This window comes from Heteronotia binoei, chromosome 6 (genome assembly GCF_032191835.1).
Source record: "Heteronotia binoei isolate CCM8104 ecotype False Entrance Well chromosome 6, APGP_CSIRO_Hbin_v1, whole genome shotgun sequence".
Lineage (NCBI taxonomy): Eukaryota > Metazoa > Chordata > Lepidosauria > Squamata > Gekkonidae > Heteronotia > Heteronotia binoei.
Genome location: NC_083228.1, coordinates 55034692 through 55291852, shown reverse-complemented (window position 1 = coordinate 55291852; position 257161 = coordinate 55034692). Strand labels below are relative to the sequence as shown.

The 257161-nt window shown below is 41.1% G+C and overlaps 1 protein-coding gene across 10 annotated transcripts; it reads left to right on the top strand.

Moving 5' to 3' along the window:
• The first annotated feature begins 32062 nt into the window (after positions 1 to 32062).
• Positions 32063 to 243090, top strand: TACC2 (transforming acidic coiled-coil containing protein 2). Of its 10 annotated transcripts, none has more exons than XM_060241482.1 (24): positions 32063 to 32141; positions 51822 to 52024; positions 55774 to 55902; positions 65310 to 70994; positions 71877 to 71984; positions 99518 to 99643; positions 126906 to 127046; positions 167092 to 167240; positions 180787 to 182107; positions 191290 to 191325; positions 194066 to 194126; positions 195940 to 196147; positions 204023 to 204084; positions 204394 to 204506; positions 205566 to 205737; positions 206049 to 206189; positions 207526 to 207615; positions 220426 to 220569; positions 223406 to 223482; positions 227249 to 227292; positions 238950 to 239110; positions 240216 to 240322; positions 241207 to 241327; positions 242585 to 243090. In XM_060241482.1, exons 1-24 carry the CDS (start codon positions 32109 to 32111, stop codon positions 242648 to 242650), a joined length of 9498 nt encoding a protein of 3165 aa, XP_060097465.1. In that variant the 5' UTR covers positions 32063 to 32108; the 3' UTR covers positions 242651 to 243090. The 10 variants fall into 10 exon arrangements, with proteins under 10 accessions (XP_060097465.1, XP_060097464.1, XP_060097470.1 ...); XM_060241481.1 differs by having other exon boundaries at positions 204391 to 204506; XM_060241487.1 differs by lacking the exon at positions 55774 to 55902 and having other exon boundaries at positions 204391 to 204506.
• Positions 243091 to 257161: the final 14071 nt, after the last annotated feature.

Sequence of the window (257161 nt, the reverse complement as noted above, 5' to 3'; positions counted from 1 at the left end):
GTTTAAGGTTTATTTTGATAGTTCATAGTTTCTGAGTGCAGCAAGATTGGAACTGATACTCTTTCCTAGGTGCATAGATATTTTAAACATTTGACATCAAAGACTTCTAAGCAAATCTACATTCCCATCATGAAGCGATACATTTCACACGGTTGCTTTCTCTTATCTCTTTGTGGTTCCCATTCTCACAGGAATGGCCAAGCCGGCCTTCCCCGAGGCACCTTATCTTCAAAGGGAGGTTGCCTTTGTTAGTATGGGGACAGGAATTCACACCAGTGTTAGTAACAACTATGCTGCTACTTTGATATGCAAGGATTCTTCCTGAGGTTAATATCATGGGTTACAAAATGGAGTCAGTTAAGCTAAGCATTTCATTACAGTTTGAACTAAGCATCATCTCATATCACAATAGCTTTCCAGTGTCTGACACACAGGACCTTGAGTTCACATACTGTCTCCAATGTGGCAGGGAGGTCACGACAGAGTGACGAGATTTTAACTGCAAAAAATTCCACAAAAGCCTCAAAGCCAATCTCCAATTCTCTAGCATTTGGCATGCCTTGTGGCAGTGTTGTAAGAGTCCGAATTGTCCTAAACAATTGTGCTGGGCACAAGTTTGCAGACGCAACCTTGGCCGCAAAGTAGGCTTTCTTTGTGGCTTTGACAGCCATCTCATAGGATCTCATAAACTCTCTATAGGATGCTCTTGTCACTTCATCTTGAGTACGCCACCGTTGCCACTCTAGCCGTCTGAGCCATTTCAGCTGCCGCAATTCCGGGGTATACCACAGTGCCAGCTTAGCACGAGGGCACAGAGGGTGCCAAGGTGATCTCATCAATGGCTCTGGTGAGCTGACTATGCCACGATGGCTCTGGTGAGCTGACTATGCCACGATTCAACCAGGTCATTGCGAGAATCACCAGGGGGGCAGGGATCCTCAAGAGCCATTTGGAACCACTCTGGGGCCATCAGGCTCCATGGGTGAGCCAAAATATGCTCGCTGCCTAAATGGGTTTGAGGTGGGACATCCACACAAGCCTTAAGGGCAAGGTGGTTCAACCATGGCACTGCTTCTGCAGTAATATCATCCACCAAGACCCCTGCTGCAAAGATCAAATCTAATATGTGCCCCGCCTGGTGAGTGGGTGCTGTAACAAGTTGGGAGAGTCCCAGTGTCACCATGGATGACACTAGGTCCATCGCCTGACTGGAGGTCACGTCCTCAGCATGGACATTGAAGTCACCCAGGACCACAAGCCTTGGGTACTCCAATGCCCAGCCTGCTATGGCCTCCATCAGGGATGGTAAGGTACTGGCTGGTGCGTTAGGTGGATGGTACACCAGCCATATCACCAACCCCTCCCCAATGTCCCACGTCAGACTGGCACATTCAATACCATTGATCTCTGGGGCCGGAACAGCTCAAAAGGAGTAAGCCTCTCATATGAATAGGACCACCCCTCCCCCCCCCACCCGCTAGTCTGTGATTGGTGAAAGACTGAGTACCCCAGGGGAGCTGTTTGGGAGAGAGCTACTGTCTCTCTGTCTTGCACCCAGGTCTCAGTCACACAAGCCAGGTCCACATACAGCTCAAGTAGAAACTCTCGGAGGACTGAGGTCTTATTATTTATGGACCTGGCATTGCATAACACCAATGATGGAGGCGAGTAGTTCAACCTGACCCCACTACCTACCACAGTCGGGATGCGACACAGACTGGAAGGTGGCTGAGCACCTCCATGTCTCTGTCTCCTTCCCTTATAACAATGTCTGCTCCCACTGTCGCACCTCCCCCTCCCCAGAAGTACTGGAATCCCCATGCCGGTCATCCCCCCACTGGTCTCCGCCTCAGCCTCAGACCAGTTATCACACAGCTCACCACCCTACAGTTAATTAATTTCCCAACCCCAATGGCAAACCACCCCGTAAAAAGTCTGCCGCAAAAACGTTGTGAAAGCAACGTCACCCCAAAGTCGACAACGACTGGTGCTTGCACAGAGGACTACATTTATCTTTACCTTTAAGCCGTCACATCTGCTCCAGCCCCTCAGACAGATATACTCACTTGAAGGGTCTGCAGCAGGCATTTTTGCAACTGCAATATCCTCCTGAGATGGTGAGAAAGATGACTGAAAAAGCCAGAATGTTACCTAGGGACAGCTTGTTACAAGACAAGCCCAAAGAAAATTACACCACTGGTGGTCACCTACAGCTCACAATTCAAGCAGGTTCATCGCATTATTAATTATTTACAATCTATGCTGAATAGTGACACTTCTCTCACACAGGCACTGTGGGGCTGACCTTTTCTTGCTTTTAGACAGACTACTAACCTAATACAACTTCTCACCCACCACAATTATAAACTACTTGGACTCCGGTGCAAAGGCCTGCAGCAAACCAAGATGCCAACTTTGCTCTCATTCATATCCTAGCAACACCATCACTGGACCCAGCAACATCAGCCATACCATCTCAGGTTCCTACTCCTGCTCATCCTCTAACATAATTTAAGTCATCAGCAGCAATGCTCTTCCACTCTCTACATTGGACAAACAGTCCAGTCCCTTCAATAAAGAATTAACGGACATAAGATTTCTGGTTTCGGCAACACGCTATTAGGAGCGGCTCGGACTGGCATGTCCAGAGCCGCTTCTAAATCGGACTGATCGAGGGGTCCCCCACAAAGGGTGACTCAACTCTGGGACCCAGGAAGGTCTATACCAATATGTCTAACAAATCTATACCAATACGTCTAACAAATGTTGGAAGTGTACTAAACAGGTTGGTTCCTTTTATCATATGTGGTGGACATGTGAAACGGTGAAGAACTACTGGATAATGGTTCATGAACTATTACAGAAAATTATGCAGATTTGATTCAAACCAGAATTGTTTTTATTGAATATATTTCCTGAGGACTATTCCAAAGAAATGAGACATTTGTTGGCACATTCCAATACAGCAGCCAGGATTCTCCAGGCACAGAAATGGAAATCTCAGGAAATTCCCACGAAAATGGATTTAGTGGGGAAAATCCTGGAAACAGCAGAGCTGGATTTTTTGTCCCAGCTGTTGGCTGGGAAATCTAAAGAAGAAGCAAGAAAATATTGGATGGAATTTGATGCCTGGCTAGACGCTCAAGACTCTTAAGATTCTCTGGTGTGAACTTATATCTCTTTTTTTCCTGTACTTTGTATCACAAGATTGCCTTTATTGGAATTGTCAAATTTAATCAACATCTTAACAAAAAGATTTATAACATAAAATATTAAAATGTTGATGATGCATAGTTTAGAGACAATAAGATGTGACAATTTATGTATTTTAAGAAAGTATTGCAGATGTAGACTTATATTTTTGAAAGTTTTTTTTTAGGTGTGAACTTATATCTCTTTTTTTCCTGTACTTTTGTAACACAAAATTCTCTTTATTGGAATTGTCAAATTCAGTAGACATTTTAACAAAAAGATTTATAACATAAAATATCAAAATGTTGATGATGTATAGTTTAGAGACAATAATATGTGACAATTTATGTATTTTAAGAAAGTATTGCAGATGTAGACTTATATTCTTTGAAAGTATTTCTTATGCAGAATAAGACTAATATGTACTCCTATCCCCTATCCCTTCTTATTCCCTATCCCTAATTCCTTGAAATCAATAAAACTTTTAAAATAAAATAAAAAGAATTAATGGACATAAGTCTGACATCAGAAATGACAACATTTTTTAAAAACGTGAAGGAACATTTTAACCTCTCAGGATACTCAGTTGCTGTCCTAAAAGTAGCAGTTAGTTTACAAAGGAATTTCAAAAGGGAGATTAGAAAGAGGGACTGCTGAATTGCAACTGATAACAAAGCTGAAGACAATACATCCATCTGGACTGAATACAGACCTAGGTTTCCTGTCTCATTATCAGTGCTGATTTCCCCAGCTCTGCATATCACACCTATTCCAATCACATCTCCTATTGTTATTTGCCTGCTAATGTCATTTGGCATCTGAACTCACTCCACTTTCCAATATATAGGACAGATGGACTCACATTCCAGCTATATCTGAAGAAGTTTTATATATTTAAAAAATCTCATTGAGCCAATTGATTTTATTACAGTTTATGTCTTTTAAATTTTGTAAATTTATTCAATGTAGCACACCACCCTGAGCACTTCAAGAGAGGATGGCCTATAAATTAAATTAAAACATTAAAATAACAGTGATTCACAAAAGCTCATACCCTACTACAAATTGTGTTAGTCTTTAAGGTGCTACTGGACTTTTTCTTACTCTTTTCTACTGCTACAGACAGACTAACAGGGCTACCCATCCTGACCCATCTGCAGCTAGGTGATGTGAAAGACTGCCACTTGACTGTAGTCTAGAAAGTCACTGCCAGGCAGAACAGACAGTAGTGACTTTGATGGAACAAAGGTCTGACTCAGCAATAGCATAAGGTGGCTTCATTGACGAAAGTCCTCTTGGACAGTTTCAGAGGACTGATGAGCACAGATGTAGGTCTAGTCAGTTTCATGAAAGCCAGAAATTGCACACATTGCTATGCTGAAATTGTACACTATGCATTGCACCCAGATGTTGTTTGCAGTACTTACAAGAACCTGAAAAGTTGGGTTAACCAGAGATTATGACAGGGCACACATCAAATGGACACAAATCATGGGAATGTCACAACTACTCAGAAGTGGCTTTCTGGGGGAAAAATGCATTCTTTATACAGTCTTAAGAAACCAAAGTTCTTTCTTTTCCTATTTTTGTTTCTCTGATTTTGGGTAAATGTCCTTTCATGGAAAAGGGGAGAGATGTCTGAAGATTGGAGATTAGTGAAATCACTTCAGGAATTGCTGTTCTTCCAAAGGGAAAAATGTATGAGAGAGGCTGGGATGAAAAAGGCAATATTTTGCAATTTTTTTTCCCAATCTAGTCCTATGCACGTTAACAAGGAAAGAAGTGATTGTGAGATTCCAGCCTTAATGTTCCTGGACTGATTTGGTCCTACCTACTGAGAAGGCAGAGGGGAGTTTCACATACTTTTCAATGTAGGATTGAAGTCAGCAGTACGGAGAATTAAAATCTCATAGTGTGGCTTTTTTTCATGCTGGATTTAGTAATAAAGAAATAAAACGTTCTTCACCAAGCTTGTAGCACCTTTGAGGGTGTGTTTTGCTTTTCCTTTATGCTGTTTTCTCATCCAGGAGCTCAAAACTCCTCTAGCTAACTGACGTGTTGCAGCTTAGAGCTCCCGGGGTCAGATTCCTTACACTTCACTGCTAGGCATAGTGTTCTCAAACCTAAGCCAATTCACATTAATAGAACACTTTCATGTGATGCAGAGGGAAGGGGGATCTGTACACAGAGGAGGAGTAAAAGGCAGCAAAGGACACTGTAAGATCAGGGGAAGATCTTGGGGTTTTTTAGTAAAGCTCTAGGTAAGTAAAGCCTAAATCCTGTTTTTATGCATGTTCTTGACAACATGAAGTTTAGAAGTGACTTTGTTAGACAGATTTTGTAGAGTGTTACAGAAAGAGTTACAGGGAGTTATAAGAAAATGTTTTTTTCTGACTGATATATTCATTGTTTATTGCTCATATTACTTAAAGAGTAGTTAGATAATTTTCTTTTTCTAATGTTGTATATGTATGTCCTAAAGTTAGAATGGAAAAGTGATGCCACCTGAAGAAGTGCAAGAGAATTTTACCAATGCTGCTAGTTATAATCAGGAGAGTGTTCTTTGTAAGATGGAAGAAGTTAGGGTCTCATTTGTTAACTTGAAAGCGGTATGGTATCATTACATAAAACAGTACATTTCCCAAGGTGGTGTTTGCAGCTTGCAGTCATTTAGGTCACAGGCAGAGCTGGAGACTCAGTCACCACAAGTTAATAAAAGTGGTGTTTTTTCCCCATCTGTCCTAACCAGATGTTAAATTAAAATCTGATTATTAATAGCATAGGCTATTTTGAGTTACTTTGTATATATTGCCAGTGCAAAAACAAAACAAAACAAAAGATTGGTCCAGGCCTTGTGTAGTGAACTTCTGAGTCCTGAAGGAACTATGACATGAGTCATTAGGACTCAGTTTTCATGAATTCTATGATTTGTATTTGGAACTTCCTTTTAGTATCAGTAAAGTTACTCAAGCTACTGATGGACTGGATGAGTTGCTAATGTAAATGAAGTACTGATAGAGAACCAGCATAATATAGTGGTGATTATGGTGTTGGACTGGGCTCTGGAAGACTCTGGTTTGAATCCCCATACTGCCACAGAAGCTGACTGGGTCATCTTGGGCTAGTGACTCTCTATTAGTGCAGCCTATCTTACATGGTCATAGTTGTGGGGGTAAAATGGAAGAAAAGAAAAAAAAATCTTGTAAGTCTACATGGTAGAGGAGAGTGAGGTATACATTTAGTGGTTTAGTGGTGTAGTGGTTAAGTGCATGGACTCTTATCTGGGAGAACTGGGTTTGATTTCCCACTCCTCCGCTTGCTCCTGCTGGAATGGCCTTGGGTTAGCCATAGCTATCACAGTTGTCCTTGAAAGGGCAGCTGCTGTGTGAGCCCTCTCACCCCACCCACCTCACAGGGTGTCTATTGTGGGGGGAGAAGACAAAGGAGATTGTAAGCCGCTCTGAGTCTCTGATTCAGAGAGAAGGGTGGGATATAAATCTGCAATTCTTCTTCTATATATATGTGCATATACACACAGAGGGCTTTTTTGAGCAGGAATGCACAGGAACACAGTTCCAGCTGGCTTGGCATCAAGGGGTATGGCCTAATATGCAAATGTGTTCCTGCTGGGCTTTTTCTACAAAAAAGCCCTGGATGAAAAATGGTGACATCAGGGGCTGTGGCCTAATATGCAAACGAGTTCCTACTAGACTTTTTCTACAAAAAAGCCCTGTGTGTGTGTTTGTGTACGTAATATCTGCCAATGCTGGGATTCAGGGATGGCCTTGAAGTGGCTTTCCTCTTTTCTCCAGGGTCGGGGACAGAGGGTGGCTCTAGGAGATGAACTGTCCCGACGACACCCACTTATCTGTGATGTGCCGCAGGGAGCGGTTCTTTCTCTGATGTTATTCAACATCTACACGCGCCCCCTCGCCCAGATTGCCCAGAGGTAAGGGCTGGGTTGTCACCAGTATGCTGATGACACCCAGCTCTATCTGTTGATGGGTGGCCAGTCCAACTCCACCCCAGAAGATCAGTCTGCAGCATTGCAAGCTGTGGCGGGGTGGCTCAGACTGAGTGGACTGAAATGAAATCCAACGAAGATGGAGGTCCTGTATCTGAGCCGTCGTGGTTCGGGACCAGAGGTCCGCTTACCAAACTTTGATGGAGTGCTGCTCACGCTAGTGCCCAAGGTTAAAAGCTTAGGGGTGCTCTTGGATTCCTCTTTAACAATGGAGGCCCAAATAGTTGCCACTGCCAAGTCAGCTTTTTACCATCTGTGGATGGCAAGGCAGTTTGTCTCCTTTCTTGAACGCGACGACATGGCAACAGTGATCCATGCTACAGTCACCTTGAGACTGGATTACTGTAATGCCCTCTACATGGGGCTGCCCTTGTCCCATATCCGGGAACTCCAGCTAGTGCAGAATGCTGCAGCCAGGCTGTTAATGGGAGTTCCCTTACGGGAGCACATTCAGCCAGTGCTGAAAGCGCTGCACTGGCTACCAATAATGTACCGGATTCGTTTCAAGGTGCTGGTTATTACCTTTAAAGCCCTATATGGCCAGGGTCCTGCATACCTTAGGGACTTCCTTTCCCTGCATATGCCCCAGCGAGCACTTGGGTCTGGTCTCAAAACCTGTTGACTGTCGACATCAGAGAAGCGAGGCTCAAATCAACAAGAGCCAGGGCCTTTTCCGTTGCTGCCCCTAGCTGGTGGAATGAGCTGCCAGAAGAGATCACAGCCCTGCGAGAGCTTTCACAGTTCCACAGGGCCTGCAAAACGGCACTCTTCCGCCATGCATTTTTATAATGATAACATCTGCAGCAGCGGGATTGGCCCAAATCACCAATGGTCTACCTCTTTATGTTATTGAGATCTTAGGAGCTCTTAGAATGGGTAGCCACCATTCAGATCGCTGTCTGAAACCTTGATACCAGTATAAGCAGATGTTTTTAGAAATTGTTTTATGTTTTTATTGTTGTTTTATTTTATTTGGTAATACAATGTAACAGTGTGACCTCAAATTTGTGAGCCACCCTGAGTCTGCCTCGGTGGGGAGGGCAGAATATAAATCAAATGAATTAATAAATAATAAATAAATAAATAAATATGGCAGATTGAAAACTTAATAAATTGGAAAACAAACATCCTCAGCCAAATCTGCTTGTAAGACTTTGCTAAGATGGAAGGAAGAAAATATGAAGAGCAAGACTCTCTAAATGAAAGTTCCATTAAAGCTGCAATGAAATGATTTATACTATTTGTTGTTGTTCAGTCGCACAGTCGAGTCCAACTCTTTGCAACCCCATGGACAAAGTCACACCAGGCCCTCCTGTCTTCCACCATCCTCCGAAGTCTGCTCAAATTCGTGTTTGTTTCATTAGTAACACAGTCCAGCCATCTCATCTTTTGCCATCCCCTTCTTCTTTCGCCATCTATCTTTCCTTAGCATCAGGATCTTCTCCAGGGCATGCTCCCTTCTCATTTGATGGCCAAAGTATTTGAGCTTCAGCTTCAGCATCCGACCTTCCAGTGAACAGTCAGGGTTGATTTCCCTTAGGACTGACTGATTTGATCTTCTTGCAGTCCAAGGGACTCTCAAGATTTTCTCCTGCTCCACATCTCAAAAGCATCTATTCTTCTGCGCTCAGCCTTCCTTATGGTCCAGCTCTCAGAGCCATACATTACTACTGGGAATACCATCACTTTGATTATATGGACTTTTGTTGGCAGGGTGATGTCTCTACTTTTTATAATACTGCCCAGGTTTGCCATAACTGTCCTCCCAAGGAGCAAACGTCTTTTAATTTCATGGCTACAGTCACCATCTGCAGTGATCTTGGATCCCAGATATGTGAAGTCTGTTGCTACGTCTATGTCTTCCCCTTCTATTTGCCAAGGTTTGATGGAGCCAGATGCCATGATCTTAGTTTTTTTGATGTTGAGTTTCAAGCCTACTTTTGTGCTCTCCTCTTTCACCCTCAACAAGAGGTTCTTTAGGTCCTCCTCACTTTCTGCCATTAGAGTAGTGTCATCTGCATATCTGAGGTTGTTTATGTTTTTCCCGGCAATCTTAATTCCGGCTTGTGCTTCATCCTGGCCAGCATTCCACATGATGTACTCTGAATATAAATTAAATAAGCAAGGTGACAATATACAGCCTTGTCGAACTCCTTTTCCTATTCTAAACCAATCAGTTGTTCCATATCCCGTTTTGACAGTTGCTTCTTAACCCTTATACAGGTTTCTCAGGAGACATGTGAGGTGGGCTGGCACTCCCATCTCTTTAAGGACTTGCCACTGTTTGTTGTGATCCACACAATCAAAGGCTTTAGTGTAGTCAATGAAGCAGAAATAGACGTTTTTCTGATACTCCTGTGCTTTCTCCATAATCCATCGAATGTTGGCAATTTGATCTCTAGTTCCTCTACCTCTCCGAAACCCAGCTTGAACTTATGGTAGTTCCCGATCTACATACTGCTGAAGCCTAGCATGTAGGATCTTTAACATGACCTTGCTGTCATGTGAAATGAGTGCAATGGTGCGATAGTTTGAACATTCCTTGGCATTACCCTTCTTTGGGATTGGAATATAAACTGATCTTTTCCAATCCTATGGCCACTGTTGTGTTTTCTAAATTTGTTGACATAATGTGTGCATTACTTTAACAGCATCATCTTTTAGGACTTTGAATAGCTCAACTGGGATACTTTCATCTCCGCTCGCTTTGTTGTTAGTAATGATATCTAAAGCCCATTTGACTTCACACTCCAGGATGTCTGGCTCAAGGTCATCAATTTAACTGTCATGGTTGTCCAGGACCTTGAGATCCTTCTTGTGTAATTCTTCTGTGTATTCTTGCCACCTCTTCCTGATCTCTTCTGCTTCTGTTAGGTGCCTACCATTTTTGTCCTTTATCATGGCCATCTTTGCAAGAAACATTCCCTTGATTTCTCCAGTTTTCTTGAATAGATCTCTTGTCCTTCCCATTCTATTATTTTCCTCTATTGCTTTGCAATATTCCTTCAGGAACAATTTATACTATACTGGGCAACTTATTCAGCATCTATATGTAATTTTATTATTCATAATACATTCTGGTGAACACATATGTAAAAACTTTCCCAACAGGATATGGTTATAGTTGATGTTCACCAAATCAATGTTGAATCAAGATATTGTGATACTGAACATACTCAATCATTTATATCTGCCAGGTATTATCAACACTGGCAATATATGGGAATTTGTGTATCACTTTAGCATAAAAATAAATTGCAATGCTTGAGGATGGGACAACTTGCCCTCTTCCAGCTTGTTTTCAGTTACAAAACAGTGTTTGGACAGAATCCTACATTAGCCATACAAACAGCAAAAAAAATTAAAAATAAATAAAAAGGCTTTCAAAGTACTTTGATTTTGTTCTAATTGATTACAATTTGTGCAGCTGTCTAAATACAGTCAGTCTGATGATAAATCTTAGCAGACAACTATTTTTTCCCCATCCATTGACTGGTACAGTTGCCACCATAAAACTCACTGTGATGAGATGTGAATACAGAACAGCTGGAGGAAGGCTGTGCAATTGTGCTAAACTCATTGAAGATTTAACTGATAAAGATGTGAGAGAGCACTTAAGACTATGACAACAGCTGGGAATCATATCTCTAGGGATAGCTTATTGGCCCCAGGATATCCTAGAGTCTCAGTCATGACTGAGTCCAATTAGGAATCAGATTCATGCTGTCATCACTGAACCAACACTATATTTTACAAAAGTAGGTTAATTTGCAGTTTAGAAAATGTTGTATATTCACATTAATCAACATAAAACAAGAATTTAATCCATGTAATACCTTTTATTAGGTCCAAATAAAAGGTATTAGATGAAGTTCTTTCTTGTTTTTAGTATAGATAATATCCATGGTATTAAAGAAAAAACATAATGTGCTTGTGAGTTCTTTTTACTTGTTTCCATGTTTCTAATTTTTAATAATGTTTTTGAACATTTTTCTCCAGCAAAGCCTACTGAGAACTTAATTAGTAGTGCCCCACCTTTCCTCTAAGGGACACAGAGCAGCATATCTAGTCCTCCCTTCTCTCTTTTTTTACATTCCTATAAGGTAGGTTAGGGGTGAGAGAGTAATCAGCCTCAGCTCACTCAGAGAACTTAGTGGCTGAAAGGGGAATTCAACCTGGGTCCCATGAATGCTGTCCCAACACTATATCCAGTACACATCACTGTATCTTGCAAAATGGAAGCGGAGATTCTCTTTTAGCAAACTCCTGCAGGCTGTTTGAAAAAGCTACATGACGTCCAAAGGCCAAATTTTCTCACCAGAAACAGCAAGGTTAAAACAGTCAAAATGTTAACTGCTGATTGTATAATCTAAGGATAAAGTCAGAGTAAGAAGCTGAATTCGTACTTTTGATGAAGCAGATGCTTGTCTGCAGAACCACATGCCATAATAAATTTGTCAGTCTTTAAGTTGTCAGAAAAGTCTGTTCTTTTGCTGCATCAGACTAACCAATAAATCTGATGGAACTGAGCATGGTGTGATTTTATGAGTTTGGGGACGTTTGTCTCACTAAATCACATCTCCTTTCAGTATGGAAAGCCTGGGGGCCTTCAATCAGGCCTTTGTCTTAGGACTTCACTGGTTCTGTACCAAAGCTAAAGCCTTGTGTGCTTGTTGACCCCCCCCCCCTCAAAAAAAAAAACCTATGTTGCTTTCAGTTCAATAGCATTCATTTGGGTTCAGGAGACAGTGCTTGATAGAATGCACGGGGATGGAGGTGGGAGGGAGATTGCTGGGGGAAAATTCCAAATGTTTTGAAAGCACCCTTCCTTGGTGGTTGGTTTCAGATTTCAAAGATTAATGTCCACAAGTCCATCAGTCTTCAGTCCACCAGAGAATTCTGTACACATAAAAGCATGTCATTTTTGATGATTCCTTCTTCCTGCAGCAGACCTCCTACTCGCCCCCTTCATGCTATGCGTGGGGGTCCCTTGTCCCCAGGAACAGCATTTCAAGGGGCATTTTGGGCAGCACTGGGAGAGAGGAAGTGAGGAAGTTGTGCTGTATCTTTGGAAACTTCCAGTGAAACCAAATCTTGGGGCCAAATTGTATGCTGGGTTGCCAGCTCTGGCTTGGGAAATACTTGGAGATTTGGGGCGGGTGGGGAGGTGAAGCCTGAGGAGAGGCAGGGTTAGGGAGTGGAGGACTTCAATGGGATATAACGTCAGAGTCCACCTTCCAAAGTAGCCATATTCCCCAGGTGAACTGATCTGTGTTGCCTGGAGATCACTTGTTTGGAAGTTCTAGCAAGGGAACACCACTATTGTCTACCCTTGACCAAAGAACAGTACACTCTTATCTGAGATGGTTGCCCTCTTCCACTGAGTATGCAGCTTCAAGAGGGACACATATGGAGTAGTGAGGGAGTCAGGGAACACCCGCCTAGCCAAATCAGCCAAATCAACCCTGGCAATCAATGAGGTGACAGGTGTTGCAGCCAGATTGCCCTCACATCCAAAATCACTTGTAATACTGGGCAATCTCCCGCCACTTCTTGGAGGTTAGCAGCCCTAGCAGGATGAGATGCTGTCCCCAGGTTCACTCCAAGGGTGCACAGGCATTTAATTTCACCTCAAGGGCTGATTCTGGTTGGGACTACTGTGGCATAAGGATAGAGGTAATCCTGCCTTCTTCCTGTGCCATTTTTCTAATCCCAAAAAGTTTGGGAGGAGGCTAGTGAATATAAATTAGAGTAATTGTTGGTCCCATGAATAATTTAATGTTATTGTGTGTGAATTTTCAAAGCTCTGTTTTATAGACTTCTTTACTCAGGGTTTATTCACTAGTGGGAAGCCACGAATGTACCAATTGATTCATAGTTTATAATTAAAAGTATGAACGAGCATAACACCTTGTTTGGTAAATGCCTTCTCAGTTCTACTGCTTGAAAACAAGCATTAAGAATTATGGCACAGTTACAAGTGCACTGCTCAGCAGGTCTGAAACATCAAAGGACTACATTCTTTGACTAATTAATTTTTTTATATAAAGCACAAGCTAGGACTCGACAGTTCATGGTTTAGCCTTTGAATCAAGAACATGATGCAACTGAGATGTGTAGCACCATGTTCTACAAAATTGCAAGAGTTTACCACCCTGATCTGGGAAACTGGAAGCCCAGTGACAAATGATGGGCATGCTGTTGTGCCCATAGTAACTTGGGAAGCCTGTCAGGTGGAGAATCAAATATGAAGATACATCTATTGCTGCATGAGCTCCACCCCACCCCCCACCCCTTGGTGAAAAAATTATTTCAGTAGCAGCCAGTTTTGCAGTTGCTGTGTGTAGTATGGTGTCACTAGCCTTGGCATCTGAAAAAAGGGGGATCAATTTGTTTTTGATGTCATGGGAGTTTGTAAGGCCTCTAGAATAATGAATTGATAGAATATTTCTCTGTGTCTCAAGAAACTTGCACTTTAAGATTAAGTATGAACTGACAGGCTTCTGTAATCCAGATCTTCTCTCTCCCCCTGCCCAACACACACATATAGTCTTATGCAAGTAGTACAGTTTTGTCTGATTTTCTGAACTTTCAATATGTTGTCCTTAATTTACATAGTGCTTGTGGAGATTGCCGGTCTTATGGTGTTGACTTCTATTTATATTTAGCAACCAGATCTTACTCAGGATTCATTTAACATATTCCTCAGGTGACTGTTCCTCAATAGGTCTACTTCTGTCTGCTTCTGACATCTGCTTTTCATCCTTCATCCACAGAATGCAGAATGGCATACACTGCCAAATTCACACATGCTGCCTCAAGAGCTTTTCAGCCCTCCTTTCACTGTTGATACACATTTGTTTTAGAAACACCTGAGGAAGTTAGTGCTTCTATTCAGTTCCTGAATCAGTCATTGGCTATATAGTAGGCACATTTACAGTTGCATTTTAAAGCAACTGTGCTTTACAATCCATGAGTGATTTCTGTCATAGTTAATGGTTGCCAGCTAGCCAATAGAAAAAATCCTGTCCCTATAATACAAAGGTGTCAAACTCATTTGTCAAACATAAAAGTTACTTTGTCAGGCCAGGCCATGTCTGCCATAAAATGAAATGCCAGGTACCAGAGATATAAACTTTATAAAGGACACAGTCCAACCCAATTAACAATATTATTTTTACTCAAAATACATACAAAAGCAATTGATTCCTAGGAATGAAAACAACTGATTTACTGGCAAATCCACAAAAGTCTGAATAAATTTATTTAATCTTATGCAAGACTAGGTTTTTTCCAAAGGATACCATGCCCACCTGCAGCCATTTCCTTTCATTTATTGACAGCTCTGACCACACACACCTCACTGTGTGTGCCCATATACCTGCTCCCCCCACCCCTGCAGCAGCCTTCAACCTTCCCTCTCTCACACAAGTTGCTTGTGTGCTGGATAAGAGCCCTAGTTGGGCCACTTCTGACCCCCGGGCCACATGTTTGACACCCCTGCTTTAAAAGACACAGAAATGGACACTTGAAGCTCTTCATGGCATGGTGATAAACTATGTATTTATTTTACAAAATGAAGAAAAACCAGACAGCCCAATTAAAACAAAGATAAAAGCTAACAACCAATGAGCAGTACTTATACTTACTCTACTGATAGGAGGATGACAGATCTCTGTCATGGTGCCCACTTTTCTGCCCTCATAAGGGCCACCAAGGTGGCTAACAAGTTAAAACACACACAATAAAATTGCATATTAAAACCAACAAAAAGACACACCCTTAACACAATTAAAACCAGAGATAAAACACAAAGAAAATAATAACAACAAGATATAGGGCAAGAAGAGATAAATGGAATAACAGAATCTGGCTGCAGATCAAAATGATATTAAAGAGACAGCTAGAGGGATCAATTAAAAAGACAGCAACTGTAATTAATAGTCACAAAGATACTGAGGGAATTGACCGCAGTCATTGTCCAGAAACAGTAATAGTATTATTCTGTTCATTGACTGTGATAGTAGCTTTTGTTTAGGGAGCTATTATGAACACAGGCCTTGTTGTAAGTTCTCTCTATAACCCCCGTTATTGAAATAAGCCTGATCCAATGGGAAGCTTCCTGCAGGTTTCATCAGCTTCTGGTTCACACAACACTATGACTGAGATCTGTCATCCTCCTATCAGTAGAGTAAGTATAAGTACTGCTCATTGGTTGTTAGCTTTTATCTTTGTTTTAATTGGGCTGTCTGGTTTTTCTCCATGTTTCATGAACTAGTTTGGTTGCTTGATCAAAGAAGGGAAAAGGATTACATTCACGTTCATTATGGGAGACTGAAGAAGAAGCACAATATGTGTCTTTGCCTGTCTACTTTTGTGCGTTTGCAGTGCAGATGGTTTGAGTTATCTTATTGCAAAAGACAAATATTAGAGGGAGAGGAAAATGTACTGCGAAAAGTTGCCAGTGAGACATATCTAAATGGTTTTATTGCTCACTATTTCCAAGTAATTCAAAATGGTAAGCTGAAGACCCTGCTTAACCACTTTCTTCATAAGAACTGTTACTGTTGCCCACAAATCTGGAGTTTTGCACAGCTCTGCTGAGCCAAAATATACCATTAAGTTGTAGTTTATAAAATCCGTGGTCAGCATTTGTTTCATATTTTTGTCAGAAGCTTGAGTTGTTGGACACAGCAAGAATGATTTGTTTGTTAGTGGGAAAAGTAATCAGGAAGATATTTCCAAAATCCTCAGTAGTTTACATATTATTCAAGCTGCCTTCACAATTTGTTAAACATAGTTTGTAATGTTCTTATTAGAAGAAGAGTTACAAGCTGCTGCTCACAGTCTGTCTTCCCACCGCAGCAATGCTCAGCACTTGTGTTTATGTAAATATGAAACCAGCAATTTTACAAAGTTGCTTTCGCCTTTCAGTAAAACATAAAGCAGTATAAATTTAACCAGTCTCTATGCCTAGGCTTTCCCAGTTTGAACCACAACATACAAGTTGTCATTCTGCACACTAGAAGCCCTCTGCATTCTGATGGCAGAAAGCCAGTATGGTATACAGCACGTAGGGCAGTGGAACTTGAACCTGGGACATGGAGGATATTTCCCCACTGCTGAAAGCCCTACAACATATTGGAGTTCACTGCTCAGACTCTGCTATATTGGTTTTACAGCCTCGTTCTTTGCAGTGTTGACAAGAAGGGCCAAACACAGCAGTGCATGTTGAAGTGACAAAACCATATGGTATGAGGAGCTAGATGGACATTGTCTGGATGGACAATGTGCCACAAAGTTTCCCCTGTGCATCTCCATACAGTAATTGTTGATCATGTTTCTTTCATGTTGTCTGCTAGGGCTGCCAGCTTGTAGTCTGGAAATACCTGGGGATTTTGGGGGTGGAGCCTGAAAAGGGCAGGGTTTGGGGAGGGGAGAGACTTCAGTGGGGTATAATGCCATAGAAACCACCCTACAAAACAACCATTTTCTCCAGGTGAACTGATCTCTGACACCTAGAGATAAGTTGTAATCATGGGAGATCTTTAGTCACTACCTGGAGGTTGGCAACCCTATAAAGTGTAGTTATAGGCAAGTGTACATAAGACTTCCTTCCCATTTATCACTTCATGGCCAAACAAGATTAAAAAAAAAAAGCTTGTTAAAATGTAGGTATACTGTAGCACTAGTGAGATTCCTTAAATGTCAGATTTTAGCTTGCTTTAGTCTTCCTCTGCTGTGGATACAGATATAGGACTAGGGTGGGCTCAGCTTTGTGTTCATGTGGTTTATAGAACTATTACCTAGGAGAACATCTGGTACCCCAGAAGTCCCATGTGCAAGAAACATTGGAATGTTTCCTTTAATATTAAAAGCAACCCAAATACTTTCTTTTAACAGCAATACTGAAGCCCCTAGCCTTTCTAAAAAATTGTATACAGTGTCACAGACTCAAATCTTATTTGCAAATTGGGGTTCCATGTGTGCAGATATTTTTAGGACTGGAGACGATGAGTCTGGCCAACCTTTGGCTCCTCTCCAGATCAAAATAGTGAGATCTGAGGATAGGGTTTCTCAGTTTCTGTATTCTCAGAGACCAATTACTCTACAGAAGAGAATATTTTATTGAGAAGAAATTTTCTAGAGCACTCTGGACACCAGCACACTGGAAGGAATCATAATCACTGCCAAAACACAAACATCACAACAAATGTTTTCATTGAGATTACATTATTGACAATGTGTTCCTGTATTAGCCACCACTTTGACAAAGTAATTCAGCTCAGAGATCAGAATCTGGTAAGATGTAGGAAAACAGAGGACAACAAGCAAGCAAACTACAACAGGAGAATTTCCTTTTCCATCACTCTTTTGTGAAAATAGCAACTTCGTCTGAAATTCTTCACACACTTACCTGTGAGTAAGCCATGTTAAACACAATGAGACTTCTCAGTAGATGTAGGTTTGCATGGTCAGTTTGCACATTGTATACTATAGTTCTCCTGGATACACCTTTATTTTCAAATGGACATCCTATTGTTACCTGTGGAAAATGAAAGCTGTGGATTGCTGTCTGTCCCCAGTTTTAAGAGTTCTTATGAAAGCAATAAGTAATGGTGGGTATCCACATACTGCATGGACAATATCCCTGTGTCCTTCATTCACAATTCTTTACAATATGCAAATATCTGACAATCATATTTCCAGTTAAAGTTACAAGATACAGGTTGTCCAAAGAACTATAGTATTATTAGAATTGTCTTTTCCAGATTGTTTAAAATGTTTGTCAATGTACAGAAGTCCCTGCAAACAAATACCCTGTCATTGCTAGCAGTTTGTTTTTATTACTGGAAAATGATCACATGGGGGTATAAATAGTGCCAGAAGCAGCCTGGCAACACAAATGTTATACAAGTTCCTTAGATTTTGGTGTTTGTCTGAAGTGTGAGGGTGTGTGCCATTGGGGCTGCAGAAGCTGGCTTCATCCATTTCCTTCCCAACAAGGCAAGAGGAGGACCTGCTGGGGGCTGCTTCCCTTCACAATCACATGATCCAATTAGAAGGTGTGATCACATGGCTGAGCAACTGTTCTTAATCACCAGATAGCAACAAATTCAGATCCCAGTTTGAAAAATGAGCCTTACATTCTCTCTAAATGCAGTATATGACTGTTTAGGTTTACAGAGTTATACCACAACAGTCAGTAACCATACCTAGCACATTCTCTGCACATATGATTGCCCTTGTTTTCTACCAGAAAGTGGCTTTCTCCTTCCTTCCTTCTTGTCTCTTCCTTCATTAACACCAGGCCTCGGATTCAGTGGGAGCTCACAGGAGCACAGCTCCTGAACCTTTCTGAGAGTTCCATCTCCTCCTTTTGAAAGTTCCACCTCCTTGTCCATTTAATAGTGTGTGCAGCTGCATAACAATCCCCAGATGAGCTCCACTACCTATTTTTCTACAAAATGACCCCTGATTAACACACTTCTGAACTTGTGTGCAAGCCATTCAGCCAGACTATTAAAATCTTGTTTAAATTCTAAACAGTTTCCCCATTAAAAAAAACAACAACAACAGAATTGCTACAGGTGTCCTTAAACATTGTCCCATCTATATCAACAATGCCATCCTACACAAAGTTTTGTCCTTCTAAGCCCACTGAAGTTAAGGGGCTCAGAATGGTGTAGCTCTGCTTAGGATGGTGCTGTAAATCCACATCCATGTGTAGATCCCACTCATCTGGGGAAATATCCCATAGAATTGGTATCACTTCACAGGTAGTTTGTATGACATGTAAAAACTCTTGCCAATTCAGTGTGGCAGAACCACATGATCAGGTTGTGTGTTTGGTTATTAGATGTTTTACCCCTTAAGTGAGCCAGGCAGTCAGGAAAACATAAAAGGATACCAAAGACTTATCTACACTAGAGTGCCCCATTACATTCCAAGCATTCTGGAGCATGGAGTACTATTAATCCACACCATCCCTTCAATTGCTTAATCCAGGATAAGACTATTACAGTATTATGTAGCAATGCATTTTATTGCTAGCCAGTTATCGGCAGATAGATTATTGCTACACCTCTCGTCATTGTTCAAATTGATACAAGTTGCTTTTAGCTTATTCCTATATTTTATAATACTATAAAATATAAGAAAATCATTACTCTTCTCATGTTGCAAATTGAGAATTGGGTCTCAGTGAGTTGATCATGGAGTTGCCACCTTTTTTGACTTTCTTTGCTCTTTAGCAGCAGCCTGAGGTGCAAAAATAAAACTAGTGGATAAAGCATGTGATTTTTTTCCTGCTTCATTTGCACTTGTCATGCTATGATCAAATGCATAGGATCAGAAGCAGTCAAAAAGTGGCAAACGACAATCCTAATTAAAAAGACTCAGAGATTTTAATTATGCATCTTGCCTTGGGAAGCCTGCCATCCAACAAGCCTGAATCCACTCATCTACATGCTATGCTAGGAACAACTCAGCCTGTCTCCCCATGGCTCTTGAGAGCAGAGCAGCTCTCCAAGGTACAGGAGCCATTCCAGACTAAAAGAGCTAGCAACCCTGTTCCCTGTACAGGCCTCGGATTCAGCAGGAGCTCACATGAGCATAGCTCCTGAACCTTTCTATCTCTATCTCTTCCTTCTATCTCTTCCTTCTCATCTTGTCCATTGAATAGTAGGTGCAGCTGCATAACAATCCCTGGATGAGCTCCACCACCTATTTTTATACAAATGACCCCCCGCCCTGGACTATATAATGATTTTGTGTTCAGTGGCATATGGGCTGTTCTACACTTCTGTCCCTGTCCGTTTTGTTAACTGATGAGACTGACTCCCTGCCCCATCTCCTCCTCTTCCTCCCTACCTATGATGTCTCTTTAGGGCTTACCCAGATGAGTGGGCTGTGGCTGAGGGCTCATGTTGGGATTGCTGTTGTTGGTCTTGGTGCCACTGGACTTGTGTTTTTTTCAGCTGCATGCTATAATAGAAGTCTGGCAGCACCTTGAAGACTGCCTATACAAATTGATCCCCATCTCCTTTCCACATAGACACCCTGCTGGTTGCTGGGTGCAGCTTACATGGGGGGTGGGCAGTTGGGTGGCCCAAGAGGATATTCTGGCATGGGGGTTGGTCTTTGATTCCCACACTTCCACAGCACTGCTGGTATCTGATAAATTATGAAGCTTGGTGGTGCAGGCACCAAAGGGGCCTAAGGTGGATGGGACTCATGGAGATGCTGCCAGGGTTGTGGCATAGAGGGGCTATGAAGGGGTGTCCCTGCCAAAATTATGGATCTGCAGAGTGGCCTTAGGGTTGCCAGCCCCCAGGTGGGAGTGGAAGTCCCGTGATTTTGTGGGCTCCTGCCTGACGCCAGTCAACTGGCCAGTGGGGGAAGCCCTGCTCCCAACAGCCATGACCCAGCATGATGCCCCTGATGTGAAAATGTCACATAGAAGTGGTATCATCACACCATGGATGTTGTGTGGCAGTGCTCTGGTATTCTGGGCAAAACTCTATAGTAACCATAGAGTTTTGCCCAAAATACCAAAGCATCACTGTGCAACATCCCCAGCATGATAATGTCACTTCTGTGTGACATCATCACATTGAGGACATCACGCACACCCCCAGCTCCTGCAAAGCTTCCTCCTATTCCCTGCTGATGAGAACCTAGGATCTGGCAACCCTAGGTGGCCTGTCAGCTGAGGGCAAAATGTCAACTCCAAAGCATTTGCCTACCACAAGCCTTTCTCTGAGTGGGGTTCAAACCAGGAGTCTTGGCCATGTTATCCCAGTGTCTTTACACTGAGCCACACTCTCTTTGCAATGTTGTCAGTTCAGGCCCATGTGGTGATGGACATCAGCAATGCAGCAGAGTGTCTAATGGCATGTCTCCTAATGATCATCTGCCTTTTTGGTCCATTGTTTAGGATGCTGGTCTTGGGTGTGGGTTGGAACCTAGCCCCCCCCCCTCTCTCTCTCTCTCTCTCTCTCTCTCTCTCTCTCTCTTTATTTCCCCCATGGAATGTCCATAGGGCATGGACTAGAGGTGCCTCTGTTGCTCTAGGCAACTTCAGGATCAGGCTGCCCAAAGGAGCAGGATGTCAGTTTTTATCCTGCCCTGTAACATAGCACTCAAACATTAAACTTCTAATATTTAAATTGGAGATGCTGTGGTTTGAATCCTATGTATAAAGCACATGCTCTCTCTGAGCAATAGTACTGCACTACAACTTGGATTGCCAAGTCCCTTCCACCAGCAACTTCTGGGTGATGCTCAGGTATTTGGGCACAGACTGTATGATGAAACTGGCTTCTACCATACAGTTTTTGTCCAAATACCAGAGCATCACCAGGAAGTAACTAGTGTGGTGACATCACTTCCTGTGTAACATGGTCTGGGCCTTCCTTTTTCTACTGGTAAGTCCCCCTACTAGCCAGTTGATTAGCAGCTGGGGGGCAAGACCTTGTGGTGGGGGACCCTCACCTCCATGGTGGGGCTGGCAATGGTAACTGCTCTCCATCCAAGTATAACTTCTGTGAAGTGCTTATTGTTTCATATCCAAATTTCGCACTATGATTACTGGGGCAGTTGCTGTTTGCAGATGCTCTTAGAAGATTGTAATGTGCTATGATGTAAAAGAGAAGAAGAATGACAAAAATACTGGTAGTACAAGTTACTGTTGTTTGTCTTATTTTGCATTATAAAGAATGTGAACTTTTTTCTATATAAAAATATGTAAAATGGAATCCCCCTACCAGTTTTTGACGGTGCGCCGCTGACAGCGGCGGACAGGGTCAGGAGCTTGGGGGTACTATTGGAGCCTTCTCTAAAGATGGAGGCTCAGATAGCAGCCGCTGCCAAGTCCGCGTTCTTTCACCTTAGGCGGGCAAGGCAGTTGGCCCCCTTCCTGGAGCGCGATGACCTAGCAACAGTGATCCATGCTACGGTCACCTCGAGGTTGGACTACTGCAATGCCCTCTACATGGGGCTGCCCCTGTCCCGAACTCGGAAATTGCAGCTGGTGCAGAATGCAGCGGCCCGGCTGTTACTGGGTCTCCCAAAGTGGGGACACATTCGGCCAGGTCTTCGGACCCTGCACTGGCTTCCAGTGATATACCGAGTTCGGTACAAGATGCTGGTTATTACCTTTAAAACCCTATATGGCCTGGGACCTGCCTACCTGAAGGACCGTCTCTCCCCACATGTTCCCCAGAGAGTACTGAGGTCGGGAACACAAAATCTCCTCACTATCCCTGGGCTGAAAGAAGCCCGCTTGAAATCCACAAGAGAAAGGGCTTTCTCCGTTATGGCCCCTACATGGTGGAATCAGCTGCCGGAGGAGGTGAGGGCCCTGCGGGACCTTGTTCAGTTCCGCAGGGCCTGTAAGACGACCCTCTTCCGGCTAGCTTACACCTAGCTGAGATGAGAACTCAATGTAGCTTGCCAGACTCCTGTTTTTATATATATTTGGAATGTTTACTGGTTTTTAAGGTTTTAACTGTTTTAAATGTTTAACTGTTTATATATTTAAATATTGTTTAATTTTATGTTTGACTAGTTGTTGGAAGCCGCCCTGAGCCACTTGTGGGAAGGGCGGGATACAAATCATAAATAAATAAAAATACCAGCAGGTTGTTCCCTGGTCTCTGGAATCTGCTTTTGAGAAAAATATATTAGCTATTTCTGCAAGCAAGCTTTGTCAGCATCTCCTTTGTATTCATTGGAGCTGCCATTGTGCTAATATTAGCAATTAAGTCATACTGTAAACAGAGGCCATGCTGCTGGCATCTCCGGTTTCTGCCTGTCTGCTGGCCTCTGCCTTTCTAGTGTGATTCACTGGAAAGTTATTTGCAACATAAATGTTGCATTTAGTAATAATTACTTTCTAAAGACAACACAGGCCAAAAAGGAACTCTGAATTTATTAAACACACACATTAAAATCCCTGCCTGGCTTTATATATCACTTGAAGTAGCAAGAAAGTTGCCCTTTATCTTTCCTGTATGTGCTCCAGAACTTTTCCCAGCAGCTTGTCTTACAGAAATGATGCAGATGAAGGCATTGGAGTCTGTTTTCTTCCTCAACAATATTTGTGGTGGGCAGGTGACTTACTGCCAAAGTTACTTGCGAACTGGAGACTATATTTAAATTTCTTCATGCAGCAGGCTGTGAAGCAACTGTGGCTTATTTTCTTGGTTTTATTGTCTGCTTGTCTACCCAACCTGCTACAAATGGGCATGGATCCAGATGTGAATTGTACAGTATACTTTCTGTTGCTGTAATGGAAGGAAGGTTGTGCTGCAGACCTCACGGTACCCATGACATGTTCCATGCTGCCCACTGCATGTCAGAATGTCAAAGCAGGTACATGGACAGCTACCATGTAGAGTTAGAAATAACTAAAGAGTGCTACATCAGTATTATCTTTTGCACTGATATTCTAGTTAAGTTAGGGCATAACTACACGATATACTCAACACATGCCATGTCACTGGTGCTTATCCAGACTTGCAGACAGACATACATGAGGGAGCTCACCTTAACAATTGTTTGTTTGCTTGGTGCTTTGAGGTAAGAAGCAGCAGCTTCCAGTTTTCTTCCCATTCTGTTTTTATCATCAGAAAAGCAAGCGTGGGGGCGGGGGGGCGGCTTTTTACTCCATTTATCTGGATCCATGTGTCTGTTCTAAGGGGTAAAAAGACCCACACCTCCTGTATAGGATACTATATATCTATACTAAGAAGATAACAATACTATACTGAGCAAATAAGCCCTTATTAAGGTGAATTCCCTCAATGCACTTCTGTCTGCGAGTCCAGTTGTGCACCTGTGACCCAGCATGATTCGACATATCATGTAGCTTGGTACTTAGAGCCATGAACCTGCAGCTTTTTATTTTTTTGCAGCAAATCTTCATGTTTGAGACTTCCTTCATTACATATTTCATGACTACAATTTCAAAATGATGTGCAGTCAACACATGTTTGATTTCAAGCAAGTGACTATCTTGTGGAGCTTTTTACAAAAGTGCAGTTTTAAAATATGGATCTGCTATGTGTGTGTTCATTACTTGATAGCCATCTGTCTTAAAACATCTACCAACACCTATCCCAATTGATACCATTATAAATTGGCCAAAGAACATTGGGGGGGGGGCACTGGATGCAGCAGATTGAGCAGTGGTTTGTGGACCATACCTGCAGCCAGGGCCTGACAAGGTACCGTCAGAGCAATAAGGAAATGGATATAAACGTACTGACAAGTTCCTACTTTGCTCTATAGCAGTAATTTAAAACATTGCCCAAGGTGGCCTTAGACATAGTTCTCACTCTCTTCTCCAGGCTTCCAGTAGCCATCTTGCTGCCTGTATAGGTGTCATTCAGGCATGTCCAGTCATCTGCTGCATTGAGCCACTTGTTTGACTGAGCTTCTCTGCACTCCAGCCATGACAAGAGTTTGCTTCCACTTTATGGAACATTGCAAGCCAACAAACCACACTTTAAGTGTGCTGTACGGGGCCATCCCATAGCTACAGGCTATCCCTTCCAGATCCTTGGCTCATCTCCCAGAGATATCTCAACCATCAGGGCCTCTACCTCTCCCCACATTGATGGCTTTTTGATAGGTGAACTGAGTGATGGGACTCCTGTTGTCACAATCATCCTGAATGATACTTTTTATTGGAGGTGCTCCATATGTTCAGCTACTAATCATGGAATGGCCATACTTCAAGGGCTACTGAACTGAAATACTACTGAACTGAAGGGCTACTGAAATGATGTGATTTAGATCTGATAGTTGGGTATATAACTTGATTAATTGCTGTATAACACCAAAAGCCACCCTAGCATTTTAAAAATTATTACAAAACACCTTAATACTTAAGTCTAAAAAAAGTCCCATTCAGTTTCATATATTCAATTTCACTTGATATTGCAATTTAATATTTTTTGCAGATTAATTTATCCATACCTACAATGACTAATAACTTCCTCAACTAAGAAGATAAGAGCAAGAGTAATATCAAATGCTGTAACTTCTTGAGGTTGGCCTTTCTGAGGAACTTTTAAGGTATTAATTGGAAACTTTGTTGTTTAGGTTCTGTTTTGTTTTATAATGGCCAATGGCTATACACAATACATTTTGACTGACTGACTGACTAATAACTTTCTCAGTCATTCCCTCTTTGACAGTATCTTGGAGATTTTTAATTGTTATTTATTTATATTCATTTATATTTGAACTTATATCCCGCCCTTCTCACCGAAGTGTCTCAGGGCGGCTTACAACATTGTAATTTACATAGATTCAGTTTAAAAACATTTACATAATACAGTTAAAACCATAATTAATAAAACAGAAATAAAATAAAACCAGCGGTCTGCAAGTGCATTTTTTGTTCCATCCAGAAGATTTTCTCATTGTTAGTTAGGTGTTATAGGCCTGCCGGAAGAGGGCTGTCTTACAGGCCCTGCGGAACTGCCCTAGTGAGCACTGGTTTTGTAGTGAGCACTGGTTTTGTAGCAGCTAGCACAGTTCTAAGAGGAAACGTTTTCTATGTCATGATTTATCCTCAGACCCTGAGCTCTCAATATCTATTGGGGGGGGAAGGGGTTTTTCCCTTCTCTTCCTTTCAAGCTATAAAGATTTCATACAGATGATCAGAGTACCCATGAACGAGCTGTTTCACCCTGGCATAGCTGGTAATCTGCAGCATCTTACCTAAATGATAAAGATGATTATACCAAACTTAATGAGTAAGAAAATGTATAGTAAAATGGTTATTTTAATGCAGCTAAAGTTATTGCTTTCAGTTTTCCTTGTATAACATTCCAAATGTTAGCTAAGAGTCCTGTGATAATAAACAGTGTTTGCAGCGAAATGGAAATTTTTTTGTTATAAAGAATGGGTAAGGTATGAACATGCAATTTATAAACTGTATGTTGTCTTTGACAGCGAAGTATAAGAAGATAACAAAACATCCATTTGTGTTGAACAGCAGGATATTTTTTCTGTTTGCCCAAACTCTTAAGATCTGTCTCTCTGAAGTAGAACTAATTAGTGTGTATAACTGGTTGTGCTTGGTACCTAGGGTGGAGTCTGAGTTGCTTGTTCAACTGGTTATGCTTAATTGAAGGTGGGTCATTTAAATGAAGGGTAAATTCATGTGATTCTGAGAAGGGAAGGCATAGGACAAAAACAAAAGGAGAGGCTTATGAGATGTAGCTGAAAAGAACAAGCTGCTAGAGACAGTTTCTAAACAGTCAGAGTTCCAGAGCAACCAGAAATATTTTTTTCTCTTGGACTGTAAGTGTAATAAGGAATTTATTTGTGTTGTTATGAGATTAAATGTTTGCCGTTTTACACCACAAGATCTTCAATGGCTTGATTAGACCGGCTTTACGTGAGCATGATTTTCTGTGCACAGTTGTGTTTAAATAAAATCAGCATGTTTTTAATACATACAATCTCGGATTAACAAAGGAATTAAACAGACAAAGATAATGTTTCTTTAAAAATTTAAAAATTTCTTTAAGATGTTTTCAACTACTATGTTACAAAATGCACATATTGGGGACATAGCCCTACTGGGTTTTGCAAAATCTTGTGGAGTTTTTTTTATGGATTCTAGTATTGTCAGATTAAATACTCTGGATTTATTTTTAAAACTGCAACAATGTCTTCATAAAATGTCTAGAGGAATTACTTATTCAGTTCTTAATTTTAAGATAAATATATTTCAGTGCTAGCCTTTTAAATATGGATTGAGAACCCAGAAGCTTCATACTGTAAGGCAGAAATAAATAGCTTGGTGTGTGGCATTATAATAAAATGTAAAACAACTGTAGCTGGTTTTGTTGCTTAGTATTTACACATATACCATAATATTTTCTTCTTTCCTTGTTTGTGTTGTTATAAGTTTTTGGCAGTCTATATCCTGCTGGGTATTTTTTTTTTTTTTGCCTTTAGAAAGGCACCAGTATGAAATAAAACACTGAAAGCCTTTGACTTGCTCAAGATATCCAGGTGTGCTGTTCCGTCATCTCAGTGCAGGCAGCCCACCCAATCCCTGCTGGTGAAGGACTGAAATGAACAGGAATGCTAGACTAGGCAGGGGATGCTTTGGGCATGGATTAGATTTCCTAGGATCAGAACAGATTTTTGGTTGGAGCACTTGTGCACCATCCAACTATGGAAACAGGCAGGACATACTATACGGTGTGATCTTACTGCAAACATAAATAATTAACTGAATAACATGTTTATATTTATTTCTCACATTTGAATTCTATTATAGTTATTCTGATTTATGCCTCAAACTGGTGACACTTGAGAGACAGTATGTTAGTAATAATTAATTATTATTAACATGTGGCATTGTGGAGATCCTGAGATAGTTTGGCAGCCGCCGAGTCCTAGCTCTTAGCATTATGCACCACAGAACAATGGGAGATATGGCAGCTCAGATATGTCATGCCAGTTCCCTCCCTGGTACTACTTTCTTACTTGTTGTGAGTCTTGAGTGTTGTTATTATAGCAGAATGGGCAGATCTGGGAGAGAGCAACAAGACAAAAACACAATAATCGCCTTGTCTACTGCTGCACCGGAGAATTTAAAGGCATGTAATGTCAGTCTCTGTGCTGTAATCAAGCATCCCAGTCATGACTGAGCAAAGGCTTGAACCCAGGCCTCTCCAACAACACTGGTTGTTATATCTCATGAGGAAATGATGCTGCGATTTAGCAAGACCTCCTAGATGGTTTCAGTGATCAGCTAATCAGCAGCTGTTCCATCAATGTGCCCGTCATTAAAATGAAATCAGTTTATTTGCTTCTGAGAAACAGTAAGATTTTCATATACTGACAGTTCTCAAACCAGAATTTCATCAATGTAATTTATTCTAAATTACCAGTTGTACAGAAAATACTATAGGTATTGAGACTATACAAAAATGAGAAAATTTATATCTAGGGATGGGCATTATGTGCTTAAGGCATCTCAGTAAACACAAATACACATCCCTGCTCCTGAAGAATGAAATCACTGATTCAGCGGAGCCTGAATGAAATCTTCCCTTTGCCTACCACATCTTAACTACATGCATAATGAGCCCAGAGTGTGGAAGCCATTGTAGCTCTAGCAGTTAAGCAGAGAATGCATTTTCTTATTTACATTCTTTCAAAGACTGTTATTCCTGAATATGGCACTCTAATTAGCCTCTGGTTGAATAAAATTGCATTTAAAGGCTTTTTAAATGCAAAGATTCTATAAAGTGTAAGTTTCCATTGTGCCAAAATAATAATGTCTGAAATGTGAATCAACATGCTCACTCACTGGCCCTAATTACTGGTAACCATACCAAGTGATGTATGTGTGTGTTAAGTACCATCAAGTCATTTATGGCTTATGGCAACCCTATAATTAATAACTTCCAAAACATCCTATCCTTAACAGCCTTGCTCAGGTCTTGCAAACTGAGGGCTGTAGCTTCCTTGACTGAGGCTGTGATCAGATGAGCACTTTGATCCATTGTCATTGCTTCTCCCCAATGGATTTAAAGTGCTTGTCCAGACATCCACATCAGTCTCCTATTCCCTACTCATTTGCCCCCCATCCTCGCCCCCAACTTTCCCATCACCGCATAAAATCTGGTGTTTTCTGACTGAGCCAGTCTCACCACATACTTCCAATGTCTGATCTCACTGTAGTATGATCGAGTGGTTTAGGAGGTTTGAGACTTCCACTCCTGGCTGCCATCCCTCCCCCCCCACACACACACACACAGAGCTTTTTTCCACACAGCTTACCGCGGAGCAAAGTCCCTCCTCACCGCGCGTCTGCTCGGATTTCCCACCAATTGCTCCGCGGAAGCAGGAAGTGCCGGGCCTTTTGTGTCGCAAATGTAAATCGCTAAAACCCAGTTTACGTTAGCGACGCAAAAGCCGCGGATCTTCCTGCTTCTGCGGAGCAGTTGGTGGGAAATCCGAGCAGACGCTGCGCAGTGTGGAGGGACTTCGCTCCGTGGTAAGCTGTGTGGGAAAAAGCTCACACTGTTAGTGATGTGTGTATAACTGCATATTCACTCAATGGTGAATACATGTGCAAAGCAGACTTTTTAAAAAAGAAGAAGCTGACTGCCTTCCCTCCTGCGGTGGCAGTCTAATTAATTGACCACAGGGAGAGGTGGGATTAGAGTGGCGTGTATGGTTGAATTTCTCTGGAACAAATAGTTCTGGAGTAATTAGAGGCATGGTCAGACACCACCAAGCCTGTTTTCCTGTTGCCTTCAGCTTTTCCTAGCATTATTGTCTTTTCCAGTGACTCTTGTCTTCTCACAATGTGTCCAAAGCACAGTAGCCTCATTTTGGTCATTTTAACTTCAAAGGAGGGTTCAGGGTTGATGATCTGGAACCCACTTATTTGTCTTTTTGGCAATCTCCGGTATCCACAAAAGTCTCCTCCAACACCACATTTCAAATGAATCAACTCTCTCCCTGTTGGCTTTTCTTCTGAAATTCTCTTATAGCCAATGTAAATTTGCAATAAGATCTCTAAAGCCTCTTCCTTTTCTGAATGCAGATTGAACATCTGGCATTTCTTGTTCCATATATGGTGACAATCATTTTGTAAGATTTTTAGCATCACTTTACCTGTATGAGAAATTAATGCAGTGGTTCGATAGTTGCTGCAGACTTTGACATCTCCTTTCTTTGGAATTGGAATGTAGTTTGTTGTGATAGTTGTCAGGAAATAGGGACAGTTAGAGCATATTTTTCAGATTTCAGATTTTATTCAAATCCTGTTCTTATAATATAAACATTTAGAACTGTAATCCTTCCAGGTTTAGAGACAGCCCCATTGCCTCTAGAAATTCAGTTTCTAACTGGATGAATAGATGCATTTTTGTTTTTATGATACGCATATGTAAAATATATAAACAAACACATATGTTGCACATTGTGCAGTATGTCTTTTTATGGGATGTTAAGGTTCATTTCTGAACTGTTTAAGTCAGGTAATTCCATTTCTCCAGTATCTTTTAAAGAATCATCCTCTTGGCTTTTAAGACTGTTGCTGAATAACTGAAAACACAGAATAGAATTTTCAACCACGTGTAGCTAGGGAGGGGGAAACTGAGCCAAAATGTGGGTTTCAGAATATATTGTAGGTGTTATGCATGTGTCTCTGTGAATGACTTTGCAAGTATATCATATTCTACTTATTGTTGAGTATATCAGTTTATTATAGTAGAGGAACTTTTGAATTAGGACCAAGCTACACATGGCAGTCTTACTCAGTTACATTTAAGTACTGTTGGTAAGTGTGATGGTTGCAAGGTGGACACACAGGTGTGGGATGCTGAAACTTTATCTTCCAGTACCCTACATTCTGGGGCCATGAACTTGGCTGGGAGAAAAATATCAGGGAAGAGAGGCACATGTTTAAACAGAGGATGCAGGAGGGGAATTGGCAGTTGAGAAGAGGATCCAACATCCCTTGTTCTTGAATTCCTGTTTAATTTGCATCTCCCATATACTTTACTAAGGATTAGAGATCCATATTTTAAAAAACAGGTTTGCCACAATGTAGTGTCTCTGCTAGAAAATAATAAAGCAAAATGATAACTGTAGCCTTTGCATTCCATCCTAAAGCAAAGGTGGGGAGTACAATTCCAGCATTTGAAAGTATTGCACTGTAGTGTTGTGAGGTGGATATTAAGACATTAGTTTTATTACCTGAAAAAGACATTTGTGCTTATATGCACACAATGTAGGTGTGGAAATGTTACCATAATAAGTTTCATTCAGGTGAGCAAGAGAGATGGCAAGAGATCTTGTGAAGCAATCTGCACAAGTATTATATGCCAGTTCTGCTACCAGCATTTCTTTGCATGGCATACGTCAGTTTGCAGTGAAACAGCTATAGCTAGGGATGGGATCAGACTGTAATTGTGTGAATGCACAAAGAGGTAACAGTTGTACAGGTAATGCTATGAAAAACTGAATATTCACAGGGTCAGGACCTGCATGGTGTGTAACTACAACACCATTTTAGTATACAGTGTTAGAATAAGGCTGGGGAGACTTGATTAAATTTCCCATACTGCAAGACCTAGGGTGACCTTCGGCCATTTCAGGCTAACGTACCTCACAGGGTAGTGAGGATAAGATGGGAGAGGGGAGACCCAGGTGTGTCTCCTAAGCTCTTTGCAGCATGTGCAGGACAAAATGTATAAATAGGAATTTGCTTTTCCATTCAGGTTTCCACAAGATTTCATATCTATTATCATCATGTGGAGGTGGTGGCAAACAAGGTCTACAGGGCTTTTTTTGAGCAGAAACGCATAGGGACACAGTTCCGGCTGGCTTGGTGTCAGGGGGTGTGGCCTAATATGCAAATGAATTCCTGCTGGGCTTTTTCTACAAAAAACCCTGTGTGAAACAATGGTGACATAATAGGGAGTGGCCTAATATGCAAATGAGTCCCTGCTGGGCTTTTTCTACCAAAAAAGCCCCGAAGGTCTATATGTGCATATCATAAGCATCTTTCCTTTTCAACAGCCATTTCCCTGTGGCTAGAGCAATGGCAGTGAGCTGTTGGGATGATGATTAGTGCAAGCATGGAAGCTGCTCTTTGCTGTTTGTTTCCAGTACTTAATTGATGCGAGCCATATATATGCAACACCATGGTTGTAGGGTATGCTACTGCTAGAGTCAGCAACAATTTTTACGGAATACAACTGAGAGAGTGGGATGATGCTGAGTTTTCTTTTTGGAAACTGTTTTCCCACAGTGTTTACACTGTTAGCTGATTGTTGTTGTTTCTTCCAGCTGCCTTTCTCAACATACTGAGTGATCCTGAAATCTTGGCTTCAAAATGGGTAATGAAAATAGCAGCCCAGAAAATCAGGTGAGTGTGATGTGACTTTGAACATAACTTCTGACCATTTTTTAAAAAATGGCAATCTTTATTGAGTCTCAGCAAGAAAGGCAGAGTATAAAAGAAGAAAATAAATGTTTGCAGGACCTACAAAATTTTCAAAACATCATGCCAGCTCAAGGTCAGTATATGTATCCATGTAAGGCGCTACAAGGAGCCCCACAGCACAGAGTGGTAAGCTGCAGTACTGCAGTCCAAGCTCTCCTCATGACCTGAGTTCAATCCTAGTGGAAGCTGGGTTCAGGTAGCTGGCTCAAGGTTGACTCAGCCTTCCATCCTTCCATGGTCAGTAAAATGAGCACCCAGTTTGCTGGGGGTAAAGTGTAGAGGACTGGGGAAGGCAATGGCAAACTACCCCGTAAAAAGTCTGCTGTGAAAACATTGTGATGCAACGTTACCTCAGAGTCGGAAATGACTGGTGCTTGCACAGGGGTTTAGCACCTTTTTAGGTGCTACAGGGATGCCTGGTCTCATAGGGAAGTTTTGGTCTCTGTTAGGAATAAGTTCCAAGAGGGGCAACCTGAGATCCAAATGCAAAAAAGACTTGATAAAGGAATACCAGCTAAACTATGGCAATTCATCATGTAGGTCACTGTCAGCATGACCGCTGTTGTGTCTTGCAGTTCAGTCCTGCAATTACAACACTGTGAGCGCTACAGAGGTGACCAGTGGGAGTCCACTGGTCACCGAACGTAGCTCACAAATACACTCCGCCAATCAAGATCTGTGGCGGGAAGTTTAACTGGCCAGGATTGGACCTGGCCAGGCAGAGGGTTGTTCAGGGTTGTGTATATAATTGGGGACCCGGCCCGCGTTCTCTCTCTTGTGATGTACTCGCTAATAAAGCATGCTGCCTTCAACACGTCTCGTCACTCAGTACATTACATTGGTGATGAGGATGGGATCCTAGCCAGGTAACTCCCCAAGCGGGAATTCGCTGACCTGGCCGGAGACGAAGGCATGCAGTCTAGAGAGACTGAAGTGCCCGCCGCCGCCATGGCTAACCTGAGTGGGATGACGGGCCACCTGGCTGAGTTCAACCCCGCCAACCTCGAGATGTGGGAGACCTACACGGAACGAACATGGTGCTACCTACGAGCAAACATGATTACAGGCGACAGCCGTAAGAGAGACGAGCTCCTGAGCATCTGCGGGGTGGCCACTTTTGAGATAGCCAAGGGTCTCTCGGCCCCTGTGAAGATCACCGAGAAAACATACAAAGAGGTGGTCAGTCGCCTGACCGGGCATTTCTTGCCCCAGTCATCCATCATCACCCGTCGATTTTTCTTCCACAAGAGCGATCAAGAGGTGGGAGAGACGGCCGCCATTTACCTGGCTGCCATCCGCCAAATTGTGGGGAACTGCAGCTTCGACAAGCTGGAGGAAGCCCTGAGAGATCTATTCGTCTGGGGCTTCCGAGACGAAAGACTGCAGCAAAAGCTCTTTGCAAAGGAGGAGCTCACCCTCCAACTTGCCTTCAACGAAGCCACCGCATTCAAGAGAGCAACCAAAGCTTACCAAAACCCACGAGCTGAAGCCATCCACCAGGAAGAGATGGCACCAGGCAACCCAGAGGAGGAGAAGGCACACCAGCTTCGCTGCCAACCAGGAATGGGGCCGAGAGTGCCCACTCGGCCATGTGCGACAGAGAGACCAGCCAACACCAAGTACGCCAGCTGTGGAGATCCACAGATCCACTGCCCTTATCACAATGTGGACTGTAGGAACTGCGGAAGTGTGGGCCACATAGTGCGGGCTTGCCGGGCCAAGGCCAACTGCAGACGCCAGTCCACCCACCACGACTTGACCGATGCCTACTCGACCACATTGACTAGCCTGCAGGTAATGAACTTGCCCCTCACCACCCCCGATAAAGTGTCGGTCCTCATCGAGGGCGCTCCATGCCTAATGGAGTTGGACTCGGGCTCCTCCATCTCCATAATTTCGGAGGAGTCTCTAAGAAAACTTTGCCCCTGTGGCCGGCCCAGGTTGCGACTGGCTGATTTCATACTGCAGGACTTCCTGAAAAACCCTGTACAGATTTTGGGTTGGGCCACTGTAAGGGTAGAGTTTAAGAACTTTAAGGGCACGCTGGACATACTCGTGGTCAAGCGCCAGCTCAACACATTGCTGGGGCTGGCCTGGTTTCGACCGCTGGGCATTCAAATAGTGGGGGTGCAGCAGATGCAAACAAACAATTTCGAGCACGTGTGCTGGGAATTCCCGGAAGTGTTTGATGGGTCCCTGGGGTGCTACAAGGGGCCTCCCATCATCTTACTTCTCGATCCCCACGTGAGACCAATCAGTTTGAAGGCCAGGCGAATTCCGTTCGCTCTTAAACCCAAAATAGAAGAGGAGCTGGACCGCCTCATGGCCCAGGGAGTGCTGGAACGGGTATCCTACGCTGCATGGGAAACACCCATAGTCACTCCGGTAAAGCCGAATGGAGATGTGCGTATATGCGCTGACTATAACTGCACAATAAATAAAGCGCTCCAGGACAATCCATACCCCGTTCCGGTGGTCAGCCACGTCCTGGCAGCCCTAGCAGGCTCTAAGGTTTTTGTGGAACTGGCCCTGGCCCAAGCATACCAGCAACTCCCGGTGGACGCTGAGACAGCAGAGGCTTAGAGCATTGTGACTCACAGGGGAGCTTTTTGGGTGCGGCGGTTGTAATTTGGGGTTAGTGTGGCTCCAGGAATCTTCCAGAGCATAATGGACTCTCTTCTCAAAGGGATCCCCAGAGTGCAACCGTTTTTTTGATGACGTTTTGATTGCCGCCCCGGACACTGAGGAGTTCAGCAGCCGTCTGCGAGAGGTACTCTGCTGCTTCCAGATGGCGGAACTTAAAGTGAAGCGGGAGAAGTGTTCCCTTGAGGTGCTGAGGCTGGAGTTCTTGGGGTTTGCTGTGGACACCACGGGAATCCACCCGATGGCCGACAAGACCAGCGCAATAGTCCACACCCCGGCCCCCACGTGCAAGGCCGTTACAAAGTTTCTTGGGGTTATTAAATTTTTACCATTCATTTTTGCCCCACAAAGCGGTCATCGTGGAACCCCTACATAGGCTCCTCGATAAACACGTCACCTGGGTCTGGGAAAAGAAGCAGGCCACTGCTTTTCAGGCAGTCAAGGACCTCCTAGTTTCCGATACTGCGCTCCACCATTTTGATTCTGGCTTGCGATGCTTCCCTACCATGATTCTGGCTTGCGATGCTTCCCCATACGGGATGGGCGCCGTTCTGGGGCACCAACTCCCGGACGGGAGGGAGGTTCCTGTGGCCTATTATTTGTGGACCCTGACCCCCGCGGAGCATAACTATGCCCAGATAGACAAGAAGGCCTTGGCAATCATGGCGGGTGTGCATAAATTCAACAACTACCTGTACGGTAGGCGTTTCACAATTGCCACGGACCACAAGCCGCTTCTGGGCCTCCACACCCCAGACCACCAGACACCACAGATTCTGTGACAGCACATCCTGCAGTGGAACCAGTTCCTCAACTCGTACACATATGCCCTGGTCCACCGCCCTGGCAAAGCTATGGGACATGCTGACGCCCTCAGCCACCTGCCGCTGCCCTCTATGGACCCGTATCCCGCTCCTGCCCACCATGTGATGCTTATGGAGACTCTACCCGAGAGGCCCCTCCACGCTGCTGAGGTTGCTCAGGCCATGGGCAGAGACTGCATCCTCGCACGCGTTTTAGACTGGGTAGGAAGGGGGTGGCCCGCGGGCAAACTGGATGCAGAATTCAGGGCATTCGCATCTCGCAGAGAAGAACTGTCCATGCACAAGGGGTGCATTCTCTGGGGTAGCAGGGTGGTGGTTCCCCACCCCACTGCGGAAGCAAGTGCTGGAAGCCTTACACAAAACACACCCGGGGATAGTGCATATGAAGGCCCTGGCACGTAGCGATGTATGGTGGCTGGGGATGGACGAGGAGATAAAGGGATGGGTTACAAGGTGCCAACTCTGCCAAGAGTCCCGGCCAGATCCGCCCAGTGCCCCTGTCCACCGCTTGGAGTCTAATAGGAGGCCGTGGTCCCAGCTACACCTAGACTTTGCGGGGCCATACCAGGGCCAAATATTCTTTATTCTAGTCGATGCATACACCAAGTGGTTGGAGGTGATTCCCGTAGCTTCAACCTCCACTGCGGCAGCGGTCAGAGCCTTGTGAAGGGTCTTTTTCACCCATGGGATCCCCGAGACCATTGTCATGGACAATGGTACTGCTTTCACCTCCCGGGAATTCCAGGAGTTCCTGAATAGGTACCTCATCCAGCACATTCGGTCTGCCCCTTTCCATCCAGCCACCAACGGCCAAGCAGAGCGCATGGCGCGCACCACAAAAGAGGCCCTGGGTCACATTGTACAGGGGGAGTGGGACTACCGCCTGGCAGCCTTCCTATTTGGGAATAGAATCACCTCCAACCCCGTCACCGGGGTTAAGCCCTGCCGAGTTGCTAATGGGGAGGAAGTTGATCACTAGGTTAGACAGGTTGCACCCTGACCAGGCTATGGACCTCCGCAGTTCCCCCAAGATTCGGGAAGCCGCTAGGGGATTCTTTCCGGGGAATCCGGTATACGCAAAGAACTTTGCAAGCGGGGCGGAGTAGGTAGCCGCACTGGTGCTGCGGGTGCTACAAGGGGGAGCGTTAGGGAAGTGGGGGAGAACTAACAGCAACACCCCCGAGAACTTCCCAACCGATGCCGGCCGTGCCAATTATGCGGGCAGAAGAGCACCACAGCGGAGGGAGTGACCCCCCCAGAGCAGAGGTTCTGGAACAGCAACAAGCAGCGGACATCCCTCTTCCGGCGTCACCCCACCATGAAGAACCAGCAGCCCCGCCAGCCACTCAGTACATTACAACCGCAACCAACTCGCCACTCAGTACATTACAACCGCAATCTAGCTAAGTCAAGAGATGATTCTGGTGCACCAGTCCAAATGGGCAATTTTATTTTGTTTGTATCAGAACTTAGAAGAAATAGCTCCCACTTCTCAATGTAAGCTAGGGTTGCCAATCTGCAGTTGGGGGCAGGGGATCCCCTGGTTTGGAGGCCCTTCCTCCGCTTCAGAGTTATCAGAAAGCAGGGGGGGAGGGAATGTCTGCTGGGCACACAAAACCACTACCAGCGCTAAAGGTTACATAGCATTATTTAAAAAGAAAATGTCCACAAACAATCTCTCAGTACAACACCAGATTGAGCAAGGGACTGAAAAGGAAATGGTAACACATTGTGAACACATTGTGATTTACTTCAGAGTAAACATGGATAGGTTTGGGCTGCATGTGGTGCAATTCTCACTGAGATGGTAGATCTGTTATTGGGTTGTACCACTACAGAGTGCATAAGGAGGCTGCCATGAATGAATATCTGCGGGTAAAGTGCTGTCAAGTGCAGCTGATGTATAGAGACACCCCCCCCCCCACTACCCATTCCAAGGCAAGAGACTAATAGGAGGCTTGCCATTGCCTTCCCTTGTCACCCTGGAATTCCTTGGTGATCTCCATTCAAACATTAACCATGGCCAGCCCTGCTTAACTTCTGAGATCTGATGAGGTTAAGTTAGCCTAGGCCATCCAGGTCAGGACCCATTAATTCATTTTAAGTCATTTTAAAAACCCTTCACATGCAAAATCAGCACGTCAGGAAACTGTTAAACATATAAACATTAAACATATGAAGCTGCCTTATACTGAATCAGACCCACGGTCCATCAAAGTCAGTATTGTCTTCTCAGACTGGCAGCGGCTCTCCAGGGTCTCAAGCGGAGGTTTTTCACACCTGTTTGCCTGGACCCTTTTTTGGAGATGCCAGGGATTGAACCTGGGACCTTCTGCTTCCCAAGCAGATGCTCTACCACTGAGCCACTGTTCTATGATCCTAGTGTTTTTCCTTGCTGTGTTTTAAATGTAGAGTTTAGTTTAGAGTTTGTTTTATTTTGTTTTCTTCTAGCAAGTCACCTTCTGCAGTTGAATTGGTATGACTCAGATAATAGGTTTACCTTCTCTATGAAAACTAAGCCAGAGTTTCAGTGACATTCTAAGCTTCTGGAAATATGCCCTGTGCTTTTAGTTTACTGTGTGCCAGGTTTGTGTCTCTTTCTTATAGAAAAGAAGACAGCAATGCAGCTTCTTACTGGCAGTCTGGGGTGGACTGGGAAGTGCAAATGGTCCTGGAGCAAGACAAGCTAAATGGCCTCTGTGGAGCTACAAGCCAGCACTGCAGGGCCACTCATCTCAGTGGGGCCAACAATGAGCAATAGTTCACCCATTACATCATCCCTCCCAATGCGAAGCAGTACAGAAGAAACAATGGGTAACCTGACACTGACTGCCATTGCCAATGAAAGTTCTGAGCCAAGTGGCCCCTGAGGCTCAGCTCTGCTTTCTTCTGGCCACCAGCAGGCCTCTAAGGGAGTGGCCCACTGGGAAATTTCCCTGTAAGCTAAATGGCCAGCCCACCCCCAAAAGTAATGAATTCTTCTGTTATTATTCTTCTGTTACCAGGCTTGAACCAGAGAATATAGAAGTTTGCACTAAAAGAAATTCCACATTTTTATACCTTAGTTTTCCAAATGATGCGAGCCAGAACAAATAGAGTGAACTGTATTAATTGCACTTACAGTACTTACTTTTCCTGACAGTTTGACAATTTTGTGGAACCAATGACGTTGTACAAAGCAACTGAAAAGAAACGTATAGCTATGTATTGTACTGACTAGGGTGGGGTGACGTGTGCGTAGGGCATGGGAAAGGATCATGATAGAATGGACTTTGAACTGTGCAAATATAATAGCTCTTACAACTGAAGGGGTTTTTTTTTCTATCTCTAGATTTGGTATCTGACACTTCAGAAAAAGTTACCGTAATTACATGTTTCCCCACTGAAGATATAGGAGTTCTGGTTTTGTTAGTATATTAGTAATGCTTTTGGGTCCAGAACTACTTGCCTGTGTGCCCTCTCATGTACTCCATAATGCCTATTTATATTTTAAGTAGAATACTATAAGAAGCAGACTATTCTAGAAGCAGGTAGAACCGCTGGTGGGTGGGATGGAGAGAAGGAAGCAGAGTAGGGGAGAGGCTATGGGGTCTTTCAGGCAAGAGAAAGAAGAAATAGTGGGGGAGGGGGAATTAGATGTCCCTGCTGAAGTCTTTGCTGGTCCCGATCCCTCAGTAAGGAAACAGGCTCTTCTGAACTTTCCATCTCTTAAGGGAGGGAGGGGGAGGGGAGAGAGAGACACAGACTGCCAAACCAAGGAGATGGCATCGAACAAGATGTTGTGAATAAAAATAATTAGCAGGGCTTTTGAAAAAAAGAAGCAGCCCAGCAGGAACTCATTTGCATATTAGGCCACACCCCCTGATGCCAAGCCAGTTGAAACTGTGTCCCTGTGCGTTCCTGCTCAAAAAAACCAAACCATGATCATTAGCCATATTGTGTTTATGTCCAAATCACTCTTGAGCACATACTGCACACTTTTGAATAGGGTTTGGTCAAGGCATACTTTATGCCTCTGAGAGTATATTTAAGTTGTCACTGCCTGCTCTGCACCTGTTTAGAGGATAAACAGAAGCCATTGCAACAGGCCAAAGGTTACAAACATAAACACTTCAGGAAAATGACTTCGCTGAGGACTTACGTAATTGGCCCACAGTTCTTGGATATGTAAAACTACGTTTTCATTGGGGAGGGACGGTGGCTCAGTGGTAGAGCATCTGCTTGGGAAGCAGAAGGTCCCAGGTTCAATCCCTGGCATCTCCAAAAAAGGGTCCAGGCAAATAGGTGTGAAAAACCTCCGCTTGAGACCCTGGGGAGCCGTTGCCAGTCTGAGAAGACAATACTGACTTTGATGGACCAAGGGTCTGATTCAGTATAAGGCAGCTTCATATGTTCATATGTTCTTCTAGTGGGATATATTTCATGGAAATGGCTCAGTCATTTTCAATGCCTTCCTAAGCAAGTGAACTTAAAATCCTACTCAGGTCTATTCAGTGGGACTTACCTCCTGGAAGTATTCTTAGGATTGCACAAAACCCCCCACAAAAGCTCATACCTTGAATAAAACTTTGCTGGTATTAAAAGTGCCACTGGACTCCAATTTTGTTCTATTGCTTCAGATAAACATGGCTACCCACCTGAATCTATTAGGATTGCACTGTTGGTTTTCTGTCATACTGAGAACCCTCTTTTTGCTCCATTAAATCATGTGTTCTCTCTTAAGGTTAGAGGACACAAGCTGGATCCTTTTGACATTATCCTGCAGATGGCATTCAATCTGCTTTAAATTGCACAACACATTTTGCAGTCTGCAGTTAATTCATCCTACAGTCATGGATACATTTTTATAGGGTTGCCAACCTTCAGGTGGCAGCTGGAGATCTCCTAGAGTAACAACTGATCTCCAGGCAACAGAGATCAGTTCAGCCAGACACAATGGCTGCTTTGGAAGGTGCACTTTATGGCACTATATCCCACTGAAGTCCCTCCCCTCCCCTCCCCAAACCCTGCCTTCCTCAGACTCCATCCCCCCAAATCCCCAAGTATTTCTGAACCCAGAGCTGGCAACCCTAATTTGGTGTATATATCCTATTAATCCTGAAGGCCTGTACTTCTGAATAAACATGCTTAGGATCACTTGGCACATATTACTGCTTTGCGTGGGTAATGATATGAAAGATTCAACAAAATCAAATTTAAAAAGCAGATTAAATTTGTTCTAATGAAAACCTGTACAAACCATTGAAAACTGGTGGCATTCATTTGCACTGACCACTTTAAACAAATACCATTAAATCCTTTTGTTTTTAATATCCAGACTCTTATGTGCATAGTTAAGACTACTAAACTGCATGTGTGGAATTGTTTGACCGAAATATTGTGTGGCCTTCTCTCTCCAGCCTTTAATAACTAGCATGTGTTTATCCTCTCTCTCTGGCCAGTTTGGCAGTTGTTTCTGAAATCTGATTCCTTCTGATGCCATGGGGATGACCTTTGGTCCATTTCCCAGCGTTCACCTGCAGTCAGATAGGTTCTTCCTAAGCTCCTTATGGAGGAAGTGGCTGTCTTGGAGTGAGTTCACTGATGATTCTAACAGACCGGGGCTTTTTTTTGGTGGGAGGGGAGATGCATTTGAGCATGTACACCAGAAAAGCTCACTGGGAGATGCGATGACAACGGAAGGTAAGAAGAACAGCTTTCTTGTCTGACTTATTAAGATTTATTCCAGCACTCTGTCTCCCTGTAAACACAGTGTTATTAGGAATGGAAACTTCGGGTAACTCCTCAAAGCTGTCTTTCAGCCAGGCGCAAAAGGATGGCATGTTGCAACAAATGCCATAAAAGGCTACATGTTTTATGAGGAAAGGAACACAGGAAGAAGGTGGGGGAGAGGAACTGGACTAACTTGGGTCAATCGAAGATGTTTGTCCATTTTCCCACACATCCCTTCAGGTTTTATAAGTGCAGCTTTTGAGATCAAAATCCTTTATATTTCTAAGAGATGCTTCATTTAACTGCTTGATATTCAGCGGAGAGAATTCAGACCACTGGAAATATTTGCAGCCCAGTACTCTTATATACTGTTGCTAGGGTTTTTACAAACTACTGCGAAATTTAGGAAGGGCTGCATGGAAAATAATCTCATGTAGCGCAAACCGATGGGTAGACCTTTGAAAGGCACGTTTCATTCTTTTTGATGCTAGGATGTAGTGGCTATTTGATAAGCACAACTCTTTTCATTCACTCATGCTCAGATAGGGATAAAACAATATTCTGGATATTTGGATCTGTTTAGGTTTACTTGATATTCTGGGCAAGAACTAGAACGTGTGCCAAAAGAACTGTAGGTTAAAGGCAAAGTACACATTGTGAAAAGTTAGTTTTTTTAAATGTCAGACAGTAATCTCGTATGACAGTATTATAAACAAGAGTTTTCCATAATAGAACATAAATATTTGTTTAATCTTTATTTGCTATATTGCTGGTTTTTATTTTAAGAAAACTACTTTGAAATTACCGGTATATATTAATTATCTTAATTGTTTCTGTAGCATCAATGCTCTCCATTCATGAGTCTAAAAGCAGAAAGATGGAAGGTGTTTTTCATCTTTCTTCTGTTACAGTTTTGCAGTGTTTTTCATGATGCCCTGCTTTCTTCTCTCCATTGCAGTAGGAGGGGAAGCGCAGGCCTGTTTGTTGCTGAACATTTATATGAATGAATGAATGAATGAATGAATGAATGAATGAATGAATGAATGTGAGTTTAACCCCTGTTGTCACAGACCAGTTTCAAATTTAGGAACAAAATGGGCAAGCAGTATTAATGGTTCTTTCTAATTTTAAAACCTTTTTACACACATATAATATAATCTTTTATTTAAAAAGGCAATATATATGGCACTTGGGTCCCATGAGGAAACAAAACTTCAATTGAATTTGTGTGGTATGGTGATAATGAAGAACTTGGAAAAGGAGTATAATCATAAATGGAGTATAATCACTCAGTTTAGAAATCTGTGATTCTGTTATGAGTACAACTCAACTTAGAGTTGCAAATTTCAAGTTGGGAAATTCCTGGAGATTTGGAGGTAGAGCCTGAAGTGTAGGGTTACGAGCTCCAGGTTGGGAAATACCTGATTTGGGGAGTGGAGCCTGAGGAGGGGCAGGATTCAGGGATGGAAGGGATTTCAATAGTGTGTAATGTCATAAAGTCCACCTTCCAAAGTAGTCATTTTCTCCCAAGTGAACATATCTTTGTCACCTGGAAACCAGTTGTAATCCTAGGAGATTTCCAGACATCACCTGGAGATTGGCAACTTTAGAGAGGGCAGGACTAAGAGAGAAGGAAGCTACTGAATTTATGGCCATTGCCTATACAAGGCACCAGAAAATGAATTCTGGTCAGGCTGCCAAATGGAAGTTTCCCTTTGACTGTTTTCGTAGAAAGCACAGAATATGTGCTCTTCCTTCTAACCTTCAGAGAAGCTCCAAAGACTTTTGTACATTGAACAAATGCTAAAAAATTATTCTTAATCACTTCAGTGAGAAAGATCTATTGCCATTTGCAGACTGGTGGAAAATTGCAGTGAGGATAATATTTTGTGACTTCACAGGCTGGTCAAGAATCCAGTTAGATTGCACTGTAATTGCTTCAGATAAAACTATTATATACGGTGAATACATGAGGTAGGATCAATGGCAGGCTATACCTCTATTTATTTATTTACTTCATTTATACTCCACTTTACTTCCTAATGTGTGGACCCAAAGTGGCTGACGTTGTTCTCCATTTTTTCCTCACAAGAATCCTGAGAGGCAGGTTAGGCTGAGAATGTGTAACTGACCGATAGTCACACAGCAAACTTTCCTGGCAGGGTGAGGATTTGAATCAGGTCTCTCAGATTCTTGTTTGATCCCATAACCACTAAACCACACTAGCTTTCTCCAGATTTAATTGTAAAGTGGATGAACAACAGTTTATCTATAAGTTCTGTCCATGTGATAGAGGGCTCTGCACTTTACCTATTTAAGCTTATGGGAATCTTTTATGGGGATTTAAGTTTATGCGGAATTCTCCTGTAGTAGTGGCAAATCTGACATCCTGATAGGTTGGGGCAGGGCTCTTTTTGTAATAGGGGCTCATTTGCATATTAGGCCACACACCCTGATGTAGCCAATCCTCCAAGAACTTAGAGGGCTCTTAGTACAGGACCTACTGTAATCTCCAGGAGGATTGGCTACATAAGAGGGGCATGGCCTAATATGCAGAGGAGTTCCTGCTACAAAAAGAACCCTGGGTTGGGGCTTTTGTTGGGACTGTGGAAAGCAGCCTTTGACCTGTCAAACTATCAATCAAAAGTACTTGTGTGCCATTAGTTGAGTCTATTCCTCTCTCCTGCCAAGTGGCTGTCACTAGCCAGCAAAGCTGATTCTGTCAGTAAAATGCAACCAACGTTAGTTCTGGCAGTTACTGTGGGAACACATTATTGGCTCATCTCACATCACCGTCTCTGGACTCCCACTGGCTGGCTCCCCTGCCCCCACCTACTGCAGGTCCAGGAATGTTGAACACACTGCCAAAAGCAGTCTTACCTCAGAGACAGCTCTTCTCTGTGCCTTCTCTGTCAACCAGCCTCAGAAAGGGTTGCAAAGCTACTGCAACCTCATGAAAGACCTCCCAGCACATGCAGCCTCCAAGGGCCACAGAAATAGCTAGGGAGGCCTGACCCTGCTGAGAGTGTTTCCTTTTACTGTAAAACACTTTTATTTCAGCAACATATGATATTCAAAGTCAATAAAACATTAATAAACTCGTTAGCTATCTCATACATTGCTATTTTCCCCCCTTCCTTCCCCCCTATTTCTTGACTTTCGCCGGTGTCATTTGATTAAAATACTTATATAAAAAATTAACCCTATCTCTTAAGAATCTTATAACATAAAAATAGAAAATAAAAATATAAAATTGTTATTCTTCAAGAAAATACATATTTCTAATATTACTAAAACATAACCCTATCTTCATTGTTATAGTACACCTTCGTTCTTCATTTTAATATTTTTAACACTTAATTGTTATCAAAAATTGCCCAACATCCTTTTATTTTCCATTCTTTTTCTATATATCTTCTGTATTTTCCCCAGTCCATTTTAAATCCATCCAAATCATAGTCTTTTAAGATTCTTGTAAGTTTATCCATTTCACTCCATGACATAACTTTAACAACCCAGTCCCATTTTTCTGGTATTTTATCTTGCTTCCATAACTGTGCATACAATGTCCTTGCAGCTGAAAGTAAGTACCAAATTAAAGTTCAATCTTCCTTTGGAAACTTTTACATTTGTAATCCCAATAAAAAAGTCTCTGGAAGTCTCTTAAAGTCATATCCTAATATTTTTATAATCTCTAGTTGAATCATCTGCCAAAATTGTTTTGCTTTTTCACAAGTCCACCACATATGGTAGAAAGAACCCTCATGCTTTTTACATTTCCAACACCTATCTGACATCTTGTTATTCATTTTTGCCATTTTTGGGGGGTCATATACCATCCGTATAACATTTTAAAGCAATTTTCTTTAATATTGTAACAAGTCAAAATCTTCATATAGTTCTTCCATAAGTATTCCCAAGATTCCATCTGTATTTCTTTATTTACATTAATTGCCCACTTTATCATTTGAGATTCTACTACTTCATCTTCCATAGGCCATTTCAATAATAACTTATATACTTTTGAAATCAGTTTATCGTTATCTCCCAGCAGAACTTTTTCCAACTCAGTTTGATCTTTTCTTATTCCTTCCTTTTTAACATCATTTTCCACTAAGCTCTTAATTTGTTGCATTTAAAACCAGTCAGACTTATTATTTAGCTCTTCTTACCACCTTGTATTTTTAACAATTGGCTATATGGTAACCACTTTTCTTTACCCGTCTCCACAGATATTTTTATTACTTCTGTTGGCACAATCCATAACGTCTTCCTCTCATCTCCATATTTTTTGAATTCCATCCATGTATTTAACAGATTTCTTCTTATATAGTGATGAGAGAAAAAGCCATCCATTTTATTTTTTCCATAGTACATATATGCATGCCAACCAAATAAATTTCCATGACCTTCCAATACTAAAAGTTTTCTATTTAATAACGCCACCCATTCTTTTATCCACACCAAACATACCGCTTCGTGGTATAGCTTTAAATCTGGTAGTTGGAATCCTCCTCTTTCTTTTGTATCTGTTAAAATTTTCATTTTGATGAATTCCGGGGTTGGAAAATGCCGAGCTGAACTGCTTCTCAGAAGGGGAGCAGGCTGGAACTTCTGTTCGGGGTAGTGGAAGGCAATCTAATGCCTACTGCCTACTTTTCTCAGTCAGAGATCAGTCAAAGATATGCACAGGAAACTTTGAGGAGATTTACCTTGGCTAAAAGGGAGTCCCAGAGAGGGGCTCCTTTGAGGCTTTGAGGGGTCTCCAGAGACGAGTTGCAATTTCATCATCTGCAGAAGTTTCCAGAGTCATTTATTTGACATAAGCTCAACAGGATCCTAATCTTTTTTGATACTACTAAACATCTATACAAGACCAGTGTGGATCTGGATAACTACAGAAAAGGTACAGATGGCTATCTTTCATTCCGGGACTAATTAAAATTAAACAAAATAAAATCAGAAGGTGGGAAATTGAAATCTAGAAAGCTTGGAAGAAGAAGGGGAGAAGGGGCGAAATTTGGACTTTGTAAATTTAATTTGGTGAGGTCAACATTTTCGGTGTTTTTACATGTCAGACCACAAGCAAACCCGTGCAAGGACTGCTTCACTGGAGAAAATGCAGGACCAATTAGATGCAATGGAAGCCAGGATAATGAAAGGGATGAAAGAGATGATAACTGCTTCCAAAAAAGAAATTAGAAAAGATATTGAAGAGCTAAAAAAAGATATAGAGGATCTCAGAAATGAGACTGTGGTGACATCAAAAAAAGTGCAAGAGGTGGAAGGGAGAGTGAAAGTACATGATTCCACCTTGTTAAAAATACAATAAAAAGTGTCAATTCATGACTGCAAATTGATGGAGACCCAGATTTGTCTGAGAGGAGTACCTGAGGATGAAGAAACTGATTTGAAAGAATATATAATAAAAATAATTGCAGAATTTTTGGAGGAAGATCCTGAAGGGATTAGAAACATGTATGACTATATGTATAGAGTGAACTCACTATATGCCAAAAAAAAAAAAAAAATCTCCCAAGAGATGTGGTTATAAGATATATGACAAAAAAAATGGTGGGAAAAATCATGAATAAAAACTTTGAAAAGACATTGATAGTGGGAGGCAGCAGAGTAAGAATTATGAAGGAGTTGCCAAGACAAGTGATAAATGACAGAAGAGGATATAAGAAATTGACAGAAAATTACGGGACAATGAAATGAAGTATAGATGGATAATACCTGAAGGTCTGAGCTTTGAGCTATGAGGAAAAAGGATTACAATTACAAGCACACAGGAACTGCGTAGGTTTTATGAAGAACATAAAGAATATGTACCATGATGGATTACAAAGTATTATCTTGGCATGTAAATGGACTAAATTCACCATAAAAAAGAAAGGCAACGTTTCATTGGATTAAAAAGCAAAATTGTAATATAGTTTGTTTACAAGTAGTACATATCAAACAAAAGGTTTACAATTTTTTATAGAATAAGCAATTGGGACTAGAATTTCATTCATTGGCTGAACAGAAGAAAAGGGGAGTGATTTTTTTATATTAAACAAGAATTGGACCCGAAATTAGTGTTTAAAGATAAAGATGGAAGATTTGTAGTGGTAGAAATAATATTAAATGCAAAAAAAAAACATTGTTACTGGGACTGTATGCACCAAATGGAGCAAAGGATGCTTTTTAAAAAGACATTATTCAACAATTTGATAAAGTGACATATGATCAAGTTTTGATAATGGGGGACTTTAATGGAACAATTAAGAACACACTGGATAGGTCTGGGGGGAAAAATAATAAGGAAGGAAAATTGCCAAAGTTCTTTTTTTGAATTGGTCAAACAAGAAAATTTGGAGGATATATGGAGGAAATTCAATCCTGAAGTGCGGGACTATACCTTTTTTCAGCAAGACATAAAACTTTTTCCAGAATTGACATGTTGTGGGGTACTGAATATTTAGGCCTTATAACAAAAAAAATAGAGATTTTTCCTAAAATAGGGGTTGATCATAACCCAATAATATGGATTACAAAATTGTCTAAAAAGTCGAGAAGATGGAGATTGAATGAAGATTTACTACAGAATAAAGAAATAGTGACATCTCTAGAAAATGAAACTAAAGCTTTCTTCCAAGTAAACGATAAAGAAGATATAGAATTTCAGATGGTGTGGGATACTTATAAAGCAGTAATGAGAGGAATACTGATTACATTGAAAAATAAAGACAAGAGGGAAAAAGAAAAACAGATGCTGGACATTCAAAATGAAATAAAGAAAAAAGAAGGGGAACTGAGAAAAAGGCCAGGGAAAAAGAAAATTATGAGGGAGATTACCGTATTATAAACACAAATTAGACATTTGTTAAATAAAGAACTGGAATGGAATCTGAAAAGATTGCAGCAGAAATCTTTTGAGGGAGCAAAGAAACCAGGAAAATATTTGGCCTGGCAACTGAAGAAAAAGAAAGTAAAATTATTAATAAAATTGTGGTGGAGGGAAGAGAGGTGGTAGATCAAGAAGGAATAAAAAGAGAATTCTTTAAGTTTTATGCCAAATTATTTAAGGGTGTTAAAATAAAGAAAGAAAAGATGGAAGAATATTAAGGATGCAGAAATAGAAATTGTTACCTTATGTTATCAATGTTTATAATTAAGACTGGGGGGAAGGCATGTATGGGGAAGGCATGTATGGGGAAGGCATTAAGTGATTATTAATATTTTATTAGTATTAGATATAACTGCCATATGTTACCAATAAAAAAATTGTTTTAACACAAAAAGAAAAGATGGAAGAATATTTACAAAAGATTAAAATAGCACCCTTAACAGAAAATATGGGAAAAGTTTTGAATGATCCAATTGAAAAAATAAAAATTGAAGCAGCAATTAATGCAATGAAAAATAAAAAAGCACCTGGGCTAGATGGATATACAGCTAAATTTTTTAAAACCTTCAAAGAGGAGTTAATTCTGAAAATTCAGAAATTGATGAACATGATAAGAATAAAAGGGAAAATACCAAATACATGGAAGGAAGCTGTTATTTCATTGATTCAAAAGGAAGATAGAGATGTCACGAATGTAAAAAATTATAGACCAATCTCACTATTAAATAATGACTATAAAATATATACAAGAATCTTGGCAGAACGGCTTAAACACCATTTGACAAATTTTATAAAGGAAGATCAAGCAGGGTTTCTCCCCAAAAGGCAAATAAGAGAGAATATTAGAACTGTTGTAAATATTGTAGAATATTATGAAAGACATCCAGAAAAGCAAGTAGCATTATTCTTTGCGGATGCAGAGAAAGCATTTGATAATTTAAATTGAGACTTTATGTTTGCAGTAATGGAAAAAATGGAGTTGGGGGAAAACTTTATAAGGATGATAAAAGCAATATATACTGAACAACGTGCAAGGCTATGTATAAATGCTGATCTTACAGAAGACAAGGCTGTCCGCTTTCCCCACTGTTGTTTATAATGACTCTTGAAATCTTACTGATGCAAATCCAAGAAGATAAAGAAATAGAAGGATTAAAAGTAAAAGGATTTATTTACAAATATAGAGCATTTGGAGATGATATAATGTTTATAAATGAAAATCCCATACAATGTTTATAAATGACAATCCCATATAATGTTTATAAATGACAATCCCATACCTTTGTTGTTAGCTAAAATACAAGAATATGAGGAATTGGCAGGACTTTGTATTAATAAAGAAAAATCAAAACTTCTATGTAAAAATATGCAAGTAAATAAGCAAAAGGAATTGCAGAGGCTAACGGGTTGTGAAGTTACCTCTAAGGTAAAATATTTGGGTGTGGAGATAACAATGAAGAATATTGATTTCTTCAAAAATAATTATGAAAAACTATGGCATAAAATGGATGAAGATATGTTAAAATGGAATAAACTTAATTTGTCATTGCTGGGCAGAATAGCTGCAATTAAATGAATATTCTACCAAGAATAATGTATTTGTTTCAAACTACCCCGATTATAAAAGACAGTAAACAATTTAATAGACGGCAAAGAAAAATTTCAGAGTTTGTGTAGGCTGGGAAGAAACCAAGGATTAAAATGAAAATTTTAACAGATGCAAAAGAGAGAGGTGGATTCCAATTACCAGATTTAAATTTATATCACGTAGCATTTGTTTAGTGTGGATAAAAGAATGGACGATGCTGTTAAACAAAAAACTCTTAGCGTTGGAAGGTCATGAAAATAAATTTGGCTGACACACTTATATGTATTATGGGGAAAAAAGATGGATGTTTTTGTCTCTCACCATTATATAAGAAATAATTTGCTAAATACATGGATGAAATATAAGAAATATGGAGATGAGAGAAAACCGTTATGGATAGTGCCAGCAGAAGTAATAAAAATAACAGCTGAGACGGGGGAAGAAAAGTGGTTGTCATATAATCAACTATTAAAAATTCAAAGTGGCAAAATAGAATTGAAAACGGAAGAGCTGAATAATAAATATGATTGGTTCCAAATGTAACAAATAAAGAGCTTGGTGGATAATATTAAAACAGATGAGATAAGACAAGAGCAAACAGAAATGGAAAGAGTTCTGCTTGGAGACAATGAAAAATTAATTTCAAAACTATATAAATTACTTTTAAAATGGTCTACGGAAGATGAAGTAGTGAAATCTCAAATGATTAAGTGGGCAATAAATGTAAATAAAGAAATACAGATGGAAACTTGGGAATATTTTTGGAAGAACTCCATGAAGCTTTCGATGTGTCCATTTCACTCCATGTCATAACTTTTACAATCCAATCCCATTTCTCTGGTATTTTTTCTTGCTTCCACAACTGTGCATACAATGTCCTAACAGCTGCAAGCAAGTACCAAACTATAGTTCTATCTTCTTTTGGAAATTTTTCCATTTGTAATCCCAACAGAAAAGTCTCTGCAACTTTCTTAAATTCATATCCCAAGATCCTAGAAATTTCTTGTTGAATCATCTGCCAATACTTTTTTGCTCTTTCACAAGTCCACCACATATGGTAGAAAGAACCTTCATGTTTTTTACATTTCCAACATCTGTCTGGCATCTTATTGTTCATCTTTGCCAACTTTTTAGGAGTCATATACCATCTATACATCATTTTTTAAAAAACTGATGTTTTCCCAATGATTTTTAAAAAATCCATTAAATTAAGTATTTTAAATTAAGTGCTTTAGTAACACTGATAAATATACATACCAGTCAAGAAAGCATTTCCTAAGCAAGGAAAGACTGATTTCTATGAGCCCACTAAAGGCATAAGAAGCTTAGAAGCAGTAATTCCACCAGCACCACCCCCGAAATGTTTTTCTTGTGATCCTCAGGGCATTTTTTTTTTACCAGGAACACACAGGAATGCACTTCTGGCTGGCTTGGTGTCAGGGGTGTGGCCTGATATGTTAATGAATTCCTGATTGGGTTTTTCTACAAAAAAGCCTTGTGTGAAACAATTGTGATGTCAGGGGTGTGGCCTAATATGCAAATGAGTTCCTGCTGGGCTTTTTCTACAAAAGATGCCCTGCTTATGATTATTTGTAGTTGAGTTCTTAATCTTCTAGTTGGTACAAAATTAGGTGTTTAAAAAAAAAAACGGTTGTGCCTCTGAGATTTCAATTAGTGCAATACTTTTCAAAATCTGTTCTATCTAAGTATGGATTGGTACCTTAGAATATTTTGTTTGCTGATTATATCCAAGGAGCTTAGGGCTGAGTACATCATTCTGTTATCTCATGTTTTGTTTTCACAACAAGTTTCACTGCAGAGTAGGGATTTGATTTTGGGGCTTTCAAATCCTATTCCAGTGTTCTAATAGGTAGCCCATACCAGTATAACTACCACCCCACTTTAACAGTACCATTATCCTCTTTTTCTCTCCTTTCTAGGATCCTCCTCCAGTTTCTGTTCCAGAATCAGACCAGCCAACTGGTAATGAGGGAGAAATAAAAAAGAAAAAACAGAGGAAAAGGGGTGCAAACAGAGCTAGTGGACAAGACAACTTGGATCCCTCACCTGCAGAGAACAGAGATTCTGTTGTTTCATCAGCTCCGCCAGATGATTTCTCTGCCATCGCTGCACAAGATACAAGGTAAGAAACAGAATGCTTTTACAAATTGCTAATGACAGAATGCGTCAAGTGATGTAGACTGTTGTCCAAAGACATTCATGTTACAATAACACACTTGCCTGTGCAAATCTCTTACTACTCCACTAACTGCTCTGTTATTGCATCTAGTTGGGGAAAAGGGCAGTTTTTCAAATAGCATTTTAATATATACGTATGGTGAAGTAAGAATTCTTCTAATCACTTTAGTGAATGAGAGCAGTAGAATATATCACATGGTAGGTGTTCATCAGTAGCAGTGCAGTTAGAGTTGCTTGAGTGATTTACCGTACATAAGAACACAAGAGAAGCCATGCTGGATCAGGCCAACAGCCCATCCAGTCCAACACTCTGTGTCACACAGTGGCAAAAAATGTTATATATACACACACACTGTGTAATAGCCACTGATGGACCTGTGCTCCATATTTTTATCTAAACCCCTCTTGAAGGTGGCTATACTTGTGGCCGCCACCACCTCCTGTGGCAGTGAATTCCACATGTTAATCACCCTTTGGGTGAATAAGTACTTCCTTTTATCCATTTTAACCTGTCTGCTCAGCAATTTCATCGAATGCCCATGAGTTCTTGTATTGTGAGAAAGGGAGAAAAGTACTTCTTTCTCTACTTTCTCCATCCCATGCATTATCTTGTAAACCTCTATCATGCCACCCCGCAGTCGACGTTTCTCCAAGCTAAAGAGTCCCAAGCGTTTCAACCTTTCTTCATAGGGAAAGTGCTCCAGCCCTTTAATCATTCTAGTTGCCCTTTTCTGGACTTTCTCCAATGCTATAATATCCTTTTTGAGGTGCGGCGACCAGAACTGCGCACAGTACTCCAAATGAGACTGCACCATCGATTTATACAGGGGCATTATGATACTGGCTGATTTGTTTTCAATTCCCTTCCTAAGAATTCCCAGCATGGCGTTGGCCTCTTTTAGTAAAATTTAGGTGACCAACCTAAGGCACGTTTGTAGGGTGAAGGGGCAAACCTCAAACCAGAAGCCTGGTACCTTGGTGCCTTTGAGGTATGCTATTATCTTCAACCTGTAGTTGTTGTAACTAGAGGAAAAAGATGTGGCACACAGACACCCAGGCTTGGCAAGAAGTATACTTAATGGTAGGTTTGCAGGGTGTAGATTGGGAATTTCCTGGAGATTTAGAGGTAGAGCCTGGGAAGGGGAGGGTTTGGAGAGGGAGAGACCTAAAGTGGGCATAATGCCATAAAAGTCACCCTCCAAAGCAACCATTTTTCTAGGGGAACTGGTCTCTGTTGCCTGGAGTTCAGTTGTAATTCCAGGAGATCTATGGGCCCAACCTGGAGGTTGGTAACCCTTATAATGGCTCTGCACTGAGACCCATGGTGATCTCATCCATGCAATATGGGATGCACAAACAGAGGAGGCCAGACTCTTCTGTATCCCACAAATGTTCACACTATGACAAGGTTTGGAATGGTTAGACTGTGGGCACTGCAGAGCCCATGACTGATGTAAAATTGAATAAATATGGCCCTTCAGTTAGCCCATCCCAAATTGTTAACATCCACCTGCAATGTGCAGTTTCAGCCTCTAACCTGTATGTTCTGTAATGTAGCACTCACCTCATCCATATAATTATTGTGGTGTTTGGCTTCTGTGCAGCACAACATTCTTTCCAGAAACAGTCTTAATATGAGGAGGGAGCAAAAGTCAGAAGACTCCTAGGGTTGCATCCTACCATCTTTTCCATTCACTCTTGCCTGATTCCCTTTGTTTGCATCCCCCATCTCTCATGGGCCCTTCAGTCCCCTTGCACAGCATCCTCAGTGGTCAAAAGAGATCTCTCTTTTTGGTCTGTCACTACAAGCAGGGCTTTTTTTGTTTAAAAAAAAAAGCCCAGCAGGAACTCATTAGTATGTGAGGCCACACCATTGACATCACCATAATTTGCATATAGGCCACACCTCTGACGTGATAATCATTTGCATAATAGGCCATACCTCTAACATCATCATTTGCATGCTAGATCACACCTCTGACATCACCATTATTTGCATGCTAGGCCATGCCTCTGACATCACCAGAAGTACGATTATCTAGCCAAATCCACCTCTAAGATGAGTTAGTTTGAGCTAGCTCACAGTTTTTTAGCTTCTGGCTCACATTTTTGTATTAGCTCGGAAAAATGGCCCCAGGGCACACTAATTTATGCAGTAGCTCAAAACGTTAATGCCAGTAGCTCACAAAATAGAATTCTAGCTCCCAGGATTACACAGCTTAGAGGGAGTATTGCTTGGGAGGTCCTCCCATCTAAATACTAACCAGGGCCAACATACAGGAGCACATGAAGCTGCCTTATACTGGTTTATCAAGGTCAATATTGTCTACTCAGACTGGCAGCAGGTCTCCAGATCTCTGGTAGAGGTCTTTCATATCACCTACCTCATCCTTTTAACTGGCTATTGAGCCTAGGACTTTCTGCATTCCAAGAGGATGCTCTACCACTGAACCACAACCCTTTGTAGTTTATGAGATCAGGATAGTCTGGGCTATTAAGGTCATGGCTTTACAGGCATAAGGGCTAGAAAACTGCTTTTTGAATGAAAGTGGGAGATGGCCAAATTTGCTTAATTTAAGAGCCACATAAAATAAACATCAGATTGTCTGAGAGCTGTAAGAAAGGAAGGAAGGAAAAAGGGACACAGAGAGAAGGAGAGAGAAAGAGAAAGAAAGAAAAGAAATTGCAAGAAAGCAAGCAAATAAGAAAATAAAAAGAGAGAGAATGATGGAAGAAATGAAAAGAAAGAAAGGGGGAAAAGAAACTGAAATAAAGGAAAATAAAGGGGATGAGTGTCATGAGCCCTGACGAGGAGGAGCTGGAAGGGTTAACAGACCTGGAAGAGTTGCCAGCCAGTTCCTCAGCTGAACAAACAGCAGCTGGCTCATCAATCACTCTCCAGGCACCAGTGTCAGCTGTTGACAATCAATCTCCTTCAAGCTCTCCTCCTCTCATCTCAAGAGTTTGAAGCAGGCTCCGGAAAGAACTTTCAGAGCGAAGATATGAGGCACGCCGATGCTTCAGATCTCTCAGCCCTGAGTTCTAGCAGAGTCACTGCCACCCAGGGAACAGGCTGATTGAGATTCTCATATAGCTCCCACCCAGGACCTGGTAACCTTGTGGAAGCAACAAGTCTATTCTCTGGCTTGCATCTATGCTCCTTCCTGATTCTGACCTGCTTGATTTCCTTGGCACCCTGACCTTTTGGCTTTTGCACATTTAACTTCTGATTCTGGTTTGTGATTCTGCATTGGTGACTTGGCTCCTGCTTGACTTCCTGGACTTTGACCTTGGACTGGCTTTGGACTCCTCCCTGCCTGCACCCTGAGAACGTGATAGCAGGAGCGAGCAAGGATTTCATGCAGGTGGGGTGGAGGAGCATCAAAAACATTCGGAATGGCGTTCCAGTGCGTTCCGGCTCAAAAAAAGCCCTGACTAGAAGAGTTGATAGGACATAACTCATAGTTTCTAGCAGTGTTTTAATGTGTTTACCATTTCTTGTGTCTTTAACTGTATTAATCTGTTCTGCAACATGATATTGAGCATTTTGTAACTCTTGCATCTAAATTACTGCAACACAAACTCAAGTGATAAATTCTGAGAGCAATCTACTGCATGCTAATTCACTTTACTTTCTGAAGATGAGTGCATGTGTATATGTTTTTTTTTCTTTTCCTGTACCTTTCCTGACAGTGGGAGCTGGCCTGTGGTGTCTAATTGGAAGGAAAGCAAAACCTTCCAAACTCCTACCCCAAATAATCTTCTTTTTGTTGGGCTTGGTGTAAAGGAAGACTCAGGGTCCCATATCCCAGTCATAAGCAGGTACAGAATGCCAGTGTGAGTAACAATGAACTAAAAGACCAATTATGGCCTTATGTAGTTGGCATGAGGAAACACATTTGTTCATTCTGGGTGTATCAGACATATTAATAATTCTTGCTTCTGGCTCCTATGGAAATACAACTATAGAAAAATATGCTTATTTTGGCTTTTAAAGACAGCATGTATCATTTTATGCTGATTATTGGGTTCGAGTTCTGGATAACAGAGAATAGCTTGGCCTGGTTCTGCACATTTCTGAAGCCGCAGTGCTAAAATTCTTGATGCTAATTGCATGTGGATTGTGTTGTCCATCTTGATTCAATAAATGCAAATTGCATCAATGAACAAATATGAAGACTTCAGTTTCAAAATAAGCCAGGTGTGTAAAAATATATAACATTCAGCGGTCTAAAATGATTTTGATAGAACAGTCCTCAATCTAGAAGCTGATCAGAAAAAAAAAGATGGAACCCCTCAGTTAAAACCCTGGGTGTGAGAAGGGGACACTGAGCTGGCCTGCTTGAGTGATGGCTGGCCAGGGAACATCTTGGAGTAGGGGGCAGATGGGGTTGTCATCACTTGGATCCTCTTCAGCCCCAGCTGGCAAGAAGGTTTTGGCCTCCACCCCTCAAAAGCTTTAGCTGGGCAGGAAAGAGGTTGCATGCCACCTGAGTCCCTCTCCTCCTGCCAGGATGATCCCTTGTTACTGCCTGTGCTGCGCTCTAAATGTATCCTTTGACACATTTGGACTCTTTAAATTGGGTTTGGGAGATTCACCTGGAATCCCAACCAATTTGGAGGGATTTACGTTCCATGTCAGGGGCAACCTCTGTCCAGTCCTGGCTGAGACGGGACTCCGCCGGGAGCCCCCCCCCCGCACCCTCCGGCTGAGATGGGACTCTACTAGGGGAACAGCAGCCACGGCGGGGTGCGACAGGGGCCAGCAGGGGCGTGACAACCTCTTTCTGCTTCTGTAGCCTGGATGGTTTGGAAGATTAACACATTCATCAGTGAGAAGTAGCAGAGCATGGGGTTTAGGATTTTTTAACTATGTAATGGGCAAGCAAATTCATACTATGTCTGTTAGGCTACCCATAACAAGCAGATTTTTTTTTTTCCAATACAAAGTTTACATTTTATTCCCAGGATAGGGATACAGAAACTTGCTTAACATAAGAGCCATATAGAATAAACATCAGATGTTTGCGAGCCACAAGACATGAATGTCAGATGGGGAAGGAAGGAAGGAAGGAAGGAAGGAAGGAAGGAAGGAAGGAAGGAAGGAAGGAAGGAAGGAAGGAAGGAAGGAAGGAAGGAAGGAAGGAAGGAAGGAAAATAGATGGCAGAGGAAGAGAGATGGAAAGAAAGTAATTTTAACTTTGAATGCATTCTTCAAGCTTCCAACTGGCTTGGCTTGGAGAAGTGATTTAAAGAGACTAATGCCTTCTCCAAACCAGCTGTGGGGCAGTGGGGGCTTTGAAAGTCTGAAAGAGCCACATGTGGCTCCCAAGCTACAGTTCAGCCACCCATGCCTTAGACATAAGAACAATTAAGGATGTGTACAGAAAGATGTGCAAATGAAAAGCAAACTGGAGAGAAGAGAAAGAGAAAGTCAGGCCACTGGCTAAGCAAGATTGCTCACCATGAAATGGCCATGAGGAGTAGGGAGGAAGGGGGGGGATGCAAAGACCATGAGAAGAGAGTTCTGAGTAAATAAAAAAAATAAAAAGTCCAAGTCCATGAAAGAGAAGTTTACTGATCCTCAGTCTGCTGATGTGGGTAGAGTATGTAGTCTGTTTAACTAGAGGGTGATGATGCAGAAATGCAAAGGGCAGTGCTTATGCTCAGGGGAAAATGGTAGAATAGCAAGGGACCTAGGCAGAGCTTCCCAAAGACCCAAGAAAATAATAAATGGTGAAGCAGTGGAAGGACTCTCCTTTGTGGCAAGGAACCAACTTGAAGTTCCAGAGGGAGGGGAAAAACAGTGAAGCTTGACCTGATTAGTCCAGTCTCCATAGGGTATAATCTGGGCTTTTTTTGTAGCAGGAACTCCTTTGCATATTAAACCACACACTCCTGATGTAGCCAATCCTCCAAGAGCTTACAGGGCTCATAGTACAGGGCCTACTGTAATCTCCAGGAGGATTGGCTCTGTCAGGGGTGTGTGGCCTAATATGCAAAGGAAGTCCTGGTACAAAAAAAAAAGCCCTGGATATAATGGAGTGCCCAACAGACATTTCCCTCTCCCCCCCCCCACTTTCTGATGACCCTGAAGCAGGGGGAGGGCCTCCAAACCGGGGATCCCCTGCTGCCCCCAACTGAGGATTGGCAACCCTACTTTCAGCAAATTGCAATATTGGTGTCCTTTCTCTAGAAACTCGTTCCCTGTGGCCACAGGTTGATCAGAGCTAATCTTATTAATCATCCTCAAAGATCTGTTAAAATCCTAGTTTAAAGTAGCATAGCTGAAAACTGCTTCAGATGTCATACATTCCTTGCACTGAAACACTTGCCATGTAGGCAATTGCATAAAATTTGAAGCAGTTTTGAGAAAAAGGTGATCAGTTCTGGACTGTATATATCCAATATGCGGAAGCAGTAAGTGTTTGATTGAGTTCCTTTAAATGTCAGGACAGGGTGAGACAGGCTGAAGGGCTTGCAGCTGCAATTGAATAAACTGTTCAGATGCTATAAAGGGGGCATGGCAAGATTAAGGACTTGGGGAAGGAAGAGTTAAAGATGTAAGGTCCAAGGAACAGAGAAGGCAGGTCTAGAGAAGCAGAGAGGAAACTAAGGAAAGAAAGTTAGAAAGAGTGAAAGGAAGAACAGCCTGAAAAGGAAAGCACAGTGAACTGCTTCACAGGTAAAGAGACACAAATTTTACACATTGACTTGAAATATTTGTCCAAATTTATTACTGCAGGCCTTTTTTCCCCCTCTGTCCCTCCAATGTTTCCAGAAATCAGGGACAAAAATTTTCTCCTACAAACAAGTTGTATTTTTCTTTGGTGATTTCATTGAAATAAATGTAAACCGTTTTAACCATGTAAGAATTAAGAATTTATTATTATTACAAATAATAGTTTCAATATCAGTCTTGGGTTCAATTCTATTTAATGCTATATAACACATAAAGCTGTTGACTGTGATCCAGTAGCCAAGAATTTCTGAGTCTCTGCTATGGAACAATTTTTGCTTGAGGTTATTTGACTTCTGTATTTTGACGATGGGATCTGTCATTTTGCAGTTTTCTGGATCATAGCCAGGGCAGACTGTGAAACCTCCCCCCCCACACACACACACCATTTCATTTGGGGAGAAGGTTTAATAGTGGACCTGCACATTTCCATTCCTTTAAATTAATCTTTAATATCCTGAAGCATAAGAAATTAAGCCAAATTAACTGAGGCAGAACCAGTAACCACCACCAGCATCAAATTGAAGTTGTGAAACTCCTCCTTTCTCATTTAATGTGTATAAGTGCAATAAGCACATGTCCAAAGGGAGTATGAAGGGTATTAAGTACACTGTAATTAATATATGAGGCTAAAACCACTTAGCACATAGAGTTCCCTCCTTCCCCAATGAAAATCTCCTGTTGTAAATTAGTCTGCTAATCTAGCTCTATCAAATTGCTATCAGCACACGACCAGATAAGTCATGAACTTGTATTCAAGAAAATGTTACCACTCCTGGACTGATGTGGAAAGGGTTGCCAAGTCCCTCCTGGCAACCAGCAGGGGATGGGAGGCCCAAACTAAATCATGATGTCCCAGTGATGCTCTGGTACTTGGGCAAAAGCTCTATTGAAAAATGGCTTCTACCATGGATTTTTTGCCCAAATACCAGAGAATTTTCATGACATCACCAATATGATGATGTCTCTTCTGATACACACTGGAAGTGACATCATCATGTCACCGGCAATGTAGCCTAGACCTCCCTCCAGTTCCTGGTTAATCCTCCCCTGCTGGCTAGGTGATCAGCGGTGGGGAGTGGGGCCTGGGAGCTGGGATCCCTCACCTCCAGCAGGGGGCTGGCCACTCTAGATGTGAATGTGGAAGCATTTGCAGTTGCAATGAACCATCCATGCAGTAGTTTCCTTGTACTTTCCTTGCCTGGCCACTCTAGATGTTAATGTGGAAGCACTTGTAGTTGCAATGAAGCATCCATGGAGTACTTTTCTTGCCCTTTCTTTGCCAAGGTCCCCTGAAATTACCATTTGCCCTCCCTCACAAAGGACTTTAAAAAAACCCAACCAGGATGCCCCGTTGATAGGAAGCTGTGCATTATTATAACAATCTATTAAGTACCAATGAAGTTTTTTAAAACTCTGCCAGTGTATGAGGAAGGAAATGATACTGATGTGGAGAGAACCTGCAAAAATGCACAACTTCCCAACAAGAGAGCATCCAAAGAAGCTTTGATTGAACTCTTACCAAAAATATTGTACCAAACTAGGGCTGATCCACATGAAGGATTTTTTTCTGCAACAGTCACATTACCAGTGCATTTGTTGGTCCATTTGCACTACAACTAAGATTCCAGAATAATCTGTTTTTCACCATCATTAGTAATGGTTTCTCTTTCACATCAGATGCATACTGCTCCCCTTCCCCACTGTATTCGTTCCACCATTGTGATTCTTCACCCAGCCTTATTTTTGTCGTATGCATAGCTCTGCTTGAGAATAGCACAATTCTGTGCCCTTAAAACACACACACCCCATATGCATTAGTTCACTTACAGCACTGAATAAGACACTGAGGAGGATTCCCTCCCAGTCTCACTGTCTATTGAGTTTGTTTCTCCCTATATTGAGTTTATCCCTGTATGGCTGAACAGCCCTGATTTGGATGGCCCAGGCTAGCCTCATCTCATCAGATCTCCAAAGATAAGTAGGTTCAGCCCTGATTAGTATTTGGAGGGGAGACACCAAGGCTTTTAGGGTCACAGTGCCAAAGAAGGTAATCACAAAGCACCTGTTAGTCTCCTGCCTTGAAAACCTATGGGGACGACATACATCAGCTGTGACTTAATGGCACATTACGCATACACATTGCTAAACAAGACACTTGTCAATCTACACCCCTAATATCCCTATTTTGGGGGTCCATTTCAGCATTGGCCTGGCCAAGATGCTGGTGCTGATCCCTGATCTTCCCAGTTGTGTGTTACCATACTGTAGTAACTGTGCTAAAGATACTGCCCTGACTCCCCTCCCTGTAAAGAACTCCTCAGGAGGTTCACTGTAAAAAATAAAGAGGATAAGAGAATGAAAGGGGTGTTTGTTTCTTTCAACCAGAAGAAAAAGATAATCCCAGCAATGTCATTGGTTCTTTCCCCTCTGTTTTTTTTTTTTAAGCTGAGGGGGGTTTTGTGGAAAAAGTGTTGAGGAATATAGGACAATACCATGTGGAAGTGGGGGGAAATGTTCCAGTTAGGTGGCTGAAATGGGGAAAATCCTCCACAGGGAATCAACTCAGGTTTGGGAAAGATAGCAGCAAAGCAAGAGAAAACATGGAAGCTCCCAAAAACAACACTGGTGCAAGGAAGTCAAGGTGGAGCAAAATAACAGTGTGGTAGTAGACCTAAGGTGCTTGGAGCTATTAAATATTGTATATTGTCCAAGGTTCATTATATCAGTAAGGTACAATACACCCACAATATATCCTATTTGTAAAGTCTTAGATCCCAACCTGATATGTTTTTAGTTGGAAGTAAATTGCAGTGATTAAGATCAGAGCCTTAGAGAAACTCAGCATCAACAATTTGAGCTAGTTAGGGCGTCAGCTTAATTTTACTCAGATTCTCTGTTCTTAGTTCTTTGCTATTCAGTTTTTGAACCACTTGCTTTTTTAGATATTTGAAAAGAAACCAGTGGACAATACAAACTTACAAATAAGACCTTAAAAACTATTTGCCCACAAAATATTACTAACCTATCTGCTAGTGTGAGATTTCCTGGTGTCCTATTGTCTTGTTGGGTTTGGTTCCTGCAGAGAAAACAGCCATGCAAAAGCACAGGCATATGACACACAGCAAATCTCTGTGTGCATGAACACAGACTATTCCAGTGTTTGTCTGCTCCCCCTTTCTGCCCATACAGTTCACACAGTAAAATCCAGTTGGAAAGTGGATTGGAAGTGGACTGAAAGTGCATTATTTAGTGTGTGTGATTGTGATCAGCATGCAACTGAAAACTTTCTAGTTTGTGAAGCCTGACTCAAACTTCAATTTTTTGTAACATCAGAATGCAGGTGTCTGGGCAAACTGTAGATGGTTTCTTTTCTGCAAAAGTGATTCTAAATTGGAATTAAACTCCAGCATAGAATCCCAGTTTGCGGGGAGGAAACAAAACTAGTTTTACCAGGTCCTTCATTTGCTGTCACACCAACTGAAGTCTTCCAGCCAGAAAACTGTCAATAACATGCCACATGGAAGGGAAGGCAGGAAGCAGGAAGGAGCAGGCATGCACATGCAAGAACACTCATCCATGCCTGTCAAGGACAAACAAAAGTTTCTTGTCATATCTGCCAAAAAGCCTCTGAAAGAGATAGCTAGCCCCAATTCCTAGTCTCATCAATCAAAATGTGAACAGATTTATTGGGAACTGTCATACTTTGGTTCTTGGCATTATGTGGTCCTCCCTAGGGAGATCAGTTGGTGAAGCTCCCACATTCTCCTAGTCCGGTTAGGGTTGCCAAGTCCAATTCAAGAAATATCTGGGGACTTTGGGGGTGGAGCCCGGAGACATTGGGGCGGAGCCAGGAACAAGGGTGTGACAAGCATAACTGAACTCCAAGGGAGTTCTGGCCATCACATTTAAAGGGACAGCACACTTTTTAAAATGTCTTTCTTCCATAGGAAATAATGAAGGATAGGGGCACCTTCTTTTGGGGCTCATAGAATTGGACCCCCTAGTCCAATCATTTTGAAACTTGGGGGGGTACTTTGGGAAGAGGCACTAGATACTATACTGAAAATTTGGTGCCTCTACCTCAAAAAATAGCTCCCCCAGAGCCCCCAAAACCTCCAGATCAATTCCCCATTATACCCTATGAGAAACGATTTCCATAGGGAATAATGAAGACGTTTCCCTCTCCACACACACACACCCCTTCTCGCAAATCTGATGTAGGGAATTGCCCTCTCTACTCACCAGCCAGCTTATTTCAGCAACAGACACAGACACAGAAAGTTGAAGCCTTTCACCACCTCCGGAGATGCAAAGGCACATGGTCCTTTGGGGCGGGGCAGGAAGCAGCCTGGGAAAGCTCCGCCTGCTGCGATAGAGCTGGGTGGGAAGGGGAGGGGCAAAGAGAAGCTGCTGCAATCGAGGTGAGAAGAGAAGGGAAGGGAGGAGGAGAAGCATTGGGGATCGGTGGGAACGGGAGAGGAGAAGCTGCTGGGATCGGGGCTGGGTGGGAAGGGCTGCCATTCCCCCCGCTTTCTGAATTTTTGGCCAGCGGGGGGAGGAGGCTCCAAATCGGGGGTCCCCCGCCCAGGCGAGGGATTTGGGAAGCCTAAGGCCAGTTCTAGTCTGCGACTCTTGGGTGGAAAAGTCAGAGACTGTGTGAGCTCTGAGCTCTTACCATGTGTGTTGAACCCACTCCCTGATTTTCTGGAAATCTCCTAGAATTACAGCTGATCTCCAGGTGACCAAAATCAGCTCCCCTGGAGAAAAGAGCTGCTTTGGACTCTACAGCATTATACCCTGCTGAGGTCTTTCTCCCCAAAAACCCACCATTCCCAGGCTGCAGCCCCAAAACCTCTAGGAACTTCCCAACCCACAGTTGGCAACCCTAGTACCAGAGCTTTTTTTTTCAGTAGCAGGAACTCCTTTGCATATTAGGCCACACACCCCTGATGTAGCCAATCCTTCTCGAGCTTATAGTAGGCCCTGTACTAAGAGCCCTGTAAGCTATTGGAGGATTGGCTACATCAGGGGGATGTGGCCTCATATGCAAAGGAGTTCCTGCTGCAAAAAAAGCCCTGCCTAGTACTATTTACTCCCCTGGATCTCTTTTTCCCCTTCTGCCTTATTTGCATAACATACACCTATTTGAATACAAAATTGATGGAGTATTTTAAAAGAATACATGAATGCAGGATGATTTAAACCAGAAGTACTGACTCCATGGCTTGTGGATATCCACATCTGCCATTCCATGGATCAAACAGTCATATTTACTTCTGGCATGAAGCACATCATAATCCAATAGTGTCCATCTTTGTATAATGCATAGTCCATCCTCCAAAGCAGTCATTTTCTCCAGGGGACCTGATCTGCATAGTCTGGAGATCAGTTGCAAATTCCAGGAGGTCCCCAGGCCCTACCTGGAGTTTGGTAACCCTAGCTGGTTCTTGTATTTCTGGTGTGATGCTATACACAGCTGGTGAGCTGCATTCAATTTGTGGGTCATAAGCTGTATGCAGCTGATCATCAAAGGGTGAATTCCAGCAGCGGAGAATTAACCAGGAACTTGAGGGTGAATGCAGCTGATCATCAAAGGGAGCAACCAGTTCAGATGCAGTAGCAATTTGGAAGTCAGTGTGTATTCCTGGAGAAATGTCTGCTGCACAGTGATAACAGATGAGAAACCAAGGATGGGGAGTCTGAGAAGATGCAGGCAGCAGCAACAGATTGGGGATGCTGTGAGAAGGCAAGCAGAAGCACTGGAGCCCTGGTATGAGATTGGCAACAGTGTTATGGAGACAGTGATTGGTGAAGTTGCCCTTCTTGGCACCAAATAAGTCACAGAGCCAAGCAAGATGAGCATGAGAAAGCTCTTAGGCCCAGAAGTTCCAGTATGTGGCATAGGGAAAAAAGGAGGTGAGGGTGGGGTGTTATTTGTACATCATGAAGCCCAATCCATGTTTACTCAAAAATAGATACATTGACTTCAGTGGCATTTAACCCCAGGAAAATGTGGGGCGGAAGCCTTGATTGCTTAATTTAGATCTGTGCTACTAAAAATTGAAGCTCATAACCTTTGTAAAGCAGGCACAATATCTCATTAAAAATTCAATCACGCTTTGCTGTATTCCCCACATTCTGCATTAATCCTGGGACCTGTTTTATGTTTTTTAAATGTTATTCTCTGTTCTGGAGTGAAAGGAACAGCATGCAGCTATTTAATTTTTTTTAATTATCCATAGAAAGCACATCCACAGTCCTAACTTGATAGACATTAGAAAATGCTGAAGGTGTCTGTTTCCATGTAATTATTATCTCTGCATCGTTACAAAGTTTTTGCCTCTGGTCTCTTGCCTAATGAAAGCAGAAAGTCAGCATTGCAGTGCATGTTTTGCATGGCCTTGAAACTTCTGTGATGTGAATTGCTGTTCTGTTGTTCCACTTTTTATTGCCCATTTGAAATGAATAATATTTCCATTGTTGGCAGCCTTAGTAATGAAGGTCTCTGTAACCATGCTAATGAAGAATCAGCCAGTGCAAACCTACTTGCAGCATCTACAGAGGTGACGGCATCAGATAACATCCTACATGAACAAGAAGAACAAGCCGGGTCTGATTTCTTTGAATTGCCTGAAGAAACAAAAGACAGAAGACAGCCTGTCTCAATGCTTTTGGCAGAATGCGCTATGGAATCAGCTGCAGGGAGTCTTGCAAGTGGCCAAGGGGAGTTGCCTTCACTAGTGTTTGACCCAAAGTTGGTGAATGACAAAGAAACTGCAACTATTTCTGCTAAGTCTATAGACAGCGACTCAAAAGCTGGCCAGTCTACTACTGCTCTTGCCAAACAGAATGAGGGAGATCCAGGTAGTTCTGGCTTGGAACATAGTCCTCCCCCAGATGCTGCTTGGATGCCAGGAGCTAGAGTTGCACAAACCAATCCAAGTGGATTAGAACCACTACAGCAGAGCGAACAGCTGAGTGACAGAAGGGAGACACATGTCATCTCATTACCCAAGACCAAAGAAGGGGGAGATGAAATGATCACTCAGGAGACCAGCCGCAAGGCAAGATTTTTGGAAATGGGTCACGAGGAGCTAGCTATAATGAAGCTAGGTGGGCAGAACACAGATGGTGCAGACAGCCTGGTAATGGAAAAGGAAACCTTAATCCCAAATTATCCCACAACAGGAGGTTCAGACATTGAAAAATATGGAACAGTTGCTGATGGACTGAGTTTTGTTGCGTTCACTGCGGCTATGGATGAATGTAATAAAGATGCAGCAACAAGCAAAGTGGATGGACCCTGCCAAGTGGTCCCTGAGAAGAGTTTTGTTGCATTCACTGCACCTAGTGAGGCATGTAATAAAAATGCCTCAACAAGCAAAGTGGATGAGCCCTGCCAGGTTTTCCCAAAGGAGAACAAGGCACAATCTGCATCCTGCCCTGTTGTACCCAGTTTGTCAATTAACACACCAGATCCATCTCTGATACCTATATCAAAAGAAGATACTAGGGATTTTCAGTCTGAAAATGAATGGCCAAATAAAGCCATTAATAAAGAACCAACAACTCATTCTGTTACTGGAAAGGAAAATCACCGTATGGGTTTTATAGTGACCTCAGAGCCTTCCAGGGTGTTTTTTTTGCCTGAGGAACATGATGAAGAAACGTCATCTCAGCACAGAGCAGAACATGTTGGCAGCAATAAAATAATGAAAGCTGAATGTGAAAATGGGGAGAATCTTACTGTGTTTGACCCAGAAAATCTTGCAAATATTATCAAGGAAGATTCTGAAACAGATCAAAGATTTCCCCTAAAGGAAAGAACAACAGACTTTACCAGTGAGAGCAAGCTTCCAGAGCTCATCAAAAAAGAAAATATAGTACTTGAGGAAAACAAAGACATTTCTTTGGGAGCAGTTAGAAGTCATGAAAGTCTGGTTTTAACAAGTCCTGTTGTACCTGAAAAGGTGAACAGCTTCCAGGAGGCAGCGCAAACTGCTGATATTAACAAAAGGCAGGACAGTCTTGGTGTTAACTGGGATGATCACTTGAACTCTCTATTAAACATTTTAAAAAGTGATGCCAGTGATGAAGCACCGGAAAAAATCTTCAGTTCAGAATACAATTTGAATGCACCTGAAGTTCTTTCACTTGAATTAAGTCAGGAATCAAAGACAGAGAAAACAGCTACACATGACAAGCAGGGTAAGGGCAGCTTTCTGCTTGTTGAAGCACTACATTTACAAGGGGCAAAACACCCACAGAGTTACGATTTTTTAAACCTCAGTCCAGAAAACAGCTCACCAGCCTATAAAATGGCTGAGAAGGTTTGTTTAGCAGATGTGCATGGTTCACTTCTGGTGCAGTCTGATAACGGTATGGTTAAGCAGAATAAGCAAGACGGTTCCTGGAAGCATCCAACAATTAAAAACATTGTATGGGAGACAGAAGGCAAAGCAGTGCAAGAAATAACTTCTGGATGCAGTCTGGCATTTGAAGAAAAATTATCCAGTCTTGAGCATCAGGGCTTAAATGAATCGGCAGGGATTGCTGAATGTGTCACATTGGAAAAAACAAAGATCCAGAAAGATGTGTACCCTTTGGAAAGGGAAAACCAGACAACCAGCGATGATGCTGGCAATGTACCTGTTCCTGTTGCTGAACTAAGCACTGCTGAGGATATAAAAGAAAGTCATGAAATGGGACAGGAGGTATACAGGACAGAGATGAAAGGCCAGGCAAATGACACTGCTTTAGCACAGGAAACTGAGCGCAAATTGGACTCCCCACAGCAACTTCAGCATGAACAAGTGACAGAAGAAAATTACCAAAGTACAAAAGAGGGCTGTTCAGGCAGCCCAATTCTTTCAGCAACCATTACGGAGACTGGTACCCAGGAACTGAGGCTGATTTCTGAAGACTTACGTGATAGAAGCAGAAGGGAGCATGATTATCCTCCAAAGAGTTATGACAGTGAAGTGTCCTTAGAAACTCTTCAGAACAAAGATGTCCAATGCACCACAGTGGTTTTAATACCATCTCCACAAGCAAAACAAGAAGAAAGTCCAGAATCCCTTGTATTAGTATGCTGTAACCAACAAGACATTTCAAGCTCAGAATGCAAAAATTACAACGGTGACACAGTTACAGGTCTTGATGAACAAGAGCTTGATGCGATATATTCCAAAAGGGAACACTCGCTTGTATTAAATGAATGTAACGCCCATCGAGAACTGTGTGAAAGTGAAATTAAGGCAGTTGTAGATATTCCTGCCCAACCTCAAACAGTACTTTGTGAGCTGGAGATGAAAGCAAAGGGATCTTTACCAAGGATTTCTAAAGTTTTGGGACCCTCTGTGCAAGACAGCAGCCTGCAAACCCTAACAAACCTAAAGGAGGGGGAAAGTTGTCTCAGTAAAGAAACCTTAAGCAACATCAAGCAGGATGATTCTAATACATTGACTTCAGACTCTCTTTACGAAGCAAGTCTGGATGATGCATGTGCTAAAGAATCCATCACAAATAAGCAGTTGAGCAGTTTATATGGAATGGCAGGCGACAGTGATAAAAGCAACACTGGTATTATGGAATGCATTCCAGCGACACAGAATACAGACACTGCTAATGCTGTGCCACAGACTCTGCCAACAGATTTTAAAATAACTCCTGCTGATGCTGATTCTGAAAGAAACAGAAATGGCCATAACCTGTTTAATAATCAGACAGAATTGGCAGGAAAATGTTCAGATTCTGAAATCAAAGAGAACCTGAGTTTGGTTGATGCAATAATCGTGAATGATGAACATGAAAAAATAAGTTTTGAAAAGGACCTTACATTCTTGGCTGATGAAATTGCAGAAGCACAGGAGTATCATCCTCTGGTATTACCTGAACTCACAGAAACACCTTCCAGCAATACATTGTCTAAAATGGACAGTATTCAAAAGACTGAGTTTCTACCTGGTGGCTCTGAAGGAGAACTAATAGTTCTTTCTACGTCAGCATTTCCGTGCGAACAGCACATGGTGAGCCAACAACCAGCAGGCAGCTTGAATGATGGCATTGTTGGTGAATTACAAAAACTGGAGCTGGAAGTTGCAGCTTGCCAAAATGTCTTAGGTGTTGGTTCTCATTTGTATATTGCTGCTACTGCTACTGAAGACAGCTGGGAAGCTGATAATTCTGCAGATAAAAGCTCAATAGATCCCGTGAATTCTAGAGTACTGAATTTAGACTATGTTCCTTCAGAGACAGTCCCAGGGAAACAGCCTGTGATTCCTGAACAAGTTTTCCAGTTAGAAGAGAGTACCTTACAAAGCTCCGCTGAGACAGGGCAGTTCGAAGGAAGTTTGTCGACATTTAATTTCGAGAAGCTGCAGACAGAGATCTCTGCAATTAGAACAAAAGGATCGAAAAGTGATGTCAGCTTCAAAGCCCAGCAATGTGACAGCTCAGTGGAATCTCTCTCCAGCTTTTCAAGTTTAGAAGAGAAGCTTCTGAGCCTTTCATCTCTTAGTAAGCAAGCAGGCAGTAATGAGGGTGTTGCAGCAAATATCACCTGTGTGGATGACAAGCAGAGGAAGGGGGTAGAAAATACACAGAATGCAGAAAAACGCCAATGCGCTACAACAGAGAATTTTTCCACCCCTAAAACAGAAACTGTTATTCCCACACAGTCTTCAGAACCTGATGTTCATACTTCCAAAGCCTTTGGCACTGGCTTTTCTGATTTCAGGGAGCACATTAGCAAAATATTTGAGAAAACAGTTCAAAGTGCTCTAAGGGCAGAATTACAGCACCTTTCAGATGAAAACATTGCCAGTGACAATGACAGCCCTGTACTTAAAGAAAGACCAGGATTTAAGCATGTATTGGAAGCCAGAGATGAAAACAGTGGAAATGGAAAACCTGAATGTGACCAGAAAATGGAAGGAGGCATGATGTTTTCAAAGGCTGAAACTTCGAATGAAGCTACTCAAGAGAAGATAGATCAAGAAGAAAATGGACTCTTGACAAAAGACTCTAGGGAGGAAAAGATCCTTGTCAAGGAATATTGCTTAAGTGATACATCGTCTGGAGTAACTTTGTCAAACTCAGAGTGTAAGTTGGATGGCTCAAAAATGAGCAATAATAAGATGAAGATTGATGAAAGTGAACATGTTAGTCCCGTGAGCAGTGATAATGGTGGTAATCTAGTAAATTTGGAAATAGGAATAGTACAATTTGCTAATGATTGTGACCCAGGGACAGTCAATCTGCTATGTTCTCCTGACAGTAACCTCCCTATAATGACTGCTGCCTCCTCAGGAGTTATTTCAAAGAGTGATTTTTCTAGTACTACCCCTGCAGAGGACTGTGATTTAATTACTGTGCATAAGACAGAACCAGATTTGTCTGAAGAAGAGCCAAGTACGGAACATTGTGGAAATTTATGTGACCACCTGATGCCAAGTAAAGGTGATGAAAATGAAGAGAGTATTTTTAATTCAGGCAACGTGTCACCATTGCCATTTCTTCTAGATGTCCTTTGTGAACACAAAGTACAAACAGAACAGTCCAGAACATTGCCAGGTATAAATGAGAAGAAATCTATTGACTGTAGTGTTTTGGATGAAAATTCGCACAAAGATAAAGGACATACTATGCTGGATGTGTTGGGAAGTGCGAAACACACAGAGCTGTCTCAAGAGCAAGGACAGGGGACAGAAACACATGGGCTCATAGATTACTTAAAAAATGAAGTACACCTTGATGATTGTTCCCCAGGTAACTGTAAAGCAGAACGCAGCAGTGTAGAAGAAGCAAATGACGCCATGTTGAGCACAGCAGAAACTGAAGAACATATTTCTGTTGACACCCCTAAAAAAGGTATTACAGGGATATTATTCACTGAGGACAGTGACTCAGCTTTGCAACCCAGCATTTGTGATCAAGGGTCTGATGCAGAAAAGCTTTCAGAAGCTATTCACAAGATGGAAAAAAATGTGTGTTTTAAGAGTACAGATGCTGTTGTTGCTTCTGCAAATAGGAATGGAGAAAAGAATTGGACACAAGAGAGTTTTCTTCAAAATACTCAGGGCAAGAAATCAGCTGCTTCACTCACTGAACTGAAGCAAAATCTTCCCAGTGAACACCCAAGTATGGCTACTGAAGGATTACCTGCTGAAAGGTACTTATTTAAAATTAATTGTAAAAGAAATATGCCAGTATGTTGAAGTTTGCTATTGTGTAATAGGGGGTGGGATGGACAACCTTAATGACTGCATGAAGTTGCAGGTTAGTCCTGTTTTGTAGCCTACCTGAATCAAAATTGCAATTCTTTTCAGTGGAATATAATATTAATTCAGGAAAATACCTATGGGTTGCCTGAGGAAGTAGGGGTATATTCTAAAACCTGTAAAGAGCTGGAGGCTCAGCAGGTTTTTCCCACTTATTTCTTGGCCAAGACGCGTACAGTACACGATCCCACAACTGTCAGTCATAAATCAGACAGTTACATCAGCACTTCTGCAAGCTTTGTGAAGCTGAAGACAGAGGTGCCTGTTTTTCCATAATATAAAAAGGTTGGACAGGCACTCTTTTATTCTGCTATGCACATAGTGCACCTGTCAAACTGGATTACTCCAATTTGTCTTCTAAGGGCTGCTGTTCTTCTGAAATCCCGCCCCCCCACTGAAAACTATTTGTCCAATAATATAGTAGCAGTAGTTTCTATGACAGTTGGCTAAATGCAATTAGTTGCATTGCATTGAGGCCAGTATTTGGTAATTTGGGATTGCATGTTCAGGATTTTTAGGTTGCCTGGTTCTCCACAGAAGGAGGACCTACATGTTCATAGTGTAGTCCTAAACAAAGTTACATTTTTCTTCAATAACCAGAGCTGTTTGAAGAATATCCCAATCTCATTCCCTTTTTATTAGTTATTTCCTGTAGGTTTATTTTATCATTGGTTTGCATATCAGGAAATTTTTTACAAGGATATATTTTAGTTCTATGAAATGAGGTCTCTTCTCCAGTGACTAATTATGTACCTGTTTTTCCATAATCTCAGCACTATTCCTGAGTTCTGTCACTCTCTCCTTGCTGTACCTGAGAAGGACGCTATAATAGCTGCCAAAGACACCTCAGATGAGGCAAGAGATGCCACCAAAGTAGAAAGGTACAGTGAAAAGCATTAACTTTTTTCAGAGGGTGGTACTGCTCCTCTTAATAATAATTTTTTCCAGGTGCATGACAATGAATTGGACACTAAAACTGGAAAATGTGTTTCTTTTCCTCCCCCTCCTACATCTAGAATTAGGATGGAGCATGTTACCTGGAGGTGGGTTATCAACTTTTTTTTTCTGGTAAGGTTCATTTTGAAAGCTCTTAAGTGCCTGCCTCACCAAAGTTTAATATGTTAAGGATTTTTTTTTATGGCTTAGAGGTGAAGTGATGGGAATCATCTCACTAGCTAAACACCTGCATGTCTAAAGGACACTTGCTGAAGACACAAGAGTCTTGCCAGACAGAAGTACCATAAACTCAACCACATTAGCGGGAGGCAGACAGCATAAACAGGAACCTTTACAGTTCCCACATTTTATTACCACATCACATTGTGAGGGCTGGAACAGTACATGGAATTAATAGCTGTAAGCGTGTATTATTATATTGATGCAGGGCATTATACTGCTGATTGGAAAATAAAGGCTTTATGTCTCTTATTCATGCATATGGAGGAAAAGCTGTAAAATTCTTAAGAGCAAAGTTATTAATTTTGATTTCTTTCAGCTGATTTGTGAGGAATTGTATATTTGGAAGATGTTTTGAAAAGTGGCATCAACAGACTTCATGCATTCTCCTTTCCACACTTGCTTTTCTTTACCATAGTAGCAGTAAGGAGGTGGGCATTTTGTTTCTTAACAACCCTGTCAGTTGTGTATCTGCTTAGAGGTTCCAGAGAATTACAGTGCAATTCTAAGCATAGTTGCATCCTTATAAGTCTATTTAGGAGTTTCTTTGTCAAAAAAGCCCAGCAGGAACTCATTTGCATATTAGGCCACACCCCCTGACATCACCATTGTTGTACACAGGGCTTTTTGTAGAAAAAGCCCAGCCGGAATTTGCATATTAGGCCACACTCCCGACAGCAAGCCAGCCGGAACTGTATTCCTGTGCATTCCTGTTCAAAAAAAAAAGCCCTGAGTCTATTCACTTGAATCATCTTAGGAAGTTACAGCTCTGCTTCCACTGGCACTGTAAAAGACAGAAAGTCCCTCTGTTTTAAAATGATGATGGATGACACATTTTGCTTCCTGTTGCAAACAGGGTGATGTCTTTGAGTAGCTGCTGCTAATTCATAGCTATGTTTCTTAGTACTTGCATATGCTTGCAGAATTTATCATCACCTGTTTTTTCTGTCTGAGCATTCATCCCAAGCAACAGCAGCTGCTGCTTTCTGCAGAACAACAGTAACTTTTTTTAGCTTCATGCCTGTGAATATGTCCATTTTGTGTACTGTACATACAGACAAAATAGAGTCATATAGTCAACAAGAACTTTGCTTTCCCAAGGCAATTAACAGGGAACACAGCCCTTGTTCAGACTTGCTTAGTACAAGAATGTGCAGCTATAGGAAGAAATAACAGGCATATGTTGCCAGCCTGCCTGTTGTTTTGAAGTGTTCCAGATAGCTCTAATTTGGGGATGCTAAAATGGAAGCACTGTAGATACCGTAGCGTTGCAAAGCTGGTTACACACATTTTCCAGTATTTCCTTCCCCACCTGCATATTTATTGCTGTTATTTTTTTTTCCTACTAGACATCCCCTACAGTTTATGTCCAGAGTCTTCTAATCTATAGTGGTGATATTCCAATAATGAATGTATTTATTTATATATTTAATACAGTATTTATGGCAGTTAACATAATTTCATTAATAAATGCAACAAAATTACATAGAACTACATCACCATAAAATCTTATTCTTAGTAATGTGAGTGAACAGCATACATTCCTGATTCACTCAAGGTCATTTTAGGTTGCAGGAAATGTGTGGGTGTTAAGAGTCTGGAGTAGCTTAAACGTAGAAATGCCACTGACAATTCACTACCTCAAATAGTCTAAACCTTCTTTGTTTGGGGATCAAGAGAGTTATTGGTTTTCTTTTTTGTTTATTTTTTTAAAATATTGGACTTCTATCCCAGAAGTCCATTCCCACCCTGCATTCAAATCAAAGTTCTGAATTTCCCTTAAGTTTTTAACCCAAAGCACTCTAGGTAAGCCCTTGGATGACCAAGGGGTAAAGGGATTACTGAAGGAGGATAGGGAAATGGCTGAGAAGCTGAATGCATTTTTTGCCTCCACTGTGGAAGATGAGAAGTGTTTGTCCACTCCAGAAACGCTAATTTTGGAAGGGGTGTTGAAAGACCTGAGTCACATTGAGGTGATAAGAGAGGAGGTCCTACCTGATAGATGAATTAAAAACTAATAAGTCACCAGGTCCGGATGGCATACATCCAAGAGTTCTGAAAGAACTCAGAGGTGAACTTCTGGATCTTCTGACAAAAATATGTAATTTTTGTAATATGTAATTGAAATCTGCCTCCGTTCCTGAGGACTGGAAGGTAGCAAATGTCACCCCCATCTTTAAAAAGGGTTCCAGAGGAGATATGGGAAATCACAGGCCAGTCAGTCTGACTTCAATACTGGGAAAGTTGGTAGAAACCATTATCAAGGACAGAATGAGTAGGCACATTGATGAACACAAGTTATTGAGGAAGACTCAGCATGGGTTCTGTAAGGGAAGATCTTGCCTCACTAACCTGTTACAGTTCTTTGAGGGGGTGAACAAACATGTGGACAAAGGGGACCCAATAGATAATGTTTATCTTGACTTCCAGAAAGCTTTTGATAAAGTTCCTCATCAAAGGCTCCTTAGTAAGCTCGAGAGTCATGGAGTAAAAGGACAAGTACTCTTGTGGATCAAAAACTGGCTAATTAATAGGAAACAGAGAGTGAGTATAAATGGGCAGTCTTTGCAGTGGAAGACGGTAAGCAGTGGGGTGCCGCAGGGCTCAGTACTGGGTCCTATGCTCTTTAACCTGTTCATTAATGATTTGGAGTTGGGAGTAAGCAGTGAAGTGGCTAAGTCTGCAGATGACACTAAATTGTTTAGGGTGGTAAGAACCAGAGAGGATTGTGAGGCACTCCAAAGGGATCTGTTGAGGCTGGGTGAGCGGGCGTCAACGTGGCGGATGAGGTTCAGTGTGGACAAGTGCAAAGTAATTTGCATTGGGGCCAAAAATCCCAGCTTCAAATACAAGCTGATGGGGTGTGAACTGGCAGCGACTGACCAAGAGAGAGATCTTGGGGTCATTGTAGATAACTCACTGAAAATGTCAAGACAGTGTGAAATTGCAATAAAAAAGGCCAACACCATGCTGGGAATTATTAGGAAGGGAATTGAAAACAAATCAGCTAGCATCATAATGCTCCTGTATAAATCGATGATGCGGTCTCATTTGGTGTAATGTGTACAATTCTGGTCACCACACCTCAAAAAGGATATTATAGCATTGGAAAAAGTCTAGAAAAGGGCAACTAGAATGATTAAAGGTTTGGAATACGTTCCCTATGAAGAAAGGTTAAAACGCTTGGGGCTCTTTAACTTGGAGAAACGTCGACTGCAGGGTGACATGATAGAGGTTTACAAGATTATGCATGGGATGGAGAAAGGAGAGAAAGAAGTACTTTTCTCCCTTTTCTCACAATACAAGAACTCGTTGGCATTCAATGAAATTGCTGAGCAGTCGGATTAGAATGGATAAAAGGAAGTACTTCTTCACCCAAAGGGTGATTAACATGTGGGTTTCACTGCCACAGGACATGGTGGCGGCTACAAGCATAGCCAGCTTCAAGAGGGGTTTGGATAAAAATATGGAGCAGAGGTCCATCAGTGGCTATTAGCCACAGCATATTACTGGAACTGTCTGGGGCAGTGATGCTCTGTATTCTTGGTGCTTGAGTGGCGGGCTTCTAGCCCCACTTGGGAACCTCCTTTTTTTTTGCCACTGTGTGACACAGAGTGTTGGACTGGATGGACCATTGGCCTGATCCAACATGGCTTCTCTTATGTTCTTACAAATCTGAGGCATGTTTCAGATATAAAGGCATATATAAAGACAAGGCATTGTTTGTTGCTATGGAAATTAACTCAGTTGATTTTTGGATCTCACTCCCTATCTTCTTCCCCTTGTATGTGGCTTGATAATTAAAAACCTCTGGTTTTACATCTGCCTTCACACAGGACACTGCAGTGTCTTGATATATCAAAAGCTATTCTCAGGCCCAGGTGATTCAGATGTAGCAAAGCTCCCTGATGGAACACTTAGCTAGTAATCCACTATATTTGTCCATATTCTCCACAACTAAAGAAGAAGTTTAGGGGACCAAGAGAGTTACTGAGTTAATACTGGTATTCCCCCATCTTTTGTACAAGTCAAGGTGTACTTTCTGCTACTGTATTCCTTGCTAGGTATTTCGTTATCTTGTCCTGCTTTGCCCTTCTCTGCCATAAACGTCTTAGTGACACCACTGCCAGCTAAAGCATTTATTATGAGGTTATGTGAGCTTGTTTTGAAACTTTTCCTGAAATTTATCTGCTGTGTTCTTCTGCATTTGCTGATTTCTTTGGCCTTATTTCTAATATCAAAATGTTTCCATTCTGGTTCAGGTGGTGCTTCTGGCCTCTCAACAATTTGGTGTGAAAGTAGAAGTCTATAATGGAGGAACTGGGTGTGTAGGGAGCATGTGAGCCCAAGGATCTGCTTTTTGTAAAACATAAAAAGAAATGTAGAAGAAATTTGGGATGATAAAATTCTTTTTGGTATATACTCAGACTATAACTATCAAACCAGTCTACTCAGAAGAGCTACTCATATCTCCCACCATCTTGTATTTCTACCATTGCAGATTTTGGAACTGGAATTTTAAATATGACATTTTTATGGAGCAACAGGAAGCAAAGGAAACCTACACATCCTGTTCCTGCATCACAAAGTAATAACTGAAGTTGCTTTTAGTTTCTCCATATGAATTTGAGATGCAAGACCATGATATATCCCATTAAATGTCACAAGTTATGCCATTGTGATTGACAGCTTGTTTGAAGAGGCTATCAAACATAGATTCCACTGACTTAAGTTGTGTGTTTGTTTCCTAGAGACTGGAATTTTTAAAAATTCTATCCTCTTGCTGCTGTTGTCTAACCAGGTGCTGTGAGTCTCAGCAGAAATATGATAAGAGATAATGGCAGGTGGAGGAAAAAGCCAGGAATGCCTCCTACAGCTCACAATCTTTACTGAAACTGCCTGGCGCATTCTTTTAGTACATTCTAAAAAGGTAAAGGTGGTCCCCTGTGCAAGCACCAGCAGTTTCCGACTCTGGGGTGACGTTGCTTTCACAACATTTTCACGGCAGACTTTTTATGGTGTGGTTTGCCATTGCCTTCCCAAGTCATCTACACTTTCCCTCCAGCAAGCTGGGTACTCATTTTACCGACCTTGGAAGGATGGAAGGCTGAGTCAACTTGGAGCTGGCTACCTGAACCAGCTTCCGCTGGGATTGAACTCAGGTCGTGAGCAGAGGGCTCCAACTGCAGTACTGCAGCTTTACCACTCCGCGCCACGGGGCTTAAGGTAGTCCCCTGTGCAAGCACCAGTCATTTTTGACTCTGGGGTGACGTTGCTTTCACGTTTTCATGGCAGACTTTTTACAGGGTGGTTTGCCATTGCCTTCCCCAGTCATCTACACTTTTCCTCCCAGCAAGCTGGGTACTCATTTTACCGACCTTGGAAGGATGGAAGGCTGAGTCAACCTGGAGCTGGCTACCTGAACCAGCTTTCGCTGGGATCGAACTCAGGTCGTGAGCAGAGGGCTCCGACTGCAGTACTGCTGCTTTACCACTCTGCACCATGGGGCTCTAGTGACAGTATTATTCATTTATTTACTTTATTTAGATTCCATCTTTCTCCCAATGGGGATCCAAAGCAGCTGAAATCATTCTCATCTTTTCTATTGTATCCTCGCAAGAACCCTGTGAGGTGGGTTAAGTTGAGAATGTGTGACCACCCCAAGGTCACCAAGCAAGCTTCCATAGCAGACTGAGGATCTGAACCTGGATTTCTCAGATCCTAGTCCAGCACTTTAAGCACCACGCCACATTGGCTCTCAGTAGTCACCAAGCTTGCTTCTTGAGAGGAGATATGCTATGATCTGTGAAAATGAGTAGTGTAGATGAATGGCTTTTGTCCAGTCACATGACTACGAACTTGCTTCTTGCATACTGCTGTTCACTCACCTGGCTAGGAACCAGCTGCACTTAATGCTTATTTAGAATGAAATCGTAAGCAGTTATCTTAGTCTTTCTAGTTTATGGTCTTAATGGGCTTAAAAGGGTGTAATAGTGTTTAGGATGGAACTGTTAGACAAGTTTCTCTGCATATGTGAGAGTGAAACCTTACCACATATTTAAAATATAATGTGAAAAACTGTTCTTATTGCCTCTGATTAGCAGGGAGCTCTGTTAAGATGCAACTGTGTCCCCGCCTAGGCTTCCCAACCCTCCCACCCTGGCGGGGGACCCCAGGATTTTCACCCTCTTCCCCCGCTCCCCAAAAAAACGGAAGCGGGGCAAGGGGGGGAACGGCGCCGGGGAGCATGGCGAGCCGCCCGATCCTGGAGCAGGTGAGGCTGCCGCGCCGCTGCCGCCCCCTCCCCGCCCACTGCAGCTGCTCCTCCGAGATGGGCCCAGGCTGAGCCCATCTCGGAGGAGCAGCCAAGAGGCAGCAGCAGCACAGGCAAAACCAGCGAGGCAAAACCAGAGAAGGAGAGGGCGAAGGCAGGCCAGGAGCATGGCGAGCCGCAAATCCCGGCCCTTCTAGGACCCGGACTTGTAGCTCGCCACGCCCCCGGCCTGCCTCCACACCCCCTCCGATTCCACCCCAGAGGCGGAGCGGAGCGGATGAGGCTGCCGCGCTGCTGCCACCCCCCCCCCACCGCAGCTGCTCCTCCAAGATGGGCTCAGCCTGAGCCCATCTCGGAGGAGCAGCCACGGCAAGCGGATAAGATGCGGCAGCCGCGCAGCGGCGTCGCCCGCTCCAAGACGGGGCGGCTCGCCATGCTCCCCAGCGCCGTTTCTCCCTCCCCCTAGCTCCACCCAGTGTCTCCTGGCTCCACCCCCCAAAGTCTCCTGGCTCCACCCCCAAAGTCCCCAGATATTTCTGGGATTGGACTTGGCAACCCTATCCCCGCCCCAGGTAGTTCCACTGTATTAGCAGCTATGCTGTAATTCCTACCAGAAGTGTGAGAACTGGTGTTCATCAAGCTTTGTCACGGAGAAATCTAAATATTTGAACTGAATGGGAAATAAATCACAGCAGTTAGTTGCAAAGCAATGGCAGTTAAAGCATTTTCGTTTATACTAGCCAGGTGGGGAACTTCCCCAAGACAGGAATCGAAATACCTTCTTCAATATGCTGTTCTTCTGTTTTGTCAGTTGTCATGGTAGATTAGGACATATGAAACGAAGGAAATCTGAATCTCAAACACTTGGGTTCATTTTTGTCTTTATTCTCCATGGCAAACAGCAGTGTTAAATATTCACCTAGAAGGGAAGGCACAGCTCCCTTTCAGCAAGATGCAGCCAAGTTTGTGGGTTTGATGTTTACAAATTTCACACAGGACCTTTTTGGTAAACATGCTGTGTGTGAAAACAGTTGTCCCTTTGATAAATTTGTCTGCTCTCCAGCCAGACGTCTGCATGACATTTTGAAAGTCAAGCTTTATTCTTAATGTTCACATGTAATGTAGTATGAAGTGTATGTTTGCCAGTGTTTATCTGTGGCAGGAACCATGACACATCCTGTATATCTCTGTGATATATGCTGGTGGTAACAAGAGACGCCACAGACATATATGGGAGGCAGGACTTGCTTTAAATTCAGTTCTTTATTATACAATGTCTCACCTTTTCTGGAATGATTGTTTTAGGTTTTTACCTGACTTTTTTACCCTCTAAGAGCAATTTACATGATCTTAGGTCTTGCTTATTTTACTTTTAGCTTGTAAAAACTCACTTCATTTTTCATCTTTGAGATGGATAATTCATTGTATGTGTTTGGCTTGTGAAGGGGATTACTTTTTAAATTTACAGCACATATGAGATTATAAAACATCCTTGGAGTTAATTGTAGTGATAACATTGCAACACTCCTTCCATCAAGAAATGCCACAGCTAAGAATAGCTTCCACAGCACACAATGAAACACTTCATTAATTTCCTTTTAAAAATTCTAAGTTTGGGGTCTCACTCACAAGACTTATTAGTAAAACAATTATAAATGTTGTTGTTACATCCAAAGTAGAATGTTGGGTTGGATCCTGTGTATCCATTCTGCTAACATCAGCCCTTTCTTCTGTAGCCTTTCCCTAATATACAAAAAACTCATTGTACCAGATGAAAGTGCCATTGCTAGATTAATGCATACTTGTATACTTCAACCTTCCCAACTATTATGATAATTTTCAGGTGCCCTCATCATCTGTGGCTTAATGGGTGGCAATGTGAGAAAGATGCAAGACACAGGATATAGGGGCAGGCGTGTGGTTGGAAATAAGGAAGGATCAGGATGGGTACAAAGGAACAGGAGGCAGGTTAATGTATAATCTAAAACAGAGCATAAGACAAAACGTCTTGCTACTGCTCTAGCTTGTTAAAATTCAAGCTCTGTTTTAGAAAAAACAAATCTACCTTTGATTAGGTAATGATCCTTGTGTAATTTATAAGGTTTGTTTATGTAGTGACAGCCATGAAAATCTGAGAAAAAGCCATTTGAGACCTGTAGCCAATTGACTTAGTAATATGGGAGTAGGGAGAAACAAGGCATGCAACAGGAACTGTATCCAGAAATGGAGAAGTGGTAAGGAGTAGATCCTGTTATGTAACCAAAGCTAAACAAAGGATTATGTATCAACAGGTTATTAATCATTTTTTTGCAACAAGCACACAGAAGATATCCTAAGGATACATTATTTTCAAATACCAACTCTTTAAGAAAAAAATTGACAATGTCTTAATAGCCTGCAGGCCATGGTAGCTATTAGATTTTTTTGCTAAACCCAAATAAGAAAGAGAATGATTTACGGAGTGGGACTCTTTCCACTAGTTCTGGCTAACTTTCGAGTTATCTTAGGCCAACTTTTGTTTTCAACTGGAAACTATGCAAAATGTGATTTCCTAGCACAGAGACTCAATCAGTCAAGCTTTGGTGACTTCACTGAGCATTTCTTCTTCAGGGATTTATCCGAACCACAATTGCGTAGTGAGATTTGGAGGTTTTGCACCCATAATACAAGTTGGAACAGAAAGAAAAAGTTCTTATCAGGCCCCAAGGACCAACACTGAGAAGATTTGAATGGCTCTAATTTACATTGACCACAAATTACTCTCAAGGGTTTTAAATTCATATGCAGGAAGTGGTTTCCAATAAAAATTTCCACTGCAGTGAAAGAGCTGTACAGGAAAATTAATATCTATTCTCAACTAAGTTATTAAGATTTGGCTGTATGCTTAAATTTCAGGAATCCAGTGGGAATTATTTCTGAATAAGGATGTATAAGATATCATAGTGTTTGTGTCTTTTTGGAGACCAACCCATGAACATTTGGTAATTAATAAAATGAAACTAGTTTGATGAAGAAAATATTTTTATCTAGCAAATAGGTCTTACAAACATATTGCATAAACAACAAAGGCTAGAAACATAGTGCCGTCCCTGAGGATCCTAAGTTAAATGCAAACTGTTACTTCTGTAGAGCTCTGAGAGCAACTTGTCTCTGGGCGCTTTCCTGAGCATAGGCCCTGATCCAGTCCCAGTAGCTTGATAATTGTATAGACACAGGCTTGAATCTAAAACCCATATGTAGAGTTTTACTCCTGGAATTAGACTGTATGCCTGCTGTAGTCTCATGTGTCCTTCCCTTAAAAGTTCCTCTTTATGGTTGGGGAACCCACTGAATTTGTATTCAGTGCAGCACAGGGAGCTGCAGGTGTGGGAAAGAATCAGCAGAATTCAGAGACAGTCTCCACCTTCATTATGAGTGGTACACTCTAGGATTTAAGTAACGATGAAGAGGCCCAAGTCATTGTCTTCATTGTCTTGTAGCCTGCTTCTATAAGACAAAACTACAAGACCTATGATCTTCCACCTCTATAGATCCAGGACCCATTGAGGTGCAAGCAGAAGATATGAATCACAGTAGATAAATGGGGGGGGGGGGGGAGAGTTATGACCTCAGAGGTGTCTAGGCCAAGAATATGTGCAGAAGATCAAGAGAGCTGGTAACAGGGAACACAAGCGGAAACCAGATGTACCATAATGAAGAATGAAGCAGGTCAGAACAATCTCAGTAAATTCTTCTTGCTGTTCTGCTGCACCAGTCAGTGTATGTACAAAGAAAAACAAGAGGTGAAACACCCTCTGCACTGACCAGCTCAATTAAGCTCCACTAGCCCTTCTTTTAATACACCATAATTCAAGTAATCTGTTCAATTTTCACTATGCACAATAGCATTCTCACAGTGAAAATTGAGCAGATTACTTGAATTATGGTGCAGTTCAGGTGAAATACTGTGAGGCAAAACAGAGGACGCCAGTAAAGACACCGGATTCTCAAAGAAACACAGTATAAATTCATATCCCTTTGAGCAAGGCTTTTCTTGTAGAAAAAGCCCAGCAGGAGCTTATTTGCATATCAGGCCACACACCCCTGACACCAAGCTACCCGGAACTGCGTTCCTGTGCGTTCCTGCTCAAAAAAAAAAGTCCCGCCTTTGATAAAGGACCAAAACGGACTATGCAGACATTAACATCATCAGGGGGCAAATTTTGAGAGAACATTTACAAGCACTGCAATTATATTGAGTTCATATGCTCATACAGAATCGTCACAGCTCTTTTGGAAATTTGTTTGTAACCATTGTTAAGTGATTGTTACACTGGTGATATCAAAGTTGTATAAAAATATTGAGGTGTTTAAATAATTGCAAGCTATTTAATAGACATAATATTTTGTCAGCACGATGAGTTTATTTGATATTCTGTACCTACAATTTAAGCAGTCATTTGACACCCATGTTAGTGGCATTTGTCAGTGGAGATATACATTCCCATATTTTATGGAGAATATGCTGTTATATTAATTGTTGTGTGAAACTTCTAATTCTCCTTGCAGCTGTGGAATTTGGAAAAATGGCTAAGCAGTGTAAATATCCTGGTATAGAAATAAGTCAAGTAATAAGTAATTTGTGGTACATATGATTTTTTTTTTAAAAAAATCACTTCAGAACTTGTGTATCCTAGAAAACACTTCCCTAGTGCCTTCATTACTTTTTTTTTAGGTACCAGGGCAAAACACATATTTTTACCCACTTTTAAAATTAGGGGCATTATTTTTCCAGCTTTTTAAATTGTCTGCTGTTGTTTTTTATGGATAGTTTTTTGTTGTCATTTATATTTAATGACTTTTTAAAATTGTAACATTGTTTTAATTGTAAGCCACTTCAAGCAGGTCTCTGAAGAGGTGACATAGGACTATCCTAAAGAAAGAAAGAAAACTCCTGAATGTGGTTGTCAGGGGAGGGGGGAGGGAAGCAAATGGCTTCCTCAACATACTGAAAAGAAGCTGGAATACAACGAAGTATATACTGTTTTCTTTTCTTTTCTGGGTGTGTCTTTGCAGTGGGAGAAATGTGAGGGAATCATGTTTTCCAGTTGCAGCTTTCCATATTCCAGAGCTCTGTTTCTTGTTTTGACATTGTGGATCCTAATTTTTCATAGCTGGAGACTACTAACATGAATTATATCAAAAAGTGTATCCATTATCTCTTAATACATTTTGTTGTAGTTATATATTGTTTTACTTTGCTGCTGAAGCTGGTAAAAAAACTTCCAAAGTTCTAAAAGTCTTTTAAGGAACGTGTTATTTTTCTGTGGTTTTGATTGCACCACCTGATGCAATCTTGCGATTCTTCTTGCTAGCCTATAAGGGCAAAACCACCTGATGAACTTGGCCATTCTTCTAGCCTATATAGGATGATAACCAGCAATCCATGTGCACAAAGATCACTGCTCCTCCTATGTTGTCCTCCATTCCAATTGTCATGAGTCCCGTGTGGATGAATAGCTACACAGGTCAGGACTCAGGAGATTGGGCTAAAGACTGGGAATGAGGCTAACTGCCTAATATTTTCCTTCTTATGTCAGTGCAATTCCAGTGGCAATTCTGCCTTCCCTCTATGTGCTGCAGCATCCAGGCCCTATGGTTGCCATCTCTGGGTTGGGAAATTCCTGGAGATTTGGGGACAATGCCTGGGGAGAGCAAAGTTTAGGGAGGAAAGGGAACTCAGCAGGGATGTGATTGGGTGACCTTGGACCAGTCATACTCTCTCAGCCTAATCTATGTCACAGGTTGTTGTGAAGATAAAATGGAGGTGAGGAAGACAATGTAAGCTGCTTTAGGGTCCTGCTGGGGAGAAAGGTGGGGTATAAATGAAGTGAACTGGAGAGGCCCAGTTTGGTATAGTTGTTAAGTACACAGTCTCTTATCTGGGAGAAACAGATTTGATTCCTCACTCCTCATGCAGCTGCTGGTGTGATCTTGAGCCAGTCACAAGTACTCTCAGAGCTGTTCTGCTTAAAGGCAGTCTTGGAGAGCTCTCTCAGCCTCACAGGGTGTCTGTTGGGGAAGGGGAAGGAACTTGTAGGTCACTCAAAGATTCCTTTGGGTAGTGAAAGGTGGAGTATAAATCCAATCTCTTCTTCTTCTCTTCTAAATAAATACTAAATCCACATAGTTGTTAGTTGATGCAGGTGCTGCAACTCAGGGAATCAAATTTCCTGGGTTGGATGGAATTCCTGGGAACAAGGGAAAAGATTCATGACTATCAACATCTTCTCCTGGATGATCTCTGGATCCAGCCTCCTCATTTGAAATCTGCCACATTTAGGTCACACCCTTCTGCAAGGGAAAAGGGTGTCATATATGGGGATTATCCCATTACAGCAGGGGCGGGGGACCTTTTTTCTGCCAATGGCCATTTGTATATTTATAGCATCATTGGTGGGCCATACAAAATTATCGTCTTAAAAACAGTGCTCCGCCGAGGGAGAATGTAAACAGTTGTTTTTCTATTTGAAGTCATATGAGGAGAGCCTAATTTGGCACACACACACCCCTGATCCACCACCTTAGGCAAATGCCTAAGTTCAGGGCTTTTTTTGTAGAAAAAGCCCAGTAGGAACTCATTAGCATATTAGACCACATCCCCTAATATTAGCATATTAGTTCACACACTCATGAGAGAGGAAGGAAGGAAGGAAGGAAGGAAGGAAGGAAGGAAGGAAGGAAGGAAGGAAGGAAGGAAAGAAATGGAGGGGAAGAAAGGGGAATAAATGGAAATAAAGAAATGGGGGGAAGAAAGGAAAATAAATGGGAGGAAGAAAGGAAAATAAAGGGGGGAAGAAATTGAAAGAATAAAGAAATGGGGGGAAAGAGAAAGAAAGGGAAATAAAGAAAGGGAAAGAAAAGGAAAGAAAGGGGGGAAGAAATGGAAAGAAAGGGAAATAAAAGGGAGAATAAAGGTACATAAAGAAATGTGGGGGAGAAAGAGAAATAAAGGGGAGAAGAAAGTAGAATTAAGGGAAACAAAGAAATGGGGGAAAGAAAGGGAAATAAAGAAATGAGGAGGAAACTTACCTGAATGGTGACAGTTACTTTTCCAAGCCCTGCAGCAATCCCTGCCCACCAGCCAGGCCCCAGGGAGGCTGCCGCACAGCATGGCTGGACTCCACAATCCTTGCTGGCCAGCTGGGCCCCAGGAAGGCCACCATGTGGCTCGGCTCAGCCCAACAATCCCTAAGGGACAGACTGATCTCGAGGGCCATAAACGGCCCTCAGGACAAACATTCCCTACCCCTGTATTACAGGCTCACACCAACTCTATAAGGTAGGTCAGATTTATTTATAATTTGTTTACTTCATTTCTACTCTGCCTTTCACTTCCCAGCTGGAAACCAACGCGGCTTACATTGTTCCTCTCCTCCATTTTATTCTCACATCAACCTTGTGAGATAAATTAGTCAGTTTACCAAATGAGTATTCATGGCAGAATGGAAATTGAAGCCTGGATCTCCCAGAGAACAGTCTAAACCAGAGATGTCAAACATGCAGTTCAGGGGCCAAATTAGGCCGCCAGAGGGCTCCTATCAGGCCCCCAAGCAACTGGCTGTCATCTACTTCCTTCTCCCTATATCTTGCTTCCTTCTGCATAACAGCTTGCTTTGCAAGGCTTGCTCAATTGCACAGGAGCAACAGAGCAAAACCTCAATTTTCTCCATTGGCTGAGGCTCCTCCCTTGGGGAGGAAGGAGGAATAGCTTGCTTTGCCAGACTCTCTCTATTGCACAGCATAGCTACTGAGCCAAGTTTCTCTTTCTTCTGTTGGCTGAGGCTCCCCCCCACAGACCCCTGGGGAAGGAAGGAAGGAAAGAGCCAGAGCTTCCTTTGCCCAGTTCCCTGGATCCCATGGGAGAAATACAGAGAAAGCATCTTTAAAACCAACGAGTGCTAACATTTTAAGCATGTTTTAAGTTTGTGTGTGTGTGTATATATATATATATATATATATATATAAACTTAAAACATGCTTAAAAAGTTATATATATATTTGTGTTTGTGTTCTTTACAAAATTCAGGGCTTTTTTTTTTTTTAGTAGGAACACAGGAATGCAGTTCCGGCTGGCTTGGTGTCAGGGGGTGTGGCCTAATATGTAAATGAGTTCCTGCTGGGTTTTTCTACAAAAAAAGCCCCGTGTGAAACAATGATGATACCAGGGGTGTGACCTAATATGCAAATGAGTTCCTGCTGAGTTTTTTCTACAAAAATAGCCCTGATAAAATTTCTATCTCTGCTACCTAATCTTAAATAGGTACACACATGGCCTGGCCCAGCATGGCCCAGCCCAACCAGGTTTCATTTATGTTTGATCCAGCCCTCATAACAAATGAGTTCCACACCCCTGGTCTAAACACTGCACCCAGTGAGCTTAAAGGTCAAGAGATTTTTTAAAATCCAGGCCTGTGGCAAGTGCCTGCCCATTACATCCACATCAGTTCTTGCAGTGAGATCACACTACTTTATTAAAAAGCAGCCATAGGGCAGGGTGTGCCCCCTTACATATAGTAGCCGCAGTGCTGGGTATGCTGCTGTTGGCTGTATTTGGGGGAAAAGACAGCTACTACAGGGGCCTCCTCTAGCACTGCATTCCTGATCCAGATTGGCCCTCTCCTGAACAGCTTCTTTTTAAAGTTAAAGAAAATAGGATGGGATTTCCAACCTGTAATCTCGCTTTTAAAGTTGGAAATTATATGTACATCCCAAATTATACACATCCTATTGGTTGAACTTCCTAATGCATGTACTTCATATTACTGTTATTTAAGTGATATTGTCAGACCCAGATTTACTTTTATTCTAGTAATTTCCCCAAATAATTAATGGAGGTATCTATTTTATAGTGCCATTTGTATTCTAGTATCAGGCATCCTCACATGAAAGGAATGAATGAGTTTATGCAAACAAAATTCACAACAGTCAAATTAGAAATTCAGAATAAGGGCATCAATCTCCCACATTCAGACCTTCATTTTGGGGGCAGGGGGGTAACTATAGTAGGGTTGCCAGCCTTCCACGGGGACCTTGAGTCCTCCAGGAATAACAGTTGATTTCCATACAACATAGATCAATTTCCATGGAGGGTGAACTCTATGGCATCACACACCCGATGAGTTCCCTCTTACCATTTCCCCAGCTCTGTCCTCAAATCTCCAGGAATTTCTGAGTTGGGAGCTCTAAAACAAATAGTGGCCACAGCACAGCCTAATTTGTCGAGGGGCTTTTATTACCAGCGGAAAGCGTCTGGAAAATTCAAAACAGCTATCAACTTGTCATGACTCAAAAACTCCTGGAAAGCAACTTCTGTTAGGCGCTGAAGAGAAAGGAATAAAACCACGTGTTCATTTTCCCTGGCATACAGACACTTGTGTTGGGAGGAGAAGAGGAAGGAAAAGAGCGAGTCAGTGAGAACTCCAAAGTATTACGAATTCAGCAAGGGTTAGCTTTTCGGGATCGATTCTGCTGCAACACGTTGCAAATGTGGGGGTTTCGGGGGGTGGGGTGTGAAGAGGAGTGCCGACATTCCACTGACGGCCAAGCGGCCTCGGATGCCTTCGCAACAACTGCCTGTTTGCTAGATGCTAGGCACTCCTCGGGGAGGGGCTTCTTAAGCTGTGAGCCTCCAGTATTTTTTTTTTAAATAGCCATTGGCCTTTTGTGTAGCTCAACTTTCAAACAGCTTTTTGATTCTGAGGAGATATGCAGTATCAAACACAAGGCTTTGGGAATTCCTTCCTGGACTGACGGTCCGATGTCTGAGAGAAGTTTTTAAACTTCCCGTGGATTTCAAAGGGAGAAGAATTTGGCATGTTAATAGTTCTGGTTTGTGACTGATAGAGGTGAAATCTTATAGACGTTTTTCCCCAAAGAAAACGTGTCTGTATGGGAGGGGGGAATTTTGTTTTGCTCTTCAAACCAAGGACGATCCAACATTGATGTTCTATTTATTCCTAATCTTTGGTAAGTCTGAAATGTTTTGGTGTAGAATAGTGCAAATTATTGTAATAGGGTGAGAGGATTCTCAAATAGCTGTATTAAAACTCAAGATACGGGGGGGGGGGGGTAATATAGAACAAATTTGATTGTTTTCTTTAAACTGTTCCCTCTCTCCTTCTGTTAATAGAATAAATCTACCAAATATCAACTTTGTTGAAGTGCTTTGGGGTGGGGGGGAAGAATCCCCCAAAGGAGGTAAACAGTCTTTATGCTCTGGTGGCTAAGGGGAGCTTTTTCACAATGCTCTAAAATGTGTTTGAATTTCTGTGACTCAGGATATGTTTACCAGTTCCATGGAGACGCAGTGGGTTGGTTAGTTGTTACCCGGGGAAAGATCTGGCTTTTGCTTTTCTGTGCAAAAGTAAATTGGAAGTTTTTTAAAAAGAGGGCATGTCGTAATGCAAGGAAAGGCAAGCATTTTGGTGCGTCTGTTACAAAACAGATCCATCTGACGTTTATCAGGACTGACGGCTATTGTGATAATAATGGGACAGATGGGTTGGATTATTGAGTGGTAACTGTGGGCTCATAACATTTCACATGCACGATGGCATCAAAATAGTTTTTATTTATGTCCTTAGGATCCGTTTACTACTTAAACCAGAATATCTGCAGTAATTGTAGTGGCACTCAACCATCCAGATCCTAAACAAATTTATTTGGACTCCTGCTACAATAATTTTACTAGTCCTTGCTTTGAAGTAAATAACTGCAAATTGGCGCACATGCACTTGGAAATAAGTACCATTTATATTCAGCAGAGTTAATTTATGGGTAAACTGGATTAGTAACTGGCAGTTACAGATTTAGCCTATTTTATTTATGCATGATGGGAAATCAACCATGTATTATCTCCAGTGTATGTTTTGCATTTATATGGTAGCTGCATAAGCCTCAGGAGTGAAAATACTCTACTAAGCCTATAACAACTTCTGAGTTGCACCTGCTGTCTTCTTGTGACATATGTGGGTTTGGATTGTATGGGTCACTGTACTTATTTTTGAATTCTCATTTTTATACAAGAACAGCTGTAATATATCCTTGTTGCATTATATGCCTAAGCAATCCTGTGCTGTCAAACTGAGAAAGGTCAGAACCAGGGCTACCTAGTACCTCATAACAGAGATTAGATTTGAACCTAGATTGTGTAAAATCAAACTCAAGAACTGTATCCAAAACACTGTAGTGAGAGATGCTGTAGTGTAGTGGTTAGATTGTGGGACTATGACCTGAGAGACCCAGGTTCAAATCCCCATTCTGCTATGGAAGCTGGCTTGGTGGACATGGGCCACCCACACGCTTTCAGTCTAGCCTAACATACAGAGTTATTGTGAGGATAAAATGGAGGAGAGGAGAGCTGCTTTGGGCCCACATTGAAGTGTGTATATAAATGGTTGGCTCTGCGTAAAGTGGGACAGAGTATGCTCTTTGGGTCTTTTTGTTATTCCTGAGTTTGCCCAGTACAAAATCAGGTGATCAGTTTACCTAGCTTAGTGTTAGAGCAAAGTTTGAGTCCAGTGGCACCTTTAAGACTAACAAAGTTTAATTCTGGGTTTAAGCTTTTTGTTCATGCGCACAAAATCTTGTACCCAGAATTAAATTTTGTTGGTCTAAGGTGCCTTTGGACTCAAACTTTATTCTATTGTTTCAGATCAATATGGCTACCTACGTGAATCTTAGTATTGACTTCAGAGAGAGGTTACTAGAGACCTTTCAGCTGGAGATAGTAGAGACTGGATTTGGGAACTCTGCCTGCATGTGCTCTTCTACTGAGCCATGGCTCTTCCCTTTGTGTATAGGATTTCTGCCTTTTTCTCCCCTGCATGGCTTTGGTGTATTTAACAGCTTTAAGCAAGAGATCTAGTAAGCTACAGTAGTGCAGTCCAGGCTCTGCTCACCTCCTGAGTTCGATCCCAGCGGTAGCCAGCTCAAGGTTGACTCAGCCTTTCATCTTTCCAAGGTCAGTGAAATGAGTACCCAGCTTTCTGGGGGTAAAGTGTAGATGACAGGGGAAAGCAATGGCAAACCACCCCTTAAAAAGTCTGCTGTGAAAACATCATAATGCGATGTCACCACAGAGTCGGAAACGACTGGTGCTCGCACAGGGGACTCTTTAAATTGAGCAACCAGACCTGTTTTCTGTGTCCAATTTTCCCCTGCTTTGATTTGAAAAGGCCAAAGGAGATCTGGCAACCCTAATTGCATAAATAGAAGTTCTTAATGGAAAGGTATCCATGAGAGCAAATCTATTTTTTTTTTCAGCTGATTGAGTTGGGATTTCTCCAGGATAATAATCCTTGCTGGTTTCTGTTGGACTTCTCTTAAATTAGTTATAACTACAGGCTGTTCTCTGCAAAAATAATTTAAGCCACTGATCTTTACTCAACTGAAGCACAAATAGACTGGTTGCAGTACATACTTGCAGCTCAACATAGCATTTCTATTTAGAGACTCACCTTGATGACATATAAGTGTTTTGTTTTTCAGTATAAATAGTTGAAATAGGGTGGACAGATTCCTAGCAATTGAAGGTGTGTGCATGGAATGGGCATAGAAGGGTGGAGTTCAGGTCCCCAAGACATGCATTTCTGACTGATTGCCTCACCTCACCTGGCAAATCTTCCTGTCTTGCCAAGATTTCACAAGGTAGCTGTAAAGTTGTATTTTCCTCTGTGGATGCAATCACAGTCTCATTGTTCTGTTGCCACTTTAGTCCCATCAGAATATGTTGTGGTTATGTGGTAGAGAGGTTTGTATGCTGCTTTGCTTCCTTGAAGATTATCTTTCATAATCAGATTCTCTGTGGTAACACTTTGTTTCTGCAGTAAAAGTTACTGGAAATGTCAATACTGTGTTGGAAATGGAATCCAATTAGTGTAGTAAAGCATATCTTAAAAGTTTCTAGGCAAGCCATTCACTTTTGTATCCTTGGAGAGGAAACTACATGGACTTTGGCTAGCAGAGAGAGGTAGGAAGAAGCTTCTCCCCCACCCTTATCATTCTATCTTTGGGGAGTAACCACTTTTGATGGCACTCCTTCCTTTTTTGTAAGTTTCAGTTCGAAATCCCTTTCAGGATTGGATTGTCACTCTCCCCCCTCCCTTTAACCATCACTGCTCCTGTGTGTATAAAAGCAAGGTGGCTTACACAAATCTATGAGATAAAAATTTCCTGGCATAGAAATATATAGTGTAGAAAGCTTCACATGCACAGTTTGTTAAGACCAACGAAGGATTTTTAAAAAAAAAAATTCTGCAGGCTGTTGTGATCTTCCTTTGCACTGAATCCAATCATTTATCCTCTTTAGGTTTATGCAAATATAACATTTTCTTTTTTGGCATGGCAGCAGGCACAATTGATAAAGTTGTATGTATAATGTCAAAGAGGCACATGAATGAGAGAGGGATCTGATTTCCTTTTTGGAAAATTACATCTCCGTTTTATTAGCTTGATCCAAGGCTTTCTTTTGAACTGAAATGTCTGTCATGTACCAAGTCATTGTCCTTTAACTGAATTCCTATACATAATGTGATAAACAAGATTGTATCAAAAGGAAACATATCCAAACATTTGGGAATCTGCTTCTAATCTTTATAAAAAAGAGAAAGAAACAATACAAATTTTCTAGTGGTTGAGTTGCAATTGTCATAAAAGGACATGGGCCATTTGCTGGGTTTTTCACTGTTGCCATTCAGGGATTTTGAGTACTGTAATGCTTCTATAAAACAGTTATTTTCAGATTTGCTGCTTTCAGAATACCCTTCCATCACTGATTTGTCTGCAGAGGATTTCTTGTACATCTGTCATAAAACCTCTCTGCATTTTAGATTATTTCTGGAGCATGTTCATGGATGCAAAGTTGGATAATGCACACCCTTGCCTATTCTTTTTGGGCCTTGATATCATCCTGTGGACCAAGAATATAGCCTAAAACAATGGTTCTGATGTTTTAGCATTTGAGATCCCTCATTTTGATTTAAATGGTTTCAAAGACCTTTGAGCCCTTAACTTTTGCTAGCACTCAGTGCATCCATGCCTAGTGGACCCTTTTCACACTGCATGCAGCAAGCATGAATGCCCCATGGAGGCTTCCATCATCAGAAACAATACCCTAAGACCATTATTGGCCGTACTTTCGTTGTTTCTCCGTTTTGCCATTTACACATACAGACAAACTCAGTAGTTGCAAAATGTTCCCAACAGACACAAGGGTAAAAACTTTTGGATTTTTTTCTAACCACTGTGGCAGTCTGATTAGCAGATATGAACCACTGCATATATCAACAAATATGCAGAGTTGCTACTGAGATGAATCAATGAAATGGTTATAATTAGGTATCAGAACAAACAACTGTCTCAGAACCAGCTTCCACCATCAGTCTGGTATCCTCTCACTCTTTGCTTTAAATCAAGCCACATTCTCTTGAGATACCATCTGACAGATGACACATAGGGGTTTTTTTTGCAGTTATTTCTGTAATTGCTTTTTGGAACTGTCCCAGTACAGAAAATTGCTATAATGTGTAACTTTTTACCACTACATGTAATGAGTTATTTATTGCAGACAACCTTTGAGACAGTTTGCATGAAGAACCAAAATGCAAAAAATAATCACATGTAGTCTAATGCAGGAGTCCCCAACCCCTGGTCCATGGACCGGTCCTGGTCCGTGGCCTGTTAGCAACCAGGCTGCGGAGTGAGGCAGAGGCACCGCATCATCCCTTTTCCCCACCCGGGTCCTAGGTGAATGAAAGAGACAGTGCAGTCTCATTCTGAAGCAGTACCTCTTTCATTAGCCCAGGTCCTGGGCAGGTGGATGGGGTAGCATGGCAGTGACCTCCGCCTACTCATTTAAAGAGCGGGGGGAGGGATGGGCAGCAAAAAACCCAGCACCCCCAACCCAACCGGTCCATGGAAAAATTGTTTTCCACAAAACCAGTCCCTGATGCCAAAAAGGTTGGGGGCCATTGGTAATGGACCATCATTGTGTGTTTATGAAGCAGATCATCAACCTGAATGGGAAATCACTGGAAATGTCTTGTAAGCGAGTGCTTAATAAAAAGTGTTCCTAGTTCAGCAATATAGTGCACAACTAGGGGTACAGAGAATGTGTTGTTGAAAACTGAGTTGTTGAAAGACTGTCCTTCATCCTATGGTGAGCACCGAAAGCCGGATGTATAAAAGCTCAGCCTTCACCTGCCTCCTTTACTGGTCCTTGATAATAGTGTAGTTTGCTTTGAATGACATGTTAATGGTGCAGTCCTAAACACAGATACACCCTTCTAAAAGTTCAGTGACTTGAATACAGTTAGAAGAGTGTAGACTTGAATGCAGTTAGAAGGGTGTAGTTCTGTTTTAAGATTGCTCTGCAAAACACTTGGATTGTGAGCTTTGAAATGGTGATATACTGATGTTGCAAAAGCAAGAGGTGTCCAGACAATATTCCTTGTGTTTACAGGTGACTTTAGCTCAATAAAATGCTTCATCATTCATTGTAGTTACTGTGGCATATTTTGAAGAGGGTAAGGAACATGGCAGTGTGATTTTGCTTTTGTATCATTCAGGATTTTAGGATATGTTTTTGGAATACTGCTTGAAAACATAAAGCTTTTTGTGTATGTATATATTCAGTAAGCATTATAAAATGCTAAAATTACACCATTTGTTTATGCTACTGCAGCCTCAGATACCTGCAAAACATAGCTTGTTAGAAACATGTAGCATTACCTTATTGTTGACGCAATTGCAGACACTGAGACCACTGGCCTTTTGATTGTATTGCTAGTGTGCTAGTTGCAGCTGTTATTGAACAGCTGGTAGTTAAACTATGAAATAATTAGGGAAAATGTTTTAGTCAAGCACACACCCTAATTTGGAAGCAATTTTTTCACTATAAATATCCCTTGAGAATTTATTTAGCAAACTATAAAGAATTCTCTTGTGCATAATCTTAAAGAGTTCAGTTAGAAATTACTTTTTTCTGATACGTCATTTTATACTGTAAATTTCACATTATATGAAAGTGTTCTGAGAGCAGCATCCTGAATATTTTGTAATTATGGTTGCTTCCATATGAAGGTTTTTCTCTAGCACTTTTAAAAGTAAATAAAATTATGTACTGCTCTGTAATTTTTTTGAAGGTTTTCCCATCCTCAGTGTTTTATTTCCCAAATCTGCTTTATTCTAATTTAAAAGAATGCAATCCTGGCATATCAGCACATTATGTGGAAGGACTTGTATGTGTTTTCCTGCTATAAAGATCCTACCTGTATTGGCACTATTTCCTCAAAATCAGCCGCTCATAGGGGCCATTTTTCAACATTTTCTGTCTCTGCCACTACAAGGTTTTTTGGGGGCTTGTTTTTCTTTTTAGTCAGTCATTCCTATGAGCCCTATAATAATCTACTGGCATCTGTCCATTTCCATTTCAAATTTTATGTCTTCTGAATTCCCAGATATTGCTGTTTAAAAATGGCATTTCTTGCCCTTTTTGTTGTGATGGTATAAGGGGAAAGACAGTCAGTTTGTATGTCAGAACTGCAATGATTGATTTTCCTTTTTTTGTTAGAATTATAATAGAACCCTCATAGAATTTGAGCATGTGCATGAAAACAAAACCAAAAAAAGGTTGTCATATTGTTGCGGCAGTTATGACAACCATGTCCTTGAGAGCCAGTGCATACTTGCTGCAGAGCATGTGTGGAAGTCAGGGGAAAAGCAAGAAAAGGTTGGCAGAAAGCTCCCACATGGAAGCTCCATTGCTAATGTGCATTCCATTACATATGCAGAGAATCCTTGCACTTTGGAAGCTGCCCAGATCTAATAGATCTGACCCAAATTTTTCATGCCCACTAAGTTTGAGTTACAACATTTTTGTGTATTTTCCAACTTGGGAGGCACTGAGATTTTTGTCCTTCCCTATGTTATTCAGCAGTTCTTAATCAGCTGTTCAGTATTTGGAATATCAAGGCTTAGATAACTTGTAAAATGAATTATTTGAAAGCAAATGTCTCTAAGGAGTTGGAATTTCATAGAAGACTGTGCCAGAGGAAATAGATTATATATCTAATTTATTCTCAATAACAACAAATGTCTGTCTGTCACTGTTTCTATTTATCTATTTAATCTCCAGATTTCATTACAAGCTTTATTGTGGTGAACCTCACAATGCAGTCCTTTTATCCCACCTTTACAGCTGACAAAGTGGGGGCAGGGATGTGTTCCATTTATTTATTTAGTACATTTTAGCCCTGCCCTTCCTGCAAGAAGCTCAGGACAGTACACATAATTCTCCCCTCCATGGTTTTATTCTTACAACGCTCACTCTGTGAGGTAGTTTGGCTGAGAAAGAATAACAGGCCCAAAGTCATCCAGCAAGTTTCCATGGTAGATTCTAGTCTTAGGCTTTATTACACCATGTTGTACCAGACAAATTTAAAATATTGTAAATCAAAATAAAATATATTCTTATTATACAAAATTTCCTACTTGCAAATTAATCACAAAACCCTCTTCAAAAGTATTGTTATACACCTTCCTAAAGGCAGAAAGGCCAACAATCATCCTGGCCTCTGGAAGTAGTCTATTTCATAGCAACAAGGCCCCTACAGTCAAATGTTTGTAACCATTCTGTAGCTCTTTTCAGAACCTTGGGCATTGGAACCATAAGACTGTGGTAGAGTAGCTTTGTGTAGATGCAGGGCTTTTTTAGTAGAAAAAGTCCAACAGGAACTCATTTGCATGTATTATGTAAGCCAAATTGCCCTCCAAGAGGTTTTGGGGAATTAGTTTGGTGGGCAACTAGACTCAATGAGATCCAGGACCTGTGTATACAGGAAATGTTTCCGAGGAAAATCACCCCATAATGAGGAGATGTTAACTTAAGCAAATAGTATTTATTGTAAAAATAAGGCAAGCATACAAGAAGGTATATTCATTCAGCACACATACAGGCCTAAGAAACAAAACATGAAATTGATAGAGGGAACACGGGGGTGTACAAACAGGGCAATAATTTCCAGTTGTAGTCTTCAAGGAAGTCTCCAATGGCGACGAAAAAGGGAATGGGGGAAAGGACCCTAAAACTGATCAGGTTTTGGGGGCGTATCTGAACAGCAAGGTAGGGGTACTGTCAGATGCACACTTGGGGATCATTGGGTCGCATCTTTTAAGGACTACCTAGAGCCCTTGGCGGGGGAGGTCCAAGGATGTATGACACGGGGTCAGGTGGGTCATGATGCTGGGACATGTGGTTAATGACCTCAGAGAGGGGGAGGCTCCAGGGTGACGTTTGGAAAGTGGTTTAGGATGAAGGGATTAACATGCTACACAAACTTATCTAAAGGGATAATAGAGGGCCAAATTGATATCTAAGGTGACACCTTATTTACACAATAGCACTGGACTCCCAAGTTGAGCTTGGCTTTCCTTGACTTCCTCTTCAGGCTGGCACAATCTTTTCTGTAATGTTCCGTTGACAATAGGCTTGGGCTCTCTGGCAGGATCCACACCTAAGATAAGCATGATTGCCTTATGCAAATGTCTGAAGTAACCGCTGGATACGTGGGGCTCCTGCTTCTCCCTTATGGCGCCTGGAAGTGGATGGAGATGATCACTGGTGATGTTAGCCTTGGCAATGGCTTCCGTCAAACAGAGCTGAAGACCGCCCGACTGGACAGCTCATGGTGGCAACGTGACCTCTTTCACTGCAGAAACCAGGGATTTGCACACACGGGGAGGTTGGTTTGCCCAGGCTAGGACCCATCAGAGAGGGGACTGCTGCAAAGATGAGTCCCACAGCATTCACATTGGCCTGTTAGGAAACGGCTGTCCACAGTCCATGTTTTAGCACAGATGTGTGTGAATTGAACCTCCAGGCATCCTGGCAACCATGCCAGTGATCACGATGTCCACATATACACAAAAATAGGGGGTCCTCACTCACAATTAGGCCACACTCTCAATGTCAAACCAGCTGGAACTCCATTCCTGTGTGTCCCTGCTCAAAAAAAGCCATGTGTAGATGTAATTGCTGATTTCCTAACTCTGATTAAAAGATATACTTAATCTTCCCCTTGCTCACTGAAATTCTTCCTCCACTCCCCCTTTCCCCATGCTATAGTTTTAGATTGGCACAGATATTCACCATTGTTGATAGTAGCCAGAACTAGCTTTCAGTCACAGCTGGAAACCATGGAAATGTGTAATGAGTATCCGCTTGACTGGAAACTTCCTAACAGTATTGTGGAAGAGCTTTCTTGGGCGTGTTGTATTCTGTATATAAAATACAAAAGACTGTAATGCAGATAGATTTAGGTGGGTAGTTTGAAGAGCCATCTGAAGAAGTGTGCATGCACAGTGGGGTTGCCAGGTCTGTATTGGAAAATACTTGGAGACTTTTGGGGTGGGTCTGGAGGGTTTGGGGAGTGGTCTCAGCATGGTACAATGTCATAGAGTCCACCCTTCAAAGTAGCTGTTTTGACCAGGGAAACTGATCTCTGCAAGCTGGACCAATTGTAAAAGAGGGAGATCTTCAGGCCCCATCTGGAGGATGGCAACCCTAAATCGCACACAACAGCTTATACCTTGAATAAAACATTGTTGGTCTTAAAGGTGCCACTGGACTCAACCATTGTAATGCAGATAGACATTCTGGTGCTAAATCAACTTTTAGGTACACATGACTCCAGAATTATCCAGGGAATCTTGTGAGAAGGACTGATAGCTTCTTTTCTTTTCCTCTTTATTTTTTATTTGGTTATTTAAATATTTAGATATGAACATAACATCAAAAAATAACAATTGTTATATAATTATATAACAATGCTATACATTATGATAGCCAATGATAACTGCCTGTGCCAATCTGTAGGAGTTTATGGTGAGTACCTTACCAAGCATCAATTAATAATAATTAAATAATAAGTTCATATTAATTAGTATTAACAAATCATAAACTGTCCCATATAATATCTAACAGGCATTTTAAGCAATATTTTAAATAAAATTATACAACAAACAATAATATAATGAAATTACTGTTATAAAATAAATATTATCCCTCTTAAAAACTATTTAAAAATACAAATAAAATACAAAAGGAAAAAGAAAAACAAGAAAACAAAATCATGTATATCAACAAACAGTAAGTAATCTATATAAAATCATATAGTTAACTAAATTACAAGTGTTAATTATCTATTTTCCCTCTCTTTTCACTCATTTTCAATACGTTATCTGAGAATGTTAATAATTTATATATGTCATTTCAATTACTTCTGTCTTTCCTCCCCAGTTTAGGTAGAGTATGAGTAATAAGCTTTCCATTTATTTTAGAAATTTGTGATTGGCCTTCTATTTACATAATTCATTAAATTTTGCCATTATTGCATACTCGGCTATTTTATCTTTCTAATCCTCTTGGCTTGAATACTCTTCTGTTTTCCATTTCATTGCAAATGTAACTTTAGTTGCTGTTATTATATAGCTAAATAATTTTGAGATTTTTTGGATGTTCTCTGGTAGAGTACCCAATACCATATTCTTGGCTTTCATGGTAAATTTAATTTTTAAGATTTTGTGAATTTTAGTATGAAAATTCTAGGGTTTGGGGTTTTTTTGTCTTTTTACACAACTGCTGCATATGCCAAAAGATGCCATCTACTTCTTTACACTTCCACCATGTCCCTTTGTAATTCTTGGGAAGGAGTGATAGGTTCTGAGCAGTACTGTAAGCTGGTGAGAGGAACAAGTTGGAGAGGCATTTGAGTAAGAACTTTCTAGTAGCTATTTAGAGTCTCTCTGCCCCCACCCCCCCCAAAAAATTGCCCAGAGATATGGTTGCAAGTTTTGATAGATACTATAAAGAATTGTCATTTCAAAAGGACATTTTAATGACTTTCCATATCTTATTTTTTCAAGTTCTTCGGTCCCTGATGATGTCATCAATTCGGTTCCTACTGTGGTTCATTCTAAGGAGCCACTAGCTACTACTGTCTTTGATGGACATGTTGCTGTTCTGGATTCTGTTGAACTGACTGCATCAAGGTAGAGTAAGAAAATAGTTGTGTTTCTTGTGTAAGCAAATGATAATCTTGCACCATTCGTCATTGAATGGTTGAAACCAACCAGGCAGTAATAACCAGGGCTTTTTTGGAGCAGGAACGCACAGGAACAGAGTTCTGACTGGCTTTGTGTTGGGGTGTGGCTTAGTATGCAAATTAGTTCCTGCTGGGCTTTTTCTACAAAAAGCCCTATGTAAAACAATGGTGATATCAGGTGGTGTGGCCTAATATGCAAATGAGTTCCTGCTGGGATTGTTTTACAAACAAAGCCCTGGTAATAACTACAAATGGTTGCATTTTGGGAGTGGTTGGTAACTTATATACTATTATGGTGTTTTTGCTTCTTGGCATCTAGTCATTAAAAAACCATGGAACCTGCAGAATGTTGATTGCACTTGTGTGGTAAACGACTCTGGAGAACAACAGAATTTTACAATAGACTAACAATTTATTTATTTATTTGATTTATATCCCACCCTCCCCCACAAGCAGGCTCAGGGCAGGCTACAGGGTGTTTGTTGTGGGGGAGGAAGGTAAAGGAGATTGTGAGCCGCTCTGAGACTCTTCAGAGTAGAGGGCAGGATATAAATCCAATATCATCATCATCATCATCTTCTTCTTCTTCTTCTTCTTCTTCTTCTTCTTCTTCTTCTTCTTCTTCTTCTTCTTCTTCTTCTTCTTCTTCTTCTTCTTCTTCTTCTTCTTCTTCTTCTTCCATGTAGTATGATTAAAAACATAAAAAACAAAAACCAACAAATTGAACAAAGCAACAAAAAAATGACACATAAGAGCCAAAGTCCTGTTTGATCATAGTAAATGGCTATTATTCAGGTAATTCAGTATGCCTCCTTGAAGATGCCAGATTAAATGTTAGATGTTGATCTTTTTAAGCAGGGCACATCATAGGTACTATAAGCACTGCCAGCAATGTGAACTGTGGGAGCAGTGCAAGCAGGGGAGGCCGAGATGGATTTGATGTCCGCTGCCTCAGTCAAAGGCCTGGTGGAACAGCCTTGCAAAATTGTAATAGGTCCTGCAGGACCCTGATTTCAAATGGGAGCATGTTCCACAAGGCTGGGGCTGGGGCAGAAAAGGCCCTTTTTGAGGCTAGTTAGACATCCTTTGAGCCAGGGACTAGCAGAAGGTTAGCTGAGTGTAAAGCTCTTTGGGGCATATATGGGGAGAGATGGTCCCATAGATATATTGGTCCCTGGTTGTGTAGGGCATTGAGGATCTTGTAGGGCTTTGAAGGCCGTTACCATAACCTTGAACCCAGTCTGGTACTCAATTGGCTGCCAGTGCAATTACCGCAACACTAGATGACTGTTGCCATCAGTAGGTGTGCTGCTGCATTTTGCACTAGTTGCAGTTTCTGGATCAGGTTCAAGGGCAGCCCCATGTAGAGTGGCACAATAAAAGTGTGGAGCAGCACTTTTATGTATTCAAGGCAGAATGGAAGTAAATTGGTTCAAGGTTGTTTAGAACTTTCATGGCTGATCTTTTAAAAAGCAACAATCCATTTTTTCCCCATTTCTTTCCAGTTTAGTAAAAATATCTGATTACACTTTGCTTTTGGCTAAATTTGTTTTACAGTTGGCTTGCCAAGTGGTTGGCCTAAAAAAATTAAGTTTCAGGTTTTTTATTAGTCAAGGATAGGTTGTTATACCCCCACGTCCAAAATTTCTGATCCTGCATTTGGCTTGATTTACAGCACTGATAAGAGATCAAGAAGAATCTGTTATCTGAAGCATGTATTGTACAGAGGGTATTATATATTTGTATATTTGGAGGGAGGATGTTTATTCCTTTGTGAAATTCGTATAGTATTTGCTATATCTCCTGAGGAGACACAACACAAATTGCATAGGGAAGAGGGCCTGGGGACATAGTTATTGCATCTGCCTCACAACACCACTGTGCCTGATCTGTTCAGGAGGACAGCTGCTTTCAACTTTTTAAAAAAGAACCTACAAAGAGATCAAGTTAGGATAGAGTCTGGCCTCACTTGGAAGGATTGCAGCATCATTTAGTCATGGCCCCCTGTGCTATAGGAAGCCTTCTTCACTAGGGAGTGTTTCAACATCTACTTAACCAGTTTGCAGGGAAGGGGGAAGCAGGGACAGCCAGAGAGGAGTCAGTTCCTTTGATCCAGAAATTTGCCTGAAAACAAATTCCCATTCTATGTCACAGATTAAAAGTCACTGTTCCCATCTCCAAAACATTCTTGGGGGGGGGGGGGGCAAAATACTGCTCCACCTACTGGCCCACCTAGGCTACAGCCCATATGGATTTATTTCCCTGTGCCTCATTTTTGTTTGGCCCTAAGGTGCTGTGCCTGCACTGGAAAGACAGTTGTCTATAGCATTCAGACATGTGTTAGACTTTGTGATATCTCTCTCTCTCGCTACTTGGACATCTGGGAAAGTGAAGACCTGGAAAAATTGGGATTAACTACATAGCCAGTTCCCATACACATTAAAACAAGAAAGTAAAGAATAAGGGAATGTGATAAAGGAGTGTGTGAGTGTATAATGAGAGTGTTATGTAAAGGGAATAGTAGTAAGGCATTGATCTTATGCTGAACTTGGGGAGCAAAGAGCTTCTCTGCTTTTTTACCATCTGCTCATGGATGAGTCTGTGGCTTTCAAACACATAGGGAGCTTATGTAGTTTCTTCATTGCCTGTTCTGTAGCTTGTCTGTACTGTAGATACTCTCTAGAATATCAAGACTTGGGTAATTTCTGCATCTGTGCATTGGAACCAAATATTAACTTGGAGAGGCAGTCTCAAGCTTCAGCCTTATGCTGAGAAAGGAAGGAGGTAGAGACAGGAAAAGGCAGCTGATTTAATCCTTTGAAAATAATTTCAGTGTCTGGTTTTTGCAGTTTCTCTAGATCTCTTTCCATCACAATAAATCAAAACTGCAAAATTTGCTACTCTTCAGATGAGTGCATTTTTACCACTATACCATTATTAACACTGGTTCACAAATGGTGTTTTGTTTGTTATATTTTAGTGTGGGCAACTTGGGTCAGATAAATTGCCTGTTCTGCAGATTAGCAGTGGATCTATGGCAATAAGCAAGTCCTAAAGAGGCCTGGATGGAGAAGGGGTAATTTGGGATGGGTCAGTTATCATCTTACCCTGATTTATAATACGCCAGAATGGGTCTCTGAGCAATACTGCATGCATTTCCAGATGGAAATTTAAAAGCACTCCCCCAGCAGATGGCGAGTGGAGGCAATTACGTAATGCTCTGCTTACCCACTAGTACACATCTGCCAGAGTGACAAGATTGAACATAAAGGTATCGGAGGGGTTGATGAGCTGAGAGCTATCTTTCTGGGTCTTGACTTGGAACAGTCATTCAAAAGTGCAAACCGACAATGGACTTGAAGACAACTTCAAAGAGGATGGTTTTCCAATTGGATGGGCCACATGTGACTTTATGCTCATTGAAGAAAAGAAGTGTGCATTCATCATATGTGGTAGTGTGCACATTGTTTCCTCTACTGAAGCAGAACCAGTATAGGAAAGTTTCGTGTGAAGTGGCCTCAGTGAAGAGATTATAACTGAAATGACAAACAGGTCCTGCTCATGTGAGAGGACAAGGTGAAGGATTGTTTTGCTGGGTTCAATTTTTACACAACCATATTGTTGCTATTTGGTCAACAGAACAGAGGAAAGCTATATTTTATGAAGCTGTTTTATTCAGCATTGTTTATCTTATGCGACCACATTACATCTCTTGTTGTCTAGGCTTTTATACAGCATTAATCAACAGCTGTTTTGTGACATTATGTTTAAAATATCCTTGTTACACATTTGTATGTGTCTTTTGTATTTCTGCCCCATGGTTGTGCCAGAATATGTTCTCCTTTGTGTATGTGTGTTTATAACTCCCCAGTTGTTACAATGGAGTCTTCAACAAGTTTCCATATTTAGCAATATTGAACTGAACTTCAGAGCCCCTTTTTGTAACTTTTTGCTGTTTCGTTATTTTTATCCTTAAGGGATGGCCTCCAGTTCTGATAGATGATGGGAGTGTGGGTGTGAGAGAAGTATTGTATGAGGATGGGGTCATTTTGTGCTAAATGTCTTCCAGATGGCAGAGTGTAATGGGAGCCCAGAGTTGTCTCTCCATCTGTCCAGTCAGGATATTATATCTATGTGTTTGTTTCTCAAGGGCCACTGTTGCTCCATCCCCCAGTGTGCTGCTGGTGCACTATTAATACATTGTTCATAACTATGAGGAAGCTCTGTGTGATCTGGGCCATGGGTGTCCTTTTAAGTGGTCAAATTGTGACAGGGACTGATATATTTAACCATCTGCTCCAACAAGGAGTAGTATTTCAACAGGATTTCTCAACTGTCTTTCCCAATATGTAACTAAAATTTAAAGCATAATTTTGTACTGTAACAACATAAGTTGTTTTTGCGTAGAATTTTTAGACTTTAGAGACAGAGAAATATTGGGCTCAAACCAGGGTGGAGGAGTGATGGTGGATAATTGTGTGACACATTCACAATTCTTGTTTTTCATATTATTTTGGAATGACCATAATTTGCATAATGAACAAGAGATTACTCCTGAAGATGAATTTCCTAAATGGTGAGAGCCAGTTTGGTGTAGTGGTAAAGTGCACAGACTCTTATCTGGGAGAACCGGGTTTGATTCCCCACTCCTCCATTTGCAGCTGCTGGAATGGCCTTGAGTCAGCCATGGCTCTCCTAGGAGTTGTCCTTGAAAGGGCAGCTTCTGTGAGAGCTCTCTCAGCCCCACCTGCCTTACAGGGTGTCTGTCGTGGGGGGAGAAGATATAGGAGATTGTAAGCTGCTTTGAGTCTCTGATTCAGAGAGAAGGGCGGGGTATAAATTTGCAGTATTCTTCTTCTCACCCAAAGTAACAGCTTCTGAAATATATGTACCAAAATAAATTGTTCCAATGTATTACATAGCTAGGGTTGCAATATTTCAGTTCCCCACGGCTGAATAGTCTAAGTTACACTTTTTGGGGGGTATTTTTATGTATGTGTGTGTGTGTACCTGGAAGCATCTAATTAGATTGCCATGCATAAATAGAGAAAGAAGCATTCAAACTCCCATACTTGTGTATGTCATTGTGGCCAACTATGATTCAGTCTGCTCCTGGCAACTACTACAATCAAGGGAAACATCTCTATAACTAGATGGAAGGAATAGAACAAAATAGGAGTAGACTGCACCTCTAAGATCAACTTAGTTTTATTCAGAACGTAAGCTTTCGTGTGCATGCACGCTTCTTCAGACGAGGAATGAGGTACAGTAAGCAGAGCCACATATAGCTGATGGGGTTTGGAATAATGGTACAAAGTTAAAAGTTACCACGATTCCAAATCCCACCAGCTATATGTGGCTCTGCTTACTGTACCTCATTCCTCGTTTGAAGAAGTGTGCATGCACATGAAAGCTTACGTTCTGAATAAAACTAAGTTGGTCTTAAAGGTGCAATTGACTTCTATTTTGTTCTGCTACTTCAGACCAACACGGCTGCCCACTTGGATATATCTAGATGGAAAGAAAAATCTAAAATTCAAGAAATTGCAGAACTATTATACTCTGTGGAGTCTAACAGTGATGATAATTATTTCATTTATCTGTTTATATTTTATTTAAATATCTGATCTCTACCTTTCCTTAGAATGCAAAAGGGATAACCAGCACCTTGAATGGTTCTCAGAAATCAATTGAAAGTCAGTAGCTGTTTTAGAGTAAATGAGATATGTTGCCATTGTGTATCCTCTGAAACTAATTGGACTGCCACATTCTGGACCAGCTACAGGTTCTGGGTTGTCTTCAAGAAAAACCCAGCATAGCGTGGATTACAGTAATACAGATGTGAGATTACAAAAGCATGAATTAGAGCAGGAGTGTCAAGCTCATAAGGACCGGATCTGACATAAATGAGACCTTGGCAGGCCGGGCCATGTGGGTCATAAAATGCAATTCCAGGTACTAGAAATATAAACTTTATAAATGACACACACAAACAAAGATTTTTTTTAAAAAAAATCTTAAAATATGCTTAAAAGATTAGCACTCTTGCAATATTTTATTTAAGAGTTTTTGATAACTGTCACCTCTTTGCTCTGAATTATTGCATCAGAATCTGGGCTGTAGTAATGTCTGTGCTATAGCAATCTTGAGTGTGCTGTTCAGGTGTTGTTCAGGTGTGTATCTGTAAGTTGCAAACTTGCTTTTGATTGATTGACATTCAGTACAGAAATCTTACGTTAAGTGCTTCGAGCCTAAGACCCAGGGAAAATATGAAATGGCTGGGCATTGCAAGCTTTTGTACATAAGTTACTTCATGTTCTGGTGAACCAATGGAGAAAATAGAGGCTTTGCTTCGTAGTTCCTGTGCAACTGAACAAGTCTGGCAAAGCAAGCTGTGATGCAGAAGGAAGCAAGAGAGAGAGAAGAAGCAGATGACAATGAGTTGCTCACAAACCTGACAGGAGCGCTCTGGGGGCCTGATCTGACCCTCAGGCTGCATGCTTGAAACCCCTGGATTAGAGTGAACAGGTGAAATATAAACCCCTATGTTCTTATACTGCAGGGGCTGTGAGAAAGGATAGTACTGTGTAACAGGGGGCTCTGCAACCTTAATATTGATTAGATTATGAAGATATGTGGTAGATTAATGCCAGTATTGCTAAGTATAAATTTTGTATCTTGATTTGGTGATACAAAGGTGAGCAGCAATCATAATTGTACAGTCTGTCAAGTAGATTTCTGAAGAGGTGGTGTATAGGTTTGCTGAATGACTAGTAAGGGTGATAAATGACTAATAAAGGTAGATAAAGAAATGTTTTATAGAAAGTAACTCTTTCTAAAAAGTCTTACATATCCTAGGCCCTAGGGTTGCCAACCTCCAGATGTTAGCTGGAAATCTCTTGGGATAACAACTGGTTTCCAGGTCACAGAGATCAGTTCCCTTGGAGAAAATGTCTACTTTGGAGGGCAGAGTTTATGGCATTACACCCCTTGCAGGTCTCTCCCCTTCCCAAACCCCACTGTCCCCATGCTTTACCTCCAGAATCTCCAGGAATTCCTCAACCCAGAGCTGGCAACCCTACTGTGCCTGGTGTAGCTTGATCACTGTTCGTCCTTGTAGTGCTAGTTATCCATTAAAATCTCTCTCCAGTTTTAAAATTATACTTGTTCTTCCAAAGCTATGAAGGATATTTGTTCCCTTTATGATACTTCATAACTGCTTTTTTTTTTTGCTTTTTAGATAGAGTTTTAAAATTATATATGTGCAAATAAGAGATACCATCCATAGACTTTGTGGAGGAGTGGGACTTAGTCTCTTCCCCTCATATTGCAGTCCACTGTCATCCCCTCCCCCTCCTCCACAAATTCTGCTCTTGGGAACCAGCTGACAAACGGAAACAGCAAAAGGGGAAAAATGGATGTCTGCATTAGTGAGCCGAGGGTGGTGGTGTGGGGAATAGGTGGCAATCACTGCCTAATCTTCTGCTGATGAAAATGCTGTTCCAAGAAACCACCTAGCTGGATACATGCCTCTGTTGTGAAAATAAATGTAGGTTTCAAAGTTGTTTTTGTATTTGTATGTTTAAAGATGATTTGGGAAAATGCTGTTCTGTTCAAACTAGCCATGTTTGGGCATCATGCGAACAAACTTCCAACCCTTGCTGTCCATATAATGGATAGTTTGCCCTATTGAAGGAATCACATTCTCCTATTTTTGTGTGCATGCCAATTTTTCTGCTTGGTCAAATTTTTCTCTAATTCTTTTAAGAAACTGATATAGTGGATTGTCCAAACATTTTTTTTTAAAAAGCCAGAGGACAGCATTGCTAGATGCTGAAGTTTCTACCGTTCTAGCCAGGAGAGCAACTGCAGAAGTGATTATCATGCCTGTTCAGGCATACACTACATTCCTTTTCCTGCCCACACCCTACCAGATTAGTTTGTTGTTTTAAGAGTATTGAGATGACAATGGAGAAAGTATGCTGTGATTTCAACTCCACATGAATGTGATCAGCTCTTATTTGGTATATTCCTAAATTAGTCCTTAAGCATTGTTGAATCAAGTCCAGTGGTACTTAACTGCAATATTCAGTAATCATTAGCTATAATTAATATTTTATATTAGTTGCATTTGCAAAAAAAAGACAGTTTGCTTTATATTTAAGCCACTTCAGCTAATGTAGGTCTTCCCTTGGGGATATTTCACAGGCTTCATGACACAAGGGCTGCAGTTTTATGCAGCAATAACAAACAATGGCTTTAGCTTAAAGTTTTTACAGGAATAAGACCAGGGTATCATCTTTGCATGTTTCTCCCTTCACACACTTGTGCATGGCTCAGTAATGGAAGACTTCCACTTCTGTGGCAAAGCATGGTCTGTCATTGGTTCTGAAGCATGCCATTAGCACCACCACCTGTCAGCCTCCTTCAGTTGCTGCCTCCCAAGCCGAGTGGGGCCTGAGAGGGTTCGAGCCAGACAAGTCTGTTGGATGAAGGGAAAGAGGGAAAGGAAGGAGTGCTCCTGCTTTGATATCTTGTTACCTCAGTCAACAGATCCTATTCATAGGGTCATGCATGGCAAACATCTGAGTTTCCTCAGTATATTAGGGTTGCCAATCCCCAGGTGGGGGCAGGGGATCCTTTGGAGGCCCTTCCCCTGCTTCAGGGTCATCAGAAAGCCGGGGGGGGGGGGACGGAAATGTCTGCTGGGCGGCTCACTATTCCCTATGGAGACCAATTCCCATAGAGTATAATGAAGAATAGATCCATGGGTATATGGGGCTCTCAAAGGGTTGTTTTTTGAGGTAGAGGCACCGAATTTGCAGCATAGCATCCAGTGCGTCTCCCCAAAATAACCTCCAAGTTTCAAAAAGTTTGAACGAGGGGATCCAATTCTATAAGCCCCCAAAGAAGGTGCCCCTATCCATCACTATTCCCAATGGAGAAAAGACATTAGGTTTGCCAATCCCCAGGTCCCAGCGGGAGTTCTTCCGCTTTCCCAGGCTCCTTCCCGCCCCCAGTCAGCAGGCCGGCGGGGAGAAGCCCCACCCCCAGAGGACCATGTGCGTTTGCACCTCCGGAGGCTTCAGTCTCTGATTGAAAGGTTTCCTCTTGGGATGGTGTGTCTGTGTTACTTTGAAGAAGTTGGCAGCAACTCGTGAGTAGAGAGGCCACCCCTTGCTTCAGAGTCGCCAGACAGGGAGGGAGGGAAACGTCTGCTGGGCACTTTATTATTCCCTATGTGGAGATCGATAGGGTATAATGGGGAATTGATCTGGAGGTTTCGGGGGCTCTGGGGGAGCTGTTTTTTGAGGTAGAGGCACCAAATTTTCAGTATAGTATCTAGTGCCTCTCCCCAAAGTATTCCCCAAGTTTCAAAACGATTGGACCAGGGGGTCCAATTCTATGAGCCTCAAAAGAAAGTGCCCCTATCCTTCATTATTTCCTATGGAAGGAAGACATTTAAAAAGGTGTGCTGTCCCTTTAAATGTGATGGCCAGAACTCCCTTGGAGTTCAATTATGCTTGTCACACCCTTGCTCCTGGCTCCTCCCCAATGTCTCCTGGCTCTACCCCCAAAGTCTCCTGGCTCCACCCCCAAAGTCCCCAGATATTTCTTGAATTGGACTTGGCAACCCTAGAAGGCATATAAAAAGTGTGCGGTCCCTTTAAATGTGATGGCCAGAACTTCCTTTGGAGTTCAGTCCTGCTTGTCACAACCTTGCTCTTGGCTCCACCCCCAAACTCTCCTGACTCCATCCCCAAAGTCCCCAGACATTGAATTGGACTTGGCAACCCTACAGTATATAAAGGAAGCTTGAAAGGGGGGAGGGGAGGAGAAACAAGGTCAAATGCATTACAAGCATTGCTATAAAACTCAGAATTTGATGTGCTCTATAGCCAAATCTTAGAAAAACTTTGACAGCAGTGGTTACCATCCTGGTGAAATCTTCTGGAAAATCTATGACACTTGAGCTCATGACATAGGTGAGATCAGAAAGTTACTGTCAGAAGTTTCAGAATGAGAGCTGCACTTTTTTCATTGGGAGAAAATTCTGGAGATCATATTTCACTTTGCAGAATGTGTTCTCAATGTAAGGCTTTAACACTGAATGTACCCAGAAAAAATGTGAATTGTTAACCAAAATTGATTTTGCAGGAAAGATCTGGAATAAAGAACTTAGTGAATTTTCCCATTCCAGCATCATTTTTCCACTTTGGCATTTGCTTCAGACTCCTTGTAAGACAATGTAACAGATCTACTTTTCCTGAAAGCATTTTTAATGTGCAGTTCTGAAGGATAATCAAGAAGTAATATGCTTCTATTGTATATATAAATTATAAATAGTATTAACTACTGAAATTTAAAAGTAACTGCATTCAGCGTAATGGTTGATTAGGATCTGAGAGACACAAGTCCAGATCACCACACTGCCATGGAAGCTCACAGAGTTACTTCAAGCCAGTTGTTCTGTGTCACCCTGCTTGGAGATTTTGAGGTATCTGGGTAGGGTGGCCATAATGTCTGAAGGCCAGGCAGAGACACCTTTTGGGGGGGGGAAGGTAGGGGTGCGCGCGCGCCGCCGGAAATAGGAAGTGATGTCACTTCCAGTGACGTCACTTCCGGTGATGTCATGCCACCGCCTGAAACAGGAAGTGACATCACTTCCTGTGACATCATTTCCCTCGCGCCACCTGCCGGAAACAGGAAGTGACATCACTTCCTGTGACATCATTCCCCCCCCCCACGCCACCTGCCGGAAGCAGGAAGTGACATCACTTCCTGTGACATCATTTCCCCAAAATGACAGCATTTCCCCCAAATGCCACTGCCAGAAACAGGAAGTGACTTCACAGCACTTCCTGTGATGTCCCCAAAAATCCCCCAAATATCACCGCCGGAAACACCAAGATTATTTATAGAGAGGGAAAGGGGGAAGTAAAGTTAAATAAAACTCTTTTTTTACTTTTTTCAAAGTGAGAAGACTAGAGAGAACGGGTTCCACGCTGAGAAGCCAGTCAGATTCCAGTGAGATTCCAGTGAGACTGTGCTGCATAATGCAGCCTATTTATTTTGTCCTGTTTGCTCTGTTGGCTCTATCTGCGCCACCTTCGTCACTTTCGGGGTGTGGATCCCCCAGTGGGGTGGTCTCCCGACTCCCTCCGCCAGCTGTTTCTGATAGCCCTGCGCCCCCTCTTTCATTTGATATGTGTCCCGTGCGGGTGCCACCCTCCCGCCGGGAGATGCCGCAAAATGAGCCCCCTTGAAGCTTATGGCGGCAGGGCTCGGGGGAAGCGAGCTAGACTGCTGTTCTTTTGAGGGGTTATAGAGTGTTTCGAGCCCGTCCCTGTGGCATCGGTCCCATCGTTGTGGGACCCAGGGGGCCGACGCAGCGGCACGCCGAAGCAGCCTGTCACCAATAACACAGGTCGAGATGCAGGACAGGAACCCGGAAGTGACTGACAGGCTGCTTCATTAGAAGTCCCGGTATAGTCCCATTAGAAGTCCCGGTATAGCCAGCGGGGAGCCGGCGGGCCGCGCGCGCTGGCTCCCTCACTCCCCGCCTTCCCCGCCCGCGCGCGCGGCCCGCCGGCTCCCCGCTGGCTATACCGGGACTTCTAATGGTCCCGGTATAGCCAGCCCGGGAGCCGGGAATTGGGGGCCAGAACCGGGAAAGTCCCGGGAGACCGGGACGGTCTGGCCACCCTATATCTGGGGGGTGGAGTTTGCGGACAATGTGACATCACTTTCAGGTGATGCTGTAGGAGTTTCTCCTAATCTCTATGGTAAAGACCCAGACAGACATGGGAAAATTCCTAGGGCATCACTGTGGAGGCCATTTTCCATTCCTCCTTTTCTCAAGGACAAGAAATTGCACCTGAGGGTTTATCTGCTGTTAGAAGGCAAATGGCACACCTACTCGCAGTTTGAGGTTAAAATGGAGAAGGGGAGAACAGTGTCATAAGTGGCTTTGGATCCACACTGGTGAGAAAAGTAGGGTATAAATAGTTAAATAAAATGAACTTTATTATGTCATATAGCCTTGAAGCTGCTGTGCTATAGGTGCATAGCACCTATATTGCTATGAAAGCTCATGTCCCAGTAAAAGTGCTAATTTGTACAGTGCTACAGTTTTCCTCATTAGTATGTCTTTTTCTTTTGAAAACAAGGGCATTAAAAATAGGAATTCAATCTATAATCACAGTATCACAAGGAGTCTGATCTGTATAGTTTTGGGTCCTCTCAGGCATTTTTGCATAATTTTCTTATTGTTGTATTGTTCTCTCAGAAGGCATTCCAGAGTGCTTAATTTGAAAAATTTGGATATTTTTGCTTGAAGTTCCTTCAGCATTGGAATTGCACAGTATGCTGTATGGCTATTTACAGTATAGCTCACATTATTGCCATATAAGGTCATTGGCAAATTTAAACAAAGAGGGAAAAGCTACCCAAAGGGATCTAAGAATGAAAAATAAGCAGAGGCTAAAATTGTGAAGGGAATAATTGTACATTTCTGGACTTAATGTATAGCCATGTACATTAACTGTTGGGCTTGATTTCAGAAATATTTCAAGGACTTAGCAAGAAATTGGAGCATATCTCAGGGAATAAATTTGTTCTTGTGAATAAAATTATGAGAATAATATGATGAGATCATTAATAGGCCTTTCCAGACAACAGATGTACATTCGTTTGGCGAGCAGGATCCAGACGTCTTTGCTTAGGAAGGACTTAAAGTTTCTCAAAGTATTAAAGTCTTATAACTTAGGGGATAAAGGTCAGCACAAGTAGCACAGTCACCTGTTGGATAATATCTTGTTTAAAACAATTTTATTTAGTAACATATGGTAACAATATCTATTTCTTGCATCGTTAATAACTTTTTTTTATCTATCCCATATATTACTTTCTAACCTCCCCTCTCCCTGTTACTTGACCCCCCCCCCCGATGTTATTTACTTAAAATACTAACATTTAAAGGTACCCTTAACTAATAAAAACAAAAGTTAATATTCTTCTTCCTTCTAAGACTTAATCATTATCAAAAATTGTCCAATGTCCTTTTATTTTCCACTCTTTTTCTACATATCTTCTAAACTTGTTCCACTCCATCTTAAAAACTTCTAAGTCATAGTCTCTTAAAATTCTTGTTAATTTGTCCATTTCACTCCATGTCATAACTTTTACAATCCAATCCCATTTTTCTGGTATTTTTTCTTGCTTCCACAACTGCACATACAATGTCCTAGCAGCTGAAAGCAAGTACCAGATTATAGTTCTATCTTCTTTTGGAAATTTTTACATTTGTAATAGCAACAGAAAAGTATCTGCAACTTTCTTAAATTCGTATCCCAAGATCCTAGAAATTTCTTGTTGAATCATCTGCCAATACTTTTTTGCTTTTTCACAAGTCCACCACATATGGTAGAAAGAACCTTCATGTTTTTTACATTTCCAACATCTGTCTGGCATCTTATTGTTCATCTTTGCCAACTTTTTAGGAGTCATATACCATCTGTACATCATTTTGAAACAGTTCTCTTTAATACTCTGACATGTCGAAAGCTTTATAGAATTCTTCCACAAATATTCCCAAGTTTCTATCTGTATTTCTTTATTTACATTAATTGCGCATTTAATCATTTGAGATTTCACTACTTCATCTTCCGTAGACCATTTTAAGAGTAATTTATATAATTTTGAAATTAATTTTTCATTGTCTCCAAGCAGAACTTTTCCCATTTCTGTTTGCTCTTTTCTTATTCCTTCAGTTTTAATATCCTTTTCCACCAAGCTCTTTATTTGTTGCATTTGGAACCAATCATATTTATTATTAGTAAGTAAGTAAGTAGTAAGTAAGTAAAATTTTATTTATATCCCGCCCTCCCCCGCCAAGCAGGCTCAGGGCGGCTAACAACAGCAAAATAACAATACATTTAACAAAACATTAAATTAACCCAAAACCGATTAATACATTAGTTAAAACAGTTACTAAGTCTAAAAACATTAAGTTAAATCTGGCAGTACTGTTATTGATCGACGCTATGCCTGTCAATTTATGTAATGATGGCGGATCTCCAGATTGGAACATTTTGATGTTTCTTTGTGGACTTGGTCAGCCGTTCATGAATGCCTGTTTGAAAAGGGTGGTCTTGCAGGCCCTGCGGAACTGATCAAGGTTCTGCAGGGCCCGCACCTCCTCTGGGAGTTGATTCCACAAGCATGGGGCCGCGGTAGAGAAGGCCTGTGCATAGGTAGTCCGAAGTTTAACTTCTTTTGGCCCAGGGGTGGTCAATCTGTTTTTACCTACTGACCTCAGTGCTCTCTGGGGCTCATACGGGGAGAGATGGTCCCTCAGGTAGGTCGGTCCTCGGCCATATAGGGCTTTAAAGGTAATCACCAGCACTTTGTACTGGACCCGGTATACAATCGGCAACCAGTGCAGTTCGCGTAGCCCCGGCCGTATATGCTCCCATCTTGGGAGGCCAAGCAGCAGCCTGGCCGCCGCGTTCTGCACTAGCTGCAATCTCCGGGTCCGGCACAGAGGCAGCCCCATGTAGAGGGCGTTACAGTAGTCCAATCTTGAGGTGACTGTCACATGGATCACCGTTGCTAGGTCCCGGCGCTCTAGGAAAGGGGCCAACTGCCTCGCCCGCTTCAGATGAAAAAATGCTGACTTGGCAGTGGCTGTTATCTGGGCCTCCATTGATAATGAAGGCTCCAGTAAAACACCCAAGCTCTTTACCCGCTGCGCCGCCTTCAGCGGCGCACCGTCAAAGGTCGGGAGAGATATTTCCTTCCCCAGAGCGCCACGACCCACACAGAGAACCTCTGTCTTCGCTGGGTTCAGCTTCAGCCCACTCAGCCTAAGCCATGTTGCAATAGCCTGCAGGGCCTGATCTAGGCTCCCCGGGGCAGAGGCGGGCCGGCCGTCCATTAGCAGATAGAGCTGGGTGTCATCTGCATATTGATGGCAACCCAGCCCAAACCGCCGGACAATCTGGGCAAGGGGGCGCATATAGATGTTAAATAACATCGGGGAGAGAACTGCTCCCTGAGGCACCCCACAATCTAGTGTGCGCCTCTGGGATCGTTCACCCCCAATTGCCACCCTTTGTCCCCGACCCATGAGGAAGGAGGAAAACCATTGTAAGGCCAACCCCCTAACCCCTATGTCGGCGAGGCGGTGGATCAGCAGCTGATGGTCGACTGTGTCAAATGCAGCCGACAGATCTAATAACATCAGCACTGCCACACCGCCTCTATCCAGTTGCCGTTGGAGGTCATCTACTAAGGCGACCAGAACCGTCTCTGTCCCGTGGCCTGGCCGAAAACCAGACTGGCACGGGTCTAGGACAGAAGCGTCATCTAGAAACCTCTGTAGCTGCAACACCACTACCCTCTCGATAATTTTACCTAAGAATGGTAAATTAGACACCGGTCGGTAATTTGCCAATTCGGCCAGGTCTGCTGTAGGTTTTTTCAAGAGGGGCGGACCAAGGCCTCTTTCAGAGGTGTTGGAAAACACCCCTCTGAGAGGGATCTATTTATGATGTCCCGTAAAGGACATCTAAGCTCCCTCTGGCAAGATTTAATCAGCCAAGAGGGGCAAGGGTCCAAATCGCATGTTGTTGGGCGGGCAGCAGAGAGGATTCCATCGACTTCCTCCAGGCTGAGTGGGTCAAAGTGGCCCAGCGTAAAATCCGAAGACAGGTGCGGGGCCTCAATTTCACTCACTGTATCTAATGTGATAGGCAGGTCTTGGCGGAGCGACGAGATTTTATCTGCAAAATATTTTGCAAATGCCTCACAGCCTATCTCTAATTCTCTAACGTTTGGTTTGCCTTGTGGCAATGTTGTTAGATCCCCAATTACTCTAAACAATTGTGCTGGGCGTGAATTTGCAGATGCAATCTTGGCTGCAAAGTATTCTTTCTTTGCAGCCTTGACTGCCATCTCATATGACTTCATAAACGTTCTATAGGATGTTCTCGTCGCTTCGTCCCGAGTATGCCTCCACCGCCTCTCTAGTCGTCTGAGCCCTTGTTTCAGCTGGCGTAGCTCCAAGGTATACCATGGGGCCAGCCTCACACGAGGGCGCAGAGGGCGCCGGGGTGCAATTTCATCGATAGCCCTGGATAGTTGGCCCTGCCAAACTTCCACCAGGTCATCGAGGGAATTGCCAGTGGGCCAGGGATCCCTCAGGGCTGTTTGGAACCGTTCCGGGTCCATCAAGCCCCGAGGGCGAGCCAAAATAGGCTCTCCGCCCATACAGGGTTGAGGCGACATCTCCATACGGGCCTTAAGGGCTAGGTGATCCGACCATGGAACCGCTTATTCAGCTCTTCAGTTTTCAATTCTATTTTGCCACTTTGTATTTTTAATAGTTGATTGTATGACAATCACTTTTCTTCACCCATCTCAGCTGTTATTTTTATTACTTCTGCTGGCACTATCCATAACGGTCTTCTCTCATCCCCATACTTCTTATATATCATCCAAGTATTTAGCAAATTATTTCTTATATAATGGTGAGAGAAAAAAAACATCCATCTTTTTCCCCCATAGTACATATAAGCGTGCCAGCCAAATTTATTTCCATGACCTTCCAATGCTAAAAGTTTTTTGTTTAACAGCGCCACCCATTCTTTTATCTACACTAAACAAACTGCTTCATGATATAGTTTTAAATCTGGTAATTGGAATCCTCCTCTCTCTTTTGCATCTGTTAAAATTTTCATTTTGATCCTTGGTTTCTTCCCAGACCACACAAACTCTGAAATTTTTCTTTGCCATTTATTAAATTGTTTACTGTCTTTCACAATCGGAATAGTTTGAAACAAAGACATTATTCTTGGCAAAATATTCATCTTAATTGCAGCTATTCTGCCAAGCAATGACAAATTAAGTTTATTCCATTTCATCATATCTTCATTCATTTTACGCCATAGCTTCTCATAACTGTTTTTAAACAAATCAATATTCTTCATTGTTATCTCCACACCCAAATATTTTACTTTAGAGGTAATTTCACATCCCATTATCTTCTGCAGTTCCTTTTGTTTGCTTACTTGCATATTTTTACATAGAAGTTTTGATTTTTCTTTATTAATATAAAGTCCTGCCAGTTCTCCATAATCTTGTATTTTAACTAACAAGAAAGGTGTTACTTGTATGGGATTTTCATTTATAAACATTATATCATCTGCAAATGCCCTATATTTGTAAGTCAAGCCTTTTACTTTTAATCCTTCTATTTCTTTGTCTTCTTGGATTTGCATCAGTAAAATTTCTAGAGTCATTATAAACAACAGTGGGGAAAGCGGACAGCCTTGTCTTGTATCTTTGCTAATTGTCATATCTTCTGTAAGATCTGCATTTATACATAGCCTTGCACATTGTTCAGTGTATATTGCTTTTATCATCCTTATAAAGTTTTCCCCCAACTCCATTTTCTCCATTATTGCAAACATAAAGTCCCAGTTTAAATTATCAAATGCTTTCTCTGCATCCGCAAAGAATAATGCAACCTCCTTTTCTGGATGCCTTTCATAATATTCCACGATATTTACAACAGTTCTAATATTGTCTCTTATTTGCCTTTGGGGAAGAAACCCCGCTTGATCCTCCTTTATAAAATTAATCAAATGATGTTTAAGCCGTTCTGCCAATATTCTTGTATATATTTTATAATCATTGTTTAATAGTGAAATTGGTCTATAATTTTTTACATTCATGATATCTCTATTTTCTTTTGGAATCAACGAAATAACAGCTTCTTTCCATGTATTTGGTATTTTCCCTTTTTTTTCTTATAATGTTCATCAATTTCTGAAGTTTCGGTATTAATTCCTCTTTGAAGATTTTATAAAATTTAACTGTATATCCATCTGGCCCAGGTGCCTTTCCATTTTTCATTGCATTAATCACTGCTTCAATTTCTATTTTTTCAATTGGATCATTCAAAACTTTTTTCATACTTTCTGTTAAGGGTGCTATTTTAATATTTTGTAAATACGTTTCCATGTTTTCTTTATTTTAACACCCTTACATAATTTGGTATAATACTTAAAGAATTCTCTTTTTATTCCTTCCTGATCTACCAACTCTCTTCCATCAACCACAATTTTATTAATAATTTTACTTTCTCTCTTTTTTTCAGTTGCCAGGCCAAATACTTTCCAGGTTGATTTGCTCCCTCAAAAGATTTCTGCTGTAATCTTTTCAGATTACATTGTAGTTCTTTATTTAACAAATGCTTCATTTGTGTTTGTAATATTGTAATCTCCCTCATAATTTTCTTTTTCCCTGGTCTTTTTCTCAGTTCACCTTCTTTTTTCTTTATTTCATTTTGAATGTCCAACATCTGTTTTTCTTTTGCCGTCTTGTCTTTATTATTCAATGTGATCAATGTTCCTCTCATTACTGCTTTTAAGCATCCCACACCGTCTGAAAATCTATATCTTTGTCATTTATTTGGAAGAAAACTTTAGTTTCATTTTCTAGAGATGTCACTATTTCTTTATTCTGTAGTAAATCCTCTGTAGTTATCCAGATCAACACCTGTCTTGTGTAGCTTTAGATGTTTAGCAGTTTCAAAGAAGATTAGCATCCTGTCAAGCTTATGTCAAATAAATGACTCTGGAAACTTCTGCAGATGATGAAAATGCAACTCATCTCTGGAGACCCCTCAAAGCTTCAAAGGAGCCCCCCCCCCCGGGACTCCCTTTTAGCCAAGGTAAATCTTCTCAAAGTTTCCTGTGCATATCTTGGACTGATCTCTGACTGAGAAAAGTAGGCAGTAGGCATTAATTTTCCTTCCACTTCCCCGAACAGAAGTTCCAGCCTGCTCCCCTTCTGAGAAGCAGTTCAGCTCGGCATTTTCCAACCCCGGAAGTCCCTGTTGGATAATATCTGTAGTATTCTTAGTAAGAAATTAATTTCCCTCTTTTCAAGATGTTCTTCTTTTGATTTTGGCATTGAGAGATGCTTGACTTTCCCTTTTTTAAAAACCAAGTTTCTAACTCAAGTTTCTTGCCCATTCCTCATCATTCACCCATCTCACCTGTTTCATTGACTCTGACCTGGATAGCCCAGGCTAGCCAGATCTTGGGAGCTAAGCAGGGGCAACCTTGACTAGTATTTGGAAGGGCAGGCTCCAAGGAGTACCAGGAAGGTGATGTGGAGGCATGCAATGGCAAACCCATCTCTTGCCTTAAAAACAGGTCTAGCTTGTCAACTAGTGGTGTTGTTGTACATAATGTTAAAAGAGCAAAAACTTCTGGCTGCCAGAGCATTTTAGGATTTCCTGGCTATTCTATGCAAAATGCCATATGATAATTAATTTAAGCAGTTTCATTATTGAAAACAAGTTCTATATTTGAAAATTATTCCTTAATGTGTGGAACTACTAACCTCTGTTTATAACATAATTGTTGCACCTTACCACTGATATTTATATAAAATAAACCAGCTTTTTACTGTGCATTTTTATAAATCAACTCTCCTGACTGCTGCATGTAACAGCAACAGTCTGTGATTTAGCCAAGCGAGACCTGATAGTTTTATAACTGAGTTTGAGAGAATTAAGTTCCAAAACCTAAATATTATTTCATTATATAGCTGTACATTTAAATGCCATAGATTAATAATTGAACCTCTCTGTTTAACCTACCATAGGGAGAAATGATCAACAGATATCCTAATACTATAACTTTCACACCAGCACTTAGTACAAAAAGCAACCCTCATGCTCCTGAAGCAGGCACACAATCCTAATCTTAATTTTCACAAATACCCATGCTTTGAGTCCAATGATTTTACACCACAAGACGGCTTTTCTTGGGCAATAACAGCCCTGCCCCTTTTGCTGCAGGACTTACAGTGAGCTTCTATTCTACAGCAGCTAAAATGCATGGTTTTGTTAACATTTCATGAGTCTAAAACAAGGCAATGCAGGGGAAAGCAGGAAATACCAATAGGATCTATATGTTCAGCATATATTTGATACAACACAATCAACACTGTATTGTTACAGAGATTGTAATTCCTCCTCCTTGCAATGTATAGCCATTTGAAACACTCTCAGTAAGGTATAGCAAAAATAATAAATGCACAGATGCAGCATTTATCTCTGTACTGGTTGCATAACAGATGCCCATGTCTTTAGTAAAGGATTGGTTGGAAGCTCTGTGTGTCCCCAAGAGTGACAAAGTATTTGTTGTAACAGCAAAAGAGAGAAGGGCACAGACTAGGATGCCCATATACTGGTAATCAAGTATTGTCAGCCATTAGCATTTTGCCATTTATTTGATTTGATTTTTATTTATTTTACATCATTCATTTCTTTCATATTGATTTATTGCCTTTCATCTCAAAAGGTAGCCAAAGCAGCTTACATTGTTCTCTCCTCCATTTTATCCTCTCAATAGCCTCGTGAGGTAGGTTAGGTTGAGAGTATGTGAGTGGCCCGAGGTCACCCTGCAAGCTTGCATGGCAAACCTGGGTCTCCCAGACTGTAGTCCAGTCTTCTAACCACTACACCTTGTTAGCTCTCAATCAAGATATTTGCCTGACACAAGAGGTCATACAACAGAAAATGAATAGCCTGCCAGTTGAAGTTGTAGGTGCTTCACCATCTTTGCTGAGATGGGTAAGTAGCAGGGAAACGGGGTTTTCCATTGAGGTGTGGAAGCTTTGGAATTGCCTCCCCAAGAAGGTTCATCTAGCCCCAACATGCAGACTTTTAAATAGCATTGAGAGAATTTCATAAGTCTGTTGACTGAGTTTTTGACAGATTCAGATAGATGCATTTTAAAATCTCCCTCTGTGATAAAACAGCACATAATCTGCCTCAGCTTGCTGAAGGAGATGAATTTGAATGATATTTAGGCTTCTCTTTAGGAAGATCCTGCTAGCTTGTTAGCAGCAGCTGAAAACTATCTAGGGTGAGTTTTCTCCTCTCCTCTTGTTGCAGGTACTTAGCCTGGTTGTAGTGTGAGGCATAACAAACAACAACTTTGTTGACTGGTTGTAGCGTGAGGTATCAGTCCTTGGCTCTTAACCTATAGCTCACAGCCAAGGGCTGGCATTAGCCAGCCATGTGAATCAGGGCATGCTTAGGATGTGTCTGTTCCATTTACTTAAAGTATATTTGCTTTGTTTATTTTGTATTTTGGAAATCTCTGTAAATCACTTTGGATCTCTTTGTAAAGAAAGCAGTATATAAATGCTAATAATAGTAATATTAACAGCACCAACAATCTTTTGAAGAAAGATATGATAAGCTTCTCAGAGGCATCTGGTTGAGACTCTGTCTAGAAATTGTGTTGCCTGGAGATCTCCCACTATTACAACTGATCTAGAGATTACAAATATCAGTGTCCCTCGAAGAAGTGGTTGCTTTGGAGGCTGGACTGTATTGCATTGTACCCTGCTGAGGTCCCTCCTGCCCTCCCCAGGCTCCAGCGCCTCAATTTTCCAGGTATTTCCAAACCCAAAGCTGGCAACCCTATCTAATCCTGCATTCACCACTCATTTCAAGGTATTCTGTAAGGGCACAATTAGATGGCCATTTTAGCATCAGAATTCTTTTGCTTTAAAAATGTTTGTGGGCTCATTCCTGCTGTGGATGATAGTCTGGGAAAGGGATTCCCCCACAATTGCAATTTTTAAGAGCCCTGGGGCATTTAGGGTATTAAAAAATGTCATGGGGTAGGGTTGCTAACCTTCAGGTGGTGGCTGGTGATCCCCTAGAATTTCAACTGATGTCCAGGTTATAAAGGTCAGTTTTCCTGGAGATAGCCTGCTGAGGTCCCTCCCCTCCCCAAACCCCACCGTCTCTGGGATCCCCTCTCCAAATCTCCAGGTATTTCCCAATCTAGAGCTGGCAACCCTACATGAGGGGGCAGGAGCCCCTCCACCCACACCACAGTCCTGAGCAGGATTGGATTCTCACAGCATTTTTAAATTATAGAGAATTCCAGCAGTAAAATGGCTGGGCATCCCCAGGGATTCCATCTAGCTATCTAATTCCCAAATGTGCCCCCTGTGGAGAAACGCCATTTTAGTCAATGTTGGTGCTTTATTGGGAGGGAAAACATGAAACTCCTAAGCAGGCTTTGGCCTAGCCTCCCTCCAAACCCCCGCTCCCTTCCAGAGCCAAACCAACAACGCTAGGGGGAAAGTCTCCTAGAGAGGCAGGAAGTTCTTTTGTTCTTGGGATTGGAGTTAGCAGGAAGAGAAGGCAGTTTGCAACTGGCGCTCAAGGGAGCATGTGGTGGACATGGGGGCTCCTGCCTGTGAGGCCCCCAGGCAGTCAGACCAAGTAAGTCATCCCCAAGGCGGGGCAAGTTTAGACCAGGGACAGTAGGATGCGTTTATAACACCTTTCCTTTGTCATGCTGTTTGCTGTGCGGGTGCTGTGCTGTGCTAACTTTTTATATGCAACTGTTTTTGTTTTGTTTTTCTTTCCCTTTCTTTTTCTCTTGTAAATAAATATTTTTTCTGTTTTGAATGCTGGCAGTCAAACTCTGTACCACATAGATCCCCAACCGCCTTAGACCACGCTGCTTTATAAAGGGGGCCCCGGGGAAGGGGGAAAGCATGCAGTTGGATAAGGTGCCAGTCCTCCAGAGGTGCCCCAAAGAAGTGCTGAGGTCTCTGTGAAACCCAAGTACAGGGTGGCAGAGGACCTTGAGGCCTGGCCTCATAGCTGGAGAGGGGGATTGGGAGTCCTGTTCCTCTCAATCTGAACCCCTAGACTGAGCAGGTGGTGGCAGCGAGCCCAAGTGGCAGGAGGAGAAATAGCTCCCTCCAGGAGTTGGCGACTCAATAGGGTGCTGACGGGACCGGGTCTGAAGGCAGAATCGGGCCGGTTCCATCACACCCCCTATTCACGAATACTTATATCTGCAGATAGGGGCCACTCTTGCACCAAACAGATGTTTCAGCAAAGATGGGGGACTCCCTAGGTTTGCAGATAAATCTGACTTTTAAAAAATTGGGTAGTTTTCGATTTCCCCCCAAAATAAAAGCACATAAACAGTGCACTTGCTTTTTATAGTCCCAGCGGTGGTGAGGGCTGCTGCTGCAGTGGCATAGCTTAGGAGTTGCTTGCCAGGTCTGGCCTGCCTGGAGCTAAATCAGGCAAGCCACCGAGGACAGTGGTGGTGGTGGGGAGCAGTGGGAGTGAACCATAGAGGTGTGGTGAATTCCTAGAGTGTTGTAATGTTACTTTTGGATGCAACCAGAAGTTATGTCATGACATCACACAATGTCATGTTTCACCCCCACCTGGGGCTGGCCCTAGAATGCTGGCGCACCGTAGGCAAGGCTAAATTCTGGCAGCCCCATTTGCACTGACAATGTCACTGTGAAACATCGGTGCCCCCAGAATGCTGGCCTCTAGGCAATCACCTAGTTTGCCTAGTGGCAGGGCTGGCCTCACTTCCACCCCCATTTTTGCTCCTGCTTCAGTGAACCACAAAGGCAGGATCTGGGAGCCAAGACTGCCTGCTACTATGGGCAATTTGGTAAACCTAGGCTATAAACCTAAGCCTAGTCTACGGGTACTACTGAGAACCAGGTTGAGACATTTTAAGAGAACAAACCTAATCAAGTATAATCAGAATCATACTCAAGTCTATTCAGTAGAGCATACTCCAAAGAAAGTGTATTTATGCTAGTAGTGAAAGTCTCCTTAGCCTTTTTAAATCTTCTGCAGCAATGGATATTTTATTCTGCTCTGTTTGATATTTAATTTGAACTTGCTGATTTTGTCTGGATACCGCTGTTTTAAAGGTTTTCTCTCTCCTGTAGCCGTGTTTGAACATTTTAACTCTTGCTCTTTAATTAGTTTTTACAGGTTCCCTGTGTTTATCACAGATTTTTACATCTGCTCTCTTGCTGGTTTTTTTTTAAGATGTTAATAAATAAGAACATAAGAGAAGCCATGTTGGATCAGGCCAATGGCCCATCCAATTCAACACTCTGTGCCACACATACACACACACACACACACACTGTGGCTAATAGCCACTGATGGACCTCTGCTCCATATTTTTATCCAATCCGCTCTTGAAGCTGGCTATGCTTGTAGCCGCCACCACCTCCTGTGGAGGTGAATTCCACATGTTAATCACCCTTTGGGTGAAGAAGTACTTCCTTTTATCTGTTTTAAACTGACTGCTCAGCAATTTCATTGAATGCCCATGAGTTTTTGTATTGTGAGAAAGGGAGAAAAGTACTTCTTTCTCTACTTTCTCCATCCCATGCATAATCTTGTAAACCTCTATCATGCCACCCCGCAGTCGACGTTTCCCCAGGCGAAAGAACCCCGAGCGTTTTAACCTTTCCTCATAGGGAAGGTGTTCCAAAACTTTAATCGTTCTAGTTGCCCTTTTCTGCACTTTTTCCAATGCTATAATATCCTTTTTGAGGTGTGGTGACCAGAATTGTATACAGTATTCCAAATGAGACCACACGATCAATTTATACAGGGGCATTATGATACTGGCTGATTTTGTTTTCAATTCCCTTCCTAATAATTCCCAGCATGGCGTTGGTCTTTTTTATTGCAATTGCACACTGTTTTGACATTTTCAGTGAGTTATCTACCACGGCAAGATCTCTCTCTTGGTCAGTCTCTGCCAGTTCACACCCCATCAACCCATCAGGACCTCATGACTACATTTCCCCACATCATTGGTGCCATCATGCACCACGACCACTGGCTCCTCCCCAGCACTGTTTATTAGTCTTTTTACAACATACGTAATGTCCGCTACCTTCGCACCAGGCATGCAAGTCACCATAGGGTCAGTACGCAGTTTTGCCACCCAGCTGTCTACTTGCCTAAGGATCGAATCAAGACCCCCCCCCCCTCTCTTGCTGCCCAGGGATGGTTCCTTGGTGTGAAAGGATACCTGCTCACCAACTGAAGAAGAGGTCCTTTCTGAGGGCACATTCCCCTTATCCTCAGCACGGTGCCCTGTTCCCTCTTGACCCTCATGCTCCCTGGCAGCAATGGGGCTGCCGTGTTCAGAGTGGGGCTCATCTAATACATCCCCGAGAGTCTTCTCCGAGTGCCTAACTGACTGTCTCTGCTTATCCAGGTCAGTCACCTTGGCCTCAAGGGTACGAACTCGTTCCCTGAGAACCAGGAGCTCCTTGCATCGAGCACACACCCAAGACTTCTGTCCTGTGGGCAGACAGTCTTACATGTGACACTCAGTGCAAAACACTGGAAAGCCCCCACCCCCCTGCTGGCATTCTACCTTCATGATAGCTTTTAAAAAATATACAGTCCCCTTTTAAATCCTGTTTGTTTATGTGGCTCTACTTCTGGAGGGTCTACTTACCTTATTGGGAACTCAAGGAAAATAGGAATCTGGGTTCCTGGTCCTTTCACAGCCCCCAGGCTAAGAGCCACAGGCCAAGAGCCCTTTAGCTCTCGTCCTTTGGCTCACGTCAAAGGCTCGCGCCTCTGGCAAGGCGCAGCTTAATAATGCAAAGAGGGTGGGGCCTCAATCTGCCCCATGAACACAGCCACTCCTAATCAATCAGCAACAATTACCTTCAGCCCACTCAAACCAAACAAACAGCAGTTCCCCAGCAACCACAAACTCAGAATTTTATTGCAAAATTTATTTATTATAAATATTGTTTATATTTCTTGTGTTTTTAACTACTGTTTGGACCTACTCTGAAAATTCGTACATTAATGGAGCAGGATATAAATGTCTTTAAATAAATAAATGATTATTAGATTAGTTGCCAGTAAAACAAGCCAAACTTTATGGCTATGTGTCATGTATAGGGTAGTACATATATTATCAGTCTTGCAACTTTATCCATTGGCTTTGATTGAATTCTGCAACAAATGAAATATAAGTTTTTTTTCTCTTCCCCTTCCCCCCAGATTCCTAGGTCATTTGTAATGACAAACAAGGAGAGTTTTTTAGGAGGGAAGACTCAATAGAATTTTATGGTGGCACTTGGTTTGCACTTGCACATTAACATGCAACCCTTCTGGAATCTGTCCATATTTGAATGTCATCTTTGTTCTCAAAGTACTTTCCCAATTCAAACAGTTCTGAAGTTTGGTGAATGTAAATGATTCTTTGTACTCTCTTACTAGAGCAATTTGGAGCCTGACAATGGCATATGCAGTTTTTTTTGTTTTCACTGTTTTCACTTTTTGTAACTCTACAGTGACTGGAGTATGATGAGAGAAAATTAAAAGTGCTGTTTGCTTTCTGGTCAATAGAGGGCACTCCTATAACAAAAATGCACATACGTTATTTTTGCTGTATGTAGATCCTGGTGGGCAGCCTGTTGGTCTGAAGCAGTAGAACAAAGTGGGAGTCCATTGGTATATTAAAGGTGAACAGACTTTTATTCAAAGTGTGAGCTTTTGTATGCGTGCACACTTCCACAGACAAAGTGAAATGAAATTTAACAGTCCATATATATAAGGCAGAGGAATTGGTCTTAAAGGTACCACCAGATTCCCACTTTGTTCTATTGCTGTATGCATTCATCTCTTCAATAACAGACCATTTAAAATATGCTTTATACTAAGGTATCAGAATAAAAGCCTCATTCCACCTCTTGTAGGATATATAGTGTTGGTAGGTGAATGAAAAGTGTTTTGAAAATAATCATGCTGTTTTGTGTTGTACTGAAGTCAGAAAAGTTTAGTAGTAATTGTAGTAGAATAGCTACCATCTAAAATTCTTTAGAATTCAATATCTTCTTAAAGTAAATTTCTATAAACAAAGTTCCTGTTTCTCCACACTCTTGATAATCTAGATGATTTGAGAATCCAGTGAGGCATAGGGTTGCCATTCTTCAAGTAAGCCATGCAGATTTCCTGGAATTAACAGTGATCTACAGAGATCAGTTCCCATGGACCAAATGGTACAGAGATCAGTTCCATTTGAGCAAATGGATTCCTTGGAAGGTGGATTCCATGACATTATACTTTGCTGAAGTCCCTCATGTCCCCAAGTTTCTTATGTCCCCAAATTCCATTTCCCAGTTCAGAATTAGCAACCGTAGGCATCACCATGTTCATTCAAATTAAACTCGGTCCCATGATTAGTTGAGAGACAGTATTTTGTCTGCTTTGTGGAAACTTTCAAATACAACTGAAATGTGTTACAGGTGTTACTAAGTAAAAAACACTGGCTGAATTTATTTTGCAGTATTTCCAAGCCTGATGGTTGCCAAGAAATTGACCATGCCATCACATCTTTCCCCAACCAAAGATCTTTGACTTCAGAACCAGTCCCTGATGTGGAACTACCTGCTCAAGGAAGTGGGAGTCTAACAGAAGAAAGAAAGAGGTATTAAATTTTCTAAAGGAACTCCCTTTGAATATCTTGGTTTTGGTATGAGTCTTTCATTAGTGATGTATTTACAAATGTTGGCATGGATTGGTCATAAAAGTATCTCGTCAGTAGATTTTGGGAGCATTATACATCCTTTCCCAAAGTGATAGATGAAGGGTGCCGTCTAGAACTGTGCCCATGAATCATTCTAGTTGGCTTATTACTAAAGCCTTGATTCTAAAAATTGTTATAGGAGAACATTTTATTTAGTGCAGAAGAACAAACAAAACTGTGTGTTGGTTTTACAGAAGTGTTGGTTTTCTTCTGCTGTGACAAACTTGATAAAAAAGCAAGCTTAAAGGCGTGTTTTTCTTCTACTTCAGTGTAAGAAGACAATTTGCATTTCAGAATGAAAGTGCTATGGGTTTCCTTTTGATAGTTTTCAGTTGATGTGAAAATCAGTATGACTTCAAAATTGTACCAACTGCTTCTGCTGATGAAATCTGACTTTTAATTTTTGAAGCTGTTTTGTTGTTATAATATTGAATGCTCTTTGCGTTAGCCTTGCTGGGGAACAAAATCTTATTTAAGAGCAACTGTAAAATTTGCAATTTTAAAAACTGCCTCACACATAAAAGAAATTATTCCTTTTCTATAACATTCTCTTATATTGCGCAGTTAGTAGCAGCATAATTGCTAATTTGCATTTAGCCATTAAAATTCACACAACAGATCTTTAATTGATTAATAGCTTTGCTAGCTGTATACTATGGCTCACATAGAATTTGTTTCCTAAATCGTCTTAGCTAACAAATTACTGTGGATAAATAGGAGAAAGCACCTGAGACCCCAGTGTTATATATTACATTGGTTGCAGAAGTGGCCATTGATTTTCTTTCTGTGGACCTTTCTGTGGCCATTGGTTTTCTTTCTGTGGACCTTTGTTCCTGTGATCATAGAAGCCAGCTATTAATCATGATGTATCAAAAAATGTTAAAAATAATTTTAAATCAAATCATTTTGGTTTTATTTGCAGCTTTCCATCTTATTTATTTGAAGCAGAAATGAGCCTCATGGTCACATCTGTGTCAGGTGCACAAAGCTCAATATTGGTCTTCATGCTTATTAACAGCTCTTTGACTTATGAATTCACACCTTTATTAATGGAAAGGTCACACACTGGAATTGAGACTATTGAATTGTGCATCCCCTGGAGGATGTCTTCTTCCATCCTAACAATTCAATCTGTTGGCTTGTGGCAACTGCCTTATGTATTACTGGAATCTGCGAGAAATGCATACATCAATCATTTGTCAATTAGTGAAAACAAAAAATCACACAAAACCTCCCATATTATCATTGCTTTCATTTCAGTGCAGGGGAACAGGAGAATGGATGTCTCAGAGTGAATTATATTTTGACATGAGGTGTTGCAGATCAAAGCATCAGTGGCTTGTTTTGGGGATAATCCTCAAGATTCTACATTAGTAGGAACAGAATAGCATCAACATGGGAGTTCTACTGGATTGATCACATTAGTTTTTTATAAAGCAAATTTATTGTTATCTTTCCAGGCTCTTAATCATGATACACTGTCTTCTGTATTTGCTTGATGGGACATGGTTCTGAATTGCTTCAGATTTCTGTTTGTTTGTGAAACAAAAAACGTGTGAACCGAACAAAGATAAAGTGTGATCATGGTCTCAAGAGAGGTGGCAGTTTACTTGCATTTTTAGACGTTAAGTAGCCATCAGACACACTTGAACTGTAATGATTAAAGCAGCATTCTCTCCAGAGAAGTGAGGCACAGCTATCCAGCCTGTTCAAGTTGTTTGTTGCACAGGTTTGCCTGTACAAACATTCACCAGTGCTAGGGAGGCAGAGCTGCTTCCCAGACTTGTTGATACAGTAGGTCAGACTATGCAAAACATATGGATGATTATATTGTAATTCCCAGAAATAGGGTTCATCTCTCTCTCTCTCTCTCTCTCTCTCTCTCTCTCATATCTAAATATAGATACTTTTAATCATAAGCAGTCTAGGAAACTTTTAGACTACAAGTTCTTTCAGGATATAAATTTTTCAATGAAAAAGAGAAACCCATCTAAATCACAATGAGATAATGGTCAGAGCAATAATGGGCTTGGATCCAGACAAGCATATCTGCAAACCCAAGGATTTCCTTCCACACGGGTAGTACAACTTTCCCCTATCCCCCCTCCTGCAGCAACCTGAAATGCCACTCTCTCCTAGACCTGTTTCTGGACTGCTATGGAGTGGGGTGGAGAAGTGCTTTGCAGGCAGAAAGCCTTCTGCCCACAGAAATATTAGTTTGGATCCAAGGCAGAATCTTCTCTGAGTGAATATTTGAGTCTTGTCTTCAATCTGAGTAGTTACTGTTTATAACGTATTGTGTATCTGTGAAGAGGCAAAACTTTGCTGTTACCCATGGGGCTTTCCTAAAGGGCAGCAAAGTCAAATGACTCTTGTACATTCTCAGAAGAAAATTTATATTAGCATTTAATTATCATTTACCCATATAATGAGAATTGCTTTGTAAAGATCCTGCGATTCACAGCAGAGAATGTGAGACTGTATCATGTCCTGTCAAATAAGCAGTACAAAGTAATTGCATGCTAACTGGGTATTTCACATTTAGAGCTGGAATGTGACTAGACTAACCTTTTCTAACCTGCTTGTCATTCTGTAGAGGGAATCCTTATAGCATTTCATTTTTTTTTTTTAGTAGGAGAGTAAAGGTGATATTACAGATGGGTTGGAAGCAGCCACCTCAGTCTCAAATAATTGCATCTATTCCATTTTCAGTTCAAGTAAATTAAATTTATACTAAAGATACATGAGTCCACCCATCACCTGTTAGGTTTAAATGGCTGCCAGCCATTAAATGTGTCAGTTTCGCTTTCCCTTGCTTGAAAGCATAGGGAAGCAAAACAAGCGGGTGAAATGGCTGCCAGCCATTTAACCCTTCCTGGGTGATTCCCCCCTTTCTCCCGGCTGCAGTGAGCTGCAGCTGGGAGAAAGGGGGAACTGAACTTGCTGGTTTGGTTCAGCACCTTTTGGCTTAGTTCAGGTCCAGTTCAAGATTTTTTGGGTTTGTGCCCAATGCCCATCCCTACTCCTGGTAACCATAAAAAGGACTCCAATACCCTTTAATTCTTAGATTCCCATGCTTTGGTTTGTTGAAACAAAACATCCTTCCTCCTGTACTTGGTGAATCTTAACATACATGGGGTCAGTCTTACTGGCAAGAAAGGAAGGCATTTGCCTTTTTGCTCAGTATGCATTATTGTCACTGAATATGGTTTTATACAAAATTTTATTTTTACAGTGATTTTTTTATTTATACAGTGAATCCTGAGAGTCACTCTAAACTCTGATTTTAGTTTGTATCCAACAAAGAGACTTGTCAAAGGTTGCAGTTAACTGAAAGGGACAAAAAAGTACCATAGATAATTAGAGATTTTTATTGGCTTCTATTTTTATCCCCAGAGTCAGAAACGACTGGTACTTGCACAGGGGACCACCTTTACCTTTTTATTTTCATCCATTGCTAGATAAAGTTATGGACATTGTCTCTAAGTTTGCCATAATGGATTGATTTTGATGTACATGTCACTCTAAAGAGATCCAGTTTGGTGTAGTGGTTAAGTGTGCAGACTCTTACCTGGGAAGACTAGATTTGATTCCCCACTCCTCCACTTGCACCTGCTGGAATGGCCTTGGGTTAGCCATAGCTATCTCAGAGGTTGTCCTTGAAAGGGCAGCTGCTGTGAGTCTCTGATTCAGAAAGAAGGGCGGGGTATAAATCTGCAGTCTTCTTTCTTCTTCTTCTAAAGGGCAGATTGACTTGACCAGGACTCAAGGTATTGTTTTTATTTTTTTTATATATATATATATAAAGTAGTATTCAATCAAAAGATGTGTGGTGTTCCTTGTAGTTATAGAAAGTAGAGCACAACTAGTGAATGTCTAGAAAAGCAGCAGAAATTAGTTAGATAATCTGCCCGTTTGAGGCTTGCGTTATTGACAGAAACTTTATATGAAGCGTTAGATGAGTTGATAAAACCTTCCTATTTGTAGTCTTAATCTTCATCCCAGAGTGTGACTAAAGGGGAAACAAGGGGCTAGTGGATCCAAGAACCGCAAGGAACCAGGAAAAAATATTTGCTAAAAGTTACTTTGTACTTCAGCTTTGTCTTCTGTCAGGATCAACTGGAGCCAGGTCTATGTTCAGAGCTGTCTCACCCTCGAGTGGTTTTTTTTTAGTTTTGTATTTTATATGTGCATCTGTGTATGAGACAATGTGAGTGTGTGTGTGTCTGGAAGTCATGGTGACCACTGATGACTGACTTCTACTGGGGGGCTGGAGGATATTCAGAGAGGTGGCTTGAATAAAGCCTGCTCCCGCATCTGATATTTCAAAAAGGTCTCTCATCCAAGTACTTGCCAGAGTCAACCCTGCTTAACTTCCAAGATCTGATGAGATTGGACTTGCCTGGGCTTTCCAGGTCAAGACCAGGGTTGCGTTTTGTTGAGCATGTGACTCAGGATAGAGACTCTGTATAGAGCAAGAGCTGGGGTGGTGGTTTCTTTTCACCCAATTTCCCTAGACTGCTCTGCCAATTATCTATTTCCACATGTTGGGGAATGGGTCTGGCTCATCTTCCCTGCCTGCTCCCAAACTCACCTTTTAAATGCTTCCTGAAAAGAATGTCAATGCTGGGCTTATCCAGTCCTCTCCTCAATCCAGTTCTGGAGTGTGATGGGCCCCTGGGCCAATGGGTACTTGCTTTGGATTGGTGAACTCACTGGCCTTTCCCTCTGAACTTCTTTAAAAGAACTGGCTCTCCTACCTGATCTGCTGTTCCTGCCTCCTTGTCAAAGCTGCCCTGAGTCTCGGTGCCAGACCCCCCGCTCCTGATAGAAACTCAGCTGGGTTGGCTTCTGCTGCTGAACATGCCATTTCAGAGCCAGCTGATCTCTTTCAAGCTGGCTGACTCTTGAGTAGACTCCATCAAGGCCATGTCCTGCTGCTACCTGGCAGATAACTCCCTAATTTTCTAGGCTTGCTGATGCAGTGTGTCTTCAGTGGGGCTTGCAGTCCCTAGGGTTAAGTGTGGGGGCAAAGGTGCCAACCCCGAACATCTTCTTTGTGGAAATTAAAAAACTAAAAGTCGATTGTGTTTTGGGGATGTGGTAGATTCTACTTCATATTTTCACTGTTTCTCATAAAATGAAATACTGATAATTCCAGTTAGTGCCTCAGAAGGTCTCATTTACATATGTCTTACTTGGTTTAATTGGCTGTAGATTTTGAGCACAGGGGATTGGAAAACCTAAGCTGGTTGTTGCTTCTTCCATATGTTTATGTTCCATAGTTTCCCTATAGTAATGATCCTTCTGTAGAGATGGATTCTGTTGGATTGCTCTCTGGAGACAGACAATAGCTTCTTTTTTCTCAGAGAATTGACTATGATATTCTAGCAGCATCGTTCCCCCATGATGTATGTGTATATATATTATGGATTTATATCCCACCCTCCACTCCGAAGAGTCTCAGAGCGGCTCACAATCTCCTTTACCTCCCCCCCCCCGGCAACAGACACCCTGTGAGGTGGGTGGGGCTGGAGAGGGCTCTCACAGCAGCTGCCCTTTCAAGGACAACCTCTGCTAGAGCTATGGCTGACCCAGGGCCATGCTAGCAGGTGCAAGTGGAGGAGTGGGAAATCAAACCCGGTTCTCCCAGATAAGAGGCCGCATACTTAACCACTACACCAAACTGGCTCTCCCATAATAATTCAACCCGTAACACAGTGGAACAAAAGAAATCAGGAAATAATACCTACCCAACTGATCCCTTTAAATCTCGTAATTAGCATCTAGCCTTAGTAACCAATTTTAACATATCAATCACTAATCAAGATAGTGTTTCCCAGTCCGGAATGGCTTTTATTTTAAGCCTCTTGAATATATTACTCAAGCTACTTGCTTTTGGTTACTAAATCCATGCTGAACATGTCACAGTCTAATTAAAAATAACATTGTTTGAGTGCAGAGGTTAAACCCAGAAGTATAAATTTCACTTTCTCATAGCAAAATTTAAAGGCATGATTGTGGTTAACACAGTGTAAAAAAGCAATATCAATTATTTCTACTACCAAAACCTGTACAAAATGTTGTTAATATGTCTCCTTGTGACAGGATAAGGATCTGGTATAAATTTTAAAATATGTATTGGTGCAATAAAGCACTCAACCTCTAGGATAAGAAATCCATAAGCAGTGGACTGGTTCCTGCAATATCCTACCTGAGCAGAATCTGAAGGAACTGAGGAAGAACAAGCCACTTACATTGGATGAAGGCTCCTTAGAGCAGGGGTGTTGAACTCATCTGTTATGAGAGCCAGATCTGATATAAATGAGACCTTGTCAGGCCGGACCATGTGTGTCATAAAATGTAATGTCAAGTATTGGAGATATAAACTTTATAAAGGACACAGACAAACACAATTAAAGATTTTTTAAACAAATAAAATAAAAGATTAACACTTTTGCAATATTTTGTTTAACAACTTCTAATAACTGCCACCTCTTGCTCTGACGTATTGCATCAAAATCTGAAGACAGTGTCTGTGCTGTAGCAATCTTGAGTATGCTGTTCAGGTGTTGTTCAGGTGTGTATCTGTAAGTTGCAAATTTAATTTTGATTTATTGAAATTCATTACAGAAATCCCATGGTCTGTGCTTTGACTTTAAGACCCAGGGAAAACATGAAATGGCTGGGCATTGTGAGCTTTTTTTACATAAGTTGCTTCTTGCACTGGTCAAGAACATGTGAAAGCACCATGACACAGACTGAGGGCTATGTGTTTGACTACAAAATTATGGTGTTCCCCAGAGAAATAACTACATCCTCTATAAGGCAGTGCAAGAATACAGAGACAGCAATCTATAGTGGTCAGCATCTGCCTACTTACATGGAAAGTCTAGATTAAAATCCCCAGTCTGCTAGGTAAACTTGGTCTGGACATCTGCAAAGGAAATGTGCTAGGTAAACTTGGTCTGGCACACACCTCACTGGCTTGTTGTTATTCCTTGTCTAAAGAGTCACATTGCTTTCCTACTGAGAAAGACTAAATCACGAAGTCATGAATACAGAGAAAAGGGAGAGGCAAAATCCATGGTGCGTTTACTAAATAATGTGTATTACATCAGATTTTTGCTATTCTTACACAGTAAAAATCCAGATGTAAAACGCATTATTTAGTGTAGTGTGAACGCACCACTAGTTGCACCCAGGAGAGCCCTGGCATAACAAGCCAAACACACACACACTTGCAGGCCTGATCCAGCCCCCGGGCTGCATGTTTGACACTTTAGAGGATGGTTGTATCAACTCCAGTGCATGGAGATTTCAGAAGAAAACAGTATGTGAAAAATTTAAAATGTGTGAAAAACGTAAAGAAATTAAAATAATTTAATTGGCACCTTAAAGACTAATCAGTTTATTATAGTATAGACTTTCATGAGCCAGAAACGCTTTATGAGAGGCATAAAGTGTTGTATTAAGTTGGTAGTTTTTATTTATATAAGACCCAGTTTCCCAGGACATAGGTATATTACATAACATTGCAGAGCACAGATGAAAGCAAAACTCTTTAGATCTTTCACTGAAGTGTTATGTAACAACCTGTATTTTGGGAAATTGGGTCCTACTGATCTTGTCTTGTAACAATAGCCCCTCCCATTTTCTGTTGTGTCTCTGTGTGTAATCATTGACAGCTTCACGCAGGTAATGGAGCAGATTCTGGGTCACAGCAACTTATATCAAAACAAATTATATCAAAAATTAGTGTTGCCAGCCTCCAGGTGGTGGCTGGAGATCTCCCACTATTACAACTGATCTCCAAATGACAGAGATTAGTTTACCAGAGAAAATGGCTGTTTTGGAAGGTGGACTCTATGGCATTATACCACATTGGAGTCTCTCTGCTCCCCAAACCCGACCCTTTGCAGGCTCCATCACTAAAATCTCCAGGTATTTCCCAACCCAGTGCTGGCAACCCTAATCAAAACTGTTCATTTTGGTTGCAGCAGAAAATGAACAGTTTTGATTAGGGTTGCCAGCTCCAGCTGGCTACCCCTCTGGAATTTGCCATAAATCATTTGGTGTGTTTAATCCATGTTAAGAAACAGAAACTGTGGGTCAAAGTAGGGCAGATGATGGCGGGTCTGTGGATTTAAACATGGAACTGTGCCAAGCACATAGAAAGAGAAGAGGCTTGATTTTAAAAGCAAAAAGCATGAATACAGATGAACCTCCCAACCCACAGCTTATATCCTGAAACTCTTCTGCCAAGCACTTCCTTCTTCGGCAGGGTCACTTCTGGTGCTCTGATTGGGAGAAAAGTGCATAGGGACAGAGGACTGGGGGGATATAATCATAATTGCCAGCAGGAGGAGGATTCTTCACTCCTCATCCACAAACCCATCTCTTTCTGCATGATTCAGGCAGATCAGTATTTAAACACAAGAAACGAATGTTCTCGTATAAAGTTTTTACTCAAGTGGGATATGATCACAGCCTTTAAGTATTTAAAAGGTTTCTACAGAGAAGATGGAGACCAATTGTTGCCTTTGTTACAGGAGACAAAACATTTCAACTGCAGGGAAAGTTCAAAATGAAAAATTAATAGCCAAATCTACTAAGATAAAGGGTAGACAAGAAAAGCAGTTGCCTAGCAATATGGTGGAAATTTCTGAGAAATTTGGATAGAGTAGTCTTACAGCGCAATCCAAAACATAATTACATTTTTAAAATCCTATAACAGAAATTAGTGGAAGAGACATATAAGAGAATACTAGAATGACTCATGGACATGGAGATATATCATGAAAAAGAGAAGAACTTGTTTCGTCATGGGAATATAAGCAAGTGGTATACAGAGTTGTAACATTTTGTAGATGAAATTCCAGAGCATTTTGTATACTGTAAAATGCTATAACATCAACACCAATGTAGGAAAGAGAGTTAATTTTGTTGTCAGTTATATCATCTGAGGAATGCCTAACTATCCTGGCTTTATTCTGCTTAGTTTTGCACAAATGACAGGTGGATTAAAGGGAGGCTTTTAATCTGCACAGCATATTATGAGGGTTCAAACTGAGGATCCATAAGGATGCATATAGGTGTGGAAATCCATTCTCTCTCCATCTCTCCAGAACAGTCTTTCCCTCCCATTTTCCCACTGCCTCTACAGCTGAGAAGTTGTGATATTTTTATGTTTCTCGGTACAGTATTAATGAATGTGGAGAAATTGTTTGCTTGGATGTTTTTTTTTACCCCCCTGCCATTTAATTTTAATATTTCTCTGCTGCGTTCACAGTTCCTGTGGGCTTGTAGAAAATCTCCTATTCCTGAGTTGCTCCAATGTGCAAGAGTTTTTTTTTGTCTCCTCAGTGAACAAAAAAATTAGATTTATACAATAAATGTATAAATCTCATTATTTATGGCATTTGCTAACACACATTGATGTGATTTTTTGCACTATGGATGGGTAACACGTTGAAGTTCCACTCACAAGTTTTAGTAGGGTTGCCAAGTCCCCTGCGGCTGCTGGTGGGAGACTTTTTTTCTCGCACACAGTATGACGATGTCTCCTGGAAGTGACATATTGTGCTGGGCACGTTGCATGGGGACACTCTAGGAATTTGCAGTAAACTCTAGCAACTTGGGGGGAAACTCTATGATACCATAGAGTTTCCCCTCAAATTGCTAGAGCGCCTCCACACAAAACCATAGATTTCTCCACAAATTCCTTGAGTGTCCCTGCTCAATGTGCCTGGCGTGATACATCACTTCTAGGCGCCACATGGCAATGGGATTCTTGGGGGGGGGGGATCTCCCCAGTGGCCTCCTCCCTGCCAGCAAGTTGGGGCCTGATAAAACAGGGGATCTTCCACCCCGGTGGGAACTTGGCAATCCTTAGTAATGTTAGAACTTTTTAGAGTATACATAAAATATTGATTGAATAATATCCCTGGCTTCATGTGATCTGTTTCTTGCACTCTCTCCCCCCCACTAGGGTTGCTAACTCTGGGTTCACAAATTCCTGGAGATTTGATGGCGGAGTCTGGGAAGAGCAGGGTTTGGGGATGGGAGGGATCTCAGTACAATTTAATGGCACAGAGTCTACCCTCCAAAGCAGCCATGTTCTCCAGGTAAAATGAACTCTGTAGTCTGGGGATCGGTTGTAATTCTGGGGGATTTACAGTCCGCATTTGGAAGTTGGCAATCGTATTCCCCACTCCATGACAGTCCAGGAGGCATGCATGATTTCTTCTAATTTTTAATTTGAGACTGGCTTCCCAAGCCTATTAGTTCAGCTGTTGGGGGGGGGGGTCATTGGGACCTTGTAACAGACTGCCAACTGTCCTTCTTTCTCTGTGCTTGATAAATCCATGTTCTAATGCCAGCTGTTAAAATTTTAAGTGCATTAGTAGGGTACATGTTCTGGCATTAAAAACAGCACAAACTAGTCATCCAGTATGAAATACTGTGCAACAATAACATTGAGAGACAATTTGTGGAATTTTCCAAAGATATGCAGAACTTTATCATTTCCTGGCTTAAACTGGTGTGCTGATATTAGTTCGGTAGTTCTGTAGTAAGTTATTTACAATGCTCTCCTGAAAATTTAATGTTTACACCCTTACTAAACTTTTCAATTTTTTAAAAATATTCTTGCATATTACTGCAGTTTATTGCAGTTTGAATTCTGCAATCCAAAACTGTTATATAAATCTTTAGCCATACTTATTTTCATTGTCCGTAAAATTGTAAACATAGATTATGGGACTTGGAATAAATATATTGACTGGAATAGATAAATTCCACCTGTGCTTTCACTAGATTGTTTTGGATTAGCCAGATGTCAGGTCTTTGGTGCCCCTCCCGGTCCCCCGGCGTCGCCGTTGCCCCACCCGGGCACTCTGGGGCGTTCCCCGGAGGTCTCAGAAACAGGGGGGTGGGCACTGGGTTACTTCACCGCAGGCCCCCGTTCCCTCCTGGCTGTGCTATGGCTCCTGTCCCTCTCTCTCGCGAGGCAGCCTCTTTGCGCATCAGCCAGCTCTCCTCAGCGACCTCCTCCCTCCCTCCTTTTATGCTTCCCGACCCATCCTCCCCCCTCCCAGGACCTGCCCCTCTCTGGCTCCTCCCCCCTTCAAAGCCCCAGACGCCCAGGAGAGGTGCGTCGGGGCCGGGCTGACTGGGCGTGCCTCAGGCGTCCCAGCCCTCAGCGGCGTGCTGCAAGGGAGCGTCTCGTGCTGCGACGAGCTGAATGGCTCTCCCTCTTGCTCTCCGGCGTCTTGCCCCGGCCAGACCTCACGGACTCGAAGCCGGGCTCGCCGTCTGGGAGGCGTCGCTCGGGTGGCTGCTTTCGCCCCGTCAGTCGAGGTGAGGGGTGGGGCCTCCACAGGGGCTTGGAGAGGTGGGGGGGGCTCTTGGGGCGATGCCGGGGGCTTGGAGCGGCTGGCAGGCGCCGGGGGGTCTCCTCCGCGCAGTCCCTGCCCGGGCTGGGCGGGACACCAGAAAAGTAAATTATGATAATCTACCAAATTTGTTAGAACAATAATGAGAGAATCATTGAAAAAACTCTATAATACCCTATAAAATAATGGTTACGATAACCTTTCTTGACAGTTTATTCTATTCCCTGACCAATCACAAATTGGATACAGTTTCCTATAATCTGACTACAATAGATCTTGTGGCCCGTAAAGGCTGCAGTCCTAAAAAAAACCCAACCACACACTTTTCTGGTGCCGCATCCTGGTGCTGCACATGGTTGAGCTCCAAATGACGAATTTGCTGCTTGGAATTCAGGCATGCAGAGGCTCCACTTGCAAAAAGCATTTAAAGGAACCCTTTAAATGCTTTTTGCAAGTGCGGACCACATTCACCTAAACTCCAAGCAGTGAATTCTCTTGCCTTGAAAACTCTAAGGGGCCACCAAAAATCAGCTTTGATTTGACAGCACTTTCCACAATCACATGCTTTTGTCATAAACCACTATTAGTCATTACATCCAAACCACAAACTGTGGTTTGCTCTCTTCTTCAAAACCAGCGTTTCAAACTAATGTTGGTTTGGAATCCTAGCCTGGAGGGAAGAGGTGATGCAGTACATTGTACGTTCAGATGCAACAAGAAACTGTTGCAACAGCAGAAACCATTAAGTGCATGAAGAGAATGAGGAAGAACAAAAGCCAAGGATCCCACAGGCTCATCCACACAGTGAGAGAGATATCTGAACCACTGCACAGAGTAATGACAATGAATTTGAGGAGGGCAAAATGTTTGGGAAGCACCCTGAATAACATTTTTATGTTGTTCTAAGTTTAGAAACACATCTTGGGAAACAAGATTCCTGAACTGACAGACCATGAATCAGAAACCAGCAGGTTTGCAAACCATGCTGTGACAGTCAGTCTAGGTTCAGCCTCTCCCAAACAGCAGCCAATCAGAGCAGACTATGAAGAGGTAGTTTGCCATTGCCCTTCTCCACATCACATCCCTTGGACTTCTCATCCAAGTAGTAGCCAGGGCTGACCCTGCTTAGCTTCTGAGATCTAACAAGATTGGGCTAGCCAAGGCTATCCAGGTCAGGGCACCACAAAAGCAGATGTTTTTAATTATCAAGCTATGGCAAAAGGAGGAAGGGAACATTTGAGTCTGAACACATCCAAGGTTTATTCATACTTTCTGCTGCATCTCAATGATGCTGGTTTCTATGTGTCATTTTTGCTGCTTTGGTTGTCAGGTTCGTATTTGCTAGTTTGGGATAACTGGATGTCTAATTTATTTGTAGAACCTCTCTTTGTCACCCGAATATGGTAATGCTGAGCAAGAGTCTGCTGGTGCCTACTATTCTCAGCTAGCAGACAGATTTCTACAAGCTGTTATTGCAGAAGCTTAGGAACAGAAACCAAAGAATTTGCCTCTCCATGTGCTAAGTAATGCATCTGTTTTCCTAAAATCCTCAGTTCTTTTTGCATTCTGGCTGTCTAGCTAATGGATTGCCTGGTAGGATTGCCAAATTCATACTACCTCCTCCTCCTTGACCCTCTCATCTTGCCTCTTAGCAGGATTGTTACATACAGTAATCATTCTGTACCAAACTGCTCCCCAGTATCCTCACACATTGTCTTGTTTACCTTGGCTATGAATGACACTCTTTCTACTTTCCTGGTGGAAGATTCCATTTCAGAAAGAGGGATGAACTCTTTTGTTTGAAAGGAGGGAGGAGAGAAACAAGGGTATAAAATCCTTCATATTAATCCTCTCTATTGTTTACTATTCTAAAACTCATGCAGGCTTCCTGTCAAAATAAAAACCACATGCAGGACGTGGTAAGCAAATCTATTTGCATTTCAAATCAGCTGAGTCAACACAATATAATGGTCCTGCCCGGAGGTCCTTAGGGATCCACAGTAGCTGACAATGTGTGCTTAAAGGGAGGGTCTTAATTTTCATTTTCTTTTTTTTATATAGCCACTTGGTGGTAGCCAATAGCCCTTGTCATAAACGCATGTATCCAGTGCTTAGTCTCATGCTGCTGGCTGTTACGTGGTCTGACACAATAGTTGGAACATTTATTTGTTTGAAATCCATTCTCATTCGGGCAAAGGGGAAGCAAAAGGGGAGCCGAGACAGGAACCTGGCAACAGTTCAGAGAAGAAAAGCTGCTGTGAAAGTGTCTCGGCTGCTGCTGCCACTGATGCAAGCAGCTGTTTTCATCTGCACTGCAGTATTGCAGCTTCCACAGTCCGATTGCTCCAGGTTTCTCGCTGGTGGAATTAAAAAGGAAGCTGGCTTGGATTGCAGCTAGCTCCCGCACAAGGGCACACTGAGAATGGGAGGGTCGCAGTCTCTGCAGCAGGCACAGACAAGTGGCCTGATTCGGGAACCATCAGAGGCAATGTAAGTGTGGGATCTCTTTACTCCTTTTTAGCCCTGTAAAGACAGGATTGGAACCTCCACAAGGTAGCTGTGGGCTTAGCTGTGAACCAATTATGTGACACAGTCTTTGTGTAATATTCATTGTGGTCTGCTCAAGGCATAGTGAAGATGTCATTGGTTTTTAACACTGATTCATTTTTTAAAATAGTTCTGTAGCGTATAGGAATTTTGGTTAGAGAAGGCATCCTTTTGTATCATGCAGCGTGGTAGCTCTCCGTACCATTTGTTTATTTCCTATATGCTCTAGAGACATAATCAATCAAACCTATCACCGTTTTCAATGAAAAATGCCTCTGATTCTATTTGAAATGCACAGCATGTTTTCATTGTTTTCCAGGGCTTTTCTCCCTGCCCTTATACAGACATTTCTCCCAGTTCACATCTCCCTTGTCTAAATTATGTGTTTTATAGAAGGTTGTTTTTGGTAGTTGTTTTTTTTAGAAAAACCATTTCTAATTGCCCTTCAATATGATACCTTGATTCCTTCTAAGAAAGGGGGGGGAAATGAATTGTTCTTTATCATTGAACTGGGTTTATACTCAAAGATTTTAAAATGATTTGTCATCTTAAGACTGGAATGTGATACTTGCATATATGGCTTTATCAGTTCATTAGGCCCAGTCAGTGCTTCCTTATGACCTTTCTAGTGTATTACACCCTTTCCCATATATTAAGTGAATATACTAGAAAGTGGTCTTTATTGAATTTCATAGAATGGCCTTTTCTTCTTGACTTAATTAACAGGTTTAGCAATTAGTATATTTCAGTTTACATTGTTTCTTGTGATTTTAATCCATGAAACCTGGTGTACAGAGCAATCTTAAATCACTTTAACTTTCATTTTAGTGTGTGCAGTGTCTGCTTTGTCATGTAAATCTAGAAGTCCATCAGAGCAGTTGCCTTTTTTCCCTCCCTCTTAAGCTCAATGAGCATCTTTTCACAGTTAAGAGTGAATGGTGGGTACTAGTATGCAGTTGCACCTTTAAACGCAGGGCCATAAAACCTAGTTGGTGTGACACCATCTATTAAACTGTGTCAGCATTACTGAAAGCGTTCTGAATAGCTGCGTGGCTAATGTAATGTTGTTAGCCGCCCTGAGCCTGCTCCGGCGGGGAGGGCGGGATATAAATACGAAAAATAAATAAATAATGTGTGGAAGATAATTTTTTTACAGAATAATGCATAAATAACATACATTTTAAACTGGAATAAAGTGACATCACATCATCTCAATCTTTCTCTGCGATGCAGCTGTTTTGCCTAGTGTGTAAAAAATGTGAGCGAAGGCTTGCATTGTTCATCTTAATCTATAATTCTAGGAATCAGGCAAAAAAACCTTTTTTGACAGTATTGATCAAAGGAGGCTTCTTGTGTAATTAAAGACACACAGAATCATTCTGTTCTTAACCCCCTTTGCCAGCAGAAACCATGATGAATGAATTAGGCCTAGATGTTCCAGGCCACATCACCTTTTCTCCCAGTCCAGTAAGCAACTGGGCATATAGTTTATCTGAAAACTCTTGGTGACAGATATTGTTGGATTCTAGTCAGCTGCATCATAAAAACCTATGCCTGTCAAAGAATTCCATCTACATTATCTGATATCAAAACTAGATCTGTGACGGTGGAGTAAAGGATTGTATGCTCTAATACCCTCAATATATGTGAGCCTCTTTCAAAAATTAAATTGTTCTTTATTAAATGGCTGGATACATGGAGCCAATAAAACATTTCTGACTTTTCCGGATCAAAAGATTTAGCCAAACTTTCAGGCTGGCTTTCATTGTATAGGAACTTTTTTTTTCTCACAAGGAAACAGCCTCCCCCAAAATGTGTAATTTCATATCTGAATTTGAATTGAGAACTTTATTGTAGCTTTTTATGTAGATTGCAATATATATTGATTTTCAGCCTCCTGAAGAAACTCAACAAAAACCAGGGCCAATTCGGGATTCTTTTTGACCTGGGCCTTGAATTAAGACGTTAATTATTTTGGCTTTTGATAAGTTTCACAATTTATTTTTATTTGCATCGTATGTCATCTTTTTTTTTTTTTAATTATAGCTAGAGACCTCTGTGCTGGAAATGGCCAAGCCTTTCTGGATTTCAAAAACTGGTGAACAAAATATTGTAGAATTTCATTTGAAACATATAGTTCCCCCATTCTCTTTCATTCCAGTAAATAGTAAAGAAAGAATTATTGGTAAGAAACTGCTGATGTCAGAGTGTCATCCTAAGCTGTATTACCCCTATAAACTCATTGAAGTCAGTGAACTTAGAAGCCTAGTGAAGTCAATGATAGGGATGGGCATGGTCCAGAAAAATGGTGGTCTATGGAGGTTCAAGGTCCATGGGGTTTACAGACCTCTAGACCATGAACCACGTTTAATGGATTGGGTCATGGTCAAAATTCTAAGTTGTGGAGTCTTGTGAACAAAAATGCTGCTTTGTGAGTTACTGGCATGAAAGTTGTGAGCTACTGCATAAATTAAGTTTCCTCTGGGGCCATTTTTCATGAGCTAAGACAAAAATGTGTTAGCAAGAGGCTTAAAAATTGTGACCTGGCTCACACTAACTCAGCTTAGAGGGAACACTGGTCATGGTCTGTTTGGTCCATGATACTGCTCAGCTTACGGGCTGCCCAATCTTGAGAACAGCCGTGTTGCTGTGCCTGAGTGTAGAACTAGTGTAGGTGGCTGCAGTCAGCTCCCAAAGGGGAGATGATACGCCAGGCAGGGAGGGGGAGCATGGGCGAGAGAGAAGCCATCACCATGGTAATGCCGTCCATGGCCATGCCATTGGCCCGCTGCCAAGGTGGGGGTGGGGGAGGGACAGGGTCATGTGGGATCACGGGATTGGCCAGCCCGTGGCATGTGACCAGGAGAGGGGGTGGAAAGCCTGCGCCTGAGAGGCCGTCAATTTCCTCACACCCTCCCGCTGTCAGAGACTCTGCCAGTGGCAGGCAGATGGGCAGAGGCATGCGCAGACACACAGGACACACAAAGTGCAGGAGTTCACTGCCATAGACAGCGGCTGGAATATGTGTCTGGGAGTGAGCAGACCATGAAGTCCAACAAACACCCCCCCACCCAGAGATCCCCATGTTGCCCTGATTCCCCCTGCTCTGTGCACGGAACACCTCCCCTGGGGGCCGCAGAACTCAGAGCGTGGGCATGCATCCACTTCATCAGCCCCCCTCTTGTGCCCTGCGCACAACCCTGTGGGGTCGGGCAGGCTGTCAACCTGGCCAGGCTGAGGGACGGCAGCCCCCCCTCCCCTGTCCAGCCATGCGGGGGCAGCATGGTGGCTCATAGCCCTCTCCCCACCCCCCACCCCAAGAACCAAGTGTGCCCACCCTCCCAGGCATTCCCTCAGAGAGACCACTGACAGAGTGGGGGAGAGAGGCACCCAGGGAACGTGTAGCAGATGCCAATCAGGAGAGACAATGGAGGGCACAGCTCAGACTTTATTTTTCTGGAACAGAGTGCAACCGTTTCTCCAGTGCACATTGGGCAGTCTCGGCAGGTGGGGGGGGGTGGGGCTTCATTCGGAGCGACGGGCAGGAACAGCTGAGGAGTGGAGGGGGGGTGGAGCACCACACACGGAAGCCTCTGTCTTGGATTCCACCTGCAAAAGAGAAACAGAGATCAAGAGCACCTGCAAGGGCGGCAGCTGGAGGAGCAGCCTGCATTTCAGCTGAGTGCTCTCTTAAATGTACAGTCTCCGATCCACCTCCCCACATCGGCGTAGTTGCCAGAACCCCCCCTAGTGCCCTGCCAGGGGTGGGAACGCGGCAGAGGACAGACCAAGGGAAGGGTTCAGGCAGTAGCACAGGAGAGTGGGGCCAGCAAATGGCCCCTGCTGGATCCCGCTGCATGGTTCAGATGCCGGAGACGCTTGCACACCACCTGGTCTTGAGTGAGGGGAGGTCAGTGGGGGTGCGCAGTTGCACTTACCCAGCCATGGGTGACAGTCCTAGCACTCTAAGCCTCCAGGAGCTGGGAAACTGTGGAGACCTGGAAACAAGAGCAGTTAGCCCCAGGGGAGAGACCTCGCTCTCCCCCTCGCAAGTCAAAGATACTGTCAAAGCAATTGCGCAGTGATGAGTCCGTCACCAGCGTGCCTGTCCCCCACTCTAGGTTCGCATGGCAGGGAGCTCACTGGCAGGGCCCCTTGCCACGCAAGCCTGTCCCTAACAACTGAGTTGCGGGAGGTCAGCACAGAAGTATTTCTAGGAGGGGGGGCATGGCGATTGGCTGCTGATGAGGGGGCTTGCGAGCTCCCGCAGCAGCGGGGACAACCTTTGTTTTTGGTTTCAATGAGTGCCTATGGGATACGCTGCTGTTTTCGCGGCCATAATTTTATGCCTCTGGGGGGCGTGTCATGGCCCAAACTCCTTAGGGAGCTGCTTAAGCGTGGCCGCGCCCCTGACTCCTCCTCTTCTGCTGCTGCGACCCGCTCCGCCAGACTTACATCTCCGCTCAGATGCAGCCCTCAGGCGCCGCTACACTCAAGTGGGGCAGCGCTCGAGCAGGCCGGCGCTCACGTAACTCCCCTCTGCTGTGGCACCGCCGCACTTTCACTGCCATACATGCCACTTGTGCCAACGTAGCGATAAGTCCATTCCCAAAGCACGTTCCACACCCCCCCCCATAGGATTGCGCTCTAAGCCATTTAAAAGTTATGTGTTCCCTTTAAATTACTTTTGTAAAGCCATGGAGCACATGAGTGAAGTTCATCCATTTCCAATTCACTTGGGTGAAATTGCCACTTGATCTTCTCTCACATGCCATATGTCTTTGCAAAAGCCATTTAAAGGGAACCTGAGAGAGTCATGGGAGTCCCGTGTTGGTGGGTTGGCATGAACTGGGCTCACAGATAATGAACTGAGCCCTGGTCCATAGGAAATTAGGTCCGTGGTCTGGTCTGTGCTCATCCCTAGTCAGTGAACTTAGAAGGGTATAACTGCTTAGAGAAGATGTGCGATGAGAGCTAGTGTGGTGTACCAGTAAGAGTGGCAGACTCTAATCTGAAGAACCAGTTTTGATTCCCCACTCCTCTACATGAAGCCAACTGGGTGACCTTGGGTCAGTCACAATTTTTTCAGAGCTCCCTCAGCCATACTTACCTCACAGGGTGTCTGTTGGGACAGGAAGGGGACACGATTTTAAGTCATTCTGAGACTCCATCGGTAGTAGAAAAGCGGCGTATAAAAAGACTTACCCACAGGGTGTCTGTTGGAACAGGAAGGGGACATGGTTGTAAGTCACTCTGAGACTCCATCGGGTAGTAGAAAAGCAGGGTATAAAAACCGATCTTCGTCTTAGGATGGCACTGTTAGTAACATCATGGTAGAATAATTAAGTATTCCAAAATGGATGATGATAACTCATTTTCCATTCAGTTTGTGGATTACGGGAAATCCAGCTTTTCTGTTATGGCAGCCACCCTGAACTCTTCTCTGAAGCCTTTGACCCTACATAACTACACAGTATGCAAGTCTCAGTTTCGTAGCTTAAATGTGTAAGTTAGTCCGCCAGTAAGACTTCTCTTGTAGTTGCCACACTATTAGCAAGACAGAATGATTATTAGAGTATGTGTGACTAATTGTTTATTTGCTTAATTCAGTAATGAATAGAAATATGGAAGGACCAGTGACATAGTCTTCTTCACAAGTGCAAATGAAATTAATTGTACATCTACAGCAATTCTCGGAATTCTATTCCCATTTACCTACTCAGTACCTACTCAGTACAAATAGCCTTATTAATGGCAGAATTGGGAGAGCATTGATGAGTACAGAAAAAATATGAAGTATGTTTAGTAATTTTTTTCACAGTTTATATCGTTTTGAGGGGTTGTATAGGTGGCAATCATAATTCAGACCTGTACATGCATGGACATTTCAAGTGCACCTGTTGCAAAAAGTATCTAAATGCTGTACATGCTACAGTGTTGCTGCTGTGCTCTTGAGGCATTTATCCTAAGGGGAAAAAACTTTAGCCTGAATTCCTTATCATCTACCCTGTGTTATGCATAATGAAAGATGTATTTATTATCTACGCTTGAAGCAAATTGCCGTTATCCACTGTGTCAAGGTAGGCTTGAAGGCAGTTAGAAGTTTCCTCATTGAAACTTTTAACTGATAAGACGTGGAATAGACTAAGCTCTGAGGCTGTAGTTTTTAAAAACTAATTTTAAAATATTTATATCTTGTCTTTCCTTGAAAGAATGGGTTGAAGGCTGTTTACAGTGATAGTAAGAGTAGCATCTGTATGTGAAAAATATAGTTCACACTATGCAGCAATTTCATGTGGCTAGCCGTGTTGGTCTGCAGTAGAAGAGCAAGTGTCAAGTCCAGAGTTTCCTTCATCAGAAAGCTGATGATACCATCACACCTGACAAAAGGGACCCGTGACTCTCAAAAGCTCATACCTGGCTTGAAATCTAGTTTCTTTTTGAGGTTCTACTGGACTCAAATTTTGCAGTTCAGTATGCATCTGTGAAAGTTTGTGGGGGAAGGAGAAGCATGTAGCCTAGTTTCCCCTCCTCCTGTAATCCCTTTAGTGGCAAAGAATAACTCCCCCCACAGCATGGAAGAATGTTTAGGAGGAGGGGATATTGGGGCTCCAGGAATACATGTCACAAGATACACTTCCCAACGAAAATTCCATCTCCTGTGGTTATCTCTTTACTGATGAGAAGTTAAATAGCATTTGCTGTAGTGAGGATCCTTGGGGACTGCAAGTTGTCCGGTTTAACAATTCCTTATCTTGATGAATGGAAACAGACCTTGGCTCTAGAGTATGTTGAATAAGGGAGAGATGTAGGGGATAGACTGTCTCTCCACTCTTAGTGGAGACTCTGTCTTACTTTTTCTCATTTAGGCCCACACTCTCACATCTGACTTTTCTTAAGCATTTGACATATTTCATATATATTCTCAATAGTTATTACAACTATTGATCTATAAGATATCCTCATATTTCACATACTGGGCAAAGACTGAGGTAGTAATTTCCCTGATGCTCACAAGAAATATTATGATTTAGTTTCTACCTCTTGCTGTTAAAAATACTACTAGTTGTTAAAGCTGAACTGCATTTTAAAGCTAAACTTGGTTCTTTAGAAAACAAATGCAACAATTCTGAAATTTTTACTAGAACAAAGTTGGAGTCCAGTAGCACCCCTTAAGATCAACAGAGTTTTATTCTGAATGTAAGCTTTCGTGTGCCTGCAATTACAATGAGTAGTGCTACTTATAGCTGGTGGGCAGTGGTTAAGCATGAATGATTTTTTTAAAAAAAACTTTCATTCAGGATGTTTAATGTTGAATTCATTTCCAAAATACTAAGACTCTAGAAGAGTAGACTGCGTTCTCACACAGCCTAGCAAAGCTAAGATTTAATTCATTTTGGCATCTTAAGATTGGTCCAGCACCAGTTACAGGGATAGTCACTTTGCTTAACTGAAACAAAAGCAGGATCCCCTTGAGTTTATTTATTGACCTGTGTCTGAAGGTCTCACCCAGAGATAAGTTCTTCTTGGGATGAACTAGCTTCCTTGGCCCTGTTGTAAACAACACTGTTGAGGCCCTCTCAGTTATGGGCTATTTTGATATCAAAGAACTGGATCCTTGTGGCTAAATACAGTGTTCTTTTCCTTGTAACCATTGCTGCAGTCCAGCCTTAGAGTTCTATCTTCAACTACCCTATCAAACTGGAAGCAGAAGGGGGCACAGTTTCTCTTTAGCAGGTTCCGATTTAAGATTCTCAGGATCAAGGACATCCATTTTAAGGTCTTCAAAACTCTTTCTAAATTCTATATAAATCTGATCATCAGCTTTAGCAAGTTTCAGGAACTTGTATCAACTGCAGAAATGATGTTATCTTAGACTTTGGCCTGCTGGTGTGCCTTCATGGCTCACAGCATCTCCATGGCCAGATCGTTGCTGAAGGCCTTGACCACCAATGAAAGTGCTGTGGCAGCTTCCTGGACATCCACAGCACTCATACTACCTCCCACATAAACTGCCATGTTGCTACTGGTGCCTTCTGAGCGCATGTACTGCTTGGGCAAGTGTTCCTTCCACCTCCCAATCCGGCTGGTGGGTGGGGCTGGAAAAGCTTTCCTTTTTATGTTGTTAGGTTTTATTATATCTTTTGTCCTATATTTTAACCAAGTTGTGTGATACTAAGCTGTACCTAGTTTCCTCTCTCCCCCCTAAATTTTAACCAAGTTGTGTGATATGACATCTCATCTACTGACATAGCATCCGATTATTCGGTACATAGAATGTGATGCTGGGAGGGAAGTTTTTATCTAATGTATTTATATAGCCGTCCTTTCTTGTTGAGTCTCAGGCAGAGTATACAGTGTGAAATAATGGTTAGACTGTTTATGACATGAAAGACCTGGAATTAAATCCCCACTCTGCTGTGAAGCTTACTGATGATCTTGGGCAAAATAGACTTTCAGCCTAATCCACTTCATAGAGTGGTTATGAGGATAATACCAATAAGCTTCACATGTTGTGTTTAAAACAGAACTTCCTGTTTTCACTGTATGTTGTGCAGAGTTGTAAAATTTTAAAATAAGGGATGCCTACCAGTCATAAATATAAAGCACAAAATGAGGTGCTCCTAACAAAAGGTAAAGCATAAAGCATTAAAATAACCATATATTTTGTTACTCTCAAATTATAAAATGAACAGGGGTTCTAAAATTAGAACTATTCTTTAATTTGATTTTTCTCCTTCTTGTGAGGAGCTTTAAGTGTCTATAACAGCATAACTGATGTCCTAGTAGTACATACAGTGAACTTTAGTTTGAAATGTGAAGAGCCTACCAGTCATAAATATAAAGCACAAAATGAGGTGCTCCTAACAAAAGGTAAAGCATAAAGCATTAAAATAACCATATATTTTGTTACTCTCAAATTATAAAATGAACAGGGGTTCTAAAATTAGAACTATTCTTTAATTCGATTTTTCTCCTTCTTGTGAGGAGCTTTAAGTGTCTATAATAGCATAACTGATGTCCTAGTAGTACATACAGTGAACTTTAGTTTGAAATGTGAAGAGCAGTGAAGATCAATGAGAAACTTCTTTTCTAGGCCTTCATCTACTACCACAAGAACAGCAGCCATTATTGAAATTGCTAATCATCTGTTACTTTAGACCAGTTAGAAAAGATTAATACATGAATTTTGAAGTATCTGTATGCAAGAAATAGCCTTTAAATCTAGCCTTCTTACTTCCAGAGGTCATTAAGTATATCAACTTGCAGACAGTTTTTACATTTCCCATATTCATGGGGGACTTAAAAAGCTGAATTCATCATTTTTTCTACAGTCCATGAAAATCTGTAAGTGTATCCCATGACCTGAAAGTAAAGAGTAGGAATCTGAATTCCTAAAAAGTAGGAATTTTTGTTCCACACTTATACTTACTATTTGGCAGAGAGTTCTGAGAAGGCAGGCCGTGTTCATTAAAGTCTCAGCACTGCATTCCCCTACAGCTAATCTGGCTATTTACCTGTCAGATTATTGGAAAGCAGTACTACCACCATGTCCAACTCATATACCAAAAGACAATGTATCACCTACATCCTCCAGATCCCTAGGTAATGTGGAGTATCCAGGCTTCACAGGTTAGTGAAGTGTCTAATGGCTCATTAACAGATTATTTGTAGTGTTGCCAGTATGGATAGAAGTTAATGCTAAGTCTGAATGTAAGGGAACAGCTTCCACTCAGGAGGGTTCTTCTAAGTAAGTTCAGAGTGACATGGAGACACCATTGGCAGCAGAAGCCCCCCACCCACCCATGCCATGGTGGTCTTGACCAGAGTTGGCCTCCTATGGTGTAGTTTAAATGAGAACTCACTTTTTAAAATGGTGGTGCATTCCCAGGGCAAACTTGGGGATGACTGTCTCATCTTGTTTCCCCTAAGAGACAAGTAATGTCAGAACTCAAAGTAATAGATGCAAAAGCTAAAAATAATTCTAATTCACCGTACCTTTATTCTAGTGATGTTGTGAAGTAAGGCAAAAATATGGTGAACAAGTGGTTAAGCAAGTTTAAATCTCCCCCTGTATTTTCTTGCCTCGGACACTAGTGTGTATATTCTAAATATAGCTTAGTTATTTCCTTCCATTTCTTAAGAGACTTCTACAGATGTGCTGTGTATTTGAGAGAGAGGAGATTATTAAGTGGCCCATTGTTGCTGCTCTTGTCATGCTGCCATTGAGATGAAATTATGAAATTATCTTCATGTGTTGTTTTATTGACAAAAGCATATCCAAACAAAGGGAAAGCCTTATTTCCCTCATAATTTCTAGTTCTACCCAAAGCAGAGTGTAAAATCATGATACCTCATGATCAGAGTTTTATAATGTGTACTGTTTGGTTCATCTTCTTTTAGGTCTGGAACTTTATAAAATATAATGTGAAGAGGTTTGAAGTGGTTTTTGTGAACTATGGTTTGTATTAATTATAATCCAGCATCAGATCAGCACTATGGTTAATGCTGTTTAACTGCCTGTTTTTTGCAAGAACAAACAGCTCTTGCTGGTTTCTTTTTATTTATGCCAACTGGGTTGTACATTCAGGACAGTAATCAAGGCTAAAGTAATATATTTTATTATTTTATTTATTGCATTTTTATTGCATAATCCCCACAATTGTGACGCTGTAGGCAATGTACAGAATTATAAAAACAATATAAAACCATGACATCCATATCCAAGCATATAATACATTAATTTAAAATCCATTGGCAAAATGTGCAGTCCCTTCCTACTCCTGGCCTGTGGGTGCCTCGTGGATATGGGGAACAGAGAGCAGGGGAGGGTGCCAACCATGATGTAAACTGTTGCTATCCTCAACTAAACACCTGGCAGAACAGCTCTGCCTTGCAGGGCTTGTGGAACGTCATAAGATCTCACAGGGCCCTGAACAAGTGGTTAAGGTATACAAGTGGTTAAGGGTAAATAAATTATGGTCAGTGCTAATGATAGCAGATTTGAGTGACATAAAATATTGTCAACACTGAACAAATATTCTGCAAGAACATGAAAAAAAGTAATACTGGTACTTAAACTGAAAAAAAAAGTGATGCTTATGAAAAATGCCCTGGAGGAACACCCCCCCCCCCCCCATTTTATTTTTCTGTATCACAATACTCAAAAGAAGTTTCTGTATAGGCTTTGAGAATTTGCTTTCTTGTAGCACCCAATATTTTATTACTAATATAAACAGGAACATCATCCTTGCATATGTAGTTTTATACACTGTTTGTACATAGTTTATCATTTCATATATGTTGTCACAGATTGTCTTTATCTAATAAGACCAGCTTCTAACTGAACCCCAAATGCAATAAATGTACCAGTGATGGCTGTAGTTGTCCTGATGTCCAGACAACTGGAGATCAGTTCCCCTGGGGAAAACTGGACCATTAGAAGTTGGCTTGTATGGCATCACAAGCCTGCTGAACTGCCTTCCCAAACTCTGCCCTTCCCAGGAACCATGTCCAGAATTCCAGGAATTTCCCCAGTCAGAGTTGGAACTCTAGAAGTGAGGTATCATGATCTTACACTCTGCTTTGGGTAGAACTAGATATTATGAGGGAAACAAGGCTTTCCCTACCCCATATTTCTCTTGTACATAGGGTTGCCAAGTCCAATTAAAGAAAAATCTGGGGACTTTGGAGGCGGAGCCAGGAGACTTTGGGGGCGGAGCCAGGAACAAGGATGTGACAAGCATAATTGAACTCCAAGGGAGTTCTGGCCATCACATTTAAAGGGACAGCACGCCTTTCTTCCATAGGAAATAATTAAGGATAGTGGCACCATCTTTTGGGGCTCATAGAATTGGACCCTCTGGCCCAATTGTTTTGAAACTTGGGGGGGGGGTATTTTGGGGAGAGGCACTAGATGATATACTAAAAATCTGGTGCCTCTACCTCAAAAAATAGCCCCCCCAGAGCCCCCAATACCCACGGATCAATTCCCTATTATTCCCTATGGGAATCGTTCTCCATAGGGAATAATAGAGTGCCCAGTAGACATTTCCCTCCCCGCCACGCTTTCTAAAGGGGGGAAGGGCCTCCAAACCAGGGAATCCCCTGCCCCCTCCCTCTCTCACATACGCAAATACTTACTAGATCTTCTTCCTGCGGAACTTTGCTTGCTGTGAAAATGAAAACAAAAGAAAGGAAGGGGCCGTTCTCCATGGAACCTTACTGACCCTTTCCAATGAAGCCCTTCCTGTTTCCTGCGCAGCCTTAAAGGGGCACACATTTTACAAACGGATCAGGAGCTCTACAACAACATGATGCCTACACGTATGTTCTCTCCCCCCCCCACTTCCGGATTTTTTTGAGAGCGGGGGAGGAGGCTGCAAATTCAGGGGTCCCCCGCCAGGGCGGGGGGGGGTTGGGAAGCCTACTTGTACACTAATACAGGGTTGGAGCATTTACAAGGGAGAATCAGTGGAAAGGAGGACTCTGACCTTGTGAAGTGTTAAAACTATTTTCCCTTTCAGTAAGGTTCCAAACTGGAAGTGAACTGGGCTGGAGAAAAAGTATTAATAATAATAATCAAAGGATAATCAAGCTCTTTCCTATCACCCACCTGCCAACTAGCCCAACCCTTATTATTTTTAGGACATATTAATGATGTTACTTATCATTGCCAGATGTTGAAAGGAGTCCATACTATTAAGAGTTTTATAGATGATATTTTACCCAGTGCTGCTTCTCCCATGGTAGAACTGTGATAGCTAAAGGCGCACTTGGTGACTTGTATACAACAATTAAGGTAACAGATGTTCATTCAGTAACTGGAGTCGACTATCCTAATACTTCTGAATTCAGGACTGCCTAGGGCTGCAGTTTAGCAAATAGGCTGGTGGATGTAGATGTAAAATGTGCTTTTAAAAATAGCTCTATTTCCAAAGAATGTTACACAGTAGTATAGACTACTTGTGCCCTTCTGTTTACCAAGACAGAATATCTTCTCAAGAGCCATCATTTATGGATGGCAAATGAGGCCCTTCATTAAAGGGGTTGATTCCCCCCACCACCACCACGAAGCTCATTTTTCTCCGTGTATTATAAGTATATTTATGCTGAAAGAGACTTGGAATACTTCTCTGGAGACAAATGCCTGTTTTGCTTTGCTGAGCAGAAGAAAGGCCATGCTATTTCTAGTGCAATTGCTTTGCACTAAAATAGGTCTCCTCTTCCTACCTCAGTAAAATTTGATTTATAGAAGGCAAGCACCATTTTCCAGAATGGAAAACTGCAAGCCTTGCAGCTTTTGCTTTTCGTGTAAGCTGTAAAACAGTCACATGACATTGATACATTCCTTCTTGCAGGGGGAAAAATGCAGGTGTGAGGAATTAACAGCCAGCCAGGAAGAGACCTCTTAGACACTTCTTGCTTATCTCTAATAAACAAATTGCATGACTACTTCCATGGCAAAAGATAATTTGGTTTTGGAGACATTTGTAAGAACAGATAAAAGCTACACCCTTCTGTGCTAAAGATCCTTAAGACACCGAGTTTTAAACAGGATTTCCTTTTGGTCTCTGTAGCAAATATACAGTCATTATCCTGCAAGTGTCAAAAAAGAAGATATCAAAATAGCTTTGTTCCCAGAAACTTAATTTACTGCAGCATTACAAGACCAAGGCACATCTGTTGGAGCATTTGAGAAGTACATATTCAGAATACAAATGGAAGACATGTATAAACATTCATCAGAATGGTGAGACAATTTAGTAGGGGTTTATGGGTTGATTCAGTAGTTCTAGTATAAAATACATGGAGAATGTTGAATAAATAAATTTTTTTTTTAAATCCAGCATTATAACAAGTATAAGGTTTTCAGATGGATATTTTATTAAGGTTAAACTGTTGCAGGATTTAATGCAAAACTGAATTTGAATTGATCCAGGGTCATACCCTGTAAAATTCATTAGGTACTCTGTGGGCATGGTGTTTAGGATGGAACCAGAGGGTTCAGCTGAGACTCACAAACAGGGTTGCAAATCCCCAGTTGGGGGGAGGGAAATTGCTGCTGGGCATTCCATTATATTCTATGGAGATTGATTCTCATAGGGTATAATGGAGAATTGATCTGTAGGTATCTGGGGTTCCAGAGGGGTTGTTTTTTGAGGTAGAAGCACCTCTCCTCAAAACACTCCCCAAGTTTCAAAAATATTGGACCAGGTGGTCCAAGTCTATGAGCCCCCAAAGAAGGTGCCCCTATCCTCCATTATTTCCGATGGAAGAAAGGCATTTAAAAGAAGCACAGTCCCTTTACATGTGATTGCCAGAACTCCTTTTGGAGTTCAAGCATGCTTGTCACACCCTTGCTCCTGGTTCCAACCTCAAAGTCTCCTGGCTTCAACCCCAAAGTCCCCAGATATTTCTTGAGTTGGACTTGGCAACTCACAAATTCAGAAGACAGAAATGACAAAACTAGATCAAAGTACAAAACTAGGGAGTAAGTTAAAGGAATTATGTCATAAATGGAAAATCAGAACAGTGTAAAAAGTGGAGGTGGTTATGTGACATCAAGAGCTGGGAGGATTGGCATGATTGTTGCAGAAGGGGTAAAAAAACACCCTAACCCCACTATAATTGTGGTTTCAGAAAGTCAGAGAGAAAGTTAGAGACTATTTGGAAGATTTCTGACTTGAGATAAGCAATATCTTATAACTTGCTGACCAATAGGAGAACTGCCTATTTAGTTTCCTCGTGATAACCTTATAAAGCTGTTCCTCTAAAAGGAAGCTGCTGAAATGTAAATAAAAGATCTCAAAGTGCAGAGATAAATGGCACCTGAAAAATTAAAGGCTACTGGAAAGTTTATTAGTATTAGCTGTTTATTTTATCTGGTATGTTTTGCAAGATTCCTTGCACAAACGGAGTGGTTCCTAGAAGTGGGAAACTTGCTGGATGTGAGGGGTTTGATTCAAATTGTTCAGTCAGGTTCCCAAGAAAATACAAGTTGAGGAAGTCTGTAGAGGCCTGTTAAATGTGGATGTTGTATTTTGGTGGAGGTGAGGATGCCCACTGACAACATTTAAGTTATATTCAAATTGCTTCCTGAAAAATCACCCACAGCTGCATTTTGGCCATTAAATTGATAAGAAGGATGCTATCAACAGTCTTTCTGTTTGTGTCAGAAGTATGCTACTCAGTGGTACTTCTTGTATTAGTACCAGTGCCATCTTGTTTGTGTGTGTGTGTGTATTTTCCCCAAATTTCCCCCAACAGTTACATTTTTTCCTGGAATTCCCCCCCCCCAATGGCCCAGGGCTGTATCTAGGGGGCGCAGAGGGGGCAGTAGCCCTGAGAATGATTGGCCACTTTTGCTGCCTCTCTGTCTTGCAGAGAGGCAGCAAAAGCAGCCCTGTGGCTCCCCCCCCCCCCGCATTTAAAGACCTTGCTGGCTGGTGGAGTCTTTAAATGGGGGGAGGCAGATCTTTAAATGAGGGGAGGTAGCAAAGGCAGGCCCACGGCTTCCCTCCCCATTTAAACACCCCCTGAGGTGTTTAAATGGGGAGGGGAAGGCAGATCACCTGCCTTTGCTGTCTCCCCGCAAGGATAATTCCTAGATAACATCTCAGTTATTGACAATTAAACATTTGAGAACATTAGCAGTAAATTCATCTTCTAAGATGGTGGAATTATACCTGCATTGATGATAATAAAACAGCTCTTAATTTTGCTGTCAAACTGAGGCATTTTCTTTGTTATGCCTCTTTGTTGTCACCATTGTCTAGACATTCTTCCCATTTGCAGTTCTATCTCCTCACAGCATGGGCTTGTTATAATGGTTGATTGAATCACAGGATAGATGATCTTGTCCCTTACAGGGGTATGATATCAGACCATTAATACTTAATACAAAAAAAATATGCCCCAAGGGGTGGGTAAATGGATTCTTGAGATAAGTATGTACTCACTATCTTCTGACAGGGTGGCTACTAAAGTTAGGTATCTGGAGTACTCCCTGTGGGAAGAAAGGGAATGAATTTAATCGAATGTCTTTAAATGGTACCTGAAATATTACTGACCCTTATGTTTACATGGGTCAGATTAAGGTCGACCCTTCTGTTCTTCCCTATAAAGGATATAAACCAGTAATTTGGTAATTGTAAATCATGGGGCTATTGGGATTTAATTGCGAAGTGTTGTTGTTACATCTGATTCTAAAGTTGTATTATGGGGTGGGGGAGATCTCTGAAATACTGGAGAGTAAGGAATGTAGTTGTTTTCTTAAATGTGTGGTTAACTCTCAAAATGCTGACTATATATATAAGGTTATTCTTCCCATGATAAAATTTAGCCATATATTAACATCATCTATGCCTCTCACTAGCAGCAACCAATGATAAAAATGAGTGGCATTGTTTTGCTCTTCTGATAACCAACTTTTTATTTATGTGTTGCAGTTTTTTAAAAAAATGAGTTTGAAGGTTTGGGCTAGAGCCACATAAAATCACATGTATCATTTATGCCTCTCTAGAACTGTAAGAAAGATCAGCTTTAATGCAGTTTGCATTCTACTGGGACCATTATAAATGTCTTCCTTTTCTTGCTGCATTCCTGACAAAGGAATCCAATAAACATAGGCTTAAATTATAGCCTTATTCTGTCATGCTGCTAGTATAGACAGTTTAGTGCTCTTCAGGGATGCAAAGCGATGTATTATAATATAAGCAAAGAGATGCTATTTCATAATTAAGTCTCATAATTCACTGCCTGTATGTTTCTCTTCAGTTCCTAAATGCTTTCTGCGATGAACCGGTATCTTCTTGGCCATGTTGTATGTGAGGGGCCTGTCACACCTTTTTGTTAGCCAGGAATTCCCAGGAAGTATTTTTGCATTATTCATCCATCCTTAGGTTTAATATTAGGCAAAAAAAGCTAGTTACATTTGTTAGCATGAAGAACAGAAATCTCCTATTAAGTATCTTTGCTTGGTATTTCAAGAAACATGCTATTTTGTGTAATATTGATTTGTCTCTGTAACCAGATTGGTGGGGATATTCTTTGCCAATCCTGAAGGTTAGATTTTTAAAAAGTTCACTTATCTCTCTATGTATTGGATGCTTGTGTAAAGCCTATATCATCTGGCTGGAGTTGTTTTATATAAGGCATGACCCGTGAAACATGGCTGATGCCATTTTAGATGCTTTAAAATACCTAAAAAGTGCTCTTAAAAACTAAGTAATGAAACTTGCATGTACATTAGAGCTAGTGGTTAAGAGTGTCAGAATAATATCTGGGGGACCCAGGTTTGAATCCCCACTCCTCCATGGAAGCTTGCTGGGTGACCTTGGGCCAGTCAGACTCTCTCAGCCTGACCTATCTCACAGGTTTGTTGTGAGGATAAAATGGATGAGAGGAGAATTATATAAGCTGCCTTGCTCCTTGGGGTATGAATTAAATAAATACATAAAATGTATTCCATGCTGGGACAAAGGAATTTCCCCCCCAGCCTGATTTAGACTTGCCACTTCCAGGTCCAGGCAGGGGATCCCCCAGTTTTGCAGGCTCCTCCCCACTGCCAGCTAGCTGGCTAGCAGGGGGAAACTCTGCTCCAACAGCCAAAATGTGTTTATAGATTTCAGGCAGGGCTAGAAGCTTGTAAACTTCTTGTATTTTGGAAGGGGTGTGTGTGTGTCTTTAAATCTCACCATGACTGGAGCTGTATGAGGGCAGAGTAACCAGGCAGAACCATGTGTGTGTAAAAGAAGAGAGAGAGCTCAGTTCCTCTGTTCATTTTGCATTCCTTTCAGAAGCTTTTTGTATAGTATAAAAGGGTTAGTAAAGAGTTAACTAGAACCTGATAATGGGATAGAGGAAAACTCCACCCCCTAGACCTCTCTGTCCTTAAATTGATTGAAATACAGCAGATTGTTTCATTCAGCAACTCTGGTGAGTAAAGCTAACTTTACAATTGCCCCCCAGGAGATCACAAAAGTGTGAGCATGCACTCGTTTTATTTTGGCTGCTTTGTGAGTTTTATGTATGTGTTCACTTTTGTTTACTGGAAGTGAAGCTGCTGGGGAACAAAAAAGAGAAAATGAAGACTGTATTCAGGGAAACTGCACAGCTGAATTTTTATTTATTTATGTATTTGGACTGGGAAGGTCTCCCGGCTTCACTTCCAAAGCCCCAGATATTTGCTGAGTTGGATCTGGCAACCCTAGCCTGATTTTGAAATACTGTCTTTTCTTGGTTCTCTTTTCTGTCTGAGATATTTCTGTGCAGATTTTAAATATGTACATGATAAGTGTGGTTATCTTCCATAACAGTAGTAATGGATAACACAATGCTGCTAGACTTGCAAAGTTAATTTAATGCCTATAATGTGAGAGGAACCCTTAATTCTGATTGAGCCCTAATTGATCATTCTAATTTAGTAATTTACTTTGAAATCTCCCTTTGAAATTCTTTTGTTGAAGAATGATCAGGTGTGCACCAGAGAATACTGAGAGAATGATAGTTCTTCCATTCATTTTTGATTGTTTCCTATTTTTGATTATTTCTAATTGAAAGAATCAACATCCTTTCCATCACTAAAGGGTCGAGAAGGAGAGGTGGAAGTATATCTCTCAAATTTTTTTGAGTCATTGTCAGTCAAAGTAGACAGTACTGCTGGGTTAGCTACACAAACAGTCTGATTCTCTTAAAGGCTGTTAAAACTTTTATATATTTAATACACATTATGAAAAGACTGTCCTTTTCCTATGTAGAGGCTGCAGGGAGCGGGAGGCAATGAAAAGCTGAAGTCAGGGGGCAGATAAAGGGAAGGAGATAGGGTTGCCAACTCCAGGTTAAAAAATTCCTAGAGATTTAAGGGGTGTAGCCTGAAGAGGGTGGGGTTTGAAGAGTGGTGGGACCTCAAGACAGGTACAATGCCATTTCCTCCTGGGAAGTATATCTCTCAGATTTGTTGCCAATCTCCAGGCTGGAGTTCACTCAGAATTACAACTGCTCTCTAGATGGCAGAGATCAGCTTCCCTTGAGGTGTGTGTGGGGAGTGAATGCCTTCACTTGGGGGGTGGGAAGACAGCAAGGGTGGAGTGACACTCACCCAGAGGCTCCTTCTAGAGCCTGTTGTATTTTTCTTCACAAGGGGCCTTATTCCTAGTAAGTAAATAAAATAAAAACCTGTCTCCCTCACACATGCCGCTATGTATCCCCCTACCAACTCCTCCACCTAAATAATTTGTCAGTAATTCCACATTAGACATGTTTGTATGTTGCTTTCTGGCTACATGGCTGTTTCATATGAAGGAGCTCTGTACCTTTTATTGAGCTGTGGGAACAGCTGTAGTGATAATAAACATTAAAACAATGGGACCTTATTTTTAAGAGAGCAGAGAAGCATTATACGTACTCCAGCCTTGAGAACAATCCCATACAACTGGTCTGCAGAAGCTAGCAATGTTTATAAAAAATGGTGAATTTTTACCTAGTATTTGTGTACCTTAAAATTCTAGAGCCACTGCTCTCGGAAATGGATTCATGGCACCAGGCAGTGGACCAGAAAGATGCCAAATACTAGAATTCCTCAGTTGCAGGTCTGTGGGAAAACAGAGCACCAACTCTGCATAGATTTCTGGCTCAGTCTTTGGTATCTCTCACTAAAGGATCATAAGCAGTTGGATACTTTCTTCTTCCTGAGGAGCAATTATAATAGTAGACAATATTGAATAAGATGAATGAATAATCTGACATGGGATAAGGAAACATCACATCTTCAGATTTCTCAGCTGTTCTCCTGTGGTAAGCTTTTGTACTAAAATATCATATCTCCATCTGCAAAAGACAGCTATTCTTTGTCACAAGGAAATTTTTGCATGGTCCATTCCTATCCAAGGGATCTCCACTGCATATTCTGTCAGTGGAACACTGTAACGACTAGCAGTGACCTATTGAAGATATTAATCTGCTGAAATGTTGAGAACTCTGACTCATGTAGAGGCCAGACTAGATGACCTATTTATAGGATGATTTGGGCCACTGAAGTTAACAAGAAAATTAGGTCACTGACAAAGGAAAACAGAATAGCTTCCTCATTTTTGGACTTCAGGAAATTTGCTTACAGAAAGGAAAACACAGCAATTTAGTAAATAAGAAACAGCACCGTATTAAGGAAGTTATGACATTACACCAACTCAGAATTAAATATTTTATTAATACAATTACTTTAAAGTATTTTAGGTGTTCTTGTGCTGATTTGTATCTTATCATAGCAATGGCAGTAGATCAGAATGCTTTGTTGTAATCACAGTTATTTGCTGTTAAGTATTTGCTGAGTCAGGAATATTATTTCAAGCACAAAAAAATTAGTTATTCAGTACTGTCAGATGTGCATCTGCATGAATTAAACTATACTTTTTGCAGTGTGACCAAAGTGTTATAACCTGTTGTACCTTATATGCAAAAACAGATATCCTAATTTATATGAATAATACATTGGGATCCAGTTCATGTCATTTCATATAAAACTCCTCTACTTCAGTGTGTGTTAATACACAAGACTGTGAAATAACAGTTCTCCACAGAGGGGAGAGGGGGAACAAAGTAGCTTACATCATACTCCTTTCACAATCCTGTGATGGGTTAGACTAGAAGTCTTTGAGTGGTCTGAAATCACCCAGTCAGCTTCCACAGCAAGAACCTGTGTCTGGCAGACCCCACTCTGAAGCCTTAACTTCTGTGCCTTCCTGAAATTCCACCACAGAACCCGGAACTAGCAGTTGTAGTCAGGAGTGACCCCAATGAGTTCTGCCTGAGAGGTCTGTAACAATTACGGTTGCCAAGTCCAATTCAAGAAATATCTGGGGACTTTGTGGGGGGAGCCAGGAGACATTAGGGGTGGAGCCAAGATCAAGGCTGTGACAAGCATAATTGAACTCCAAAGGGAGTTCTGGCCATCACATTTAAAGGGACGGCACACCTTTTCAATTCCTTCCTTCCATAGGAAATAATGAAGGATAAGGGCACCTTCTTTTGGGGCTCATAGAATTAGACCCCCTGGTCCAATCTTTTTGAAACTCGGGGGGTCCTTTGGGGAGAGGCACTAGATGCTATACTGAAAATTTGGTGCCTCTACCTCAAAAAACAGCCCCCCCCAGAGCCCCAGATACCAGCAGATCAATTCTCCATGATTTTCTATGGGAATAAATCTCCATAGGGAATAATAGAGTTCCCAGCAGACATTTCCCTCCGCTCCCCCCGCTTTCTGATGACCCTGAAGCGGGGGGAGGGTCTCCAAACTGGGGGATCCCCTGCCTCCACCTGGGGATTGGCAACCCTAGTAACAATACCTTTCAGACCAACAGTCTCTCTCTGACAGTGTTGTTGATCTTAAGTACATGCCTTCAGTCTCTCTCTCTCTGTATCTGGTCTGTTGGCACAGGACACTATTTTTCCCCCTTTCCAGAGGAGGATAGGGAGGAATCTTCAGCCAATCAAGGGAAGCCTTTCTGTGGTTATCTCCTTCCTCCTTCCCTTAGCCAATTTAAGGTTTTCTTTCTCTCCTCTGTGAATCAGTGCAACAGGTGGCTCAGCCAATGGGAGAGTAGGAAGAGCCAGTAACTGCCAGAACTAAGGTTGTTTGTTTTTCACTGACAGAACCAACTTTGCTGGGTAGCAACAGCCACTCAAGTGGGAGAGAGGAGCAGATTCAACCAATGGCACACACTTACTCTTGATTGTTTGTTTGATGGGCCAAAGGTTGATAAAGTGCAGTTCCCACCCAGTCTCAACCAATCAGAGTGCACCGTTTTGCCAAGATGAAACCAGTTTTATGTCTAAAGGGTGCTCTAGCCCTGACCTGGATAGCACAGGCTAGCTTAACCTTGTCAGATCTTAGAAGCTAAGCAGGATAAGTCCTGGCTAGTGTTTGGATGGGTGACCTCCAAGGAATACCAGGGGCACAATGCAGAAGCAGGCAATTGCAAACCACCTGTAAAATATCGCTTGCCTTTAAGACAAGTCTAGCTCATCACCTAGTGGTACATAATGCTAAAAGAGCTAAAACCTCTAGCTGCCAGACAATCTTAAGATCATTAGTTGTTGTAAATTTTCTGGGCTGTATGGCCATGATTCTGGCATAGTAACTGACATTTTGCCAGCAGCTGTAACTGGCATCCTCAGAGGTATAACACAGAAAGATAGAGTTCTCTCTGTATCAAAAATGACTCAGAGAGAACTTTCTGTATTATATCTCTGAGGATGCCGGTCACAGCTGCTGGCAAAATGTCAGTTACTATGCCAGAACCATGGCCATACAGCCTGGAATATCTACAACAACTAAAGATTTTAAGATTGTCTGGCAGCTAGAAGTTTTAGCTCTTTTAGCATTATGTACCACTAGGTAAGCTTTGCTATCCTGCCACTTGTTGGTGAGAAAATAATGAACATATCTTCCTGAACAATGTGGAAATAAGCATGATGCCAAGTCAAAATGTGTGGCAGGTATACTTTATAAAGTTATTTAAACAAATGGGCCCCTCTGTTTCACTGTAGGGAAGCATCTATGATGTCCTCACTGATCTATGGCATAGTTAAATTGGAGTTTTCTGTGCAAGCAGTACATCAGAAAAGTGGCAACCATAATGAGTTTTGAGCTTTCCTAGGTTATTGGCGGGGGGTGGGGGTGGGAAAGAGGTCATACAGTTTTATTCCTCTTCTTTCTTTTGGAGGATTGGAGGATTTCTTTTGGAGGATTGGCTACATCAGGGGTGTATGGCCTAATATGCAAAGGAGCTTCTGCTACAAAGTGAGACCTGATTCCTCCTTTTGGGAAGCAGTGCTTTTTGGACTTCAGGATTAGTAGCAAAGCATTGATTTAGCAACATGGAAAAATGTTATTGGTTCATCCCCTTTGTTAGATCTTTAGGAGTCCTCATTAAACTTTTCTCCTATGTGTACAGACCAGGTAAGCAAAAGCATTTCTGCTGTAAAGGTGAAAGAGAATCTTTTCATGTATGTTGCTACTATAATTTTTCATCTTATACTGGTATAATAACAAACCTATCAACAGTGTTCAAGTACAGAAGGAAAGATTAGCATTATTATCACTTGCATACAAGGTTCACTTTGCACATTGCATCCTAAGTTATGCCCACAAAACATTAGACATGTGTAACTGAAAATGTAGTATAGGAGACAAAGAGAGAAATATGTGTATCCTGCTAATGGCATTGGGAGAAAATTGCTGTCCCTTCTCCTTTTGGCAGCAGACCCCCAAGCCTCATGGAATCCTGTCCACTGTCTTTGCAGGCCCCTTACTGTCAGAAGTGGGGTCTGAGGAATACTCATGTGCACAGGCTGTACACCATATGGTGTCCTTTTGGATCCTGCTGTAATGTGCACATATGACAAATGTTTGGTGGTATTCATTTATGTATGTTGTATAGAAACCTGTGCCAAGAAATGGGATTGGCCATGAATTCTCAAAACATGTAAATATAGTGGCAGTCACATGCTTTCTTGATAGGTAATGTAAGGAACCTGTAGAAAGGGTATACTTTTTGGAAGAGGGTGAGGAATTACTTTTATTTTGCAAACAGCCCTTATTGAAGTCAACCCTTTAAGGTTTTGCTTTGTCAATGGGAATAGTAGAGGGGAGGGATGCAATCAAGGCATAAACCATATGGTTTTCACTCATGATATTTCAGAAGGTTGAAATGCCCCAGCAAGAGTTCTTTGTTTGGTCTAGTGCTTTTATTTATTTATTTTTCTTCCACAGAAGCTCTTTGTTTGCATGATTCAGAGTCTTACTATATTGGGAAAGGTAAGGGGCGGGTGAGCACAGGCTAGAAGGAATAACAACAACAAAATGGGAACCTATGGCCTAGCTTGCTGCATGAACATGGATTGAATATGAAAACAAAGAACCTGTTTTTAGGAAGCAGAGAAATAACAGGCAGCTGGAGCTTTATGGTTGAAAAACCCTTTGTTTTGTTAGTTTTCCAGGCAGGAGAGAACTTTAATTCACAGCAAGGTTGGTAAAAACAAAACAAAAAAAAGGCTGGGAAACAGGAAATGGTATTTACAAAAAATCATTTGGCTTTGCACAGGTATAGGGACAGGCCAGTAGTTCTGGAGAGAATGGCAGGTTCCAGGCAGCTGCATGTTATCTAACAAGAGAGCTAGGGAGACTAAACCTCATTGGCATTCTGCAGGGACAACTGAAGGGGGGAATCCAGCCATCAAACCACTTGAGCTGTCAGAAGCAACACTGGGGTCTTTTCACCTCAGGCTTTGCACAGAGAAGGAGATTTAAGCCGCTGTAGTCGGGAATGCAAATCCAGTACTCTGCACTGCAAGAGAAACCCTTCCTTAAGAATCCAACCATTTGTTAAACTTGCGAGGGGCCTGTGTTCTTCCTTTTGAGTTGGTTAACTGAGGGAAATCCTTCATCTTATCTACTGCATCTGGACAGCTTCAGAGGGCTTCCTCAGGAGGAAATGGCTTTCACCTCATGGCACATTTTGTCCCCCATGCAGTGGGCGCGCTGGATGTGGACAGCTGTGAGAAGCAGCGGAGACTACAGTCTCCTAGCCATGCAGCGAATCACTGGAAATAGGCAAGTCAGTCCTGTCATTCAGGCAACTGTCACACCATTAAATCCATTTTATCAAGGACCAGAAGGAAAAGCTGCCATTTGACCAGCTGAAATGCTTGCTTTGTAATTTTCAAGCCAATCACATTGTTTATATTTTTTGCTTGGATTGTATTCTTTATTTTTTTTCTCCTGTAGTGTCTAGTTTCTGTTTTATGTGGAAGAAAACAAATCTCTCTAAATTTGTATTTTAGAAAGAATACATACTCAAATGGTAGTCTTTTAAAAAACCTTTTTCTTTGCAGATATTTGGTATTACTCTTCCCCTCCCCTTAATTCTGCATATTATTATTTTAATAGATGTCTTTGTTCTAGCTTGTTGTTTGTTTGTTTTTTTAATATTTTCTCTATTTTGCATAGTATTGTCAATTTGTGCTTGATTTCATCATGTTCCATCTGGTTTCTTATTTTTTTTAAATAAATAAGTATGAGATAATGTATATGATCGAAGTATATACAGAACTCTTGTATTCAAAATACAATTTAGTACTTGACTGGAAAGCAAACAATTCCAAAAGGTGGTGCCATTTAAGAGTGGGGGAGGGCAGGAGAGTCCAGGAGCAGGGAGAGGCAAGAATCTGGAAGGTTGAAGATTTGCTGTGGAAGCACAGCAGGTTTAAACTGGGGGGAAACAGTGTGCATTGAATTCATTTATTGTAATTTAAACTATTATAATTACAGTAATTACATCACTAAAGTGCAGTCAGACCCCCCCCCCCCTCTTAAAAATGAACACCTAATATTAAAACAGTAAAACCAGTTACCTGCCATAAACAATAGCTTGTTTTGTGCCTGGGTAAAGGGCTGACAGGAGGACTTGCATCAGCTCTTGCCCAAAGATCCCATGTCATAGCCTTATAGCCTTGCTGCCTTCTGCTTATTGTAGAGCACTGGGCAGGCCGAGAGGTGGGATGGAGAGGATTTGACACTAAATGACAACAGCACTCCCTCCTTTAAATAACACAGGGATTCTTTAAATTTTGTGTGAACACCTAATAGTAAAGCATTTGTCCATTAAACAATAACTGCATAGAATCTGGGAATTGGTCTGAATTAAAGGTAGCATGGGTGGGCTAAAAGAGTTGGTTGCAAAATGCGCCTGCTCCCTCTCCCTAAATGACATCCTCCAAGTCTTGAAATATTACACAATGCCAAAATTTTGTCCAAGCAAACCATTGAGTGTGACATTCTGCTCTAGAAATCATGCTGTAAAAGAAGCTCTGCAGTCATTCTTTTTTAAAAAAATGCTTGGGCTCCTCAAGTAGGAAAGCTCTGCATTTTACAACTACTGCTGGTTTGGTCTGTCTCCTTGTGTCTTTTTTTAAAGTAGCCTTTTTTTTTGTATTTTGTTCAGGAGTTCAGATTCTGAAGAAGCTTTTGAAACACCAGAGTCTACAACTCCTGTAAAAGCCGCACCTCCACTGCTACAAACACCGCCAGAAGTTCCAACGTTTGATGTAGAAGAACAGGAAATAAAGCCTCAACTTCCTTCTGAAGATACAGGTAACAAGTGCACAGTGAATGGAATGCTCCTCCCCCTCAGGATATGAATAGAAAGTAACATTTCAATGTTAGTTTTCTTTTATCCAGTCTCACAGGAACAAAATTCACTCATGAGCTGATTGTCCACTGCCTTGTTTTCTATGCAACTGACTTGTAGGAAGTGGCTTTTGAAATAAGGAGAGAAGTTTGATATACCTACATGATGCTATAATGATATACCTACAGCCAGCAAAAAGTCTACCGGTAGCAGGGGAGGGAATGACAAGCACGAGGGGAAATGGCCCTGGATTCCTAATATACTTTGAATACAGTCTTTCTAGAAAGACCATACCAAAGTAAGTTCAGGAAAGCATGCAAGAGCAAATGAAAAGAGTTAGTTCTTTATTAAGCCTGGGAAAGCAGCATTGAATGTCTGCCTGGAACAAGTGCAGCAGTAGTGCAAACAATGTCATGGTGGTCAAGCTAGTAGTTTTAGTTGTTGAGCCATCCACTTCTGACAGAAATTCCAAGGAAACCAGGGATATACTTGTCAAAGAGATAGTTGAACATAATCCTCTAGTATAAAACAGCCAAGGTTAAAGCACTCTGCTGGATATTTTCATATCCAGTAGGCAGTCATTTGCAGCTGAGGTTAATAGCTACTCAGTACTTCATGCTGCATTTATGTTTGCTGCATGTGTGTGTGTCTTTTCACAAAGCCCTCAAAGTGGGACTAACCACTGCAATTCCAATTCCTTCCGGCAGAACTCCTCAATACACATACATGGATGGTTAAAGACTAGTCTCTATTATTCATATTTAACATGTTTTCTGCATGCAACATTGATGTGCCGACAGCAAACACAATTGCCGTATAAAGTGCGAAGAGTCCTTTTTAATAGACACTTTTTGGTTAGACTGAGACACCTTGTGCACCGAAAATGCAAGCCAGGGCTTCTCTCCTCTTTTTCATTTTTAGCTGTCTTTTTTAGACTAGTAAAGTGTTTTGTATATGTCATAATCTGAACAAAAAGAAAGTTGATTTTCCTGATTGCCAGAGGAATGTAAATGAAAGGAAAAAGAAAGTTGCATTTGCTAAGTAGAATATGAGTGCAGTCTTTAATTATAAAACTAGACTGTCATTCATTCTGAGCTCCCTGAATATTTGCTGCTTTTCTCCCCTGTTGCATCTGTCTTCTTTCTGTTTCTTTCCACATTCCCTGTTTCCTCTTACACCAACTGCCCTTAGGCAAAGGCAAGCACATATAGTATGTCACAGAAGTGAGTACACCCCCTCACATTTTGTAAATATTTAAGTATATCTTTTCATGTGACAACACTGAAGAAATGGCACTTGGCTACAATGTAAAGTAGTGAGTCAATGAACTGTAGCTCCCCAGTGCGGGCAGCACTCATGCAGCCCCAGACCATGACATTCCCACCACCATGCTTGACTGTAGGCAAGACACACTTGTCTTTGTACTCCTCACCTGGTTGCCGCCACACACGCTTGACACCATCTGAACCAAATAAGTTTATCTTGGTCTCATCAGACCACAAGACATTGAGGGAACCATGAATGGCAACATGTAATGTGACATACTGAAGCAGAGCATGATCCCCTCCCTTTGGAGACTGGGCCACAGGACAGTATTCCAACATGATAATGACCCCAAACACACCTCCAGAACGACTACTGCCTTGCTAAAGAAGCTGAGGGTAAAGGTGATGGACTGGCCAAGCATGTCTCCAGACCTAAACCCTATTGAGCATCTGTGAGGCATCCTGAAATGGAAGGTGGAGGTGCGCAAGGTCTCTAACATCCACCAGCTATGCGACATCGTCATGGAGGAGTGGAAGAGGACTCCAGTGGCAACCTGTGAAGCTCTGGTGAACTCTATGCCCAAGAGGGTTAAGGCATTAATGGCTGTGTATTTTGACATTAATGGCTGTGGGTTGCGTAATTTTGAGGGGACACTGTTATAAAGGCTGAAGACTCACTACTTTACATTGTAATCAAGTGTCATTTCTTCAGGGTTGTCACATGAAAAGATATACTTAAATATTTACAAAATGTGAGGGGGTGTACTCACTTCTGTGACATATTGTAAGTGCATAGTAACCAGACTCCATCATTCTGTGTTAATGATTGTACATCTCAAATGATTGTACATCTCAAGAATTCTTCTGAGGTAAAGAAAATGATCTGAATTTTCTGTGTAGATCATGACACTCTCATGTACTGTATTTACAAGTGTACACTTCTGTGTTTCATGTGTTTCTATATTTTAGGTGTGTCCTATTCTAGATAAATCTAATGATTTACATGGTTCCTGGATACCAGAGATAGTTTTGCAAATATGCAGTTCCCAAAGAGTGACATATGCACCATCGAGGCAGATTTTGCCAGTGGTTGTTGAAGCAGTGTAGAGAGTTACAGAAGTAACCCATCTGTGATCATAAAGTGTATTATTGCAGAATTTAAAATGTTTTACAGTCATGGGTCCCCATTGTTCTGTGTCTTCTGTACAGATCAGCTGTCTTACACTCTTTCCTCTACTGAAACTGTACCCAATATTACATAATTGGAATGAAAGCCAGTGTGGTGTAGTGGTTAAAGTGGCAATTAGGATTCCTGGGTTCAAATCCCTGTTCATTCATGAAGCATCATTATCTTTCAGCCTAAGCACCCTCACAGGGTCATAGTGAGGACAGAACGGGGAAAGGAAAACTGTGCATGCTGCCCCAAGCTTCTTGGAGGGAGTCTGGGATAAAAACATGCTAGATGGATCTACATTCTATTTATTCCCATCTCCAATTTCTTTGTCTCCTTTTGATGCCTTCTTTATGAAAGATTTTAGGTTGTGAGTGTTGCAGTGAGTGAGACAGCATGCCTGAACATTTGGGGGGAGGGGAATGCTACGTCACTCTTTAAGTATGTATAGATGTTATCTCCTTGAATGGGATGCCTCTCTTTGGGAGCTGCCCTCTAACCCCTCCTCTCTTGCTTTTTCCTCTTTCTTTACATGGCCTTCCATGGAGACACATGTCTCTGCGGGTCTCTCATGTACAGACAGTGCTCTCGCACATGATGTGAGACAAGCTGGCCATTTGTGATAGGGAAAGTTCTCTTTAGATTAGACTTTTTTCTCTCCTTTTGACTACAACCTGAATATGAATTGAATCTACTTGAATGAGTGTAAGTTCGCCTTTTTAAAGATCTGGTTCTTGGGAGAATTATTTACTGCACTCAGTATCATGCTCCTATGAGTGGGCAAAACTCTGCTGCATTAACCAAATATTTCAATAGTGAGTTCTTTGGGGCAGTGACCTGTCTCTTGTACTCTGTAAGCCATGATGCGCATTGACAGCACTGCATAACAATAAAAATAACCACAAATAGCTTACGTGCATGTTGAGGTGACCTTGCTTCCCAGATGGAAGTCTTAGTCTGGAACTAGTTGTTCCATGTTGAAGGACCTATTTGGAGTCCCATACTGGGCACTTGTAGGATGACATGCTTTCCTAGACTGCACTGAAGAAATTGGCATAAAAGCTTGTATTTAGACCAAAATGAAGATCACTTTGTGCATGAAAAAGATATAAAAAGATCTTTCTGCTGGACAAATTTTGTGATGCCCAGTGCTAGTCACAAGTCAAATCCTTGCCAGGTGGCTTTAAAAGGGGATTAGACAGATTTGTGGAGGATAGGTCTATCAGTGATTGCTAGTCATGCTAACAAAGGGAAACCTCTGCATTCAGAGGCAGTAAACTTCCAAATACCAGTACTAGGAAGCATCATCAGTGGAAGGCCTTCACTGCTATGCCCTGTTACAGAGGACATACGGAGGAAGTTGTTGGCCACTGTGTGTAAGACAGAATGTTGGATCAGATAGCCCACTGGTCTAATCCAGCAGGGCTGTTCTTGTGTTCTTACTCTGTGTGTAAGATACTGTGGCAGAATGGGCCTGGCTCAGGCCTGGAGGCCCTGTTCCACCCAGCCGTCCAAGGTTTTTTGCAGCCCTTGGAGAGGATTTTCTTTCTCTCTTGGGCAACCTGCTGCTACCACCCGACCTTTTAAGGAATTGCCTGCTGGACTCCCAGCTTCCGTTTCAGGTTCTGAGGTTCTTTGAGTTGCTGCTGCCCAGTGCATGGTCACCACAGGGACAGTTTTCTGCCTTGTGCACTCCTGGAGATATAGCCACTTGCCAACTGCCTGCCTTCCCTCAAGTGCTACTTTTAAAATAGCATGCCCAAGACAGTGGAGGTCTGTGTGGTACAGAAAACCACTACCAGCATCAAAAGTTTTAAAGCATTTTTTTTTTTAAAGGATGTTCACAAACATACTTTTATAGCATAGCACCATACTGAGCAAGGAATTCAAAAGAAATGGGTGAAATGCAATTCTTTTGCCCCTCTCTCTATACATGCACCTATCAGGTGTTAAGAATATAGGACAGGCTCCTTACTTTAGGAAGTTACAAATCTCTACAGGATATCATTACCTTGAAGCTTTCTGTAGCTGTCCAGGACAGCCCATAGTTAAATGGCTGCCTCCTCCAGGCCTCAGTTAGCAGTTCTGCTTGCTCTAATGGTCACCACTCCAAAGAGAGAACTTCCTCCTAGTTCCCCTGAGTTTTATCACCTCTTTTTTCCCCACCCACTGGAAAGGTCAGGCTAGGGTTGCCAGATCCAGGTTGGGAAACTCCTGGAGATTTGGGAATGGAACCTGGGGAGGACAGGGACCTCAGTGGAATACAATGATATACAGTCTATCCTCTAGAGCATCCATTTTCTCCAGGTTAACTGATCTCTGTAGTTTGAAGAAGAGCTGTAATTCCAGGAGATCCACAGGTCTCACCTGGAGGCTGGCATCCCTAGGTCAGGCCAGGTCAGCAATGCTTTTCCTGAAGTGTCTAGAATCTTCCTTCCTGAATCATCTCTAGTATTTAATTCCTTCAAATCTCTGTTCCTTGCTTGTGGTGTGGTGGGGCTTAACCATCTCATTTGTATGAAGCATTTGTATTAGCATTTGTATGAAGGTGGGCTGAGGTGAGTCTAGAAAGCAATTGAACAGAATTTTTTTATCCCGTCCTGCCTGTTCTCTGCCCACTGTGTGGTGTGTGTGTGCAGGGGGGGGGGAGGCCTTTTAAAACCCAGAGCAAAGGTTTTGCTTATTTCAGACGTCCAAAGCAAAAATTTCTTCATAGTTATATATGGCAGAACTCCAAACTCTGTGTTTAAATGTCTTAAGAGGTTTTTTAAAAAACTACTTTGTTGCGAACGCTTTGAAGTGCAAGGGCAAAATTCTTCTCATTTCTGACTCGCTTCTGGTGTCAAGAGGGCAGGATCTGAAGAAGCTTTCTGAAGCCACAAAGCTGCATTGTCTGGCTGTTCATGTCTTCCTGTACTAGTTCTCTGTAAGATTTTCCCTTCCTTTTTGCATGAATACATGAAGCAGGACTCTTACAGAAATGCCATAATGATGTTCTTAGCAGAAGATTTTGTTTTCCAAAACTTGTACATTAAACTGTAGTTAGAACATATGCATTCATATGTAGTCCATATGCATTCATCCAAATTATTAATCTAGTAGATTTTTTTAATTATTGGAGAGAGGTACGTCTATATATAATTTAGTAATAATTTGATGTCTGCCTCTATTGAAATTATTCCAAACACTATGGCAGGCATATACAGGAGAACTAATATGGGAACTTCAAATGATTCGGGATAGCATTTATTATTATTTAATGGCAGAAATGAATTTGCGAAGGCAATTCCAGATGAAAGATTTACAAATATGGGATGCAGTGTCTAATGTAATTGTTGCAAGACCAAATAGGCTATTAGAATCATTTTAGAGGCACAGTTGTGGCATGAAACTAGTGAATCTAAACCAGTTGTAGTGAATACTTTTTATTGATGCTTTCACCCTCTCAAAGACAGCTGTTTCCTGGAAAATGCTCTTCCCATTTGAACTAATATTATCATTAAATGATGGATCTGGAAAATATTTCAAGTTTCTGGCCTCAATATGATGAGTACTAAAAAGAATGAATAATATCTGATGAATCTCAGAATGAAGAGTTAGGAGTTATGATGCTGAATAAGATTTGTAGGAGGGGTAGATGGGGGCTAGTGTGCAACATAGACAGCATTATGCAAGAAAGTAAGTATGAGCAAATGGTTAACTTGCATAATTTATTTTGACCATTGAATTTTGATTAGTATGTCGGTTTTGCTAGGTATAGAATGATTTATGCATACAGGGAATTATTTTGGGGGTTGGGTTTTTTTGACTAAAGGGGACCCAAGACAATTTCAAACAGCAGCGATAAATCAACATTGGCTAAAACAAAATAAAATACAACAATCCATTTCATTCCATTGAGAACTCTTCACCTATTCTAGTTCAGAAATATGAGGGATTATATAGCAGAAAAAGAACCTGTAAATCATCTTTTGTGTGGGGAGGTATATCCCCAGTTTATGTTTCTAGTACTATTGAGGGGAGGGTTTGTTGGTCCAAACTGTTAAGTATTTTTTACCAACAATATTGTCCTGGAAGAATTTCATATGAATTCAGATTTTTGTCTTGTGCCCTCTTTCCTGGAAGTAAGCCCTGTTGAAAATAGACACTTCTGAGTGGACATAAATAGGATGAAGTACTCTGACAGAGGTTTGTAAGAGATGCATAAATTCTTGGTGCTATTTTTTAAATTAAATTTTAAATAGAAAAATAGTAAACAGATCAGGTAGCTTTCATGATTCAACAAGGTCTTGGGGGAAAGCCGACAGGAGATGAATTGTCTCTGGTTCGGGAGGATTCGTCTCAAAGAGATGAAAGATTGGCTGCTATTTTTCTACTGGGTAACGGACCAGAGTTGTCCACTGTGATGGTGACAAACAGTATGGACTGTCTGCCAGAGTCTCGAGGTGGCAGGAGGGAGGTGGCGGGCCTAGCTTGCCTGGGAAATTATAGATGTTTGTATGCAAATGCTAGAAGTGTTCGAAGTAAAATTGGTGAATTGGAATGTTTAGTGTTGGGAGAAAACATAGACATTGTGGGAATTTCAGAAACTTGGTGGAATGAGGAGAATCAGTGGGACACGGTGATTCCTGGATATAAGTTATATCGGAAGGATAGGGAGGGAAGGGTTGGAGGTGGGGTGGCTCTGTACGTCAGAGAGGATATACAGTCCAGTAAGACTGAGGTCAGAGAATTAGATTCCCTTTTAGAAATGCTTTGGGTTGAAATAGAGGGCCCAAAAGGAAATTTAACTATGGGAGTTTGTTATCGCCCACCAAATCAAAAGAGAGAGGACGATTATAATATGATGGACGGCTTAAAGATAGCAGCTAAATGTAAAAACTGTGTCGTAATAGGTGATTTTAACTACCCGCAGATTGATTGGGTCAATATGTGTTCTGGTCGAGAGAAAGAGATTGAGTTTCTTGATGCTCTCAATGACTGTGCTATGGAGCAGATGGTCTCAGAACCTACTAGGGGTGGGGCGATCCTGGATTTGGTCCTAAGTAATGCCCAAGACTTGGTGAGGGATGTAAAAGTGATTGCGCCGCTTGGGAGCAGTGACCATAATGTTATTGATTTCACCGTTTGTATAAATAGGGAGTTGCCCCAAAAGACTCTACTTTAGAGAAGTAAATGGGATGGGCAGGGGCTGCAACCCTAGATAGACACAGGTGAGGCTAAATCCCCCTCTGCTTCTGTGTTTTTCTGAAGTAAAACCCATTCAGTGGGGCTTTCTTACAAAATAGTCTTGTGCCCTTTGTATTTTGAAATGGTATGGTCAGCCACATGTTTTTTTTCCCCTCTGGTGGCCGTTTTATGCACATAGCAGTCTCCTTGGCTAGAGGAGTAAAAGTCTGAGAAAGCAAAACATGGAAAAGAGGTTGGGGTTTACTTGAGTTGCTCCCTGTCTACTTGAAACTTCAGATCTGAAAAATGAAGCTGGATAGGGAAATGGCTATGGAAAAATGAAGCTCCTCTCTCTTATAATACTGTTTTAGTATTGAAAGATTCTTGTGTTATTTCATTTACATTGAAAGATTCTGGCTGATTCCCCACTAGCCTTGCTGCAGTCTCACATCCCTTTTCCTCATGGTGCTTCTGCCCGATTTTGCACATGCTGCCTTGGAGCTGCAATTTGCCTGCCTCTTTCCCAAGTTCTCGCCGCGGCTGTAGGATTCCCTGAAAACCAGATTTCAAAGCCGCAGAGAGAACTTGGGAAAGAGGCGGGGCAAGTTGCAGCTCCGAGGCAGTGTGTGCAAAATCGGGCCGGAGCACCGCGGGAAAAAGGAGTGCGAGAGCACAGCAAGTCTTATGAGGAATCAGCCTCTAAAAGCATTCCCCATTCCATTTAACTTCAATGGCACATTTCTCTGCTTGGGAAATGCGTCTGTTTCTAGACAGTTAAGCACCCTCTATTTTCTATTGATCATCAGCTCAGACCAGTACATCCTATCAGAGTCCCCACATTCTGACTGTCAATGGCTGATGTGAAGGAGGGAATGAAGCTGCCATTTTAAGCTTGTGAGATGCACTCACGGGGAGCACATCCAAGAGATCCTTCTTGGATTGAAAAATAATACAGACTAATATGAGAGGAAAGTCTGAGAAGATCATTCTGTTCTTCCAGCGGTGCTGCCACACTGATCACAGACCTCACCTCATCCAGAGAAATTACAGTTTAAAGAAGGCAGTGTTGCTAGTCAGTAGCTTAAGAATCAGCAAAGCATCCTTAGTTAACTATATTTAATACTGAAATGTAGTATCATAACTAACAGCTGCTAAGTGCTCATCCTCCCCCTGGATAGGCAGCAAGCAGAACCACGTAGACCCCACCCTGCATCAGCTCTTTCTTGCCAGAAGACTGAAGAGGTAGGGCCAGAAAAACTACATAAACTGTGGAGGTCCCCAGCAGTCAGAGACAGTGAGCCAAGAATAGCTTGGTCCTGCTGTTTCTCTCCTTTAATAATCTCACCACTATTGCCCATGACCCTCCTCCACTCCAACAAGCACCCTCCTGTACACACTCCTGGGAGCTGCTGTTACACCAAGCAGGGCTGGAGCAAACAACAGCATAAAGGAATGGCAGCATCAGGGAAAGGTAATTCCTTTGGCCATTTGTTGTACCTGCAACAGCTGGCATGGCTGATAAATGGCATCTTAAATAACATGTTGATTACTGAGAAACAGCTTAGTGGCATTACCATCAAAGGAAAGTGGGGGAGAAGGGGTCTGGTTTAAAAAGGGGGGTGGAATTATGGGGACAATGGAGCCAGCTGACTATTACTACAATAAAGTATAAGTGCTGCTTTCCAGGCAAAGCTGCAGCTTCAACCTTGCTCAATGTGGACTTCTGGATGGCTAGCTGGCTTGTAACGTTCCACCTCCTCCACCTCAGAAATTCAGTATGAGTTCTGTTGGGCACCAGGTGAGAAGGAAATGGCTGCCATAAGCTCTCAAGAGTTTATAATCCACTTCTGCAGACTTTGTGACCCACTTGTGAGTCCTGTCCCATGGGTTGGGAAACACAGAAGAGAAGCCGTGTTGTATCATGCTGGCATCCCATCCAGTACAATATTCTTTGTCACACAATGGCCAAAACCCAGGTGCCATCAGAAGGTCCACCAGTGGGGCCAGATTTTAAAGCATTCTTTATCCCCACGGAGGGCTACCACATCAGACAAATGCCTAAGCTGCAGACCAGTTCTCCCTGGGTGAGCTTTTCATATCATCCATGGAGTTTTGACTTTATATATTTATAAGCATAACAACTCTTACTTTGCATTTTGAAATGGTATGGTCAGCCACATGTGTTTTTTTCCCCCTCTGGTGGCTGCTTTATGCACACAGCAGTCTCCTTGGCTAGAGGAGTCAAGGCAGCAACTAGAATGCATTTGAGGGGAAAAGAAGTGGCAGGTGCAGAATCATCGGCCAAGGCTTCTGACTCCCTGCCCCTACTTGCCTGTCAGTATGTGGCCACCCCTTTGGTGTGTTTCTCTGAAGAACTTTACGAGTTCTGAAATGAAACATGTTAGTTACACAGCAAACATGTTTGCTTTCCCCCTTGGATGTTAGTGCTAAGTGCTCCCTCTGCATTTCCAGCCACCAAAGTGTAATATTGCATGCTCTGAATCAGATGCCTCAGAGACAGTCCCAAGCTGTGAATCCTGCCATCTGAGCTGTGGGGTCTTCTGGCTGGAGTTTATGTAGTGTTGAGTGGGACCACAGTGGTGGGGTGTACTTTGCCTTTTCCATTATAAGGGCTACCTGTGGGCCACTTGGCCATTTGTGCAAATATAACTTTATACTGATTGGGGAGGGGGTGTTGGATGTTCATGGGCTGAAGCAGCATAAGGGGCTAACTCCTGCCATGCCCCCAGGCCTGATCATTTCTGTGTAGGCAACAGTAGGTATTCTACCATTTCTTTGGTAGCTGGCCACAGAGAAGGCCCATGAGCCGCCAGGCTACACCAGTGTAACTCTGAGATATGCTGGCACAACACCCTGAGCCATTTTGGTCCCCCCCACCTGAGATTACACTGTTAATGAAGTGCTGAGTATTTCTTGTACAAAAGCTCCCCAACCCATGACATACATGGAAAACAACTTCTAAACTCAATGAGTTTTCAAAAACCATTTGAGATATCGGAGTGGAGGGATCTGCCATGCAATGTTTTAAAAACGTCATATCCCACAAGATGTACTCATACCTAAATAACCTCTGTGGCCTTTCTTGTGTGTTTCTAGTTGCTATGTCACAGCGCTTTGGTACCTTCCCAATTAATATTACATTATCAAAATTCGAGTTGCTCTTAGTACAGCATGTTTCAGATGTACATTTAATTGTACAATGTGGAATGGAACAATAGAGCTGCTTGCTTGCAGAACAGCAGCATTTAGTATATTAAACTCATGTGTAGATCTGCAAAGAATTATGAGTGATAGAAACAGATACAGACAATTTAGGTAGAGAAAAGCTGTTTCAGGTACATAAAACTTACTCCCTCCTTTCATTAACATTAATAGAAACCTGTAGTTCACCACTGGCAATGCTTTATTTAATTGTTGCTGTGTAAATACATTAGGCCAGAAGCTGGATCTTAAGCTATAGTCTGATTATCATAATAGCCCACTAGAATATTGAAATGCACTATGAATATCCTTTGTTTTGCCTCTGTATGAGACTTTAGTGGGCTACATCCAGAGTAAAATAATAGCCAGGGAAGAAAGGGTTTAGGATGGTTAGTCAGCAAAAGTTTGAACGCTGACTGCTAGGAACAAGGATGCCAAGTATTTGTAATTTGATTCCTTCATATATGCTAAATTTTCTGCTTGATGGCAAAATACAGTTGTTTCTGCCTTTGGTTGTGTGTGTGTGTGTGTGTGTGAGACACTGCATGTGTAGAGACAATGGTGGTGATCTATGTGAACCAATATGAGGCATCTATAGAATGTTGGATGTGGAAAGCCCATGTTCAGATTTCTTCTTAGCTATGAAACTTGTGGGATAGCGTTAGACAAACTCTTGCATAATCTGCTAAACTACTAATAATCTCCTACAGAGTTCATTGAAAGAGATGAACACAATGAAATTGGAGTTGGTTTAGTACTTCAGAAATATTTACATATCTGTTAAGGTACACTGTAAGTTTTGCGTGTTTCCAGTTGCAAGATAGGGATTGCTATATTTTACTTATAGTTTCAGCTAGAAGGCACTCCCAAAAGGTTTCAGAACTCAAGAGCTACAGGCAGTAAAATTTATTGTAATGGGTGGAGTTTCATACATTTGGAAGAAATAATTGTATTCACCTTCTGGTTTCTGGCTGGAAAACTGGGCTAAAACAAATAAAATGAAATGAAAATGAACAGGGATAAATGTAAAGCTCTACATTTAGGTAGGAATAATTAAATGCATAATTATAGGATGGGGGGGACTTGTCTTGGCAATAGTATGTGTGAAAAGGATCTAGGGGTCTTAGTGAACCACACACTGAACATGGTGACAGCTAAAAAGGCAAATTCAATTTTGGGGTGTATCAACAGAAGTAGTGTTTAGATCACACAAAATGATGGTATGGCTTTGGTACTCTGCTCTGGTTAGACCTCACCTAGAGTACTGTGTTGAGTTTTGCCAACCACAGTTTAAGAAGGATATAGACAAGCTGGAACATGTCCATAGGAGAGCAATGAGGATGGTGTGGGGTCTGGAGATCAAGTCTAATAAGGAAAGATTGAAAAATATGGGTATGTTTAGCCTGGAGAACAGATGATTAAGAGATGGTATGATAACCATTTTTAAGTATTTGAAGCAGTGTCGTAAGGAGGATGGTGTGGAGTTGTTTTCTGTTTCCCCAGAAGGGCAGACCAGAACCAACGTGTTGAAATTAAATCAAGAATTTTTGACTAATCCTTAGGAACAACTTCCTGACAGAGCAGTCCTCAGTGAAACAAACTTCCTTGGGAGGTTGTGGGCTCTCCTTCTTTGGATGTTTTTAAACAGAGGCTAGATGACCATCTGACAGCAATGCTGATTCTGTGAACTTGGGCAGATCATGAGAAGGAGGGCAGGAAGGGTTGCATCAGTGTTTATTCTAGTGGCTGCTTTTTACATGCCCAGGGAAATGCTGATTGCCACTTTGCGGTCCGGGAGCAATTTTTCTCCAGGCAAGTTTGGCCAGGAATCCTGTTTTGTTTTGTTTGTTTTTCCATCTTCTGGGCATGAAACAGGGGTCTCTGGGGTTGTATGGAGAAAAGTATCTATGAATTTCCTGCATTGTGCAGGAGGAGGAACTAGATAACCTTGGAGGTCCCTTCCAGCTCTATGGTTCTATGATTGTTCTGCTGCAATCCTGAGATAATTAGTGTGATATTTTTTGCCTCCAACAACAAACAATGTAGCAGAGAGTGTTGGCTTATTAGGAAACAGAAGATTCCATGGGATTTATAGAAAATCATGCAGAAATGATAGTTTTTCACTCTACCTTAAGCTCAGATCAAGCTTTCCTTCCTCATGTAACTTGAGTGAGAGCTTGAGGAAGTTCAAGGGAGGGCAAATATTATAATCTGCCTCTTGTTTAATGATGTAGTTATGGGGTGAGTTTATGTTGAACAAAACACCCTTTTAAGTATACTTCAGAGCTGCAGCTGTGTAGCATACTGGTGGTTTGCAAATTCTTAATAATTAATTATCTGTTTACTTTTTGAAAACTTGTTCAGAACAATTTTTGAATAACCTTCCTTTGAGCCTCAAAACTTCCTTTTGAGCCAGAGGCCGTGGAGGGAGGAATTACCTCCTTTTTGTTCCTTCCTCTTTCTCTTATTTTCTTTCTTCTTGAATTAACATGATTCATAGTAGTTCTCTGGAAAAAAAGGACAGAATGTTATGCTCAGGATTTTTAAGCTCACCAAGAACCTGATCATTTACATGAAAGGGAAAATAACTCCTTTCAGAATCTCTCCATGTGATTCATCTTCTCCCCCCACCCCCATCTGTTTCAGATTGGACACTAACCACTTTCTCTTTTGCTTTAATAGGTTTTTGCTTTGACACAGTATCAATAACTGAAGTTTCACATAGTGAATCAATTGAAGAAAGTCCATTCCGTCCTCCATCTCATTCATTTTCTACAGTTTTTGATGAAGACAAGCCCATTGCTAGCAGTGGAGCTTACAACCTGGACTTTGATAACATTGAGATTGTAGCTTCTTTGCAAACTGTGGATCCCAGCTCTCTGGACTCAAGAAGCGGTGACGCCAAGGCACATGTCCGGAGAAAGTCCACAGACTCTGTTCCAATTTCCAGATCTACTTTATCTCGATCCCTTAGCTTACAAGCTGGTGATTTTGATGGAGCATCTTTTCTTGGTAATAACGAGACAGTGGGTTCAGCAACAGATACTTTTGGCACTGGTTCAAGCAGCGCTTCTAGTACTCTTAAACGAACAAAGAAGCCTCGGCCAGCTTCCTTAAAGAAAAAGCAATTGGCGAAAAAATCTTTAGAAGTTCCACCAGTGAAAGAACCAGAACCATCTGAAATCAAGCAGGAACCTGCCTCCCTAGGTGGGGAACAGACATCTGGAGAGAGAGTGGAACCTACTGAACCTGAAAGCACTGAGACTTCCCAAAGCACTGCTGAGAAACAGGAGGCCCCTTCTGTTCTTGAAGCAGCACATCCTTTTGACTCTAATAACTCTGAAGAAGTTACTGCATTTAGTACTGGAGACAACAAAGTACCAAACTCTCCTCCTGTTGGCAAGAAAGCCCTTGCTGTTTCAACTGCACCAGAGGCTGTGGAGGTGACTCCATCTGACACTGGGGGACAAGAAGATTCACCAGTGAAAGGCTTAGCAGTTAGACTGGAATTTGATTATTCTGAAGAAAAAGGCAGTGGAGAAGAGCAACAAGAAAGTGTTTCTCTGCCTAAGAAAGTGGGCAAAAAACCTGGTGCTAAAATGCCACTCAGGAGGCCAAAGCCTAAAAAGCCTGTGGAGAAACTTGACAACACTGCTACCACTCCAACCAAGGCATCTGGTGAGCCAAATGACATTCCTGTCTCCAAAGGCTCTTATACTTTTGATATTGACAAATGGGACGATCCCAGTTTCAATCCATTTTCTTCTACTTCCAAAATGCAAGAGTCTCCTAAACTGCCTCAACAAACTGCAGCAACATATAGTTTCAGTCCAGATATGTGTGAGGACTCCATTGACCCTTTCAAGTCTTCCTCAAAGGTAGCCAGCTCTCCCACAAAATCGCCAGCCTCTTTTGATATACCAGCTAATGCCAGTGAAATCAATGGAATGGAAGGGGATTGTGTCAACAAATCTGCAAAAAAGAAGAAGACACCACTTAAGACGTAAGTCAGAAGTGCTCTAAATAACAGTGCTTGCTTATTTTCATATACTTATATTTAGACGATGTTACATGTGTTAGTTACATGGTAAACATGTTATTAAAAAGCAATGGATTTTTCTTTTTAGATCGCCTCAGTGTGTACCTTTTCCCTGACCTTTGGTGTTAGATTGATTGCATTTGTTTTCTTTTATTTTAAAGTCCTCATTGCACTGGCTTTTTCATTCACTGCAAACAAAACCTGTGTTTATGATGGGTGTGAATTCAGTTCATGCGCTCACTCCCTTCTCTCTTCAGACTGGAGCACAATTGAAACCTTCCTGGCTTCAGAAACCTTGAATCAACTTTTAATTTGTTTTGAAGCCTGAATTAAAAGTAAATTAAAAGTAATTATTAATAGCAATAAAAGCAGCAGCTGTTATTATACAATGAAAACAAAAGCAGGTATTCATCAGATCAGGGGTCATTCTGTAGAAAAATAGGTGCTGGAGCTCATTAGCATAACTCATTAGCATAATCCCCCCACCAGCCAAAAGCAACCTGATGCAAGAAAGGCTAGCGAGGCCTGCTTGGGCTGGCTAGAGACCCAGCCAGCCCAAGCAGGCCTCACTCACCTGAGGCTCTCCTTGCCATCAAAAGGCCAGCAAGCCACCTGCCGCCCAAAATCACATAAGAAGTGGAGAAAGGGTGGTGTGGGCTTCTCCATGGGTTAATGAGGGCTGCTGGAGTTATGGCAAAGCTCCTGGTGACTGGCTGCCCACTCTCCTAATCCAGGAATTGTTATGCAGCTGCACCTACTATTCAGTGGACAAGGTAGGTAGGTGGGGAGGGAGGGGCATCAGTAAGATTCAGGAGCTGTGTTCCTGTGAGTTCCTGCTGAATCTGAGGCCTGTATCAGATAAAAACTCTGAGTGCTACTTAAGAAAATGCCCTTTTCTTTATGGTCACCTAGCTTCCATCCAATTCTGCATACAGGAGTGCATAGATCAGGGCTTCCACAGAACTCTCAGTATATATGTAAGTAAATACAGTACTGTAGTACTGTGGTCTGAACTCTCTTCCGGCGGAAGCTGGATTCAGGTATGTGTATAGCTAATAGGTAGGGCTGCATTATAACTTTTGTGGATGCTAGGCACTTTTGCCTTTGTGGCCTCCTCCCACCATAATAATATTAATATTTAAATTATTTCTGATATGACTTTAAATACTTCAACTTACCCCCCCCCCTCGTTTTAGGCAAAATTTAATAAGATTATTGTGTGTCTTAATTTTTTTATTCTTTTTTGATGTAAGAAATTAAAACATTTTCTTCAAACCTAAATGTTCATTTTTCCCTTCTGATTTTAAAATAAATAGAAAACATTTTTGTGGGTCCTAGGCACTGTGCCTTCTGGATAAATCAGCCCTGCTAACAGGGTTGCTAATTGTATGGAGAAAAAAAAAGTCCTGTCGCTTTAACTGGGGTTTAACAGGATATTCACTAAGTAATTTATTTTTTACTTCCTTACCATGAAAAGCTTCAGCTGCCCGTTTCCACACACTAAGCCTCTAGTAAATGGACAGGACTTCTTTTAAAATCTCCAGGCAGCTGGCAACTGTGATGGCTAATAAAATAGAGTTTTGTTAAACAGGGAAAGTTCTCAGGGCTTAGATGCTAATCCTGTAAAGCCTCAGTCATGTGGGTACAGTTTGTGCAGAGGTTTAAATCAGTGGAAGTGGTCACATAAGCAAAAGACAAGCTCTCCAGACGAGTTCTGTTCATTTTGGTGACTTCAGAATGTATTGTATAATTAAGAAGCCACAAGCACTATTGAAGTGAGTTTGTTCTGTCATTTCATGCTTTTAAGTAGGATTGCTGTTGGGTAAGTGGTTGGAGGAATGCTTGCTGAATGAAAGTTTCAATTAGGCTTCTTAATGTTGCAAATGGACACTTTGCTTTTACTGATGAAATACAAAAATGTACAAAAATGTAAATTTGTGTCATATCTTGCAATGTAAGATCTATAGCAGGGGTGGCCAAACTTGCTTTACATAAGAGTCACATAGAATAAACATCAAATGTTTGAGAGCCACAAAACATGAATGTCAGATGTTTGAGAGCTGCACGGCAGGAAGGAAAAAGGAAAAGGAAATAGATGTGAGAAGGGAGAGGTAGAAAGAAAGCCCCTTTAACTTTAAATTAATTCTCCAAGTCACTGGTAGGCTTAGCTTGGAGAAGTGATTTAAAGAGAGAAATGCCTTCTCCAGGCTGACTGACGGGGAGGTAAGGACTTTGAGAGCCACACAACATATATGAAAGAGACACATGTGTCTCTTGAGCCACAGTTTGGCCACCCCATGTTATCTTGCATTTCTTGCTTATGGTGAAGTTTAATATTAAAAGTGGCTTGTTCATAGATTCAGAGCAACTTTTATAACTACCTGTATATCATATTGATCAATGTGGGTAGGCATGTTAGTCTGAAACAACAAGAACAAAGTTAGAGTCCAGTGGCATTTTAGACCAACAAAATTTAATTCAAGGGGTGAGCTTTTGTGTGTCCTTTTGTTGGTCCACTGGACTCTAACTTTGTTCTGTTGCATATTGAATTGGCAGCTTCAACTTTTAAAGATATTTGATGAAAGGATTACTTAAAACTCTGTTTAGGATTCTTTTTTTTAAAAAAAAAATCTTATTCTGTGAATATTAGAGGACTTTATTACTTAGTTTGAGTCTCAAATTTGCAGTTATACAGTAATCTAAATATATTTAGTAGCATGTCTGGAACACAGTACAGCATATTTTTAAAAACCAATATTTTAAAGAGTGTCCTTAGTCCAGTCTTCTACAAGATGATTCTAGATTCCACGGGTAGTTTTTCAGAACCTTACATGCATTACATTAGGGCAGGGGTGTCAAACATGTGGTCCGGGGGCCAAACCAGTCCCCTGGAGGGCTCCTATCAGGCCCCCAAACAACTGGCTGTCATCTGCTTCCTTCTCCTCCCTCTTGCTTCCTTCTGCATAACAGCTTGCTTTGCAAGGCTTGCTCAATCGCACAGGAGCTGCAGAGGAAAACCTCTATTCTCTCCATTGGCTGAGGCTCCTGCCTTGGGGAGGAGGCAGAGTTTGTTTTTCCAGATGCTCTCAATCGCTCAGCAGAGCAATTGAGCCAAGTGTCTCTTCCTTCTATTGGCTGAGGCTCCTTCCCCCAGTCCCCTGGGGAAGGAAGGAAAGAGCCAGAGCTTCCTTTGCCCAGTTCCCTGGATCCCATGGGAGAAATACAAAGAAAGCACCTTTAAGACCAATGAGTACTAACGTTTTAAGCATGTTTTAATGGTGTTGATCTGTGTCCTTTATAAAGTTTATATCTTAGCTACCTAATCTTAAATAGGTACACACATGACCTGGCCTGACATGGCCTGGACCAACCTTACAAGGCCCAGCCTAACAAGTTCTCATTCATGTCAGATCCGGTCCTCAATGAATTCGACATCCCTGCATTAGGGTATCTGAAATGCCACTTAGTGTCCTTATACTTAAAACAAATAAAAAACTTGCTGATTGTCAAAATTGGTTTTCATTTTGGTTTATGGTTGAACGTTTGAAGGAGTAGACAAGAATCTGGTTGTCTAGTGATGCAAAACATTTGCCTATCTTAGTTCATAAAGTGTATGAGATACCTGCTGTATCATTTAGCAGCTCACCTTTTCCTCTGCATTTCAGGTAGGGTTGCCAGATCTGGGAAATACCTGAATATTTTTGGAGTGGAGCCTAAGGAAGGTGGGATTTGGAGAAGGGAGAGACTTCAGTGAGGTATAATGCCTTAGAGTCTACCTTCCAAAATGGCCATTTTCTCTGGGTGAATTGATCTCAGTTGTAACAGCAAGAGATCTCCAGCCACTGCCTGGAGGCTGGCAACCATAATTTCAGGAGAGCTGCATAGGGACTCATGTTTATCTTAGCTACTACTTTTGCAAATATTTTTTTTAATTGTGTAATATAACTCATGTTATTTCTCCATCTTACATTCCTACAGTATCTTACATTCATATTACAGATCCATCAATTACCTCCCTCCCACCCCTCTCCCTCTTCCCACCCCTCCCAAATTGACCATTATAGAACTCATTTATATTTTCAACCACATGCACACCCTTTGGAGCCTGAGTCTTATTTCATTATTGGCCCCTCCTGTTTTTACCCATCCTATATATTTATATCACCTTTCCTTAATGTCTTCAATCTCTGTCTTAGCTACTATTGATGGATGATGACTGAAGATATATTTTTCTCTAATATTTTAATTTCTTAGGCTTGCTGTCCATAGGACTTTATCATAACTTGGGGTCCTGTAAAATCTACAAACTGCCCTCAGCTTTCAGCTTTAAATTGTAAAGAAACAAATGCAGTTGTCAAGTCTCTAGTGAGTGTTGAACTTCAGATCAGGCATAAGAACATAAGAAGAGTCCTGCTGGATCAGACAAATGGTCCATCTAGACCAGTGTCCTGTCTCTCACAGTGGCCAACCAGATCCTCTGGATGGTCAACAACAGAGCATAGAGGCCAAGGCCTTCCCCTGACATTGCCTCCTGGCTCTGGGATTCAGAGGATTAGTGCCTCTGAATGTGGAAGTTCCCCTCAGTAACCATGGCTAGTAGCCATTGATAGACTTATCCTCCATGAATCTGTCTAATTCCCTTTTAAAGCTGTTTATTCCTGTAGCCATCACTACATCTTCTGGCAGCAAATTCTACATTTTAATCACTCTCTGTGTAAAGTAGTCTTTATTTTTGTCTGTCCTGAACCTATTACCCAGAAGTTTTATTGGATGCCCTCAAACTCTAGTGTTTTGGGAGAGGGAGAAAAGTTCTCTTTGGGTGATAACAGACAAACATTTTGGGGCTGATGGGAGGTGTCCTGAAGCCTCCACACGCTCCCCCGCAAGCCGTCCCCATCCCATCCATGGAGTGACATGAGCGTGTTCGGGTGGCCGTCACGCACCTTTCCCATCACATTTCCCCCCATAATTTTTCAGTAGTAATGCACATGCGCTCATGCACACTGAACAGTTTTTGTTTAAAAAGCTAGATGCAACTTGAGGTGGCTTGGTGGTTTCACACTGCCTATGTGCCTCACTTGTGCCCTTCCACTTCCAGACGCCAAGGAGGCAACTGGCGTGCAGCTCAGATATTTGCTACCACTTCAGAAGTGGTAGCTTTTTGAGCCGCACTGCGGAGGCCGGAAGATGGGTTGAGCTCCAGCCCCCTAATCATCTTGGTTGCCCTTCTCTGTTCTTTTTCCAGCTCTGCAGTGTCCCTTTGGAGACAAGTTTGGTCAGTGTGGTATGAACCTCATCTTTCTAAAGCTATAGTGAGACCAACCAAGAGAACTTCACTTAATTAGGCTTGTTCACTAGCAGTGATTTTGGTTTGTTTTCTTTTCATGTTTTCTTTGTCTTTGTTTTAAAAAGCCTGCTACTAGTTATGTTGGTTCAGAACTTTAGACAATAAATTCAGTAAGCAAAAGATCTGGTGGAGTACTATATGGAACAAAATCAAAAGAGAAAGAAATTTCAAGTACCATAATCCAACACTTTTCACAAAATAGTTTTTTTCAGGGCAACTGTCTACAGATGTAAAAAAATAGAAGCTATTGAAATATAGTTGCAAACTTATACCTGCAAATAATAGTGTTTACCATCTACAAAGTGCTTACTTTTACATCTGTATAAAAGTAAAACTTCAATATATATTTCTAAAATCACACAAGGAACCATGCAGGAAGGAAACAGACTGCTTGCAACCTCCTGTAAGCAGGATTCACCCGGAATTTATTTTGTTTTAGTTGTTTTTTGTGTTTTGGTATTTTTGTAAGCCACTTTAACCCTTTCCAAAAGAAGAAATGGACATTGTTACCTAAAGCATGCTAACATGTACTATTTTTATAGCTTTTTAAAAACCATCTAATAAATATTTTAGTCTTCTTGACTTTTATGAGATGCCTTTAGTAATCAAACATTAAGTAGCAAAAGAACTGAATCTGACCTGTTTTAGGGTCTTGCTGAAATAAAGCCGCCCTGAGCCACTTGTTGGGAAGGGCGGGATATAAATCATTAAATAAATAAATAAATAAATAAATAAAGGTATGGACCCACTTCACCGTCTTTATATAAGTGCCAATGAAATACAGGTGTAAATGTAGACAGCAAAGGCAGTACCATTAAGGAGTAGATTGACTAATTAGTAGTATTTTCTAAAATGTTATGCTCAGTTCAGTATTGGCTCACAACTGTGATGTTGAATTCAAGACAGGAAGCATGTTCTGATTATATATTAGCAATGTATCTCATAGAGAAAAAAAGGTAGATCTTCACTGATGTTCTGCATTCCTTAGAAGTAGTACAACTGGTGAATCAACCTGGTCCTTAATGAATACTGTCCTTGCTGTTTAAGATACACAGGCTACAACTCCCTCTGTATTTCATTAACACATATAGCTTGGCTTTGACAAAGGTTTGCTTATGCAGCTGCATGACAGAAAGCCCTTAAAGTAAGTTAATCTTAGGTGTGTATTTTTCATGTTTTCTTTTAGATTGCTAGATATCTCAAGTATCTTATAATTTTGTAGAAATGTTTATGGTAGGGTGAAAATTCCTTCAGAGAAGAGAAGTTAGAGTCTGTTTAAAATATGGCTTGTAAAAGTGTATGTTTTATATTTTGTAAACAATATGGATTGAAGTTTCTGTGTATATGAATGCAAAATAATATTGTGCAGACATCAGATGCTTTGTGATCTGTGAGAGTTTACAGTTGTCTTCCCATGTTCTGTTAATGCCTGTAGATTGTCTCTTGAAGATATTATTTTCTGAAGCTTATTGGTCTTGAATATTATTTTTAAAACTTGGTACTGTACTTATTGAGAAGTTGGGTTTCTCTTTTTGTTTTGTTTCAGATGTTAAGCCAGGCTATGATCTGATGTTATGAGAATAAGCCTAGAGCTGTTACATTCCCTTCTTTCACTTTCTTTTCCTGGATGCAAATAATATCCTATTAAAGGATCTCAGCATTTTCTTCAGGAAGATCTTGCTAGGTTGTCCTCTGTAATACCATCCAGGAAGAAAACAGTAAGCCATAGCTTGCTTGAATTAGGTATTGAATTGCTAGCTTGAATTAGGGCTGCCAGCCTCCAGTTGGGGCCAGGAGATCTCCTGGAATTACAACTGATTTCCAGACTACAGAAATCAGTCCTAGTGAATAAAATGGCTGCTTTGGAGGTCGACTCTGTAGTGTTATATCTCGTTTGAAGTTCCTTCTCTCCCCAAATCTTGCCCTCCCAGGCTGCACCTCCAAATTGTTGGGAATTTTCAAGCCCAGAGTTGGCAACCTAAGTTTACATGTAAGAAAATTCAAGAATATGATTTACAGTAAACATGGAAGAGACAATGGGATCTTGGTGCACAAAGAACACAGGGAGTATGTAAATCTGGTGCCCATTTTTAAACTGTCAGATCTAGTTTAGTTCTCTGCCTGAACTAGCTTTTAATTTATCATTCACCATGTGTTTTTGACACTTTAATCTATCAAAAATTGACCTGTTTGTTGTTTCAAGACTGTTTCCTGTTGAATACTGGAATTCCTTTCCTGTAACTAAGAAACACCCTTCCCTTAAAGATTTACTCTGTAATTTTATTAGTTTGATAAGTGATAAGAGTAGGTTTTAAAAATTTTCACAAATCAAATCAATTCTGTACGGCAGCAGCAGCTCTACATGCAACTGGGTATCTTTGTGCTTAAAATTGTATGCTTTATATAAGAGGATGGTAAGGGACCAGAAAAATTACTATTTAGGAGTAAGGGAAGTTACTCTAGTAGGACTTTCAAAAGCTGTATGGTAGTCTACCTTGTAAGATAGTGGCCTGTTTTAGCTAAGAGTCTCATCAAGTTGTCCATTGGCAGGAAAGCATCTCAAAAAGATGTATGATTTGGTAATAAAGAGGGCAGCTTTCCAACCAATCCTGTATATTTATAAAATCTTGTTCAAGATGACAAGTGCTGAAAGGAATAAAGATACATTCACACCTCCAGTGATGTAGAATTTGGAGATGCTATAGAAGTCTTCCTTGTGGTTTCCAAATCCCTGTATTACTCAGATCACAAAAATTTAAAGACCTGGTTTCAAGCGTTGTATGTGCAGTTTAAAGATGTGTAGGGTTGAGAGATTATAGTGATTACTAGAGCCAAACTATACACACTGCTATGTGTAACTTCCCAGAATTTATTAATAGAAAGCTTGTATAAGTACTAGAGTTGGGCTGAGTGGATTGGCTGGCAGAACCTCCTAAGCCTCCTTTGCTCAGTTTAGAGTGTTGCTTGTCTCCATACTTCTCGCCAGTGTCTCCTTGAAACATCAGCCTTCCACAGCTGTTTTTGCCTTTATAATATATGGGTAAAGTTACATGTGCCCTGACGTGGATAGCCCAGAGTAGCCCAATGTAGCCGGATCTCAGAAGTGAATCAGGGTCAGCTGTGGTTAGCATTTGGATGGGAGACCACCAAGATAGTCCAGTATTGTAGAGGAAGGCTGTGGCAAACTATCACTGATCGTCTTTTGACTGAAACCCCTCCAGAGTTGCCATTAGTTGGCCATGACTTGATGACACTTTCCACCACCACAGAAGTTATATGCAGTTTGGCCAAAAGTTTGATAACAAAAAATACTACTGTCATTATTCATCAGTTACCCCTTAAACATAACCCTTTCTAATTTCTGTGAGCACAATTATAAATAGTATGTCACCCAAGGCCACTACTATGACAGTCCATTGAAAATACTTAAATAGACAGATACAGACATTAGCCTTGAAAACTAGATTTTATGTTTGATAAAGCATATCTGAAATGTTTTGCACTGGATTAACAAAGTTTACACAATGGGCGTAATCTAACAATAGTTCATAGTACCCAGGTCCCAATAGATAGAATGTTTGATTGCATCAGCATGCTTGATTAGTCACGTTAATCTTAATGAGGTGTTAGAGGAATGCCTGGTTTTCTCTACCTTATCATGAGTGTTTTGAAATGTGGGGTTTCCAAAGTAGTAAAAATTCATGGTGCTTTAGACTAATGCAATTAATAGTGTCTCCTTTGTGTCAGTCAGTTCCTTCTGTCTGTGTCTTTCTCTCTCTCTCTGTTTTATTTGTCTTAGGATGGTTGAAGATGTGATGTCTGTATGTTCTCTTTTGTAAGTAACTTTGATGCTAAACATGCTTGCTATGGTTGGAAATGTGTCATCTTTTGTTTCTGGTGCCTTCATCCCCTTTATCTTTCCCCTCTTTCCTGGTATTTCTGTGTTCTGCTAGGCATGGTGGTCTTTATACTGGCAAAATTAATTTGTTTGGGCCAAAGTTCTTGTTTTAAGGAACCTGCATGACTGTCAGTAAGCTTGAACAAGACTGCTGTCTGTCAGATACATTTTAGACATTTCATGTTTAATTTAATCCTCCCAGCTGATATATAAATATTTCATTTGTTAATAGATGGCCACTGACATACAGCCTGGCAAATATATTACCACCCTTTCTTCTCCTGTCAGACCACCGCTGTTGTTAGCCTGGAGTTTGGGAGCCATCTCAGTCACACCCTTTGTGTTTCTACTCAATTGTCTTTGTTTTTAGAAACACTTCAATACTTCTGAAAACTATTATCTTTCTTTGTGTGTGATGTGGCATAGTAAGTGTTTTATAAATGATGCTTGAGTGTCTGGTATGTGAACAAAAATGGGTGAAATACTGATTTGTTCTGTGTAAACTGAAACACTTTTGTTATCACGTCTTGTTGCTTTGTAGTTAAGTTGCAAAGTTAAATTATTTTGTGTTCAGGCAGTGAGGTTATATTTGTGTACCGTTACATTACTCTTGGCTACTTCTTTTTCTGTTTGGGTACCATATATTTAAATACCATTCCACAAATCTTTGCTAATTCTGTTTTCCCGAATCAAAGGCTGGCTCTGAGATCTGTGTCTTAATAGATATGCTTCACTTGATAGATTTAGGTTCTGTCTAGGTCAGTGATGGCGAGCCTTTTAGAGACCGAGTGCCCAAACTGCAACTCAAAACCCACTTATTTATCGCAAAGTGCCAACATGGCAATTTAACCTGAATACTGAGGTTTTAGTTTAGAAAAAAAAATCTCATAGTGAAATTAACAAAAGGAAAGAACAGCAGACTACCTAGCCCTGTGTAACCTAGTGACAGAGGGGGAGAAACATGGGTAAGTACCAACTTAACTTTGTCCCTGAGGATGTTCACACTGCAGTAGAAACCCAGTAGCTGTATCAGTCAGTCAAAATAAAATAATATAATATTTCTGAAATGGATAAGAACATGAAGAACACTGGTTTAGAACTATGTAAATTCCACCAAAGGCAGACTCAAAAGAAAACATTAAATATGTTTGTGTGTATTTATTGATTTAACTGGTAGTTCGTTTGTCACCTTTCCAGAGACCTTCTAGAGCAGTGCAATCATAAATGGAGTTGCATTTTCTAAGCCCATTTAGAGTACAACTCTGCTTAGGACTACACTACAAGTTTCCTAAAGAGCTCCATGGTGCAGAGTGGTAAGCTGCAGTAGTGCAGTCCAAGCTTTGTTCACGACCTGAATTCGATCCCAGCGGAAGCTGGGTTCAGGTATCCGGCTTAAGGTTGGCTCAGCCTTCCATTCTTCCGAGGTCGGTAAAATGAGTACCCAGCTTGCTGGGGGTAAAGTGTAGATGACTGAGGAAGAAAATAGCAAACCACCCCCTAAAAAGTCTGCCATGAAAATGCCGTGATGCGATGTCACCCCAGAGTCGGAAACGACTCTGCACCTTTACAAGTTTGCTAAGTATCTGATGGTACTTCCATTGTCTCTCTTTCTCCAGAGTCCTGTTCCTTAGATTCAGGGTACCAATGATTGAACTTGTGCTGTCTTCTAGAGCACAAAGAACAAGGTTAAGAGACAAAGAAGAGGAGTGTGGCTCAACAGTAGAGCATCTGCTTGGCATGCAGACAGTCCCAGGTTCAATCCCTGGCATTTCAAGTAAGGATCAGGTTGTAGGGGATGTGGAAAGACCTCAGCCTGCAGTGCAGTCCTGGAGAGCCACTGCCAGTCTAAGTAGACAAAACTGTCTTTGATAGACCGATAGTCTGATTCAGTACAAGACAACTTCATGTTGATGCTTTTGCATTTTATAGTTGTTGGAGTTCTTGAGCCATTTCTAAGGATTATGTTCCTACTGAGTATATCTCTCTCCTGTTCCTTTCATAAGTAGAGTCAGTGTTGGTGCTTATAAGCGTATCCTTTGAACTAACAATGAAAATGTCAATGACAGGGGCCTTGGAACAGATATTCAAACTCTAGCATTCTGCTATACTGTCAGGGAAACTGGCCATATAGTTTGATTTTGTTGCTCCAGCCAAACTTCACTCATTTTACTTACACACAAAAGGCAAGAAGGAAGGAATGGCTTAACCGAGTGATCTTTGTGCAGTGATCCAGTGGGGGGGGGGAAGGGGGGAGAAAGGGTAGAAATGTTGTTTTCATTATTGAGATATATTGAGACACAATGTGAGTTAGAAAACAAAGGGCTAATATCTGTTTACAGAAACCAAGTTGCATTTTTGTTGTCACCTGTGTCATAATAAATGGATTTGTATCTCATTATTTGGACTGAATGATGATTCCTGATCACTTTGGAAATGTGGCAGATCTATGTAATCAGTTTGCATGCTTGATGTACCCCCTCCCCCCAGATTCAACCCAGAAGTGCATGATACAAAATCAAAGGTCATAAGCATGTTTTTCCACAGTGCTAGTTTATGAAGCTTTCTGAAGTAGGAAAGCTTTATATGGCGTTGGTTCCTTTAGAACTGTGCTGCTTATTGTTACATGCCATCATTTTTCTCTGCCCTGCCATGTTCACATTTTCCCGTTCCTTTTCAGTGATACTTTTAGGGTGAAAAAGTCACCAAAAAGATCTCCATTGTCTGATCCACCTTCTCAGGTAAAGTTCTTAACATTTTTGCATATTTCCTATATTTTCCAAACATTTAATGTTAGCTGGGTGAATTTGAAAGTAGAAAAGATAGAAATGTAAAATTCTAGTTACCTTGAATGGATTAAAAGAAACACAGCAATAACAGGAACTCAGTTAATTTAGGGAAAGGAGTCTGTAGCTCAGTGGCAAAGCATCTGCTTTTGATACAAACAATCCCAGTTTAATTATGCACCATCCCCAGTTTAAAGGGTGAGGCAGTAGGTAGTGTGAAAGACCTCCACCTGAAGCCCTGGAGAACTACTGTCAGTTGTGCTTGGTGGACTGATCTTGAACTTCAAGAACAGAGAAATTGCTGAATTGCAAATTATTATGAAACTTGGAACAAACACCTCCCCAGGACTGAACAGGGATATTGGTTTTTTATCTCATTACAGATGCTAAACCTACTCTCAGTGAGTATAGCTATACATCCACAGTATTCCAATGTGTTTCTCTTGTGTATCAGTATAATTATTTGTATTGACATGCTCAGAATAGGAATATTGGCTGTATATCTCATTACATATGCTTTACCCATTTTCACTATATTTTATTGTATTCCTTTTTCATATGGCAAACTAAAATTATGTTTACATGCTATAAAGTAAATTAGGTGGACAAGAACATCACTATCCAATGTATTTCTCTTTTAGCTGTATTGACACACTCAATCAGGGACTTTGGTTACTTATCGTATTACATATATTGAACCCATCTCCCATTGTCATTGACAGACAATCTCACATTTTGACATACTACTGTTTTGTTGCTTTCACATGCTCATGCTACTCAGATCAAAGGTTTGCTCAATTTGTTAATTTTACTATTCTGTCATTGTACCATTTTACATTCTAAACCACTGCCTACCAGATAATTTTACTTCACTGTCATTGTTCTTAAATCTGTACCATGTTGCATTCTGGGCCACTGCCTACCAGCTATGTATGGCTCTGCTCAGCTATGTATGGCTTTGCTCACTGTGCTGGATTCCTTGTCTGATGAAGTGTGCTTAAGAGCGCACGAAAGCTTACGTTCTAAATAAAAATTGGTTAGTCTTAAAGATGCAACTTGACTCCTGCTTTGTTCAACTGACCTTGATCTGAGTCAACATAAAACAGCATCATATGTGTTAATTGGATTAAAGATGGTTTTACTTGCTAATTAGATCATTTTCCACACAAAGCATGTAAAGCATGATACAGGAGGTGAAAATCCATATAGAAAATGTTTATGTTTATGTTTAATTTGATTTATACCCCGCTCTCCGTGCCAAGGCAGGCTAAGTAAAGCTAAGTGTATGGGTATCACTGAATGACTAGAATCCTCATAAAGTTAAAGATCCAGTGTGTAAAAGCGTGACTAACACCCTTCTAAATCCATTGGATAATGGGTTTAAAAGGATATAACTACTTAGGATGGCATTGGTAGACAGCTAAAATAATTCTCTCAAGAAGCCTTTCTGGGGTTTTTTGCTAGAAAAACAAGCAGATTACAATAACATAGTCCAGATGCCCTATATTTAGCTTTCTTATCTTTATTAATACTTTTATTAAAGAAATGATCCTTGGCATTAGAACAAGTTCCAGTCATATTTCTGGTTCAGTGTTTTCAGGAATGAAAACCTCCTGTCTTTGTATGGAACTGGAATAGGTAGGATGGAGTTAAAACTGAAAGTAAAAGAAATCCAGAAAGACGATGTGGGGTGTGTGTGTGTGTGGGGGGGGGAGACAATTACTTCTTTCTTTGCAGTGCAATAGTTGTTGTACATTTGTTCTCTCAGGAGACCATGTCACTGCCCACTGCCGAAACTCCCTCCATTGTATCCACTGTGGTTCATGCAACAGATGAAGAGAAACTTGCATCTTCCGTAGGCAGTCAGAAGTGGACTTGTATGACAGTGGATTTAGATTCAGATAAACAAGATTACCCTCAACCATCAGATCTGTCAACTTTTGTAAATGAAACAAAGTTCAGCTCTCCTACAGAAGGTAAGCTGAGTGAGTTATTTTACCTAACATGCAAAAAAGCTAATAGAGAACAAAATGTTCTTCCTGATTTTCCTTGCTTAACCGCTGATTGATTTATCTAATTATTGTGTCTTCCAGTATATTTAGCTTCATTTACTGTCTCACATATATGAAATGTTCCATTTGCCTGATGTGATCCAATAACTACTGAAGTGAATAGCAATTAATTTTAATATAGAGGCTCAAATTCTGCTTTTGATATAATGATAAGAGTTGCCATTTGATTCTACAGCTACTGCTTTAAGGCCCTACTTTAAATCACATTTAAAAAAAAATCCAGAAAAAAACAAGAGGGAAGTTGCCCATATTTCTTCCTGTTTTATTCCTTTTAAAGAAACTATTTTCACCTAACAATATAAATAAAATAGTAAAAAAGAAGCCCTCAATAACAGTAAATATCTATTCTGTTCCCTCTTCTCTTGCAATATGTTGCTTGTTCAAGCATGTCTAGGCACATGTAGTCAAACACATGTGCACACTCTCCAGCTGCAGAGGTGATCTTCATTATGAAGCTGGCTCTGTGGATAGCTTCTAGTACTGTGGTGGAAACTTTCTGAAATGTGTATTTGTTGGCATAAAGGGACAAAGATCAGTATGATTAAATATAACTTCCCATATTCTTTGTCCTTGTGTATATATAATTGATGTTTATTAACCAATCAACATAATTCTGTAAGGATGTACTTCTTAGAAGGCCATATGTTTTAAACCCTAATTTTAGAAATTGTCAGAAATCCTTTCCACAAGCAGAACTTTGTTCATAGTATATAATAACTCTATCATCTTGCTTCTTATAATTCAGTGTATTCTGCCTATAGCTACATTTTGTTGTGTCTATCCATCTGTTTGGCTTCTCTATATACCCTAGAGTAACTTAACTCACAGTAGTATTTAAAACAATCAATGGGATCATTACATCTCCTAATTAAGTTTACTTAAGCTGACACAGGAAAATATAGTACCTCTATAGGAACCCAAATACTTTCTGGTCTTATTTAGACTCCTGAAAACCAATTGAGCCTCATGGACTTCTCTTAAACGGGGGGGGGGGGGGGGATCCAAATGGAGTTTGCCACCACAAAAAAGACCCTGTATCATTTAAGACAAGAATGTTGATAATGGCATCTAGAGCTAAGCCTCTCAGGGCAAGATGAGTTCCACATAGGACACCATAAACTATAATTCAAATATTGTAGTTAAAAGCTGGAATGAATTCTTTTTAAACCAAGGACATAGTCAAAAATGTATGTCACTGAATTAACACCTGTCACCTCCAAAGGGACTGTAATTGCTTATTTCCTTACACCTCTGAACAATGTTGTACAGATTACTTGTAATTAACAGGTAATATTTCCTCTGAGATCATTTAAGTATAATCATACTTTCCCTCTAGACTTACCTTTATGCCACAGGGGCAAACTTAAGAGTAATTAAAGGCTTGTTTCTGAGACTGTCATTTGCGTCATTTTTGTATCTGCCTTGAACATCATCCTATTACCCAGAGCTGCCTTTGTAAGCACTTTTGGTGAACCTCTATATAGCTTCTACACTTGCATCACTTTGCTAATCAATGGAATTTCCTTATTGTGTGATTCAGTGTAATTAAGCATTCAAATGAGTTAGGAACTTGGAGAGAGAGAGAAGCATTCCCAGATGGAATGTGCTATTTTTTTGTTGTTCTGAGTTCATAATTTACAGCCTGTGTTTAGAGTCACATACAGGTTGATATTCATGAACTCCAAAGTCAGATTCTGTGAACTTTGACTATAGTAAGATTGAAGCTGAAGTAATTGCACTATACCTCTACACTAATTAAATGTCAGCTTCCTTGATTTATAGGCAACCATAGGACAGAGACAATTTATAAGTGACTGCTAGAATACTGTTTTGTAAAATAACTTGTGACTAAGCCATCTATTTAATTTCAAGCCATTGTGACTTTGTGGGTATTGATTTAAAGTTGTTTAGGGCATAGTATCTGATTTCCCTTTGCCTCTAATATCTGAGTTTCTGTATTAATTATACAGAAATGCCTGTGTATTTGAAATACTGTGACTTTAAAGGAAAAGTTTAAAACTTTGAAAACACTGTTATATCTAAAGCTTACTAGTGAGTTAACTGGTGGGCTTCTGCAGAAAAAAAAATGACATCTGTTCTTTTACTACTGCTATTCTGGCATTTAAATTTTCAAGAGATGTTTTCATCTGGCATGGCAGGAAAAGAGAGGGAAGGTGTTGAAGAAATGACACATTTCCTCACTCAAAAATATCATAATTAACACATTTATATGAGGTTAAGAAAGGAAAAGCCTTTCGTTTCTTTTTTAATTAACATACATGCCTTGATTGTTGAAGCTTCTACATATTCTGAGGGTGTGATGGAAAGATTTCTTGGTCCTTTGTATTGTGAGAAATTAAATTATTTGAACACACAGAGTTCTCCATCTTGTTCAGGGTGCTGTCCTCTGCTCATCAATCAGCAAAGTACTCACAGGTTGCCACATGTCCACTGAGACTTCAGGACTGTAGGCAAGTTTGCTATTAATGTGACAGATGTTTTTCCATTAATGTATGTAAGGAAAAATATGCTAGTTGTGATCAACTGGTTGTGAACTTTTGCCAGGAATTTAATTGTATATCTGTTTATATACTTGAACCTTCAGAGTGCAGACTTTGTGGGTCCATAGTTGAAACAGTTGATGTTTGCAATTCATTGAGTCATGTATTCTGTTGATTCTCTAACACCTTGTTAGAGAATTTTGGAGTATAGAATCCTTTACCTATGACTCCCATTGCCCCCACCAGGTTCAGAAAAGGGAGGGGGATGATTGGCAGTGACTCAGTGGTTTCAGAAAGAAGGCTCTACCAAAGTTAAAACCATTTATTGAAAGAAAACCATACTGCACACAATTTCAAGCAAGAAGCTATTTCGGTATTCATTTTACAGAAGGGGAAAAACCCCCAATATTTATAAATGTGTAGGAATGTCACACCACTCAGGATTGAGGTTCATCACACCAGTCTGTCTCTGCTGCTATTCCTTTGACAGTGGTGGTCATTTTATTTTATACATTCTGCTCTACATAATCATTTACTAGAAGTATACAGAGCAAGGAAACAGATGTTTACCTTAGCTGTCTACCCCAAATGTGTATTCCAGGAAGGAGGTGAAAGGGCAGAACATTCCGAGGCTCTTAGCATTCTTGCATAGGGCAAAGTACATAAAGGCTTAAGCCTGCCTTCTAAGTCTATAGATGAAGTCAGGACAAGGTTGGCCAGGCCATTGACCCTTCCTTCATAAATGCACATTTATCTATTTAGGAATGCATTCCGGCACTCTGTCAAGTCCTAACCACGGCATAAGAACATAAGAGAAGCCATGTTGGATCAGGCCAATGGCCCATCCAGTCCAACACTCGGTATCACACAGTGGCCAAAATACACACACACACACACACTGTGGCTAATAGCCACTGATGGACCTCTGCTCCATATTTTTATCCAATCCCCTCTTGAAGCTGGCTATGCTTGTAGCCGCCACCACTTCCCGTAGCAGTGAATTCCACATGTTAATCATCCTTTGGGTGAAGAAGTACTTCCTTTTATCCATTTTAACCTGACTGCTCAGCAATTTCATTGAATGCCCACAAGTTCTTGTATTGTGAGAAAGGGAGAAAAGGACTTCTTTCTCTACTTTCTCCATCCCATGCATAATCTTGTAAACCTCTATCATGTCACCCCGCAGTCGATGTTTCTCCAAGCTAAAGAGCCCCAAGTGTTTTAACCTTTCTTCATAGGGAAAGTGTTCCAAACCTTTAATCATTCTAGTTGCCCTTTTCTGCACTTTTTCCAATGCTATAATATCCTTTTTGAGGTGCTGTGACCAGAATTGTTCACAGTATTCCAAATGAGACCGCACCATCGATTTATACAGGGGCATTATGATACTGGCTGATTTGTTTTCAATTCCCTTCCTAATAATTTCCAGCATGGTGTTGGCCTTTTTCATTGCAATCGCACACTATCTTGACATTTTCATTGAGTTATCTACCACGACCCCAAGATATCTCTCTTGGTCAGTCTCTGCCAGTTCACCCATCAACTTGTATTTGTAGCTGGGATTCTTAGCCTCAATGTGCATTACTTTGCACTTGGTCCCTTTGAACCTCTTCTGCCACATTGACGCCTGCTCACCCAGCCTCAACAGATCCCTTTGGAGTGCCTCACAATCCTCTCTGGTTCTCACCACCCTGAACAATTTAGTGTCATCTGCAACTTGGCCATTTCACTGCTTACTCCCAACTCCAGATCATTAATGAACAAGTTAAAGAGCATGGGACCCAGTACTGAGCCCTGCGGCACCCCACTGTTTACCGTCCTCCACTGCGAAGACTGCCCATTTATACTCACTCTCTGCTTCCTATTAATTAGCCAGTTTTTGATCCACAAGAGGACCTGTCCTTTTACTCCATGACATCTCAAACACTGGTGTTAAATACCTTCAGAATCCAGGTTAACTGTCAATCAAGAAATTGGATGGTCCTGATGAAACCAGACCTTTCCTTTTTCTGATCAGAAAACTCTGACTAGAGTAATTGCATCAATGGGTCAGAAACACCCTCCCTTTCAAAAGTTTGGAGCCACAGGTCTTCATATCTAGATGCTTTGACTTCACACCTGGAACTCATAAATGTAAACAGTTCTTTTTAGAGCAGAGTACATTGTCAGGCTTGAAGAGCCTCCTTCAAAGTCTTATGGGAGACAACCAAACAGAGAGGGCCTAAGCAAATTCAGGCTACTATACAGAACTGCCCTGTCTTACCTATAATTACGCCACATATCTTAACTATGATGAAAATAAAAACTAAACCCTGTGCAACGTTTCCAAGGAAATCTCCAAGTAATATATTATCTGAATTCACCAACCTCTGTTGATAACAGTGTTATGCCAAAGCAGCATACAGTGGTGATTGTGTGAATAACTGTGAAAGCGTTCCTAAATGAGTAATTTTGATCTGCCTTCAAGAACTGGATATCTTAAGGATGTATTTGTTGGGATATGGCAAGATCTAAATTTCAGCTATTATAGGGTTAACATATGTTTTTTTCATTCTAGCACAGACTTGACCTTGGAAGTACAGCCTGGCTCAGAGCCAGCCCTGTGTGTTAATTGGTGTGTTTGATAAACTGATGGGGTGGTTTTAAGTTATCAGTATTTTGGTTGGTAATGAGTTAAGTTTCTTCCTGTTAAGGCTGTAGAAAAGAGGTTAATTGCCTACCTCCCTACCTATCTGCCTGTGCTCTGGTACCTCTTGCTGCTGCTGCCCTAGTTTTATGCATTAGACTATCTTGCTGCTGCCGCCCTAGTTCTATGCATTAGACTACCCTCTTTCAGCTGGCCTTTTTTTAATGCGTTTTCTGCTGTACCGTCATTACGAAAATCTGTAAATGAGTAAGATCGGAAATTTTTGAAAATGTAGCATCGAGTATAATCGCATGAAATTGTTGGTTTTACTTAGATGGTTTTAAGGGAATTTTAAGGAAATTGTATAAGGAAATGTTGTAGATTGTTGTTTTATTATGTAATCTTTGTATTTTATATTATGTTGTGAGCCGCCCTGAGCCTGCTTTGGCAGGAAGGGCGGGATATAAATTAAATGTTGTTGTTATTATTATTATTATTACTTGTAGAATAAATATGTAGTTTTTAGAACTTTGTTATTTTCTTGGGACCATCCTGTGTTTCTCTTCCTAACAGACAGATAAAGAGCTTTATTTTAAATAATAATCCATCGCCTCTCTGCCTTATTTACCTAACAGCTTTCCTGTCATTAAAGCAGTCCTTCATTGACTGAATGCACATCTGCTTCTGTGATGCGCAAAGGAACTGATTGCCCTTAGACAGCAAATGAACTGATTGCATTCTAGACTGTCTAAAGGACAACTTGTAGCTCAAAAAGAGTAGTTAGGGACTGTTTTTCATTTTTACTTTTCTGCTTTTGGCAACAAAACTTTTTTTCCAAATGCAAACAATGGCTCAGACCTCTCTGTTGCACTAATGTTAATCAGGGAAGTCTTAGCCAATTATTTCCAATGCACATCTGCTTCTGTGATGCGCAAAGGAACTGATTGCCCTTAGACAGCAAATGAACTGATTGCATTCTAGACTGTCTAAAGGACAACTTGTAGCTCAAAAAGAGTAGTTAGGGACTGTTTTTCATTTTTACTTTTCTGCTTTTGGCAACAAAACTTTTTTTCCAAATGCAAACAATGGCTCAGACCTCTCTGTTGCACTAATGTTAATCAGGGAAGTCTTAGCCAATTATTTCAGGGAAACAGACTTCCAGACAGCTACCAAGAACTCCTGAGGGCTAATATGCAATGGCATTTGCCCCTGATCCCAAGAAGCAACATTATTGACAGAACTGCAGCATAGTCCAAGCAAACCTTTGACACATTAAAGCATTGTGGGGGAGTTCACTGGTAAAGAGGGCCATATGGCATGTTCTCAGAAAATAAATTAAATGCCTTTTGGGGCTACACCTTCTTTTCTGAATGCCCTTAAGAATGCCTGTTTCTGCCATGGCAACAGGACAAGCACCCTTCTCCTGGCTAATGAGTTGAGAGGACACTTAATTCAGTTTTTATCAAAGAATTAGCTGTTCCCCTCTCCCAGCTGAGTCCTGCCCTTCCCAAATTTCAGCTAGTAATCTCAAAATGCAATGCAAGTTTCTTCAAATTCAGGGTGGGATTCTGTGTGTTCAATAAAAGAAACTGGTCTGGTAGTAGCTGGAGTTCTGTATCAGCTGCAAGGTAGCAGTATGAGGATTTGGTTTTCAGGGAACAAGTAGATACAAGGTAAGGTTCTCCAACCTTACCATGCAATTCCACATTTTTCGTCTGTGCCCCACCAGCCATTGTTCCCTGCAATAAGGCAAACATGCATCTGGAAGGAAATGACGCTGACGGGGAGGGGGCTTGTCAGAGGAAAATAGTAGGCAAGCTAGATATTATGGAAGGCTTTAAATGTATCTGTAAGTTTCTGGGTTTTATCCCACTTCTTAGCTCAGCTGAGTTCCTGTTCAATAGAACAAGTTGTTATCTAGAGTAAGACTCCTTGAGCTACAGGAAGGCTGCATCCTGAAAACAAAGTTGTAGGGTACAGAGCTGTTTGGGAGATACATTATTATTTAGTATATTTATTTTGTAAACTGTCTTGGGGATCAATGTGCTGCAAAGCAGTCAAGAAATCTTTTGAATAAATAAAGCCAAGCTGTTTTGTGGCTTTATGTTCACAGCCCATTGCCAGAGACAAGTAATATAAACATAATCAAAACCATAATATAACCATAACTTGTACAAAAATGCATTATGGAAAATTAATAATATGTATGCTCATCAGCTTGTAAAAGTCTTTTAAATATTTGAGAAAATTCAATCCAGTATAGATGAATGTAATATTCTGGTCATGGACTGTAATAAACTGTTTGATTTGATGAATGTGAGTTTAATAATTTAAAAGGTGGGAAAGGAGCACTCTGAGCACTAGGGGAAAGTCCATTGCTTAGCTGTTTCAGGAAAGAGCATGCAGGGAACAATAGAAGATGATCATGTGGCTTTAAGAGATTAAAGAATAAAATGTAGTCGTTGCTTGTGGCAATGGACTGTGATTGATATGCAGGGGGGGAATCAATATTGACCATGCTTTGAGTTGTCTCTAATAATGTTGATTTTAATGCTCATTAAGAAAGCACCAGCCATAAAACCTTGGGGCCTGTGCAGTGTCAAGAAGAATGCTTTTACTACCATGCTAAGTGCTTTTCTCGTTGTATTACAGAGCTGGAATATGGCAACTCATATGAAATAGAATATATGGAGAAGATAGGCTCTTCTATAATCGTAAGTTTCCACTTTGTGTATTTCTGATGCTTTTCTCTGAACACTAGAAGTGGCATGCACTGATGCAATATACATCATAAATACATTAGCCTCAGTCTAGTGACTTATTTAAATTCAAATAAACCAACAAACCTGCTTTCTTTTCTTCTACCTCTGCTTTGAATTAAAGCTGAGCACTGACAGATACATTTAGCATGTTGTGACTTGTCATTGGTGGTTAAGCCCCATGTAATTAGTTGCATTGCAGGGGAGTGACAGCTTTGTTCTAGTAAAAGATGCATGATAATGTTTCTTTTGTTTTGACAGCAGGATGATGATGCTCAGACAAAGCAGTCTTTGTACCTCATGTTTGATGCACAGCAGGAGAGTCCAGTCAAGTCTCCTCCAGTCCGATTATCAGATTCTACAACTCCTTGTTCTGGGTACTTCACAATGTTATTGAGAATAATAGCTATTTATAAAGAGTTAATGTCACCATCACAATTATATATTAGTCTACTTGGCTACTGTTTTTTTTTCTGTGGGGTTAGTGTAATGCTTCATTTGGTGGAGGACTCACTGGACACCACCAGAACATGTAAATACAAACTCCATAACCAGGCAGGAGGACCTTAAAGATTAAGAAAATTAATTTTGAATTGAGTTTTCCTGAGTCAGAGCTCTCTTCCTCAGATGCATAGAAATGTACATCTCTTAGGTTTCATTAAATACCCAGCAGTAAGCAGGGGAATGTTATCATCATAACATTTCTATAAACAATATTGGATAAAAGAGCTGACATTTGATAAACCTTATTGAAAGTGAAAAGCACAAAATTAATTAACAACTGCGCAGCTTTAGCAAAGCTGTTTGGATCTTGAAGGAATTCTTGTATATGCTTCTAGCCTCAGAGATTGTAGAAATAGGCATAAAAATGTAATGGTCCAAGAAAGAGAAATGATATTAAATAACTTGGGAAGTTTAGATCTCCAAAGTCTTTATATCTTTTTAGAAAACAGATTCTTCATTGGGTGACTAACTTCTAAGAGGGAGTGTATGCAAATCCCACTTTGCAACATCATTTCAGCAGTGTGTAAGAAATAAAATTTGAGTGGCATCACCTTAAGGCACTGCTCAAATGTTACTGATGTGGTAATATGCTATGTGTGCCCTTGCTACATCTAAGTAGGGTTGTGCTTAGGCTGGCTGGTTTTTGTGTGTGGCTTCTTTCCACACCACTGTCATGCTTCTCTGGCACCTAGAGGGTATTGCTGTAGAAAAGAAAAAATATCTGTGTGGTACGAGACTATATCGCATGATAGCAGTTTGACTCTGCATGGTTAAATGTGAATTGGATTGTATAACTGAAGGCTCTGTTTCTTCCATAGCGCAGACTATGATGTTACATTATCACATTATGATCCTTAAATGCTTGATAAGATTAGGCCCATGTATTGTTTCCGTTAGCCAGCTTGAAAGTATGGTGTTTTATCTTGTTGTAGGTCAAGCTTTGAAGAAACAGAAGCCCAGGTGTCTTCTGGAATAAAATTACAGCATCCAGCTTCACGATCCCTGGCATCTAGCCAAGAGGCACAAATACAGTCATCTGACAAATCAAAAGGAAAAGAATTGGAGCCTATGACCTTAGGAATCAATTCAAACAGCATTGACATAGTAAGGACTATTTTTGAATCATGTACTTTGGTCTACTAGCTCAAAGGCTGATGACTCCTGAAGTTAGTCTGAAGGGTTTTTAATAGACACCCATTGCTTTGAAAAAAAAAAACAGCAGTATGTGACTTTTCATTTGTTTTAGATTATTTTCTTGACAAATCCAGGCATTTGCAATATGAAAATCTTATTTTCTGCAGGTTTAATTGGTACTTCTCTAGGCATTAAATATATATACAGGCTGATGCATGATATTCATAATGAAAAGTTCTGCTAGTTTTTGTTACTTGTTCTGTATCCTCCTTGCCCTTCAGACCCCATCTGAGGACTCCTTTCTCTCTGCTGATGCTCTTCTCAATAGGATATCTCATCCACCTTCAGTGTGTGATCAGCTTCAGTATCTAGAGCCTGACTTAGCTGAAAAGAATCCCCCAATATTTGCTCAGAAACTTCAGGTTTGTAATGGAAGTCTCTCAGTGTTCCTTGTCTCAGGGTTTGTAAACACCAGTAGAAGGCGAATGCCAAGCTTACAACTCAAGCCTTCTCCAAGCCTTTTAAAAACATTTTAAGATAATGAAATTTGTACTTAACCTCTTACATCCCCAATGATCAAACATTTCTGAAATAGTCTTAGAGTTGGTCCAGATGCTCTTGGCCCCCATTTTTTAGAATGTAATATGTGAACTTAGTGCATACTTGAATCTCTGTGTAGTTATGCCCAGTTGTGTGACTTAGTCAGCTACTTCTGTATAGCAAATAGATTGTGCCCACAACAAATGTTGGCATAATACACCCTGCATCACATGTGATGATCTGCACATGTAAACCAAGGCTAGTTCTGTGCTCCATTGCATGTAGAGCCAGCCCACCAGAGGCATGTGGGAACTAGTCACTGAGCTAAAGACATCTGGAAAAATTACTTGAATAGGAAAATGGCCACTTTGTACAGTATGACATCCTTGGGCACATACAGATTATTACTAACGCACAGAAAGCTATAAGGAGCTGCAGTATTTTACTTGAATATGCTGAGTACACAGTGCTGAAAGTGAATCCAAAGAGAATATATTCTATGTAGCTTTCTTAAATTTATTACAGATATATATATTAAAAAACACTTGGCATCACTTCAGATAATCCCCTTAGTCTGTGGCTAAGTGCATTTTTGTAATAAAACTTTAAAAATACACTTTTAATGTAAAAAACATGGCAGTGTTAATTGTTGAAATTATTATGCAAGAAATGGGCTATACCACTCCTTGGTGGAGACTGTTTGATTCATTATGAATATGGTTCTTTAAAACTGCTTCAGTGAAAGTGTAGCATTAAGTTGCAAACACTTTCTAAATTCAGCAGGTGGGAGGGGCTTAAACTGTCTAAAGCAGATTTTTTCAGTCTAATTTACTTTTTAAAGGAATTGAGAGAATATTATTCAACTGTAACTGACAGCTGCTAAAAGCAACATGTAGCTAATGCCAAACACACACACACACACAAGCTTGATTCCCCCTGATCAAAACTCTATAACTTTTCAAAGCTCTTCTTTCTCAAGCACAGATGATCCCTGGCCCTACCTTAAAATAAATGCTGGTTTGTGTTCTGCTGATGTTTCAGACCTTCAAGGAACCCTGAACTTGAATATGTTTGTGTATGTGTTGTTCCAAAATGGTGTTCGTACTGGATTAATCTATGTAGCATTCATTCTGTGAACATGACTATTTAGTTTGCATCCTGAACTTAATGCATTTTTCCTGTGCATTGCTCACAATCCACCAACCACCCCACTGACAGGAGGAGTTAGAGTTTGCTGCAATGAGGATAGAAGCTCTGAAGCTAGCCAGACAAATTACTCTGTCTTCTTTCAGCTCCTTAGATACTGAGGTATCTGCTACCTGCCTGCAGTTTGTGTGCGGTTGATCACAGCTTAAGAATACAAAATGCTGCTTTTCTTTTAACATTGAAATTTCTTTGAGTGACGCTTGATGTTTTGGGCACCTTAGTATTGAGAGAGACACCCAAGAAGCATGCCAGGAGTCTTCCTCTAATCAGTGCTGTCACTTGCAGATATGCGGGATACATTTCAGAATTACTATCAAATATATTTGATCACAGACATGATTCCGATGGTTGAGATTCATTGTCTGTCACTGCCTTGCTTTTCACAGACTAATAAATTGCTTATAGGCTAAGTGCATTTTTATAGCAATTTATAGCACAAGCTATATTTTAGAAATATTTTAATGATCAATGTACATGTTATGATGATGGCCACGGTTTGTTGAGGGTCAGCATTCACATATCTATGTAGGTAATTCTAGAGAAATTTTAGGGATATCCAAAAAATCAGAGCTGCATCCGTTACACAAATACAAAAACTTCTGTTTGTCCAAAAATGGAGAAATAGTTGTTAAACTTATTCCTAAAACTTACCTGGGAGTGCTGGCATTCGTATATTGGATGCTGTGCTGTTTTCACCTGGCTTTAGGTATGGATTTCAGTACAGCATTTTTTGAAAAGTATCATTTAATGCATCACATAATTTAAGAGAGTGCAGCATTGAGCTCTCTAAACAGTTGATTATTTTGATTAAGAATTATGTTTCTAAACCGGCTTATGGGTAGTTCTAGTCAGGGCGTTTTTTATAGCAGAAACTCCTTTGCATATTTTTTTTTATTTATACCCCGCCCTCCCCACCGGGGCAGGCTCAGGGCGGCTTACAGGGTGTGGCAAAAGCCATGTTGAACAATAAAACAATTATACATTTCTATACCATTTAAAATTTACCATTAAGTTTACATTAAGTTTATATTAGTCCACACACCTCTGATGTAGCCAATCCACCAAGAGCTTACAGGGCTCTTATTCCAGGGCCTACTGTAAACTCCAAGAGGATTGGCTACATCAGGGGTGTGTGGCCTAATAGCCAAAGGAGTTCCTGCTACAAAAAAGCCCTGTTTCTAGTTAATAACCAAGTAGGTTTATGCATTGCCAGATATTGCTGTGTGACTGAAACGTTGACTGTGAAAGCAGAACTGTGTCCAAGGTAACTTTCCAATAAAAAACAGAGAAATTCAGGTATTCAGAGTGTGTTGCAAATTCTGCATCAGTATATATTATTGCTCTTTCAGGAGTAATTTTAAACATTGCATCTTAAATATTATTTAGCCTTATGTTCAAAGGATAAAAGTTCAATTAACACACATTTCAGGCTTCTAAAGGATAGAGCTAAAATAAACTTGCCAGTGATCTTTCATTGTGGGGAAAAAGCCTCCCCATGGCCACATCACATTTATTCTCTAAGATCTAAAGTGTTTCCTTCCTACAGCATGCTGGCAGTTGGTTTGTCAGTGTGATGCATCATCAAAAGAATGAGGTTGCTTCTATCATGCATGTGGTCAAAACCAGAGTGAAGTGTTAATTCTCATGTAGTGGGTTTGATGTTTGCAGCTGTGCTAGAAGGTCCTTTATGGCTGGATTTAATGCAGTCACAGCTCATGGGGACTGAGTGTGGATTTTTAAATTTTTTATGTTAAATGCTGATGCCAACAGAGTGTAGCTGGCATGTGACTGGCATCATGCCATAAGTAAAAAGTTCACTTACAGATTGAAACGATATTGTTCTAATAATGCTTTTGGAACTAATTTATTTTCTGTAATGCATACTCAGCCTGCATTCAAGATAGAAGAAGATCGCTATGGTGTTGGATGTGCAGTCTTAATAATCTTTAAAACCTTTGTATCACAGCACTATTTTGAGTGGATGTGATTAGACTGTGACTTTGCTTTTGCAATCCTGAGCTAGCTGATTCAGTAACAATCTGCTTGGGGTTTTTCCCCTGTTTTAGGAATAGTTTTGCATAATTGTGTAGCTTGCAATCCAGCTGGCTAATTGAATAAACACAAATGGTGCAGTCCATTTCTTATAGAAGCCAACAGCAAATTTTTTCATTGATTTGTAATAGGGCTAGATTCCACTCAGTTTTTTAAATGCACTAAACAGGGTAAGTACCTGAGACCTGATCCTGTGCTTGGCAAAAGATCTGGAAAATTTAACTCATAATTTTTATCAAAATATTTATAGCTGGGCTGAGCCAAAGAGTTATTGCAGACAGTAGCTGTGGGTTCTGTCCTGTGATCCCACAACTATTTTCACACCTGAATTGCTTAATTTCAGTGTTAGAACGAAATCATTGAGACCTTTGGGGTTTGGGCCTCGTCAGTATATTGCGTGGTGTAGTGATTAAGAGTGGCAAACTCTAGTCTGGAGAACCAGGTTTGATTCCCCCCTCCTCCACATAAAGCCAGCTGGGTGACCTTGGGCCAGTCACAGTTTCTCTCAAACTCTCTCAGCCCCACAAGTGACTGTTGTAGGGAGAAGAAGGAAAGGAGATTGAGGCTCCTTAAAATAGAGAAAGCAGGGTATAAAAATGACTGTTCTTCTACTATTACCTTGTACAAGCCACACAGATGTTGCAGTCTTTATTCTGGGCCAGTGTCTACATGTAGTGATCAAGTACATATGAACATATGAAGCTGCCTTATACTGAATCCCTTGGTCCATCAAAGTCAGTATTGTCTTCTCAGACTGGCAGCGGCTCTCCAGGGTCTCAAGCTGAGGTTTTTCACACCTATTTGCCTGGACCCTTTTTTGGAGATGCCAGGGATTGAACCTGGGACCTTCTGCTTCCCAAGCAGATGCCACTGTCCCTCCCCTAAGTAGCCAAAGGGAAGGGAAGCCAAAGCCAAGACTGAGGTGATACCACTTGGTAAAGTGGTGCCTTACGCTTGAGTGAACTAAAGTTGCAAGTTCAGTGGAGACATTGACTGTTCTGTTGGACCGTATATTATTGGTACAAGATCATGTTGATGTTTGAAGACAATCCAGCAGTTGGCATGGAAGGCAGATGCTCATTTACTAACGGGAGGTTCGATCACTTCTCTACATTTGTTGCCTATTTGCGTCTGTGGGAAAGTCAAGGTCTTGGGTGTTTATAAAGGCAACACATCTGACAGATCATCTCTTCCTCTATTAGCTTGTGTGTCTGCTTGGACTTTCTCTTGAATGTCCTGTCCCTGAAGTCTACTAGATGTGTCAGTGCTAGAGCATGTTCTTTCTCTGTCAAGGCACCTGTTATCTCAGACGAGGTCCTGTGTTGGGGCAATGCCATAGACCTTGTAATACCATTTTGTTCAGGGGCTTTTAAAAGTAATTTTTGAGTGGTAGCTATGTTGTATAGCTGTGTACATGCTGCAAAGCTGCATGTTTTTTTATTGTTTTCACTGTTTAATTGTTGTATTTCAGTATTTATCTTATCGTTATGGATTGTAGAAAATACTGTGGATGTTTTATTCTGTTTGGGAGAAAGGTGGCAGCAGAGTAGTTGATAGTTGTTTAAACTAGCCATGTATAAGTCTCTTTCCCCTTGTAGAGAATCCTGTCATAATAGCTTATTGAAAGGTGGGGCTGTAGAACAGTGATAAATTCCATTCTTTCCATCCTGTAGGTTCCAAGTTCAGCCCTTGGCATCATCAATTTAAAAGGCTATTTAGTAGTAGAGTGGGAAAGACTTCTGCCCGAGATCCTAGATGGACCAATAGTCTGGCTTAGTCTTCATACTGTTAATGCTAAACAAAAAGAAAATGAAATACTTTTGGGGGGTTTTGCCATCAAGCCCAGCTGACTTATGGCAACCCCTCATGGAGTTTTAAGGGGAAGAGACATTCAGAAGGGGTTTGCCATTGCCTGCCTCTGCTTTGTGACCCTGGTAGTCCTTGGTGGTCTGTCATCTAAATACTGACCAAGGCTGACCCTGCTTAGCTTCCAAGATCTGATGTGACTGAGCTACTACTTTGGGCATGTTGCTGTCTAGGTCAGGAATACATATGGTTTGGATGAAATTTACAGTGTGTTAGTAAGATGATGGAACAAGGAAAAATGTGACAAGATCATTGTTTACTTTTGATAAGCTGAAGATCTGATTGTCTTGAACACCCATGTTATAAACATACCTTCCTTCAGTTGTCCTGGTTTACTTGGTTATATGGATCTATACATATAAGCATTAGTGTATCTTTGAACCTTTGATTATCTAAACTGTTTTATGCCTCTTCACTTATTATGGTAAAAGGAGGTTGTGTGCCCTTTACCCCTTTGATACTTCTTTAACTGACACTAATTAAAAGAAATTGTAAAAGGGGTAAATGTCAACAATAGCCTTTGAATCTGTAATCTTTAACAAATGGCTACGTGATTTTGGCCAAAATAAACCTCTGAGTAAACAGCAACTGCTATATAATGAAGGGTGTTTAAAGCAGGTGTCCACTGATTAAATAATTGAGTTGATCATTTGCCACTTTACTAAATTTGTATAACAAACATTAATATACAAGATTTTAAAGTTGTCAAGTAGAGCATAAAGCATTCTTACAGACTATTTAAAGATGTTTCCAATTATAGTGGGTGATGCAGGAAATTTAGCATTGGAAGCTTACCATGCTAATCAGTGCTTTACATCATTTTAGTTCCTTTGGTTAAGTGTTCTTTTTAAGCAGCCATTGCCAAGGTCAAACAAATAAGTGATGCATGAATCTTCTGAAGATGCAGTGACTTACAGTAGCTAAAGAATAAGTGCAGATTAGTTATAATAGGATCTGGTGGATGACTTTGCAGCAGCCTTAATCCAGTTTGGTAGAAGGTGAAAACTAGAATGGATTCCTTTTTTCATATCACATAGCTGAGTTTCTTTGCTATTGTATTACAGAGAAAAATTCTTGACTGTATGAAGAATTTCATTATGAACATAATTTTGTATGGGGAAAGTCAAGAAGGAGAGTATAGTTCCAGGAGTATAGTTCCAGGAGTATATTGGGAGTATAGTTCCAGCATTTCTGGAAATACTTTCCAAAATAATAACAATGCTACTGATATATAATAAAAATTATAATACCCTTCCTGATCTTCTGATATGGAATTATAAACTAATTTTGCAAGTGCACACCCCTAAAGTCAAGTAATCTGGAGATGTTTTTTGGTGTAAGCCATAGCTTGGACTGCTGTACCATGTTGGTCCTGGTAGGCTCTTAACTCTGCTTTGTGTAGTCTCATTGTCTTTGTGTGACTTGGAGTTGTAAGAGATGCTGAATTTCTGTACCTAACAATAAAGATGGAACACAGTATTTAAGAACTCCAAAATGCTAATAAGCCACCACACTGTATACCCTATTGTAAAGAACTGTATATATCAAAGACAGAATATACAAAATGCAAGTCATAATTAGAACATATACATGTTGTAAACAGAGCATATAACATACAACAGTACATATTGTAAAATGTGAACAACATGTGACAGGAATTCAGTATTGTATCCTGTTTCAAAATGTCTTCATCATTTACATTGATGTAAAATGAAATTTCTGTTGCTAAACTCTAAACATTTGAAACTGCAGCTTTCTTGTGCAATAGTTAATTGCTTGCTGTTTTCAAATGCATCACATTTACATTTTGTAGAAGTGAGCCAGAATATTCAGCAGCTGTGCTGATTATAATCAGACATTGAAGACATAGCTACAGAAATCTCATTTTAATTTATTATTATACTCTTCTTTACAATATTGTATACAGTGCGGTGCTCATTAGCATTTTCAATTTTGTGAATCTTTCTGTCTAACGCTCAGATCTTCTCTGCAAACAAATTAAAGAATTACTGTTCCAACAGATAACGGCTCTCATGGGTCACAGGTAGATATTTTTTAGCTCTGCTATGTGAGTTTCATTGACTGGATCTTTGACCTGGAATTTCCTGTAATGCAAGCGTGTGTTCTACTGCTGAAGTACAGCTCTTTACATCAAGAAATACCCTTAACAAAATAATCATATGGTTGTTTAATGTTGTTATCAAAGCACTGGAGGTATGATTGAATCACAAACTGTTTTCATATACAACATTTACTGTGCAGTCCTAAGCAGAGTTACACCCTGATGAGGCCAATTGACTCGAAAGTGTGTAACGCTGCTTTGGATTGCACTAACAAGTGGCCAGGGACTCATACTAACCCTCTTTAAATAGCAGTCAACCTACTAAACCTCCTGGCCAGATGAGCTCCTCTGCAGCTTTTGATGTTTGCCACTACAGCCAGTCAGCTCACTCTTCCAACTTCAGTATTCTCCTACCTTAGAGTAGACAGTTTTTTGCATTGAGTGTCACATGTATGACTATCTGCCCACAGGACAGAAGTCTTGGGTGTGTGCTCAGGGAACAAGTTCGTACGCTGCCAGGGAGCATGAGAGTCAAGAGGGAACAGGGCACCAGGCTGAGGATAAGGGGAATGCACCCTCAGAAGGGACTCTTCTTCGGTTGGTGAGGGGGAATCCTTTCGCACCAAGGAACCATCCCTGGCCAGGGAGAGAAGGGCTGTCTTGGTAGCTGGTGATTTGATCCTTAGGCAAGTAGACAGCTGGGTGGCAAAACTGCGTACTGACCGTATGGTGACTTGCCTGCCTGGTGCGAAGGTAGCGGACATTACGCATGTAGTAGATAGGCTGATAGACAGTGCTGGGGAGGAGCCGGTGGTCGTGGTGCGGACAAGATCGCTTCACTCCGCCCCGACCCCCCGGCCATATTTGAGACAGTTAGTGAAACCGAGGCTCCGGGCCTGTCTTCGGATTGTGTTCTGGATGGCTTCGGTCCTCTCAGCCTGGAGGAAGTTGACAGGATTCTCTTATCTGCACGCCTAACAACCTGTAATCTGGACCCTTGCCCCTCCTGGCTTATTAAATCTTGCCAGAGGGAGCTTAGATATCCTGTACGGGATATCATAAATAGATCCCTGATGGAAGGGCATTTTCCAACGCCGCTCAAAGAGGCAGTGGTCCGCCCCCTCTTGAAAAAACCAACTTTAGACCCGGCCCAATTGGCGCATTATCGGCTGGTCTCAAACTTGCCCTTTTTGGGCAAGCTTATCGAGAGGGCAGTGGCGATGCAGTTACAGACCTTCCTGGAGGATGCTTCCGTCCTCGACCCACTCCAGTCCGGCTTCTGCCCGGGTCATGGGACGGAGACGGTGTTGGTCGTCCTGGTGGATGACCTCCAACGGCATCTGGATCGGGGCGGCTCGGCAGTGCTGATGTTGTTGGACCTGTCGGCTGCGTTCGACACGGTTGACCATCGGTTACTGACATGCCGCCTTGCCGATGCGGGGATTCAGGGGTTGGCTTTACAGTGGCTTTCCTCTTTCCTCGAAGGTCGGGGACAAAGGATCGCGATTGGGGGTGAGCTATCCTGGAGGCGCACGCTTGATTGCGGAGTGCCTCAGGGGGCAGTTCTCTCCCCGATGTTATTTAACTTCTATATGCGTCCCCTTGCCCAGATTGCCCGAAGGTATGGGCTGGGTTGTCACCAGTATGCTGATGACACCCAGCTCTATCTACTTATGCACGGCCGACCAGTCTCCGCCCCGGAAAATCTAGACCGGGCATTACAGGAAGTGGCTGGGTGGCTCAGACTGAGCGGGCTGAGGCTAAATCCGGCGAAGACAGAGGTCCTTTGCTTGGGTCGTCGGGGCCCAGGAAGGGAAATCCCCCTACCAGCTTTTGAGGGTGCGCCGCTGACAGCGGCGGACAAGGTCAAAAGCCTGGGGGTACTATTGGAGCCTTCCTTAACGATGGAGGCTCAGATAGCAGCCACTGCCAAGTCCGCATTTTTTCATCTTAGGGGGGCAAGGCAGTTGGCCCCCTTCCTGGAGCGCGACGACCTAGCAACAGTGATCCATGCCACGGTCACCTCGAGGTTGGACTTCTGTAATGCTCTCTACATGGGGCTGCCTTTGTGCCGAACCCGAAAGCTGCAGCTAGTGCAGAATGCCGCGGCCTGGCTGTTGTTAGGGCTCCCAAGAAGGGAGCACATACGGCCGGGACTCCGGGATCTGCACTGGCTGCCGATAGGTTACCGAATCCGGTACAAGGTGCTGGTTATTACCTTTAAAGCCCTATATGGCCTAGGACCTGCCTACCTGAAGGACCTTCTCTCCCCACATGTGCCCCAGAGAGTACTGAGATCAGGAACTCAGAATCTCCTGGTTATCCCCGGGCCAAAGGAAGCCCGCTTAAAATCCACAAGGGACCGGGCCTTTTCTATTACGGCCCCCTCCTGGTGGAACCAGCTGCTGGAAGAGGTGAGGGCCCTGCAGGACCTCGCCCAGTTCCGCAGGGCCTGTAAGACAACCCTCTTCCGGCTGGCCTATGACTAGCTGGTACAAGAAACAAGAAAGTGAGTATAATTACACTGAATGTCTGCTGTCCCTAATGTTTTAAATGGTCTAATATTTTAAATGGTTTAATGTTTTAAAACTTAAATGTATTATTACTCTAATGTTTTATGCTTAAATGTTATTTATGCCAGATTTCTGTGAGCCGCCCTGAGCCACTTGTTGGGAAGGGCGGGATATAAATCATAAAATAAATAAAAATAAATAAATAAAATAAATAGAGAGTTGCTCCAAAAGACCGGCACAACCATGTTTAACTTTAAAAGGGGTAAATTCTCTGAGATGAGGAGGCATGTGAAGAGGAAACTGAAAGGAAAGGTAAATGCAGTCAAAACCCTTGGGGAAGCTTGGAGTCTATTTAAAACTACAATCCTAGAAGCTCAGATAAAATATATACCACAAGTTAGAAAAGGCACAAACAGGTATAAGAGAAGGCCTGCATGGTTAACAAACAAAGTAATGGAAGCTGTAAAAGGTAAGAAGGATTCCTTTAAGCGGTGGAAAGCTAGTCCAAGTGAAATTAATAAAAGGAAACACAGGCAGTGGCAAATCAAATGCAAGACTGTGATCAGGCAGGCAAAAAGGGACTATGAGGAGCATATTGCAAAAAACAATAAAAATAACAATAAAAATTTCTTCAAATATATTAGAAGCAGGAAACCAGCCAGGGAGGCAGTGGGGCCCTTGGATGACCAAGGGGTCAAAGGATTACTGAAGGAGGATAGGGAAATGGCTGAGAAGCTGAATGCATTTTTTGCCTCCGTCTTCACTGTAGAAGATGAGAAGTGTTTGCCTGCTCCAGAACCACTTATATTGGAAGGGGTGTTGAAAGACCTGAGTCAGGTTGAGATGACAAGAGAGGAAGTCCTACAACTGATAGACAAATTAAAAACTAATAAGTCACCAGGTCCGGATGGCATACATCCAAGAGTTCTGAAAGAACTCAAAGTTGAACTTGTGGATCTTTTGACAAAAATATGTAATCTTTCATTGAAATCTGCCTCCATTCCTGAGGACTGGAAGGTAGCAAATGTCACCCCCATCTTTAAAAAGGGTTCTAGAGGAGATCTGGGTAACTACAGGCCAGTCAGTCTGACTTCTTCAATACCAGGAAAGTTAGTAGAAACCATTATCAAGGACAGAATGAGTAGGCACATTGATGAACACAAGTTATTGAGGAAGTCTCAGCATGGGTTCTGTAAGGGAAGATCTTGCCTCACTAACCTGTTACATTTCTTTGAGGGAGTGAACAAACATGTGGACAAAGACCCAATAGATATTGTTTACCTTGACTTCCAGAAAGCTTTTGATAAAGTTCCTCATCAAAGGCTCCTTAGTAAGCTCAAGAGTCATGGAGTAAAAGGACAGGTCCTCTTGTGGATCAAAAACTGGCTGAGTAATAGGAAGCAGAGAGTGAGTATAAATGGGCAGTCTTTGCAGTGGAGGATGGTAAGCAGTGGAGTGCCGCAGGGCTCAGTACTGGGTCCCATGCTCTTTAACTTGTTGGGAAGGGTGGGATATAAATTAAATAAATAAATAAATAAATTTGTTCATGAATGATTTCGAGTTGAGAGTAGGCAGTGAAGTGGCCAAGTTTGCAGATGACACTAAATTGTTCAGGGTGGTGAGAACCAGAGAGGATTGTGAGGAACTCCAAAGGGATCTGTTGAAGCTGGGTGAGTGGGCGTCAATGTGGCAGATGATATTCAATGTGGCCAAGTTCAAAGTAATGCACATTGGGGCCAAGAATCACAGCTACAAATACAAGTTGATGGGGTGTGAACTGGCAGAGATTGATCAAGAGAGATATCTTGGGGTCGTGGTAGATAACTCACTGAAAATGTCAAGACAGTGTGCGATTGCAATAAAAAAGGCCAACGCCATGCTGGGAATTATTAGGAAGGGAATTGAAAACAAATCAGCCAGTATCATAATGCCCCTGTATAAATCGATGGTGTGGTCTCATTTGGAATACTGTGTTCAATTCTGGTCACCGCACCTCAAAAAGGATAATATAGCATTGGAAAAAGTGCAGAAAAGGGCAACTAGAATGATTACAGGTTTGGAATACTTTCCCTATGAAGAAAGTTTAAAACACTTGAGGCTCTTTAGCTTGGAGAAACGTCAACTGCGGGGTGACATGATAGAGGTTTACAAGATTATGCATGGGATGGAGAAGATAGAGAAAGAAGTACTTTTCTCCCTTTCTCACAATACAAGAACTCGTGGGCATTCAGTGAAATTGCTGAGCAGTCGGGTTAGAACTGATAAAAGGAAATACTTCTTCACCCAAAGGGTGATTAACATGTGGAATTCACTGCCACAGGAGGTGGTGGCGGCTACAAGCATAGCCAGCTTCAAGAGGGTGTTAGATAAAAATATGGAGCAGAGGTCCATCAGTGGCTATTAACCACAGTGTGTATATATATGTATATATATATAAAAAAAATTTGGGCCACTGTGTGATACAGAGTGTTGGACTGGATGGTCCATTGACCTGATCCAACATGGTTTCTCTTATGTTATGTTCTTACAGCTCCACTGTTAATCTTCATCTGCTAAACTTCAATTGGCTACTGTTTTCTAGTGACCATAGGTTGAGTACCAAATTAGAGAGTAAGAAATATGAATCATAATTGTGATTCGTCATTGGCTGCATTCTACAGTTCGGCTTGCTGAGAGATTTAGGTTCACGGCCTGGACTCGGAGTTCTGTTAGGTAGCTAATAGAAGCATAGCAGGAATGAATTACAGTTGTGAATGTTGCTGTAATCTAAATTGCACTTCATTTTGTATTTTCTTGAGATGGCCTTTAATGTTTCTTAATCAATTTACCAGGCCCGCTGGAGATTATATAACTGAAAGTTCATCTCTCTTGTAGCATGAGCATAAAGACCTGTAATACTTGCCCTTGTAGTCAGTAGAAGAAGCTTATGAGTTGGGCAGTGCAGACCAGCTATCCTCTTTGGTGACAGGACAGTGGATAGCAGGGAGACCTCCTTGCAAATGGGAGAGCCTTACAATAAATTTGTGGGGTTTTAATCTTATATATTTTTTTAAAAATCACTTTCAGTAGTACTTATGGAATGTTTTAAAAGCCATCCAGTATCAAAGGTTTAGTGGAATAATTTTTAAAAATAAGTCTTCACTTGCCTACAAGCAGAGTCAAGTGACAAAGATGAACCTATCCAAAGGAACTAAGGTTTTGCTCCAAGTGGATGCCCATCTGAGATGTTATTCTGAGCAGGATATTGCCATGCCAGCTTTGGCAGCTCAGATAACCCGACATCCTGTTCAGCTTTTAATAGGGTGGTGCAGGAAGACATCTGGTTTATAGTAGTTGACAGCATTTTGGATATTTCATTGATTGGTACTGAATCCCGGAATTTTATCCAGTGGCTCTATATTGTCATTAATCTTGTTTGAAATATGCCCCGTTCTTGGTTTTTCTAACTTTCCAGACAACCTTTGGGTGACAAAATCACAGATACTAACAAGTGACCTTTTTTAAAAAAACAATCAATCAATCTTAACCATTGTTTTCACCTGGAGAAACTGGAAGATGTGAGAAGAATGAAGAAAGAACTGGAGAACTGAAATAATCTGGAGATCATTCTTGGACTTGGAGCAGACACCACATACAGAGATATTTGATTTAGCTCTCACTACCTCTGCTCTTTTCAGTAGTAGTACATGGTTCAGCAAATACGATTCTGGGCCCTGTCTGTGTCCAACCTTCTGCATTTTGGTTCCATGATTCTCGATCATGTCTCTCCAAATTCATCATCCTAGTTGAAGCAAAGGAGTAGGGAGATATCAGCAGAATATAGCTAGAGTTTCTGATTGCTCTAGTCTTTCCCTCTAGCAGTAGTAAGACAATATAGGTTCTTCCATGGGATCTCTTATTTTTGATTGGTTATTTATAGTCCACCTTTCTCACTGAGACTCAAGATAAGTTTTAATGATCAAATTGTTAGGTTCTGGTGTTTAGATGTTGAGGCATTTTTAATCCTGATTATACTTATTCAGGAAGACTATCATTCCCTATAGCTTATTTTGATCTGTGTGTGATAATAGCAGCAACTAAATCATTACTATGAACTTCAGTAGAAACAAATACACTTTTGAACTAACAGAGTACAGTGCATAAAATATGGGTGCTTCAGCTTCAGCTGCTGCTTCTGTTTTGTTTGTGTTGCTGCCTTCTGTGTAAGAGTTCCTTCAACAGCTGAAAGATTTTCACTTTCTGCTGTTCAGTTCCACGCACATTAACATCTGTATATAGCACCAAATATATATACAAATGGATTTCTGCTGTTTCCTACTCATAACTCCACACATCTGTCTGATTCTGTACTTTTGTAACTAGAAATACTAGTGGAACCTACCATTAATAGTCAATTTCTTAAATTCTTTTAATTAACAGAGAGAGCCTGCAGTGTCATCTGATGTTTCCATATCTAAAAGTACGCTATACTCCAGGGTAAGCAGCTCAGAGGCAGAAAGTACCTCCAGTTTGCTTTACCAACAGCAAGACTTGGATTCTGCATTGAGAGTTGCCAGGGAAGAGGTAATGTAATCTCAGATAAGAACGTACTGCCACTTATTAGTGGATATGCATAAACATGGTTCCTCTGAGATTGGTTTACTTCATTTTTAAAGCTGCATGTAAACATGTGTAACAGTTTAAGATGTTGCAGTTATGGGCTGCTTCAGTATTATTCAATTATTCTATTACTGTTAGATGGATTTGTAACTGGTTGACAGATCACATCCAAAGAGGGCTTGTGAATGGTTCCTCATCTTCTTGCAGAGGTGTGACAAGTGGAGTGGCACAGGGATCTGTCCTGGGACTTGTTTTGTCCAACGTCTTTATAAATAATCAAGATGAAGGAATAGAGGGAAGGCTTATTAAATTTACCGATGATACTAAATTGGGAGGGGTAGCAAATATGGTAGATACAGGATGATCTTGACAGGCTGGAAAACTGGGCTAAAACAAAATGAATTTTAACAGGGATAAAGTTTTGCATTTAAGTAGGAAAAATCAAATGCATAAATAGAAGATGGGGGAAACTTGTCTTGGCAGTAGTATGTGCAAAAAACATCTTGGGGTTTTAGTGGACTGTATATTGAACCTTAGTCAGCAGTGTGATGTAGTAGCTAAAGAGGCAAATGTGGTTTTGGCCTGTATCAAAAGAAGTATAGTGTCCAGATCACATGGAAGTGATGATATGGCTTAACTCTGCTCTGGTTAGAGCTCATCTAGAGTAGTGTGTTGAGTTTTGGGCACCACAATTTAAGAAGGATATAGACAAGCTGGAGCATGTCCAGTGGAGAGCAATGAAGATGATACAGGGTCTGGAGACCAAGTCCTATGATGAAAGGTTGAAGGAACTTGTATGTTTAGCCTGGAGAGAAGGCAGCTAAGAGGTGATATGATCACCATCTTCAAGTACTTGAAGGGCTGTCATATAGAAGATGATGCAGAGTTGTTTTCTATTGCTCCAGAAGGGCAGACCAGAACCAATGAGTTGAAATTAAAAGAGTTTTCAGCTAAACATTAGGAAGAATTTCCTGACAGAGTGGTTCCTCAGTGGAACAGGCTTCCTTGGCTCTCCTTCTTTGTAGGTTTTCAAACAGAGGCTAGATGGCTATCTGACAGCAATGCTGATTCTGTGAACTCAGGCAGATTACGGGCAGGGCAGGAAAGATTGCATCAGTGCTAAATTTATAGGGATTCCCATCTTCTGGTCATGGAGCAGAGGTAACTGGGGTGTGCGGGGAGATATCTTATGAATTTCCTGCATTGTACAGGGGGTTGGACTAGTTGAGCCTCTAGGTCCCTTCCAACTCTGTGGTTCTGTTATTCTAATCTTCTCTTAATAGTTGACAGAGAATTGGTCAAAGAGATCACACAAGCAATTCTAAAGCCCCTTCCTTCTCACATATGAAATTTTTCTTATAGTCTTTATAGTTTGATGCCGTCTGCATCTGTGTTAGCTATAGATAGTTCCAACACTAGGGAATTCAGTATTTTAAAAGTTACATATGGTTAAGTGACAGCCAACTTTGGCTACACAGATCCATGGATTTATACCTTCTTGAAATCTATATAATAGAAAAGTGGACCTTTTTATAGGGTTGCCATGTCCCTCCTGACCACCAGCAGGGGATGAGGGATAAGGGTAACAGATTCAGGCTGGGAAACTCCTGGAGATTTGGGAATGGAACTGGGGAGGACAGGAGCCCAAAGTAGAGTAAAATCCCAGAGTTCAACTTCCAAATAATCCATTTTCTCCTGAGGAACTGATCTTTGTAGTCTGGAGAGGACGGTACTTCCGGGGAATCCCTAGCACCCCTATGTTTTCATGGAAAAAACTCTATTGTGCAGAGTAGTTTTGATTATTTATCTCTATAGTAATTATTTGATGGGGGGAAATTTTGCACAGTTGGATCTCTGTGCAACTATTTATTTTAGCCAGTATAGAAACAATGTAATCAATGATGGGCTGCCTCTCCATGCACGTGTCCACGTGTCCAGCATGGTCTTCCGTCACTACCTCCCTTGTCAGAGGCACATTTGGCCAACAGTTCATCCTGGCCTTTTTTTCAGAGGCTGCCCTGTTACTCCAGAACAGCCTCCTGAAAGTGGGGGGTGGGGGAGGGTTGTCCTATTCTCCTGGCTTTCTGTTAGTGCTTCAAAAGAATGTTATTCTGGAGGTCATAGTGGGGGGCAGCCCACTATGAGAATACTTTGCTGATGGTGGCATAAGATTTTTTTTTCCAGACTGGTTTTTAACATTTGTATCTATTGTTTTAATGTTTGTTTTTATCACATTGTTTTTTTATATTGTTGTTATCCACCCTGAGTCCTGACATGCTCAATAGAAAGGCAAACTTAAAAATTTTTTAAATAAAGCAAAAAATAGAACATGTGCATTGTTTTTTATTGTGTCTGTGTCCCTTTAAATGTTTAATCAAAATTGGTGATATACATACAATGTAAATCATGAGCTAAGGTTTCAGTGTTTTGAATTTAGCTCCGTATGTTACAAATTGTAACTTGACATTTTAGTGGATATTTATACATTTTACATTTATACATATACATGAATTCTACTAAAGTAGAATTCAAACAAAGGCCTGAGCTATGACCCTATCTTCTTTAAACCACATTGAACGTTGGAATAATGCATTACCAATTTCTGGTCTAAAGTAGAACCTGGATACAGATTTGTCACTTCCCAATAGATCTTGCTTACCCCTAAAATTTTCTTAAATGGCAAAAGTACAAGTATGGTACCAGCTGACCAACCAGTGAATTTTGATTTAGAAATTTTGTTGCAATACACTTCTTTAGGATATTCTTCTGTTGGCTTAATGAAGTGTTTATTTTGTAACAGGTTGTAACTAAGGAAAGAGAAGTATCAGAATGGAAAGATAAATATGAAGAGAGCAGGAGGGAAGTGATGGAAATGAGGTGTGTATGTGTGTTCTTTCTAAATCAGTATTTTCAAATGCATTAAATTGCTGCTATGATGTATTGTGTAAAAGGGATGTGTTTGTGACCTATTGTAACTTTTGTCAGCTGTGTCTCAGTAATTCAAGGGAGCCAGCAAAATTCCTTTCAGTCATAGTACACCTAGGCCTTAGAACTTTGTGCAACCTGTTTGCAAGGCTTTTTGTTTCAACCGTTAATTGGGAAAATGAATATATACTGGTAATATTTACATACACAGTTGAGATTACTACATGTTAGTTTGAGAAACCAAGGATCTGCCATCTGCGTGGATAATATTTTAAAATCTTTGTCATGGTAAAATCTTATGGACATTGCACAGGACACAAACAAAGTCCTAATACACTGGGCAATTTACTTTTGTTTGATTGTCATTGGGGCTTGCAGAGATTATCTTGGTGGTTTGGGTGCTACTGGCACTGGCATCCATTCATAGTGACCAAAGCAAGTCCAGCAGAAAGTAATGTAGGATTTCAATTAAAGCCCAGGTCACTTTTAATTTTGACAGCCCCATGGCACAGAGTGGTAAACTGCAGTACTGCAGTCCAAGCTCTGCTCACACCCTGAGTTCGATCCCAGCAGAAGTTAGGTTCAGGTAGCCGGCTCAAGGTTAACTCAGCCTTCCATCCTTCCGAGGTTGGTAAAATGAGTACCCAGCTTGCTGGGGGTAAAGTGTAGATGACTGGGAAGGCAATGGCAAACCACCCCCTAAAAAGTCTGCCATGAAAAAGTTGTGATGCAATGTCACCTCAGAGTTGGAAATGACTGGTGCTTGCACAGGGGACTACCTTTATTTTTACACTTTTAATTATAAATGGAAATAATGGAAATGGTTGCTATTTTGAGGAGATATCCTCAGCCTCTGAACTAATGTTCAGGGTGGTATTCAACAGACACACATTTGGGAAACGGGCAGCACAGTAACAGTGCAGTCCTAAGCAGAGTTAAGTCCATTGAAGTCAATGGGTTTGGAAGGGTATAACTCTGCTTGCAAGTCATGCAAAGAACTTTGAAAACTCACTTTGCAAATTGTAACTTGTCACTCAAAAGCTAGGGATAAAGCTAGTCGCATTTCATTAGCCTGATTCTCTGTGGAAGACATGGATCAGCTGCTTAAATCAGTTTTAATCTGCTTACTCTAGCTAGCCTCTTTTTCAGAACAAATTCAGTGAGCGTTGTGTTTAAAATGAGGACAATGCTTTGAAATAATAGTTTTGCTTCTCAGGTTTAAAGCAATGTCATAAGTTAAATGGCTTTTGCTATGACATCACTGATGATTTTTGTAGTTTTTTTGACAGAACACAGTGTTTTAATATTGTAATGGATACAGGATTAGGCAATACAATCCTTTCCCTCTACCACCCATATTCTTCAATACAAAATGGCCAGCTTTAAGAATTCGCTTTTATATAGAATTGCATAAGAGCAAAATCTGTTGTATGTTCTAGTCATTGACAGATTTCTTACTGGATTTTAATAAGGCTGAATCACTCCTGTAAGCATTATAAAATTATGAACTATTTGTAGTTTCGTTAATGCAGATCTTTTATTGTTTAGTTCAGAAGTTTTGTAGCTTTAGAACTCTTGTGTTGCATTCGGGTGTCATGATAAACCTTGGTTTGTTTAAATCAGAAACTGTGTGAAACACTTTGGTTATGTAAGGCTTTTCCCACATGGGTAGGATTCTCCATGTCACTCTCATTATCCATGAGAATGCAGAGACATTTACTTCGGGCAGTGGAACATCTGTGCACTTTCTGTGCACTTCCACCATCAGTTGCCTTTTTGCTTGCTCCATCACTGGATTTTTTTTTAAATAATTGCTTTAGCGATTACAGTTTTTTGAAGGCCTCCTAACAACCCTTCCATGGTGGAGAAAATAGTATTGGAAAGTAATTAGCAGGTATAAGTAGGGTCTTGAAAATGTATACCTTTCCATTCAGACATGCTTATGCTGCCTGTTTGCAAAAAAAAAGACTGTAGTGGAACAGGTTTGGCAAAGAGTGTACTGCGGATGGGGGAAAGGATAGTTAGAACACAACGTCACATGGGATCCCCCTTCAAATGTTCCAGTTTGGTCCCAAAGCAGAGCCAAATTCCTGTGTGGAAACAAGTTAAGTAACAAATTCCAGACTGTCAAATTGTGTTCAGCCTGCTTCTTGCCTTCTTTTCATCTCCCAACATGGAGGAAATCCTCTGCAAGCACCTATGAGGACTACTTGACTTTGTTCATGAATTCAGACATTGCAACATTGTAAAGCAGACCTGGTTAACAAGCGGTCTGTCAGTTTGTTCTGAAATACCAGTTCAGCTTCTTGCATCTGCAACAAAATGTCACAACTAACCAGCATCTCCAGTTAAAGACCAGGTGATAGATGTTGTTAAAGATCTCTACCTGAAACCCTGGAGAACTGCTGCCAGTCTGAGTAAACAATAATTACTTCGGAGAATCAGTGGTCTAATTCAATACAAGGCAGCTTCATGTGTTAGCAGTAGTAATGTAAAGATCAAGAGAAAAACTAGAAAAATTCAGAAAGAACATTTTTTTCCTCCCAAAGACTTTTTCCAGTGGGGGGGAAATAGAATTTTGGGAGCACTAAAACTTTTATCAGTGCAATCCTAACCAGGTATACTCAGAATCCTACTGAAGCTCACTTAATGGAGTTTACTCTTAGGATTGCACTGCCAGAGGTAGGTAGTTAGATAGATTTTCCTTTTGGAGTGATTATATATATATAGCTTTGGAGTGATCAAAATGGCTAAGATTGCATAGGGCAGGTGTGGCCAATGGTAGCTCTCCAGATGTTTTTTTGCCTACAACTCCCATCAGCCCCAGCCAGCATGGCCAATGACTGGGGCTGATGGAAGTTGTAGGCAAAAAACATCTGGAGAGCTATTGTTGGCCATCCCTGGCATAAGGTGAAGCAGTTCCATGTGGTCTGTCATATAAGTATTTGCAATTTTGCATGAAAATTAAAGCATTTATATTTTTTAAATTCCAGAAATATGCCAATCAACACAGTTTTATATGCCAAGTTATAAGCTGAGTGGTGGTTACTAACTAAATAGATTTAGTCTTGATAGGAAAATAAGTATTGCATATATTTCTGTTTTCCCCAGATTTGGTTTTTTTCCCCTTGGGAAAAAAAATGGGGTTTTTTTTCATGGCTTCAAACTTTCCAGGAATTTTACATCTCTAGTTGTAGAAGCCTGTCAGATGTGTAGTATGATCATGGTGTTGCCATTGAAGGCGTAATGACTGAGTGGTAAAGTGGATGCTTTTCATGCAGAAAATCTCAGGTTTAATTCCTGGTATCTCCAGTTAAAGGATTGCTGATAGATGCCGGGAAATGCCTTTCTTTGTCTAAGGCATGCTGGCAGGCAGAATAGTCAATATGGAGATTCATGGACCAAGTTGGTGTCAGGCAGATTCTTATGTATGTTCATGGGTGCTTGGTAAAGTCTTCTGTGTGCGTGTATTTTACATAGTCCAAATATACTATGACAGCAAGGGTTATAAGTAGCACCAGGCAGCTTACATATATATATGCAGGTGGCAGATGCTGTGTGGACTGTTTTGCATATGATTAAATATTACCATATTGTTACTCACAGAGAACACATATTTGTCTTCACATATATGTTGAAGCTATTAGTAAGACTGAATATGAATATATGCCATTGCAATCTTTAACCTTTTTTGGATATTTTTCCTTTTCTTTTGTAGGAAAATTGTATCAGAATATGAGAAGACGATTGCACAGATGATAGGTAAGTGGTGTTGTGATGTAAAAGATTTCACATTCTGATATACTGAAAGTTGGGTTGTATTTCTAATCTCCATGTTCTTGTCCTTGCTTTAAAAATCAATAAGACTTTTGACAATATCTTGGAGATAGATGTGGCTAAGTAGGAGAACCAATCTTGCATTCTGATTAAAATGAGCTCTGAGACATTCAGGCACGCTTAGCTGATTGCAGCTTCTGGTTTGTACATTTGTCCTTTCATTTGGATGGGGATCATCTTGTAGAAGGTTATTACATAACAGAGTTTAGTGGTGCCTTTAAGATCAACAAAGTTTTATTCAAGTTATGAGCTTTCATGTGAACGCTCCCTTCTCTGGACTGGGGACAGAGGAGGTATCCTACACAGCCTATTGTACCACTTCAAAGAAGAGGATACTGTAAAGTCACTCCAGACTTGAGAGGAGACAGATGGAGAGTAATGGCAACATCTCAGTTAATTATTCTCAGCATCCCACAATTAAGGATACAACTGCCCATCAACCTCCAATTTTGACATATTTATTTGCTTCGCTGTGTTTCCCCCAGAATTCAACCCAACCAAATGGTAGCCATATAAACTAAGTTTGTTATTCCTGTTTGGTCCTTGAATCTTCATTATGCTGTATGCTAATTTACTGCTCACCCTCTATGGACTAACTTCCATTTAATTGTATCTGAAGAAGTGTGCATGTGCATGAAAGCTGCTACCTTGAATAAAACTTTGTTGATCTTAAAGGTGCCACTGGACTTGCACTTTGTTTTGCTGCTTCAGGCCAATGCAGTTACCCACCTGAATCCAAGCATAACTCTTATCAGAATGATCCAGCTTTCAATTCAATGAATAATGTAGATCTGTGAAGGTACAGTTATTCAGATTATTAGCACAAGTGCTTAACTCATCAGTCATTACATATGATAAGCACAGTAGCAAGTGACAATTTGATCCTAAGGACTGCGGTCACAATTCAGAACACAATACAAATAGCTCTGTGCACACAACAGGGCAAACTGCCTCCATCATTGTATAGCTCCCTTTGGGGAATTGTCAAATGCACAAAGCTGTTCTTAAGAAAAAATAGTCAGAAGCCTTCAATGCATAAATGTAAACTTTGAACATATATCAAGAGGCTGTTGAGGACTGTGATCTGGTAATAGGCTCCATAGATTACAGTGAAATTTTTTATTTCCATGCTAATGTGCACAGTAATCTTTCATACTGCAGTTGTGGGTTCAACCACAACTGGTTGATGCAGTCAAGAAAATAATAGTTAATTAGAACAAAGATCTGAAGGGCAAGGGGACAGCTGGGTCATTGGTAAGCCCCACTCTGCAAAATACCCAGAGTGACTTTTCCCATTTACTCTCAATCATCCAAGAAAGTACTCTCCCTTAAAAGCTGCCTACCTGGAACGAAAAGCATGATAGCATGTCAGTGTTCTATCTTCGATATGCAGGTAAAATATTATTTTTGAAAATTCTGCAAGACTCATTTACTTTGTTGGTATTTCTAGCCTATATTAATATTTGAGTTAGTTGGGGGGGATTTCTTCCCAGTCATGCTGGACATGAGTGGTTATTGTCGCTGAAGACTTGAAGCTAGGACTGGGATGCACAATATGCATCCTATAGGGATGTGATGTACAGCACATGGCCTGGAATTGTTAGAACACGGCTTCCCCTGTGAGAGGCACAGCATTGTGAACACCACCTGGGGAAACGTCTGCTGCATTCAGAGCAGCGATACAGCAGAAATTTCCCTGACAGGGGAGCATTCAGAATGTAACCTCCCAACTGGAAGAGAGAGAGACAAGCAGCATTCCAAAATGTATCCCACCCACTGCCTAACAAATATATGCTGCATCCATCCTCTGGATGGAGCATATGTTTCATGGGTAGGGGGCATGCTTATGTCAGGAGACAGGGATTTCCCAGTCCTAGACTAGAAGTGGCTGTGACACACCAGTCTGTCCCCTTTAAAGAGTGTCTGCCGGTCTTAAAGCTGATCGATGGCTTCACCCAGGGCTCAGAGGGGTGCATGCTCAAGGCATTGGCAAATGAGATGGCTTCCTGTTTCTTATAAAGTGTGGGGGGGTATCTCCCTCATGAGAGACAGTAAACAGCAAAGGGGTATGTGCAATTTATAGTCCTGCCTTTAAAAGGGTCTGGGAGAAGGTCACTGACTTTACCATCTGAGCATTCCAGTGCAGGAGCAGACAGAAGGAGGAGGAACTGGATGTCTCTAAATCTCCCTTCTCTCTGAGGGCCTGTGAGTGGCATCACAAGGCTGGAACCACTGGGAAGATATGGTCTGAGCCCTCAACCCCACTCCAAACATACAGAGATGCTTGCAGTACAAGCCTCTACTGACCCCAAATTACAACAGTAAAAAATTCTTTGTCTCAGGCAAACAAATTTTTCAGAACAAAGTTTGAATTCAGTGGCACCTGGTCAAACTTTGTTCTATAGCTTCAGACCAACATGGCAACCCACCTGAAGAAATTTCCCAGTCAGGGATCAGAACACTGCCTCTCAGCCCAGAAAAGAACAAGAGTCCAGTACCATACATTAACAAAATTTGTATGAGCTTTCTTGAGTCACTGCTCAGAAGTGGAACTTGGAGACCCATACCAATAGTTGTGGACCAAGATGGAACTGCACAATGACCAGAGCTGTGAAGCAGTCCATAGCTCCAGTCAGTGCCTCTTAATGAATGGTCCAACCACCTGCTTGATTTGTGCGTTCCTGGTCTAGTAGAACTATTTTATGAACACTTTTATCAGCAGAGCATCACAAATTTATTGCCTATGAAGCTTATGGTCTCAAAATAAATGATATTAGAAAACTGTGCAATCCAGCTCAGACTGTCAGTTATTAATTATATCTACTTCATTTGGGATGTAATGTCTGTTCAGACATTACATGGAGGAGTGTAACTTTGAAGAGTTTAAAATGTTTATGTAACAATCGGAAGCGGAGCAATATTGGTCCATGTCAGCATGCATCTGATGAATCCAAGGGACTTGGTAAGTCAGCTAAGTCCATGGTAACTATGGGTCAAGTAAATTCGGTGTAACCACTGGTGTGTTCTCAGACAGAAATAAATTGAAAAGGGGAAATTCCTGTTTAGCAGGGGAGTAGCAGCTATCTTCTGCTAAGTATCAGTTGCCTGGGCGTACATCTTGTAGCTGAAGTCAGATATGGGGCTTCTGTTTTAGGAACAAACCCAGAAGTATTTGCGCCAGTCAGAATTATGAAATTAAAGATTTCATTGTGCTTTTTATTGCGATATAAACTGTGGTGTTTGCACCTGCTCCAGTTAATTATTTCTGTTCCTGTGTGTGCATTTCATGATGCTTGCCTGGTTTTTTCCTTTTATTAGTTCTCCCATGTCAGTGTCTTTCAGCACAATACATGCATTCTTACATGTTTCCAGTGTGCACTGTGAACATCTTGTGTTTGGTTCTGATAGCAGGGCTATTGCTTGGAGCATTCCCAGTGAAATAAATTTGCCCAAAGATATCCATTCGTTTTAAACTCTATGTAATAAGCTGGCCTCCCCCAAATCAAGATACAGAAAAGTGTCTTGACCATTTCCACTTAACTTTTATTCCTTTCTGCATTATTCATTCTTCTTCCTTGACATAAATCAGCCCCTAGAATATTCCTCCAACATCACTATGTTGTAATGCTTCTGTTACTTCAAAGAGCTCAGATAGCTTATATACTGTTCTTAGACGGTTTCATATCCTTGCAGTTCTTGGAGCCAGATCACTTACTAGATTATATGCTTTAAAACTAGTCTCTGAGCACTGTTTATTTCTTCCCTTTGGTGTTACTAACTGAAATTATGACTACTGGGACTGAGTTCACTGCATCTGTAGTTTTGATTTTATCCTTGTCCTCTTGTTGAAATCTTGCTCCAGAAGCTTTGGATCTTACTTTGTCACTGTGACATGCTTTGGGGTAGTCCTTTGTCATTTCCCCACCTGTAAAACTGAATACCCTCTGATTCTTATTTTTAACTGTAGTTAAACTGAAATTGCTAATTTCAATAATAGCTTGAATTTAGGGAACCATAAGAAATATGCAGATGTTCATGTAACTCTTGTGAAAGTCATCCAAAATAAGTTGAAAGCCTTTACCTGCCATTTTCAGGCAGTATCCTGTTAGACAAAGTTCAGGTGTTTGGCCTAAATCACTGTTTTCCATGCAAAAGAAGAGTCATGTGAATTTATCTTCCATTGCCTTTTTGGGAGGCATTTGTAACTATATTCCATGTTGACTGCAGTTCTGCCTGTGTGCATCAGTTCTGGCCACCCGGGTGGTAGAACCAGTGTAGGCTGATTATAGGGAAAGTACGATTCCCAGAGGGCAAGGCACTTTGCACATTTTGTGTTTTGGCACATTCATTGTGGCTTTGATTTTTAAAACATGGTTTCTGTAATCTCGTTTCCACTCCCAAGGAGTGTTCACTCCATTCTCTCTTGCAGAAAAAAAAATTAGCCCAGTTTAAGAAAGTATATCAGAACAGTTCCTGCTCACAGCTTGGAAAGATCCTTCTGAGCTCTTTATAAATCCGCAGCTTGAATATATTGTACTAATCCCTTTTGATAGAATACTGAATTAGGTCAACTGGTCCTGATGGGGCTTTTAAATAACATCGCAACTAATGCACTGTTTAGAACTGCAACTCTTGTTAGTGGCTACAGTGTAAGTGCAGGGGTCCGAAAATGCCTGTGAGCTTAGTTCAGGCTTAGTGCTCTGATACAGGAACTCTGCAGTGATTTGCCACAGTGCTTGTTTAGTCTCCTTCGGCACATTACCTTTGAAATGTTGTCTGTCTTCAAATAATTTTTCTTTGTTAAATCTGTTCATTTTTTCTCAACATACATAAAGTGTTATATTTTTACTTGTTCAGAGAACTCATGCTAGACACAAGGATTATGTGTCTGCTTTGAATGTTTCCTGGGCCCATTTGTACTAGCCCGTTTGTACTAGTCTTATATATAACCATTATTCACATTTATAACACTTCCTCTTGTTGAATTATTCATTCATACATTTATTTATCCCTGCATTAGACAGCTGGCACCCAGTTCATTCATTCAAAATGATTATTTGAATCTCTCCATCCTAGAACTAAAGGAATATTGTACTCTCTGCATTTCAGATTGTTGCATTTAAGCTTTTCTGCTTCTTTGATAAATTCCCTGATTTTTTTTCTATTTGCTTCCATTTTTGTTGCTTCTTGTTCTTTGCTTGCAAATCCAAAACAAAGGCAAGCCTGGTAAGTAAAGCTTTTGCCAACTTTGGCACCTGCAGACTGCATTTTTTCTTTCGCTTTTATTCTGTGTATTTGCTGTCTTCTTAGGGAATACCAGACTTGGAAAACTAACATGTTTCCAAAGACTTGGCAGATTTGAGAGTGGGATTCATTGCCCTCTTTAACCTCAGGTTCAGTATCAAATAGTGTTTGGCAGCATATTTTGTCATTCCCTGTTGACAGATGAGCCAGTGATTTACAAACTACATGCAGTGTTGCATTGTGCATGTTACTGATAGACGTTTCAGGGGACAGTTCATATGTACTTTTTGACCACATATTTCAGTGAAGAAATTATTGCAATATTGCACCATCTTTCATGAGACAGCATGTGTGTTCCATGGAGATATGTGTGGCTCCATTTACGGAGGCAAGTCATTCAGTTCACTTACAGGGAAGGTACTTACTGCAGAACTATGAAGTTAATAAATGTGTCTTTTCCCTACTTCGGCATAACATGAAAAGCTGTTTTCTCATGTCTGGTAGGTGAGGATGGAGTGTGGTGGGGTTTGCATCAGAAAGTTGAGACAGTTAAAGGATGAGATACTTTGAAATGGGTTATGAAGAAATAAGAGAAATAATGTGAAGACCACAATGATGCATGGATTGTAGCAGTTAATCAAAATTCAAAGACTGAAATATTAGGTATAAAAAGGACTGAGGGAATAGAATTAAACATGGATTTCAGAAGTTGATTTTTAACATACTTTACCATTCTATTACTAAGAAAGCCGGACATATATTAAAATGTAAAGATTTCTTGGTTATGATTTCTTAGCTGTTCTGGGGTGGGGGGAAGAAAAAATAGGGGCCATAAACGAAAGTTGCATGCATTAATGCTCTCATACATGGGAGTTTTTCAGCTTCTTTCTTGCAGCAGCCTTACCCCCCACTCTCCCCCAAAGCTATTCTCAAAGCTGGGGAATTCTCAAGAGCAGAATTCTCCAACTCAGAAGAATGCCACCTTGAACCACAAGGGACGGTGGGATATAAACATTTTAACAAATTTAATTAAAAGTTCATTTCAGATGAACATCATAACTTGCTAGTGGCTTATAAATAACCAGACAAGCACATTTGCTGGCCATCTCATGTTTAGGCTTATGTTAGGCTGTGGTTCAATAGTCAGGATGGGCACAAACTGAACCACAAAGCAAAATTCATCATAAATTTTTCTCTGTTCATGGTTCATGAACCAGAGTTTGTGATGTATGTACTGTCATGAACTTTAAAAGTAGTTCATGGATAGAGCAGAAAGCATGGGTTTAAAGAGACTCGGGGTCCCTTTAAACTCCTGCTATCTGTTCTGCAAAAAAGCCACAAAAACAGCTGAGCAGCGAGGAGCCTCTCAGCTCTTTGGGGCTGTCATGTGTTGTCCCTTCAAACTTTAAAGGAACTGTACAAGAGAGTCTGTGAAAGCCCAAAAGCAGCTGAGTAGTGGGGAGCACTCAGCTGTTTTTTGGGCTGTCTTGTGCAGTCCCTTTAAAGTGATGAACAAGGCAGACTGAAACAGCTGAGTGGTGGGGAGCATGTTGCTCCTCCTTGCTCAGCTGTTTTTTTGGCTTTCTGCAAACCCCATGTAAAGAGACTGTCATCCTTTTCAGTAGGGTTTGTGGGGCCATGAACCGTGAACCAGGTCAGTTTGTGAACAAACCTCCTGATACAGTTCATGGTTCACCCACGAACCACAAACTGACATGAACTGCATTTTTCCAGTCTGTGCCTATCCCTATTCAGTAGCTTCCTGCTGATTTTACCCACTTCTTACAGAAGTGAGTAACTACTGAGAAAGTAGCTTGCTTAACTGCCTTGTTTTGTAATGCCTTTCCCATGTGAATAATGGTGGATTATCCTAAATATCCCTTCTTCTGCTGCAAGAGCATATCAAAATTCCCACATACTTAAGTGGGGGGAAGTGTATGTTCTCATTTAATAATGCAAATAGATGTCCACATTTGATAATGTAGTTGTGATGGTTTTTACTTAGTTACTCTGAGATGTATTTGAAGCCTGTGCCAATACATATATTGAAAATAATATTTTCTGTATAACTGCTACAATTAGGTGGATATGGCTACAGAAAAGTTCTAGACCAATTGCCTTACAGGGAGTGGTTCTTATTTCCTTTCCATGTGTATGAAAGTAAGCTACAATTAATCCTCCACTTCAAATTCAGTTTGGAATCAGTGAAATATCCTGTGTATCTCTCACTTCAGTTTCTCAAGCAATATTTCTAAAACTGCAATCTTTCTTTGGTATCAGTTTTAGTGCTTCACAGGGCTGAATTGAGGAGATATTTTTGAAACTGTGCAGTATTGATGAGAATAATTGTTGCACCATTTTGTTTGGCTGTGTAGGATTATAAGGCACCAGTGAAAAGAGTCATTTGCAATCAAGTCCTGTAGTTATAGGTCAGAATAAAAACAGATGGTGTTCTTTTCAGAATTCAACTATATATCAGAAATTCTAATCAAATAAATAGTTTTAAGTAAATATTTGGTATCAATTAGAACCCTGTTTTGGATGGCCCAGGCTAGCCTGATCTTGTCAGATCCTTAATAGGAGACCACCGAGGAAGTCTAGGGTTACTACGCTAAGGCACGCAATGGCAAACCATCTCTGAGCATCTCTTCCATTGAGAACTCTGTGGGGTTGCTATAAATTGGTTGCAACTTGACAACACTATTATTAAATTAGAAGAAAAAATAATTTCTAAATATATATCAAAAAGATATGTGCAGTTTTGCCTCTCAGGCTGGAACCCTGCACTAACATACTTCAGAACAAGTCCCACTAAACACAGTTGGGCTTACTTCCAAGTAAGCCTTCTTAGGGTCAAGGTATAACATTCCACATTTTTTTAATGAAATGTACATCTCCAGCCTTATATTCATAGGATGACATTTGTTAAAAAGGCAATGAGCAAGCCGCTTGTGCAACTTCTTTCTTTGATGTGATGACTTGAGCATTCCTCTGACAAAAATGTGTTTCAGATGTGTGGTCACTTCAAATATGACATTACACTGGAAATGAAATAAAGATCACAAGATAGCTGTACAGTCTACTGGTGCTTCTCTTTGGGTTCTTTTTTACATATGTATAGATTCCCCTGAAGAAGTTCAATGCTAAAACATATTGGGGTTATTATTATATTGGAATAAATTATTTTCCCACTGCACCATTGGTTTGTTTTCTTTGTCTCTTCAGTGGTGCTTTTATGTAATGCTTGAATGCAAATTCTTGGGGGCACATACATGAGCTTCAATTACAGAAAGAGTTTTCTGTACAAGTTGTTAAAGAAGTAACAGGCCATGAGGGACTTCCGAGGTTGGAAAATGCCAAGCTGAATTGCTTCTCAGAGGGGAGCAGGCTGGGGCTTCTGTTTGGGGTAGTGGAGGGCAATTTAATGCCTACTGCCTACTTTTCTCAGTCAGAGATCAGTCCAATATATGCATAGGAAACTCTGAGGAGATTTACCTTGGCTAAAAGGGAGTGCTGGGGGGGGGGGGTCCTTTGAGGGATCTCCGGAGATGAGTTACATTTTCATCATCTGCAGAAGTTTCCAGAGTCATTTATTTGACATAAACTCGACATGATCCTAATCTTCTTTGATACTGCTAAACATCTAGAGCTATACAAGACCGGTGTTGATCTGGATAACTACAGAAAAGGTACAGATGGCTAACTTTCATTCCGGGACTAATTAAAGTTAAACAAAATAAAATCAGAAGGTGGGAAATTGAAATCTAGAAAGCTTGGAAGAAGAACGGGAGAAGGGGCGAAATTTGGACTTTGTAAATTTAAAGGATAGTGCTAAAAAGTGGAAAGGAATTTATTGTTTTGTCTACTTGTGGTTTTGGAGAAAAAGCCCCATCGTCATAGACTTGCAGCTCCCACAGCCAACACAGGAAATACGTCAAGCATCGTGAGATCTCTCTACCAGCGAAAACGGGATTTGGTGGCAAGAAAAGCAGGAAGTGTCGGATGGAAAAGGGAAATCATTGAAGCAGCTAGCCTACTCTAGGACTATAATATCATAGAAAAACATCGGCAGCCATTGCTAGGAGGTCAAAATTTAAACAAATTTTTTAAAGTGTTCAGGACATTAAAAATTGGTGAAGCTGACAGTGGTGACAATTATAAGGTAAATACTATTGGACATTATCACTGATAATTATTTTAGAAGCCTTTTGAAGGAAAAATTTTTTTTAAGGGAAGCAGAAAGTCGCGACCACCATTTTGGAAGAAATAAAAACTTCAGAAATTAATACCTGAGCCCAGGAGGCTCTGAGGACAGCAAAATTAAGCTTATTGAAAAGGGCAAGCCTTACTCTATCAAACCTGATAGTTTAAATTTAATTTGGAGAGGTGAAAAATTTTGGTGTTTTTTTAAAATGTCAGAATATAAGTTAACGCGTGCAAGGACTGCCTCAATGGAGAAAATGCAAGAGCAGTTAGAAGCAATGGAAGCCAGGATGATGAAAGGGGTGAGAGACATAACTGCTTCTAAAAAAGAAATTAGAAAATACATTGAAGAGCTAAGGAAAGATATAGAAGATCTCAGAAATGAGACTGTGGTACCATCAAAGAAAGTGCAAGAGGTGGAAGAGAGAGTGAAAGTACATGATTCCACCTTGCTAAAAATGCAAGAAAAGGTGGCAATTCATGACTACAAATTGATGGAAACCCAGATATGTCTGAGAGGAGTACCTGAGGATGAAGAGACAGATTTGAAAGGATATATAATAAGAATAATTGCAGAATTTTTGGAGGAAGATCCTGAAGGAACTAGAAGCATGTATGACTATATGTATAGAGTGAACTCACTATATGCCAAGAAAAATTATCTACCAAGACATGTGGTTATAAGATATATGACAAAAGAAATGGTGGGAAAAATCTTGAATTAAAATTTTGAAAAGACATTGATAGCGGGAGGCAACAGAGTAAGAATCATGAAAGTATTGCCAAGACAAGTGATAAATAACAGAAAAGCATACAAAAAATTGACAGAAAAATTACGTGACAATGAAATGAGGTATAGATGGATAATACCTGAAGTTCTGAGCTTTGAGCTGCAAGGAAAAAAGGATTACAATTACAAGCACAGAGGAACTGCGTAGGTTTTATGAAAAACATAAAGAATTTCCACCATGATGGATTACAAATTATTATCTTGGAATGTAAATGGACTAAATTTACCGCAAAAAAGAAAGGCAACGTTTCATTGGATTAAAAAGCAAAATTGTAATATAGTTTGTTTACAAGAAGTGCATATCAAACAAAAGGATTACAGATTTTTATGGAATAAACCACTGGGACTAGAATTTTATTCATTGGCTGAACAGAAGAAAAGGGGAGTGATTTTCTATATTAAACAAGAATTGGAACCGAAATTAGTGTTTAAAGATAAAGATGGAAGATTTGTAGCGGTAGAAATAATGTTAAATGCAAAAAAAAGTTGTTATTGGGACTGTATGCACCAAATGGTGCAAAGGATGCTTTTTAAAAAGACATTATACAACGATTTGATGAACTGACTTATGACCAAGTTTTGATAATGGGGGACTTTAATGGAACAATTAAGAACACACTGGATAGGTCTGGGGGTAAAAAAAAAATAATGAAGGAAAATTGCCAAAATCTTTTTTTGAATTGGTCAAACAAGAAAATTTGGAGGATATATGGAGGAAATTTAATCCTGAAGTGCGGGACTATACCTTTTTTACTGTTGTATTTTTCACATGTACAGCAGACATGTCTGTCAGTAAATATGTTATGCAGATATTCTTATCAAGGAACTGGAATTTGTTATAGGCCTCAAATCAGAAGACAATGCAGGTTTGCCACCATGTAGTTGCATTACTAGGGTCTTGACTTTGTTGCAGCAGGATGGGGTGATTTAATTTGCACATGCTCTTCTTTATTATTCATTATTCTTTTGGTTGTTTGGGATGGGTTTTGTTTTTGCTTTGAGGAGTCTCTGTTAAACTGGTGGTGTGTGTGAGTCCAGGTGATTCCAGATGCCCGGATCTTCTGACTGTTATTGACTTCAAAGTGAGCTCATTTTCATATGCTGAAATCCTGATTTTGCAGAGACAACAGTTGCTGTTTATTAAGTGAGGCAAGGTGCATGCTTTGACTTTAACAGTGGTGGCAAAAGGCCTTGTTCGTACAAAAGTTTCCCTGTTTGCACTTGCAAAAGAAGAATAGCTAAGCAGCATTTCATTTAAAATATACCAGTGTCAAGAGATGTGATCAATTTGAATACCTTTGTCCAAAAACAAAATAAAAGAACCTTCTGTCATTGTTTCTAACAGAGGATGAGCAGAGAGAAAAGTCAATGTCCCATCACACAGTTCAACAACTGGTTATGGAAAAAGAGCAAGCATTAGCAGACCTGAATTCAGTGGAAAAATCTTTAGCAGATCTTTTTAGAAGATATGAGAAAATGAAAGAAGTTCTTGAAGGGTTTAGGAAGGTAAGTCACTGTGAATAAATACCTGTAAACTTGCCATCTACATATTTATCTGTCATACTTATGAGCTTCTGCTTTCGTTTTAATTGAGATTCCTATGACTAAGGGCTTGATGTAGTGAGACAGTTCCTCTCCAAGAAAAGACATAATTGACAAACCATTATAAATTGATAAGATGCATTCTTGGCTACCTTCTCCACCAAAAGAAGTGGCCCCAGACTTGCCTGGGGCTCTCTTTGCTGCGCAGGAGCTGAGAGAGAATGATGCTGTTCATCAGCTCCTGCTGGCAACATGTTGCTTGTGGGGAGGGGAGGCAGAGGTTGGTTTCACATGAGTGCACTGGGGATGGGATGGAGTTCCAGGGCTGCCTCTATGTGCGAGCCCTGCACAGGCTGCCCTCCCCCTCCTGTTTAGCTGGGCCACCACCAGGGCTTCCCCTCACTTTACACCAACTCTTCTGCCTGCCCACCCACTGTTTCATTTGTTACAGGTTGTGTTTTGGTCATAGCTGGCTGGTGGTTTGGACACTGGGATGAATCCATTTGGGGGGAGTTAATGCCTACATGCCCACATCCCCTATTTTGGGGACCTACTTCCAGGGCCTTGAAGGTGCAGCCTTATAGCAGCATATCCAGGGCAGGGCCTGTCAGCTGGCTCTCACTACCAGGTGGCAAGGGACCACACAGTGTTTTGTGCTCTTGTGGAATCTTGAAGCTTACCACTCTGCAGTTTTCCCCCAGTAGGCAAGCTGGGTTGACAGGGTAACATGGGGCAGCAGGCACCAATGCCGTATCTGTCCCCATGCTGCTCCAGTGGTCCTGTGGTTGTGTACAATAAAGGTGTGGCCTGTTTTCCCCAATTCTTGTGTTGTGTTTGCTCTTCTTTTGCTTCTTTGCTCCTTCCTAGCCCCTGGGTTGCAGGATCTGAATGTAGGCAGTATTACAATCTGAGTACTGTATGTTAACCAAAAGTTCGTCCATTTACTGTGTTTTATGAAAAGAGGTGATAGATTTGAGATTGTAGAGTTTGATCAACCCAAAGATTTAAAAAAAATCTGACATCTCATCCATGAATCTTACAGTAACATTTTTTATTCTTTCCATTTAAGAATGAAGAAGTGTTAAAGAAATGTGCACAAGAATACTTAACACGAGTAAAAAAAGAGGAGCAAAGATACCAAGCCCTGAAAATTCATGCAGAGGAAAAACTGGACAGGTATTTACCAATAAAAGGGAGAGGGGGAGAGACCTGGATTGTTGATCAAAGCCTTCGTCTAGTTTACTGCTAGTTCATATTTTTTGCACTCTGAATCTTGTTAATTTGTAAAGGTACAAACTTATCAAAATTCTGTTCTGAATGAAAACAGTCTATGGTGGCCTATATAGGACTATGCCACTGAAGTCAGTTGCATCTGTTTACATATCTTTATTGCTTTATTTGTGAAGATAGGAAACTGCTTTACCTTTGGTCAGATCATTTGTCCATGTAGTTGAATAGTTTCTGTTGTGATGTTCAGTGGCTCTCCAGGGTCAGGCAAAGAAAGCCATTCCCAGGCAAATGCCCAAGAACCATACCTGCAAAGGCCAAGAATTGAACTTGAGACCCTCTACATGCAAGCCATCTATGTTCTAACATTCAACCATTTCTTCTGTGTATGATATGAGGAATGAAAAGCTATAGAGATCACTGAATTACTGGAAATTCTGCTCAACCCATTTCCTGAAGACACTTCACCCCCAGGTTCTGAGAATTCTTTAGGTATTGCTTAAACTTTCAAACCCTAAGTGCTAGGTAGGCACCTGCTTTTTAAACCCAGTGTTGCTTTTGGTATCCACTACCAAAATGTGTACATGCACAGTATGATGAACACAATCATAGTGCACATGCAGCCTTTTCTTGTAATAAAATTCCTACTGGATTATTGTGTGGCATGAGAGGCAATAATGGAACCACTTTTTGCAAATTCTGTGGCTGAAGTAACATTGTGCCCTGGAAACTTCTGACTCCATTGCCTATTAGCATCGATGTGCACATGCTTCTTATTCAGAAGACATCAAAAGAAGACATTCCTCCTCAGTCACTCTCTTTCATTTCTACAGAGCCAATGCTGAAATTGCACAAGTCCGCAGCAAGGCTCAGCAAGAGCAAGCCGCTTACCAGGCTAGTCTCCGTAAAGAGCAGCTGAAAGTGGATGCATTGGAAAGAACACTGGAACAAAAGGTAACTTGCTGCAAGTCACATTGTAAAACTAATTGTAGAAGCACCATTGTATTTGGTACATGCAACACAAATATGGCAGTTATATCCCTAAACAAATCCTGAATGGGACAGTCTGGTCACTACTTGGACTAACTAATGATTTCTAGTACATTTAAGTCACAGTTAATTATCACATAATCAAAACTATGTGCATTCATACTCAAGCATTCATCACACAAGTACAGCCAGGACTTAACCAGTGGTCTACAGAATGACTTGTGCTTTGAGCTCTCTGCTTTCCACTGACAAAGAGCCTTGGAAGAGCTACCATCTGGTTCCCATTAAAGCTGGTCTGTATTTTATGAGCATTGTGTAGATATCAGCTGCAACATTCTCCCAATGGTGGTTGTTCCATGCAGTGACTACAAACAAATGCTTTGCATACACCTTGAACTAGTTTGGACAATACATAGCCCTGTATAATGTGGAGTGGGGAAAAGCCACCTGGACCCCCTCCTCCAGGCAAGCCTTGCCTCTAATTCCAGCAGATATAATATGCAGTATTATAATATCTGGATGTTATGAAATCCAGTGTGTAGATGTACATGTGGTTGATCTCCTATATTAAATCTAGGCTGCAGATATAGAACCTAAACACACTGCATTTGATCAGGTATAGATATTTATATCAGTATGTGAAGTGGAATAGGGAGACAAGGCATGCTTTCCCCGCCTACATATTAATTGCAATGAGTATTTCTCAAACCAGCCCATAATGTCATTTTATGTACATATCCCATTTTTGGAGACTGAGCTGAGCAAGCTAAACTTTGGTTTAAAAAACAGAATTTTCTCAGTGTTTATTTGCAACATTAAAAGGTTAGCTCCTGTACTTAACCAATGGAATAGAGCTCTTCAGTTGGGTAATTATAAAGGGTTGGGGGTGGGATGGGGGTAGAGGTGAATTGACTGAGTTGAAGATTTACAAAATGGTCCAGACTATGGATTGGATCCAGACTAAGTTTTCTGCTAACAGGAAACACTTCTGTCAGCAGAGGAGAAACTTCCTGCTCCCCCCATTCTGCTGTAGCCAGTTGATCTTCTCTTTGGGTTATAGGATTCCCCCAGAAACTGCATGAGGGTCAAACTGGGAGACTGCAAGGAGAATTGGTAGAAATTACCTCTCCTTCTCTGTCAGTCTGGATCCAACCCATAATGGTAAACTAAAAGTTTGTTCTAACAAATGTTTACAATCTTTGTTGGTTGGTTTGTTTTTAGAATAAAGAAATAGAAGAATTGACAAAGATTTGTGATGAACTGATTGCCAAAATGGGGAAAAGCTAACTTTTAACCAAAATCATGGATTTCAATCTTGAGTGCAATATGACCATTGGCACACTGATGTCTACACATTGATGTGGACGGGATCTATTTTCACGTTTTTGTATGCACTACTGTATTTTTTTCTTAAAATATTGATTTGATTGTATGCAGTACTAAGAAGACTATCAGAATTCCTTGCTATTGTTTGCAAATTTTTTCCTAGTATAATTCATAGCAAGTTGATCTCAAAAGTTCCTGTATCAGGGAGATTTGTCAAGGTCTTTAATAAATTACAAGTTGCTTATCCTAGCCTTCCCTTTGTACATGAGTTCCCATGTTGGATGTCTTTTTTGGATTTAATATAAACATGTATTACTTGCATGGGGACTCTTGCCTTAAGGTGTGTAAATTGGCTCTGCATTTGCTGATTTGTAAAATAAAATGAAGACTTGAAAAAGTAAGATGCATGTCTCTTTGGTTCTTTACTGTAAATAATTGTTTCCATCTTGGAAATAAGTATGGCTTAATTTTACTTCTTTGGTAATTCTTTTACATGGCACTGTATACCATCTATCAGTGGCTTTCTAGCCTGTGTGCTTTCAGAATTAGTCCAAGAGAAACCATAGTAATCATTATATTTTCCAATGTTAGTCTCCCAAGGCTGTTCCGGAAATTTTTTCTAAATTAACTGAAAGCTGATTCAGTTATCACCTAAGAATTTTTGATTAAATCTTCATTCCTCCAACTCAGTCACTAGCAGTGTTCAAGTGAGATCAAAACTAAACATCATGTGGAAGATGCGGAATTGGATCGTTTGGCATACTCCTTTAAACGTACTAGGCAGCTGCAAAGGATGTCTTGAGTCGGGTGTCTAATATTTTCTTCCATGCCACTTTCCTGAAGAAACTGCTCTCCTCCCCACAACTGCTCAGTCCTGTTTTCTTGCTTCAAAGTCCAGCTAACTGCACACAATGGGTGTTCTCTCAAAGTGCCTATAGGGATCAGGAACCGATGGTCCCTTTAATCCAGGTATGGGGTATTCAGCATCTACAGCTGCATGCAGCTCACAAGAACCATAATGTGTGGATCTTGACAGACTGAGATGTCCTCTGCAAAAAAACACAAACAGAAAAAAAATGATCTCTTCAGGTTATTTTTAATAGCCCCAACCTAGCATTTATAGCATCTTCAGCATATGTTTGGCGAGCCCCATCATCCAGAGAAGCTCTACTGCTTATGGAATTTCTTATGAAGAATGGTATAGTATCTCCCAGTTTTAAAGAATTTAAGACCATACCGACATACTCTGTGGAGAGCTCTGTGGAGATGCTGAATCCTACAGCTTCATTTAGCAAAGCACAAGCATAAAGTGCAGGTTCAAAATCTGGGGGTAGCTCTGTTGATTGCTATGAAACTAGTGGAGGAAACAAATCAACAGACTCCATGCATGTTGGAAGATCATGCTGGAAGGAAATTGAGGTATCTGGTTCTTTTTCAGGATTAAGGCTTGTGTATTTAATTTGAAGCACTTGGGAGTCTATGACAAGATGCCAAATAGTCTCTGAACATCTTTATTAAGTGACTTGAGGACGGGCAAAAATCATTTTCTTTTACATAAAGATTCTTTTTGAGAAGGCTCTAGGGCTGGAGAGTTTTGATCTGGCTCAAAGGCCAGCCAGAATAAGCTAGATAAGTAGCATCCTGCACACCTCTTCATCCTCTACATCATCCTCTATAGAGGATTAGCTATGCTGAATAAGCATTAGAGCTTTAATGACAAACAGTGTACTTTGTTTAATGGCACATTCCTTGACTCGCCATGATGAAGCCATTTGCCTCCTTGGTCCTTCTCAGCATGTTTTTCATCTCCCAAAGTAAGTGATTTTGCTCCATTCTTTCCATAGCATAGCATTTTAGTGTTTGATCTCTTCAGGATTGCTCTTTTTTTGATAGGATCAGTGCCTCATTTAAATGGATGGGAGGTGAACATATGACAGGCAGCTCTAACTGAGCTCAAGGTATACTATATACCATTAAGAGCCAATTGTCTAAATTACGTTGGCACTTGTGGTGCATCTTTTGGATTCATAAATATAGCAAAGATTTTCTTTTGATGCTTCAGTTACACTAATACTAGCTTTTTAATGCAATTTGCCAATGGCATAACTATGGTGAAGCACAATGGCTCTTACATTTAAAAAAAAATCACAATTAGTCATTTAATTCTGATCACCGAGCTTGGAATAAAAAGTCGTGGGAAGGGAGAGAGGAGCTCTGTGCCATGCTGAAATTTATAGGACCAAGAACTTGTAGATTTTCTTTCATTCTGGTTGATCTGATGGCATTTTAGAAAATAAAAATAAAAATGCATGTGGGCATTTTCGTTTTTTAAATAATCCCCTCTTTAGTTGGCTGTAATTAGAATTCTAGGACATTACATATACTGAATTGCAACTATTTATGGTCCAGGTTCAGGTGGGTAGCCGTATTAGTCTGAAGCAGCAGAAGAAAGTTAGAGTCCAGTGGCAGCTTTAAGACCAACAAAGGTTACTTCTGGGTATAAGGTTTCTGTGTCTAAGCATGCACGTGAAAGTTGATACCCAGAAGTAAACTTTGTTGGTCAAACTTTATTATTTGTTCTGTTTGTTCTATTATTTATGAACCAGATATGCTTTAAAAAAACACATTCTTAATTATAAAAATCTTAGGACTTACTTTTATTCAGGTTTTTCAAAATTCTCTGATGCATTTTGTATACAATTGAACTACATTTATCCTTATTTTAAAGTTATTATTTTCCCACTGTTCTTTGCAACTAAGACCTTTGTGTGCTTTTAACTGATGACAGGTGAAGCACTGCAATGCTATACTTGTGTAGGTAAAAATGATGAAGAATGTAACAGACAAGGATCTGAGCAATGTCCTGGACCATCAGATGCTTGCGCAGTCATAAGAGGACAGTCAAGTAAGTGGTTAATCAGAACCAAAAGCATCGAGTTGAGTAACTTCAAGCCACAGAAGCCCTTGAAAATTCTGTTAGTGAAACAGGTACAGGGGGCCAAAAGAAGGTTACAAAATGTAGGCAGTGGAAATAATTAGCTTGTGTCAATCATTTTTTAATACATTGTATTTTCTGTCTTTGATTTGGCAGTGCTACAGTGTCTGAGTCTTATTCTCTGCATAACCATACATTTTGGAGGCAAACTGACAAACTAATTCCTCCCCAGTGTTTTGGGCTACCTTAATTCAGCCTTAAAACTAGAGATGTTGTATGTTTTCTGTTCCTTTATTTTGGATAAGTTCTTGTTACTGTAGTTAAAGTTAGTGCCCCGAAAAAGTGTCAGCCAAGAAGTTGGCATGAATTTCTGTTATAGATAGCCAAACTGTGAATCTGACCTATCCAACAGACTTTCAGTTTTCTAGATGTAGCATAAGTAAAGGGAGTTTATTTGTATGTGGCTATGTATTCGTTACAATACAATGATATTATAAATGTCTATGGCCTACTTAACTATGATCTTAAAATGGCCACTAGCCTTTGCCCAAGGCAAGTGGGTTGAAGATGGCAACCTAGATGTTCTCATTCAAGTTTGTAAGATAGATAATCATGGATGCTGTAATATATTTTGGATTTACCTCTGAATTTCTTTAGGTGGCATTATGAAGTCCTGTTCCTATAGGTCATTCTGTGAGCGAGCAAGGAGGGAAGGCTCACGAGCACCTGGAGTGAATGTTCACTGCTGTTATTCCAATAACTGCAATGCCAAAAGCCTGGGCTCGAGAAACATTCTCTCCACCAGCTACTCATTTCTGCTTTTCTCTGCAATTTTGTGGCACCTGATTTTTAACTTGGAATGAAAATGAGACTGGAAAGAAGGAAGCAGTTACCTTAGACCCGCAAGGCTGTCTTTGAATCAAAGAGTGAATAATCCAGATACTAACATAATGCATTACATTAAAATCTCTGAATGCTGGAAGTTTTTGTGTGGTCAGGGGCACAGGGCTATAAGTTAACTCACTTTACAATTACGGGGGAATGGTAGATGGGGACTTAGATAATTGACAAATGACATTACAGCGATGATGCTCAGGAACCTGCACTCATAGTTATTAATATACAGTGAAAACACATTATTTCGGAATTACTCTTTACATTATTATAGCAACAAAAAAAAGCTGTGAGCAGCAGCCTTGTAGTGTGATACGGAATGCTTTACAGTTAACAGTTGTACAGAGCCTCTGTATAAAGTATTGCTAAGTGTTTTAAAATTTGATTTAAGTATTTGGCTAACAATACTTCACAAGGAACTCTTGTGGTAGAAACTCTTTATCATTAATAGCTTATTAGAGGGGAAAGAAGCAGATGAATGAGAGAAACAAAGTTAGTTTCTAATCTAGCTAGATATAAAAGTTTTGTCTGTATTGGTTTGATTGTATATACCCATTTTACAACCTTAGAAATAGTTAGTATGTTTCACTACCCATTATTCTGAATATTAATTCTTCTCACTTCATAATAGTGAATGGATTTTGGTTTGGGTACTGCTTCCTTTAGGATGATCAGTAAAACTACATAGTAAGATTAACCTATGGCATGCTTTCCAGTCAGTAGGCTTCTTAACTTATTTACTAGCAGCTTTATTGAGATAGGCAAATTAATTCTTATATCCCACTCAGATTACAGTTCAGCTCAGCATTCTGTTTGTCCACCTTTCTCACGCAGGAAAAAATGTTAACAGCATTATCTCAATCCGTGTGTCAGATGAAATATTTTCATAATACAGATACGTTTCTCTTGAAACTATTGTCAACATAGTAAGAGAGCGAGATCATGAATTCCAATTTGAAACTGTTTGTTCTGACTGTATTTACAACAGATTCAGGGTCTGATGTTTGTGATGGTACCTCATGCATTAATAGCCAACATAGATTTCTAAAGCAATTGTCCCAATTTTTTTTTTTACAGTGTCAGGCATATACAAATGCTACTGACATGCAATGAAGCAACAGGTATTAAATGCTTGGGGATGTCAACTCACACTTTCAATGCTTAAAGTTGATTTTTCTTTAGGACATTTTTCATATACTTGGCCCTTATTCCAATGAAACTCACTGAAATGAGCTGTTATGCTGTAATAAATGTTGTTAGTCATTGAGGTGCTATTGGAACCTGTTTGTTTTGCAGCAAGCAATGAGGCTATAGTTCCAACAAAATCATTCTTTTGAGTTTGGATTGGATTCATGTTAAGGTTCTTGAAGATGTAAACTCTTCTAGCTTGATCTAGAACAGTAAAGACTATAACTGAATTACAGGTATCTGGGTATGTTGCTCAAACTGCCATGTTAGTATATGCACACTGAAAGTTGTATGTGGTTTACCATTCAGGTGGCAGCCATTTGTGCAATCAAGCTGAGTTATGATCTTGCATATTAGAAGCCTACACAAGTTATTGTTTTATCTTCTATTTGACAGTACACAAAATCAAAATCAAAACCATAATGAAATATCTTCTGTATCAGTTTGCTTAGCCCATACCTGTTTATCCGTACTGCATATATAATTTGTTCCTTTTGAAACTGTTATATCTTGTACTAAGTATTTACTATTTTAGGATCCATATTTTCATTTTGATGAAGTTATATAATGGCAAATCTGTGTTTGGGCAACTCATCTTATACCTATGTATATTTGTTTTCTTTGACTGAAATAAACACGCATTATGTAACAACGCACTGTAGCTGTAATGGTCCTGAATTGGAAACATCAGTTATTGTATGGATTAAGTGTAGAGCGTCAGTAGCCAACTTCTTTGTGCTTGGAACTGGACGATCCCTGGCCAGGATGCTCAGGGACTGAACCCTCTCTGTGATGACGCAATCCCACTCTTAAGCAGCTTGGCTGAAGATGTATACTGTTTTCGCACACAGCTTACCTCGCAGTCACAATCCTGTTCCCTCTGCAGCATCCGGTCGGATTTCCCACCATCTGCGCTGGAGTTACGTTTGCTACGCAGAAGCCGCAGCACTTCCTGTAACTCCGGCGCAGATGGTGGGAAATCCGACCGGACGCTGCGGAGGGAACAGGATTGTGACTGCGAGGTAAGCTGTGTGCGAAAACGGTAAATATAGATGCCATCATCCTGCTGGATATGTTGCAGAGTGACCTTTACAGTGCAAAAAAAAGGGGGGGGAGGGTGAGACATTCAAATAAAGAACTTTTTATTGTTTTCCCATTGTGTATTGAGAGGGATATGCCTGTCAGCTCTGAAGTAGTGCTGTGGATTCTGGCAACTGTGCTTTCCTCTGTGCCACCACGTCCAAGAGGCGCACACAAGGAACAACTTTTGCACTGGCTAGCAGGACTTCATTCTTCCCAGGGCTCATCAAAGAGATTCTTAAGAAGCTTCTGTATCATCAAAAACAGTTTGATTCAAGTCCAGGAGCAGCTTAGAGACCAACAAGCATTTCAGGGTATGAGCTTTCAAAAATCAAACCTCCCTCTGTCAGATACGTTTTTACTCAAAATCTTATACCCTGAAACACTTGTTGGTCTTTAAGCTGCTACTGGACTCAAATCTAACTGTCCTACTACAGACCAACACGGCTATCCTCTGAAACTATCATCTCAAGACAATCCATCATTTTCAGTGCTGGGAAGGCTCGAAGGAATAGTAAATGTGAAAAAGTGGAACAGAAAATTCATTCTTTACTTTTGCATCAGTGATGATACAGAAGCTCTTAGACTTCAGAGATTGCTGAGTGTTTGTGGCTGATTCCAAAGGAACATGATGCACAGGTAAGGGATCCTGATGTTTCTGGGAAGTCTCCCTGTTCTGAAGTAATCACCATTTTTGCACAGTTTACCTCGCAGTCACAATCCTGTTCCCTCCTCAGTGTCCGGTCGGATTTCCCACCATCTGCGCCGGAGTTACAGGAAGTGCCGCAGCTTCTGCATAGCAAATGTAAACTGGGTTTTAGCGGTTTACGTTTGCTACACAAAAGCCACGGCACTTCCTGTAACTCCGGCGCAGATGGTGGGAAATCCGACCAGACGCTGCGGAGGGAACAGAATTGTGACTGCGAGGTAAGCTGTGTGCGAAAACGGTAAAAGTCTCAAGTAGTTAGCAGTACTTAAATTTCTGTAAAGTCAATGTTGAGTATGTTTTTCCCCCCTCCAAGCATAAATACAACAAAGAAGAGTTGTTTTTATCTTATGAGCGTTTAAGAAAGGGACTGGGGTCCGTTCTGTTGAACTGGAATCTGAGAACAATTAACTGCTTTATAATTAAATGCTATTAATGTCCAAGTGTTCATGAAATTCCATTTGACTTGAGACAGACAGTTCATATTATGTTTATGCCATTGAAAACCTGATAACCAACAATGATTCTTGGACAGAGGAGCTTAAATGGGATACACACTGAGCTGATACATTTAAAACCATCAGTGACTCCATGGCTGTTTTCGCCCTGACCTTAATCAGCAGCGACGCCCCTCTTCACCGCGCAGGATTAGCGCGGATTTCGCACTAATTGCCGCGGAGCACCCGGAAGAGCCGGAAAGTCCTGCGGCTTTTGCGGCGCAAATGGAAACTGGTTTTTGGCGGTTTCCGTTTGCGCCGCAAAAGCCGCGGGACTCCGTGGCAATTAGTGCGAAATCCGCGCCGATCCTGCACGGTGAAGAGGGGCGTCGCTGCTGATTAAGGTCAGTGCGAAAACAGCCATGGAGTCATTGATGGTTTTACATGTATCAGCTCAGTGTGAAAACAGCCCATGTGTAAGTCAAACAAAACAGATGAAATTTATCACAGTCATTACCTGAAAACAAATACATTTTTCAGTACAGACAATTCGTATGTTCAGCCACAAATGATCACTGTGGTGAGAAGATGAATGATGGAATCCACCCAAACATATCTATTGGCTGACCAAATTCAGTCCCTGGCTCAGACATGTGAACACTTGGTGGGTTTGACCATATTGCATTTCTTTATTCTCAGTATTGTATTTCTTATTTCCCAGTACTATAGGGGACAAAATACATGCATTGCATGTAAAAGATCTTTGCCCATTTAAAATAAATGTCCTTATCTATCTAATAATCTTTGTGTGAAAGCAGGTGTCAGTATGTATATGTATAACTTGCTGAACCAGAATACATAGATTTCAATTAGATGCACATTCAGGTACAGATACTGTCTTTCTGTTCTACATTGTAATCTGATGCCTTCTGATATGCATTTGACTGAATATACCCATATTCTAGAGCAAAAAAGGCTCACATAACTGTACATAATTAAAGCTAGATCTGGATGCTAATTGAAAATTGTCTTCATTCCACACACAAACTGTATGCTTCGGTGGATTTCCAGAATGCAAACAGGTAAAAACTTAAAACCACTAATCTTATAAGAAAAATCTAAAAGAAGAAAAGTGCTCTACAAAGCAGCTAGCCATCACTTCAGATAAAGTTCTATGCACCAGGTTCTCTATGTATGTGATCTGGAATAGCGAGTTGCAGAGATTTCCATTTTAATCCACTTTGAGATGCTTGCTTAAGCATTGGATGTTTGACTCATGATGCCATCAGACCAATTCAACTTAATTATACTTAAGAGATTAAGTTAGTAACAACTAACTTAAGCTGCACTAATTTCAATGGGATTTAAGCACTGACAGACTTCAGCTGGACCTGGGGTCTTAACAATTTTAGAATACATGCATATGCTACGATCATCATCAGTAAATGTTTCTTACACATTGATTTCATTTTGCAGTGTGTTTTTTCCCCAGAAGACAATGAAAAAAACTTACATGTGTTTACTCTTTCTTAGAAATGTAATACAAGATACAATCAAATTTCCTATGCATATTTTCTTGTAGTAGGCATTCCTTTGCAGTCTTACTTTCACCTAGCAGTCTTACTTTCATCCAGAGGGATCAGAGAGGCTGTAGGAAATTCATGCATCACATGGCATGATGCCACAATGGAGGCAAGATGTCATAATAGTAACTTGTCTGTATGCTGACAGCCTTTTGTTTCTAGAGACGCTTGTAAGTATTATGAGTCATTTCCCCTCAAAGAAAACGGAGGTGGAGCAGACATGAGAAGAAGCCTGTAAACCTTACAGTAGTCCTCAACTATCTCAGAAGACTATTTATTAACAATATCATAGTGTATCTTTTCCCAGCAACTCATAAAATGGCACAACGCAAGCATGTTTCTGTCTGTGCAGGAGCTCGCAATTCCCTTGATTTACTCCAGTTAACTGGACTCATTCCTGAACCACCTCCTTTAGACACTAAATCAGCACACCTGTAAGTAGTGGCTAATGTCCTCCAGTATGTGTTTTCAGTGGGTGATGGATGTTGCAGGGAAAGACCTCTGCAGGAATGGAGAGCATATGAAGCTTCCTTATAGTCTCATTCTAAGTCAAACAATTGGTTCATCTTGCTCAGTACCAGGGCTTTTTTTTAGTAGGAACGCAGTTCCAGCTGGCTTGGTGTCAGGGGGTGTGGCCTAACATGCAAATGAGTTCCTGTTGGACCTTTTCGATAAAAAGCCCTGTGTGAGACAATGGTGCCATCAGGGGGTGTGTCCTAATATGCAAATGAGTTCCTGCAACATGCCGTTTCTGTAAAAAGCCCTGCTCAATACTGTCTGTTCAGACTGGCTGCAGCTCACCAGGGACATAGGCAAAGAAAGATCATTCCCGCCACCTGCTAACAGGCCTTTTAAACTCTAGATGGCAGTGGTTGATGGGTACTTCATGTCCTTCTAGATCAGGGGTAGCCAAACTGTGACTTGGGAGCCACATGCAGCTCCTTCACACATATTGTGTGGCTCCCAGAGGTCAAGGAGGAACTTAATGCAGGCTTACTCTCAAGTAAGTGTACTTAGCATCAGAACCTCAGCCTTGAGTACTGACCCTAAGGTAGGCAGCAATTTCCACCATGTGAAGTGGGGAAGGAGGAGGAAAGAGTCAGGCTTGTAAACTCTTCACCACCACAGAGGTCACCTGGAGATCTACAGCAGGGAAAGGGAGCAGAAGAGCCAAGGGAACCACTGGAAGGAGGGATGGAATTAAAGAGGGCTGTGCAACATTTCCCCCCCCCCCCTTAGTTTCACAGCTCTTGTAGGAGCTGTATTTACTAACCTTGGTGTCAAGGCACAGAGAGATGTGTAATGATGCAGATAGTGGTCAGTGATTTACATGTTACATCCTTTTCCCACTGATACCAAAAATACCAAAAAATAATTCCCTAACCTTTCCAATGCTGGTCTTATGGGGACTGTTATCCCCAGCTTCTGTTTTTCAGAAAGTCTCCTAGCACAGTTGTGTTGCATTTTATCTTTCTGTGCAAAGTATTAAGAGTTTTAATAAAGACATATGTGTAATATTTGTTCATGTCTTGTGGCCCTCAAACATCTGATGTTTATTCTATGTGGTTCTTACTTTAAGCAAGTTTGGCCACCTGTTCTAGATGCTAGAAACTGTAGAGTCTACAGCATGTAATGCTGTCAGACATTCCATAAAAGATGGACTATGACCTGAAAGGATGTAGGACAGCACAGTTCTCAGCGTACCTGTTACCATGCTGCTGTATTTTGGCCTCATCCTGACTCATGGAAGAATGCTATTGTGCATCTACCCATTCTTTGTAAGACAATGCACAACAAACAACTTGGGAAACAAAATTGTCATTTATTTCATGTTGGCTTTTTTATGCACACTAAAGAAAATGTTCTGACCCTTTCTTGATACACTGTTAATGTGATAAGATGATGTTAGCATTGTCTTTTCAAATCTTCCTGCATGGACAGAACAATGATGCTGTCTTTTCAACCTTCAGCTACTTGCTGTCAGCTCCCTTTGTAGCTCTGGGTGGACTTTCACCAAGTGAGAAGGAGATAGCTAAGGTAAGTGTGATGGGTTCACATAAAGATGTCATAAAGAGCAGGATGAAACTGACAACCCATGAAACAGTTGTTCCTGACAATCTCCTGATTTATCTTCTTAATGGATATTGCTGATTGAACATATGAAGCTGCCTTCTACTGAATCAGACCCTCGGTCCATCAAAGTCAGTGTTGTCTACTCAGACTGGCAAGCGGCTCTCCAGGGTCTCAAGCTGAGGTTTTTCACACCTATTTGCCTGGACCCTTTTTAGTTGGAGACACTGGGGATAGAACCTGGGCCCTTAGATGCTCTACCACTGAGCCACCATCCCTCCCAAAAAATTCAGCATTCTTTATAACAAACACACTGGCAGAAACCAATGTCTAGTTTAAGAGGAAGGCAATGCATAGTTCACCGTTATGGCTCCTGTTTTGATAGCAATGAGCAGCTTTCTACTCTACTAGAATGCCAAAGAAGTGAAGCATCCCCTATGTTTATTTTACACAGCAGAAATGTCCTGCCCCCCCCCCTTTATTGACCTACAGGTTTCTACATAAAAATCATGTGCTTGAAAGTCTGTGGGTTGGATCCTACAGTTTCTTCTTATCCTCCAGCGGAGCAAGTCTGCTCACTTAGCAGAATGGAAGTGTAAAATTTGTTAATAATGTATCTCAACTGATAACCTCTAAAAGAAACGCAGGCATATTGGCTGACTTTTTGGGCTACTGGGAGGGGTCAGTAATCCTATTGTGAGGTACATGTATTCATGACAGGTTTGGGCTTTTGCCTACTACAGTGGGCTTTCTCTTCCTCATCATCTTTGGTATGCTAGAATATTTGAATATGTGCACTATACAATTTCTGAACAAAATATTTATCTATTTCTTTAAGACTCAAGTACCTTTGAATCAGCGCTACTTCCGCAAGCAAGCTGGGCTCACCAATCGCTGGCAATTTCCATTTAGTCCAAGCTGTGACCTGCTGGGAATTGCACAAGCTAATAAGGCAGTTCGAGTTGGTCTCAACGAGACCCTGATGAGAATAATGTCAGGTAGAGTGATAACAGAAAAGAAACAAACCTTAAACTACATCTAAAACAAAAGCTTCTCTTCAAGGTTTTGTTAGCTTGCTATGCAAAATTCTGAGCTTCATTGTCAAGGCTGAATTTTGCATGTTCCCAATAGAAAAAAAAAATAGCTTCATAAGATACTGATCTGTAGAATCCATAATAGTTTACAACACTAGAACTAGGCAGCAGTTCCAAACTGGACCACTAGAGAGCTACTGTACATTTAGAAGAGTTCAACTGAAAATCATGAAGATTAAGAATGTGAGGTAAAGCAAGAGGAATATTCGGTTTTTCTGCTAGGCACATATGTCTCTCACATTCCCATTAAGTATAAAATAAGACTTATATCACTCAACTGTAGTAAATCTGTGGTGCAAATACAAAAGCCTAAAGAGAGTGGGGAAATTACATATTTGAACCAATGCTCCCTCTAAGCCAGGGGTGTCAAACATGAGGCCCAGGGGCTGAATCAGGCCCCCAGAGGACTTCAATCAGGCTCCGAAGCAACTGGCTGTCATCTGCTTCCTTCTCTATCTCTCTTGCTTCCTTCTGCATAACAGCTTGTTTTGCAAGGCTTGCTTAATTGCACAGGAGCTACAGAGCAGAGCCTCTACTTTCTTCATTGGCTGAGGCTCCTTCCTTGGGGAGGAAGGGGGTGAAATAGTTTGCTTTGTCATGCTCTCTCAATTGCACAGCTGAGCTACTGAGCAAAGCCTCTCTTCCTTCTATTGGTTGAGACTCCTCCCCCTTCTGGTCCGTTGGGGAAGGGAGGAAACAGCCAGAGCTTCCTTTCCAGGAGTTTGACACCTCTGCTAGAAGCTGTGGAGATTTATAAGCAAAAATTTGACTTTGTGAACTACTGGCATTAAAGTTGTGAGTGATTTGGCTACTGCATTAGTTTTCTCTGGGGCCATCCTTTCTGAGCTAAGACAAAACTGGAGGCTAAAAAACTGTTAGCTAGCTCACTAGCTAGCTTAGGGGAAACACTGGTTCTACTCTAGTCTTTTTGATGTAACAATTTATATGCACTGGGATCCCCCACCCATACAGTATTCAAACATGTATTCCCCTATCTATTGTATAAAATGGTACATCCCCCCACACCTTATTTGTGGCATGTATACATTAAGTCATATATTCATATGCATAACCAAACATGTATTTATGCATACTCATTTTTAACTCCTCAACTCTGGTTTCATTTGCTTCCTTCCCCACTTTTTGCCCTGGACTATACAACCTATGGTTGCTATCATTTTTGAAGTCTTGTAAAGAAAAGGGGGAAAAAAGCAAATTATGGGAACAAATGAAAAATAATCCACCTGGCAAGTTTTTATTCTTTAAAAATCTATCCATGATAAGAGATGTCTGGTATTTACCAAGAGGAAAATATTACAGCAAGCATTTTTTTTTTTAATTTTCCAGCTGACACCCCTGTATCCCTGAATGCAGAACCAAAAGTCTGGAAGGAAACTGCAGACCTCCAGAAAGAGTCCAGGGGGCTATCTGTTCAATTTCCAACTGCAAAACCCAAATTAAGGCACAGGTAACAACAGGAAGTCATTTACATACTAGCAGTTTACAGAACAAAATCTGAGTCCAGTGGCACCTTTAAGGCCAATGAAATTTTATTCAAGGTATAAACTTCCGTGTATAAGCACACTTCTTCAGATACGTTGAAATGGAAGTTTCCAGCCCATACATATAGGTAGAAGGTGAGCAGCAAATCAGCATACAACATAATGAAGATGTTTAATAGATGACAGACCCAAACAGGAATAACAAGATTAGTTTATACAGTCACCATTTGTTTGGATTTAATTCCACGGGGTGGAGGGTATAGTGAAACAAATAAATATATCAGAATTGATGTATAAATGTACCCTTCTTAATTGTGGAATGGTGAGAGTAATTAACTGAGCCCCTGTTGTTACTTTCCATCTCCTCACAAATATGGAGGTAACTAACATCGTCCTTTTCTTTAAGGTGGGGTGACTGGCTGTGCAGTGTTAACTCCTGTGCCACTAGACCAGATAAAAACATTCTGATCTACCATTCTAAATTTGAAAATAGACTGAAACTGAACATGTTCTTTATTGCTGATGAAAGTTGAGTGAAGTGCAATAATCAGGGACATCTGCCATGGAGAAGATGACAAATCCAGTTAAAATAACAAGCTGCTTTATTTTTAGCAATATTGGTCCAATTTGTGAAGTGTGTAGATATGAATGATTCTTTATTTGCTTCCCTGCTCATTCTCGATCTTTCTGAGTTTAGTGTAGCTTATAAGGACACTGAATGAAACCAACAACAAAGTTAAAACAACGAAGCAGAGAAACCAGCCCATGTAACTATGATGATCAGCTGGATGATTATAAATAATCATTGAATGATATGTTGTCGAAGGCTTTCATGACCAGAGTTCATTGGTTGTTGTAGATTTTCCAGGCTGTGTGGCCGTGGTCTTGGCATTGTGAGACCTGACATTTCGCCAGCAACTGTGACTGGCATCCTCAGAGGTGTAACCCAGAAAATTGTCTCAGAGAGAACTCCAGTTTTCTGG

What these genes read in the sequence shown, in the direction of transcription:
- TACC2 (XM_060241481.1), top strand. Translation starts at nt 32,109, where the DNA reads ATGGGTAATGAAAATAGCAGCCCAGAAAATCAG. An exon ending in GATGCCACCAAAGTAGAAAG is followed by an intron (nt 71,985 to 99,517) that starts GTACAGTGAAAA and finishes TATTTTTTCAAG; the next exon opens with TTCTTCGGTCCCTGATGATG. An exon ending in TCTACAACTCCTTGTTCTGG is followed by an intron (nt 204,507 to 205,565) that starts GTACTTCACAAT and finishes ATCTTGTTGTAG; the next exon opens with GTCAAGCTTTGAAGAAACAG.